The sequence below is a fragment of the Ursus americanus genome, chromosome 6 (assembly GCF_024610735.1).
Source record: "Ursus americanus isolate L20-20 chromosome 6, mUrsAme1.1.p, whole genome shotgun sequence".
NCBI lineage: Eukaryota > Metazoa > Chordata > Mammalia > Carnivora > Ursidae > Ursus > Ursus americanus.
In genome coordinates, this window is record NC_142132.1 from 52,288,157 (window position 1) to 52,500,040 (window position 211,884).

At 37.2% G+C, this 211,884-nt stretch overlaps 1 protein-coding gene and 1 pseudogene across 3 annotated transcripts; both read right to left on the minus strand.

The window, feature by feature from the left end:
- Window positions 1–1,063: 1,063 nt before the first annotated feature.
- On the minus strand, window positions 1,064–190,487 carry MCU (mitochondrial calcium uniporter). 3 transcript variants are annotated; one of them, XM_087863043.1, is made up of 8 exons: window positions 190,311–190,487; window positions 41,647–41,716; window positions 24,421–24,591; window positions 23,171–23,275; window positions 11,711–11,871; window positions 10,051–10,254; window positions 4,389–4,505; window positions 1,064–2,998 (listed from the first exon to the last, which is right to left on the minus strand). In XM_087863043.1, the coding sequence occupies exons 1-8, from the start codon at window positions 190,455–190,457 to the stop codon at window positions 2,978–2,980; spliced, it is 996 nt and encodes a 331-aa protein (XP_087719169.1). In that variant the 5' UTR covers window positions 190,458–190,487; the 3' UTR covers window positions 1,064–2,977. The 3 variants fall into 3 exon arrangements, with proteins under 3 accessions (XP_087719169.1, XP_045639519.2, XP_087719168.1); XM_045783563.2 differs by having other exon boundaries at window positions 1,064–3,002; window positions 190,311–190,486; XM_087863042.1 differs by lacking the exon at window positions 1,064–2,998 and adding an exon at window positions 3,009–4,170.
- A 17,701-nt stretch (window positions 190,488–208,188) lies between these two features.
- Window positions 208,189–208,435, minus strand: LOC123783082 (small ribosomal subunit protein eS27 pseudogene; annotated as a pseudogene).
- Between the last annotated feature and the right edge of the window lie 3,449 nt (window positions 208,436–211,884).

Below are 211,884 nucleotides of genomic sequence, written 5' to 3' on the forward strand. Positions count from 1 at the left end.
CCATGCCTACTTTCTGATTCAGTAGGGATCAGAGAACTTGCATTTTCGACAAGGAGATAACCAGGGTGCCGCTCCAGCAATTGTACCAGGAGAGAACCCTTTGACTTTTGCCAGCTCTAAAGGTCTGTTATCCATTAGCAAACCACATTATCTACACCCGCTAATGGATTTAACTCTCCATTATCTAGTGAAAATTCACTAAAGTCTAACAATGTTGTTGAATATGCAGACATTATTCATTGAGATTGAAGAGTGGCTTACCATTTTCAATCTTACCTTCTTACACTTTACATCTGTCTCAGGGATGTCTGTATTGGGTTGCTATAGCTGCCAGGAGGCTCTTGGTACATAGTACATCTCCCGCTGCACTAAATACAAGCGCTTAACATATGCTTTTTGACATGCCTTCAATGATCTAGGTAGCATGTGATATTTTCCTGTTTGGTGATCATTATTTGATTTGATCACATTTGATACAAACTCTTAAAATAATATTTAATCTTGTTTCTTGGACAGTGTTCTGAAGTCCAGGAGACCATACTGGACAATCTGGTGGTCTGATATAATGGAATATTTTCCTGTTAACGAGGATATAAGGATATTAGTCTCAGTACTGCCAATGGCTTTATTCTGGCTGTAGAAGTCACTTAACATCTGGTGGCTCTGGAAAATTAGGAAAATATTGACCATCTTAGATTCAGGAAGCATTAATGAAATGCCTGTTTTTTAAAGTTTATTTATAAATTTTATTTATTTGAGAGAGAGAGCGAGCACAAGCAGGGGGAGGGGCAGGCAGAGGGAGAGGGAGAAGCAGGCTCCCCTCTGAGCAAGCAGTGATGGGCTGCGCTCCCCCTGCTTGTGCTCTGCCAAATAAATAAATAAAATCTTTAAAAAAAAAAGTCTATTTTTAAAATACAGGCTCTAGGAACCAAATTTAATTTCAAAATGGTATTTTTATAAGAATTAATTTTAGAAGTAAACAGTTTTCCACTAGAATCACTGGAAAATAAGTTTTGTTGCCGCTATTGTTTTTGGTTTTGCTTTAAAGAATTAGATGCTACAGTTCAAAAATTGAATAAGTATTTATTGTTCCAGAAGGTACATTGCTTTTTATACATATTTCATAAATGATACAGGATTTTACACATGTTCAATATTTTGCTATTTGTTTAAAGGACTTTTCTCCACATTTCCCTCCCTTGCCTCCCACACACCCTGAAAGGATTTGCTCATTGCACTGTGCTGTTTCTTTCTAAAAACCCTGCACACAAACAGGATAGATTAAAAAATAATTCATATAACTTAACAAAAATAAATGAGGGAAGGGGCTGGACGACTGGGGGGACTGGGAGACATGCATCCTTTCATCCCATCATGCCAGTGGAAGGGGTGGCGGCAGGAGCAGAGCTGCAGCGGTTCTGGCTTGCCTTCAACCTCTGCAAGGCACCTGGAGTCTGGGTTTGTCATTGCGAGTGCTTCTTTTCATACACAATGATCCCGAAAGAGGAAGAAAATGAGAAATAACCTCCTTGCCACAATGAGGAGGGTGAATCATGTGAAAGAAAAAGCCAATCAGCTGTGTGGCAAGCCTCATCATCCTTTCCATCCTGCCCCCACAGTAGTTAAAAACAGGATATTAGACACAGATCCCTTTGACTCTTCAAGTGCAGATGTCATCTGGAAATATGGTAGAAAATATTTTGATAGAGTATAAGATTAATTCTTCCTTTTCTCAATTTAAGATAAGAAAAAATAGGGTGAGAAGAGGGTAGGTTGAAGGAAGCCATAGAAATGTACTCCTGTATAAAGATAAATTGCACCCTTTGAGATCCACACACTTGATTTACAACTATTGAAGTGGTGGAGGTGGGGGGGCTCACAAACAGTGTGGAAGTGTGTGTCCTTCAAGATAAACAAAGTCTCCAGATAAGGCAGCGCCATCTGGGTGGGCTGGAATGCTGTCACACAAGCAGATTAACAGCAATGAAATTATTCTGGTTTGAAATGGCTAGAGAGCCATGATTTTTAGCCAATTTGTAAACCTTACATCTTCCTGATTTGGTAATACAGCTGAACACCACCCCCCATCTGAGTTATGGAGGGAGAGGGGAATATCAATAGGATAGTTAAATAAAGGAGGGAAATTCTGCCTCCTCTTAAAGATTAATTAGTAAAAAACAAAACAAAACAAAACAACCTCATGCAGTGTTGCCAATGATTCCTAGATACTGATCCAGAGCACTGGAATATACAGACATTTAAGAAGGTATTATGGGATAATCCAAAGTGTCAATTATCAAACAGTCGTAAGTTGGTTCCAACTATCATATGGATAAAATCAGCATAACCAACAGGAGTGGGTGGTCAGAAAAGGGGCACGAATAGGAGAGATTCCTGGTCACTTTGCAGAGACTGGGTCCAATTTAAAATAAACGCTAATGACATGGGCTCAGACTCTGTTTGCCACCCACATATCTTGAGGATTTGCTTTTCTGGTATATTTATTTACTCCTATGTCAAAAATAAGAAAAGTTAAATTAAAAAAAAAAATTAGAGCTGAGTGGGGTGCTGGTGTGTTACTGTTTTGCTGACCCTGCAAGAAGATGCAAGAAAGGAACACCCCCAGCATCCTTTTCTCATTATGAATCTCTCAACTATATAATGCATCATTTTCATCCAGAAACTAAGATGCTTGATTAAGACAATATTCACTAAGCCCTTTGAGCTTATATTCCACAAAGCCTGATCCTTAGATTTTAACATTCCCTTCTTCCCCAAGATTCTTTTTGTTTTTTTTTTTTAATTAAAGGTAAAAACCCTCAACCTCGACATGGCTCCCAGCTTCCACCTGCAATGCTTTAATTAAAAAGGCAAGAGTTATAAACAGGTGTTCTTTCTGCCAGGATTCAGAGGCTCTTTGCAGATCAATCTTTTTCACCAATTTGTCGAAGGGGCAGATGTACTTGTAATGGGTCTCTCAGTCTCTTAAGGTCCATTTCTGCCTAAAATAGAAACAAAAGGTGAGAAAAACTGGCTAGTGAAGCTTTCAATGACATTATTGTCTCCTCAGAAAAGGCATTTGTCTTTTCTGCATCTCTATGAATCACAGAAATCATCTCCATTACTCTCAAAATAGAGTGCCTCAGAAGCAAAGGGCTTTAAAGGCACAGGACAACAAAGGGGGACCAGAATGGAAGTCTGTCCTGGCAGTTTTCAGCTGTCAACAGAGCCTCCAGAGAAGGCTGTGCTGTCAACAGGGCAGGACTCAGAGGCTCAAGAATGCGGGGAGCATCTGATGCACCCTGACGGCGTTTCTCAAACCTCTGCCTTGATCCAGAACTTTAATTTACGTTGCTCAAGACTTCAGTTGTTCCTCCAATGGTTGTTTTTAAGTTTTTCACTTAGTGATTTTTAAAAACAGGGATGTGCTGTCAACTGCAGCACTTTCAAAACTCACACGGGCTGGGACCCCGCCGCTGGTGGACTTGGAGTATTAGGCTTACTCGGGGTGGGGCCGGAGCAGCTGTATTTTTCACAGCTCCCGGAATGACGTGATGTGTTCCCTCCAGTTGAGAACCACCACACAGAGCAACAGAAGACCCAAGTCGACCAAGGCCAAGGCAGGAAGACAGACTAAGCCTATTCAAAGCACAACTCCATCACCAATACGGGACAGAGAAGAGCAGCAAACATTAAAGAGGATAGAAGAACTTCTAGAGATTTTAAAAAAATCTCTAAAGTCATGTAAGACTACAGAGAAGAGGAATGAAGATTTATTCAGCAAAATCAAAGATATCAGAGGGAGGCACACAAAGAAATTTGAAAGAAGTAACTATTATGAGAAATAAAATATATCAATCTTTTTTAAAACAACATCTTCTAGTTCAATAAACTCTGACTTGTGCCTGGCAAACATTTCCAGTAGTCTCTCTTACCTGGATTTTATTTTTGCCCCATTGCTACCACACATTTTTGGTGGGAAATCTTTGGAAATGGTCGTAAAAAGATTTTAAAAAGAGAGAAAAGAAAAAATAGACAACTTAAGAACACAAAAAGAAAAAAAGTAAAAATAGTTCTACAAATTTCAATATGCTACTGTTAATGGGATAGATGGGACCCATTACCTTTTCACTTGCTTGTGTTCTAAAACTTTCCAGAGAGGTGTCCATGCTAAAATAGACATTTTTATTAACTGAAGAATAGTTAATATAGGAAGAAGAGGGTGTGATCATTCTTTCAGAGTTTACCCACAGAAGCACTATAGTTACAGATAACAGTAATAATAATAATAATAATAATAATAATAATAATAATAATGATATTATTATTATAATACCAATGCCATACAAAATGGGGCTGGAATTTATATTTATTTTTGGAAAACTTACCTGAGCAATTGCATCCTTGAGTTGATTATATTTCTCTAGGTCAAAACGTGACTTTTTGGCTCCTTTATGGAAAAATAATAAGTATTGTCTGTCTCTGGCTTCTGGATAAACATATTCCTACAAATTAAAGGAGAAATTAAATTATTAGTCCTTGGAATACTATCTTTACAAAAGGAGCACTTACTAGCTGTTGATTAGGTTCAATACACGTGCACACATATAAAGATATATACTGATACATGCATTGTGTTAAATATTTATTTCTTAAACATTTTTTATTGTGAAGCACACACGTAAGAGTACACAAAACAAAAATGTACATCACAATGAATCATCACATAATGAATAAGTTAATCATCACCAGATAAAGAAAATCTAACACTGTCAACAACCTGGAAGCATCCTCCTGCCTCTTCCGAATTAGTAACCTTCCTTCCTCCCAAAACTTACCACTATCTTGCCTTTTATGGTAATTATTTTATTGCTTTCTTTACAGCTTTCCTACTTAAGCATGAATCCCCTTGAACTCTACAGCTTAATTTTACCTGTTTTTTAATTTTGTAAAAATGGAGTCGGACAGTAGGTATCATGTATGGCTACTTTTGCTCAATATGTTTGTGATATTCATACTTTTGCAGTCCATTCATTACCATTGCTATGTTACATTCTATTGTATGACTACATCACAATTTATCCATTTTACTATTGATAGACTTTTGGGTTGTTTCCAGGCTTTGCTACTATGAATAACGCTGCCAAGAACTTTTTTGGGCTTATCTCTTCTGTTGGGTATATACCTGTGAATGGAGATCCTAGATCATAAGGTATGTCTGTGTTCAAATTAAGAAGTGATATGAAACAGGTTTCCAAAATGGTGGTACCAATTATACTCCCATTAGCAGGATACGAGAGTTGCCATCATTCCATATCCTTACCAATACTTGGTATCGCCAGTTTAAAAAAAAAATGTTAGCCATTCTGGTGTGTGTACAGTACTACCTCATTTTTCAAGAATGGCCTTACTGAGATATAATCACACACCATACAATTCACCCATTTAAACTATAATGTTCAATGGTTTTCACTGTATTCATGAAGTTGTACAACAGTCACTACAATCAATTTTAGACCATTTTCATTATCCCCAAAAGAAATCCTGTACTCTAATAGTTACTTCCCATATCCCTCAATATCTCCAATTCCAGGTAACTATTAATCTACTTCATAACTCTACGGATTTGCCTATTCTGGACATTTCGTATAAATGGAATCATGTAGCATGTAGCCTTTTGTGGCTGCCTTCTTTCAAGGCTCACCCATTTGTAGCAGGAATTGGTACTTCATTTCTTTAGTTGCCAAGTAATATTCCATTGAATGGATATGCTACATTTTATTTATCCATTAATAAACTGATAGATATTTGGGTTGTTTTCACTTTTTTGGCTATTATGAATAATACTGCTATGAATATTCCTGTACAAGTTTTTGTGTGAACATGTTTTCATTTCTCTTGGAGATCTATAGCATTTTCCCGATCACTTTTGAGGCTGAGGACTTTGTTCATATATTATTAGCCATTTTAATTTCCTTTTTTTTTTTTTTAAAGATTTTTTTTTTTATTTTTATTTATGTGACAGAGAGACAGCCAGCGAGAGAGGGAACACAGCAGGGGAGAGGGAGAGGAAGAAGCAGGCTCCCAGCCCAGGAGCCTGATGTGGGACTCGATCCCGGAACGCCAGGATCACGCCCTGAGCCGAAGGCAGACGCTTAACGACTGCGCTACCCAGGCGCCCCCTTAATTTCCTTTTTTTAGATGTGCTTATTCAAATCTCTTGCCATCTTTTTCTGTTGGGTTGTCTGGCTTTTTCTTACTGATTTACAGGCTTTGTTAATATATTCTGATCCTCTGTTGGGTATATGTACTACAAATATCTCCTCCTAGCCTGTTTACCCTTCTAAGGTGAGAGAGAGAGAAAAGCAGACTCTCCGCTAAGCAGGAAGCTCAATCCCAGAGATCATGACCTGAGCCAAAGAAAGACACTTAACCGACTGAGCCACCCAGGCGCCCTCAGAAGTTCTTAATTTTAGGGGCGCCTGGGTGGCTCAGTCATTAAGTGTCTGCCTTTGGCTCACGGCGTGATCCCAGAGTCCTGGGATCGAGCCCCACATCAGGCTCCTCCGCTGGGAGCCTGCTTCTTCCTCTCCCACTCCCCCTGCTTGTGTTCCCTCTCGCTGGCTGTCATTCTCTCTGTCAAATAAATAAAATAAAATCTTAAAAAAAAAAAAAAGAAGTTCTTAATTTTAATAGAGTCAAATTTATCATTCTTATTCTTTGTGGTTAGCACTTTTCATTCTGGGTAAGAAATCATTCCCATTCCACAGTAATTGACATATTTTCCTATATTATCTTCCAGAAGCTTTATTTTATTTTTTAAAATTGTTTTATTCTTAAGTAATCACACCCAACTGGGGCTTGATCTTAAAACCTTGAGATCAAGTGTTGTATGCTGTACCGACTGAGCCAGCCAGGTGCCCCTCTTCCAGAAGCTTTATTGTGCTACCTTTCATATTTAGATCTATAATCCATCTGGAATTAATTTTTATTAATTAAGGATGTGTAAGAATGGGGTCATTTCATTTTTATACGGATATTCAATTGTCCTAGCACCATTCATAGAAAAAGATTCTTCCTTCTTTGCAGTGCTATCTTTTTAAAATCAAAAGTTCATTTATACCAGGTTTGTTTCTATATTCTCTCATCTATTCCATTGGATTATTTGTCTTTGTGCCATTGTCTTAATTACTGTAGTATTATAAATAAAGGAAAAAATAAAGCTATAGTCTTCCATATCCTGTAGAGCAAATTCTCTTACCTAGTTTTTCTTCAAGGGTTTATTGGATTTTCTTAGTCTTTTACATTTTCATCGAAATTCTAGAAGCTGCTTATTCAAATCTCTTCCCCTCCATCCCCAAAATTGTTGGAATTTTGACTGGGATTGCACTGAATCAAACAGATCAATTTGTATACAAAACTGACATTTTTTAATATACACTTTTCTAGTCCATGAACATGCTTAAAATTTTCCTTTGATGTTATGTTTTTCTGCACAGAGGGTCTTGCACATCCTTTGCATGATTTACTTCTAGATATATTTAAAAGTCATTTTAAGTTACAGCTTTTAAAGTCTCATTTTATAATTGTTTGTTGATGGCATATAGATATGCAATTGACTTATGTATATTGACCTTATATCCAGCAACCCTTATGAAACTCACTTATGGATTCTAACCAAATATATGTACATGTTTTTGTATTTTTTTTATGTACAAAAATCTTCAAATAACATCAGTTTTCTTTCTTTCCCATCTTTACACTTTTTAATATTTTTTTCTTGCCTTCTTCCAGGGATAATTTATGTTCGCATCTGCCTGGAATCTATGAGCACTAGCACTTTGGGATTACCACTATTCTAGGAAAACCTTAGTCTAAATTATGGGATTGAGATGAATGAAGTTGGGCTATAGTTCAGAGAGAACCTACAACAGGTTCATCCTTATTCTACAACGGTAGCCATTAGAGGTTCCAAACCAAAGCAATCTCTATGGTTTTGGTCCTTCTAGATTATCAAGTATGGCTCAGCTTCTTGGTTTCTCCATCTTACCCTGCTTAGTCAGCATAAATCCACAGAGGAACAAGCACACCAACACCAGGTTCGCCTTCCTGGAATTCCTCTTCTTCAGGTCCTTCCATGGTAATTTTTGCTATCTTATAATATATATATTATATATCTTATAATACTTATATATCTCTAGTGTCTATAGGCAGATGTATTTTATGTTTTATCTAACTATTCTAACTATTCCTAATGGGAGGATTGGTCTGATGCCTAGTATGCCACACAAGAAGTGAATACTGAATTACTGATAATGACAATAATGGATTAATAGTAGCTAAAGGGAGATAAAAATTGAAAAAAAAAAAAAAAACCTGAATGCCTCACCTCCTAAGATATTACAGTCTAGTAAAGGGGTGAAGACATTATATGTGAATAATTATAACACAAGATAGCACAGGATAAGTGAAATGAAAGGCACAATGTGCTTCAGGAATGCAGAAGGAGAGTTCAAAGTTGGCTGCAGGGAACTGGCCAAAGGTTCATGAAAGATAAGCATTTAAGGAACCTTGAAATATAACAGAGGGAGAACAACAGGGAGAACTTTCCCAGTTGATAGAATGATGGGAAATAAGGAATGAAATGGTGGAAAACTCAGGGCATTTGGGGGGAATAAAGAATATAATTTGATTTGTTTAGAACACATAGTAAGTATACTGTAGGGAACTGACAGACCAAACTTTGGAGAAGACAGAGAGCAAGACAGAGATTATGAATATCAGGCTAAGGAGTTTGGACTTCAATCATTAGATAAAAAGAACCTATTAAAGGGGTGTGTATTTAAGGGACAGGAACAGGGAAGAGAGGAGAAAGAGAAGGCAGGAAACAAAGACAGACAGACAGCAAAGCCATGTCCAGAGCTGTGATTAGACATGATTGATCTGATTGTTTGGTTCTGTTCACTCAGAGTAATGAGTATAAGCCAGACATGGGACTAGGTGTTGGATACTCTGGGCAAACAATGGCAGGACATGAACAGCTTACTGTCTCTCTTCTGTACTAGACAAGTTTGGGAGGCGCAGAAAGGTTAAATACCATTCTTGGGCTTTCATTTTCTCACACATAAATAGACCTGTGACCAGTGGTCTAACAAAAACAGAAACAAAATGCCTATGTTCAATAGCAGCCATATAAAAATATGAGAGAAGCAATTCTCAGCTTTCTTTTGAAACCTAAGAGAATAGAAGAAGGTTCTTATGTCTCACTTACTTATGTTTTTTATCAAGGGAAGTTGGATCTGTGTTGGTATCACACAGTGATAATAAATCCTTCATACTTTTTAAAGTGACACAGGATTTTTCAAGCTACCATAAACATAACTGGCAACAAAAATTAGTTCCAGATACTGATATTTAATAAATGAGTCTTGGCTGCTAGAGAATAGGCCAGGCATATAAAAGTGATTAGATATCTAATTTTCATTTCTCTTCCATGTAAAAACAATAACAAAGAAGCCTACTTATACTCTTAACAAATTAGAAATTGCCCAGATTTGAGTTTAACTATCTGATTAGTTATCACCAACTTTCCATTCCAAGAATTCAATAAAAACAAAAAGTTTGAGACTACCCTATCCAACTGTTATACATAATATATAAAAAGCCAAGCCAACTTGGCTGAACAGGCTATCCTGCAGCAGATCATTCTTCTCCCTTTGCCCTCTTATTCTGTAACTTATTGTAAAATATTTTTTTCTGAATTTAATGGTTTATATGGCTCACTTTATAGTCTGTGAGGTCCATGAGGTCAGGAGCCATGATTTACCTCCCTACCTTTACCTCCTAGAATAGGGCCTAATACACAATTAGCATGCATGTGCATGTGTGTATACGTGTGTGTGTGTGTGTGTGTGTGTGTGTGTGTGTGTAGGATAAATGAGTACTTAAAGGGAACTGGCCTTAGAAAGAATACAAGAGAAAAGAGAACTACTTTAACAACCAAAACTTCAATAGCATCTCATAGAAAGTTTCTAGAAGAGCAATTCTTACCTGGCGTGTCATTACAAAATATGCATACATTGCCATGGCACTTCCGTAAGTGATAAAGTAGGTGACTGGCTCCATGATGTCCCAGGAATATTCCCACCAGGTAAGCCGGGCCAAAATGCCAAACTGTGTGGCCATGTAGGCAAGTCCACCCCATAGCACCAAAGTGGTCCTCTTCTCAGCTTTTCTGCTAATTTCAATTCGTACCTACAGGCAACAAGATCAATCAACAATACAGTATTTTGACATAGAACCCATTTTAAATTTAAGCTGTTTTACGTTCACGGAAGAAATAGGGCTCATAATCAAGACATGTCAGTATCCATTCTAGTAAAGTAGCTTGTCTTCCTAAATAGTGTCTGTAGTTTTCACTGAATATTTTATAAGAGTAACACTTTCTTAGGACACTTGTGTTTTATGTTTCACCCTAGAAGTAGATGAAAATATGGTGAAACTACAGGAGTAAGTTAGTGTCAACAACTCTTCATCCAACTACACAATTTTCTTTTTTGAGGGAGGGATATGAAAACATGCCAGTGTTCTCTTACTGTAATATACAAGATTTAAAATCTATCATCATTGTTTGCTCAAGGGGTCTGCCAGGGGGCAGAAAGCACAGTGAGTCAGAGCATGGACTCTGGATTCAGAACAGCTGTGTTCAGGCCCTGATCTGTATATCGTTGTCAGTGTCATTATAGAGTTGTTCCGAGGACTAAATAATGGAATACAGGTAAAATAACTGCACAATTCCCGGCACATAAAAAACATTCATAAAAGATGATAATTATTTTGTTATAGCTGGTACATTAAAAAAATGCTTTTTTACATCTTGAAAATACCAAATTTAAATCTTATTTTCCTTCACAACAGTTCAAGTTTAATTTATCATATTTCTAATGGTCTTAAATTTAATGAGAACAACCTTGAGATACATGTTCATCATTTTTAAGGAAATGAGAAAAAGCATAATATTAAGAGTATTTGTTCTCTTCCTTAATCTCTGATAGTCTAATTTCTTAAAATGAAAATATTTGCATCATCATTAAAAAATAATGACACGTTTACTATAAAACATCTAGAAAAATGTAAAGAAGAGAATCAATCATCATCCTACCACTACATTAGCATTTTGGAATATATTCCTTCTGACATTTTTCCTGTGGTTTACATATACATATATATAAATATGCATAGCTATATGCACAACACATTTAAAAATTAGATCATAGTATACACTAATATGCACGCTATTTTATAATTGACTTTTCATAAAATCATAATATTCTTCTATTGCATATTAGATCTATATAACCATTTTTAACAGCCACATAATACTCCATATAATATTGATTCTTAACTTGGCCAAAATTATTATTCACTACACTCATAACTTTTCTCAATCAGTAATTATTTTAATTTGGTAAATGGTAAATCAGGTTAAGGGCAGACATTTAGAGCTCAAAGTTCTGTGCCCATTATGAAGACTCGAAACTATTCCTTTTTAAGTTTTTTCTTAGCTTCAATTGGACTAGTTTGATTGACTAAAGGACTAGTTTGATTGACACAACTCAATTACCAAAAAAGATGGAGGGGTAAAAAAAGCAAACATATATGCTCTAGAAAATTACTGTTGAAGAGGGAAGTCTGAGATTTGAATCAGCACCTTTTCCAGGGGAGCCAGTTGCTCTTTGAGATCCTCCAATCTTTCGATAAGCTCCCTCTCCTTGTTTAACTGGTGTTGCTCGATGCACAGCGTGGTGTACAGCTGCTGGACGAGTGTCTTCACATCATTCAGTGTTGCTGCATTTTCGTGGCTTAAGAGGTCTGGAAAAAAGGGGATTACATTTTTTTAAATGTTTGCCTCAGATGGAGCATTACTATTCCCAGGGCTATTAGACAATAATAAAAACAAGATAGATTCATTTGCTATAGGGAACCCCCCATCAGTGTTCAACTGAAGGAAAGTGATAGTTCCTTTTCAAAAAAGAGGTATCTACAAATCCTAGAAAGTCAATTCATATTTAGGCAACTTCAAAATTTTGAAGCCAACATCTACCTTTATAATTCTTGGAAGTCGAAATGCTACAAACAAGGTTACAAATAATAATAATCTTCATTAGATAAAAACAAAAAATTTTAGGCAATATGTTAAAAACTAGTAGAGAGGTTCACAATCAATCTGATTATCACGCTTATCAAAATGCTTATCTATAATTTATCTATGGTCCTGCCATTTTAATTGGTTATTTTCTTCCTGTTTAACACTAGAAAAAATACCTAGTATTTCAAATTTGCAAATACAAAGGTATAAATAAAAATACAATTACCCTAAAACTCTTAGCTCCCATACACCTTCCCCTAGCATACCGACTTTTATTTATCCCTGTTGAGAAAAGACACAGAATATAGCTGTTTGGGCCTCAATATCATGTTTTAGAGGGCATGAGTTATGAGAATGATTGAAAGGGTAGAAGATTAAATTCTTTGATTCAATATCCTCTTCTGTGAGTAGCATGTGTTTCTAGAAATCTCAAAATTATGTTTTGAAAATCTAATAAAAAATCAACTATGGGGCACCTGGGTGGTTCAGTCAGTTAAGCGTCTGCCTTCAGCTCAGGTCATGAACTCTGGGTCCTGGGATCCTGTCCCATGTCGGGTTCCCTGCTCAGCGGGGAGCTTGCTTCTCCTTCTCCTCCCTGCTCATGCTCTTTCTATCTCTCTCTCTCAAATGAATAAAAACAAAAAAACACAAGGAAGAAAACTTTTGTTTTAAAATCTTATTAGCCTTAAATGTGACATTTTGTTACACACAGCATAAATCAAAATAAGCCATAGTCAGAATTAGCCATGTATTTAAACTTTTTTCAAGGATGTCCTTTAGTACAGTTATCACAGAAATTCGATTAATGAAAAATTCAAGTAAGGGAAGCAAATTGGATTACAGAAGAGCTGATATAATAAAATGGGATACAGCACCTAGCATAGTACCTTGCACACTTCAGTAAATGTGTGCTGAGTTAATGGGAACAGACAAAAGCAAGAACACTTTGAGTTCTAGAAGTCATCTATGTCAACAGGGCCTTCTCTCCACTGAAGTTGTAGCTCACATTTGCATATGGCTTTATACTTTCCAAAGTTACCAGAAGAGGAGGCTGCACTCTAGAAGGCAGTAGCTTATACAGAATGTCACGGTGAAGTGGTAGAGTCCGTGTCTCCCGACCCCATGACTGGAACTGAATTATAATGTTTCTATTAGATCAACAACAATATTTCTCATGAAAGCTTGGTCCCCTTTCAAAAAGACAATTCCTTAAGTAGTGATCAATTATCTATGGTTAACAAAATCTCTACACATACATTATTTATATCATGCTATCTTCACAATAACAGCCTGAGTAAACTTGGCAGCCAAAATTTATAAATGAGGAATTTGAATCCTAGAGATAAGATTAACAAATGTTTTTGTATTACGTACTGAGGACTGGACTTTTTTATGGAAATATTTTTTTACTGCTTTTGTGTTTTCTGCCTTTTATACTGTCACTTTTGGTCTCCCCTTTCCACTCGATGAGTCCCCTTTAATGTAGGGCTGTTTTTGTGGTCATGAATTCATTTAACTTGTTTGTCTGGAAACTCTTTACCTCTCTGTCTACTCTGAGTGATAGCCTTGCTGGATAGAGTATTATTGGCTGAAGATTTTCCCCTTTCAGCGCGTTGAATGTATCATGCCAACCCCTCTGGCTGGCAAAGTTTCTGTTGAAAAATCTCCTGCTAGCCTTATGGGTTTTCCCTTTACGTTACTGGCTTCTTTTGCCTTGCCATTTTAAGAATTTTTTTATCATTATACTTTGCAAATTTAATCACAGTATGTCTGTGTGGCTCTGCTTTTGTTGATTTTGATGGGAGTTTTATTGTGCCTCCTGGATCTGGATGTCTGTTTCCTTCCCCAGATTAGGGAAGTTTTCAGCTATTATTTCTTCAAATACATTTTCTGCCCCCTTTTCTCTCTCTTCTTCTTCTGGGACTCCTATAAGATTTATGTGTTATTATGTTTGACGGAGTCATTGAGTTCCCTAAATCTATTTTCATTTTGTGTAATTCTTTATCTCTTTTGTTCAGCTTCATTGCTTTCCATTACTGTCTCCTAGGTGATTAATTGGTTCCTCTGTTTCTTCCAGCCTGCTATTCATCACATCAAGCATGTTTCTAATCTAGTTTAATGCACTCTTCATGTCTGATTCCTTTTAAAAGATGTATTTATTTATTTATTTGAGGTGGTGGGGGGGACAGCATGAGCAGGGGGAGGTGCAAAGGGAGAAGCAGAAGCAGACTCCTCACTAAGCAGGGAGCCTGATGCGGGCTTGATCCCAGAATGCTGGGATCATGACTTAAGCTGAATGCAGATACTTAACCAACTGAGTCACCCAGGTGCCCCGGTCTGACTCCTTTTTAACTTTTTTTTATCTCTGTGGTAAGGTTCTCAATGATGTCTTCCATTCTTTTCTCAAGCCCAGTGACTATCTTTATGATTGCTCCTTTAAATTCTCCATCAAGTATGTTACTTTTATGTTTGCTTAGATCTCTAGCTGCAGCCTTGTCTTGTTCTTTCATTTGGGATAAATTCCTCTGCCTTCTCATTTTGCCTTAGTCTCTGCCTGCTTCTCTGTGTTACAAAAGCCAGTTACGTCTCTTGTTCCCTCTTCAACATAGCCTCTTCTCTCCCGTTTTTTTTTTTTTTAAGATTTTATTTATTTGAGAGAGAGTGAGTGAGAGAGAGCAAGAGAGCGAGCATGAGCAGGGGTAGGGGCAGAGGGAGAGGGAGAAGCAGACTCTCCTGCTGGGCAGGGAGCCCAACATGGGGCTCGATCCCAGGAGCCTGGGATTATGACCTGAGCCAAACGCAGACAGTTAACTGGCTGAGCCACCCTCACTGTTTTCTCCCTTTAGTTGTGGAGTTTGTTCTGTCAGTCTTTAGGTTGATTTCTGGGGTATTTATGATGATTTGATAGTTATCTAGTTGTATTCATGGGAGGAGGGAGCCTAGGGTCCTCCTACTCCACTGTCATCTTCCCCTGAATCCACTCTTACTGTTTCAGCTTCATCCGCAATTGTACAAGGTCTCAGTCCTATAATAAATCTTTTATTCCACAATACTTATGTGGTTCTGATTCCCCAGTTGAACCCTGACTGGTACAAATACTATGTATGTATATATGTATGCTATTATTTGCATAAAAAGGGAAAAAAGTTATGCATTCATATTTTCTTACAAATGCATCAACAATATTTGTCAGGAAACATAAGAAACTAAGAACAGTGCTTGCTGGTACAGAAGGAGCAAACGGTGGATGTGGAACAAGGAAAAGAAAACTTTTTCCCATACGTTCTTTGACTTTGGGAATTAAACCTTGTGACTGTACTGCCTATTCTAAACAAGTACAAGAATTTAATGTGCAATCACATACCTTCTAACAGCAATGAAAAAACCATGAAATGATAATTCAAAGATCAATCTCACAGATGTCCAATTACTAAAGCTCCAGTAAACTCAAGAGAATTTGCTTTATTTTGTTAGATTTTCTTGTCAGGAAGAATATGGTTCCAAGGTATTGTCAGGGTGGAGAAAAACATCAACCTCAAACCACTGACCTGGAAAAATTTGCCCACATATTTGGAGATGAAATTATGAGAAGATAAATCTGCTAATGGCTTAACAACAACACTTTTGGATGATTTGTGCATGCTTCACTAAAAATGCAATTAGATATTTATTAATGTTTTTGCACATGTCATCAGTGCCAGGAAATCAAGGTACACAAAGGCAAGGAAATGTGTTAACATAATGGGGATTAAAAGTCTTTTCAGCTACTACAATGATTTGAGAAGGACTTTGGTTGAGTCTCTGATAAAGTATTTGTTACTGTTTGTATTTGGTTTGTCTGTTCAACTGTTTCTCTCAAGTCATTTACATCATTAAGAGTGAAGCAAGGTTTCCAATATCCTCTGGATGGATAAATGGGGAAAAGGGTTAGTGGTGCCAATCAAAATGATTCTCCTTAGCACAACAACTTTCAACAACCAGTGATTTAGATTATATGCTCTTCCTTCCTATATTAAGTGGAAGATAGTTAATTACGACTTCAACATGGACTGAGATAAAAGATCTTCTGTACTCCCTTTCCATACTCCTCCCTCCATTCTAGATTTAGGTTGGGTTTTAAATAATCTAATTGCTAAAACAGTTACTCTTCTCATCCTGCAGTGGGCAGACAGCAATCCAGCCATACACAGCTATCATAACCAAAAGAATGCAAGGATACTTACAGCTAGCCTTAGTGCTATGACCTGCCCCCTTGGTTTTTTCTGCCTCTTCCTTTCCAATTTTGGGGTTAGGTACAAGAGTTGTCAACACCTGGGGCGCCTGGGTGGCACAGCAGTTGGGCGTCTGCCTTCATCTCAGGGCGTGATCCCGGCATTATGGGATCAAGTCCCACATCAGGCTCTTCCGCTATGAGCCTGCTTCTTCCTCTCCCACTCCCCCTGCTTATGTTCCCTCTCTCACTGGCTGTCTCTATCTCTGTCAAATAAATAAATAAAATCTTTAAAAAAAAAAAAAAGAGTTGTCAACACCTAAGTATCCATAATACTTATGGACTGTCAATCCCACATAAACATGGGCCTTTATTAGATCCTCTATCAATAAGCCCTTTGTCCTCAGTGCATGACAGAAGTGTGCAAAGTTCGGGTTTACTGGTACGCAACATATAGCATTTTTAGTTCTAAAGTGCTATCCACTTGCCTTTGGAGACATGTCTTGAAAGAAGTTACCGTGGCCTAGAGGAGAGCATAGGCAGCAACCTTTTCGACATCGGCCACAGTAACTTCTTTCAAGACACATCTCCAAAGGTAAGTGAAACAAAAGCAAAAAAGAACTTTTGGGACTTCATCAAGATAAAAATCTTCTCCACAGCAAAGGAAACAGTCAACAAAACTAAGAGGCAGCCCACAGAACGGGAGAAGATATTTGCAAATGACATTACAGATAAAGGGCTGATATCCAAGATCTATAAAGAACTTCTCAAACTCAACACTCAAAAAACTAATAACCCAGTCAAAAAATGGGCAGAAGACACAAACAGACAATTCTCCAAAAAGACATACAAATGGCTAACAGGCACATGAAAAAATGCTCAACATCACCAGCCATCAGGGAAACACAAATCAAAACCACAATGAGATACCACCTTACACCAGTTAGAATGGCAAAAATTAACAAAACAGGAAACAACAAATGTTGGTGAGGATGTGGAGAAAGGGGAATCCTCTTACACTGTTGGTGGGAATGCAAGCTGGTGTAGCCCCTCTGGAAAACAGTACGAAGGTTCCTCAAGCTGTTAAGAATAGAGCTACCCTAGGACCCAGCAATTGCACTACTAGGTATTTACCCCAAAGATACAGATGTAGTGAAAAGAAGGGGCACATGCATCCCAATGTTCATAGCAGCAATGTCCACAATAGCCAAACTGTGGAAGGAGCCGAGATGCCCTTCAACAGATGAATGGATAAAGAAGATGTGGTCCATTTACACAATGGAATATTACTCAGCCATAAGAAAGGATGAATACCCACCATTTGCAACAACATGCATGGAATTTGAGGGGATTATACAAAGTGAAATAAGTCAAGCAGAGAAAGACAATTATCCTATGGTTTCACTTACACGTGGAACATAAGGAATAGCACGGAGGACATAAGGAGAAGGAAGGGAAGAAGGAAGGGTGGGAGACAAAACATGAGAGACTATGGACTCCGGGAAACAAACTGAAGGTGTCAGATGGGAGGGGGGTGAGGGGATGGGTTAGCCCGGTGATGGGTATTAAGGAGGGCATGTATTGCATGGAGCACTGGGTGTTATATGCCAACAATGAATCATGGAACACTACATCAAAAACTAATGATGTACTGTATGGTGACTAACATAACATAATTTAAAAAAATAATAAAGTGCTATCCGTCAATAAGGAAATGAAAGGGAGGCCTGAGTGGCTTGGTAGTTAAGCATCTGGCTTTGGCTCACATCATAATCCCAGGGTCCTGGGATCGAGTCCTACATTGGGCTCTTTGCTCAGCAGGAAGCCCGCTTCTCCCTCTGCCTGCTGCTTCCCTGCTTGTGTGCACGCATTCTATCTCTCTCTGACAAATAAATAATGTCTTAAAAGGAAAATAGGAGAGAAGTGAAAGTTAAAGGAGGGGGGTGAGTAGAAAAAATTGTTTCAAAACTTAAAAAAAACTGTCTTGTAAAAGTTCTCCTCCATTAACTTCTTTATTAGATTTGTTCCATCTGCTCCATGTATATACAAAATCCTAGTGTTCTCCTCATCATCTGATACCTGAGCTCTAGTACCTTCAATTTCTTTTCTGTTTAGCCTTTTTACTAAAAAGAGTACCAATGTGGGGAAGAGGAATATGCCTACTCATCTGGATGATTGCCAACCTTCTCAAATACAGAAATTCAAACTGTTCTCTTGATGCAGCTGAAAAAGATGGTGACTTGGATGCCAGCAATATCTTCCCCACACAGGGAGACAAATATAATATGGTGGAAACAAAATTAAAACCTATTTTATATATTATCAAAAGAAAATGATTTTCTTTACTATGTTTTTAAAGATCTTTAAAAAATTTTTTAATGCTAATATAGTTAACATACAGTGTTATATTAGTTTCAGGTGTACAGTATAGTGATTCAACACCTGGTGCTCATCACAATAAGCGCACTCACTCCTTAATCCCCACGACCTGTTTCACCGGTCCCCCCACCCCCCTTACCTCTGGTAACCGTCAGTTTGTTCTCTTTAGTTAAGAGTCTGTTTCTTGATTTGTCTTTTTCCTTTGTTCATTTGTTTTTTTCTTAAATTCATATGAGTGAAATTATACGGTATTTGTCTTATAGGATTATACTCTCTAGCTCCATCCATGTCATTGCAAAAGGCAAGACTTCATTCTCTTTAATGGCTGAATAATATTCCATCATATACATATATACACCATATCTTCTTTACCCATTCATCTATTGGTGGACACTGGGGCTGCTTCCATAATATGGCTATTGTAAATAATGCTGCTATAAACATAGGGGTACATGTATCCCTCTGAATTTGTGTTTTTGTATTTTTGGGGTAAATACCCAGTACTGCAATTACTGGATCATAGAGTACTTCCATTTTTAACTATTTAACTACTGTAATTATTTTTAACTGGCTGTACCAGTCTCCTTTTTCTCTACATCCTCACCAATACTTGTTGTCTCCTGTGGTTTTGATTTTTACTATGTTTTAAAACTTTGGGAAAAAGTGTTTATGGACTTGAAACAGTATTATTCAAGCTTTTGTGAGAAATGGTATCTAATGGCATAATCCCTCATTGTCTAATAACAGAGGTAAGAGAGCTATGATGTACGAAAATATTTTAAATACTGAAAAGATACTTTGGGGTGCCTGGGTGGCTCAGTTGGTTGAGTGACAGACTCTTGGTTTCAGCTCAGGTCATGATCTCATGGGTCTTGAGATCGAGCCCTGTGTAGGGCTCTAAGCTCAGCAGGGAGTGTGCTTGAGACTCTCCCTCTGGCCTTCCCCTGACTTGCGTGCTTGCTTTTTCGCTCTCTCTCTTTCATAAATAAATAAATCTTTTTATTTTTATTTATTTATTTTTAAAGATTTTATTTATTTATTTGACAGAGAGACACAGCCAGCAAGAGAGGGAACACAAGCAGAGGGAGTGGGAGAGGAAGAAGTAGGCTCCCTGATCTGCTCTGGGATCACGCCCTGAGCCGAAGGCAGACGCTTAACGACTGAGCCACCCAGGCGACCCTAAATAAATCTTTTTATTTTTTTTTTAAGATTTTTTTTATTTCTTTATTTGACAGAGACAGCCAGCGAGAGAGGGAACACAAGCAGGGGGAGTGGGAGAGGAAGAAGCAGGCTTCCAGCGGAAGAGCCTGACGTGGGGCTCGATCCCAGAACTCTGGGATCACGCCCTAAGCCGAAGGCAGACACTTAACGACTGCGCCACCCAGGCGCCCCTAAATAAATCTTTTTAAAAAAGATATTTTAAAATTCTACACCAGTGCTATTGAGCTTACCAAATTTCACATTTCAATTTATAATTATTCCACGAATTATAGACTTTTGACCCTTGCAAACTTAATATTCTTTTTTTTAAAAAAAGATTTTATTTTTAGGTAATCTCTACACCCAACATGGGGCTCAAACTCATAACCCCAAGATCAAGAGTTGCATGCTCTACCAAATGAGCCAGCCAGGTGCCCCACAAACTTCATATTCTAACTGACTTCTAGGGAAGCTGAGTAGTATTCCACAGTTCTGAGATGTAGATAAAATAAAGAGTTGTTAGAATGGTGAACTGATTACCAGAAATTCATATATAATATCTCCCCCTTTCAGTTTCTACCTTCACTTTCCCTTATTCAGCTTGGGAATAACCCTATTTAAAAACCTAAAACATTCAATTCTGCTTTAAAAACACAGTATTAGACACAATGGTTAGAATCAGTCATTGATTAAAAGCTTCTAGTTTTTGACAACATAATATATGGAAGCTTACTGTCCTGCTTATTATACTTCACGTAAAGATATATTAGTGAACTTTTTAAATTATACTAATAGAAAATCTAAATAGAATGAACTCTCTAGGTAATTTATATACACACACAAAATACTCCTAAGTAGAATGCCTTCAAGGTCTACCCAGTTTGTCACAAATGGCAGGTTTCTGTCTTTTACACAGCTGAATAATATTCCATTATATATATGTACCACATCTCCTTTATCCATTTATCTGCAAACAGACAATTAGGTTGTTTTCATATCTTCACTACTGTGAATAATGCTTCACTGAATACAGGAGTGCAGGTATCTCTTTGAAATTCTGATTTCATTTCCATTGGTTATATATCCGAAAGTGGGATTACTGGATTATATGGTATTATGGTATGGTCAGTCAAAGGGTGCCAAACTTCCAACTGTAAGATGAGTAAGTTCTGGGGATCTACTGTATAGCATGGTGACTATAGTTAATAATATTGTATACTTGAAATTTGCTAAGAGAGTAGACCTTAAGTGTTGTCACCACACACACACACACACACACACACACACACACACAAAGGTAATTATGTGAGGTGATGGAGGTGTTAATTAATCCTACTGTGGTAATCATTTTGTAATATTAAAGTGTATCAAATCATCACACTGTATACCTTAAACTTACAATGCTATATATCAATTATATGTCAATAAAGCTGGAAAAGAAAGAGCAAATTTAAAGAACAATAACAATAACAAAAAAACGGAATAAACTAAGGCCTGTACTTCTGTTATTTTAAAGAGAGTCCAAAAATCAGGGAATAAAGAAAAACATATTAGCATAACTGGTATGTAACTAACAATCCCTGGTCTAGATGTTCAGTCATTCCAATGTAATAAAGTCTGGTTCAGTAATGTCTTACTATTTAAAGGATACTTGTCCATTCTTGCTGTATTTACTATATTTTTTCTAAGTTTCAACGAGCTTGCACACGGAAGAGAATCTGGCTTGTGAACAATCAAAATGCTACCACCGTAACTCACTTATTTCACTCAACACAGAATGACCACCTGAGTCCATGGAGGACACAAAAATCACAATGCTTTCTGTCTGAGCACTAACAAAGAAGAAGAATAAGAAGAGTTCGGAGAATAGATTAGTCACTTCTGGTTGCCTAGGAGTCAGAGCAAGAAAGAATAGAAAGAATAGGATCATTAAAGCCTTCATGGAAGAGCCGACCTTGACGATTTTGACATGAGGAATAGGAGGTTAGGAAGGAAAAAGCACCTTAGAAAAAGGTGAGCAAACACTGAGATGGCAAAGAATGGCACAGTTCAGAAAAGAGCAAAGGAAGAAAAGGCGGAGGAAGAGTAGACAACATGTAAGAGAGAAAGAGGAAAACTTAAAGTAGATGTGGACCAGATTTTGGAGGCGTTCAATGTTTAGGCTTTCACTGAGAATATTTTCTACCTTAGACACAATTCTCAAAAGCAGAATTGAAAAGAAGGGATGCCCTAGGAGGGTGGTGATAATGGAAGGGGCATTAACAGCAGTTAAGTGACAATAAAGATCAAGGGCAGAGAGAGGAAAGTGACAAAAAAGACCCATATCAAAGCCTATTTTAAAGAGCTATCTAGCATCAGTACTGTGCAGAGCCATACTGGAGTCTGGGATAAAAAGAAAAATTAGTAATACCGACTGCCTTCATTTAAATTTTTGATATTTTGTTCATCATGGGTTTTGGCATTAACTTTAAAATAGTTCATTAAAATATTATTTATCTTGATTACTAAGTGTTTTGGGGGCACCCTCTTAAAATTTACACCTGAAGGGGCATCTGGGTGGCTCAGTCAGTTTAGCATCTGCCTTTGCTGCAGGTCATGATCCCAGGGTTCTGGGATTGAGCCCCACATCAGGCTCTCCGCTCTCCCTCTGCCTACTTGTGCTCTCTCTGTCAAATAAATACATAAAATCTTAAAAAAAAATTTGCACCTGAGGCAAATACCACACTTTTTATATAAAAACATAGACACATCAGAAGTTCCTAAGGACTATTACACTAATTGACTTTCATACTACTGACCTTGAGCCATCAAAAAAAAAAAAAAAAAAAACCATAAAAAGATTAATTTCTGTTACAAATGTTTAAGAGGACAGAGAAGTCCACACTTCATTTTAAAAAGATTCCCCCTGCCATTTTATTAAAATGATGTGACTTTTAGCTTGTATGGAGGGAAGGAGTTTAATTTACATAGAACATTCATTTATGTGAATGAGTGACAATATCCAATAATAAACCATTCTGGTGTCTAGGTAGAATCTAAATGTCAGTCACAGTACTACCCACGTACTCAAGCATGAGGTACTCAATGAGCTGTTCAACTGAAAGAGTTTATCTGGACATAAGACTTCCAGTTTCTTTGAGTATTATCTGCTTTTCAAGGTTATCCAGGGAAAAACAAAGTTCTTTCCAAAAGCCCCTCCATATTTCTCTGACCTTATCAAGATTACTTTTTACCTCTCTTTGGTGGTCGTACATGATACGTTAAGTCATTAATGACCAGCTTAAAGTCATCAAGGAGTAGGAGGTCTATCCCCGTTGAGGCAGCAACTCGAACTCCATCTGTGAAAAATTTAAATGTAAAAATTTAAACTTGTCATATGTCCATAATTATTTGAGAATGATCAGGAAAAAGCAATCCTCAAAATTGATTTTAAAAATTGTACCTTCTCTTTTAAATTCCAGTACACTTTTGCCTCATCCCCAATGCTAAACAAAGCTTTTATTATCTGAGTTTTTTGCTTTCATGACCTCAAGTCCATGAAGATTTAACAATACACTTTTCTCACAGAACTTTAGGAACAAGTAAAATAATTACATAGATCTATAGGTGTTAATTGGAAATCTAGGGTTGTTGGGAGAACTGCATGGATGTCATATATCTATGATGGAAGCTGGTTGAGTAAAAAACACAATGCTTTCTAATGTATGGTACCTCTCAGTATAATTACTGGTTAGTTGCCAGTAATTTGGTAGGGCCAGATTTTAGGGTCAGCAAAGTACACCATACTGGTCTACTAATTATATTACTAGATAAGATGAAAATTAAGTATATTTAAACTACTTGAAGCATAGAAATGTGGCAAATTGTTAACTGGTAAATCCAAGGGTAAATAGGTATTTCCTATGTTTTATGTTTTCTGTAGGTTTAAGATTTTTCAAAGAATGGGAAAAAATATAAGGTACTTACATAAATAAATAGGAAAGATGTCATATCAAACGGGAATTTTTGGTGCCTTATTTTATGTTCTTTTCCAATCACATGTCTTTATTTTGTAAACTTTCATGTGAAAGACAGATCTAAAAAAGAAGTCTTAACATTTCCTATCTCCAGAGATGAGGGCCAACTGTTAGAAAAATTTATTTTATGGCTAAGGTAATAATAAAAGGTTCGATAACATAAAATGTGACCAATCGCTCATCTTTGCCCATGGCATTATATACGAGGTGCTTCTGGATGAGCCTTTTGTGTACATACAGTCCTAAAATTCAACAATTATATTCTGAGAACTGAGAGAGAAGTCACTGGTTCTCATGACATTTACTAAGCAAAAAAAAATGTGTTCTAAAGTTAAGAGTGTGGGATTCTTTTGCAGTGGTGTGTGTGTGCGCGTGCGTGTGTGTGTGTGTGTGTGTGTGTGTGTGTGTGGAAGTGGTCTGGGGTGAAATGAGGGTTGGGTGGGAATTAATAATGAATGTGACTGTACCTGGTGAATAGATTGCAACTCTGTCAATTCCCCGATCCTCTTCTTGCAGTTGTCGTAAAAACACACCAACCGAGTCTGAGACAGGTTTGAGTGTGAACTGGCAGCGTTCACGCCGGGATGGTAGCCTCACAGATATCACAGGTAACCCATTTTGATACACCACTGTCACATCTGAATGAAAAAGACCCATAATCATATGATAATTAGATTTCATTGTAAGTTAAAGCTACGTTATTACTATTCTTACATAGGGCCTATTATTATCAATGTGGTTTAAAATATTTTCAAAGGTTTAAGAATATGCCCTTTAGCTTTAGTTGAAGGTTATTCTGGGAACTGACTTATGGAAGATCAATCATACAGATCACACAATTCACTTTTCAGGAAAAAAAAAAAAACCAACATGCAAAGGATTATCTTCTAAGTAGGTCAGGAAGAGACTTTCCCAGAAATTTGAGGAAAAGATTTTGGTATTGGTGAATATAAACCCTAGTTCTATTGAGGAAGATTTTTAAATAGCCAGAGATTGCTGGGCTAGGCTCCATAACCTGTAGGAGGTGGCTCCTAGGAGCCACAGCTTTCAAGAATCCCTGGGGAATAACATGTAAAAAGACATTAAAAAGAGACCCTTACTCAAGGGCAGTCAATTCATATTTATGGCATAATTATTATTTCCAAGGTGCTTGATAAATAAGTATTCTCTTATACAATATGAATATATTATGATATAATCAAAACACTTCTTTTTACATTCTCTTGAACATCATCCTGAGGTCAGCTAGAAGCCAAAATTCAACTATTTGGGATTTTCTAATAAAAGTTATTAAAGGAAACATTATCATAAGCTATAAAACTGAAAAGATGTTCAACATGACAGCACAGAATTCCTATTTCCTTATCTTCTTCCTCAATAGTCTTGATTTACAAAGCCTTAGTCCCTAAAACAAATGTCAGAATAACTCTTTTGAAATAATTTTCATGTGAATTTTTAAATAAATAAATAAATAAATAAAGTTTGAAGCAGAATTTTTTACATGAGCAACCAAGCATTTAACGATAAGTTAGCACTAGCCTGTAAAGGAAAACAGGTTTTAGAGGCAAATCTGGGATGGAATCCTGGCTTTATAACTTTGGGCATAGTATATAACTTCTCTGAGCCTCACTCTTTTGATATATAAAATCAATTTAATCCTTAACTGACAGAGTTGTCTCAAGGAATAAATAAACCATTTAAAACAGTTAACACACGACGGGGCACCTGGGTGGCTCAGTCATGATCCCAGGGTCCTGGGATTGAGTCTCATGTTAGGCTCCCTGCTCAGCAGGGAGTCTGCTTCTCCCTCTGCCCCTGCCCCCACTCGTGCTCTCTCTCTCTGGATCACTCTCTCTCAAATAAATAAATAAATAAATAAATAAATAAATAAATAAAATCTTAAAAAAAATAAAACACTTAACACACTGCTTGATACATACATGATAATGTTTATTAATTTTTTAAGAATCAAAAGATACGTTCTATAATGTTTCTAAGTATTCATGCCCTTGGAAAATGAAGTGTTGTGAGGAAACATATAGATTAACATTCTCGAGATTCCAAATGCCTCACACTTTGCAGTGTTGTAATTATTTACATCTTATTTCCTTGTTTACTCTAGTAATTTATAAGGCCTACAATGTATATGGTGGCCTCACACTACATTTTTATTTTATTTATTTGTTTGAGACAGAGAGAGCGAGAGAGAGCATGGGAGGGGAGGGGCAGAAGGAGAGGGAGAAGCAGACTCCCCACTGAGTAGGGAGCCCAACTCAGGGCTTAATCCCAGGACCCATGATTCCAGGGATCATGACCTGAGCCGAAGGCAGACACGTAATCGACTGAGCCACCCAGGCGCCCTCACACTACATTCTTTCAGTAAATTTTAAAAGTAACCCTGAGGCATAGTTTGTAAATAACACAAAATACTTTTATTTTAAGTGGACATTTGATGAGTTTTGACACAATAATGAAGATAAAAACATTTCCATTACTCCCCCAAATTCCCCTGTTCCCCATTCCAGTTAATCCCTAGGCAACCACTGATTCGATTTTTGTCACTACGGATCATATTTAGCTTTTCTGGAGTTTTTATATTACTGGAATCATACAGACTCCTTTGTATCTGACTTCTCTCAACATAATGATTTTGAGATTAACCCACGTTGCTGCATGCATTAGTTCATTTTTATTGCTGAGTAATATTTCACTGTATGTATATACATAATTCATTCATTTTCCTGCTGACTGACATTTGGAATGTTTCCAGTCTTTGGCAACTACGAGAAAAGCTTTTTTATGATTACCCACTTTCAAGGCCTTGTGTAGTTTTTGTGCTATACTTTTCCTCATCTTTTTATTTTTAACCTATCCATGTCTATATTTAAAGTGGATTTTCTGAAGACAACATATAGTTGGGTCTTGCTATTTTATCCAATCTGACAATCTCGGTCTTGCTTTTCTTAAAGATTTACTTATTTTAGAGAGAGGTGGAGAGAGAGAGTGCATAAATGGGGAGGAGGCAGAAGGAGAGGAAGAAAATCTTAAAAAGACTCCCTGCTGAGCATAGAACCCGACTCAGGGCTCAATCTCAGGACCCTGGAATCATGACCTGAGCTGAAATCAAGAGTCGTACACTAAACCAATGGAGCCACCCAGGCACCCTCCAATCTCAGCCTAATTAAAGTGTGTATGTTATAACATTTAATAAATTATAAATATGGTTGTGTAATCTACTTGTGTATAAACCTTGCTACTTAACTGAGCCACCTGTTCTTTCTTCTACTTTTCCTCTATTCTTGCCCTCTTTTAGATGAACTATTTTTATGATTACATTGGCTCATTAACTATACCGTTTTATGTTTTTAGGGGTTTCTCTACAGTAGGTGTTGGCAAACTTTTTCTGTAAAGGGCTAGATACTGAATATTTTAGATTTTGTGGGCCATAATCTCTGTTGAACTACAGAGTGCATTCTGGGGCAGAAGCAGCTACTGATAATATGTAAACAAATGGGTATGGCTGTGTTCCAATAAACTGTATTTACAAAAATAAGCAGTGGCCTGGATTTGACCTATTGGGTTTACTGAACCTTGCTCAAGGGTTTATAATTTACAACTTCAACCTGTAATATTACAGTTGATTTTCATATAATTTTCATATAATTTACCACTTTAGGTATAGAGTGGTCTAGAGTATCTTAGACCAACACACTTCCATTCCCCTTGCTTTGTACTATTGTTCTCATACATTTTATTTCTACATGTTACAAACCACACAATATGTTATTTTTACTTTGACAACTAATTACATTTTAAACAAATTTTAAAATGAGGAAAAATATCTTTTATATTTACACAGTTACCCTCTAGTATTCCTCATTCATTTAATATAGACCTAAATTTCTATTTAATATCATATTTTCCCTTTGCTTGAACATTTGCTTAATTTGCTTAAACATTTCTTGTTAGGCAGATGTGTTGATGATAAATTCTCCCCAATTTTGATAAGTCTGAAGTTTATTTCACCTTCATTTTTGAACATTTTGCTGTGTAAAACATTTAGGTGGACATTTTTTTTTTTTCTTTTTAGCACTCTAAAGAACTTTTATCTCCTGGTTTGCATAGCATATGATAAGTTCATGTATATTCTTCTTTATTCCTCTGTACATATGTCTTTTTTCCTATGGCTGCTTTTAATATTTTTTCTTTATCACTGGTTTTCAACAATTTGATTATAATGTTCCTTTCTATGGTTTCCTAAGTATTTTACTTGGGGGATATTAAATTTCTTAGATCTATGAGCTCACAGTTTTCATCATATTTGAAAAATTGTGGCCATTACTCAAATATTTTTTCTAGCTCTTACCCCTCTCCTTCTGGGATTCCAATCATACTCATATTAGACTATGTAGTGCTATCTCACAGGGCACTGAGGCTTTCTTCATATATGTCAGGGTTTTTTCCCTCTCAGATTCATTTTGGATAGTTTTAACTGCTATACACTTCAATGTCACTGATATTTTCTTCTGCATTGTCTAAATCTGTTAATTCCATCTATAACTGCTTTTCATCTCAGATATTATTTGTTTCATCTCTAGAAGTTACATGTTTATTGTATGCTTGTTTTCCTTTTTCCCCCTGAATATAAAGATCACATTTATAATAACTATTTTAAAACCCTTGTCTGTTAATTCCATCATCTCTGTCATTTCTAGATCTGTTTCTGTTGACTAATTTTTCTTCTGGTTTTTCCCCCCTGCTTCTGCATATGCCTAGTAATTTTTGATTTGAGGTTAGACATTGTGACTTTTACATTGTTCAGTGCTGGATCTTGTTGTACAGTTATTTGAATATTATTTTGATCCTTTCAAGTCCTTTAGAAAGTTTCTTAGGACAGATCTAGAGATTCCTTTATTACAGGGCCAAATTTGGCTCCACTTCTAAGATTCAATGAACACTGAATGTTCATATATTCAGTGATGACTCTTCCTTGACAGGAGGGAAGTCGATTCCTGGTCCTGTATGAGCACTAAGAATTATCCATTTTACAATTTCTGGTAATTGTTATTGGAAGTTATTCTAGCATGGTCTTGTGGTTTAGAATTTAGCCAAAGACTTAGGCTATGAGCTGAGGCAAGGTAGGGTCAATCCCATTTGCTTTTCTTCTCTCAGACATCACAGTCTTGTCCCTATTGTCCAATGTCTAAAAATAATTGTTTTACATATTTTGTCTGGTGTTCTAGTTGTTGACAGCAGGGCAGCAATTCCCATAGCAGTTAATCCTCTGTGGATACGTAATTTGAATGTTTATATAAAAATTAAAAAGAAGACAGAAATCTCTATTTCCTTAATTCTTCCAAAAGGGTAGGCTATATTTCCTAAGGAAGAAGAGGCCAAAGATAATAATATGAACTTAATATACAGTAAGTACTATCTAGATAGTTTAAGGATATTTGAAAAATTTGTCATTTTCTTTTTCATTTCTAAAAGAATCCTTAGTGGGATGCTGGGCTGGCTTGTTCAGTTAAGTGTCTGCCTTTGGCTCCGGTTATGATCCCAGGGTCCTGGGACTGAGTCCCTTGCTCAGGAGGGAGCCTGATTCTCCCTCTGCCTGCCACTCCCCCTGCTTGTGCTCTCTCTCTCTCTCTCTCTCTGACAAATAAATATTTTTAAATTTTTTTTTTTTTAATAAAAGAATCCTTACAATCCAGTGTTTCCTTAGTCAGAGACATTAACATGAATATCCCTACTTTTTCTATAGGCAGAAATGATAATGCCATCATAAAATTAGGTGAGTAATCTATTTATTTCTGTGCTCCCATTATATTCTTTCTACATGTGAAAAAACTATTCAGCCACATATTTCAAGAAGCAGAGAGCGGTGAATTTAAATAAAAGATGGGGAGTCTTAAAACACAAAAGCATGAAAGGTTTCACTAAAGCATCAGTTTCACAGGTTAAGTGCTTAGGGGTTACTACTGTAAAATAACTGAGATAAAGTCAACAGAGAAAATTAAGGTCTTTCTCACCCACTTTTTACACTAAAGATCATGAAGCCTTTCAAAGGAGTGAAATATGAAAGCTTTGAGAAACAGTGCATAGAATAACACACTTCAGGACTGACAAACCTTCATTATAATACTGCTTTTGAAATAAATCCCCAAGTCTCCTCCTTTCCCACACACTAGATTGTAATGTAAATGTAAGATTTCTTGGTTTGCAACCAAAACCAATTACCCAAGTTCCTCAAGTTTAACAATATGTAAAATAGCTGCTGGTTGTAGCAAAGTCACAATGGGTATTTACAAGCTACTGACAGTTATCAGCTCCTATTCTCTAGAGACAAATATTCTTTTTAAGTGTAAATTGTAGTTCTTTGGTTGGGTTTATTTTTAATGTTTTGCTTTGATTTCCATTTCAATAAAATAAGAAATAATCTAAGTATGTTCTACAGCAGTGTGCTTCAAAGAAACCCAGAAATTATGGGTCAACCAATATGAATATTGAGAAGGAGAACATGACAGTGGATTTAGGCATAAAAACAAAAAGGTAAGGGATATTCCAGACTAAGAAGAGAAGTGCAAGTACAATAGACATTTGGGGTTGAAGAAGGAATACATTAAAAACAAAATGTCTTTGGGGCACCAGGTACAGAAAAAGTTGTAGAAATGCTTGTTTTTTAGCCAATTGTTAAGTGGGAAAGTTAACTGCATTTAGGAAATTTATTTGGTGCTCAAAATAATGGGTAAAATCTCCTCCAGATTAGATCATCTCATGTATGAACATAACTGCATACATCTTAAGGACTTATGAAAGGGAACTGGTGCAATAAGGAAAAACATATAGGGTGTTTCTTGCAAAGCTACTTAGAGCTGAACCACTGGATGATTCCAGTGGCTTAAGATCTTGTGTTTCTTTTCCTTCCCCTTTCTGTAATACTATGCATCAAAAATGCAAACTATAAGCAGAGACTTTTAGCGTTGGAAGAGATAGAGAAATCATAGAGACTATGTCTTTCTTTTGCAGCTAAGATTAATAAAGTCCGGCATGTTAAATGATATTCCTAAGGTGGCAAGAGTTCAACCCAATGCAAAGTGGCTTTGGATCTCATCAATTGACTAAAAAGTCATTTTTTCCTAGGTCAGATATGATTTAGGTTGCTAAATTCAGTGGGAATTTTAGCCCTTAACTTGCTTGTTTTAGCAACATCTAATGATGTCAACCTACTCCTTCACTTTATAAAAAGTTTTCCTTTGGCTTCTGTGATTCCACACTCTCCTGGTTGTTTTGTACCTTTCTGTCTACACTTTCTCATTTTCTTTATAGGTTCTTCTTCCTATATTCATCCTTTTGAAAGTTTCTAAGTGCTTTGTCCTTGGCCTCTGTGCTTCTCAATCTACACACTCTCTAGGTAATCTCACATCCTTCCATACTGTCAGGCACCATCTAAATGCTGATGATGTCCTAAACCTATATTCAACTATCTGCTGAGTTTCCTATACACATACCTCAAATTCAAAAAATCCTAAAACTGATTAATCTTCCCTGAACCACTCATCTCTGACATTTCTCATTTTGGTCAATAACACCACCATTATTTAACTACTGCCCAATTCCAAAAATTTATCCCTGACTACTCTTAGAACCAGAACATGACATTCCTCACATCTAATCAGTAACCATGTCATTTCATTATATTTTCTAAACATCTCTAATCCTTTCAATTCTCTCTACTACTATCATCTTCTTAGTCCAGGCCACTACCACAGTTCTTCTATCAGCTACATTATAATTGGACTCCTTACTTTATTCCAGCCTTGCTCCTGTTCAAAACATTATCCACACTTAGCGTAATGTTTCTTTTTCCAAAGGAAACCACTATCCTGAATTTGGTATTTGGTGTTCAGCATTCCCATCTATGATATACATATAAGCAGGCAGGCAGACACACACACAGAGACACACACACAGCTCAATATACCATATACAGTATATGGAAGCCAGCCTTTAAGATGACTCTCTATGATCCTTGCCTCTAGGTATTCACATCCTTCTGTGGTCCCATCCCACATCAAATCAGGGCTGGTCTGTAAAAATCAGTAGAATACAGCAGATGTGATGGCTATGCCATAGAGACTGTAGCTTCTCTCTTGCTCTCCTGGAACACTTGCTCTGAGGGAGCCCAGTAGCCACAAGGACAATCCTGCAGCCCTTTGGAGAAGCCAACATTAAGAGGAAGTGGAGTCTCCCATCAAGAGCCAGTACCAACTTCTTAGCCATGCTGTGAGCCACCTTAGAATTAAATCCTCCAGGCCCAGTCAAACCTTTAGATGACTGCAACCCTAGCTGACATGGGATTGCAACCCCATGAGATTCTGAATTGCCCAGCTAAACTGCTTCTAAATTCCAAATCCATAAAAACATGAGATAATAAAGGATTATTATTGTTTTAAGCCACTAAGTATGTCCATAATTTGCTATATGGTATTAAATAACTAAATATGGCATGTTTTTTGCATATACTTAGATGTTACATAAATGGTGGTACTATATTCAATTTTCTACAACTTGCCTTTTATGCTCAATAATGCTTTGAGATTTATTCAAATTGAATCACATTTCTGGATCATTCATTTAAAGTCCTATGTAAAATTTCACTGTATGAATACACCACAATTTATTCATCCCTTGAAAAAGCAGATTTTTTTTGTTCCTTATTACAAATAAAAAGAAGGCTAAAAGAGTTAGCAGCACTCCTTGTTTTTAGTTTCCAATATAAATTTGGCCAAATTTTCTTTTCCTTTTTGAGCTCTTTGTTTCACGTTTCATTCCTTATGCCATCTGGAATTTACTTTCGTGAGGTAAGAAGTCAATTTTAACAGCAGTATTTATTGAATAGTCTGCCCTTTCTCCTGATTTACAATGCTAATTCTATCACACATTAAATTTCCATATATGCAATGTTTCTCTAATCTGACCCTACAATCTTTCCTGAACCAGCATTTCACTGTTTTGATTATTATGGTTTTAAAAATACATCTTAATGTGGTTTGGGCAAACCTTTCCCCCTTTTCTACTCCAAATTTATCTTAGGTATTTGTATAGTTTTATTCTTTCATATGAATTTTTGAATATGTTCAGCAGTTTCTCTTGGGGTTTAGATTAGCATTGCACTGGAGTTTATAAATACATGCAAGGGAAGCTGACAATTTTTACAATGTTGTCTTCACATTCATTAATGTTTATAACTCTGCATTTATTTTTATCTTGTTTTATGTCCTTCAATACAGTTTATTCTTCTTAATATATGTTTTACAGATTTTTTTTTACTAGTATCATGCCTAGATAGCTTCAAACAATTTATTTTTAATACTCACTTCTACGTTCATAAATGTAATTCCAAAGGCCCATATGCTTTCTCATTAAATTATGTTAGACAAAATGTAAGACTACCATTTTAATAGAATAAACTAAATATTATTTTGGTGATAATAAGGCCCTTCCTTACATTATTGCAAAAATACATTATGTCAAAAATATCCTTGAAATCTGTAATTAACATGTATAAACAATGTTCTTGCTTCACAATAACCTCAGAAGAATCTATTTATGAAAAATAGATCATTGAAATTTTCTTTACATTATTCATAATATATTAAATATACTAAATCTGTCACATATTAACATCATTTGAAGAATACTCATGTTGAAAACATGTAAATATTTATGTAGGAAATATTTTTCCACAGCAATATAAGAAAGCCCAATTATATAATTACAACATAAGTAGTTTAATAAATCCAGCTGTTTTTTTCTAACCAGTAGTATAAATTAATTTTTTTTAAGTTTATTTATTTATTTAAGAGAGAGCAGGGGAGGAGCAGAAGAGAGGGACAAGCAGACTCTTTGCTGAGCGCGGAGCCTGATGCTTGATCTCAGGATCCGAGATCATGACCTGAGCTGAAACCAAGAGTTGGGCGCTTAACCAACTGAGCCACCCAGGCGCCCCTATAAATCAGTTTAATCACATCAACTATATATTTCACTTTGTACTTGAGGTGAATCATTATTTGTATAACCGAATCTCTATAAACTACATAAAACTATTTTTGTGAAGTTATTATGAGGCCTAGATGATGAAAGTTGGAAAAACACAGTTATAAATTGTCTTTGAATGTATGGTATTATCAGTCTGATGTTAAATAGCCGTACAACCTATGTACCTTTTGTTAATTCTGGTTCTTGTAAAATGAATTCATGAAAATATTTCTCATAAATGTCAAAACCATTTGTGCTAAAAGGTCATCCCCTCCTTTCTTCTCATTCATATACTCATTCTGAGAATTAACAATTTTTGTTTGCTTTTACAAAAATGAAGTCCTGTCCCAAAATAGTACTGTAATATTTTTTCCTTTTAAAACCAATGCTTTTGATGGTGCTGCTGTGAAAGTAACTTTATTAAACCTTGACCTTTGGCCCACTTTAACTTCTGGGTACTGAGAAGCAGAATCCACTCCTAAACTACAGACAGTTGAGTACGGTAGAAAAAGCAGGGTTTTGGAATCTCAGCTTGATCGTACTCAAGTTCTACCACAGGAGACAGCTTGAATCCATGGGCACACTACTGAATACAACTGTACCTCAGTTTTCTCACTTACAACATAGGGATTCTGATATCTCATAAGGCTGCTGAGAAGATTCAATGAGAATATGTGAAAAAAGGCCTGCTTTATAATAGTTTTTCTTGATTTTCCTAAAAACTATAGTCTTAAAACCCAAAGTCTAAAGTCATAGAATACATGCAATCATGTCTTTAAATCTCAAGATAACAAATCTGACTTGTTCCACTGAGGGCAACAACAAGAAAAACAGTGGGGGCGCCTGGGTGGCACAGCGGTTAAGTGTCTGCCTTCGGCTCAGGGCGTGATCCCAGCATTATGGGATCAAGCCCCACATCAGGCTCCTCCGCTAGGAGCCTGCTTCTTCCTCTCCCACTCCCCCTGCTTGTGTTCCCTCTCTCGCTGGCTGTCTCTATCTCTGTCAAATAAATAAATAAAATCTTTTAAAAAAAACAAAAACAGTGTATACTATATAAACCAATTCCATGTTTCTTAGTACTTTTAGATAATTGACTTCTTTGAGACACTGATAAAGGTATAGATTCCTCCTTCGGCCCTATTTCCTGAAAATTCAAACAATTCATACATAAAAATTTTAGATATAATATTTTATTGCATCAGAAACCGATTTCCTTCATATTGCCTGTTATGGACTGAGCTGTGTGCCCCTGACCAATTCATATGTTGGAGCTCTAATTCCCAGTGTGACTATCTGGAGATGGGTCTTTAGGAGGTAACGAAGGTTAAATGAGATCATAAAGGACAAAGGACAGGCCCCAATCTGTTAGGACTGTGGATTTATAAGAAGAGTAAGAACTCTCTCCACTCCCCACCATGTGGGAACACAGACAGAAAGTAGCTACCAACAAGCTAATAGAGTTCTTATGAGAACCAGACCACGCTGGCACCCTGGCCTCAGACTTCCAGCCTCCAGAACAGTGAAAAAATAAATTTTTGTCAGTTAAGCCACCCAGCCTATGGTATTTTGTTATGGCAGCCCAAGCAGACTACTACATTGACATATTTTTTAAATAAATGTTGACAAAAACTGAAGTATTTCCCCATTTTTAACCACAAATTAAGGGCCATTTCTTTTTTCTAAAGAGATAAAACAAACCTGTACAAATTAAATAAAATAAACTTTAATTCTACATAAAAAACCATTTCAATTATAAGGCTGCTATTGTTTGGTTTGCATAAAGAAGTCACATAATGGCCTGGTTCTGGAACATGGTTAACTTGAATATCATCTTTGATATCTAAAAGGTTATGCCTTTTTGTTTTCATGAAAAGAAGTGAAAACTCTGAGACTCTGAGAAAGATATGTGGTAACAAATATAATCACAGCTCACTCTGCCAGATGATGATGGTAGGCTACATGTGTGCAAGGAACATTCGAATTTCCTAAGACTCTTAGAATCGAATTCATTATCACTGTTTTGATGCAGTATCAAAAGACTACAAATCCAAAATTCGATTTTAAGTTTTCTGAGTGGAAAGATAATCTTCAAGAGCCCTGAGGTTTTTCAATTCTTGTAGAGAAACTGATAAAGCTTTCCAGTCATGACCAGTCCCAGAGAAATTTCCTCCAGCAGTTGGGAATTCACAAGGTTGTCTATTTCTAATTACTGCTTGGTTAAAGGAGCTTATGATTGTTCTATCAAATTCGTAATAATGACTAAAAGGTCTTAAATTGGAAGATTATGCTCATTCATAAAAACCCAAATATCCCCAAATAAATCAAACCATAAGTAAACTCTTCCTTGTACTAAATTTTCTCTTCTCTTAAAAAGCAAAACTCCTATCCCAAGTTTAATCAAGCAAAGGAAAATATTCTATTTTGATAGAGTCTTCTTCTCATGATGGTGATTACTTCTGTGGTAGCAGGCAAGGCTTCTTTTATGGCTGTTGGAAGAGCCTTCAACTCCAGTATGTGCCAATGAAAAAAAAGAAACCCAATGTATTATTACAATGGGTGGGGCTCCTTTCTTCTCTGAGGCAATATAAATATGCATGTTACTAAGCTTGGAAGATGCACCATCTGTGCAGAGTACCAAGATCTTCCTTAGCATCAAAAAAAATTTTTTTTCTGGTAGTTATTTTGGCAAAGAAATTTAACAATCTTTCAAAGACGGTGACAACCATTAATGTTAACAGCTTTTCTAATTTCCGTAAGAGAACCTCACATATTTGAGATTTTTCTTTGACTGTGTCAACATGCTTATTAACAGACAAAAACTAGGAACTAACTCCTTAGAACAAATCAATAGTTTCATCAAGCTGCATTCCAGAGGGAAATGGGATAATTTCCAATTCCTTCAAAACTTCAAATTATTGGAATAAATGACAGGAATCCTACAATGGAGGACATCATCTGAAATCTGACATAAATTTGCTTCTACTCCAAGCTAAATCAGTTCAAAACTGTCAGCACATAAAACTTAAAGGTCTTTCCAATTTCACGTGGCAGCTTTTCTTGGCAATGTGAAAGTCAATTTTATAGAACCTTTTCAAAAAAGGCTTTTGTAATAGAACAAAATTTTTGGTAGTTCCTAACTGAAACTTCTACTTACAACAAAAAAACCCCAAAGTGTAAGATATATTTTAAAAATGGAAAACTGTAAGCTTTTCCAGCTTTCCCAACTTCATACATAGGTTGGTGAGAACTCTGCCACATTAAAAAACTAAGGCTTTGTGTTCTATCATCTTTGGTGATTAGGTGATTTCATTACTTTCTTTTTTGTTGTCAACTTTTTGAAAAGTTGGAATGAAAGATAGTAGTGGGGTAGTTTGTGCCCTCAACACGATGATGACAATAAATACAGAATTTCCAAATGTGTATAGGAGTGGCCATTAATAAAACAAGATGACTCAAACAAATCTTTCTTTTCCCTCAAATGATTTGAAAAGCAACAGGAAAAGCTCTACAATATATAAAGAATACTTACAAATCAATACCAAGATGGTCAATTTTTTTAAATGGACAAAAAGTTTGAATCCTTTTCTAAAGAAAATATTTGAACGGTTAATAAGCAAACTAAAAGACGCTCAACATCAGGACGCCGAGGTGGCTCAGTTGGTTAAGCTTCTGTCTTCAGCTCAGGTCATGATCCCAGAGTCCTGGGATTGAGCCTTGAGTTGGGCTCCCTGCTCAACAAGGAGTCTGCTTCACCCTCTGCCCCTCCCCCTGCTCATGCTCTCTCTCTAATAAATAAAAAAAATCTTAAAAAAAAAGATGCTCAACATCATTAGTCATCAGTGAAATGCAAATTAAAACTACAACGGAGGGCACCTGGGTGGCTCAGTCAGTTAAGCGTCTGCCTTTGGCTCAGGTCATAATCCCAGGACTGGGACTGAGCCCCAAGTCAGGCTCCCTCTCAGTGATGAGTTTGTTTTTTCCTCTCCCCCTGCCTCTCCACATCCCCCTGGCTTATGCTCTCTCTCCCACTCACTCTCTCTCAACTAAAAAAATAAATAAATAAAAAACCCACAATGAAATAATACTACATATCCACTAAAATATCTATAATCAAGAAGATTGATCCAAATAAGTGTTGGGGAAGATACAGGGAAACTGGAACACTTATATGTTGCTGGTTGGAATGCATAGTACAGCCACCTTGGAAAACAGTCTTATAATTTCTTCAAAAGTCAAGTATATACCATATAATCCAGCCATTCCACTAAGAATCTACACCAGAGAAATGAAAACATATGTTCACACAGACTTATAAGCAAATGTTGACACCAGCAGTAGTAACAGTCCAAAATGGAAAACAATCCAAGCATCTTTCACTTGGTGAATAAACAAAACGTAGTATTTTCATACACTAGAATATTTCTCAGCAGTAAAAATAAAGGAAAGAACTGCAACACCCACTACAATAGGGATAAGCCTCAAAAGCATTATAATATGCAAAAGACTACATATTATAGGAGTCCATTTATATGACATTTTTGGGAAAGATTTAATTATTAGAGGCAGAAAGTAGATTAGTGGTTGCCTGAGACAGAAGGTGGGAGAAGTGACTGACTGCAAAACAGGAACAAGGAAACTTGAAGGGATGAAGGAAGTAGTCTAAAGCTGGACTGTTATGATGCTATGACACGAAATGTGAATTTTATGGTATGTAAAATATATCTCAATAAAACTTTTTTAAAAAAAGTAACAGGACAAAAACCAAAGTGAAAGTTGGGGCACATATTTAGTTCTCCAAACCATCCAGAGACCTTAGGTTAAGAATTATATAATCTATACTTGGGTTGATTAAACAGATGATTGCTCTTCTCTTTTTTTAAGATTTTATTTATTTATTTGAGAGAGAGAGTGAGAGAACGAGTGGGAGGAAGGGCAGAGGGAGCAGCAGAATCTCCACAGAGCAGGGAGCCCAACTTGGGATTTGATCCCAGGACCCAGGGATCATGACCTGAGCCAAAGGCAGTTGCTTAACTGACCGAGCCACCCAGATACCCTGCTATTTTCAATAACCCTTCATTAACAGAATTATTTTCCCTCAAATAATTCTTGTAAGAAATCTTGTACCTTTTGTTAACTATAAAATAAACACAACTGTCTACCACAATTCTCAATACAGGGTTAATTCAGTAGCATTACATTCTGCAGAGAGAAATGAAGACGGCTAGAACAGATTGTTTTCCTTGTTCTTATTCTAGATCACATTTGGCACTTTCCCAGTTGCCAAGGTGAAGATATGTCCTGGGCTTACACTATTAGAAATTGTCAGGAAAACTCCGGTTGTCCCCTTTTCATCCTCAAAATATCCTGGGTTGGATGATCAATTATATATTCAACCTGTCTGTAGCAGAATTACTCTCGTCCTTAACTTTCATTAAAATGAAGGGGAACCCCTTGAAGGCTCTGGAGATCTTAAGTACGTATAAACAATCCAATCATAATGATTTGCTGTTAGTCATTTTACAGTAGAGGATCAGGGCAACAGAGAAGTTAAAACGAGAAGTCTCAAGCCACATTGTTTAGATTAGAGGGCTTTAACACTACCACCAGCACCGTTTATAGAGTAAGTATTTCTGGTGGACAAGTACCACTTCTGCAGGGTAAATATGTTTTTCTCTCTGAGGTGATACTTTTACTATTTTCTCCATTTCACAGATGAGAAAAGAGGCTCTGAGAAGTTAATTATTTGCCTAAAGTTATAAGGTGGTTAAATGGTGAAACTGGGATGTAAACCAAGATCTGCTTGACTCCAAACTTGTCTCTTACTTAATGTCTAAGCATAATGCCTCTCCTGAAAGGGAACATGGGCATGGGTACACACATGTGCACCTGTGCGCCATGTATCCGAAGCGCTTCTCCAGTTGAGGGTCTGTGAGCTGGTTTCAGGGAGTCTGTATCACTAAGAAATTATGCGTAAAATTTCCTATGTATATATATAACTTTTCTCTAAAGAAAGAGTCTAGTGCTTTCACCAGATCTCCAAAACTATTTGTGATGAAAGAAAAACTAAGAACCTTTTAGATTGCTTTGGTAAGAAGGTTAAACATTTAAAATACTATGTACCCTTTATATCAGCTATTAAGAGTCATGATTAGAAGATGGATCAAACAACACAATAAGCAATTACTGAAAGGTAGTATAGATTAGGCATATATACAAGGTACATAAATATAATGTGGTATTTTAGATTTTGTACTTTTAAAAAATGGTGGTCCTCATTTAATACGGAATACAATGCAGCAGCCTCAACTAAGAGCAATGAATGGTGGCAGAGACGTTTACTCCTGGTGGCTAACTCTACTGAAGTAGCTGTGTATTAGGCAGTCTTCTCATATGCTCTACAGACCGAAGGTAAAACTAGTTTAGAAGTAAAAATAAGAAGGATGTATAATTTGGGGATAGTAACGACAATGAGCTGCATTAAATCAATTATTTGCTTCTATTTCTTGATAACTAATATGAGTTGGTTTTCTTAAGAAGGGCAATAGTATTGGTAGGAATTTGTGGATCCATGCTTTTTTTCCCCTTTTTTTTGGAAGTATGTATCTTTTCAACCCCTTATGCAACATAGGGCAACCTACTAGCATTTATGTCCTAGAACAATATTCATCCAGATACCCCAGTACAACTGCACCATTGTTACATTATTCAAATACTTCCATATAGGGTAATAGCAACCACATTAAGTTTAAACAGCTCTGGGGCGGGGGTGGGGGGAGGATTCTGATAACACTGCAAATATCTATTCTGAGGAGTAACGGGATCCTACGACTTTCAAAATTCCTCTGAGGCTTCCTCACTTTAGGTGTCTATAAGTTTGCTAGGTGCTCTTCTGAGGGTTGCTTTGCCTATAAATTAATATTTATAAGGTTGAAATTAGAATTCTATCAAACTAAACTTGATACAGAGGAAATACACATAACATTCAGCTCTAAACGAATGATCTAAACTGTAGATGCGCAATACTGGGTAAGAGAAATGATAGTAAGGCTGTAAACATATTCCCCCTCTACTGTAACAACAACCAAAGCCTCCATCCTGTTGCCCGTTTGCAGCATCATGGACATTCACAAAGCGCTGTGTGTGGACCCCAAGCATCTGTTCATTCTTTCTCACATCAAAGAAGGGCATCACAGCCCTGAGTCTAAGGGAGGAAAAAAACAATCAGGGGAGGAGGTCTCGGATTGAATTGCTTCTGCCTAGGCGCTGATGACACGAAGGGGCTGGAGAGTTTGATCATGACCCACAATATGAAGACCCAATGGTTAGGAAATACCAAAGACGGTGCTTCTGTGACCTTCATATTATCTATGTCCCCAGTGTTAAAACATAAATGAAGAGATGAGATAACAACATTCCATGATCTATGAAAACTTGATGGGTCTATTAGTTTTTCTTTCTGATCTCTCATCTAAATTCACTGCATCTTCATTCAAATTTTATTTCTCTTCTTTAGTACTGTCCCCCCAGCTTCTCTGTCTGATTCCAAGTCCATCTTAGGTGAAGGAGTATGATTTATAAATTCATATGTTAGAGAATGAGAAATACTGAGTTAAGGAAAAATTTACACGTAAAAAAATGGATGTGCCAAAACTCACCATCAGAGGGCACAACAGTACTGCAATAAACAACTCTCAAATTCTGCCAAGAAGAGAGCCTCTGGTGCACCTAGAAAATACAAAAGACACACCCACGGTCAGGACAGAGCAACAAACGTGTGTGTGTGTGATAAATAACTTTTTGATTATTTAAATAATATGTACTCTTTGTAGAAAAGTTTAAAAATATAGTTTAAAAGTCTCTCAAACTCATATCATCTTAAGATCATAGTGATGAATATTTTGGTTTGTTTTCAAAAGGTTATACAAACACATTTACATACACACATATCACACAATTGCTTTTTCATCTACTTTTTAAACACTCAATATTGGTTTTAAGGGCTATCAACTCTAAACTAAACTTTTATGCTCCTCTTGCTAGCTTTTAGACCTGCATTTCCTTCATAACTAGATGTTAGGTAGTTGTATTATGAATTTGCTATTACTGGGTAGGGATCTAGTCTTTCTGTTCATTTTCCTTTTCTTTTTTTTTTTTAAACTTGGTCAGGCAGGCTCATTCCCTGAGTCCCGAATAATTTCCTTCTGAATATAAGAAGGAAATCACTTACAATCTTACTACCTTCTCCGAGAGTAGTGTCCTTTTGCAGATTTAGGTCTAGAATTTAGTTTCTCACAATTAAACTAAGCTTCAAAAAGAATATTAAATATGTTTCTGACTTGTCAAATGATTCATTTATCCCTTTGTACCTTTTACTTTCCCAGCCACAGAAAGTATTAAAGGAAGGCATTAACTGACTAAAAACAATGTCTGCCTCTGAGGCAGATATTATATTCCACTCCATCAGCCCTAAAAGAAAATCATTTGGGACTCTATGACAAGATGTACCTTAACACAACCATGATGCATAACAGACTTTATATCCTTCATGTGACCATCAATTCTCGCCTCCTTCCAACTTAAAAAAGCATGCAGAAATATGAGACTGACATTTACTAAAAATGTAAATACAGTAGTCCCCTCTTACTCACAGGGGCCATGTCCCAAGATTCTTCAGCAGATGCCTGAAACTATGTATAGTACTGAACCCTGTATCTTTTTTCTTATACACACATACTTAAGATCATACTTAAGATAAAGTTTAACTTATGAATTAAGCACAGACTAGCAACAGTAGCTAATGATAAAATAAAACTATAATAATATACTGTAATAGTCAAATAAATGTGGTCTCTCTCTCAAAGTATCTTAACTCTACTGCGCTCACCCTTCTTCTTGTGATGACGTAAAATGATAAAAATGCCTACAAGATGAGATGAAATGAAATGAAGGACGTAGGCATTGTGACCTAGTGTTAAACTACTAATGACCTTCTGACCATATGTCAGAAGGAAGATCATCTGCTTCTGAACTGCGGTTGACTGTGGGTAACTGAAAATGAAACCACAGATAAGGGGGGACTACTGTAATCATTTAAAATTACTTGAGAATTAGTTCATAGCTGATCATGGTACACTAATGTGTTTTCATGCTGCTGAGAACCTTTAGTTAATACATACAATGACTTTACCGTGACTTTCAGACTTTTTTTTATGTTTCAAACATTTAGTTAAACTTGATTTTACACATTGATTCAGGGATGCTCTGGTTAAAGATGGATGTGCTGGGAAACCCCACATTCCTGATCCTCTGCTTGAGCCCCATAAGGATCCAAAGAATCCTTGGACTTCATAAAGCAGTTTGAAAACTAATGCTGGAAGGCAGGGGAAGTTGAATCCTACCCCTTATTCTACAATGAAAAAAGTGAGACCCACAGAGGAAAAGTGACTAAGAGTCATACATCAGGCAGAATCAGGATTTAGAATCCAGGTCTCAATTCTGCTAACCATCTTCTATACAAAACACACAGGGCCTTGGTCTTATCCTCTGCAGGTCTTTTTGTTCCTCCATGCTTAGGTAGCTTCTTGCAATATAATTTTACTTTAAATGCTTATTTCTTTTGAATAGATAAAACAGGTACATGATATAAAATTCAAAAAACTAAAACTAAATAAAAAATTAAGTCTTTTACACTTAATGTTGGTCTTCCTCCCATCCCTATGGCCCAACAACACAGTTCTTTCCAGAGGTAACTCGTTAAATCTGAATATCCTATCAAAGACAGTGTTATACATATACAAGCTTGTGTACATATGTATGTATTTGCAGAGATTTTTAAAAACATAAATGGTAGCATGCTAGAGTTCCATTACTCATCTTGCTTTTTTTTTTTTTTTAACTTAACTCACTGTTTTTAGTGACTGAATAAAATTACATTGGTTAAATAAATTTTATGGTATATCTTTACAACTGACTGTTGACAAACAATCTTTTATTATTTTAACACATGATACTAGAATGAATATCCTTACATGTAGGCACCAATATCGGAGGATAAAATACTTCAAGTGCCAAATTAAAGGTATGTACACTTTAAATTTTGAAAGCTATTGCCAAATTGTTTTTCATGGAAATTAACATGAATTCACATACCTACAGATTATATTCCTATTCGCTAAATGAGCATCTGATTCCTAACACCCTCCAAAACAACGTATCATTAAACTTTTTTATTTTGCCAATGTCAAAGCTGAGCAGTATTTCGCTATAGTTGTAATTTGCATTTTTTTGTATTAAAAGTGAAAAATTTTACACATTTTTATCTAAGAGTTAATTGTATTTGCTTTTCTATGAACTAAGTATTTACATCCTTTGCCCTTTTTTCAATTTAGTTCTTGGTCTTGGAATATTATTTTGTAGAAGTTCTTTAAAACTGAGAAAATTAGCCCTTTGTCAACAGAACACGTTGCAATCTTCTCTGTAGCTTAAGGGGCCTGTGTCATAAATCTTAGAGGCCCTCCCTACTTTGAGAATATTATAACATTCTCTGTTTGCTTCTTTTAGGTTAATTTTTCAGGTTTAAATAATTGATTCATTAGGAATTAATCTTGGTTAAAGTTAAGTAGAAATCCAACTAATTTCCCACTAATAACAAAGGTGTCCTGTATTTAAATAATTTATTTCCCCCTTTTATTTGAAATGCTACCTTTGTAATTTTCTAAATACCTAGACGGATTTAGATCTTTTTCTGAATTACTATTCTGTCCACTGATCTGTCTGCTCATGTCCTAGTGACTACATTATTTCAACATTCTAGCTTTGTAATACATTTTAGTGTCTGGGAGGGTAAGCTAGTTTTCCCTGATTAAGAATTTTCTTGGTTACTCTTCAACTCTTGAACTTAGAGCGAGTTTGTCTAGTGACACAACACAAACACACAATCCCATTCATTTCAAAAGCAGTATAACAGCATAGTGGTTAAAATCACAGATTTGTAATCACCCTGCCTGAGTTTAGATTCTGATTCAATAACCTACTCTAACTTCAACTTGGAACTAGTTCATTAGTCTCTTTGAGCCTCAGTTTCTTCACTGAAAAATGGACGAAGAGTAACACTAGCACCTACCACATAAACTCGCTGTGAGGACTAAATGTAATACATATAAAGTATTTAGAACAGTGCCTGGCATAGAGTAAACTGCTCAATAAATGTTAACTAGTTTTTTCTTTGTTTTCTGTTTTGAAATTGAGATCATATTAACTCCATGGATTAACATAAGGGAAACTAACTTCCATATGATTTTGAATCTTTGTATCCAAAAACCTTGTACACCTTTCCATTTAAGTCTGTATTTGTGTCACTGAGAAGCATCTTAAGGTCTTCTTCACACAGATCTTGTATGTCCCTTTCCCTAATGTAATGCTTCTTGTACTAATTGTACTAATCTTGTCCAATATTAAGATGATGACCCCTGCATTTATATTTAGTTTGTACTTGCCTGTTATGCTTTACTTGTCCTCTAATTTTGTTATTCTTTCAGAATTCGTTTTAGAAATTATTCTAAATAATTTTTTGTGATATAATCTGGGAATCATTTAACGGGAAAGTTTAGTCTATTTACATTTATTAATATAACATATATTTAATCTCCTTTCAGTCATCAAATATTATGCTATAAAAATGTTATGTTTTTATTGCTGCTCTTTCTTCTTTTTTTTTTTTTTTAAAGATTTTATTCATTTGACAGAGAGAGAGACAGCCAGTGAGAGAGGGAACACAAGCAGGGGAAGTGGGAGAGGAAGAAGCAGGCTCATAACGGAGGAGCCCGATGTGGGGCTCGATCCCACAATGCCAGGATCACGCCCTAAGCCGAAGGCAGACGCTTAACCGCTGTGCCACCCAGGCGCCCCATATTGCTGCTCTTTCTTCTTAAAAATAGTTTACTAAATGGTTTGGGTTTGCTTTATTTTAGTTATGCATGTATTTCTTCTGATAATATGAAAAGTTTACTTTGGTTTAGTAGTTATTTCAGAGTATAAATCTAAGTTCTTCCAATTGCCTTTAAGGCCCAATGTTATCAGATACCCTATTATCTCTCACACTTCATCCCTTACCCTTCTCCCTCTCAATTATTCTGCTTTAGCCCCTCCAGACTCTGTCCTGTTTCTTGTATGCACCAGCTATGCTCTAGCTTCAAGACTTCTGCAATAGTTATTATTTCTGATTAGAATATTATTTCTTCAGGTAACTATCAGTCTCCCTCACTTCCTTCAAATGTTTGTTCAAATTTCACTTTCTGAGTGAGGCCTACACTGGCTACCCAATTAAAAATGTCAATTCCAGAAGTTAAGATGGCAGAGTAGTTGGGGGACCCTAAGTTTGTCTCTCGAACACAACTACACAGTTATCAAATCATTCTGAACACCCGAGAAATCAATCGGAGATCTGAAAAAACAGATGCTGCAGGTCTACAAGTAGAAAAGCGAGTACAGTTTGGGAGGTAGGAGGTGCGGAGACTTGTATCCGGTGTGATATAGCTGATGATATGGTGGAGGGGTGGGGGCCTGCTTAAGGAGGCTACTGCAAAGCATTATAAGCAGTGGAGTGCAAAATCAGAACTTTTAGAAGTCGGCTACAGTGCGGGGGCGGGGGAGCGTCCCTGGCTCAAAGGTGCTCAGGTGGCAAAGTGGGGCAGAATCCCAGGTGTGACAGTACGGTCTCAGGATCCCGGGGATCACAAGAACAACAGGGGGTACCTGAGTGGGGCAGAGTTCCCAGGCATAGAAATGGGGAAGCTGGCTGAGAACAGCAAGTCTACGTGCCAGCTCTCTGCTCTGTGTTGCCATAAAATGCAAACCACTGCACGGTTGTGCAACCGCTTTCCTGGGCAGGATCCAGCAAAAGGCAGAAGCCTGGTGAGACCCCCTCTCCAAGGAACAGCAAGGGTCCGTGCCATGGGCGGTCCCTAAAATTTGAAGTTTTGAAACTCAGTCACGTGCCTGAGATGAAAATGCTCGGTCACAGGCCGGGTGAACAGAATTCTGACAGAAACCGTGGAGACAAGAGTGACTGAATGCTGTTCTGTGAGGGCTAACTGAAGCGGGGGAGGTGAATTTTCAGCTCTGGTGCTAGCAGGGTGCAGCCATATTCATCCACCCCTTAGTACTAAGGGCCTTCAGGGAGCAAAGCAGTGCCACCTAGTGGAGTCTGGAGCTGCTTACACCGAGTCTTGGTCTCTCTGAGCACAGGAGGCACTTTTCCACGGGCAAGTCCACCTGAGAATCAGCAAAACAGGCCCCTCCCCCAGAAGACCAACACAATTAACTCGCTGACACGAAGTTTTCTGATCATAGAGGGCTGCAAAACTTCAGCTCTTAGGGTAAACAGTATATACCAGTCCTTGTATTTTTATTCTTTAGTCTATTGGTATTATGTTTTCAATTATTTTATTTTTTCAATTCTCTCTCTATATAGTTTCCTTTCATTCTATTTATACACACATATATGTATTTACACACACATTTATATATACATGTTTTTCTTTCTTATTTGGGTATCTAGTTTCTTTTAACAAGCAGACCAAAACACACCCAGGATCTAGGTTTTTGTTTTGTTTTGTTTTCTATTGTTTGGTTGTTACTGTTTTTTTTCTTTCTTTCTTTCTTCTTTTCTTTTCTGGACAAAATGGTGAGATGGAGAAAATCACCCCAAAAGAAAGAACAGGAGGGGATTTAATCAATATGGATATAAGTAAGATGTCTGACCTAGAATTTAAAACAACAGTAATAAAGATGCTAGCTGGGCCTGAAAAAAAAGCATAGAAAACACTAGAGAATCCCTTACTCAAGAGAAAAAAAGAACTAAAATCTAGCCATGTTGAAATTAAAAATGCTATTACTAAGATGGAGTCCCAAGTGGAGACTATAAAAACGAGGATGAACAAAACAGAAGAGCAAATCAGTGATACATAAGATAAAAATAATGGAAAATAAGGAAGCTGGAAAGAAGAGGGAAAGAAAACTATTAGATCATGAAGGTAGACTTAGGGAACTCAGTGATTCCAAAAAGCAAAATAATATGTATATTATAGGAGTTCCAGAAGATGAGGAGTGGGAAAAGGGGCAGAAGGTTTATTTGAACAAATTAAAACTGTTTTTAAGATTTTATTTATTTAGGGGCGCTCGGGTGGCTCAGCTGGTTGAGTGTCTGCCTTCGGCTCAGGTCGTGATCTCAGAGTCCTGGGATCGAGCCCTGCTTTGGGCTCCCTGTTCAGTGGGGAGTCTGCTTCTCCCTCTCCCTCTGCCCCTCTGAGCTCTCTCTCTCTCAAATAAATAAAACCTTTAAAAAAAATAAATGCTTAAAATAAAAAAATATATATTTTTAAAAAGATTTTGTTTATTTGAGAGAGAGAGAGAGAGATATAGCATGAGTGTGAGGGGAAGAGGAGAGGAAGAGAGAGAATCTCAAGCAGACTCCATGCTGAGTGTGGAGTCTGACACAGGGCTCAATCCCAGGATCCTGAGATCATGACCTGAGCTGAAACCAAGAGTCAGGCACTTAACCGACTGCGCCACCCAGGCGCCCCTACTTGAACAAGTTATAGCTGAAAACTTCCCTAATCTGGGGGAGAAAATAGACATTCAAGAACAAGAGGCACAGAGAACTCCCCTCAAAATCAACAAAAATAGGTCAACACCTTGACCTATATTATAGTGAAGCTTGCAAATTACAGAGATAGAGACAAAATCTTGAAAGCAGCTCAAGACAAGAGATACTTACCTACAAGGTTAGACACATAAGGCTGGCAGTAGACCTGTCCAGAGAGACCTAGCAGGCCAGAAAGGACTGGCATGATATATTTAACGTGCTACCTGGTTTCCCAGTATGCAGCCAAGAATACTTTATCCAGCAAAACTGTCATTCAGAATAGAAGGTGAGATAAAAAGCCTCTAGGACAAACAAAAACGAAAGGAATTTATGAACACTAAATCGGCCCTGCAAAAAATATTAAAGGAGATCCTTTGAGCACAGAGAGAACCCCAAAAGTAACAAAGACCAAGAAAGAACAGAGACAATCTACAGGAACAGCAACTTTACAGGTAATACAAAGGCACTAAATTCATATCTTTTAATAATTACTCTGAATGTAAATGGACTAAATGCTCCAATCAAAACATAGGGTACCAGAATGGATAAAAAAACAAGACCCATAGATTTGCTGCTTTACAAAAGACTCATTTTCGACCCAGAGACACCTCCAGATTGAAAATGAGGGGGTGGAGAGCCATTTTTCAAAATGGACATCAAAAGAAACCTGGGGTGGCAATCCTTATATCAGACAAACTAGATTTTAAACCAAAGACTGTAATAAGAGATGAAGAAGGACACTCTATCATAATAAAGGGGTCTCTCCAACAAGAAGATCTAACAATTGTAAATATTTATGCCCCTAACTTTAAAAGCAGCCAAATAAATAATTATTAATTACTAATAATTATATAATTATTAATTATACATATTAATTAATTATATTAATTAATAATAAAATTAAAGAAACTCATTGGTAATAATACAATAATAGTAGGGGACTTTAACACTAGGAACTGGTTCTTTGAAAGAATTACTAAGATTGATAAGCCCCTAGCCACACTTAAAAGAGAAAGGACACAAATAGATAAAATCATGAATGAAAGAGGAGAGATTACAGCCAACACTGAAGAAATACAATTATAAGAGAATATTATAAGCAATTATTACCAACAAATCAGGCAATCTGGAAGAAATGTATGCATTCCCAGAAACATAAACTACCAAAACTGAAACAGGAAGAAATAGAAAAGCTGAACAGACCTATAACCAGCAAGGAAATTGAATCAGTAATCAAAAATCTCCCAACGAACAAGAGTCCAGGGCAGATGGCCTCACAGGGGAATTCTACCAAACATTAAAAGAAGAATTAATACCTATTCTCCTGAAATTGTCCCAAAAATTGAAGTGCAAGGAAAACATCCGGACTTGTTCTATAAGGCCAGCATTACCTTGATCCCAAAACCAGACAAAGACCCCACCAAAAAGGAGAATTACAGACCAATATCCCTGATGAACACAGATGCAAAAATTCTCACCAACATACAAGCTAATAGGATCTAACAGTACATTAAAAGGATTATTCACCACGACCAAGCAGGATTTATTCCTGGGCTGCCGAAGTGGGTCAACATCCACAAATCAATCAACATGATACACTACATTAATAAATGAAAGAACAAGAACCATATGATTCTCTTAGTAAATACAGAAAAAACATTTGACAAAATACAGCATCCTTTCTTGATTAAAAGCCCTCCACCATGTAGGAATAGAGGGAACATACCTCAACATCATAAGAGCCATATATGGAAGACCCGCAGTGAATATCATCCTCAACAAGGAAAAACTGAGAACGTTTCTCCAAAGGTCAGGAACACAACAGGGATGTCCATTCTCACCACTTATTTATTCAACATTACTACTGGAAGTCCTAGCCTCAGCAATCAGACAATCAGTATCTAAACTGGCAAAGAAGTCAAATTTCACTCTTCACAGACAACATAACACACTATGTAGAAAACCCAAGTCCACCAAAAAATTGCTAGAACTGATACAGGAATTCAGCAAAGTCGCAGGATATAAAATCAGCGCACAGAAGTCAGCTGCATTTCTATATACTAACAATGAAGCAGCAGAAAGAGAAATCAAGGAATCAATGGCATGTATTTACACACACATTTAAATTTCGTAAGCAGAGATGAAGATTAAGGTTAAGAAAGCAAATATTCAAGTGTGCAGAAATCTTAAGAGTAAATCTGTAGGCGCTATCAATGTCAAATGAACAACGTGATCTGGTGTCAATATGGTTCCTTGAAAAGAAAAAACAAGTTTATACTTTTGGTACAAAATACTCCACGGGGTGCCTGGGTGGCTCAGTTGGTTGAGCATCAGACTCTTGATTTCAGCTCAGGTCATGATCTCCCCACTCAGCGGGAAGCCTGATTGAGGATTTCTTGTCCTCTCCCTCTGTCTCTCCCCTACTCGTGTTCTCCCTCTCCCCCACCCCCAAAATAAATGAACAAATCTTTTTTTAAAAAATAGCCCACATATTTTTTTTCTTGTTCATTTTTGATGTTGTTTTAAGTAATCTCGAACTCACAACGCCAAGATCAAGAGTTGCATGTTCCCCCAACTGAGCCAGCCAGGTGCCCTGATTGTCCACATCTTTGATAAGTAATTTGAGAACTTCTGGGGAAAACAGGGGCTTGTAGTTAAAATATAAAATCTGCTCTGCTACTACAACCATTTCTTAAATCTTAACCCCAGGAAAAGAAAAATGTTAGCATTATCAAGTTAGAGTCAGACTACTAAACACTGTAACATAATTTTCCCAAGCCATAAAATTTAAGGTAATAAAAAATCAAACTTTAGTATTATAAAAAGACATTTCATGCCCTCAGAGCAAATGATTAAATTCAAGCCAAAACTTAACTTTAAAATTCTTTACTACTATCATAAATTATGCAACTTCCCCTACACTCACCTTTCATTGGTCAGAAGAGCAAGCTCAGCAACTATTCCTGTCAGCAACTTGGGAAGAATGTCAAGTCTACATAAGCTGTCGATACACCCCAAATATTCATAGCCAGTTAGACACTAGACCATAGGAGTTAAAACAGAAGAAAGAGGAAAAAGGAAAAGAGAGGAATATAGAAAAGAAAGAAAAATGCAGTTCCTTATTTGTCCAATTCTATTTATTTAAAAAATCTTAGATTAAGACTGTAAAACTATTTCAGTTGATCTCAATGAAGTGTTAAAAAGAAAACCAGAGGCCCAGGATGGCATCACTCAAGCTGAGTCCCAAACCAGGGCTTTATATATAGACTTAAGTGCAGTTTCAACCTCCCCCAGAAATGTAGTCTTAACTGGTCATCAAGAATTTTCTAACGGGTGCCAGCGAGTCCGCCAGCAAAGGAAGATGAGATACTCTGTTATGATAAGACCCTCTGTTATTCCCTCTAAGGAACAATCCTTTCTTTTTGCTAATAACTTTCCTGCCCCAGCCTCCTTCCTATAAAAACCTTCCATTTTGTACAACTCCTTGGGGCTCCCCTGTACTTGCTAGATGGGATGCTGCCTAATGCATGACTTGTTTAATAAAGCCAATTAAATCTTCAAATCTACTCAGCTGAATTTTGACTTCTAACACAAGACAAACCTTTAACAGCTTCTACAATTTGGCATCATTTTTTTCCACATTCTTGATATGATGCAATTATTGAAGCATCACATCTTGGATAATTTTTCCCACTTCAACTCTATCAATATATTGAAATAAGCACCGTGACTCCAAATCTGATATATGGGAAAACACCAAAAGACCTGGGCCCAGTTTTGACTTACTATCTTTGATTTCTACCCCTAAGTCTTAGTATCCTCATTTGTTAAATTAACAAGAGCAACGACAACAAAATTGACTATTTTCACAAGGCTGATTTCATTAAGGATAAGTGACAATATAAATGTGACAACATCTGAATGACTAACGTCCTACCAAAATGTAAGATATTCAGAAATATAACTCAAAATCATCTTCAATCTCCTTAAAAGGCTCTTACTGAAAAGAATTTAGTAAGTATAATGTATTTTGAAAGCCTCAACCACCTCTAAACAAAGACATACAATATAAACACCTTATTATGTTAAAGACAGAAGCCTAAGGTAAGGTTTTAAAAGAGAATCTCTTCGTAAAAAAAGAGACAGAGAGAGAGAGGGAGAGAAAGAGAGAATCTCTTCAGGTAGCACCACAAAAAATATTTAAAGGGTTAGACTAAATATAGGGCCTATTTTATTCTTTCAATAACTCACCAAGGAAACAATGTTTCTTATGCAGTTTAAGTGAAAGTGGCATTAATATTTTGTGAGTTAATTACAGTTTAATATTAGAAAATTATTTTCTCCTTGAAAATAATAGTTACTATGTTTTATTGTAATATGGGCAACACTTCCCCCACTAGAATATATTGTTACTTTATAATGGAAGTCATGATTCAATTTATATACCTTTGATTTCCAACAGAGTTTCTTATCTATAAAACAAGGCAATATGAAGACATTTTTCTGAAGGACTATTTGTTGCATCTGGTCAACATCAATTTTTGAATTAGGAAATTAAATCTAGCTCCCAAATTATCAATAAGGTTCTTTAAAAATTAATACTTGTTCACTGATGTGGGGAACAAAGGCAAAAGAAATATATATATAAATTAAACTTCCTTACAACCTACAGCCTGTTGACAAGTACTTAAGACAGGCAGGGTTCCAGGGACTCAACTGCCTTAAGGTTAATATTTCGCTAAGGACAAAAGGCAACTTAGCTTAACATTAGCCCTATCTCCAGGATCCTATAAGTCTCCTTTAATATATAAAAATTCCTTTGGAATTTCCCTTATCTCTACCCCCCCCCCCAAATATATGTTACCAGTCATCCTCCAAGGATATGGCCCACTGATATGTATCTGAAGGGTCTCATGACTAAGGTTTTACTACACAGTAGTGAATACTTTTCCTAACAACAGCTAGCCCCTCAAGGTCCTAGAAACCTTGCTTCCAAATTCCTTGGAGACTTACACTATCCCTAAGCCTCTCCCAACTTGAAAGTATGTTATCAGCCACTCCTCATGACCCCGGTGCAGCTCTTTCTGCCCATGCGTCCCGTCCTCATGCTTTAATAAAACCACCTTTTTGCACTTAAGACACCTTAAGCATTCTTGATTGTTCACTCCGAACCCCAACAGTTTCATGTCATTCACCACTCTCATAAGTGCTTTGAGGATCAAGTAAAATAACATATGTAAAATCATACAAGGCAAGACCTCAGCGATAAAATTAGCAATAGATTAAAATAATGAGAGCACTCAAACCTTAACTGAAACTACTTGTACGTCATATCTGTCAACATAATATAAACTGATGAAAGGTCATTTATTTTATCCTAATAAACACAAATATTTATCTGTTTAACTATATCAAGAAATGCTCATTAAAGTCAATTCTCTTACATTAGGTCTTGAAATTATTAACTAGATTTTAAGACTTGAAAGATTAGTGATATTTTTGGTATATCACTACTTAACAAAGTTAAGATAATTTGGTATGAATTAACTTGATTGATAAATAACGTTTCTATTTTAGATTTGGTATTACTGCAAAATTACAACGTATGGTTTATACTGTGCACGAACCAGAGTCCAATCTACTAAAACTTCAGTGTGTAGTCTAGATCCCTAGTATTTGAGGCAATTCTATATTTGGAATGTGTTTATATCCTAATGGTTGCTACATCTTCCTTAACGGATGCATTTTTACTCCCTTGGAGCTCATGACAAATAGGTTAATGAAACCAGAGCAAGGAATTCTACTTTTCTTAAGTGACAAAAACTTCCTTCTCCACAGTGACTTGGTAAGTTCTTTTCTACCTTGTTTCTTTCCTTCTATTTCTTAAGAACCTACATTCACACAAAAAAAGAAAATTTTGGCCTCTTTATATCACCTTTAATGGGTTTTTAAACAACTATTATTTTACCTAACATTTTAGTGCAAAATTGAAAAAATTTTACAGTGAGTTAAATTATATTACAGTTTATTTACAGTTAATAATTTTACACCCTTTATGCCCTTCACCTAGATTCAATATTACCATGCTATCCATCCATTCCTTTAAATTTTACAAAAATTTTTAATTCTTATAGTTTATTGTTTTTAAATTCATTACCTTCCCCAATTCCATTTGCTTTACAATTCTCCTGCATTGCTCTCAGACTGTTGTCCTTACCTGTTTTCACTTGTCATATTGTATTCTAATTGTCTGTTTAGATGTCTGCCTTCCCTTCAGAGTAATGACCACTTTGAAGACTACTTTCATTTCTTTATATATTGGTACCCTCCCCACCTCCCCATACCCTAGGAGGAAATAGAAGCTTGCTAAATATTTATTTGCAGTGTCTTTGTCTTCCTCCTTATACCTCAATATCATTGACAAGTTTTACAACTTTGCTTTGTGTCCCGGTTTTCCTCCCTTGGGAATTATTACTGACTTTTATTTTACTGCTAAACTACCCTGAGAAATAAGGAAGTAATTATGATTTCTGTAAGCATTATGGGAGATATTCAGAGTGCAAATTTCTTCATGTACATATTAAATATCCATTTTATTTTTAGTTACTGTCATTGTGTAAATGTATTCCGTGTTATATTGGGATGGCCATTAAACTGCTAACCATGTTTTTAAACTACAAAAAAAAAAAAAACCCAAATGCAAAATCCTCAAAGAACTAACTGTCGCATAAAACCTAGCTAGCATTTGTGCCTTTCAACAATCATTTGTACAATTCAGAGCAGCGTAAAGATTTAGACATAAGGTAATGAAATCAGAATATAAACCACATTTGAACATGAATTCTCAATAAGTGTTAAAGGAATAAATGTAGGTTTGAAAGATATTTTAATTGAGAGTAAAACTGGAACTTAATTGGTTGCTCTTTTTGATTGACAGTTCAATTTGGCTACGGTTCTTTTCATCACCTGAATTCATATTTCCCTCCATAGTACCACTGAAGTCTGGAAGCTCGCTATTTGTTGATATAACAATATTGGGGAAATAAATAATTGCATCTATAAATTAATGCAATGAGATAAAACTCCCATCTCTGAAGTGGCGTAAAAGTTAGGAAAATAGCAAGTTTTAGAAATACTTTGTTTCTGCTTGATGATGAGCAAACAGGATTAGTTATATTATTCTCTATACTCTATATAACTGAAATATTTTGTAGTTTTCTCTACTTTGCTAGTGCCTGGGGGCTATGAGACTTCTGTGCTTGTTCTAGGTAAGTACTCCTCAAAAATACTGTCCACAGATCTGCAGCATCATCCGTCAGATAAACATGTTAGAAATGCAGATCTCAGGCCTCACCTTAGACTTCTCTAATCACAATCTGCATTTTAACAAGACCACTAGGAAGTTCATATGCACATTCAAGTTTGAGAAGCATGACTATAGTTCACCCAGATGAGCCTCAAGGGGGTTACATTCGATGGTTAGATGCAGTACTCTGAGACCTTTTACCTTTCTTGTTCATCCAGACCCCAGCATAAGTATCTAGGCTTGTGGCGAGGCAACATGACATAATAGGAAAAACATGACATTGAGAGTCTGAAAAGTGAGGCTGTAGTCTCATCTCTAGTTATGTGACCCTGAAACTTAGTTCTCAACTGTAAAATGAATGAGTTATACAACATACATTGTAAGGCCCTTCCAACTCTAAAAGTCTGAATTTATGAATATAAATATCAACAGAAAATTAGGGAAATGGCTCAACTGTGTGTGATATCTTAAGAAAGTGGGCCTACTTTTAATGTTGTAAGGCCTTGTGCATTAATTCCTTTATATTTATTTAGGTTTGAAAATCAACCTCTATCTTTCGTTTTCACACTTGGTTTCTGGAAGATAGATGGTGGTGAATAGGAAGTGGGTGGCTGCTATTAATAACTTCCCTCACTGCTTCCTTTGTTCTTAAATGCTGATAAAACACAGGTAATAGACAGGATTCAGGAAAAAGTAAAATCAGATTCTGTGTTTTGTATAAGAGCAAGAGCATGTTATTGCTCTTGGGAAAAACATGGCTGTAACATTTAGAGGTAAAGGATTATGATGCCTGACATTGTCAAATGGATCAAGAAATAATAAAATTCGTGTGTGTGTGTGCATGCCCACAGGGAGAGAGAGAAAGAGAGAGAGGGGAAATAAAGCAAATGTGGCAAAATATTAATAACTGACGAGTCTAGGTGAAGAGCAGAAGACTATACATTGTACTCTTTCTGTAATTTTTTGTAGGTTTGAATTTTTTCCAAATAAAAGTTGAGAGAAAAAATTAACATAAATATATTATCTACTAACCCCAAAATGCCCTGCTGTATTCTCTCTTTCTTAAAGTAAAATACAGATTTATTTATTTTTCTGTAACCTTTAAAATGCAAGAGGAAAGTTAGGTTAGAAGGGAAAAAAACAATTATCTAGAAGACTATAAAGAAGTGTAAGTGCAACTTACACTACCATGTTGCGTCCCTATTTTGTCTTTTGGTTACAGACTCGCTTAAGTTTCTTCCTAGCTAAGGATAAAATAAAAGGGGCGAAAGAAGTGGAAAGAAGTTGTCTCATATCTTCCTTTTATTAATGAAGTACACAATTTTAAGCCAAAAGTAGGCCTTGTATGATTTTCAGTTTTGCCCTAGCTTTAGCTAATAATGAAAAAGAATGTAGTTACCACTCACAAATATAAATAACTACAGGCCTTTTTTATTCCCCTGCAAGGAGCGGGATACAACAGCTGCTATAAAAATCACTCTCCACCCTCCCATGTACTGTGTAATTGTAATAGACTTACACCACGAGAAGACCAAACATAAAAAGAGAAAGAGCAAAGCCGTTGGTTTTGTTTCAAAATTCCTTTTCCATTTACTGTAAGTTATTTTACCAAATTAAAAACAAAAATAAATATACTGCCTGCATTTCTAACACAACTATCCTGCTTAATTGTAAATCTCAATCCATAATACCAGTAACAGACTCATATACTAGCTGACTGCTAATGTTCCTTCAGTCCCTCAAGACTTTCTCCAACAGGAATACCGTAAGAACAATAAATGCATCTTCAATTAATTAGAGATTTAAAGACATTCATAAAGTTTTGTCTTTAATACTCTGGCCTCATACAAATAACACAGATTTTGATAACCTTTCCTCCTTTTATCTACCTTCACAGAAGGGGATTTATTTTAATTTGCGTAATTTTAAAAAAATATCCATAACAAAGCCGTTCTAGGGTGTAACTTCAGATAATGAACACATTACTTAAAATTAAGACAAAAAACAGTAGTCATTAAAGATCTTAGCGCAGTACAAAGGGTAAGATCAAATAAGATAGTTGAGATGATTTTCATATATAATTCAAAACTGAAAATACTCAACCCAGAATGGTCCTCATCCCACATTCTCTGACTCCAGCTGATCTCTCCATCTGTTTAGGGATCACATGGGAACCAATCTCTTAGCAAACAATCCTAGTCACAACTTCACATAGTCTGAGAGACTGACAGAGCCTTACCTAATAGAGAGAGATCCCTGATACACGTTCACTACCATCCTCTTCATTTTCTAAGCATGCACAGGGTCCAATTTTTCAAATTATTTATCATTGGCTAGTTCTACAAAGAATTTGAGGCAACCACAACACAAACATTTATGATAAAATGGTGGTTAATTTTTAAAAATTTGAAATCAAATTTAAAAAAAACTAGGACCAAGAAAATAAAAATACTAGAAAACAAAGACTGGGGAAAAAGAGTATGTGAACCATTAAAACTTCACAACTGCAAAATTAATTTCCATATTTGGCTCTAAACCTCTATGGTAGCCAGAATAATGTCCCCCCCAAATGTCCATGCCCTAATCTCTGGAATTTGTGGGCATGTACATGGCAAAGGGAAATTAAGGTTGCAGATGGAATTAAGGTTGCCAAAAAATGGAATCTGAGATAGGGAGATTATCTAGATAAAACCAATGTTATCACAAGGCCTTCACAGGGTTAGAGCAATATGTGGCTACATAGAACAGCGTAGGAAGACAGTGTTAGGAAGACAGGAAGATTCTACCCAACGTAGCTAGAGGAAGGAGGCCAGAGCAAGTGTGCAGCTTCTGGAAGCTGGAAAAGCAGCTCCTCCCTTGGAGCCTTCAGAAAGGAACACTGCCTTGCTGACACCTTGGTTTTAGCTCAGTGAGACCTGTATTTGGCTTTTAACCTATTAAAAATGTATGTTGTTTTAAGCCACAAATTTTGTGGTAGTCTGTTAGAGAAATAATAGAAAACTATTACAGTCTCCTAGCTCCCAAGACAAAAAGACTAATTCCCATTAATAGAAGGGGATGTACTGTATGGTGACTAACATAATATTAAAAAAATTATTATTAAAAAAAATAGAAGGGAAGAAACATAAAAATTTGTCAGGAAAGGCAACATATTTTCTAACACAAAGTTCTAAAGGAAATTTCTGATGCGGTGCTTTACATAGGAGGCTCTGAGTAAGAGTAGTGGATACAGGGTTCTCAATAACATTCTGGATATTGTATAAGAAATTTCACATGGTTTTTTCTTACATTATTCTTTGATAAAAGATGAGAATATCTTTATCACCTTAAAATACAATTGAGTAAAGTCAATCTTTGAGGGAGTAAAATAATATAAACCAAGTTTGTATTTTTTGGGTACAGTTGGCCTGATTTGAAAAGATAATAACTTGAAATAGCATAAATATTATGGGTAATTAAGTGTAATAATTCATATAATAAAGTTCTTTCAGAATTAAAAACTATTAATAGATCAATACTGGATAAATCTCAAGATTTAAAAATTATAGAAGGTTAAGCAAATTACAGTACTGCATAAGAAAAGTTAAAAGAAACATAACACATGGTTTACTTTTCATATATATTAATATAAACAGGTATAACAATATATTCAACATACTTAAATATTAAAATATATGGGAAAGATATCCTTTTTCTAGCAATTATCTCTGGAGGGAGAGGATTTTGGGATTGGGGATGGGGACAAAGGCAGCTTTATTATACTGTATGTTGCTTATTTTCTTTCCAATTTTTTTTTTAAGTATATGTTCTGCCGAAGCGAGCACAATATATTGTTTATTTTCTTAGTAAAAGAGATCTGACACAAATATGACAAAATGTGAATATTTAAGGGTATAATTCTGTAATTTTGTTTACAAACCAAATTAAAAAGAAAGAAATAAAAGACTATCCTTTTAACAGTCTTTGACAAATACCATTTCTCCAGTTAGGTTTCTAATGGGGGCTGGAAAGAACACTGAAGATTTTATGTTCTGATAAAGGCCTGGACTTTAAATGAATGGAACCACACAGCATTTATTAATTTGAGTTTGGCTTTTGTTGCTCAACACTGTATGTATTAGATTCATCCATACTATTGAGTTGCCCTTGCTGTGTATCTATGTATCCATCATACAAACCCACTGTATGAATATTCTAAAATGGACATTTTGGCTATTTCCAAATTTGGCTAAAAATGCTGTGAACATTCTTCTTCTTTTTTTTTCAAGATAGGGAGAGAGAAAAGGGGGTGGGGGAGAGAGGGAGAGAAAGAATCTTAAGCAGACTTGGCACTAAGCACAGAGCCCCACGCGGGGCTTGATCTCACAACCCTGAGATTGCGACATGAGCCCGTGACCTGACCAAAATTAAGAGTCAGACGCTTAACCAACTGAGCCACCCAGGTGCCCCATATGTCTTTTGGTGGAGTTAGGTATGCACGTCCTTCGGGTATAACTAGGAGTAGAATTGCTGGGTCATAGGATATGCATATGTTTAGCTTTAACAGATATTACCAGTTTTTAAAGCGGGTGGGTGCCAACTTACACATCTATTAATGTTTAAGAGTTCCAGATACTCCACGTTCTTGCTATTGTCAGTTTTGTTAAATTTTGGCCATTCTGGTATATGTGCAGGTTATCTCCTTGTAGTTTTATCCCTTGATGATTAATGACGTTGAGATCCTCTTCATATATTTACTGACCATTTAGATATCCTCTTACGAGTATCAAAGTCTCTTGCTCACCTTTTTGTCAGACTGTCTGTTTTTCTCATTGATTATTAAATTTCTTAATATAGATGGGATGTGAGCCCTTTGTCAGACAGATGTATGCTAGTATCTTTTTTCATCCTGTAGCTTGCTGCTTCTCTCTCTTAATGGTATCTTGATGAAAAAAAATTTTAATGTAGTCTAATTAGCAATCTTTTCCTTTATGGCTAGCACTGTTTGTATCCTGTTTAAGAAATCTTCTTCTATTCCAAGGTCATGAAGATATTCTCCTGTGTTTTCCCTAGTAAGCTTTAATGTTTTACCTTTCCCATTTATGTCTACATTTTACCTAGAAGTCTGCTTTGGGACAGGGTCCTGATATGAGTTGAGGCCAAGATAAAATTTATTTTTATTTTTTTCATATGGTACCAAATTGATCCACCATCATGTATTGGAAAGACCATCCTTTCTCCACTGAATTGAGACGAGCATTTGTTCTAAGTCAAGTGTATAGGTCTGTTTCTGTACTTTCTACTTTGTTCCATTTGTCTATTTATCTACCCTTGTACCAGTTCTGCATTATCTTAATTACTGTAGCTTTATATAGTATGCAAAGATTTATATAGTTTTATATTGTATATAAAACTTTATATATCTTTATACAGTCTTAATACCAAATAGTGTTAATTTTTCAGTTTTGTTTTTCTTCAAGATCGTCTTTTTATTTTTTATTTTTAAGATTTTTATTTATTTACTTGACAGAGAGAGAGAGAGACAGCCAGCGAGAGAGGGAACACAAGCAGGAGGGAGTGGGAGAGGAAGAAGCAGGTTTCCAGCAGAGAAGCCTGATGCGGGGCTCGATCCCACAATGCCAGGATCACACCCTGAGCCAAAGGCAGACGCTTCACGACTGAGCCACCCAGGCACCTCAAGATCGTCTTGACTATGCTTAGCCCTCTGCATTTCCTTATACATTTTAGATTGAATTTATTAATGCTCCCAAAAAATTTCTCCTGGTGTTACACTGAATATATAGATCAATTTGGGGAGAACTGATAATTAAACAACGCTGAGTCTTTCAGTACTTGAACACGTATATTCCTCCATTCATTTGGGTTGTCTTTGTGATTTTCTCTGTAGAGGTTTGGCACATCTTTCATTTCTTACTAGATATTTTTATGTTATTTGATGCTATGGTACGAGTATCATTTTTCAAATTTCATTTTCTAATTGGTGGCATATAGAGATACAACTAGATTTTTTAGAGACTGTACTGAAGTATAATATGCATCAGAAAAGAATATCCTAAGTGTTACACTTCAGTGAATTTTTACAAACTGATCACAACAAGCATACAACCAATTTTTGTATACTGACCTCATTTCTAGCAACCTTGCAATGTTCACATATTTTAATATTTTATCTGTAGACTGTTTTGGATTTTGATGTAAACAATCACATCACCTGTAAATAAAATGGGTTTGGATCTTCCTTCCAGAACTGAGACTTATTAAGGGAATTCCCATCTATTCCCAGTTTGCTAAGAGAGTTGTTTTTAGTTTTTCATTTCTGTTTTTGGTTTTTTGGTTGTCGTTTCTTGTCTGTTTTTTGGAGGATGTTTGTACCTATCTTTAAGAAGAAGATGGCTTATCGTTTCCCTTTCTTATAATCACCTTGTTGGCTACAAAACAAGTTATAAAGTATGCCCACTTTTTATATCCTCTGGAAGAGTTTAAGATAGCTATTATTTCTTCCTTAAATGTTTTAAAGAATTGATCACTGGCACAATATTTGGGCCTGGAGTTTTCCATGCGGGAAGGCTTTAATTTTAAATTAGATTTCTTTCTCTCTGTTTTTTTGAAGATTTATTTATTTGAGAGAGAGAGCGAGAGAGAGCATGAGCGGGGGGAGGAGGGGTGGAGAGGGAGAAGCAGGCTCCCTGCTTTTAAAAAAAAAAAAAATAACAGCAGTATTGACATATAATTCATATACCATACAATTTGTCTATTTAAAATATACAATTCAATGGTTTTTAATATATACATAGAGTTGGGCAACAACCATCGCCACAATCAGTTTTATTTTTTTTAAAAGATTTTATTTATTTGACAGAGAGAGAGACAGCCAGCAAGAGAGGGAACACAAGCGGGGGAGTGGGAGAGGAAGAAGCAGGCTCCCAGTGAAGGAGCCTGACGTGGGGCTGGATCCCAGAACGCTGGGGTCACACCCTGAGTCGAAGGCAGACGCTTAACGACTGAGCCAGCCAGGAGCCCCCACAATCAGTTTTAGAACATTTTCATTACCCCCACAACTTTATACTTAGCAGTCATTTCCTGTTCCTCCTAACCTCCAACCCCTGACAATTACAAATCTACCTTCTCTCTCTATGAATTTGCCTATTGTAGACATTTCATATAACTGAAATCATAGAATATATGGTATTTTGTTACCAGCTTCTTTCACTTAACATAATCTTTTCAAGGTTCATCTATGTTTTAGCATGTATCAGTACTCCATTCCTTCTTGTTGCCAAATGATACTCCAGTGTATGGATGTATGATATTTTATTTATCCATTCATCTGTCCGATCTGTTAGATTAGACATCTGAGTTGTTTCTACTTTTTGGTTATTATGAATAATGTTAATATGAATATTTCTGTATGTTTTTGCAAAGACATGTTTTCATTTCCTTTAGGTGTTACCTAGAAGTTAAAATTGTGAGATCATATGGGAACTGGAACTCTATATTTCACATTTTGAGGAACTGCGAAACTGTTTTATAAGCGGTGGTATCATTTTACATACCCACCAGCAATGTATAAGGGTTCCAATTTCTCCATATCCTCACCCATACTTACTACCTTCTTTATTACAGCCACCTGAGTGATGTTAAGTGGTTTATTATTGTGGCTTTGATTTCCATTTCTCTGATAACCAGTAATGTTGAGCATCTTTTTACGCGCTTATGGGCTATCATATCTTTGTTAGAGAAATGTCTACTCAGCTTCTTTGACCATTTTTTAATTAGATTGTCTTTTTATTATTGAATTTAGTGTTGGTTTTGTTAAATTATGTTATTCTAGGAATTTGTCCATTTCATGTGAAGTTTAAAGGTTGTTGGCATAAAGTTGTTCAGAATACCCTCCTATCTTTTCTATTTTTTTAAATGGTTGTAGGATCTGTAACGATATTCCCTTTCTCTGTTCCCGATGTTGGTAAATTGGTTCTACTTTTGTTCTTATTATTATTTCTTCTTTGATGTATTTCTCAAATATTGGAAGATTTTCCCATGAAATATTATCATTTCCAGCTTAATTCCACTATGGTTAATGAACATACTTTGTATGATTTCAATCTTTTGAAATTTATTAATTTATGGCCTAGCTTATGATCAATTTTGGAAAATGTTCTATGTGCATTTGAAAATAGCCAAGTATCTGTAGTTGTGGTGTTGCCAGAGGCTTTTAATACCAGATGAGTTAAAGCTGACATTTTTTGGTGACAATTAAGGGCTTAACTGTTTCTTGCTTGACTGGACAGCTATGTACCTCTGCAAAATCAAAACCTTCAAGAAACTGTTGTGAGGAACTTTCCAAATAGAATATGCTACTACCCTAAACACTGAGGAGTTAAAGTCAAGCAGAAAAGCATGTTTGTTTGGGTTTCCTTCTGGTGAGAAGGATCAATTTCACATTAAGAACTCAACCATGCATATTAATTAAGACTAGAAACAAAGGTTGGACTGGGTTGTTTTTACTCTCTAGAGTTATTTAACTATTTGGCTTTTAAACCAGTTTCCTAGAAAGAACATATATTCTTCAAAAAGCTTAATAACTCATAATACATAAACACCAGATGAAATTTAAACTTAGCTGACTATTTCACTTAATTTTACATGATGGGAGCATTTCATTAGGAAAATATCAATCTTGTACTTCATGCAGGCTTTGGGGACCAAATGTTCTGGTTTAAAAGAATTTTTTTAAACCCTTATAAACTTTTTCTCTTTGATCTTCATCATAGATCTTTGTTCCCTATCTACTCTGTTTCCTGCAATATAGGAGCCCATCACTTCTAGACAGGAGTAATGATCACAAGGAAGTCAAAAAATTTAAAATGGGACCATGCTTTAGCGATTAAAAAAACAAAAATCAATTTCAGTTGGCAGAATGGACAATGAATCTAGAAATAGAATTTAATGTACAATTTGGTCTCAATACTGAGTTGCTCTAAGGTAGATGACTGTGTGAAATCTAGTATCATGTCAGCATTTGAAAAAACAAAAAGGAAAGGGAATGTGTAGAGGATGTGGTAGGGAATCACTACTGACCAAAACACTGTGAAACTTCATTTATTATCTCATTAAAAATCCTAGCCAAATGGATGAATAAGAAATTGAAAAGGAGATATCTACTTGATCATTTGCCACCAAAATGTTAAGTAATTCTTTATTATGCCTCTCTTTCAAAGCAAAGTTTGAGTAATTGTGACAAAGAATCACCTAACGACTGCCCTCCAGCTAACACAAGCATGAAGTTAAAAGTAAAACTGAGATACCAAAATATTCCCTTCCAACAATTAAGCTGGGCAGTTCATGAGTATAGCTTGTCTAATAGGAGTATAATAAAAATTATTAAGAATTAAATTATTAACAGCTCTCATGATACAAGGCACATAGTATCTTATTTCTTACTGACAAAATTTTGTACAAACATTAGCAAGCAACAGCATCAAAAACACAAGGTATGGAAACCTCTATTACATATATGCACAACACAGATGAAATATTCTTTGAAGCATAAATGTAAGGTAAATACGTACCTTTTGAAAGATTCTCTTTGATAAAAGATGCCCACTGTAAGCACGATTTTTACTTCCTGTCTTGTAACAGATATGTACTATTCAAATTCAGAGAATAAATGGCAAACACTTTTCCCTCATACTTATCTTTGAGAGGGAAAATGTATTTATCTTTCAGGCGGACAGAAAAAATATTTTTCCTTAAGTCAAGAGCACCATCTAATTGTGATATGTTTGTGTCAATGTTAAATTCCTCGAGTGTAGTAATTACATTATAATTATGCAAAAGAATGTTTTTATTAAAAAAAGAATGTTTTTATTCTTAGGAGACACATACTGAATTTTTCATGGATGAAGAGTCAATGATGTCTCAAAAGGCTCAGTGGGAAAACAAAAGTATATATTGGCAAAATATTAACAATTAGTGAATCTAGATAAAGATGTCCACTGTACTATTCTTTCAAATTTTCTGTAGATTTGAAATTTCTTAACATAAAAGGTTAAAAAGGAAAGCATTTATTAAAAATCCCAAAATGCTGGGGCACCTGGGTGGCTCAATCGTTAAGCGTCTGCCAGCGGCTCAGGGTGTGATCCCAGCTTTCTGGGATCGAGCCCCACATCAGGCTCCTCTGCTGAGAGCCTGCTTCTTCCTCTCCCACTCTCCCTGCTTGTGTTCCCTCTCTCGCTGGCTATCTCTCTCTCTGTCAAATAAATAAATAAAATCTTAAAAAAAAAAAAATCCCAAAATGCTAAGGCTGATGGGCTATTATAGACCAGGCAACTGCAAGTGCTAAATACTTAGAATATTCTAAGTTCCTTGATTGAAAACAACTTTTCTCTTTAACTTCTTATATTTATTCTTGGCATTTTTTAAAAAAGATTTTTATTTATTAAAGAGAGAGAGAGAGAGAGGAGGGTCAGAGGAAGCAGCAGACTCCCCACTAAGCCGGGAGCCCGATGCAGGACTTGATCCAGGGACTCCAGGCTCATGACCTGAGCCGAAGGCAGACGCCCAACTGACTGAGCCACCCAGGCGCCTATCTTGGCATTTTTATAGTTTATGCTGGTGTCTAAACTTACTCATGAGTATTTACTATGTTCAGGTGAAGAAATAGTGGGAAATAGGAGTAGCCACAATTAATGAAAGAACTAACAACATGTGTCTTAATATTGTGTGTATGTGTGTATGTTTCTTAGTCTTCCCTAAAACCCTTGCCTAAAAAAACCAGATGCTTAATTTTGGGACAATCTGAGATTTTTCAATATTCCAAAGCTAACCTAGGCAGAAGAGAGAGGGAAACTAAGAAATTTCTTGATTATAAAAGTCAAATAGGTGCTGTAAGATTCACTGGGTTCTTTTGCTGGTCAAAATACTGTAATACCGAAGTGGAGGCCTAGTGATGACGGATTGGCAGTGATTCAGGAGGTTTACTCCTATCCCCACAACCTCCAACAAGAGGGTCTCAGTATTTCCTTCCATGCTTCTATATGAAACACAATGTTAATCCCTAATCCCCATTTTTTGTTAAACAAATATGCAAACAGGTATCACACGCAGGTTTTAAATATATAAAAGAGACAGATTTGTGTGCACGCCTAATAAAGATGGTTTTCTTTCCTCCTTCCTTTCTCTATTGCCACTCTTTCTTCTCACCAAAATGTCAGACTTACTGTGAAAGCTATCTCCTTAGAGCTTTTTAGTTGAACTACATATGACTTGCGAGTTATAAGGCCTATCCTGGTTTACCCCAATTTGTCAAAATAATGAAAATTGATTTAAATCCCTCTCTGCTGTTGATTTTGAGAGATGCTGGTTAGTTAGGATCCAGACACTACTCTCCATGGGGTTCTCCCACCAAATTTTCAAATGGCATCTGACAAAATACCTTAAATCATTTATTTATTTATTTATTTATTTATTTATTTATTTATTTATTTATTTATTTGATAGAGCAAGAGACAGCGTGGGGGGTGGGGGCAAAGGGAGAGAGGGAGAGAGAATCTCAAGCAGGCTCCCCACTGAGTGCACAGCCCAAAGCGGGACTCCATCTCACAACACTGAGATCATGACCTGAGCTGAATTCAAGAGTCAGATGCTTAACCGACTGAGCCACCCAGGAGCCCCAAAACACCTTATATTTTTTTCTACCTTTTCCAGCAGAAGAAAAGTATTATAAAGACATGACAGAGTCAAAATTGGCATCTGTTTATACATTGAATTAATGTTCCTATAAAAGGAGGATTAAGAGTTTTAAGAGTTAGAAGTTACTTTTATTTCTAGTGTATAACTCTCAGTGCCAATATGTTTAAGTGTCATTGAACTGCATCATTAAGACAATGCTCTGAGTCAATGCTGTCTTTCTATGGCTTGACAACACAAGTTCTTCGAGGATGGACAGAATATCACATTCTCCCTCTTTGGATTTAACACTACTAAATAATTTACAAATAGATCTTCAGTTACAATTGCAATAAATAAAAGCTGGTCAATTCTACAATCAGGGTGTGTTAAAGAGTTCAAGTTTCTAAGATGGAAATAATCATAGAAATCAAGAAGGCCAAAGGAAAACTTTAGTGGCTTCTAGGAACAGTAGCTTTGGTATTATTTTCATAAAGTAAGTTAGCAAAACACTGTGAATATCATTATTACCACAACAGAGCAATCATGGTTTGCTCACTCTTAGCCTATCTCCTCCTACTAATCATTCTACATTTGAAGCACATAAAATTCTGAAAAATCACAGAAGAGGACAATGACCTAGATTACCAAGAGGAACTTTTCATTCTAAATCACAATCCTATAATACAGCCAGAACAGCTGTTCAATTATAAGCTGTTTTAAGTCTTTCAATTTTTCTACTCCATTATTGTCCTATCATCTAATTCTTTTCCAAGAAGGAAGTTGAACACTGTCCATTTTGCCTGTTTTCAAACAGCTATTTTCCATGTTACAAAATTCTAAAAGAATAAAGCAAGTCAAAATATTATCCACATTTAGAGATTAGAGTTACGACTTGATTGCATCTTATTAAAGTACTTAGTACATGCCAGGCACTCAATAAACATTAATTCCCTTTGGGAAAAAATTTCAGAGTCCTCTGTATCAACCAAGTCCATTAAATCTCTACTACTCTCCCTCTATCATTTTGTTAATACAAAGCAATATACTTCTAACTTTTTCAATACTACTCCAACTAGACTGCAAACCCTTTGAAAAATGCAGAAACAGTGTCATGTGCTTCTTTCAATTTTCATATATAGTAACTACTTTATAATTGTAATGTTATAGACTAATAATTCTAATATCCAAGGCCAGTGGCTACTGCAAGTGACACCTAAAGAAGAGATTCAATGCTTATGCAAATTAGTAGTAGGTTTCCTTACATACTATTAGCAAGCCAGCGTATCTCAGGCTATTGTTAAGGTAAAGTCAATAAAACCAAACAATATTGGCACTCTGCAGGGAAAGGCTATGTGATGAGATGGAACGAGTTAGGACTAAAGAGTTCTATTACTGTATTGTGTAAATGGTGGCAGTTAGAAGGGTAAGAAACAAACATACATTAGGCAGTATACCGCCAAAATAACTTAGTCACCATAATTAATTTACATGTAATGTATACATGTAGGGTATTTGCTGTGCAATAGAGAGACAACAGAGTAACCAAAGTTGAAGGGAGAGAACCAATGAAAGACTATTTTTCTGGATGCTTCTGGGTCAAACTGATTTTAGAGTGTATGCTGGGGGAGGAGGGTGAAGGAGACCAGCTCCAATAAGTAATTGTAAATTCACAGCAATGAAAAGAAATAGAAAAAAATACTGGCAATAAATTTGCTGCATAACACTTTTAATTAATCAAATTGTTAAATGCAGCTATTTAAATTGTAGCATTGTGCTGCCACTCCTCATCCCACTTTATGGGTTTGCCTGGTTGCCCAGAAGGTTTTTTTAAAAGGAAGCTCAGTAACTTCACCAGGTTATGTTTTAGTTTTAATCATTCTGAATTAGCTACTTAAAAGCACATATCAACTGGCTAGAAGGGAATACCTTTCAGTTACTGGAGTGTAGGAAGCCAAAGGATTTCCTTTTACATAAATGACTACTAAAAGTTCTGTGCAACCAAATAAATCTCCTCTTATTTTTTGCTCATTCTAACACATCCCTACACGTTCTTTCTAGAGTATATTAAAAATTCCATTAAATAATCTGAAGAAAAAAATCTAAAATGTAAGACTTGCTAACAACTGCTGCATATATGACATACTGGTCCCTTAAAGACCCCTCTAGAGTTAAGAAAAAAATTATGAAAAATACTATGAGACTGGCGTAATTTTTTAGCCATGTTCAACTTTAAGGAGCATTTATGATTCCTTACTATGAATGATAATAAAGGAGCACATTTATACTTCTGTCCATCCCCTCCCCCACCTGATTTGTTAGTTATTTTTTATAATATTTAAGTGTATAAATTTACAATTTATTTTGAAAGTATAATTTCCACTGAAGTATACAAATTTTGTCAAGAAATGAACTTAAGTTTCTTATTGTCATACTGTTTTTGCCATGGGTTATTTCTGAATTCTTTGATTCGTCTCTTGATTATGTCTATTTTATCATGATGTAATTTCCTTTAAAAGTTCTTATGGGCTGGGGCGCCTGAGTGGTGCAGTCGTTAAGCGTCTGCCTTTGGCTCAGGGTGTGATCCCAGCATTCTGGGATCGAGCCCCGCATCAGGGTCCTCTGCTAGGAGCCTGCTTCTTCCTCTCCCACTCCCCTTGCTTGTGTTCCCTCTCTCGCCGGCTGTCTCTGTCAAATAAATAAATAAAATCTTTAAAAAAATAAAATAAAACCCAAAGTTAGAACCATGTTTATTAATTTCGAAAAATGAGTGTACCTACAATTTAAAAAAAAAAGTTCTTATGGGCATATATTTGTTCAGCTTTTCCATGCTACTGTACATTCATGCATGTGTTGTATTTATGCTTCAACTATTTGGCTGGTTAAAAAATCTCAGGTGAAACCTCAGGACGAGGTAGGATTCCTGCACTGTTTTCTAACGTTGGACTTACTTAAGCTTCTTTCTCAACAGGAGACAGAGTCTATCCCTATCCCACTACTTAGATGTCTACAGAATTCTTTTTTCAAGTTAATAATTTGACCAGGATATGACTTGATACCAGTTCTTGTACATCAATTGTTCCTAGGCCAGAGGGTAGTCATTTTGATTCAAGGTTTTAATTACTTCAGGAAAAATTTTCTTCTATTATAACTCTAAATGTATTTTCAGTTCCATTTGTTTTCATCAAGAACAGAGATCGGCAAATTATGAGCAGGTAAAATCCAGCTCCAAACCTGTTTTTGTACATAAAGTTTCACTGGAGCACAGCCACTACGAGGGGCAGAGCTGACCGGCTGCAACAGAAACTGCATTGACCGCAAAGCCTAAAACATTTACTATCCGGCCCTTTACAGAAAAAGTCTGCTGACCCCATGCATATGTTATATCTCCTTTGGTTTCCCTTATCTTCTTCTCTAATTTTTGTATTTTCTTATTTAATGTTATGTAATTTCCTCAAGCCCCTCGGCCACGTCTGATTACATTTACTCTCTCTCTTTGTAAAATTTCTAATGCGGTTTTCATTACTCTAATTGCTTTTTTCTCTTGTATTTCCTTCCTGAGGTTTGCTCACTGATATTTCATCTCCTTCTACGTCCTATTAACTCTTCTCAACATTTATGTTGGAGAGGTTTTAAATTATACTGTATTTTCTGTAACAGATCAGGTCTATAATTTGTTTGCATCTATGAGACCTTCTGGAACTCCAATAAAGCCTCACCGGTTAGACCTTTTCATGCAAAGTAACACTTTTAGAGAAACCAGTATATTGCTTGGGTTTCCCAGGAGAGGTTCAGCACCTCCCATATGTGGAGTAGATTTCACAGTATATAGCATTCTTTCTAATCTGGGCTTAGCCTTGTGCCTAATTTCGCTAATGATGGACTTCTTTTCTATTTTCTTGTCTTTTTGTTTTTAGTAAGTTTCAAAGGAAAGGGGAAGAGTAAAAATGCCTTCACTCTGCTACCTTTAACTGAAATCTCCTCCTGACACATTATATTTTAAGATGAGCTAATCTTCAAAGAAATAAATTATAGGCTTGACAGGTTGGAATGCATCAGGTAATGAAAGAAAAAAAAATCCAACATCAGCAGTGTGAAAGAATCGCTTAAGGAAGCCTGTGCCAGGAACAACATTTGTTTGGAGATCTGTTCCACCAGCCATGCCAAATCAGTTGTGAGACTTGGATTAAAAGTAGCTGCAGAACGCTGTACTATAAGACTTCCATTGCATGTTTACAATTAAGTTTAGGATTAGGATTCGCAGTTTCACCTGAATATCACTTTATAAAGTCCCTTTTGCACTCTTCCATTTGATTTAGCCCTCATTTGTTGACATATATGTGTATAATTGCATTTCTTTTTTCATCATTTGCCACTCTGGTTCAAATATCCCCTCCAATTTTAGGAGGTTAGATTAGGTGATTTTTAAGGCTTAAAATCCTTTGGGTCTAGGTATTAAAATATCATGCTGTTAGTTATAATACACACTATTCAGTATAAAGCTGAATTATATATTTTTAAAGATTTTATTTATTTATTTGAGGGGGGAGGGGCTGAGGGAGAGAACGAATCTCAAGCAAACTCTGAGCAGAGCCTGATGCAGGGCTCAATCCCATTACCCCAAGATCATGACCTAAGCCGACATCAAGAGTCACACACTTAATACACTATGCCACCCAGGGGCCCCTGAATTATATTTTTAATACATCTATGTATAGATAAAGAGACATATGACAAATAGACTTACAGGTGATTATGTCCTTATAGTTTCCAAATTATTTATAGTACTCATGTATTATTTCACAATCAGAACAAAAATCACAAAAATATGCTACATATAGTACAGATATCAAAAGACACGACAAATTAACAAACCCTCTTACATTTCTTTCCCAAGTTTGGCTTGATTTTTTAATCACCTTCTGTAACTAAAGGTTTGGTTTTCTGCAGTCTTCAGAGTTTTTTACAGCTCCATGCCTTACATCTTATTGCTGGTTGATGTCTTTGGGCATAAAAAGATCCTCTGGTCTCTAAGTGTTAATATCAAAGTTGGCTGGTCAGGGGCTCTCACTAGCAGTCCATGGCTGGCTACATCATTTGAATTTGTATTACAATGGGTTCTACTCATCCTGCTAAAAGCTGTCTCATTTCAACTTCCCACTGGGAATCTGTTTGGATTCCTGACATGAGTCATCCTCAGTATATGAAAAATCCAGAATGTGGGGCTGGGACAGTGAGCTAATAACCAGACTGTGTTCCAAGTGCTGGCAGCAGTGAGCCCTCACGCTATTTAATGTTTAGTACAGCTTAGAAATGACACTGATGAAAGTGACCCCGGAATCAGATGTGACAGTTAAAGCACATCTTGAATCTCCAAGTCTCAAAGATGACTAAATTGTCAAGCTGCAGATCTTATGTTCCCTCAAGGGCTGGATGTCCCACTCTGCCAATCTCCTCACAGGAAACTAATAAACAGACAACATAAAATCCAAGTATTTGATAAAACATTATTTAAACCAGTAAACCAGGAAGAAAGCTTACTTCCTCTTTGTATTGCTTTGCAACAATTTGCCCCAAACTGCAATAAGTTTATTTTAGAGCATATTTTCAATAATGAATACTAAAGATTATTCACTAGAGACCAAGCTCCTTTGCCCCTTCAAATCCTGTATTCAACCTTTTACTCTCTTTATAAATTCTGTTCTCTCTGGTCACTGGATCAGAGGTTCCTTTTCTTCCTTTTGTCCAGTCTCTTGCTCTGCCCACTGTCTCTAACCTCACGCCGATAACGAAGAAATCTTGAAATTTCAAACCGAAAGCATTAAACTTTCCACACTAAAGGAAAAAAAGCACTAAACACATCAAAAATGAATAAGTATGTTTTTTTTTTAAGATTTATTTATTTGAGGAGGGGGGGCATCCACGGGGGTGGGTGGCAGAGAGAGAGAGAGAGAGAGAGAATCTCAAGCGGACTCCCTGCTAAGACCAGAGCCCAGAGCTAAGTGTGGGGCTCGATCTCACAACCCTGAGATCATGACCTGAGCTGAAATCAAGACCTGGATGCTTAACCAACTGAGCCACCCAGCACCCCCTAAAATATGTTCTTTATGGGAAATCGCCTTTAAGTACATCCAGTACCTAAATGACAAGGAAAAAAGTCTTGGCTGAGTGACATTTATTTTTCTCCTGAAAAGAAAGGCATATACGGGGGCGAGGGGGGGTGTTAGGTTGTATCTGTGATGAACGACAAGACATCATTTAGAATTTTACAGGTACCAAAATAAGACTGAGAAGCCAATAGGGTCTTTTGGTAAAGTCTGCAAAAAAAATTTACATTATTTTGAGAAATTATCATTTGTCTTCAAGGACAACTTGGTTACTATGAAACTTATTTTTCAAAAATTTAAACATCCTCATTACTCAGCCCTTGAATACAGAGATAGAAAGCAATCATTAAACAATAAGCTTGAAGATAACTTATACATTTTAATTAATATCATGCCTCTGTATCAAACTAAACCGAGTTTGAGATTTCCTTCCCCCTGCTCTGACATTCTAATGCATTGACTGAGAGAACAGCAAACAGAGACTGGGTAGCAGCCTAGTCAAGAAAAGAAAATCCGTATGTAAGAATAATCTGAACAACTTGCACTGATTTTACGGTACAAATCTTACTGAATGGCTTAATAAAAGATCAAGTCTATTGGTTACATTGGATCTCTACTACCCAAAGAACTACAACGGGCACAAAAACATGCTTATCTCATAAAAATGCCAATTCAGTTCAGCAAAAAACATACATGCATACATGAACACATCAAGAAGTCAGCAAATGATATTTTGGCTCAATGCTACAATGCAAGTTTTCTTTAACATAATGACTTTTTCTGAACAAACAAAACTGAAAAGGCAACCTGGACTTAAATCTTATCATCCACTGTTTTGTAGCCTATCTTTCCTTTATTATTAATTATACATTTTTGTTTTAAGAAACCATCAGTAAAAATCTGAGTCTAAACAAGTCTCTTGTTTCAAATGTGACCCCAAGGAGTCAACTAATAAAGTGTACACTGAATAGCTAATACTAAAAGCATGTTAACAGGTTTCTTACTGGGTGTAACCAAAAGAAATTACCACGTCATTTCAATATTGTCCCTCAGCCTATCTAGGTCTAACCTCCTTGCTTTATTCCTACTCAGTATATACACCTTATTTTAGTTATGTTCTCTAGGGTCTCTCTCAGCTTACTTGATGTCCTAGACGCACTTTGCCAACCCTTACTTCTGGTAAGTCCATTCCATCAACTCCTGTCATAGGATGAAGCAAGAACTATAAAAAAGGGCAATATAATTGTGTTAAATGACATCACTACAGATTCATGTTATCCAACCTTAGTTAGATGGCCCTGAGGTCACAATTGGTTTTGAATCGCAGCTCCCCCATTTACTAGCTTTGTGATTTTAAGGAAGTTCTTTACCTCAAGCCTTATTTTCTGCATCTATAAATCCAGATGTTGTGAGGTGTCAAAGGACTAATGTAATGACACTTAAAAACACTAAAAAACAAAACAAAAAAGCTTGCTATTGTTAATTACTCCTGCAATAGCCTCCAATCTTTTGTCCTTCTAATAAATCCATGAGAGTACACCAGTTATCCTTCTAAATGAAAACTGGATGATACAATCCTTTCTTGAAAACACTTTCACTGGGTTTTCTTTGTTTAAAGGATAAAGACAAAACTTCTTGGGGTGCCTGGGTGGCTCAGTCGTTAAGCGTCTGCCTTCGGCTCAGGTCGTGATCCCAGGGTCCTGGGATCAAGCCCCACATCAGGCTCCCTGCTCTCTGCTGGGAGCCTGCTTCTTCCTCTCCCACTCCCCCCGCTTTTATTCCCCCTCTCACTGGCTATCTCTCTCTCTGTCAAATAAATAAATACAATCTTAAATAAAAACAAAAAACAAAAAAAACCTTCTTATAAGTTTCAAGGATTTCCACAAAATTAACCAATCACAGCTCTTTCTCAAGGTCTTGGATGGATACTTCCTTCTAAAACATACCTTAAAAATGTGGGTCATTAGAGTTTTATTTCCTTTATCTATACAGCTATCTATCCCATGAATACGAGGAATTCACCTGAAACTTCAACAAAAACTTTTGGAAACTTCATTCTTGAGTCAAAATTGTAAAATATTTTCTTGGGATTCTGCAAGGCTTCTGAAGTTTGTATTTCTGATGCCCAAGACTGTTCCTGCCTCACAAATTTCTATGGTACACTCATTTAATTTCAGGGCAAACATTTACCTGAATCCTTTCTCATTTGGCTGCATCATGAGCCAAAGACAAGAGAATCTGGCTAAGTTTCAGAAATTGCAGGTGGAAGAAAAGGTAAGCCAACTGCTAAATATAAAGATAAAAGAAACCTAATATCCATTAGTGGTGGTGATATCTGATTGTAAAACATGACTATTTTAAATTCATGTTATTCTTTTCCTAAGTATTTCTTACAGAAATCATCTATTTACCATCAAGTAAAATAAGTGTGTCTAAAGATTACTGAAAAGTTTCCTATTTCATGTTGCTTATTGACTAGATTGCATCTAAGTGATTTGTTTCCATTTGGAAAAGTAATTAGATGTTTAAGTAAGTAAATGGAATCTGGTTAGGGATCAGTAATTTTCTTTCAATTTTTTTTTTTTAAATTTCATCAGTTTTTCCTACTAATAATTTATAAATACACATTAATAGGTTATTTTATGGATTGTACATGTTCCTGGCGGAGAAAAGGAAAAAGGTTCTCAGCACCCTATCTTCTTTTGGCCATCCCTTAAAACAGCCACTCAACACTTTAGTAAAAGTCCAATGTTAGGTCTATTTTCTGAGCAAAGCTTATGTGTGTGGGGAAAGGAGGGAAAGGAGACGAGGGTGTATGTATACATGGAGAGAAGAGTAAAAGGCAGAAAAACCAAAGTATTAGATTCACTATCCCAATAAACAAGTTAGAACTGAGTTAGCTGGTAGCTAAACTTTGGGTTTTGACTATATTATGATGATTAGCCTCCTATTTTAAGAAAAATGACCCAAAAAGTACTCAATAAAGTTGAGCAGATTTTATTTCATTTTCCTGGCTTAGACCACATCAAAGTTATTGGCTCCGAAGAAAAGTACCTTTCATGGTTTTTTGTTGTTGTTTTAAACATTTCAGAAAAAGTTCACCTCATCGGATGAAAAGTCATTAAAATATTAACAATAGGTAATATATTCCTCAAGATTTTCATTTAGGTTTTATTTCAGATGATTGCAGTGTTAAAGAGGAATTATTACAAAGCCCTCCCACCTCTACTCCCTAAAGCTGAATCATCTTATGACGGTATTTATTTATGGCCAAAGTCAGGTTTTAAACTCACCTAGATATCCAAATAATAAATAAAAATTCTGCTCCTGTGTGTGAAAAGCAATACATCATGACTGTTTTTCAACAACTTAAGAAACCACATTAATTACCAGAGGTCACTCTTTAGAGCTGTAAAAAAGCATAACCTAGGTGAACTGGAGTAATGCTATGAAATTCACCTCCACATTTCTGTCTTAAACTGTGCTGGTGCAAAGTTCCGCGCAGCCAGGTAACATCATGATAGATGGGACAAAGCTTTTGTATCATTTCAAAAAGAAACAAACAATGGTAGGAGATTGAGTCATCACACCACATAATAACATATGTATGCTACACTCACAAGAATCTGAGCAGTGGTAATTATAGCCATAATCATATTTCAAGTTGGCCATTTAATGTTAGTAAAATATTACCACATAAAATTAAGGCTGCTTGAATTTTACTAGTTTTATAATATGGTTTTACAGTGATATAGGAGCTATGTGCCTCTCTGACCTCTTCACTCCATGGGTCCCAGCTCAATGCCTTCGTATACTTCCCTGAACTGGCCAAGTCTGTTCTGGCCTTATAGCCTCTCATTAATTATTTTTCTCTGCCCAGAATATCCCTTCCATAGATGTTCAGATGCTTGGCTCTTTCTTGTCAATCAGGTTTATTAAACATCTCTTCTCAGAAGAGTCCTCTCTTTCCATCAATCTGAAGTAGCTCAAAGTGAACCTAAGAATGTGAACACAAGCCTGTGCTTTATTTTATTCTTGCCACTTCTCACTGTGTGATTCTTTCTGATTGATTTGTTTTCGTCCCCTTCCCTTCTGCCTACACCACTACTAGAACACAAGATCCATGACTGGTTCAACTGTATGTTCCTGGCACCAAGACCAGTGTAACTGGCACATCATAGACATATTCAAATAATTACTGCATATTAGAATGAATTAATGAATTAAAGGCTTCCACATACCTGCCTCAGCCCTTTGTGGCCTAGTGCCTACCTACATCTTTGGCTTCATCTCACATCAGCCTTCTTCTCACTCTGTACTTCAGTGCACAGTGTTTTTTTGTAATTAGTTAAATTCTACATTCTCCTCTTTAGGCACAGGGTCTTTCCCCATTCAGTCTGTTTAGAGAAAGACCCCAGTTTATTCCTTCATCGATTAATGCCTATTCATTTTGCAGATCTCATTCAATCACTCCCTCACATAACCAGACGAGGTCAAATCCCCTTACCTAATGTTTGCTTTTTAAAAGTTTATTTATTTATTTTTAAATAATCTCTGCACCCAACATGGGGCTCAAACTCACCACCCTGACATCAAGAGTTGCATGTTCTTTTCCTGACTGAGCCAGCCAAGCGTCCCATTACCTAACGCTCTTCAAGTTTTTCATCTCTCTCTTTAAGCACTTAGGAAATTATAATTTTACATTTATTTTTTAAAGTTTATTCTTTTTGTTTGTTTTAGTTATCTCTACACCCAATATGGGGTGTGAACCTATGACCCCAAGATCAAGAGTTGCATGTTCTTCCAACTGAGCTGGCCCTGTAATTTTACTTTTAATTGTGAGATTATCTGATTAATATCCCTTCCTTTACTAGAATGTAAGCTCCATCCAAGCAAGAACCATGTCGACAACCTTTACACTGTGTGGCACAGGGACGCCTGGGTGGCTCAGTGGGTTAAGAGTCAGCCTTCAGCTCAGGTCATGATCCCAGGGTCCTGGAATTGAGCCCCACATCAGGCTCCCTGCTCAGCAGGGAGTCTGCTTTTTCCTCTCCTGCAGCTCTCCCTACTTGTGTGCTCCTTCTCTTTCTCTCTTTCTCTCTCTCTCTGACAAATAAATACATTAAAAAAAAAAAACACTCATTACAGTGCGTGGCATATAACAGGTACTCAGTATGTACTTATATGTATAAATCTCTGTGGAACGAAGAAGGAAAAGAAAGTTTAAGAGAACTTTTCTTAATCTAAAAGCCTTCTCCTTGTATAGTTCTCATTTAAATGAAGGCTTATTCTGGGATTTAGAGTGGTTCTCGGGGTCTTTTTCTTTTTAAAGAAAACATTACATATCTAACATTACAAAAGAAAAACAGAAATTTGTTTTGGGACGTTAAAGTTCCAAATTGATATTTAAAATAATTCTTTTAATTTATTTTAAGTAATCTCTACACCCAATGTGGCACTCTAACATCAAGAGTTGCATGCTCTTCTGACTGAGCCAGACAGGCACCACTCCAAATTGATATTTTTAAAGCAAAATCTCAACATCAAGTTTTTAGACTGCTTAAAAAAGTTAAACTGAAATTGGAGGAGTAGTGCTAACAGAAGTAGAGATATATAACAACGTGCCCTCTAACTGATACAACAGAAAATACATAGAATCACCTGTGATGTATTCTTGCCAAAAACTGAACCGGAGTCTGACCTCATCTCTATATTTAATTAACAATGTGTAGGAATACAGGAGATATGGAAGTATGTTAAAAGATGCCACAAGGATTAGCAAATTCTTCTATAGCATAAATGGCCTGATTTGTTCAACAAAAAAAGTTAAGGATTTAAAAAAATGTAAGTGGAGATTCAGTTCTCACTGAAACATAGTCAAAATGGAAGTTCTCTTTTGTCAGAAATATATTCAATAATACATGCATACAATTATAATGCACCATACCTTTTTGTTGTTGTTGTGGGAAATAGCACAAAATAGAATTAATCAATCAACACTCCTATTTGAATTAATACTGAAATGAATGCATCTGTGGGTGAATTTACTTGTTTTGTTTGCATCCCAACTACCCACAATAAAAAGCCAATTGCAATCAACCATGCTAGAGAAAAGACTAAATTAGTTTTCACCCTCCACAGAAAATTATCATAGAAAGTTGTCATATGATGAACTGATCTAAGAGTATGAAGACAAAAAACGTAGGAATAAAACGTACCACAGAAATATGTCAGGCAGTTAATTAATAAAAATGTTTTGTTATTATTCGGGAATATGTATTTGTTGGCTTTTAAAATGTGTAAATTGGTGGAGCTCTTTTCTCATTCTAAATAAATATTCACTTACACTGCTTAAGAAAAATGTGCGGAAGAGGAATTTACAGATTAAAACAGAATTTAATGTATGGTCCTAATTTCAATTCTGCTTCAAATGAACCAACTGTGGGGCACCTGGGTGGCTCAGTTGGTTAAGCGTCTGCCTTCAGCTCAGGTCATGATCCTAGGGTCCTGGGATCGAGCCCCACGTAGGGTTCCCTGTTCAGTGGGGAATCTGCTTCTCCCTCTCCCTCTGCTGCTCCTCCTGCTTGTGTGCTCTCTCTCTCAAAAAAATAAAGTCTTAAAAAAAAAAAAAGAACCAACTGCAATAAAACATTTATGGGACAATTAGGAAAATTTGAATAATTACTAGTTATTTGATGATACTAAGAAAATATTGTTGACATTTTTAGATGTGACGGTGATATTGTGACTATCCGTATGTCAGAGAAATATACTTAAGTATTCTTTGAAAAATGATATGATAAATAATTTATATAAAACAATCCTGTATTTGTGTGTTATGTGCAAGTAAAGAGTGAGGGTAAAGATGACATAAGATTGGCCATGTGGTTGATAACTGATTAAGATAGGTAACTGATACATGGGATTCATTCATTACTCTTCTAACTATCATAAAAGTTTTACATTTTCACGATAAAATATTAAGAATATAAAATGGAAGCTTAAGGTTATTTATTACAGCTTAAGTTTATTTACTGGAGGATAGGAATTGAATAGATTTAGGGATTCTCTAAGAAAAGCTTTCTAAAACAAGCTTTCTTTTCAGAGTTTTTAACATGGGTAGATAAGTTAATAGAGGATGCTATGAGGAACAAACTGAACAATACAGATTTTTGAGTTTGGATTTGTGTGTGTGTGTGTGTGTGTGTGTGTGTCAAGTATTTGTTCATTCTTTCTACTACTACATTATTAAATAAAAATCCTGCAGCTTTCATAGACTTGCTGAGTCTTTATTACAAAAGGCAAACAGAAGGTAGGGAAAAATGAGAGCCAACCAGATGAAGAAATACAGGAAAAATTAGAGCTGCTGCTGATTCTGTGAAAAAGTGGTTTCTAAAACAAACACACAAGCAGGAAAAAAAAAAAAGAACAAACGATCTACTGTATAAGCTATATTGTCTACCACAACAACCTAAGTGAAAACAGATTACTCAGATGGAAAGACCCACCTAATTTTGCTCCTGAAAATATTGTTTTAAGCCTATCTTCTCTGACAATAAAACCCACAAAGAAGAAAGAGGGGGAAATAGGATATTATTCTATTATAAGAGAAACGCAGAAACAATGAGTCATGAATAACACAAATGAAATAAGATACAATTCTCTTGGTACACGGCCTGAAGGTTGTATGGGGAATGAGGCCACTGTTAAGGTGCAGTGAAAAGCTGCTCAATGCAATTACTTGGGAGTTATAAATATTTCAAAATAAATTTGAGTGGTGATGCTTTTGTAAAGGATTGAACAGATTTACCATATCACTTTTCATAGGCATTTACAGAATAAAGATAAGTATATAAACATATTATTTTAATGTTCAAATAAAGGCACGCAACACAAAACAGAAAGTGAACCTTTAAGGGTTATGCAAAGGAATCAGTGTTGGGGTTTTGTTTTGTTTTGTTTTGTCTTTTAAAAGCAAAAGCTGAACGATGAAGATATATACATAATAAATATATTTGAGCAGGGTAGGCTCTGAGAGCTGTGGCTATCCAATAGCCTAGAACAGTTAAATATTTACCTTTACCATAAGTTTTCTTTTCATGCTGTTTCTAATGAAGTTAAACATTTGTAGGCCTCATTTAGGTTCTTCCCAGTTTCACTAAAGGACTTTTAAGGTACTTCTCAGAAGTCCTGGCCAGAGAGGTTAGCTTTGTGTCACTCATTAACCTTTATCTTCTTCTTTAAAGAAAACTCAGAGAGGCTTGATTTCTATCTCAATTAAATACAAAATTATGTTTAAGTGGAAATGGGGTTAACAAAATTTCTTTGTCTTATAATTTATTCCTACTCTAGATTCACTGAAAATGCTGAAGGGGTGTGTGGGTGGCTCAGTCAGTTGGGTGTCTGACTCTTGATTTCAGCTCAGGTCATGATGTCAGCGTTGTGAGATTGAGTCCCACGTTGGGCTCCGTGCTGACCACAGATTCTCTTGATTCGCTTGAGGATTCTCTCTCTCCCTCTTACTCTGCCCCTCCCCACCCCATTCACACGGACCCATGCACTCTCTCTCGCTCTCTCTCTAGGAAAGAAGAGGAGGGGAGGGAAGGGAGGGAAAAGGAGGAAGAAAATGCTGAAGTTACTGAAGCAAGGATATATGACTGTCTCAAAGGAGGCAGGAAAAATCCTGAGGATGCTCTAAGAGTCTGTCTCGAGAATTATTTGCATCAGGAAATGCCATTTATGGCCTTCAGGATAGAATGGGCCAACCTCTCAACTGTGGAAGTTTCCATTTTTGAGTTGAACACTTGGTATTAACAATTCCTTAAAGGCCACATACGCATTCTTAAAGGGAATCATATATAAATGTGGGAAAGCATGCTTAATTAAGAGTTACCTTGAATTAATGACCTAGAACCCTCAGGAACCAAGATATGTTTCTTATCTTCTACTTTTAGAATAAAGTGGTAATTTTCAAAAAAAAAAAAAAAAAAAAACACAAAGTGGCAAAGAATTACCCAAAATAATCTTCTAAGTCTTTGGGTCAGAGTCAGTCCAAGCCTCTCAAAAGGAAGTTGGGTACATGGGTGAAACATGTGACCAGTCAGAAGGCCAGAGTTCTAATGTTAGCTCCAAAACTGGCCAAGACTGTGACCTCTCTCAACTCTCTCACTTCTCTCTGAACTTCAGTTTCTCCATCTGTGATACGAGGACTGGATTAGATGATCTTTAAGATCCTGACTATAAAATTCTACTGTATCATTCTTGATCCTACAGCTTCAACAGTATAATCCTAGATGACGAAAAATAAATTTACATTCAAAATAACATCCCTGAAGTACCTGACAATATAATCATTCAAGTAAGAGTCACTTATATTAACTACACTGTACCTCTAAAATCAACAGAACAGAACAGATCTTTTGGAAATACTTTCAGCAAAAAGGACTGAAAGTGTTATCAAACAATACTAATTATCCAGAAAATTATTTAATCAGAACCCCTCGTCACGTCCACTTGAAAAGCACTTTAAATTTCTATCACACAGTAATAGCTTCCTAGCTTAACAGGTGATATTGTATCATAACACTAAAACTACTATAAATTTTCTAGAGGAAAGTGTTCAAAGAACTATGAATATGGTCTCTACCCACCTCTATCTCCCCAAGTTAATGACAATATGCTCAATTTTCTGTTTTCTCCTCTCACTGCAACAGTTTGAAAAATAATCCAACACCTAAGATTTATGTACTTATTTGCATGTGAATTATATTTCAATTTTTTAAAGTTTTTTTTTTAATGCATGCGGACAAGGTTTTAAAAAGTCATCCAAACACAATTCAATTCAAAGATTTTGTTAGGAAAATACAATTTTCTCTTTTATTCAGCATTCTGTTAGAGAATGTTTGCTTTTATTATCAATGATTTTCAGGCTTTCAAATGAAGAGCATAACTACAAGGATGTAATTTTTAGACAGGGTAGATGTATGAACTCATTAAGTCATTCAGTAAATAAATCTTGACTTGCTGATTCACGAACAAGAGGATTTTCCATCTTTTTGCATTGTCAGAATGATTATTAAAAAGATAATTAATAATAGAAACTATGAGGTTCCAACCAATATATTTCAAAAGCAATTTATTACATACATCACAATGAAATGAGTTAGGTTTTTTCCTATATGATTAGAATAAAGAGATGTAGCAGTATCTAATGTGTGCTCTTTGCCACAATGATTCTGCTTTCAGATATTTTCTGTACTGAACTTGTCACAACTATACAGAGATATAAGTGTTCTCTAGAGAACAGTTTCATGAAGGCTTGAACTTAGTTTTGTTTACTACCATGTTTTCAAAACCAAAAATAGTGGTTGGCACACAGAGGGTACTCATTAAAAATATATTGAAAAATGAATGTTTACTGTGACACTGTTTATTACAGTGAATATTTGGAAGCAATGTCAATAAATTATGACTTATCAATACAATGAAATACTACATAGCTGTTAAAAAGAATGAGGTTGATCTACATACACATCTGTGAAAAGAATATATCATGCAGATCTTAGGTGCAAAAATTAAGTTACAAAATTAAATATAGTATGATTTTAAAATTGTGTTAAAATACATAGTATGATTCTATATTTGCACTTAAAATATATTCACATATTTTATATGCATGGAGAAAAATCTGGAAGAATCTACATCAAACTGTTAATGGTTTTATCTCTAAGTGGGAGATGACTTTTGCTTTTTACTCTGTAACACTTCTGTCTTGCCTATTTACTTAAAAATATCACATATTACTCTAATAAGAAAAGATTTCTAAAAATTAAAAAAAATTAAATGCACAAAAAAAGTTCTGGGAAGATGCAATAAAAATACAGTAGTTATCTTTGGGTGCTGGGATGATGGGTATTTTTCCCCTTTAAGCATTTAGTTTAGTAAAAAATAATGCCACACTGAGTTTTCTTTCCAGTTTACACATTTCTGTACTGTTCATATTGTATGCATCACTGAATAAGAATTATTTTTGTAGTTAGGGGAAAATAACAAAAATTTTAAAACCTCAATATACTGAATTACCTTAACACTGTTTTACCATCAAACTGAAGTTCATATAGGTTAGATAACATATACAAGATCACACAGCCAGAAAGAGATATCTAAGGCACTCCCCCCAAGAGTAATGATTCACAACAAAGATATAACAACTATGAATATCTATGCACCAAACAGCATAGCATCTATTTATCATAAAGTAGAAACAATAGGAGATGCAAAATAAAACACACAGAAACATACTAATAACAAGAGACTTTCACTTCTTAGACCACCAGAGATAAAGTAGACAAAATAAGGAGGAAAAGGCTACTTAACCTAGTTAATAAACTAGAACATGTATGCATATAGGTATATAAGTATGTTCTATACCCTGAAAATTAAAAACAAAACCACCTCACCAAATGCCCATGTAACACTTATGAAAACTAACCACATTAAGTCACAAGGAAACCTCAATAAATTCTAAGAAGTAGCAAAAATAAAGAGGACATTCTTTAATCATAGTGTAATAAAACTAGAAATTGTATAACAAAATCAGAAAATAAATCAGAAAATAAACTCCTATCTGGAAATTTTAAAACTCTCTGTTAAACAATTTTTGGTGAAAAAGGAAATAAGGATTATTTCAATTTCCCTGCTAAGGCTTTGGCCTTGCCTTAGATTGGATGGGCTATCTAACAGTTAAATGCTTCTATTTTTTGAGAAATATTAAATTTCTATTATTGAGAAATTAAATATAAATATCTCTATAACAGTTAAGTGTTTTTATTATTTGAGATATATGTATATTAAATATTAAACTGGATATAGTTTAGGGCAGGGGTTCTCAAGTAATAGACCTAAGTTTCCTAGTGTTTCCATGAGAAATCCCTGGTGAATTAATGAGCTCTAACAGTTACTAAGTGGCATTATTTTTAACCAAACTATTCTCTTGCGCCAAGAAACAGATACTACATCATAGGTGTCTCATCAGAAGCCAACATTTCCAGTCATGAGGAGCTGTGATCAAATTGGGCAATGTATAAGTAAGTATGTTCATGTATTACTTCGTGTGAAAGGAAAATCTGGCCCAACTTCCTCGAGTGTATTTTTCTTGGAGTTATGGTAGATAGAACTTTAATATTATAATAGATTTAATACTGAAATAGATTAACTTAGTACATAGTTGAATAAAAAATGTACGCAAACTTCAAAAATAAAACACGGGATTTCAGAGAAACTTCACACTTGTCAAGGACATCCCTAGTATCCTGAGGGGATATATTCTCTATAGTTAGGGGTACTCAAGAATAGCTTGAAAATTACCTAGTATAGTGACTTTTTTTGTTATGATGCCAGGTGAGATCCAGCAAAGCAGACCATGAGGTAGCTTTTGTGGATAAACAAAGTATTCATAAAGTTGAAAAGAAATGGAAACAAAAGCTTCAGTGCACAACTGTAGGTGACCAAAAGTACTATATGATGCCTCATTTGTTTGGCATGGTCAGAAAACTGAGTGATCCACATAAGTGAGTTTTCCATGAAACTAAAGCCTATCCCTTTAAGCATAAAATATTTTCAAGTTTTAAATTTCTTTCCTTGGAAGAATTCCTACAGTATTTTTACTTTAACTTTTTATTGTGGAAAATTTTAAGTATATACAAATATATTCTACAATGAATCCCCATGTACCCATCACCCAGATTCAACAACTATGGTTGTTCTTAATTCATCTCTTCTACACTCCATTTCCCTCACTAATATATTATTTTTTGGAAAGTCCCAGAAATTATATCATGTCATACACTAATATTTTAATATGTCTAAAAGATAAAATTATTTTAAAACATAATCACAATTATCATATACTCACACATTTTCAATTTTTAGTGGCTTTAATGGAAAATATTCTAAGATTTACTCATTTTACTTAAAGTAAACCGATTATGAAACAACTTCTATTTGACAATGCAGAGTCCATATTCCTGGATGTGGGGTGCTGCCATATCAGAAACCTTAAACATGTGGCCCTGATTCTGAGATGTGGTGGCAGGTGGAGGTAGGGTTGGACTTGAGGAGGCTGTTGCTGAGAGCTTAAAGGTAAGTGAGGAAAATTTTATCAGAAGCTGGAAGAAATATATGTAGTGGTGGAAATTTTGGCAATACTGCCACTAACAGTAACATGGAAAATAGGAAACCTATGCTAATGAACTCAATGTTCTAGCTAAGGAAATTTTTGGGCCGAGTTTTAATGGTGCTATTTTCTCCTAGCCCTGTATAGTAAAATACAAGTATAAGAGATAAGCTAAAAACAAAACTAAACTAAAACAACCAACCTGTCGTGTTTTTTTTTTAAGAAAAATTTAAAGGAAATATACACAACCTAGGATTTGCTGAGTCTGAAAATAAAACTTACTCATTCCCTATCTCTACAGAAGGCAAACTATTCTCAAATTAAGAAATAGGTTCTAGGCAAACATCAAACCTAGAATGAGCCTTTAGGATCTTTTAAGACCTTGGGAAATATTTAAGGTGGTGCCTTACAGACCCTTTCAAATGGTGGCGGGGGCGGGGGGAGGCTGTCTAAAGATAAGTCACGACTCACAGATACCTCCATTCAACACTAGGGCTTCTAAGAATTTTAAGGGTGTTGTCCCACCGCAGTCTCACAGGGAGCTCAAGGAAGAGGAGGGCTTACCCTGAAGAGATTTTTGGATGTGAGTTTGTCTAATGGAATGAATTTATAAACTGATTTAATAAGAAGCCCACAAAGGTTTCACAGAAATTGTATCAACTTGGACTGAAAGGAACAGAAACACAACAAAATGAAAGGAGGCTTTGGACTTCCCAAACCTTTAGTAAAGGTTATTCACCTGCAAGAACAGGCTAGTTTTATGCGAAAGCAAGGATGATTCAGCAGAATCAAGAGCAAGAGAGCAGAGCCAAGAATCTAGCAAACAGTCCCATATATAGAAAGACTGAGTCCTCCCTAATCAAGGAACTGGCAATATGTGTTATCAATCAGTAACTCCTATGTATCTCTTGTTTTTCCCCTTTTCCGATGGAAAGATGTATCATGGTTATCCTAGGCCTGTCCCACCATTATATGTTCCATTTATGTAGGGCTGATAACTTATGTCTTCAGTCACAGGTCTTCAAATCAAGAGGAATGCCTCAAGGAACTATATGCAAGGAATTGCACTGTGGGGCCTCATTCACACCTGGACTTGGTATAGATAAGAGCCCGGACTTGGAGCTGATGTTGTCCTGGAATGTGAACTGAGGATCTCAGGTAGAGGAGCTGAATGCATTTTGCATGTGAGAGAGATGTAAATTCTTATAGCCAGAGGGCAGACTGGCAAATTGTGTCTAGTGAGGAAGGCTACCACAATATATCCCATTTCACACATTTTTTTCTCACAATATTATGAGGCCAATACATTCTTCCAATCAACAGGAGGGTCTATGAGTCTTCAAATGTGGGTAGGGCTGTGAATAAAGAAGTTATGATACATGACTTCTGAAACTAAGTCATAAAATACAACATAGCTTCCACTTGGTTCTTTTGGATATGTATTCTTGGAACCCAGCCACCCTGTGGTTAGGAAATCCAGGTCATATAAAGAGGCAACATACAGATATTCCATACTACAGCCCCAGCTGAAATGTAGGTCACATGGAGAGGCAGTATATAGACATTCCATACTAAGAGCCAGTCTCAGCCAGACATGTGTGAGGAAGACCCAGCCATCATCTAACTGCAACCAATAAGATACTCCAAGCAAGAACTATCTTGTTGAGTCCAAGCAACCCACAAAATTATGAGAAATAATAATATGACTGTTAAGTCATAAATTTTACGGTATTTGTTACAAAGCAATAGGTAAAAAGACCTCAGTATATTCCTCTTTAATAAATTAAACTCTCATGTCCACAAAGGTATCTAGGGAACTGTTTGCCTATATATTAAGTGGTTCCAGACTCCTGAGCTTCTACAAAGTTCTCTGATAGTGTAGGCAGATTGGGTTAGGAGTTTCCGGGAAAAAAAAGGTGAGACATAGCTTTTTTGACATAAGAGAAATCATTTTCTGATCTATGCCTGACCTGCACACTACCTATCCAAGCACATTTCTTGTGGAACTTCCTGGGATACATTAACATTGCAGAAAACAGACCTCAGTAGTTAATGATTTTAAAGGAATGAAGGAATGCAAAAACAAACAGCCACTACCAGGCCAGGAGGTAACCTAACCGTATCAGAGACAGTAAATCAGTGGTTAAAACTCCCAAAGCTGTTTCAAAAGTAAAGAGTGACCTAACACACATTGTTGAGTTGTTTTTGCAGGACTTAAACCCCTCTGAGCACTCAAACACTGGACTAACTGGAGCCAGAGAACTGATGAGGCCAACCCTTGCTGGCCCTTGCAACTTCAAACAACTAGGACCTGGACTCTGTCAATTTAGGATGACTTCTGCCACAATTCCATACTGAACTCTCCTTTGTCAAGCCCCGTCATGAGTATGCAAGCACACTAAGCTTAAAACTTCCTCAATTAGATTGCTGGGGGAAAGGGGAGGTGCTGCTTTGGAAATACCCCAGTGTTCTCCCTACTTGTTGCAAGTAAAACCCTTCCTCTTCCCACTCTGGCTTGGTTGTGTCTTTTGGCTCCATATCCACCAAGAGGCAAACCCAGGTTCGGGTTACCATAGTTTTTCCTTTTGCTGGTTGCTCTCTTTTTGAGTGGTTTCAACATCTGGCTTTATTTTCCCCAGTGAAGTTCTGAGGCAGGCTCTGCCTCACCTCATAAGGTGATGAGGCTTATTTCTAAATTCCTAGCTATACAATTGCCCCTTGAACAATGAGGAGGTTAGGGGTGCTAACCTCCCTCACAGTAGGAAGTCCCTGTATAATTTTGACTCCCCCAAAACTTTACTAATAGCCTACTGATGACTGGAAACCTTACTAATAACATAAACGGTCGATTGACAGATTTTGTATGTTCTATGTATTATACACTGTATTCTTAAAATAAGCTAAAGAAAAGATGTTTTGAAGAAAATTATAAGAGAAAGTACATTTACAGTACTGTACTGTGAAAAAAAATCCACATACAAGTGTACCTGAGTACTTCAAACCCATGCTGCTCAAGGATCAACTGTATTACTGCAGTAAACCTTGGAAAGGGGCATAATCATCAGTGTCACCAACATCTACTGGGCATTAGCCTTGTAAGGCACTATAACTCACATGCACTGATGTCATTTAATCTTCCAAAGAAACTCCTGAGGAGATATTATCATTATTCTCACATTCACACAGAGATACTGAGTGACTTTATCCAAGGTCACACAGCTAGAAGTGGCAGAGCCAGGATTCAAACTTGACTTCAAAGTCCCCACTCTTCACTACACATTCTGCTCCCTTTGATAAAGGGAACTGAAGTAGCAATCTCTCCTGGATAGAGTTAATTTAAAAATGTTTATTGCTTTTTGGCATTTAGAAGGAATTTCCTACAAAAAAAGAAACATGTTCAGAAGGAGAAAAATTGAACTTTATGTAATTTCATATTCTTACATAAATGTGCAGCTACAACTAATATACCTGCATTCAAATAGCAATTACTCAGATTAGTTGTGTTTAGTGATTCATGGCATTTTAATAACTATGGGAAAGCACACTGACTGAAAGGCTTCCTGATAAAAATAAAAATAAATTATCCTATATCTAAATATGCAATATAATTAAGCAGAAACCTCCAAGAAAGAGACAGAAAAGTTATAGCATTTTCAGCATTGTTTTTAAAAAGAAAAACAATCTCTAAAAAGAATCCACAAGGACTAGTGTAACTCTGACATCCTTCTCCTAGACTAGGGGTATATCTGGGGATGGTGAAGAGAGTAATAAAACAAAAAGGAGTGAAAATAATAAATACTAATGATTATGGTTTGCAGTCCATACATGACATTAAGTTAAAATTCTCTTTTATCCATTTTGTACAACTCTAAGCTACATTAAGAGATGGCCAGCCAGCAGCTGAACTTTACAGACTTAAATCTGATTTTAAAACAGTCATTTCATAATATAAAAGAACTCAAAAGACATAAGACCCATTACTAATTTGAAATCATTGGGAATAAGGTAGAGCAACAAAAACAAAATGTGCTACACTTCTTACCTCTCAACAACAAGGAGATTATTTCATGTAAAATCTTAATATACACTTGCAACTCTCCCCTGCACCTGCAAAGACTATCAAGACTATAATATCATATGAACATTATCCTTCCGGGGTGAATCAATCACTCTGAAGAATTTCACTAAGTATATACCAATAGAGCAAGGCTTTCAAGATTTTGAAATGCCTCCAAAGTATCTATCTTTGTCAGACCACAATATATTTCTTTGTTTCTTATTTCTCTATAATCAAAATGAAAAGCACTATTATGATTTAAAACATATACTGGATTTGAGATCCTAGGAGACTGCATTTCAGCTGAAGTGCTGTTATTCATAAAAGCGCTTCTGCAATCAGAGCCTTCTGAGCATAGTAGCATATAGCACACCTAGTAGCTTTTATTACGTAGCCACAGCCTTCCCCAGATAGAAAACTATAAATAAATAAACACCAGGGAATCCCAGGAATGCCCAGGGTTATTTCATCAACCAAAAAGATATTCAACTTAATAGGAGATGTATATTTCAACTCTATGCTTATTATACCTTCACCTCCATTCATCTCCAAAATAATAGAACTCAAAAACCAAAACACATCAGAATGATCTTGCAGAATTTTCTACTACCGCAGTTTCTAAGAGGACTACATGATTCACCTCAGCTTTCATTAAGTTAACAATCTTTATGTTTGTTGAGGCTTCTGGGAGGTATATAATACATACAACTTCCTTGTAGCTTCCCCACTCCCTTAACTAGGGGTGGAAGAATGGGGATAGAAAGCACTATACACACAAAAGTCTGGAATTAGCCTAAAAGTTATTTCTCTTTTCTTTCTATAGAAAAAGCCAACATTCACTTAATACAGATTAAGGGAATGTCTCTCCTGCCCCACCTTCTTTGCTGAATTTTGCAACATGAAAGACATATTAGAACTAAACCAAAATGCTAGTATCAGGACTGTAGTGCTGCAGGGTTAAGAAAGACTCAGAGTTCAGAATTCTGAAGTATATGTCTACAGCTTAAGCGGCCTATGGCAATGTATGCACAGAACAAACAGGTTCTCACGTCTCCTGAATCGGGGCGCCTGGGTGGCGCAGTCGTTAACCGTCTGCCTTCGGCTCAGGGTGTGATCCCGGTGTTATGGGATCGAGCCCCACATCAGGCTCCTCCGCTGGGAGCCTGCTTCTTCCTCTCCCACTCCCCCTGCTTGTGTTCCCTCTCTCGCTGGCTGTCTCTAACTCTGTCGAATAAATAAATAAAATCTTAACAAAACAAAACAAAACAAAGTCTCCTGAATCGAGCCACTGACTAAACCAGAACCAAAGCTAGTAAATATATCAGAAATGTGTGACCAGAAACAACTGGTGGGCCATGTATCCAGAAGAGGAAAAGACAGCTTTTTGAGGATCTCTGATCATGCTAGGCATTTTTCCAATTTCTTTTCTAGTGTTCCATATTTTATTGTGTGATTTAGGTGGCTTGATGAAGTCTGAAATGCCTTTAAAAGAGGACAAGTACTTTTGTGCTATGATTAGAAATATGAATCTAATTTCAGAAGCCTAGGAGAGTTACAAAGATTAATGTACTAACAGTCTTTTTCTTGGGTGCAAATTTGATGGAGAATTATGAGGAAACAGAACTCAACAAGGGTTAACGGAAATAGAAAGGGAAAGCTAGAAATCCTGGAGATAAACTTCACCAATCCTACTATTAAGGGAAGGGATAAGAGGAAGAGCTAATCCTGTGTGTCAAATATGGTTTAATCTTACTTTATCTGGATGCAGAATGAAGATGAGCAATTCTCCCATAAAACAAAATCAGAGCGAAAGCTCAAAACAAGATGATTAGACTATAAAATGACATAAAGCTAGCATTACAAATTCTTACAAGCTCCTATACTTACTTGACATGAAGCTAAAGCTAATGTGGTTCTAAACACATCACAGAAGCTACAGACATTTGAAAAATGCTGTATTATAGCTAATATGCAATTCCAGCCATTTGATTCTATTAGATATTAACTAGTACTCATCCAACAAGAAAACTTGAATCACATAATATTATTTAAATCTAAAACATCTTACTACCTATTATGCTACGATTACACTCTTAAGTACCTTAACTATCTCCAAAATTTACAGCCATCCAATCCCATTTTTGGAACTCATCACCTCACCCAACGTATCAATTTTGTTCATTTGATGGTGGTAGGTTCTAAGGTCCCTAGTCTGTACCTGAGCACAGGGGAACTCAGAGATAGTCAATGGGAAAACCCAAAGAAAAGAAGAAATTACAAGACTGCTCTCTAAATTTTACTCATCTCACACCCCAAACTCACCCCTTACAAGCCTCAAGAAGTAGACACACTAATCATTCTAGACAGGTACAAATGAATGAGTTACAGGACTCAAAGATTCTAAGCACAGTCTTATTTTTTCACTTAGGGAAGTTAAAAGACATAGGAGATTCAGGAAAATAGCAAAACTGGCTCTAAGACATGACACTCCATTCTAGACTGTCGTCAGAGGAAGGGATTCAAACATACGCAAGCCCTACTATCTTTAGTCCCTACTTAGCAAATGAGAGGTTTATTCCAACAAACCACCATGTCCACAGCAGTAGCTGTTAAAATAAGGGATGCTGTAGACTAGCAAGCAAGCACTCTATCATGAGTCAACAACTCATGATGTGTTACTAGGTGACAACGCAAAATATAAAATGATTTTTAAAATACATTTTCTTTACCCATCCCTTAGCAATGTGGGTGTGGTGTAAAATTTCCACATAAAATGTACTAGCTGAACCTTACTCATTAATAGTTTGTACGTGCAACTATTTATATAGTCTACTACCTGTGTTTTCCCTACAATCCTATCATTTCAGTACTACATTAGTCATTGAGTTTTTTTTAACTAGCTGGGGTCATATACTCAAAGTCAACAACTACTTGTTTGGGTAATGGCTAGATGCCTATTGAATGAAAGGGACAGAATTCCCTCCATAGACTGGAATACAGAATAGAATCCATCCTTGTTTCCTGACAAGTGTTAACATTTTCCTCAAGTAAAAGGTATTCACTCAGAGCCGATTACGTAGAAAGCAACACTGAGGTGCTGTGAAGAAAATAAAGAGAATAAGACAAGGTCTGTGATGGCTAAGAAGTTACAATCTAACTAACTGAGGCATGATACAACCATAAAAATGAACATACACTGGTTTATAACAATGCTCAAGTGCCAAATGAGAGGTAAACCCAATGAATTTAAATAACCAACAGAAATTGAATTTTCAGTGAGTCAAGATTATTGTAGCCAGGAGTGGCTACAGAAGGCTTCTTGGAGGTGGGACCTCACCTGAGTCTAGCAGGATATGTTATTTTGTAAGGTGCAAGAGGCAGCAGGTTTGTCTTTTAAATTATGTTTTGTTTAGCGTAATATTAAAATCATTTTATATTATATTAAGCTGATAAAAGTTTATCCTTTAAGCTTGAGATTAAATATGGTCCTTGAAAAATCTCCCCCTCTCCCTATATAAATTTTCTTTGCTCTTTTGCTATTTGAAGTTCAAGATGATTTATGAGAGGTAGGAAAGCACAAATTTGGTGGTTTGCACAAGAACAAATACTGTAGGAAATACCTAAAGCTTCGAAAACACATATTCTACCAGTGATGGCATGTTTCCAGGAGGACTGAATTTAGTGTGAAAACTGAGGAAACAAGGTTTATGTGTTTCAAAATCATTTAATCCCAACAAATCTGTGAATTACAACTATTGTCCTGATACTTCCAATGAGGAAATTGAGGTTCAAGGAGGACAGAGAGCCAAGAATCAGCACAGCTAGGATTTGAAAGCAGATGTTTCTCATTCTAAAAACTCATTTCTTTCTACTATACGTGACTCATTTTTACATAGCAAAAAACGGTGGCTGTCCACTCCATCTTGATGTGTTTGAATAGAACACTGAGGACCTACATATTAAAAAAAAAAAGAAAAAAAAGGCCAGAATTTCACAAACAGCTACCCTGAACTACATTAATTAAACTGGGTGACATATCTGAACACCAATCTCATGTCTTATGAAAATACCTCTATGGCAGATCAGTCCATTATGTATCATTTTATTTTTGAACTTTTACTGCATAGCATTAATATCTTATTTAAAACAGTCTTCATTCACTTCACTTACTGTTCAATGGACAACTTTCATCTATTCAAATTGGTAACACATACCTTGTAACACACCTATTATTCTTTTTTAGAATCTATAAAGTGCTCAATACATCCCATAATATAGATACACAATAAACACCTGTGAACTAGGAGGTGCTGAGCAACACTCCTTTAATTTCTATAAAAGTCTCCTTTCCAAAAGGATTCTCTTCAACCACTTCTATTAGTAGAGAACTGACCTAAATTAAAATAAGGGGCTACACACATACGACAATGTTTTTCTTACAAATTAAACCAAGGTGAAAACTGCCGCTCTTGTAAAGTCTTTCTACAGACAGGGGTCAGAGATAAAATGAGCCCTTACTTCCATGAAATGAGTCAACAGGATAACTTTACAGAAATACTGAAAAGTGAATAAAATCACAGTTCTGGACTATACGCCCACACACAAGAGCAGCTCATTTCAATCTGTCAGATAAACGCCTGCTCAGCAAGGATGACCTCCCAGAATATATATTTGGCTATTTTATATGCTGTTTCCTTAATCTGCCACCAACCGTGACAATCACAGAATGTATGGGGATGTAAGTGGCAGGAGGGGAGGTAGAGAGGCAGAGAGAAGAGAAGAAAGTTGTGGCTACAGTTAATACACAACCACTAACCTTGCCGCAGAGACAGCAAGGGGATTAGAAACAGTTGGCATGAGCACTGCCAGGTCTTTCTGGAGCAGCCATCACTACCATTTCCTCGGCTGACTGTGTGATATATGGGGAAACTGGGGAGACTCTCCCGCTGGATTGTGAAACTGCATCTGCATGCTAAATATCTAGAGGAAGGAGAAGCCCCAGGTAAAAGGAGAGCAATTCGAATACTATGTGGAATCCCAACGTCGCTGACAACAGCAAGATTCTACTGAAACAGCTCTACCAAGCAAGTAAAAGACATACACGCTATGATACACTTGATTCAGGTTTTAATATCGTTGCCTGTGTGCTGGTTGCTCTTCACTCTAACAAAGGCATTATCATTTTAGAGCTGAAAATACATCAGCATTAGGAATTTGCCAAATTTGCCGTGTAGGAGGAATTCCCCACACCGTGCCCATGAAAAAGCAAAGCTGCTATGCAATATACTTCAGCCAGAGGCAGAGTGCTCAGAGGCCCTCACAGACACATCCACGCATGCTTAGGGACAGGCTTTCCCCAGCACCGTGCACTGAAATGAGAAGGCTCCGAAGGATCCCTCCTCTCCCTGCACCGTGCCACATCAACATTTACAGAATGTACTGCACAGAGGGTGCACAGAGGACTCTTCCTGACTGACAAGGACACCCAGAGATCTAATCCCTGCCGACAGTTGCTTTGCAGGACTTTCTGTCCTTCTTAGATATGCCACTAAGCAGAAAGCATACTTAAATCTATTCTTTAATTTCTCCTACAACTAAATGTACACACTCTTTGCTTTGGTTTTCAAGAGGGAATAGAAAGAAAATGCCAACCCCTCAACAGATGCAGGTAAATGGGCTCCTCAACCTCACAGCACAATATGAAAGGTTACACAAGGAGCTACAGGATCCAACCGTACCCCCATTTTCCTCTGGCTTCTCTTGGAGCAAGCAGCAGGGTTAATTATGTGGAACAGCCAAAAAGGTACAGTAACCGGATATTGACTTTTGGGTGCCGGTGAATTTCAATAATGCCTGTGGCACTAGAGTTCATAATAAGCTTCTCCTTAACCTGTTTTTGAAACTAAAGAGTCGAAGACAAAGTAAACAAAAATTTTTTTAAAAAAAGAAAGAATGAACAAACAAATGAAAGAAAGAAACAATACTACCTTTAAAAAAAATGTTTGGAACTAATCATGGGGAAGATCCTTCCCATATGCATCTGATTTTAGGGACTTCTCACATTTTCTTCTCTACCTCACTCCACTTTGTTTTTCTTGGCATGATCTCTGCTCTCTCCCTTCCTTTGAGAAAATAAACAGTATTTACTGTATGTAATACTTTGGATACAACAGTTCCCCCCAAAAAGCCTATCTTTCATCCTACAACGTTTAACTTGACATATTTTCCCTCAAAAGAGAATTGGGCTAGAAATCCCAACACTGCCTCTCTAAGCAAGCTCTCCTAGGAAGAAAGGGTTCACACAGTATATGCAACACCTCTCAGATGCCAAAGACAGACGGAAAGGAGTGGCATATGGCAATTTCATATCTGAGTCCAAATTGCATCCCTTCAAGGAACCACTAGTTTATTTTTACCATACCTTTGTCCTAAATGATATTCTAAAATAAACAGCATCACACTTGTTTTGGACATGAGGATGGGGGTGAAGGAATGGGAAGGAATCTAAAATATACTTTGAAATATCTGGAAGCTTTATGTACAGTGCACCCAGATGGTGTATCTATGCCAGGTAATAAAATCCAACTTCAAAACAATGTAAACATTGACATTCTCTAGCCAAGGTGGAGCACGTGCAATGCAATGGTTTCATTTAAGCCATTCAATGAGGTACTTAGGGTAGATATTGATTATGCTTAAAGTGCATTCAACAAAAATTTCAAACCAACTGAGTTATTGTTTCCTTTTTTATGGTTGGGAACTCCTTTCACACTTTCCTGTAGAACTATAGACTTTGCAGTGCTCCGGTTTGCCTTAGTGGAAGGAAGGCCCATTGAGAAACACCACCAGTCACAAATATTTCTAAATTCTCTGGATTCTTGATCATTTATTTTGTTTCCTTGAAAGTTCAAGGGCCAGTCCCTTATATACTACTGCTGGATGTTGGCTCATGGTTACACAGCTACACTAGAGACACTACCCCTGTTGTTCCCGGCCTTGCTAACTACCAGACGAATACAAACAATTCATGAGCCCCAGAAGAAAAGAACTTACAAACTAGTAAGGGAAACTAGACACACATCCTTGTAAATTTAACTAAGAAAACAAAAGTTATAGACGCCTGGGTGGCTCAGTCGGTTGAGCGGCTGCCTTCGGCTCAGGTCATGATCCCAGGGTCCTGGGACTGAGTCCCACATTGGGCTTCTGGCTCGGCAAAAAGTCTGCTTCTCCCTCTGCCTGCCTCTTCCCCTGCTTGTGCTCACTCTCTCTCTCTCTCTGACAAATAAATAAGTAAAAACTTTAAAACACACACACACAACAAAAGTTAAAATGAATTCCTCAGAAGAGGCAGAAATTCAGTTGGACTTTTAAAAAATAGGTCAAATTTAGATAAATGAAAAAGTACAAGAGAGCATTTGGAAGAACATGAGTTTAGGAATACATACGGTGTGAAGGTGAGAATGTAGCAGGCACGCTGCAAGTGGATATGGACCAGTTCAAGTACCATTACACCTCTACAACCACTTCACAAAGAAAATTTCAGGCAGGTTGCGAAGGGACATAGCATTCTTTTACACTGCCAATTTTGCAGTTCTTTCCACCCAGATCTGTGGCTAGAGTATGTTTTGTGGAATCACCAATAGTGAAGGAGGGTTCCAGAATGGAATGGGGAGTATCACGCCTCTAGAGAGGAGTCTACAATCCTGGCAGCACTCACTGGCTTCCCTCATGGAAGTCACCAAAATTTCTGATGTGAGTGAAATGGAGTTCCCCCTTTTTGCAGCCTATGCATGACCACAAATCACAGTGTCCTCATTGTTAGAACCGACCGTCTGGATCAACTACGGATCCTGTCACTAAAATAGTTTCCAGGATCATCAGCCCTTTGGCCAACCACAAAGACCTTAAATATGTAACAGCAACAAATGGAAAAAGGGGAAAAAAAAGAGAGAATTAACTGAAAGTAGGTATCTGTTCTTCTGAAGTATGTCTGAGAACCAAGTAACTTGGCATTCTCATTTTTCACCTAGGAATTAGCTCAGGTTCAGCTCCCACACTTAAGTCTCAGCTGATTCCCAGGAAAACAAAACATCTGCTTATGTATAACCACATGGCCATCGGTTTCTGAAAACAGGCACAAACAACCAAACCCCCAAAGTCTTGTTTTAACCACAAACGGAATGAATGATGTCTCACCCACAGTATACTTTACGTATATTTTGCCTTTGGGAATCCTCATCACCTATAACCTGGCTAGCCTTCAGTTGAATTTAACCCCACGATTCATTTAAAATTAATAAATCAAAGAAACTGAGGAGGCTATATGAGAAAGCAAAGTGTCAAAGACAAAGTAAGCCATGGGGAAAAATTCTAAAAGCTTGCAGTCCAGGCTAAGGATTCGAGAAGTCCCTACTGGCTCCAAGTAACCTCAGCCTCAACAATTTCTCATTTCCAAACTCCTTGCCTGACAAATTCAACTCATCGTCCTGATTACCAATAACAAGATACCAAATTCTACATCAAAAACCTAACATTCCCTCCATGGGTACCATCCTCCTTAATCCCACTCAAGTGTTCCAATCCTTATACCAAAATGGCAAAAATACCCAGAAATAAATGAATAAATTATTCATTGAATTACTGTCTCTATATGTCAGACCAATTAAATGGGCATTACAATGTCACCAAATTAACACAAATATATATTATATTACATTTGTAGAATGTTTTTTATTAAGTAATCTCTACACCCAACATGGGGACAGAATTCATGACCCCAAGGATCAAGAGTTGCATGTTCTACTAACTGAGCCAGCCAGGCACCCCCATAATGTTAATTTTTAAGAGCTTTTTCCTGTCTAAAACTGCACCTGATTTTCACAATAAGCCTGTGAGTGTGAAGAAGGTATTAACAGGAAAAGCAGCTGGCATGGTAAAACTCAGGTATCACTATTTCAGGGGTTTTGTTTGTTTGTTTTTGCTAGACCTTTCCAGGTGATGGGAGAGTTGGAAGGGGAAGGAGTGAAGCTCTTTGTGGCTTTCCATCTAAGTCAAATAGGTATCATGCTCCTGTTATCATAAGAGATTGTGGTAAATTTGTTTTAACAGGTGATGACAAGTGCATCTTTCCTACTCTCCTTCCAATTCATCTAAAATACACACAACACACACACACACGCAGCACACACACACACACAAATATGAGCCGAACAGTATCTTAGAAAACTGCTTTTAAAAAACCCCACCAGACTTTGTTTTCCATTTCCTTCTTCCAGTTATTTTTTTAAATACTTTTGAGATATAATTCACGTACTATAAAATTCACCCTTTTTAAGTGTACAATTCAGTGCCTTTAGTATGTTCACAAAGTTCTATACCCATCATCACTGTCTAATTCTAGAAATTTTTGTCACTCCAAAAAGAAACCTCATGTCCATTAATATTTTCTCCCCATTCCCTTCATCCAGTCCCTGGCATCCACTAACCTACTTTCTGTCCCTCTGGATTGCCTATTCCAGACATTTCATACAAATGGAATCAAACAATATGCAGTCTTTTGTGACTAGCTTTTTTCATTTAACGTATCTGCAAAGTTCACCCACGTGATAGCATTTATCAGTACTTCATTCCTTTTTGTTGCCAAATAATATTCCATCACATGAATATACCATTATGTTTAACCATTCATCAGCTGATAAACACATGGGTTATTTCCACTTTTGGGCTATTATAAATAATGCTGCTATAAACACTGTACAGGTTTTTGGGTGGATATATGCTTTCATTTCTCTTGCGTATACACCTAGAAGTGAAATTGCTGGGTCATATGAGAAATCCATATCAAACACTTTTAGGAACTGCCAAACTGTTTTCCAAAGTGACTGTACCATTTCACATTCCCACCAGAAATATATGAAAGTCCCAATTTCTCCACATCCTCACCAATACTTGTTATTTATTATTATTGTTGTTGTTGCCATAGTAGGGGACATGAGGTGGTATCTCTTTGTGGTTTTTTTTTTTTTTAAGATTTTATTTATTTATTTATTCGACAGAGATAGAGACAGCCAGCGAGAGAGGGAACACAAGCAGGGGGAGTGGGAGAGGAAGAAGCAGGCTCATAGCGGAGGAGCCTGATGTGGGGCTCGATCCCATAACGCTGGGATCACGCCCTGAGCTGAAGGCAGACGCTTAACCGCTGTGCCACCCAGGCGCCCCTCTTTGTGGTTTTAATTTGCTTTTCCCTAAGAACTCGTGAAGCTGAACATCTTTTCAGGAGTTTATTGGCTATTCATATAACTCTTTTGCCAAAACGTCTATCCAAATCCTTTGCCCATTTTTAAATGTGGTTTGTTTTTTTATTAGAGTTGTAAGAGTTTATTTTTAACATATTCTGGAGGCAAGTCCTTTATCAAAGATATGATTTGCAAAAACTTTCATTCTGTGGGTTGTTTTTTCACTTGCCTAATGGTATCATTTTGCAGCAAAAAAATTTTAAATTTTGGTGAAGTCCAATTACATATTTCTTTTGTCTCTTGTGCATCTTGTGTCACTTCTAAATGATAATTCGCCTAATCCAAGACCATGAAGATTTACATCTATGTTTTCTTCTAAGTTTTATTGTTTTAGCTCTTAAAGTCCTCAATTGATTTTGAGTTAATTTTTTTCTATGTTGTGAGGTGAGGATCCAACTTCATTTTTTTTTGCCATGTATATCCAGTTATCCTAGCATCATTTGTGGGCCGACTCTTCTTTCCCCCACTGAACTGTCTTGGCATCCCTATCAAAGAGGATGTTAACTGTAAATATAAGGATTTATTTAAGGCTGCATGGAATAAGGAAAATCTAAAGTCATACTCCCTCAGGACTTGGTCTTTTTTTTTTTTTTTTTGAAAGATTTTTATTTATTTGTCAGAGAGAGAGAGAGAGCAAGTGAGAGCAAAAGCAGGGGGAGTGGCAGGCAGAGGGAGAGGGAGAAGCAGACTCCCCACTGAGCAGGAAGCTAGATCCTAGGACCCTGGTATCATGACCTGAGCCAAAGGCAGACGCTTAACTGACTGAGCCATCCAGGCGCCCCAGGACTTGGTCTTCTATCACCAAAGTAAATCAAACATCTAGTCACCTCTAAGTTCTAAGAGAACCAAGTAGAGAGTAGTTGGGAGATTTAAGGATTCCCTTACAAAATCCAACTCTGTTATTTCTTTCAAGGCATCTCGCCTAATACCTCTGGCAAGTGAGTGTCAGGAAGTAAATCCTGATCTAGATAATGACTACACAAAACTTGCATGCCATGGAGAACTGGGAGCACAAAACGCCCAAAGATTTTCTTTTCACCAACTAGTCTAAAAGTATGAATGAAATCACATTACTACTCAAGTAAAACAATACTTGTTTCACTAGAACACCATGGAGTCAAGAGAAGATTCTTCCCCCACACCACTCACCAAAATAGGAAATCAAAGAAAAGTACATTTCTCCAACAAACTTGCTCTATCCCTTGTATTCCTTCTCTCAGAAAATGGCACTATCATTTAGATGTCAAAATTATAAACTTGGCCATCGTTCTTAACTCCTTCCTCCCACCTTCCTTCCTTCCTTCATTCAGTCACCAAAGACTGTGGATTCTATCTCTGAAATAGTTGTTAAATCCATCTGTTTCTGTATCTCCAAGTCTGGACTGCACCAATTCTATTCTCCCTGCCTACTATCTATTCTCCACAACATAACCAAAATTATCTTTCTAAAATGCTCGTCTTTTCATGTCACTCCCTTGTTTAAAATCCATTTCTTTAGTTTTAAGAGTTTTAAAATTCCAAATACTTAAGGAGAAGAACAAAAGCAGTGACAAACTTTCAAGAGTCAGGTATCATGAATATATACTTGGGAAAGGGCCAAAAGAAAAAAATCTGGATTAGTAAAATGTCAGGAGGAGGGAGAAGAGCAGCAGTGGGGACCAGGCTGTGATTAAAGTCAATGCTAAAATTAAAGATGGCAGAAAAACTATTTTTTAAAGTGAGTAAATTGCCTTGGTGGCACATTAAAATCACAATATTCAAACAATCATTTATATTAGATTTTTCAGTTCAGTAAATGTTTAGTAGAACTCCAAATATATGGAAGGCTTTGGAATTTCCACTTATTTCCAATAAGCCTCCAGCCCAAAGACTTGCTACAATTCCATTCCCCCAATAACCTACTCTCAAGACAACACCTTCTCCACCTTCATTCAAAAACAGAGTTACAAAGTATTTATGGATAGAATAATATGTGTGAGTTTTTTGTTTTTGTTTTTTTAAAGAGAGGGAGAGATGGGAAGAGGGGCAGAGAGGAAGGAGAGAGAGAATCTTAAGCAGGCTCCACACCCAGAGCAGAGCCAAACGGAGGGCTCAATCTCACAACCCTGAGATCATGACCTGGGCCAAAATCAAGAGTCAGACACTAAACCGACTGAACCACCCAGCCGCCCCTGTCTGAGATTTGCTTTAAAATAATTCTGGGAAGGGAGCTAGTTGAGGGAGAGGAAACATAAACCAAGATTGGCAAAATGTTGATATGCAGAAGGTGGCTGATGGGTATGTCAGAGTTCATGGGTTAATTATACTATTGTCTTTATTTTGTGTATTTTTGAAATTTTTCTGTAGTAAGTAAAACAAACCTAAAACAAAAGCCACACAAAAAATTACAAGAAAAATGATCCAATACTAAAAACATAATGCTTTTCTCATTCAATAAGGTTTCATACAGGACAGGTGGGTAGACTTTCACATTTCAGGAATCACTTTGATACGACTTTGAACCACAATCGGAAAGGTTATTCTTTCAAATTCATTTGTGGAACAGAAAGATTTATACCAAAGTTTGAGAAACTGTAAGACAAATCAAAATTTATTTTTTGGTAACAGATTCTGCAACTAAATATAGAAAACCATATTTACTTTAAGAAAACTTTAGTACCACACTTCCATTCTTTGTTCCTAGACCCATTACCAAAAAAAAGGTTTCTTACAGTTACTATCTATTTCACAAATAATTGATTTTAAACAGTCCTGGTCTATATTAGAGGATAGACTATAGGGCATTTTGTACTTCCAATAATAAAGTTTTTATGAATATGATACTACTGTTCCTTTTACGTCTAAAACTAACCTTGGCTTGGCCACACTGCCCTACAGAAGGGTTTCTTAACTTCGGCACCCCTGACATTTTGGACCGGATAATTCTTTGTTGTAGGGTGCTGTCCAGTATGTTTAGAAATATCCCTGGCCTTGGGGGGCCTCGGTGGCTCATTTAGTTAAGCGTCTGGCTCTTGATTTTGGCTCAGGTCATGATCTCAGGGTCATGAGATTGAGCCCCACATCAGGCTCCCCACTCAGCAGGAAGTCTACTTGAGATTCTTTCCCTCTCCCTCTGCACCTCCCCCTTTCCCAGCTCATGCGCATTCTCTTTCTAAAAATAAGTAATAATAATCTATTTTAAAAAAAGAAAGAAATATCTCTGGCCTCTAGCCACTGATGTCAGTAGAACTACCACCGCCCCCCTTAGTTGCTGACAACCAAAATGCTCCAAACATTGCCAAATATCTCGTGGGGGGGCAAAATTACCTCCTATTGAGAACCACTACCCTACAGCAATTAGTACTATTTCTTAGTTGCTTGTTTAAAAAATAATCTTATTTAGCTTCATAAATACATTTCCCTAATCTAAAACAGTGAGACATCCTGGAATGTGTGTATATATTGCTATCATTTCATATGGGAACACATTCCTAGTCACAGAATTATAGAAGCATCTTAAATTATCTACTTTGGTGTTCTCAGTGGGGACCACAGTCCAGATCTGCGGCTATGTATTCAAGAGTTTAGAAGTTCTCTATAAGGAATTTTAAATTTTATGCCTTTATCACTGATAATCTTTGAAAATTTGGATCATCTGAATGAAACTGAGAGTTGCTAGGATATTTGTGTGCCCACATTTGTGTTTACCAACACATGAAGTCATCAGTTTCCCCTTACTATCTTAAGCTAATGAGAAAAGCAGAGGCAGCAATATAGTTGAGCCAGTAGAGGCCAAATGATATCATGATGCACCAAATAAAAGATCTTCAATAGTTTTAGTAAAAATAATGTATTAGGAGAATTAAATTATCATCTCATGCACAGTAGTCCAGGTGGCCAATGCAAAAGAACCTACAGATAGCAAGGAATAACATATTCATATTAGAAGCAGCATTTTAGTTTCAGCAAACCATTATCATTCATTATATTAATGTTGTTGGTTTTGCAGTTTTGTTTATACTTCATCTGTTTTGATTTATAGCTCTACATGGATGCAGCAAAGGGAACTTCTATTTAACTTTATGTTTGTCTGGGGCGCCTGGGTGGCTCAGTCAGTTAAGCGTCTGCCTTCGGCTCAGGTTATGATCCCAGGATCCTGGGACTGAGCCTTGCGTTGGGCTCCCTGCTCAGCAGGGAGTTTGCTTCTCCCTCTCCCTCTGCCTACTTGTTCTCTCTCTCTCCCTCCCAAATAAATAAATAAATAAATCTTTAAAAAATTTAAAAATAACTTTATGCTTGTCCCAACACTAGAGTTATGTATGTAATTAAAAGCAACAATTTAGTTTAAATCAATACTTGGAATATTTGTCCCTCTTAAAGGATCTGCAGATTACTCAAATTTGAAAATTACTGATCTTGTCCAATGCCTTCATTCTACACAGAAGAAACTACAATCCAGTGATATTATAGTAATTTGTCCAAACACCTAATCACTGGCAAAGAGGGCAAAGAGAACATTACAACTATAGGTCTATTCATGCACCAATTGTTATCATATACCTTGATTTCTTGTATAAATAACATAAGTAAACATAATTCAAAATGTTTTCTTTTCACATACCATATTCTAAATTAAACTTATAAATAGGGAACCAAAATAAATCAGCATTAGAGATACACTATAAACAGACTATAGCAGTGTATTACTGCATATGTATTTCCCAGAAAATAAGACTAGGTAATCACTCTATTGAAAAACTTAGAAGAGTATATAGATGTTACCCTCCATCATGGAGGGACCAATTCAATACTGCAATCCCAAACTTCATAAGTCATCTTGGCATTTAAGAAGTTGCTTAAACATTGCATTTTTTGTGTAATCATGAAACATTAGAAAATTTTTCCAACTATAAGGAAATTGTTACATTACCTATGGTATATTCATATAATGGAACACTTGAGTAAAGATAGTGACTATTTATTAAATGATATTGTATATGAGATTTTGTGTTAAATGTGTTATATGACCTCATTTACTCTTCACAACAATCCTATAACTTATCTCCACTTTACAAATGAGGCTTATTTACCAAGTTGTGTAAGTGTTAAGCTGAAAAGTCCAGAATCAAAGTCTGATTCCAGATTCTAAACTGAAGCTAATGAAAAACAGATACATATTAAAATTCTAAGTGAATGAAAAGACATTCAATGTAATGCTATGTAATAAAAAGTCTTGAAAACAACAATTACAGAAAAAGTCAGAAAAGCTCTATACCAAAGTATTAACAGTGAATATATCACTGGGTCTTATTTTCACATATCTGTATTTCCTAATTTATTTGCAGTGAATAAATATAGCTTGTTAAACAACAGAATCTTTTATTGATTCAAGTCAAACAAGCCAACAGACTAGACTGTGCAACGTAGTCACCATGGCAGTTTTAGCAACAAGACCCCCATGCTCTAGTTACAAATTATGACTTAGGCTCCCAAGAATTTAAAAATAAGAAATCTTCCTTTCTCTATTTCTTACACTAGGTAGTCTCATCCAGAGAGGATTTGCCTACAAGTAAGGAAAAAGAAGTACATCATTTTATAAACTGTTGTTTTCACGTATCAATGCTTAACATCTTTTCATGTGATGATTACTTAATACACGGCAGTTTTCATAAAGCTTACCCATGACACAATTTGAGAATTATGCAGGAAATTTAACAACTGCATTAAACATTAATCAGTTTCAAAAAAAATACTGTATTTGTGAAACTAAATGGTTAATCATTTAAAGGGAACATTCCTTTCACTATGCTTTTAAAATCCATTTACTTCTGAAAGAAGCCTGTATTTGTTCAAAACACAAGGCTTAGGTAAGCCTGTAATGACACAAATTATTAGCTCTTAATAATTTTATTTTAGTTCTTTGTTTTGAAGCAACGATGTAAGCAATCACATTGGTAATAGACAATGAAAAGTAAGGCACTGATTAGGTAATGTGAATAGCTATGGAATTATTTGTGTGAAATTTATAAACCTTTCTGCTCGGATCTACTCCTCATTTCACAATCAGAAACAGAAGACAAGTGACATTACATAACCGTAGTGCCAATAGCTAGGACATAAAACTATGAAGTCGCTTAATACTCAAAAATAAAAGCCAAGTTTTTCCTTAAGCAAAAATCAAAGTACTCAGAAATTACAAATATTTTATTATCACTAGAATGCCTTCACCACACAGTTACAGTAAGTCAGGTCTTCCTTGTTTTATTAGTTTCCTATTGTCTTTGTAATAAATTTCATAAACTCAGTGGTTTAAAACAATACATTTATTCTCATGCAATTCTGGAGGCCAGAAATTCTAAATGAGTCTCACTGGGCTAAGTCAAGTCAAGGTTCTAGAGGCTCTGAGAGGAGAATCCCTGTCCTTACCTTTTTCAGCTCCTAGAGGTCACCTGCGTTCCTTGGCTCATGACTCCTTCCTCACATTCCAACCTCATGCTTGGGACATCTTATCTCCTACTACTAACTCTCATCTCCTGTCTCCCTATAATCGTAAGGACCCTTGTGATTATATTAGATTCAAATAGATCATCCAAAATAATCTCCCATCTCAAGATCCTTAAACACAATATCCAAAGAAAGAAAATAATCCATGTGGAAAGCACTACATATTTCCTACGCTTGGTTGGTGCATGTCTTTGGAAAAACAATTTGGCCAAAGAGTTCAAGAGTAGCAAAGATCTGTGACTCAACAGTGAGGTGTGCAACTACATTGCTATCAAGTCTCTGGAAGTAATGAAACTAAGTATTTCACTTCTGCTAGCTCATGCCTATAGGCTTTCTCTATTTGATAAGAAGTAAGGGCAAAAAAGGGCAACCTTATGGGCCAACCTTGTTATGAGCTAATCACAGATACCCTGGATCCAAAAAATACTTTGTTGCATTCCACATCCAATAAGGCCCAAGGACAAATAGCTCTGTATTTTCAGCTATACAGGTATAATGGGAAACAGTGAACAATACATCCTCTCAGTATTTGCTATACATTCTGCACCAGCTTGTGACATACATAACATATAAAAACTCAATTAAAAAATTATTGAGCGTTTTCCCATCTTACACTATCCTTTTGTGTGGGCATTCAATAAAGAACATAATAGAGTGTCATTAAATAGCTTATAAATGGGCTGTGTTATCTAACTTTGTAAATAAATGGTAAGAAACTTTAGATACTATCAATCCATCTTCCTCCAGGCTAGCCACAGCTGTAGTAGTACTAAGACACGGCTTAAACTGAATTTGAATCCTTTCACTTTCACTATGGCAACTATCTGCTATCCAAAGAAGGTGATATTATAATTAAGACTTCTTTAATCCTAGCATTTTAAAAGGCACTTAGCCTAGTTCACATAAGCAAAATACCCTACATTAGATCAGAAAGTACTTTGTTTCTACCAACATGTTAGACCAGATAAACTAAAAACTCTCATACCACGAAAATGGACAAATGCTGGTTAACAATATAAAAATACCTTCTAAAATGCATAATTGAACACAAAGAAAAAAAAAGAAAAAATCCCCACGGGCCTAAAAATGAATTGAGAAATGAAAACCAAAGCCCCAGAGGAAGTTCCCTGGTCTGGGTAATCTACAGGCTTGGGTTTTAGAACTCCCCACCCCAGGGTGGGCTACATCAAAATTAAAAACTGTGCATCAAAGGACACATCCAAAACAGTAAAAAGGCAACCTATGGAACTGAAGAAAATCTTTGCAAATCTATGTCTCGTAAAGAGTTAAAAAAAGAACTCATGTAACTCAATAACAACAACTGAGAATCCAAACAACTCAATTCAATAATGGACAAAGGACTTAAGTAGACATTTCTCCAAAGATATACAAATGGCCAAAAAGCACGTGAAAAGATGCTGCACATCACTAAGGAAATACAAATCAAAGCCACGTGAGATACCACCTCACACTCATTAGGATGACTACTATTAAAAATAATAAGTACTGGGGCACCTGGGTGGCATAGTCAGTTATGTGTCCCACTCTTGATTTCAGCTCAAGTCATGATCTCAGGGTCGTGAGACTGAGACCCACATTAGGCTCTGCACTGAGCTTGGAACCTGCTTAAGATTCTCTCTTCCTCTCCTTCTCCTCCCCTGCTCATGCACGGTCTGTCTCTAAAAAATAATAAGTGTTGACAAGGATGTGGAGAAATTGGAACACTTGCACACTATTGGTGGGAATATAAAAAGTGTACAGCTGCTATAGAAAACAGTATAGTGGTTCCTCAAAAAATTAGAAATAGAACTACCATATGATCCTGCAATCCCACTTCTGGCTATATACCCAAAAGAAATAAAAACTCAAAGAGATATTTGCACATCCATTTTCACAGTAGCATTATTCACAATAGCCAAACTGTGGAAATAACCTAGTTTTCCATCAACCGATGAGTAGATAAATAAAAAGAGGTATATACATATAATGGAATATTATTAATCCTTAAAAAGGAAGGAAATTCTGACATATGCTATAACATGGAACTTGAGGACATTAAGTGAAATAAGCCAGTCACCAAATGACAAATATTGTATTATTCCATTTATACGTGATATGTACTCAAATTCATATATATAGAAAGTAGAATAGTCGTTGAGGGAAGCCAGCAAGAAGGAGGAATGGGGAATTGTTTTGTTGCTTAATGGGTATAAAGTTTCAGTTTTGCAAGATGAAAAAAAGTTACATTTTATCACAATTAAAAATAAAAAACAAAACACCAGCAACGGGCTAGAGACAAAAATTTGAGCTATAAAAGATAAGGTTATAACTAAGATCCTCCCATAAAGCAAGGAAACTTGAAGTGCTATATACTCAATGAAGGAATGAATTATAAGGAATTTATTCATACCACAGGAATATAAGGAATTATATCTTTAATTTAGCCTCTATTCAAATACTACATAAACACTCTCAAGCTGAGAAACATACTAAGTGGTGCTGAGACACAATAACCTTGGACACTCAGAAAAATCAAACTCAATATATCTCTGGAGACAAAACCCTCAACCCACACTACACAGAATTACTACATATAAAAACCCAGGGAAAATAAGTTTATCATTCAAAAAACAAAACACCTGAGAAAATAATCCATCACAGATAACGTTAGACAATTAACCCCAAGCATTTTGGATACTAAAACCATTAGATACAGACTATAAAACATATTTGTTTAAGATGAATAGAGACAGGGGCACCTGACTGGCTCAGTCAGCAGAGCATGCAACTCTTGATCTTGGGGTTGTGAGTTCGAGTCCCACATTGAGTGTAGAAATTACTTAAAAATAAAATCTTTTAGGGGCACCTGGGTGGCTCAGTCGTTAAGTGTCTGCCTTCCACTCAGGTCATGATTGAGCCTCGCATCGGGCTCCCTGCTCAGTGAGAAGCCTGCTTCTCCCTCTCCCACTCCCTCTGCTGGTGTTCCCTCTCTCACTGTGTCTCTGTCAAATAAATAAATAAAACCTTAATATAAATAAATAAATAAACATGAATACAGACAAAAAAATTTGAAAAACTTTTGAAGACTATGAAAATTATAGGCATATTTGAACAAAAGCCTAATAGAGCTTCTAGAAATGAAAACTAGTAACTAAAATGTCAAATTCATGGTTCAAATAGCACATGAGACACAACAAAGACTCAGTAAATCAGAAGTCAGATATAAAGAATTATCCAGGATGCAGAAGAAAAAAATATAGAAAGCTTTCAAAAAAAGAATGAAATGAAAAGTACCATACGTTAATAGATGATCCACAGAAACACAAGAGTGATAATGGGGGAAAAAATAACATTCAAAGGGATATTTGATTAAGAATTTTCCAGAAATGATAAAAGACATGAATCCTCAGATTCAGGTACCATATAAGTCCCAAAATAATAAATAAAAACAAATCTACATGTAGATAAATGACTGTGAAGTAGAAGAAACAAAAAAGAGAACAGAGTAAAATAAACTAGAGCACATGAAAAGATATAACTAGCTCCTAAGGAAATGCAAATTAAAACCACAATGAAATACCACACCACACCCATTAGCATAGCTATTAGTGAAAACAAACCAAAAAAACCCAAAAAACAAAAAACAAAACAACCCAAAAAACAGAAAATAACAAGCATTGGCAAGGATGTGGAGAAATTGGAACACTTCCGCACTGCTGGTGGCAATACAAAATGGTGAGGCCACTGTGGAAAACAATACAGTGTTTCCTTAATAATTTAAAAGCAGAATTACCATATGATCCAGCAACTGCACTTCTAGGTATGTATCTTAAAAAAACTGAAAACGAGGACTCCAACACTAATTCGTACAACAGTGTTCACAGCAGCATTATTCACAATAGCTAAAAGGTGGAAAGAACCCAAATATCCACTGATGGATAAACAGAATGTGGCATATAAATACAATGGAATATTATCAGCCTTAAAAAGGAAGGAAATTCTGATACAGCCACAACATAGATAAAACTTGGAAATATTTTGCTAATGAAATAAGTCAGACACAAAGGGACAATTATATGATTCCACTGATATGAGGTACCTAAAATAGATACAGAGATTCAGAGAGATAGAAAGCAGAAGAGTGGTTACCAGGGGCTGGGGCAAGGCTAATGAGAAATTATTGTTTAATAGACAGAGTTCCTGTTTGCAATGATAAAAAAAGGAGTTCTGGAGATGGCAGTGATGGTTGTACAACCATGTGAAAGTACTTAATGCCACTGAACTACTTAAAAATGGTTAAGATGGTGAATTTTGTTATGTGTATTTTACCACACACACACACACATACACACACACACACAAAACCCAAAAACCTTAGAGAAAAAATATGGTGACTTTCAAAGAAACAACAGACTTACACAAGATGTGTGAGCGAAATGGAATAACATCATCAAAAGGCTAAGATAAAAGTAATCATCAACCTAAAATTCTACACACAACTAAATCATCATTAAAGGATAAACAAAAATGAAAACATTTTCACAAGAACACAGAATGAGAGAGTTTACTACAAACATGCCCTAAGAGAAAGAACTACTAAAAACTGTACTTCAAAAGAAGAAAATTGAACCTAAAAAGAAAAGAGTAGAAAAGAACAAAGATACTGGCAAAGACTGGGCTACATCTAAGCCAGTGTTAGATAAAAAACAGTAATAACAACAACAATTAACTTGGAAGAATAAAATGTGAAATTAAAAACAAGATAAAAAGAATATCTTATGGGGCTCCTGGGTGGCTCAGTCAGTCAAGCGTCCAACCCTTGATTTTGGCTCAGATCATGATCTCCGGGTTGTGAGACTGAGCCTCACGTTGGGCTCTGCACAAAGTGTGGAGCCTGCTTAAGATTCTCTCTCTCCCTGTGTTTTTCCACCTTCTTTGTCCCTCTATATATTTTAAAAAAAAAAAAATTTTTTTTTGTATGACAGAGGAGTAAAATCATTCTAAAGTTTCTGGACTGTATGAAAGAAAGGTAGAGATATTGATTAGCATGTTAAAATTATAATGGAAAATATTAATATATATAAACCACATAACTTCCAAATTCATAGAGGAGAAAATGAGATTAAAGAAACATTTTCAGAAGAATTAGCATAGAAAAAGTAGAGTCAATACAAAGCAAGATGATAAAAATAAACACAAATGGAGACAACTTCTAAAATGCCAACTTGAGGAGTTCTATGGATCATCTACCCAGCAAAACGATACAACTGGTGAAAACTATAAAACGAAAAACTAACCAACAGTTTAAAATTTCTGGAAATTGTCCTAAAAGTATTTAGCAAATTAAAGAATATTTATTCAAGAAAATCTACGAAATCTCTGTGAGACCAGCAAAAATCTGTGGAATTTGAGCCACAACCTGCTCCTCTTCCACCCTTCCCTGAGATCAGCATGATGGTAGCTCTACTCTGGGTGAATGTAACCAAGAAGGTAGGCCTTCCTCTGCCCCCAACTCCCAATTAAAGACTATGGTATCTGCCTAAAAGGAGCAGTCTCCTATGAGAAGCATTTCTCATAACTTCTATCTCCGTTGCAGAAGCTCTAAAGAGGCAAGAGCCTCCAAGAGGTCTAGGGGTTCACTTCTTCCACTCAGCCCCCATTCATAGGAAGAAGTTCTACCACAGCAGGCAGGCCAAGAACACTGGGATCCGAACTGCCCTTACCCCAATTTGCTCATAGAGTGAAGTTTCCACAAGAGAAGAAGCTGAAAAGACCAAGCAGGAGTGTCATTCCAAGAGAAGGGGCTGCTATCTTCACTCTCAGCTCAAGGGCAGTAACAGAAGTTTAGTCCAAAGGTAGAGGCAGGCCAAAAGGAAAGAGAGAAAGAGAGTGCTGAAGCTCTTCCCAAGGGAAATGACTATTTAGAACCTACTGCGGGGGAAGTTCAAGCCTTAAGGAGCTACAGAAAACAGAGATTTTTGTAGTAAGCAATTATGAGACTATGCGAGTAGCAAGCTAAATCACAGAACAGCTAGAATTTTACCAGGGAGAATCAAGGAAAGAGACAACCAAGAACACTCCTCCTGAGTTGAGAACAAACCTCAAAGGTTGGCCTCAAAACTACCCCTGCAACGAGGCCCAAATTTAATTTCATCAGCCTGTGGGAAAAATTCATGCCACAAGCATTACTGATAACAATAAAGCAATCAGCTGGCAATTAGTGGAGGCTAACAGCTGGGTGTGATACCTAAAGAGGCAGACAGCTTTACAGAGAATAAGGAAACCAAAACCATCATCATCTTAGGATGATTCTGCTTACACCAAACTGTGACCTCTGAAAAACAGTATTAGAAGCTACATACTGCAGAAGAAATAAACTTCACCAAAATGGTCCAGCAAAGTCACTAAACAAACAAACTAGCAAGTGACAACATCCAGCTTGGTCCATGTGTGGGAACTGGGGAATCAGCATCCTCAGCTGCTACAATATGTTATTTAAAATGTCCAGTTTTTAGATGGCCAACAGACACATGAAAAGATGCCCAACCTCACTCGTCATCTGGGAAATGCAAAACTACAATGAGATATCACCTGACACCTGTCAGAATGATTAAAATCAACAACACAAGGATGTAGAGAAAGAGGAACCCTCTTACACTGTTGGTGGGGATGCAAACTGATACAGCCAGCGTGGAAAACAGTATGGAGGTTCGTCAAAAAATTAAAAGTAGAATTACCATATGATCCAGTAATTCCACTACTGGGCAATGACCCAAAGGACACAAAAACACTAATTTGAAAAGACAGATGCACCCCTATGTTTACTGCAGTGTTATTTACAATAGCCATATTATGGAAACAACCCAAATGTCCATGGATAGATGAATGGATAAGGAACATGTGGTGTACACACACACACACACACACACACACTGGAATACTACTCAGCCATAAAAAAGAATGAAATCTTGTCATTTGCAACCACATGGATGGATCTAAAGGATATAATGCTAAGTGAAATAAGTCAGAGAAAGATAAATGTCGTATGATTTCACTCATATGTGGCATTTAAGAAACAAAACAAAGAAAAAAGAGACAAGCAAAAAAGCAGACTCTTAAATATAGAGAACAAACCGGTGGTCACTAGAGGGGAAGTAGGTGGGGAGTGGGTGAAATAGATGAAGGGGATTAAGAGTATACTTATGATGACCACTCACTAAGGTACAGAATTACTGAATCACTATATTGTACACCTGAAACTAATATAACACTCTGTTAATTCACTGGAATTAAAGTAAAAACTTTAAAAACTTTTTTTAAAACAGCTCACAATTCTGTACACTAGTACCCCTCATCTACTTTCTCATCAAACAGAAATTATCATTAAGATACAGACATGATTTTAAATAATGAAAATTCTGAAGTTGAGAAGTACAATAATCAAGAGGAAAAATTCATTACAAACACAACCATAAATATGAATTGGCAGAAGAATCAGCAAAGTTGAACATGATGAATAGAGATTATGCATCAGAAGAACAGAGAGAAAAAGAATATACACATATGAACAGCCTCAGAGAAAAGTAGAAAGCTATTAAGCACAGCAACATACACATAATGAGAGTAGAGGAGAAAACTTTTTTCAGTAGAGAAAGGAACAAAAAAACATATTCAAAGAAATAATGGCTAAAAACTTTCCAAATATGATTAAACAATCTACATATCTGAGAAGTTCAACAAAACTCCATGCAGGAAAACAAAAAGTAATATTATACATACACAAGATATATCACAGTTAAAATCTTAACGTCCCAAGAGAAAAAACAGCTCCTCATTCACAAGGAAATCCCCAAAAGATTAACAGCAAATTTCTCATCAGAAATAACAAAGGCTATGAGGCACCTGGGTGGCTCAGCCAGCTGAGCGTCGGACTCTTGACTTCGGCTCAGATTATGGTCTCAGGATCGTGGGACAGAGCCCCACGTCACAGAGTCTGCTTGAGATTCTCTCTCCCTCTCCCTCTGTGCCTTCCCCCTCAAGCTCTCTGAACAAATAAATTTAAAAAGCTTCTTAAAAAAAAAAATAACGAAGGCTAGAAAGCCGTGGGATGACATATTCAAAGTGCTGAAATTTAAAAAAAAATTGTCAACCAAGAATTTTAAATTCAGTAAAACAATCTTTCAAAATGAAGGCAGAGAAAAACATTGCAAGATAACAAAAACTAGAAGAATTCATTGCTAGCAGACCTGCCTTACAAGAAATAGTAAAGGATACTATTTAGCCTGAAAGCACATGACCCTCAAAGTAATTCAAATCTACATGAAAAAAAATCAAAGAGCTTCAGTAAGGATAATTACATGGTTATAAAATATAGTATAAATGCCTATTTCTTTATTTCTATTAGCTATTTTAAAAGCAGTTGAATAAAACAATACATATATAATTATATTATTAAGATTATATATTCACGGATGTAATATATTTGATAATAACAGCATAAAGTGAGTCAACAGCAACAAGTTTGTACGGAGTAAGGGAATGACACCAAAAGGTTACTTAAATTCACAGAAACAAATGAAGACAACAAATGCTAAATAAGAAGGTCTAAAATAAAAAATTTTATAAACTCTGTACTTGCTCTCCAGTCTTCTCTCAGCCTCTTTAAAAGGTATAAAATTATATTTAGTAATAATTATAACACTGTTAGCTTTGAAATATACATAGCTATAAAATGTGCAGCTGACCCTGAAACAAGAGGGTTAGGGGTGCCAACCATCCCCCCCAGTGGAAAATCTGTGTATAACTTTTGGCTCCCCAAAAACCTACTAATAGCCTCCCATTAATTGGAAGCCTTACTAATAAATGAATAGTCAATTAACACATATTTTGTAATGTTGTATGTCTTATACACTCTATTTTTACAATAAAGCAAGGTAGAGAAAAGAAAATGTTATTTTAAAAAATCATAAGGAAGAGAGAATACATTTACAGTACTAGATGTATATTTATTGAAAATAATCTGCTATAAGTGGACTCATGAGTTCAAACTCATGTTGTTTAAGGGTCAACTCCATAATAATAACAGCATAAAAGGAGAAAAGGAAATGGAGGTAAATAGGAGTACACTTTGACACTTTACTGGAGTTAAGGTAGTACAAATCTGAAGTAGATTGTGCTAAGATAAGCCATAGGACACTCAGTAAGAAAATAATTTTTTAAAAAAGTGAAAAAAATCATCAGAGGAATTAAAATGTTACACTAGAAAATATTCAGATAATGTGGAAGAAAGCAGTACAGGATAAACAGGGGAACAGAAAAATAAGACATCACATGCTCGGCCATAAAACTACCAGCAGTAAATTTAAACAAGATAACAAGATTGAAACCAAGGAAGGATGCTCTCTGACCGTAAGAGAATGAAATTAGAAATCAGTAACTGAAGGAAATTTGGGAAATTTAGAACAGAAGATATTCTGGGATGAATGAAAACGAGGACACAACATAACAAAACTTATGGAATATAAAGTGGTGCTCGGATGGAAATTTATAGCTGTAAGCGCCTTACATTAAAAAAGATATCAAAACTCAATAATCAAATCTTTTACCTTAAGACCACAGAGTGTATGATTCTATTATAGATGTGTCCAGAGTAGGTTAATCTACAGACAGGAAGTAGACTTTTGGTTACCTAGGACTGGGAGGATTGGGGAAAATAGGCAGTGACCGATAATGGGCATGAGGTTTCCTTTTGGGGTGATGAAAATGTTCTAAAATTGACTGTGGTCATGGTTGTACAACCCTACGAATACACTAAAAACCAATTACTTGAACACTTTAAATGGGTGAATTGTATATTTTGTAATTACAACTCAATACAGCTGTTAAAATGAACACACTCAAATACATAATAAATACAAACAAACATACAGCACATTTCAACAATACTAAGACTTTTTTTCACATTTTTACATCTTTGAAATCAAAATGCATCTACCTTCAATGGAATCTCTGAGAGCAAAGCAGCAATTGTGACATAGCTGTCATTGCCTGTGCAAGCAGGAACTTGGTTTTCTCTTCAGTTTCTGATCAACTGCAACCTCTTAATTTCCTTCAACAAACCACTGTAATGTTCATCTAAAGAAGACGGGTCCTTTTGTCGTTTGGACATTCCACTGACACTAAGATCAAGAAAGTGCCAGCATCAAAAGGTGCAGAATATGTGTTAGGAACTTGGAAGAGAACTCTAGAGACAATATTGGAGCATTCTCTAAAAACACACGATGGGGGCCTGAGTGGCTCAGTCAGTTAAGTGGCTGACTGTTGATCTCAGCTCAGGTCTTCATCTCAGGGTTGTGAGTTCAAGCCCTATCTTGGGCTCCATGTTGGGTGTGGAGTTTACATGTATACACACATACATACATACAAACACAAGGATAACTTCATATGGAAAAACATAAATATCCACAACTCTAGAGTAAAAGAATGATTCACAAGACGGGCTCTAGAATATGAAGACATTTTAAGGTTACCCAAAGCAATTTATTTCATTTATATATTCCTTTTTATATGTGTCTAAGAGTGATGTGTAATTTTTAAAAATATCTAGGGGCGCCTAGGTGGCTCAGCTGGCTGAGCATCTGACTCTTGATTTCAGCTCAGGTCTTGATCTCATGGTTGTGAGTTCAGGCCCCACGCTGGGCTCCACACTGGTCATGAGCCTACTTAAAAAAGAAAATCTAAATAAAATTTTCAGTAAGTACAACATTAAAATATTGCATGACAAAGTATTATGTCATAGTTTAATCGTATTTTTTTCTAACTGCAACATAAATGGTGTGTCTTATAACTGACGGCACTAATATATAGTATATTAGCAACAACAATCAGTGTGAGTAAACTAAATTCATCATTTAAGAGCTGAAATTATCATATTGCTAACTCAGTTCCTACAATGCATACAGTTCAAGATAGATTTGCCTAATTCTAATTTATTGGAATTCTAACATAAATTGAGAATTCCTAAATTCACTGATTATACATAGGTTTTTAAATCAACAAACACATTACCAGACTCCTTTGTAGAGAAATTCTTCAGAACCTTATTTTATTGACTATAAAGTACATTTTTAAAGAAGACATGTCTATCTTGCAATCTGACAGGAGAGGTAAATTATTAAAATGCCAAACTGACTTCATAGTCAAGTAGCTTCATTTAAGAAGATCTAGGATTTCAGAGACAGAATTTAAGAAAGATTTCACAGCAATTTTATTTTGTGTAGAAACAAACTCAATTTTTTTTAAAGTACAAGTCATTTTTTTTTTCTTCTCTAGTTCAAAAACTGACTACTCTTTATTCCCAACCCCCCTTTTTTTCCCCTTGGAAACTTTTCACTCTAAAAGACAGTATAAGTCATTTTACTACGATATTTTCTACATTCCCTTAGAGGTTGTTTTTAAAGTTGATCTGCTCATCTAACATGTGCCTAAATTAAAACCTAACAGCCTAAACTTTTATATAAATATCAAAACATGCCTGTCCAAGTCTACAAAAATCTTCTTGAGATTTTGCTAAGAATTGCATTAAACAATTCATTTTGGAAGATTAAAAAGTTAGAGCCTAACAAAATGAAAATGAAACAATCAGTAATAATCTCTCCCAAAATTAAATAGATTTCTGTTCATTCATATATTCTCTTTTAAATCCTAAAATAACTCTAAAATTTTATTTTAGGGTAAGAAAACCAAGATGATAAATTTTACAGGTCAGAAAACTAAACTTAGAAACCTTGCGATTTGATCAAAGTCACTAAAAAGGGCGGGGGGGGGGGCCAGATTCAGCACTCAAACATAAATCCTGAATCCTTTATTTTTATCCTTTATAAATTCATCAGAACCTAATATACCAGGGAAAAAAGAACTGAAAAGAACTGATTTGATACTAAACTCACTAATACAGTCAAATCAAAATAGATATTCCTCTCATAAGACTTCCAACTAAAACTTCTTTTTGAACAAGAAAGAATTCATGTGGTGCTTTATAATCTCTGGGTCTTTATCCTGTGTCTCTATTTTCTTCTCTGTAAATTGCAAGTAATATTTTCCTGAGGAAACTCCAGAGCTAAAAGGACCATTACAGATGGCAGAAGAAAACTTTTAATTTAGAAATCCCTAAAGTCCTAAATCAAAGTAATCCATTACAATAATCAATAAAAAGACATAAAATAATTTGAGTTTGAAATAAATACTACTTCTTCCATATAAAAATCTAACTAATCTACAATGATAGAAGCAGGTCAAGTGTAGTGGGTAGCCGCAGGTAGAAGAGATTGCCTGCAAACAGCACAAGGGAACTTTTTGGAGTGATGAAAATATTCTACCTATCTGCTTGATTATGGTGGTGGTTATATGGATATACACACATCAAAACTCAGTAACTGCACATTTTAGTTCATTGTATGATAAATTATACCTCAATAAAGTTTATTTAAAAAGGAACAGAAGACCCAGAATTGAGACCAGGCCCTAAAGAGTTTTACCCCAACAAGAACCATCTTTCCTGAATACCATTTTCATACCCACTGGTCCTTGGAAAAGTGTTCAATGAGCATATTTAAATCAGAAGAAATAGAGTTGTTAAAACACAGAAGTTCATCTGAAGAACCACAGAATGTTCAATAACTTCGTTCTCAATCCTAATTGATCAGGAAGTACCAGAAATATTAGGACCAGAAGGGCATGAAGTAATATCTAACCAGTTTTACAGAGAGACAAACAGAAGTACTGGGAAATGGACTATCATCCTGAAAGTTCAGTTTTATGTTCTAGCTACAAAATTCTGACATCTCCTAAAAGAACATCTGAAAAAAGAGAATTATTTTTGAAACTAGTTGAGGGTAAGACTGAAAAGTACTAGAGGGTCTGAGGAGTCCAAGCAGCCCTAAACTACAGATTGCTAATTTATGAATATCTAAACGTAATGAATAAACACAGGCCTTGGGCTTCTTGCATATTTGATACCTAGCAACATTGAGAGGCCATCCAAAAAGACATATTTGATCGGCAGAGACTGTGGCAAGCCTTGGTTTTACCATATATTAATAATGCTAATTAATGGCTAAGGCTGGGTTTAATCTACCTGACATTCGAGAAAATCTTGTTGTACTCTTCCTATTGAACATAAAAATGAAAGGGAAAAGAATGACATAAAAGGTATTCTGAATTTCCAACCTTCTCTTAATTTTATTCCAATGGAAATAAACTTTAAGAAATGAAAAGTAATAGTTTAGATTATTTTTATTCTAGAAAGTTTTAGACCTTCTGTAAGCTTTCACCAGAGGTGAAGAAAGGGATTCCTTATTTTTGATGAAGTCATTTGCTTTTAATATTTGCAACAGAAAGCCCTACGGGTTACTAAAATAATCTTTTAAACCTAAGACACATCCCGGGAAATAATAACTTTCCAAGAGGAGCTGGCATAAGGCAGAACAAAAGGCTAATAAACTTTTCCTTCCCTCCTACTCATTACCCTCTCCCATCATCTCTCATCTTTTACAGTACCTCTAAGGAAACCATCTGCAGATTTTGCAACCTTATGAACAAAATTCTTTTCACTAATACATTTGTAAGTGGTCAGTCTAATTAACAATAGACTGAGTTTTTGGGCAAAGCACAGTATTTTCATTGAGACCTTTGTTCTCTAGGCCCTAATATCTAAATCTTCCTAAAGGCAACAATCACATCCACGTGTCTCATTTTTATCCCACTCTACAAATTTGTGGTCATTAATGACCCTATGTATTGGCTACTAATCAAAGTACCTACAGTGAACTTGTAGAGAAATTCAGAAAATCCCATTCTCTTCATATAGCCAAAAAATAATTAAATCAACTTAGAACTTCATGGCAATTACATTTCTTAGTTACTTTAAGTAGACTGTGCCCCATTTTTCATTTAGAAATATTAAAAATATAACCCGAAATCTGTTTAGGGGAATCTAACCATTTAGATTCAAATTATGATTATTCCCCACTGCATACTCTTCCTAATGAAAAGGTGTAATTACCACATGAACATTTTGTAGTTTGAGCAGTGTATGCAGGAACTCAGTACAGCTGGTGAACAGAAAATATTTGGGCATTTGTGCTACAATATGTTAGGCTACCTGTCAGCTACCAGAACAAGCACAGGTTCACCTCTCAAAATAACTGAAACTCTTAGCTATGCAATACATTCAATTGCTGCATAGCCACAAGTAAATAATACCATGTCTACATGTAAATTCTACTCCCAATCAGCAACCATCTTCCCCCAGTGTTTCTCATATCTTGAAGTAACAATTCTCTCCGCAGCCAAGATTATACTGTCCATTAAACTGAATTAATGGACTGTTTGGCAAACCAGAAACTGGCTCAATCACCACAGCACAACAAAGGAAGAGAAAGTAAACTGGAATATACTTCTACAATGCCCTGATTCCTTAAATCATTTAGTGGAAGTGAAAGCCACAGGGCAGGGAAAGGCAAAATATGTGGCTAGTCAACATTATGTAAATGTGGGGTGGATGCCAAAGGGGGAAAAGCTTGCTCTTAAGAATAGAAAAATCTAACAGTTGAACCTAATAAACTCTTTGCATACTTACTAATGGTAAATAGCTACTTTTAGAGAAAGAATTTAAGAATTTAGGTTAACTCAGGTGGTTCTCTTTGTGTGTATTAGTGGGGGGGTATTATTATTATTACTTTACATCTCTCAAACCTTTCTGTATTCTTCTATCTCAGATTGTACAACCCAGTCATCTAAGTGAAAAATTTAACCAACTGAGTAATATATGGCAATACCTGAACAAAAGTAACAGCCTTTCCCACTGTCTCTTTGCCTTCAGTCTTATTCTTTCTCATGACAGCTGAGAATGATCTATCTAAAGTGAAATCTGATCACATAATTCCTCAGTTTTAAACCCTTCAATGTCATGCCACTGCCTATAGGATAATCCCAAACTCTAAAGACAGTATGCAAAATCCCACCATAATCAAACCTCTCTCCCCATCCCACCAACTCATACTACACCTTGAACTAATTTGTAGTTCCTTAAAAAAAAAATAAGCCATGCTGTCTCTCACTCCCTTAGACATCATATAGGTCCCCTAACTCAAATGCTTTTCTCTTACTCATCCTGTTACCTACCCAGCAGCCACTTCTCAATATTCCTCCTTCACCCAATTCAAGACCCAGCTGATCTCCTCCTGGAAGTTTTTCCTGGACCCCTAAACTGGATCAGGTGCCCAACTTGTGTTCCTCCGTATTTCCTTGATATGGTAGGCAAAGCAATGGCCCCCAGATATGTCAACACTTTAATCCTCAAAAACCCATGAATATGTTACCTTACATGGCAAAAGGGACCTTATAGATGTGATTAAAGATTTTGAGATTAGGATTTAAAACCATCATCCAGGATTATCCATGTAGGCCAATCTAATCACAGGAGTCCTTAAAATCAGAAAACTTTTCCAAGCTGCAGAGACCCAGAGAGATGAAAATGACAGAAGAACTGAACCCACTGCTGCTGACTTTGAAGATGGAGGAAGTGATCATGAGCCAAGGAATACGGGTAACCTCTAGAAACTAGAAAAGGCAGAAAAACAAATCCTTCTGTAAAGTGTCCTGAAGGCACACAGCCCTGCTGACACACTAATTTTAGCCCAGTGAAATCCATGTCAGATTTCTGACCAACAGAACTGCAAGAAAATAAATTTGTGTTTTTTCAAGCCACTAAGTTTATGGTAATTTGTTACAGCAGCAATAAAATACTAATATTTGGGGGCACCGTTGTTATGATACTATCACTGTCTATGTCTGCTCAAGGGTGGGAGCGCGATCTTACTCAAAATTGTTTTCCCAATACCTACACAGCTGTTGTCTAGAGAGATGCTCAACAGTATTTTAGAACTGATACATGTTCATAATGTAATTCTGAAGGAACTTATTACTATAATTAAAACATTCTTCTTCAATTCAGAATCTTAACTGGCAATATGAATTGCTTTCATTCTACATTAGTCATTCCAGACACAGAGATCTATTAATACTAGTTTACTTCTTCTGACTTGTCTCCTTTTATTAACAGGACAAGTACTCACTGTGACACAGTCTTCCCATGGAGCTTGCATGTATTTAGCTTTTTTTTTTTTAAATCAATTTTCCTGTTTCATATCGCATACCATACTTTTAAAAATCATATATGTATGCTGTCATCAGGAACACGTTTTTAGTTCTATCAATTCCAAGATCCACTAAGAACTATTTTATTTATCCACCGTGATTTTAACTTAAGGATCTGACAAAATAAATTACTACTGGAAGTTCATTCTTAAATCAAGGATTTAGAAATATTCAGAAAGTGCCATTTCACAACCCTCTAAAATTGGCATGATTTTCCCCTTTTCAGAGGCATGCTTAATACTATAATTCACAGTATCAGCTGAGGGTGTAATATGTGCCCATCTCTGTGGTATTTTTAATCTTTACAATGACCCTACAAAGGTGATTCTACCTATCCTTACGGGGACAGACATGGGGGGCTCAGAGGATTTAAGTATCTTGCCTGAGATTAATTACACAGCTCAAAAGTAGTAGAGATGGGAATTCAAGTCCAAAGTCAATTAAAGAGTAACAAGAGTAAATTTCTTAGATCGACCCTTATATAGTTTATTCAACTATTCAAAAATGGAATTTGGGAAAAGTCAGCTTTCACTGTGACACAGAGTTTTCAGACTGGCAGGTACTCATGAAGGTATGGCAGCGGCTATCATAATACACCAAAATGTCCCTATCATGTGACAAGCTGAGAAGATGTATACTGGCCATAAGATAACTTCGTTTTCTTTGTACCTTAAAATACCTATTTTAAGATGAAGTTAAACTGTAAATCATATCAGTCCTGTGCATCTTTCCTATCAACTGACACTTCAATTCTTCAGGAGATAAAAAGTAGAAAGATTCTTAATTTCAGGCTCATTTTGTGGCTTAAGACTGATTCCATATGCAACTCAAACCTCTCGTTCAACATCTTCTGATGCCTCTCATTACTAATGGTTAGCATTTACACAGGCTTAAAAATGGACTGCAAAACATTGGCAGCATCGATCTTCACTTCACTAATTAGCTCTGCAATCTTAAGTCACCTCACTAACTCTCTGGTCCTTGGTTCTCTCCTCTGTAACACAACCTTTTCCTAATTCTAAAATCCTTTGCATTCTGCCTGGCATTCTACTGAGCTCAGTGGCTGGTAGAAACTTAGAAGGAATGAGGATATAATTAAAAAGCTTCAGAGGGACTATGTTTGAATCTCAGTGCTATCACTTACTAACTGACCTTGGGCAAGTCTTAGTTGCCTTGTCTGTAAAATAAGGACAAAAATGCCACCTATGATTCTTTTGAGGATTACATTTTTAAACACTTTTTAAAAATGCATCTAAAATAATGCCTGGCGCTGAGTAACTACTCACTAAATATTCCTTTCTCTTACAGTGCGACTTGTAAGTATTATAACCAGATTTTTCAAAGAAGCCATTTCTTGAAACAAGATTTTAAAATTTTGTAGGATTTAAAGATAATGGAGTATATCAAGAGTGTCTTAGTCTACTTGGGCTGCCATAACAAAATACCTTGGCTATGTGGCTTAAACAAAAGAAATTTATTTTCTCACAGTTCTGGAGGCTACAAGTGTCAGATGATGGTCTGACAGAGTTGGTTTCTTGTGAAAGCTCTCTTTCTGGCTTATAGACAGCCACCTACTCACTGTGAGTTCTAGTGTTCCTTCTTATAAGGGCACCAGCCCTGCTGGATTAGAGGTCCACCTTTACAACCTCACCTAATCTTTTATCACCTCCCCACAGGACCTATCTCCAAATACAGTCACATTGGAGGTTAGCACTTCAACATATGAATTTTGGGAGCACTCAAACATTCAGTCCATAACAAATTGTGCTACTTTATTTTTGTACTGAGAGTTTATTTTAAAGCAAAGTTTATAAATTTCAATCAAATCTCACGCCAAGTCTCTAAGATGAATAGAAGTACTATGATCCTACATGGAGACCTGAGGAACAGACATGGAGAGGTTAAGCAATATAACCTTAATGACACAACTGAAGAGAGGTAGAGTTACAAACAGAATTTGAACCTTTTAACTTGGAAGCTCATTCCACTAAATAATACTGCATTTTTGAAACTTCTATTTCTAAATGTGTTATCATTGTCCTCTCTCACATTACTTCTTAAAGCTGCCTTAAAATTCTGTTTTCAATAGAAAAATTTAAATAATATTAAAGAAAGGGGAAAATTTTTAAAACGACTAAAGTTCTCAAAGCCAGGGAAATAGGTTAAAGAGAGCCATGAAAACCAGGGTTTAATTAGCTCTATGGTTTTGTGATTTCTGCTTTCAGGGAAAGCCAAGAAACTGACACATCAGCAAAGTCATTGGCTTATTTCTTGACCAACACTCATCAATGAGGCTCATCCACCCACAGACAAGCTGGAGTTAGATAATTATTTCCAGTAACTGAAAGATGCCTATTCATGCTTTTAGAAAAGAGTTTACTTTAATATTATATTTCACTTTCTCTGGATGGCAGAGATTTTATACACCATCTCTCTGGATGGCAAATACTACTACACAACTATATCTGTAGACATCATACAGCCATAGAGGGTTGTTTCAGAGAACATTCTCACAGGGTGGGGGTGGGGGGACAGAATTCTTCAGCGGGGGGGGCGGGGGGGGACACTGGCTTATATTTGGTAGGTATTACTCCTCAGCCCACTTTGGCTAGGCATTAAATTCTTTTTCTCTTTTTAGAGATTAAAAAGTAAAACTAGGTGATGTTATTCCAATTTTTATCCTTTAGCACTGACGTGCAGGCTGGCACCTCCTAGAAAAAGTGAGAAACTTCCTATTCAAAAATAGCAATTTTTATGGGGTTTTCTGTGCTTTTTGGAGGGGAGGGAGAAAAAGAGAGATGGATCATATTGTACTTGTCCTTACCTAACCAAATTAAATATTCTATTTTTTTCCCTCCTTTTTTCCCCCCTGAAACAATGTTTGTACTCACTGAGAAAAATGTAGTACCTCTCTGTGTTTCTTCAGTTGGAAGCGCAGGGGAGGGGTGGTGGGGGGGGTGACTTCCTGTTGTTAATTTCTAGATTACCTCCCCTGCCATCTCTTATTTGGCTCTCAGCCCCTTCACTGCTTGTGTTACAATTTTCCTGCATCAAATTCTTTCTGTTGTAAATACCTGAGAGTTTCCATTCTCCTAGTGAGACTCTGACTGAAAAAAAACCACTTACTTGGCAATTTTATTATTTACTGTTTTTTGAAATGTTAGTTGGCTTTTTCATATACTTATGTGCTTTAATATGCCTCCTCAAGTAAAAATCTTAATCCTGAATTCATGGACTGTGAGATCCTAACTCTGACTTCTTAGGGCACACACACTGAAAACAGGATAGGGAGTGCAGAGGGAGAAAAAGTAGACATGGAAGGTCAGGGAACAAAATGGGACTAGCAAAAGCTACTAAGGTAACATGCTAGCCATGACAGAGTAATGTCAACCAGGGAGTCTCTCAGATTGAGATGTTCTTTGAATACAGCAAAAGTATTATTAAAAATAGGTCAGTACATGTAAAGACAATGAATATAGCAAGCAATGATAATGCTATTATATAACCTCCAAGAATCAGGACTCCCATTCATCCAGTTAATTATGCAATTTCTTCAGGGGCTCCCCCAAACTGGCTAACAATCCAAAAGAAAATTTTATGTATGAGTAATTGTTAGTGGCTATAACTTATAGCAATCTACTGAAAATGCAATTCTTAAATGCTAACACTACAAAGATAGATTGATACCACCATATAGTACAAACATTATTTTAGGAAAAAAATGGAGAGTACTATATGGCTCATGCACACCTCTTTCAGGAAATGGTTGCAATGGGGCTAGTATCCCTAAATCAATACTTTGACACAATCTTTAAAAACTTCCGGCCGGCAAGAAAAAGTCCTGGGAGTCCAAATTTAGATAATCATTTATGTTTCAGCAAATCAGATTGCTCTGACTTATAGGCACAAATTCATAATGATGTAATACAAATAACAACATCAGCTAGCAATTAATTAAATAGCAGTTACTCTATTTATGTGCCAGGCACTTTTCTAAGTGCTTTATATACTTAACTCATCTAGTAATTCCCACAACTCGTTGGGGTAAGAACTATTATTTCCCACTCCACCACCATTATTATAATTAGGCTTAAAGACAGTAAGGAAGTTGCCCAAGTTCACATTACTAGTAAGTAACAGCTACAATTTAATCCCAGGTAGTCTGATTCCACAGTCCATGCTCTTAATTATTATATTATATTCTGTCCCTAACTTGGTCAAGGTGATACAGGGAACTGGATGGTGAAACCACGAATTTAATACAAGTCTTGAGCTACATTTAACGAAAAACACATTTAGTTATGAGACATGTGAGGTTATAATTCTTCAGCTCTCCCTTTTTAAGCCCTTAGAAATCTTTACCATCACCAGCAAACAATGCCTGTGGAACTAGGCAATGGGCATAGCACAATATGGGACCCCAGTGCCATTTGTAAGTCAAACAGTACATAACAAAAAGAGCAAAGTGTTTATGGTCAGAAAAACGTGGGTTAGGGGCGCCTGGGTGGCTCAGTCGTTAAGCGTCTGCCTTCGGCTCAGGACGTGATCCCGGCGTTATGGGATCAAGCCCCACATCAGGCTCCTACGCTGGGAGCCTGCTTCTTCCTCTCCCACTCCCCCTGCTTGTGTTCCCTCTCTCCTGGCTGTCTCTCTGTCAAATAAATAAATAAAATCTTTAAGAAAAAGAAAAAGAGAAAGAAAGAAAGAAAGAAAGAAAGAAAGAAAGAAAGAAAGAAAGAAAGAAAGAAAGAAAGAAAGAAAAAGAAAAGGAAAGAAAAGAAAAGAAAAACGTGGGTTAAAGTCTTAATTTTGCCATTAACTGGCAATATGCTATTAAACACAATACAGGGTCTGGAGTCAGACACACCTGGATTGAAATCCCAGCTTTAAGATCATTGTGTAGAGTGGAAAAGTTTATATACAGTACAAGGGCACCTGGCCAAGAAAGCAAAATGGGGCTGGAATTCTGCCTCCATTCAGCTCACCAAGCCATCCATCCTGGAATGGGGGCTACTTGTGGTAGAAGAAGTGACACCTAACACAAGCCCCCAGGCTACTACCTAGGGTAGTGTGGCAGCCCAGAAGTTTCAGTTATCTCATTGGTTCACCACAGGGGGCACCTTTTTCCATTTCAAGCAAAGGCTTCTCACAAGCTAGAGGTTATCTTCCTACTCCAATACTAGCTATGTAATCTTGGGCAAGTTACTTCACTCTAAACCTCACGTTCTTCATTTGGAAAAAAGGTGTGAAAATAGTACTTGCTTCATAGTGTGGTTTTGAGGATTACATAAAACAATGCAAGCGAAGTGTTTAGTACAGTGCCAGGCACTGAATAAATGCTCAGTAAATTGTAACCAATAAATCATAACCACGTGTAGTATCACAACCTGAGCCTCAGATCTCTCATCTGTTACAATGAATACCATCTAATTCTAAGACATTTCCATGAATGTTGAAGCAAGATGAGAAGGCATTTCATAAACTATTACATGTTTATTTATAATTGTTATATAAAGAATTAGCAAATACAAAAAGTTCTTGGTACCCAGTACTTAGTAAGTGCTCAACGAATGTTTATTAAATGGTATTGTTGCCATTAGTATTGACAACTCGTTTAAATTTTTTGCATCATACATTCATGTTTTGGGTATTTCTTATTTTAGGGAGGATAATCATGTTCATGGCTCTTTTTAAATTGTGAGAGGAAAATTATCTCATTAGAGAGATCTGTAAACAATACAATCTAAGGGGCCTAAGACTAAGTAGTATCCAGTCAAAAAACAAAACAGAATCCTACAACTTATTAGGTTTGAACTAACCTTAAAAATAAAAAAAAGAGAAGAGGGGCACCTGCATGGCTCAGTCACTTAAGTGTCTGACTCTTGATTTCTACTCAAGTAATGATCTCACAGTGGTGAGACAGAGCCCCAAATCGGCCTCAGCATTCAGTGGGGAGTCGGCTTGAAATTCTCTCTCCCACTCCCTCTGCCCTCCCCCCTGCCTGCACGCACATGATCTCTCTCTCTCAAAGCAAATAAATAAAATCTTTTAAAAATGGAAAAAAAGAAAAATCACATCAGAGACACTAAACCTTCTTGCTTAAAATTAGAGCCTCTCAACAGAAAAGAAATTTATATTCACATGACACATATAGACCACCAGATTTACACATAGTGGCATAACTATAGATTCTCTGAACTTGGAAACAGCATTCCTCATAAACTGTTGATCCGTTTCAAACTCAAAATAGATATCTGACCTTGCTCTCTTAAGGGCTCCTTCCACCCTTTGGGATATTTAAAGTTTCTATTACCATAAATTCCAAGCTTGTAAGTCAGCTACAGCAGCTATGATTCAGCTACAAAGAATACACACCACAGGTCTGCAAACTAGAGGATTTAACAGGCCTCCAATTCTGCAACAGAATGATGCTTACTGTGAGCCATGCAGCACGCAAAACCTGAAATCTAATGAAGACCTAAGACTGCTTATACTTGCTTCATGTCTGTCCTTCCAATGTGCTTATAAGTTTTGTTGCTGTTCACAGTTATTTCCACCACCAGAGTGGTAGCTACACAACTACTGATACAGTGCTAAGGGAAGAATGTTTTCTCAGCTTTATGAATGCCTGCATCTTCTTAGCACTCAAGCATGAAGCACATTCCATATTTAGTGTAGATTATTCTCTCCATCAAGACATCTTGATGGGGGCGCCTGGGTAGCTCAGTCGGTTAAGCGTCGGCCTTCGGCTCAGGTCATGATCTCAGGGTCCTGGGATCAAGCCCTGAGTTGGGCTCCTACTCAGCGGAGAGCCTGCTTCTCCCTCTCTCTCTCTGCCATTGCCCCAGCTTGTGCTCTCTAATAAATAAATAAAATCTTTAAATAAAAAAAAAAAAAGACATCTTGATGAGATGGACACCAAGTAGCTCTGGATTCAAATCTGTATTGGTCACTAAATAGTGTTATGTCTTCAGCACGTAATTTAACCTCTGCAGGTCTCCTCTGAGGTAATATATGAAAGAGGTTTTTTTTTAATTATAAAATGATATACATATGGAAATGATTATTTCTGCCAACAGTATGTCATACAAATAGGTATAAAAATCCCTGCTTTAGTTTTTTTAATTCACTATAAAGGAAAAAAAATGAAAGTGCTTGAGAAAAGAAACATTCTACAAATGCAAAACTTATGAAATTATACCATCTTTCGATTCTTTATAATCTTATTATAGCACCCGCTAGAGGTATTATACACAAAGGGCTCAATCAAAAGTTAACCATAATTTGGAAACTTCTAGAAACGAAGTATTGACAGTGGGGATAATTAGCTTCCTCAGTAATAGTATCTGTTTGGCAATACTTGCTGCTTTCTTTTGCTTTTTTAGTAGTATTTTATGTAGCCACATGCTGCTTCTACAAGGGCAGTAAAAGAAGAGCCTCAAATTTGCCTATCCTGACATCTCTCATGGGTACACAGGATAAGCAATGTTACCTCCATTTAATAAATGAGAAAAGTATGGTGATCATCTCAACCTATGAAATAAAAAATGAAACCAGAACCAGAGCAATAAATAGGCTAAGTTCGCTGTCCTTTTTCCTAGAATACACTACATTCCTTGGGGCAGGACAAACCTCCACACTGAAAAAAAAAACAATAAAAAGACTTCCCTGTCGTTTCTCTCTCAGGCTTCTTTACTACCCATCTGAGACATCTGAACAACAGCGCACACGAAACAAAAAGTTTGTCCCATAAGGCATAGCAAGGCTTCAGCAAGGCTGAACTTCATGAAATCTTTGTTTTCTACTTGGAAGCTCTACAAACTATATATACACCGACCTCCATTAAGATCAAGGCCAGACTCATGTGACTCACACTGCTGCATTTGGGAAGGAAACCCTGGACATCTGGCAAAATAATCTGTCAAAGACAGGGCTCCCTATTTCTGCCAAATGCCAAGTATGATACAGAATGACTGCTGCTAAGGTGCACTTACCTCATTTACAGAGGACTGATTTTCTTTATTAAATGTGCATTATTACTAAACTACAACGTCTCTAATCCAGAGTACACCTCACATATAAAGCACGGCCACTAAGAAACAAAACCACCACTTCGACTGGCTTTAAAAGCCAACTAAGAAACACAAGGGCAGTTTAAGAATCGTACAATTTGGGGCACCTGGGTGGCTCAGTTAAACGTCCAACTCTTGGTTTTGTTTCAGGTCATAATCCCAGGATTATGAGACTGAGCCCTGTGTCGGGCTCCGTGCTCCGCAGGGAGTCTCCTTGAGATTCTGTCTCTCCCTCTCCCTCTGCCCCTCTTTCCTCTCGTGTTCTCTCTAAAATAAATAAATCTTTAAAAAACAAAAAAAGTACAACTGACCCTTGAACAATGCAAGCATTATGGACTGATCCCTGCACAATCAAATATCCCTGTATAAAATGTGACTCCCCAAAAACTTAACTACTAATAGCCTACTGTCAACCAGAAGCCTTACCAGTAACAAACAGTTGATTAGTACATATTTTATATATGTATTATATACTGTATTCTTTTTTTACAAGAATTTACTTATTTGAGGGGGGGGAGGGGCAGAGGAAGAGAATCTTTCAAGCAACTCGGGGCTTAATTCCACAACCCATGAGATCATGACATGAGCCGAGACCAAGAGTCTGACACTTAATCAACTCAGCCTATATACTGTATTCTTACAATAAAGTAACTAGAGAAAAGAATTAGATAACTCATAAGGAAGAGAGATAACATTTGCACAATGTACTGTAAAAAATTCACATATTAGTGGAACCATGTAGTTCAAACCTGTGTTGTTCAAAGGTCAACTGTATTTCCCAAGTTAGTAGCATACAAACATGTTGTCATTGGGACAATATTTTGCTAACAACGTATGGCAACATTGATATGATATACCACAAGCTAAAAATGGCTCCTTATCTAGACATGAGGTCTGCAGATGAAGTAAATGCTGATTTGGTTTTAAAATACTAAATATGTTTCAGCTGCTGAAATGCATCACCAATCTGAATTTATACAGAGAACATATTGAGTCCATAAAACATAACAAAATAGTGTATAAACTTTCAGAAGGCAGAAAATGAATGGATTTTTTTTGACTAGAAGTGTGTTTTTAAGTTGAGACAGAAGTTTTGACACAGAGGTTGTTATTGAAGACTTTCGCATCTGACAGATCTGTGCTCCTGTGGCCATGATTTGATATGAAATTTATTTTAAAACCATTTAAAGTGAAATTGACACTTGAAACTAATCAAAGTGTAGTTTATTCATGTGAATTTTCTTACATAGTCTCTCTTTTATGAAAACCGTATTTGGGTTTCTAAGGAGCTGGTTGGCCGACTCTCATGGTACATAGATGATCACTGTTCCAAATCTCACCTGGGATCATTCTCCTGTGCCAATTTCCCTTTCCTGATACATAACAACTATTTTGGGTTCCTGGACCCAATTCCAACATGTGTGTGAAGGGGTTTCCTAGTCCACCAATAAGCAATTGTTGGACACCAGCAGGGTATGCAGAAATTCAATTCAATTCTGATACCATCTACTTGGAGACAGTGTCAGAAACTCAGGAACAGCCAGATGGAAGAGATGCATAAGGCAAGGGACACAGAGTTTCCATGCTCTCTCCCAGCATACCATTCTTCCCGCATCTCCACAATTCACCAACCCAGAAGCTCTGAGCAATGATTTTTGAAATAAAATATCTAAAAAGATATGGGCAACTGGGTGACTCAGTTGGTTAAGCAACTGCCTTTGGCTCGGGTCATGGTCCTGCAGTCCTGGGATCCAGTCCTGTGTCGAGATAGAGTCCCTGTCGAGCTCATTGCTCAGCGGGGAGTCTGCTTCTTCCTCTGACCCTCCCCCTTCTCATGCTCTCTCTCTCTCTCTCATTCTCTCTCTCAAATAAATAAATAAAACCTTTTTAAAAATTAAAAAATAAGATAAAATTAAAAAATAAACTAGGGACCCTTGATTTCATATCAGAGTCCATTGAAAGAGCTGTTTCATCAAGGACAAATATTTAAAACAGTGTAATTACACAGAAAACATTTCAACTTGGTCTTAAGAGCTGATTTTTTTTTTAATTTTTTAATTTTTTTAAGATTTTATTTATTCATTCGACAGAGATAGAGACAGCCAGCGAGAGAGGGAACACAAGCAGGGGGAGTGGGAGAGGAAGAAGCAGGCTCAGAGCGGAAGAGCCTGATGTGGGGCTCGATCCCATAACACCGGGATCACGCCTTGAGCCGAAGGCAGACGCTTAACCGCTGTGCCACCCAGGCGCCCCAAGAGCTGATTTTAAATAGAAAAATGGATTAAAGATATAAATGGCCAAGTTATACTAGGAGAAACATGAATAGCTAATTTATTTTTTAAATGCTCAGCCTCACTCATAATAAGAAAAATATTTAAAAGACTACAAAATTCCATTTCATATCCATTACATACATAAAAACTAAAAAGCCTGGGGCACCTGGGTGGCTCAATTGGTTAAGTGTCTGTCTTCAGCTCAGGTCATAATCTTGGGGGTCCTGGGATCAAGCCCTGCATTGGGCTCCCTGCTCAGTGGGGAGTCTGCTTGTCCCTCTCTCTCTCTGCCCCTTCCCCCCATTCATGCTTTCTCTCACTTGTTCTCTCTCAAATGGATAAATAAAATCTTTTTTTTTAAGATTTTTAAAAATTTATTTGATAGCTAGCTAGCGAGAGAGCAAGCTAACACAGGTGGGGGGTAGGGGTAGAGGGAGAGGGACAAGCAAACTCCCCACTGAGCAGGGAGCCTGACATGGGACTGGATCCCAGGATCTGGGATCATGACCTGAGCTGAAGGCAGACGCTTAACCGACTAAGCCATCCAAGCACCTGATGAATAAAATCTTAAAAAAAAAAAAAAAAAAAAGAAAGAAAGAAAAGAAAAGAAAAGAAAAAAAGACCCGACAACACCAAGTGTTGAAAAGGATATAGAGCAATGTAAACTCTTTTTTAAAAAAAATTTTATAGAGCAATGTAAACTCTTATACACTGTCGTTCAAAAAGTAAATTGGTGTGACAACTTGGGGCAGCATCTCTGAAGAAAAATATGCAAATCCTATACCCTAGCAATTCTGCTCAGAGGCAAATACCACAGAGAAAGCCTGGGCCATGTACCCAGAGAGAACTGCCCAAGAATGTTCACAGCTGCATTTTTATTACAGAAAAAAACAAACAAAACAAAACAAAAAAACCCCTGGAAATAACTGCCTATCAACAAGAGAATAGAAAACAAGTGTTCAAAAACTATTTGCTGAATGAATGACTCTAAGGGATGAACAACAGTGTTCTCAAAGGAGGTCGGAGACTCAGGAATCCGTGGGACAATACCAAAAGGTATAACAACCATGTCATCAGAGAAGAAAGAATATGGTGCAGAAAAAAAACATTTGAAGAAATAGTGGCTGAATACAATTTTGGTGAAAGACAAACTGTGGTATATATATCCATACAATGAAAACTATTTAGCAACAAGAAGGAACAAACTACTGATACATGGAGTAACATGAGTGGATCTCAAAGGCATTATAAAGGCATCATGCTGAGTGAAAGAAGCCAATCTCTAAATGTTACAAGTGATTTGATTCCATTTATATGATAACCTGCAAAAGGCAAGAGTTTAAAGAACAGAACAGATCAAAGGTTGGCAGGGGTTGTGGATGAGAAGAGGGTTTCTTTCAGTCCAGTGGACAGCACAAGAGAATTTTAGGGGTGGTGGAACTGTTCTGTAACCTGATTGTTAAGGGGGTTACACAAATCTACACACATGTTAAAATTCACATAGATGCACACACACAAAAAGTAAATATTATTATTTATAAACTTAGAAAAATCTGGGAAAAGTCTATATCCTCCAAAGTCATCTATATTTGAGATATATGGCATCACATATCCCATATCTTTTACATAGAACGTAAAAAGCCACCAGATCAAGAAGTTATATGGTCAATCACATAAACACTATGACATCTCCCTCAAAGATGGCTAACAAAAAATCTAAATAAGAGCATTGAACAATAAATTCAAGTATGTAATCAATGTCTTGCAACATAATTTTATCAGGAAGAAAGTACTCAATTTTGGGGGGGTTTTGTTTTTGTTTTTAAGATTTTACTTACTGATCTGTCAGAGACGAGAGAGACAGAGCAAAAGCAGGGGGAGGGAGAAGCAGGCTCCCCACTGAGCAAGGAGACTGATGCAGGACCGGATCCCAGGACCCTGGGATCATGACCTGAGCCGAAGGCAGACGCCCAACTGACTGAGCCACCCCAGCATCCCTCATTTGTTTTATTTTAAAGATTTTATTTTTAAGTAATCTCTATACCCAACATGGGGCTCAAATTCACAACTCCAAGATCAAGAGTTGCATGCTCTGGGACTCCTGGGTGGCTCAGTTGGTTAAGCGTCTGCCTTTGGCTCAGGTCATGATCCCACGGTCCTGGGATCGAGCCCTGCATCAGGCTCCCTGCTCAGCGGAAAGCCTGCTTCTCCCTCTCTCACTCCCCCTGCTTTGTTCCCTCTCTTGCTGTGTGTCTCTCTCTGTGTCAAATAAATAAATAAAATCTTAAAAGAAAAAAAAAAAAGAGTTGAATACTCCACCAACTGAGCCAGCCAGGTCCCCTAGTGCTCAGGTTTTTTGTACTAGTTTTTATGGAGTCAATCTAGAATTAGAAGACAATAACTTTGCACATTTAAAAGAAAACACTCTTCTATTACATTTCATGCCTGTAAAACCTTCTTGTAGGGGATGGCAGATATTGCCAGTCTGTTAAATTAAATCTTTTTACCTTCTCCTTCTCATTCAACCTCTCAAGTTCAGTGTGCCCTAAAAAAAAAGTTATCTAAGCCCTGAGATGAAGGAGATGTCACCAACAGTACAGGCCTTTCACAGTGATAACTTCCACAAATGCAACTTCCACAGCCTATCAGGATTGCCAAAACAGAAGCTAGCAAAGCTAAAACAGTGCCCTTTAACTTGGGTGACCATGTGTCCTAACATGCCTGGGACAGCTCTGGTTTAATAGCTGCTGTACCGACATAATTTTTTTTTTTTTAAATATGCTCCACACCCAGCGTGGAGCCCAATACAGGGCTTGAACTCATGACCCTGAGACCAAGACCTGAGCTGAGATCAAGAGTGGGACACTTAACCAACTGAGTCACCCAGGCACCCCCTGACATAATTATTAACAGCTCTCTCTCTCTTAATCTAGACGGGCTGAGGTTTAGACAATGAATTATATGGATACCCCACCCTTAACCTATTTCCCTTAAGGCACCAAACCCACAATCCCTACCTATCACACCAAGACCTAAAAAGTGGACCTCACAAAGAGAAGTCTTTGTACTAGGTTTAAAAAGAGAAAAAAGAGAAGAAAAAAAAGACACAGGAAAAATGAATTTGATTAACCTAATGTGTTTGTGTTGTATTTACTTATTTTGTTAATTATAGCTAATAAAATTCTCTTCTCTGGACTGTATAACTGCATAAAAATAACCCAACATTCTAATTAATCCATACCCTAATATCTTACGAGAAACTCTATCAGTCACATTGAAGACAAACAAACCACCCAATTTAAAATCTCTACCCATGCCTCCATTCTCATTTTAAAGCAACTGAATAGCATAGAAAGGCCAATGCTTTTTACTCCAATTTAGGATGCTGTTTGCCAAATTCTAAGCAATTCCAATATGCTATATCTCCAGATGGAAAGTTTATCTCAGCTTCCTTGATGTGATATCATTGTCAAAAAAAGAAAAGGTTTCAAATTATAATTCTTCCTTGAGACTTAACAATGTGGATTGGGATTTCCTTCTTTTATAGTCTACCTAAAGCATTAAACTTACTTCCTCAGGGAATGAACTGCCCAGGCTCCTTATATCTTCTTGTCATCCACCCTTTGGGCAGTTCATGTGAACAGGAAAAGTTAATACTCCTGCTATCATTCCTTGGTAATAAATCTGATGGGAGAAAGAGAAGAAAGTGATAGACCTACACTGTGCATCATAACAGCCACTAGTCAGATGCTCTATTGACCACTTGATATGTGTCTCATCCTAACTGAGATGCGTGCATGGCAAGGATTTTTACAACTTAGTACAACAAGAAAAGAATGTAAAATAACATTAATAATTTTTAAATTGAGTACATGTGGAAATAGTATTTTTGATATTTTGTATTAAAATATATTATACAGGGGCACCAGGGGGCTCAGTGGGTTTTGGCTCAGGTCATGTCAGGTCGTGATCCCAGGGTCCTGGAATTGAGCCCCGCATTGGGCTCCCTGCTCAGCTGGGAGTCTGCATCTCCCTCTCCCTCCCCACCCCCCGCCACCACTTGTGTGCGCTCTCCTTCAAATAAATAAATAAATAAATAAATAAATAAATAAATAAATAAATAAATAAAGCTTTTCCAAAAATTGTAAAATATACAAATTCATCTGTTTCTTTTTACTTTTTTAGTGTGACTACTATAAAGTTTTAAATTACATATACAGCTGCATTATATTTCTATTGAACAGTCCTACAATAAACTACGTTTTGATGTGTTTCCATAATAATTTTCATAAGAACAATAACAGGCATAATACTGACTTACTTATAAAGTCTTTGCAATTGCACCACAGGTGTCAAAGTGACAAAATTATCTGTAATGAGAACAGTCCTTGTTACTCGACAGTAATAAGCACTATATTCTCCTTAACAGATCTTAAAATGAAATGAAAACCAAAGTAAAACTCAGAATATTTTTAAAATGCAATGCCCTGCACTTTTTTTGGTTTAAGGGGTATTTTTAATTCTCTAAGAATTTACTGGGTACCTACTATTTGTCTAGATGCTGTATGATCCCTGAAATATCTCAAAGCAACCAACCATAGACTTTTTTTATTGAAATATATGAAATAAAATATCATATTTTATTGATATGTTATATTAGTTTCAGGTGGAGAACATAGTGACTTGACAATTCTATACATTATGCAGTGTTCACCACAGTAAGTGTGGTTACCATCTGTCACAATACAAAGTTATTACAATATCGTTGACTATATTCCCTATGCTATACTTTTCATCCCTGTGACTTATTTTATAACTGGAAGTCTGTACCTCTTCATCCCCATCACCTTTTTTGCCCATCCCCCTTCTCTCTGGCACAGGTATCTGGGTCTGTTTCTGTTTGTTTATGGAAGCAACCTGGGTGTCTACTGATAGACAAATGGGTAAAGAAGATGTGGCGTGCATACACATACATACACACACACAACGTGTATTATACAACAGGGAATATTACTCAGCCATAAAAAAGATGCAATCTAGCCATTCGTGACATGATATTATGCTAAGTGAAATAAGCTAAACAGAGAAAGATAGATACCATATGATTTCACTTACATCTGGAATCTAAAACACAAGACGAAAAAACCATAGTGCCAGTTTGGGAAACCTACGTCCACAGAAGAGTGTAACGTGGAATAAGGAAGCAAAACCTAGGCCCTGAACATAGACCAGATGCAACAAATAGGCAAGCCGAGTTCAAACAAAAATAAACTCAAACTATTACTCTTACATCTACTCCTCAACTTTCCCTTACATTTTTAGTTTATATTTTTACCTGCTTTTGGTCATATCTGGAGATACTCAGTTAGGTTGAAAAGGCCTAGACAGTTTCATTGTTAGGTTCTAAATTTCCTTTATATTTCCAAATTTCAAATAGGCTAACTTCATGCTTTGCAACCTACCATTAAGAGTTTACCCAACTTCTAAGTAAAAGATAATAAATAAGCTCCTCCCAATCCCCTCCATACTAACTACAGGTCTTGATATCTCAGAGTTGGTATTAAAAGATACAAATAAATTATTTTTCCATACCCTGGTCTATCTTAATTAGTAGCAATTATAACAAATTTTGCATTAAGTTTAGATTTTAGATGGCTGCTGACATTACAATGATAAAATAGAGTAAGATCTCCAAACACACAGCAGCTAGTATGTTTGTTTGGAGGCAACTTCAGGTACTTGAAACACTCAAGTCTTATTAACACCCCAGAATAAGACCTGAAAATAAGAAACTCCAGACTTACTACTTAGGACAGACACAGCTTCAATAAATATAATTCAAATGATATCTCTCTCTATAGCCAGGTTTATCCACATTAAAAGGGACGTTAAATAAATAAATAAATAAATAAATAAATAAATAAATAAAATGTAGTATTTATCTAGATACAGGTGACATTTATGTCTCTTTGACACTTTTTTTTAATGCTTTTTATTATATTATGTTAGTCACCGTACTATGTCTCTTTGACACTTAAATCCAAGAGCATTGTACAACAGCTTTTATTCACAACCACAATAAATCTTTTGGATTCTCCAGATGTGTGATATGACTTGGAGCTTCCACTCAAGTGTCTTTTTCCTTTTAAGTCTGGCCATAATTCAAATATCCCCACGAAGGATACTTTTCCTTTTGATTTTTGAAAAAACTACAGCAACGCTAGTGTGCCTAGTATCAGGTAGTTCTGTATTTGAGCATTATGGGTAACAGTTACATCACTAGGTTCCATACCCTACCACATACACATAAGATGCTCAATAACTATTTCTTGAATAAATAAATGAGAAGAGGGGAAATATGCACACTAATATAATACTGCAAAGAAAAACTTGATGCAAGTAAACAAAATACAGGCAGAACCAGATGGGATGCTCTTCCACTAAAAACAGCAAAAAAATAGCTACTCAGTATGGAATGATGAAAAGGTTCTGGAGATGGATAACAGTAATGGTTCACATCAATGCAAATGTATTTAATGTCACTGAATTGTGCATTTAAAAATGGTTAAAATGGTAAACTTTATATTATGTATATTTTATCACAATAAGGTTTTTTTTTTTTTTTAAGTAGGCTCCACACCCAATGTGGAGCTTAAACTCACGATCCTGAGATCAAGAGTCGCTTTCTCTACTAACTGAGCCAGCCAGATGCCCCTAAAAGAAACTTTTAATAGCTTCTCAGCCAAGTGTGACTATGGACTTTCACAGGAGGACACTGAGACTATGATGGTGAGAAATTCTGGCCATGTAAAATATTATGGTACATGGTACAGTAAAAACCTTAAAAATAAGCAAAAAGGCTCTCACTGAAAAAGATGTACTGTGAGGATATGCTGTTTCACAAAATATCTGTTTGCCAAGTTCCATGGCAAAAGTAACATACTATGGTAGCTATTTATGTATAAAATACTAAGTAGTATTTACTCCATTGGAAGAAAAACTAAGTATAATTTTAGGTAAACACAGACTTTGAGCCTTTAGAAATAAACATGCTTGCTTAAAAAAGAAATAAATTAAGGTGTGCCTGGGGGCCCAGTCCGTTAAGTGTCTGTCTTTGGCTCAGGGCATGATCCCAGGGTCCTGGGATCAAGCCCCGCATCCATCTCCATGCTCAGCAGAGTGCTTCTTCCCCTCCCTCTGCCTCCCCCCACCCTGTTCATGCTCTGTCTCTGTCTCTCACTTTCTGTGTAAAATAAACAAATAAAAACTTAAAAAAAAAAAAAAAACACCAAGAAAAGAAACTAAACTGTTTTGATCTAAGTTGGTCATAAGTCTTTCAATTTTATAGTTTTTTAAAAACTCATATGGATCGACCACATAAACAATTTTATAATATTAATACGAAATACTTACTTGCAGATCTTGTTACACAAATCCAAAAAAAGGGAAGCAGGTCACTTTGAGAGAAAGTTCTATCCTAAATACACAAAGATTAAAATAAAACACAAAATCTCAACTGGTGATACGGGGACTATTTGCTGACCCAGAGGTCTATCTGAACATTCCTGCCATACTCTCCAACAAAACTTCAGGGAAAAGGTCTGACAGAAAGAAGTCTGCACTGCAGCTCAAAGAAATTTGGTATGCTAACAAAGGAAAATGGGCCTACGACTGAATAACCTCCAGTCTTGCTATTTTATGTTCAGTCCCAAAGCTGTGACCAGTCAGTCAAAAATTCAAGGCTTTTCTCCTCCTCACCAAACTCTTCCGGATCTAAGGAGCTACTTGGCAAAACAAAGTCCACTGAACAAATCTGCACTCCATCTGTCACTAAGTAGGAATATCCTATTACCACTCAAGTTAACTATCCAAAAATCCTTTTTTAAAAGAATTTATTTATTTGTATTTATTTGAGAGAAAGACAGTGCGTGTGCACGCATGAGCAGGGGGAGAGGCAGAGTGAGAGGGACAAGCAGACTCCCCCTTGAGCCAGGGCTCATCCCAGGATCCTGAGATCAAGATCCGAAAACAAGTCAGACGCTTAACTGCAAGAGCCACTCAGGCACCCCTTCAAAAATCCTAAAACAAACAAACCAACTCAAAAAACTGCTTTGGATCTAGAATAGAAAAAAATGAAGCCAAAAGATAGTTATTACATAATGGAGAGAAACAATTGTAGCATATATAAAAAATACTTTCTATATTAAAGGTGGGTTAAAAAAGGATTGGGTTAAAATAATTTTCAAATAACAAAAGAAACTATATATATATATATATATATATATATGCATATATATACATATATAAAACTGTCAAGGAGAGAGAAGTGAAAATGAGTTGCGGCATAACCTACAAAAAACAAATGGCTGGATTACTGGAAAGAACTGCATAGTTTCATCATACTGTAGAACAGCACCTTGTTCAGCTTTTCAGAATCAGCTGCCACCAGGCACCAAGAGAACTTCAAGCAGAAGTAAAACTACTATGTAGAAAGGTTATTTTCAAGTCCAATTAATTGGTCTCAAATCCTATCACGAATATACCAAATCTTTCATCATTTCTTTATAGCTACTCTTTAAATAAGAGCATCCAGTAATAGCACCCCTCTAAGTAATACTGCAAAATGAATTTTTATTTGTTAAAGTTTCTTTCATTTGCTTTTAAGTTCATAATATAGTAATCTATATCATAAAGCTTATGCTTACAGGCTTCCAGAAGCAAAAACATGGCTTATAGGACACCTTAAATGTACATTACCAAAGAAAAAAGTGCTTTCAATGATTAGAACAGCCTGATAATGTAATAGGTACTAAGTATAAATATTTGCTGAATGAATAAAGGAATTATAGTTAAGGAATTAAATTAATTATAGTTAGGGTGCCTGGGTGGCTCAGTCCGTTAAGGGTCTGCCTTCAGCACGGGTCAGGATCTTGGGGCCTGGGATCAAGTCCCGCATCAGGCTCCCTGCTCAGCAGAGAGTCTGCTTCTCACTCTCCCTCTACCCCTCCCCACTGCTCATGCTCTCTCTCTCTCTCTCAAATAAATAAAATATTCTTTTAAAAAAAGAATTAATTATAGTTAAATTTACCATCTCCCCCTCATAAAATGCTTATATTACAGTGGCTCTAGAATCCTTTCTCTAGATAGCTCAAAACCAGGCAAAGCCATAAACACAATGTGGTGACCAAATGGTGTACTCTCCCCCTCTCTGCTTCCCTCACCACCCCCAGTACACACACCCATTTGATACCAAAACTGAATTTAAGGTACTTGTTTCCTTCCCTTTCCCTGACTTTCTGCCTTGAACAAAATCCTCAATAGTATTTTTACAGCTTTGCCTTCCCTAAAAATCAGCTCAGGAGTTGCCCAAATAGCAAGTGGAAGTGCATCGAACTACATCTTCAAGAGAAAGGCCTTTCCTAACTCAGGTTCTCTGGAGCGCTCTTCTCCAATGGGTAAAAATCAAAACCATAGTCCAGGTCCTGCCCACGGGCAACAGATTCCTTTAAAATTAGTGGCTCTTAAAAAAAAATAATGGCTCTTCATTATTAGACGTACCTCTCTGTGTGGAAGTTATTGGGCAAAACACGTCACACTTATCTTTCACTGTATCCCACTCAAACCTTACTAGGGTACAGTTCTCACTGAGTACACACTCACCGTAGTCAATGAATAGGCAAGCACTTAAGGAATCCATGAAAACCATGATTATTAATTTATAAATAAAAATATTGACCAGTGGTGACCAACAGGTTGTGACAGGAGGAACAGCATTTATTTCTGGGCATTATTTACTTTATCAAAGATCTAGCACTCTAAAATATGGCTGAAATGTATATAAAAATGCTGAGAACCTCTGAGGAAAAATGGTAATACAATAGAGTATAAATAAAACTGCAAGTCTGAAGAACCCCTACAATGACAAAGATGGACAAAGTATACAGAAAAAACAGGAGCAAGTGGAATCTAGAAGACTTATCAAATAAAAGTTTTAGATACAAATAATCCACAAGCCACAGTCATCTTGGAAGCATGGCACAGGAAATGTCAACAACAGTGACTGCTGACCACAGGAACACTCCTCTCACAGTATAGATTCCTTTTACGTTGCCTTCCACTTTCAAAATACCATCCACTTTCAAAAGAAGACTGTTTCTATAGTTTTATCTTTTACAGTGAATGTCTATAAATCACAGGGGCATATTCTTGACACAATTTCCTTATGTCTACTGAAACCTATATTTAGTCATGGTCAATTAAATGCTGCTTTCTCAAGGGCTCAATTAACTAAACTCATTAACTGTTGTATCTGAAAGGAAAAAAAGATTAATTGTGTTTACAATTAAATATATGAGTAAGTGCATTAATATTTTATTAACAACTATTGAAGTATGTTGGAACAGCCCACATGATACCAAATTTAGCTAGAATATTTTTATACATCCAGTAAGTCTTTGCCTATTAGATCTAGAAATGCCTCTCTAAGAACCATGCTGTCATCTCCCCACTGGCACAACTGGATTAAAGGATCTGTCCTGACAGTTCATTAAGAGAGACAACCACGCCTAACAGAAACACACTGGCTGCCCAGGCAGAGGAGCAAATGACTCATGGTACCTGTTGGTTTGAACTCACCCTTGGGTTACACTAGCTTTCATGACCTCATTGGAAGTGAAGCTGGAGATGAAGAAAACAACACACACACAAAATAAACAAAGAGACAGGAATCAGAAGTCAAAAAGAAATGCAGAAATAAAAGTCACAATTCTGAAGCTTAGCTGTTCAAGAAATTAAAAACAAAAACGCAAAACTGATAAGAATTGGGGCACCTAGGTGGCTAGTCAGTTAATCGTCTGCCTTCCGCTGAGGTAATGATCTCTGGGGTCCTGGGATAGAGCCCCAAGTGGAGCCCCGCCCACCTCAGGCTCTCTGCTCAGCAGGGAGTCTGCTGCTTCTCCCTCTCCCTCTGCCCCTCTCCCACCTTGCTCTCTCACGCATGCTCTCTCTCTCTCTCTCTCAAACAAATGAAATCTTTAAAAAAAAAAAAAAAACTGAAAAGAAGTTTTGTTTTGGGAAAAGCATTCCTAATAGGATATTCTGTCATTTCACTGTTATGATCAGCCATAAACCATGGAGCTTCCTACTTTGAGATAATGAAAGAGAAAGCCTCACACTAGAAGGGGAAAGACCATGATGAAAGCATTCTTTTCCAGGTGGCCAAAGAACAGTGAGAGAGTTATTATTAACCCATATACAGCAAGGTGAAAAAACACTGAGTGACAGGACTGAAGCAGAGTTAACAATAAAAATCTTCACTGGTTAACTTCATATACTAAGACATTAAGGGAAAGGGGCTGAACAACCACATATCCCCAAACCCTACTCCCACAAAAAGACTACAGGACCATAAGAAGTTGGCTTTCTTTAAAATGGAAAATTCTTCTCTGTTTCATAAACAGAGAAGCCTGAAGGATTGCTGCAAGGGAAGCTATAAAAATGCTAAGTTCACCTAGAACTGAAATTAACACTTCTTAGCTAGAATTCAAATTTAAAAAAAAAAGATATATAGGGTGACTTTCATCACTTTTCCAGTTCCCAACATGTAGACTTTTATTAAAATCCTATTTGAAACAATACAATTTAATAAAATTTAAATGATTCTAAGCATAATTCCAAATGTTATTTTAAAAGTATGTAAAAGGGGCCTGAGTGGCTCAGCACCTGACTTCAGCTCAGGTCATGATCCCAGGGACCTGGGATCGGGCCCTCATCAGGCTCCCTGCTCAGCGTGGAGCCTGCTTCTCCCTCTCCCTCTGCCACTCCCCCTACTTGTGCTCGCTCTTTTTCTCCCTCTCTCTGTCAAATAAATAAATAAAATCTTCTAAAAAATAAAAATAAAAGTGTATAAAAGGGAACGGTCTACCTCAAATCTGAATATAAACTTCACTGCAATGTACCAGACATTACAGTCTTCTCTTTTTTGGCTATTAGTCAACAACTCACTAGTAGTCGAAAAAATTTTAAGGTAAATTACAGTTAGATACTCCAATTTATAGTACCTACTTCAGTAATTTAATTACAATGTCTTGTACATCTAATATGTGCAGCACATCACTGTGACATGACTTTTAAGCCTAAGTATTTACAGTCAGTGCACAGAGTGCTTACCTTCTAATACATACCCAAACATACTTTTGGCTCTAGCCGAATAAAAAAATGCAACAAAAGAGCTGGAGCCTTCAAAAATGAATAGCATTTTGGCCAGTAGAAAGGGTCAGGAGGACATCCCACAAAAAGCTGTGAACAAAGACAGAACCATAAGGCATGTCTCAGGAAACTAGCCCAGCAAAAGCGTAGGTTGCAAAAGGGAGAGGAGAAAAAAAGAACCTGGAAGACTAGACTGGGTTCAAACCATAAAGGGCTTTCAACACAAAAGCTCGGGGATTTTAAGCTTTATTCTCCAGGCAACAGGCAGCAAAGGATTTTAAGCAGAAGGGTGACCATTAAAAACCCTGTGCCAAATACAGAATTTCTACAGATAAGAAATTATAAGCTTCACATAACATTTCCTTATGTTCTGCTATTTATAACCCTTCACTATTGAAATATGAGGCTAGGATGTCAACATCAGAGCTATCAGTACTCAACATTTCCTTTTTCAAGACAATTAAGAATCCACATTTCCTTGCTTAGCATAAACTTTCTAAAATGGCTTTGTCTTTCTGCCCCATTTTATCTAAAACAGCACAAACCAGAGGAAAAAGTAGTCTTTCCAATGTTTGCTCAATCTAAAAGCTGAACCTGGCACATAGGGTACACATAAGTATATAAGACTGGCTCTATTCCTCACTCCATGAGGCTATTTTTGATTTGCTGGTCACGTAACTAAGGAGGGATGAGTGGGAGGAATTTCTCAGTGCCCCCAGGGTACTTATTCATATAACTTTAGGCCAATTCCACCTCTATCTTCCTCAAATAAACTTTTTGATTACTATAATTATAAGCTTTATTCCACTACCAGAACGAGAAAGCTTTTCCAGTGGTTTTTATTTGTAATGATTGTAACTCTGTCCCCAGTTCCAGCCTAGGCTTTCTCATTCTTTTACAATTATTACAGGATTTCTCCAGTAGCAATCCCAGAGGACTGCAAGTCCTAATGACTACTAACGTAACAACTGTACCTACAGATAACCACCATCTTTACCACAGCTCACTGCTACTCCTATGCCCACCCAAAAGTCCGAGAATGATAAGGAGTTGTTAGGGATGTAATCAAGAGCTTGCTGCACCTGCAGACAGGGATAGCCCACTCTTGAAACTCAGGTCAAAAATTAAGAAGCAGAGGGGTACCTGGGTGGCTCAGTTGGTTAAATGTCTACCTTCCGCTCAAGTCATGATCCCAGGGTCCTGGGATGAAACGCCGCATCCTGCTTCTCCCTCTCCCACTCCCCCTGCTTGTGCACCCTCTCTCTCTCTCCCTCTCTGTCAAATAAATAAAATCTTTTTTAAAAAATTAAAAAGCAGAAAAGGGGGAAACACTGACAGCTTTCCTCCTAAGGAATTCACATGGGATTGCTTCCCTTATCCTCTCTTCTCAAGTTTTAAAATAGAAATCTCTTACAAATAGGTTATGTGCCATCTGAGGTCTGAGGCCGAGGCCTAGCAATGTGGGACTTTTACACGGAAAGTTAGTTTTTTGTTTTTTGGGTTTTTTTTTTTAATTTTAGTGGAGGTTTCTACCACTTTTGCTTCTATACTGCTCTAACAGAAAGTTCTACCATTACATTAGTAATCACCATTATTTGTTTTCTTACCTCCAAAACAGTTATGCCTTCATATCTCTGAGAATGCAAACTCATAACTGAAGACTATGAATTATACCACTTACATGGTACCAACTGAAGAATTTCTGAAGTTTAGAAAAAGCAAGTTACGAGTTATTTTCAAGAAAAATGTATATGTCCATTTAGAGTATAATCCATAAAACACATGCCATACATGCTTCACTAACAAGACTAAGAAGTTCTGGGTAACATTGTAGCAAATTATAAACAACTTCTTGTAGAAACTTTTTATAAACACTGAAAGCAACCAGTCTGGGAAAGCTCTTTGACCAAATGCCAACAGAACTATTTCTCCTCACACTACTGTCTCAAATACCGAACAGCTTCATGATGACATCAAGCAACAATGTCCAAGATTGTCCACCATTTAGATTGCTAAATGCTTGACCTAAAAATCATCAAAATGGTACTATTAAGCTAAGGCAGAGGAAGTATAGTAATCAAACTCTTCATTGACAAATGTCACAGATTTTGAAAGCAGATGAGAGAACTACAACATTTAAATCATTAGAATCCGAGCTAAAATTTACTGACTGAGATAATAATAGGAAGAGGAGGTGTGGCTCCAGAGTTTTTGTTTACAACCTATTTACTAAGGCAGCTTAGCAACATTTCTCCTGAACATCTCCAGGAGGGAAATGTTGGTCATAATCCTTCTTTCCCAACAAGCATGAAGGGCCGACCTTCATCTCTGCGGGATAAAATAAAACCATCTGAGGGAAAACAAAAGATATCTGGGTTAGAAGGAAATATTTTCTAAGAGAATGCAACAATTTTTTCCACTCTCACTTCCCTTTAGAACTGACAGTCTTTGTGAGTACAGGGGTACTAGGCAGCAACAGTCAATGGGGGGAGAAAATGAATCAGAGAAATTAGTCAGAATCTTACTATTTAGTTATCTAATAATCCAGACCTGGGGCTGGTGGTAAATCTGAGGATGTAGAATAACCTGCCAAAGCCCAACCAAATTTTACTGTCACCATCCAGAGAACTACTAAAAGGAATACAGGCAAACATGAAGCAAAGCACTCTTTCAAACACATAAAATATTCACATATCCAACCTCCATGTGTACACACATCTCTCAATGCATGCAAAGGGTTATAAACAAAAAATGTTTATATTAATTTACTATTATTTTTTAAAATTTTAGAATTAAAGTACTAAATTATATCAATATGCAAAACAATATGTATGACTTCCTTTGCTTTAAAAAAAAAGTAATATATGCTTATTGTAAAAACTAAAATTAAATACAGAAATACATTAACATGGAAAGTGACAGTCCCCTGCAATCCCAACCCCCAGAGACAACTGTTGTTAACAGTTTAAACCCCAGTGTTTTATAATGTTCTGTAATTACAAAACCTCAAGTTTGAAGATCCACAAAGATAATAGGTATAATGGAGCACCTTCTCCATCCCCACACTCCTAGAGATACTAAAATACTCTCTACAATGTCCCTGCCAAGTGTTCAGGCAGCCTCTGCTTAAACAAATCCTTTGACAAGGACCTGACTACCTCTCAAGCAGTCCACTCCATCTTATAGCAGCTTTTATTCTAATACTGAGTGCCTATTACCTTGCTGTCACATCATCCCAGTTTCTGTCTTGAATATGTCTGTGCACCCTTAAAACCAGGTACTGCAATGAACAGTCTGAAACAATCATAGTACCCACTCGGGACACTACTTGTCTATTAATAGAGCCCAAATCACACTGTGCACTCACATGAACATGTACCACCACTCCAACCCCACCCTCAGTATTTTTCACATTACCTGCTGTTAAACTACATCACAATCATCTACAGTAACACTTATTTTTAGAATCATATGTGGAATTTTGCACTTATCAATGTTCAATAAATCTTGATCAGTTTAGTCCATTTCAGTCATCAATATTTCATCCATGTTATTAATAAAAATGTTGAGTGCTGAAAGACTACTCAGCTATAAAAAGAACTGAAATTCTGATACATGCTACAATATGGATGGACCTTGAGAACACTATGCTTAGTGGAATAAGCCAGACACAGAAGAACAAATATTGGATGACTACACTTATACGGCACCTAGAATAGAAAAATTCATGGAGACAGAAGAAAGACTAGAGCTTACTAAGAGCTGGGAGGAGTGAAAGTTATTGTTTAATCGGTACAGAGTATTTTGGGAGGATGATGAAAAAGCTTTAGGTATAGTGACAATGATTTAGTGGTAATGGTTACACACATGGTGAGTATATTTAATGTTACTGAATTGTATACTTACAAATGGTTCAAATAAATATTATGTTTATTTTACCACAATAAAGAAAAAAAGGAATGAATTATTGATATACACTAACCAAAAAGAAGCCAATCTCAAAAGGTTACATACCTACTATAGGACTCCATTCACACAACATTCCTGAAATGACAAACCTACAGAAATGGAGAATAGATGACTTGTTGCCAGGGGTTAGAGAGTAGGGAGAGAAAAGATGGATATAGTTGTAAGAGGACAAGAAGAAGGATCCTTGTGGTGATGGATTTGTTCTGCATCTTGACTGTAGTGGTGGATACAGAAGAAATTGCGTGCACACACACACACGCGTACACACACACGCGTACACACACACGTGTACACACACACACAAATGAACAGAAATAAAACTGAGAAAATCTAATGCAATCTGTAGGAGCGCCTGACTGGCTCAGTTGGTAGAGCATGCAGCTCTTGATCTCTGGGGTCATGAGTTTGAGCTCCACGTTGGGAGTATACTTAAATATACCAGAACTTTAAAAAAAGAGAGAAGAAGATCTGTGAATTCCATCAATGTCAATATCCTGGTTGTGATACTGTACTACAGTTTTGCAAAATGTTCACTGGGTAAAGGGCATACTGGATCTTACTGCATTATTTCCTTCAAATGCATGTGAATCTACAATTATCTCAAAATAAAAAATTTAATTAAAATAAATTTAAATGCTGAACAAAAGATAGCCAAAGCATAGTGTCTGCTATCACTACCATTTTCCCGCTGTCTCCTGTTAATATGGTCACTACAACTAAAATATCCCACCATTAGACATGCATTCTTTCTTCAAATTCTTTGGTTATTTAACTAGTTATAAGTCCATTTAGTTATACAAATGTAAAGTCCTCATTATTTTCCCACCATTTACAAGGAAATTATTTTAAGCTTGGTTAAATATCCGGTACTTTAACTTTTTCAAAAATAAGTTAGTAACTATTTCTACACTCGAGTCACAGTGCTGTTCAATACTTCCAATGGAAATATGTGAGCCACATATATAAAATAGTAGCCACATTAAAAAAATTTTAAGGTAAAAATAATTTTAATAATATATTTTATTTAATACAATATATCCAAAATATTTTTTTAAAGATTTTATTTATTTATTTGACAGAGAGCAAGAGAGAGAGAGAACACAAGCACGGGGAATGGCAGAGGGAGAGGATCTCAAACAGACACTGCACTGAGCACAGAGTCCAGCATGGGGCTTGATCTCACGAACCTGAGATCATGATCTGAGCCGAAATCAAGAGTCTCTGATTAACCAACTGAGGCACCCAGGCGCCCCAAATATTATTTCAACAGGTAAATAATCTGATATGTATTTTATGATGAGGACAAAGGCAAGAGAGTTGTAGCGAAAATTAAATCTCCTTACAACCTGCAGCCCACTGATAAATCCCTGAGGCATGCAGAGCATGACAGTCCTTAAGAAACTCATGGCTGTCTTAATATTGATGTTTCATCAAAGACTAAAAACAACCTTATCTGGACAAATAGTCAGATCTGCAAGGTCTGGTAGACCCTACTTTCAGCACATAGAAATTCCTTAGAAACTTAAATTATGGGGGCGCCTGGGTGGCTCGGTCGTTAAGCGTCTGCCTTCGGCTCAGGGCCTGATCCCAGGGTCCTGGGATGAGCCCCGCATCTGGCTCCCTGCTCTGCTGGGAGCCTGCTTCTTCCTCTCCCACGCCCCCTGCTTGTGTTCCCTCTCTCACTGTCTCTCTCTCTCTGTCAAATAAATAAATAAAATCTTAAAAAAAAAAAAAGAAACTTAAATTATGTCTATCCCCTTCCCTCCACAAACAAAAGTAAATAATCAGTCACTCCACCTCAAGAATTCTTCCTTGACCATGGTGCTCAGCAGCCCTGCATCATTTTACACTTAACAGCACATCTCAATTTGAACTGGGCACATTTCAAGTCACCTGTGGCTAAACGCTACAATATTAGTGTGGATGCAGCATTTCACTCAACTAGTTTTGCATCCTATTTGGAAAAATGTTTACAATTTTTAAAATTCCTTTTTAATTATCTATTCTAGAATCCTGCCTATATCACTGACCTTTCTTTGGACTGCAAATTTACTTTCTTCTCTTTTTCAGAAGACCCATCTTCAATTTCCCAATACTGTACTTCTCTCACTTTCTAAGATTTCTCAAAGACCACAAATGTCATATACACACATAAGTTCTGAGTACCATGTAGTTCTTTTTTTTTTTTTTCTGGGTAACTCTGCTTCCTTCACTATTCCCGGGCTTGGACTACTCTTTATTAGCGCATTTTCCATCCTTCATGTCAAAAGAGGTTCTTCACTGGGAATGTGAACAGGAGGTAAGGAACTGTGCTTTCATCTGTTTCATCATCAGGAAGTAAGAGTAGCAAGCCTATCCTTACCTATTATTCCAGTTTTTAAAAAATGTTTTTGTTGTCTCAGTAACTTTAGAAGCCTCATCTCACTTTAAGCTCATTCTGATAATACTCCAAGGTCGCTCGATTGTGTAACCTTCTCATTGGTCTTTTGTAAATGTCTGTTTTAGATCTGAGTAAAGCAAGGAATCTCTTTCGTAGTACACATTAGTCTTTAAAGGACCCTCCTCTAGTTCTTACTCATAATTCCCAATTAACAGTGTTTTTTTCTCTTTCTTTCTTTCTTTCTTTCTTTCTTTCTTTCTTCTCTCTCTCTCTCTCTCTCTCTCTCTCTCTCTCTTTCTTTCTTTCTTTCTTTCTTTCTTTCTTTCTTTCTTTCTTTCTTTCTTAAGATTTTATCTATTTATTTGACAGAGACAGGCAGCCAGCAAGAGAGGGAACACAAGCAAGGGGAGTGGGAGAGGAAGAAGCAGGCTCCTAGCAGAGGAGCTTGATGTGGGGCTCGATCCCAGAACGCTGGGATCACGCCCTGAGCCGAAGGCAGACGCTTAATGACTGTGCCACCCAGGCACCCCTATTTCTTTCTTTCTTGAACACACTCCCATACTAAGCCTCTGTTCACAGATTTCCATTCATTTTTTTAGCTTTTTAAATGTAATTTCCAAAGTAATTTCCCAACTTGTCTTTAACAAGCATATTTTACCACCATAATCAAAAGGTTAAAAAAAAAATAGGTCTCAGTTTGCTTTATCTACCTTCTGTGAAATTAAATTATCAGAAAGGCTTGTCAAGATCGAGCAGATGCTCCAATTTAAGCTAAATGAGACTATTTCAATTCCCCTCCCCGCAGGGCGCCTGGGTGGCTCAGTGGTTGAGTGACTGCCTTCAGCTCACGTCATGATCCCGGAGTCCCTGGAATCCCGAATCCCATGTGAGACTCCCTGCTCAGTAGGGAGTCTGCTTCTCCCTCTGACCCTCCCGCCTCTCGTGCTCAATAAATAAAATCTTGTGGATAAATAAAATCTTAAAAAATAATAATAAAAAAATTATTTTAAAATAATAAATAAATTCCCCTCCCCCAAAATATATATATTTGAAGCAATAAACACCAGGTAAAATGACTGAGTGCCTATTAAGCACTAGCCTATATGCTTTTCATAATTACATTGTCTCATTTTACTACAACAACCTTTCAAGGTAGATTTTATCCATCCCATTTTATAGATGAGAAGACTGAAGTTTCAAGAGATTAAAGTGGTTTGTCCAAGGTCACCCAAGGAGGAAATGGTAGATTTTGAAACCAAGTCTGGCACCAAAGCCTGTGCTCTTTCCAACCATCTCTACCTCCTTACAGATATTCTATTTTATTTTTCCATTTAATATTAATAAGGCATAAATGCTCCTACTGAAAGATTACATTCATATTAAACCCACTAAATGTAGGGAAAAAAGTCAAAAGGGCAATTCTGGTTTCAGGGGTGCTCTCCTGTAATTCAATCAAGCTAAGAATACATCTAACAGTAACCTTCATTTGCTGCTACAAAAGAGGCACGTGTGATAGCTACGTAAATCATTCTCATGATCCAGTTAAACCAGTTATGAATTCTTTGAATACTCAAATTCCTTTTTCGGGAGGGTAAAACAAATATATAATCTAAATGTTATGTACAAAACCTGGCAATACTGGGTACAAATGTTTCTTAACCTGGTGAGGAAGAATGCTTACGGAGTGTGCCAGAAACCAACAGCATTTGTTTGACACATTTAGTATTTCTGGCTTTCATCAGATTCCCATAGGAATTAAAGGGATTTAATGCCATTTACCAGATCCTATCACATTTGATCTATATTAGTCCTTTACAATTTCTTCCACTGACCTTCGTACATCAACAATCTCCATTTTAATTTTTAAAACAGATGACTTTTACTCCCTTTATGACCAATATTTAAAAAAAACTAAAAGATACTGAAAAGGACACATGACTGCCTTCTTTGGAAAAAGACTCTGAGAGATCAGTTTGAAAAATGAATGAATGATAGGTAAAGAAAAGCTTAAAAAACATACCCCTACTCTTACAACTCAACAACAGAAAGACAAACAACCCAAATTTTTTTTTAAAGATTTTATTTATTTATTTGAGAGAGAGAGAGACAGCCAGCGAGAGAGGGAACACAAGCGGCCGAGTGGGAGAGGAAGAAGCAGGCTCCCAGTGGAGGACCCTGATGCGGGGCTCACGCCCTGAGCTGAAAGCAGACACTTAACAACTGAGCCACCCAGGCGCCCCCAAACAACTCAATTTAAAAATGGGCTAAGGATTTGAATTGGCATTTCTCCAGAGAAGATATACAAATGGCTAAGAAGCACATGAAAGCATGTTCAACATCATTAGGAAATGCAGATCAAAACCACAATGAGTTACCACTTCACACCCACTAGGATGGCTAAACTAAACAAGACAGACAATAACAAGTATTGGTGACTGCGACACAGAGGGAGACTGGAACCCTCCTCAGACATTGCTGCCTGGGTTGTTAAATGGTGTAGTCAGTTTAAAAAATAGTTTGGCAGTTCCACAAAGACTAAACATAGAATTATCCTATCACCTTATAATTCTACTCTAAGTATACACCCAAGAGAAATGAAAACATGACCACAAAAAGCCTGTACAAGAATGTTCACAGCAGGAGCGCCTGGGTGGCTCAGTCGGTTAAGCAACTGCCTTTGGCTCAGGTCAATTCCAGGGTCCTGGGATTGAGCCCCGTGTCAGGCTCCCTGCTCAGTGGGAGCCTGCTTCTGCCACTCCCTCTGCTTATGCTCTTTTCTCTCACTCTCTTTTTATTTATAATAAATAAAATCTTAAAAAAAAAAAAAAAGAATGATCACAGCAGCATTATTCATACTAGTCAAAATGGAAACAACTCAAACATCCATCAACCGTTGAATGGATAAATAAAATATGTATATCCATACAATGAAGTATCACAGATTATATTATGCAATAAAAGGAATGAAGTACTGGGGCACCTGACTGTCTCAGTCAGTAGAGCATGTATTCTTGATCTCGGGTTCATGAGTTCAAGCCCCACATTGGCCATACAGCTTACTTTAAAAAAAAAAAAAAAAGCATGCTACAGCATAGCTGAACCTTAAAAACATTATGTTAAGTGAACCACAAAAGCCATGTATTGTTTGATTCCATCTAACTGAAATGTTCAGATTACAAAAATCCATAGAAATAAGGAAGTAAACTAGTAATTGCCAGGGATGGGTATCGGGGAAATGGTGAGCGATTGCTAATGGGTATGAGGTTTCTTTCTGTAGTGATGAAAATGTTCTGGAATTAGATAGTGCAGATCTAAAATGACTGAATTGCATACTTTAAAAAGGGTGAATGCTACGGTATGTAAATTACATCTCCATAAAGCTGTTATTAAAAAGAGAGAGAGATTTCTATCCTTTGAAGTTAAGGACAACCACACCTTTCCAATATCCTTTTGTGGGTGCTCACTGATAACACCTAGAATAAAAGACTCTAAATCTGAATGAGTTAGTTTTATTTTCTCATAGGTTTGTTCTCTGCACAATCTTTACTATTATTATTATTTTGCCATTTAAGAAGAATGAGACAAATTATTTTTTTCTTTTGAATATTCTGAAGAGAAATAAATACAACCAAAAATATCAATAAAAGAAAATCATAGCTGGATAAACTACGTATATCCATACAATGAAATATCATGGATTATATTATGCAATAAAAGGAATGAAGTACTGGGGCACCTGACTGGGTGGCTCAGTTAGTTGAATGGCCAACTCAATTTCGGCTCAGGTCATGATTTTGGGGTGGCTCAGTCGATTAAGCATCTGCCTTCTACTCAGGTCATGATCCCAGGGTCCTGGGATTGAGCCCCAAGTCGGGCTCTCTGCTCAATGGGGAGTCTGCTTCTCCCTCTCACCCTGCTCATGCTCTCTCCTGCGTGCTCTCTCTCAAATAAATAAATAAAATTTAAAAAGGAAGGCAGGCAGGAAGGAAGGAAGGAAAGTAGCTGTGTTTTTTGGGGCTTAGAAAATTAAAGAATCTCTGCGAATAGGTAAAAAGAAAGTTTTGGAAAGAGAGTAAGACTCAAAATCAATAAATGAAAAGAAAAAAACAAAAATTGGATGGCTAATACAGCCCTTAAAATGAAGTTTTATATGTATAATATTCACAGTCATAAAGTGGCACATTCTACAAATATTAAATACTGCGTTCAAATACAGCAATTTGTTCTATGAGACTCCAAGTAACTTAGTCCCAATTCCATTTCCCAGAGGAGGAAAAGGGGTCAGTATGATTTTCATCCAGATTCTAAGAACAGAAAATAAGCTCCCAGCAATTAACTCCAAAATAGCACTACTATCATGTACACCCATCAGTCAGTACTCTTAGGCACAAACAGAGCAAAACATATTTAAAGTGTTTTCAACAGTATGGAAATGTATTGTTCGTTACAGAGCAGAGGTAGGAGTGGGCTTTAGAGCCAGTTCCGCAATATTTCCAAGGACCCAGGCCGTGTTCATCTTTAACTTCAGGCTGGTTATTCCTGTGATTTTGAGATGGCAGCCAGTAGTAACTGGATTTGCAGCCTTCTCTATACTCATGAAGTAGAAGAATGAAGGTTCCCTTATCTAAAGCCTTTTCCTCCAGGTTGAGTGGGCCACGTAAAATCATGTGCACATCCCAGAATTACTCATGCCACCAGAGGAAGTCCATGTACAGACTGGCTTAAACCCAGGCTCCTGAACCAATCACTTGCAAGGGGAACAGAATTATCATGATCGGCTTAGACCAGTGGCTTTCTAACTTTTCCAACTGCAAGTCACGGTAAGAAAAATATTTTACATCAGGACTCATACACACACATATTCAGACAAGTTAACGAATATTCCGTGAAACAAGACGTATCCTTACTATACACAATGCACTCTGATAGAAGAAAACTTCTATTACCTTTATTATTTCTTCAGTTGGTCGCCACTCTACTAAAGTGACTTTCTGACCCTTTAATAGGTCATGTTTGGCAGTCTCAAAACCACTGGCTTAGGCTAATCAGAGCTCTCACATGAGGTGAGTGTCAAGTTCAGAAACCTAACTACTGCTGCACAGTGGGGGAAAGGTGAAATAGTTAATGAGGCATCAGCCACTGCATCCATTAACATCACCCACAGTGCACTTTCACATACATTTTCTTACGTATCTTACACAGTAGTCTTGGGAAAATCTATAGGATATACACACAAGAAAGAGAGGTTTTGTCTTCTCATTTTGGAACTATGTTAAGACTTTTGCATATTTAGGATAAAGAGGTCATATTCAGAAACTGTTCACATGGATATATTCTCTGCAGAGCACCTACAAGTAGGGTCATCAGATATTATTAGAAAGGACAAATAGGAGTAAGTTTTAAAAGAAAGCTGAAAAGCTATAGTTGGAGCAGAGGTTCTTAACCAGAGATGATACCTGGCAATGTCTAAAGATATTTTTTTGGTTATCACAACCAAGGAAGCAGTGCTACTTTTACCTAGTGGGTAAAGGCCAGGGATGCTGCTAAACGTGTTACAATGCACAGGACAGTCCCCCTTTCACAAAGAATTATCTTACAAGGTATCAGAGTGATGAGGTTGAGAAATCGCATAGAATATTACCACCTTTGGTCCCGTTAGTCCATCTAAAGTCCAAATGTCACTCTGCAGTGTGAGAATATTAGATACATATGGACTATCCGTTCCAGTTTGAATTCAAAATGGAAAATGGAAGAGTGAGCAAGAAGCAGAGTCCACTTTATTCAGAGTGATAACTGCTCTGCATTCCAAGGCAAATTTATCTCACTTGTTGATGGAGTTGATTTCTTTAAAAAAAAAAAAAAATCTAGGAATCATTTTTCTATCACTTCATTATGCAATGCAATTCTTCATTTTTTTAAAAGATTTTATTTATTTATTTATTTATTTATTTATTTGAGAGAGAGCAAGCCCAAGTTGGGAGGAGGGACAAAGGGAGAAGCAGACTACCCGCTGAGCAGAGAGTCTGATGTGGGGCTCCATCCCAGGACCCTGAAATCATGACCCAAACCAAAGGCAGCCACTTAACTGACTGAGCCACCCAGGCGCCCCAATAATGCAATTCTTTAAAAGGAAAGATCAATCAGGGCAGATTAGAGGTTGAAGTCTTTTTGTTATTCTGAAGCAGTCACGTGAGCTATCATTGTAACCACACAAAACATTGTTCCCATACATCAAGGTAAGAAGAGAAATAAAGAAGGGATTTCTTTCAAGGCCCACTAGGTTGAGACACAGGAATGAAAACAGAAGGCTTCGTCCCACTACTCACTGGACATGCAGTCTTTCTAGTATTTCTTATCTTTGCTAGAAACCTCATGCTGTTCTCCCCTAAACAGCATCCAAATGATTTTAGTCACTCCGTGATATCCGACAGCTCACAGGTTTAATAACACAGAAATATCCTTCCAGTCTCCACACCTGTAATGACATGCCTACTCTCAACAGGACATCTCAGCGGAAGAAAAAGTAAGATGCATGTCCTCAAACTTTTGTTAAAACGACACAAAAACATCCTCTCCTTTATAATCTCCCTCTCACTCACCACACTACAGGAACATCAGCCAGCCATCCTGCTCTTCCTCTAAACGAGGAAACTCATTCACCACCCTTTGCCTCAAACCCCCACCCCAATCCCAAACCAGGGTGTTTTGACTTGTTCCCCCTACTAAAATATTCTTCGCCCTTAACATTACATGAATTTCTCCTTCTCATTGAGGTCTGAGCTTAAGTATCTTGACCTCAGAGAGGCTTTCTCTGACTACTCAAATCTAAATTAACCCTGCAATCACTCTCTACCGTATCAACTTTTCCATGGTTTTTAACTACTCAGCACCTTTAAACAGCCTTCCTTGTTTGGGAACTTTTTCATCTCCTAAGTCGTGTCTCCCCAAAAGAGAAGTCAGAAATTCACTTCCTCAGCCTCTTCTGCAAACAGGAAGCAGGTATGTGACCTAGATTCTCCCAACCAAACACATCCACATGATATTTCAATTAGGAATCAAGTGATATAATGGAAACACCACGTTTAATCCATTCTGCAGTACGTTTCAGACAGATAAACCTTCCTTTCAGAAACAGAAATGACAGAGGTCCTACCAGTTGCATCTCCTACTCGGCAGAGACGGTGCAAATTCCAATACCTGTTCCCACTGACAAAAGTGGTAATGCCTCCAATGATGTAGCCCAATGTTATAATTTAGACATTGTTCCTAGCTATGTCGTCTCCAAGACCGATTCTCCACTTTCCCCCAAAGATTCTGTGAGCTATATAACACCCTTAATTTTTTTCCTCTGCTTTAACTAACTAAAATGGGCTTCACCATTTGCAACTAAATTATCCGATTCATTCTTCATAAATGTTTTCATAAGATTCTTACAGTCTGAATCTTCTTGTTAATTGTTTTATTTATTGGCTGTCTCTGCCCACAAGAATATCAACTCCGCGAGCACAGGGACACTGTCTATCTTCATCCTTTATACCCAGGATTTAGAATAGTGATGCATATACAAGAGGTACTCGATAAAAACTCAAAAAAGTTCTTCACTGCTACATAAACATATACTTAGGAACCAGTTGGAAGAAATTCAAAATACCAGTGCTATAGGAATTAAGAACTAAAAAGGGATCAACATAGACTAGAGAACACAGAGAGACTTCATGAGACAGCATTTGAGTAGTGAAAGATAAACTGTAATCCATCTTTCTGCAGGGGTGCAGACAGGGAAATACATGCCTTCTAAAGGATGAGAACAAATGAATGGCACTGGGAATAAGTGTGGTAAACATAGAAATAAAAGATTAAAGAAAAGTGTGTGGAGCTCAGTGGGAAGTATCTTAGATATACAGGATAGGCAAGATTATGAATGGCTCTGAATGCTAGGCCTGGGAATGTTGTATTTGATGATGTTTCAAGAACACTAATCCTCAATGAGCATTTTCATCTATTCTTTATCCTAGATGTTATCTGCTATGTAAAACTACAACAGCTACCCACACATTTTCTACAGCATTCCCTCTCTGAACACTGGTGCTCTATATTTATCTGTTCAAGCTGAGACTACTAGGGAAAGAGATTCTTATAATTAATCCTCTTGTAACCAACTGGATACCCAATTTAAAGATAAAAATCTATTACCAAAATGGCCTTTATTTCCCATCCCCATCCCCAAAGTCATGTTTTAACATTTGTCTCAATTCCATTTATCCTCTGGTCTATGAGATTATTACGTTGGTACCAGGCACACGAACTAGGGCTTTGGGAAAAGAATTTTGGGGTTTTTTGTGTGTTAAAGTAACACAGTCACTAAGAACATAGAAAGACAAATTTATAAAGAGACTTCTTTAGATAAAGTCTTCTAAGAATCCAGCAAATCCTATAGCTAACAACTATAAAAAACTACATAATTACATTTTATGGTCTCACATGAATCAGAAGGGACTTGAGAAAGACTCTTATGTTGTTGGTTTTGGAAAACAATCTGTAGTAATTACTAAATATTACTAAATATACATATAGCATATGTATATATCCTTTGAACCAGCAATCCCAATCCTGATTCTTTATCTCATAGCATAAATGTACCAATATGTGAAGGTATGTACAAGAAGCTTACTACAATGTTCACAGTGACAAAAAAAAAAAATGGGAAACAAAGTAGGTGTCCATCAATAAGGGATTAGCTAAATGAACAAATGTACAGCTGCACCAAAAATAATCTCATTCATAATAGCATATTTTATACAGCCAATAAATGAATGCTTTAGTGCTCTACTAGCTGATGTGGAGAATGTTGTACTAGTTATTATGAGTGAGAAAAACAAGATGCAGAACAGAACAGAATGCATCATATGATCCAGTTTTATTTAAAAAAAAAAAAACCTATACATACACAGGTGTGCCTGGATTAGTGTATGTGTCCTGCTAGGCAGGGAAAAAATAGATAGGATGGTGATTCAAGTATGGGGAAAATTATGAAAGGATATATACTATACAGTTACTTTGGAGCAAAATGAGAAGTAAAGGGGGAAAGGGAATTAGGCAAGAAATGAAAAAATTGATACAAATTCACAATTATATAAAAATCATATACATAAAGAAACTAGTATTTTTAAAATAAAAACAATATGAAAATAAAAAGAAGAGTTATTAGAAACCACCTAATCTAATCTCCAGATGATCCAACCCTCATTAATTCAACACTAAATGCCTATTTTGTGCAATAAACAGCAACAAGGGTTAGTATTTCCTTTCCAGTAACAGATCTACTAACAAAGAATCCATCTAGTCCCAAGGATGCCCATTCCATTTTAAAGCTGATCTAATGAGAGAAATTCTTCCATGTGATTAACCGAAATTTGCTTGTCCATACGGAGAAGGAATAAATCTAATCTAACCTCTAATTACATAATTGTCTTCACAGGACTAATATCTTATTCACTTAGCAACACTTACAGGTAGTTTCCTGCTTTTATACGTAATGTAGCCCTTAAAATGTGTCTGTTAAAGTGTAGATTCAGGCTCAAGAGATTTAAATGTTAAAAAATGACAAACTGAAAAAAAAAATTGCAACTCAGATCACAAAGGCTTTCCTTAATACCCAAACAGCTCCTAAAAATCACAAAGCAAAAGACCATTTTTAAGAGTTAAGGAATAGGAACTTTAGTGCACAGCAAAAGGAAACACAGTTCTTTAAAAAGATGTTCAACTTCACTCACTTAATGCAAATTAAATCCACATTATGATATTTTTTCACCAGTCAGACACAGATCCAAAAGTTTGGTAACACATTGTGTTGGCAAAGATGTAAGCAGATAGTAGTTCCCATACTTTCTGCTTTTAGGAATACATTCCATAAACTCATACAAGAGCAAGAATAAATGCACAAGGTTATTCACTGTGGCTATGCAAATAATAGCAAAAGACTGGGAACAACGTAAGTGTTTAAGAGACGGGAATTGATTTTTCTAAAAGTATAGTACATTACACATCTATGTGAAAGATTCACAAGGTATGAAAACACCATTTAGCAATTCTGAAAGAAGAGTTTAGAAGACAATTATATCTTGATATCTTGGTTACCAAATCTAGAGATGGAAGGATGGGCTTTCCAACACCCTTAGAAGAATCTTACCAGTTTTCATTAAAATAGTAAAAGGGTTCTTGAGAATAGCATGTCAAACAGATGGACTTTAAGAGATGCTTTAAATAACCTTATTGTAATTTGAGGCTGTTACTTGTGAGTGTGTAAGAACATGGTGCAGGCAGTATCCAATTCTGTTCCCACAGGGAGAAGTACCAAAAGATCATCAGGTGAATATAGGTTTTTTGATTTCTTTCAATTTTCTTGAAACTTGTTTCAAGAGAAAAGAATGTTTATTCTTTAAAACTCCTGAATGTGCCACCAAAAAAAAAAAAAAACTATTTTGAAAATAGTATTGTAAACACAAACAGTGGATACAGCCAGTCTTTGAAAAATTAAGCTGCCATTAAATATTCATGACAGGGGCGCCTGGGTGGCACAGTCAGTTAAGCATTGACTCTTGGTTTCAGCTCAGACCATGACCTTGGGGTCATGAGATTGAGTCCCAGGTCAGGCTCCACACTCAGCATGGAGTCTGTTTGGGATTCTTTCTCTCCCTCTCCCTTTTCTCCTCTCTCTCTCAAATTAATACATAAATCTTTAAAAAAATAAATGATGGGGCACCTGGGTGGCACAGCGGTTAAGCGCCTGCCTTCGGCTCAGGGCGTGGTCCCGGCGTTCTGGGATCGAGCCCCGCATCAGGCTCCTCCGCTATGAGCCTGCTTCTTCCTCTCCCACTCCCCCTGCTTGTGTTCCCTCTCTCGCTGGCTGTCTCTATCTCTGTCGAATAAATAAATAAAATCTTTAAAAAATAAATAAATAAATAAATAAATAAATAAATAAATAAATAAATAAATGTTCATGACAAGTTTGTAAACATTTGGTGTAATGCTAAGCAAAGGGAGCAAAATATAGTTTTATGTTGCATATAAAAATGAACTACTGAGACACCTGGGTGGCTCAGTCGGTTAAGTGTCTGCCTTTGGCTCAGGTCATGATCCTGGGGTCCCAGGATGGAGCCCCACATGGAGCTCCTTGCTCAGCGGGGAGCCTGTTTCTCCCTCTGCCTGCCACTTCCCCTGCTTGTGCTCTATCTCTGACAAAAAAAAAAAAAAATGAACTACTATTCTATCAAAAGTGAGATGAATTCCATAAAAAATGTCCGGAAAGAAATGCATAAACATGTTAACAATGGTTGTTTCTGAGTAGCATTTTCTCCTTTCTTCCATTTTTCTGTATATTTTACTTTTCTATGACTTAGTACTTTCATAGCAACATACACATGAACAGAAAATTGTTTATCTTTGTTCTGACAGATTTGTTGGGCAGTTATTAAAAATGTAGTTGTAAAAAAAAATCTAAATCTCTTATCGTCCCCTCATTTTTGCCGTGAATCTTAAACTGCTCTAAAAAGATTAAGTCATTTTAAAAATTCTAGAAGATAAACATTTCCTGATGACAAAAGTGATATAACAAGGGAAATTAAGCTTTTTAAATATATACGTAACAAAGGCTTTGTAATTAGAACATACACATATCACCTATTTAACAAAACATTTGTACCCAGAACTCTTGCATTCAAAATAAGACAAACACGAATAAAAAAATGGGCAAAGGTCTTGAACTGACTCTTCACAAAAGATGTAGAATAGCCATGAACAGAAACCATCCCAGTTACACTGGAGCCAGAGAGGGAAGGACACACCTCCACCTAAAAAGCCTTTGAAGTTAAGACAGTTAAGACAGTCTAACAGGAGGAGAGTGTCAAAACTACTCCTTGCGAAATGGAAAAAAGGCCAAAAGATCTACCGGTTTACTAAGCCTCAACTTAATTTCTCACAGCTTGCTCATGGACAACACGGAAGCATCATAATACCCAACTTCAGCTTTCTTAAGAGAAACGGGCTTTCTCGCCCATGTCCAAAAGTCTTAAGGAAGGAAATATCACAAATTTTAGTTAAAACATGACCCAAGAAAGTAATACAAAGGAAAGAGAAACCAACTTTTTCTCCATTTCTTAACTGTCTGCAGGGAAGAAGTGACAGCTTTCAGTTAAAGCTACTCTCTTCTCTGACCTCTGTGAATCAAACCCTAGAACAAAAATGGATTACTGTGGTTACCCAAAGATTAACTTGGAAAAAGTAATGCTCTTTACCATGTTTTCAACTGTTATTAGAATTTTATTTGTAAAAATACTTAAGTATCAAAAAGAGAGATAGAGGGGCGCCTGGGTGGCATAGCGGTTAAGCGTCTGCCTTTGGCTCAGGGTGTGATCCCGGCGTTATGGGATCGAGCCCCACATCAGGCTCCTCCGCTGGGAGCCTGCTTCTTCCTCTCCCACTCCCCCTGCTTGTGTTCCCTCTCTCGCTGGCTGTCTCTATCTCTATCGAATAAATAAATAAAATCTTTAAAAAACAAAAACAAAAAGAGATAGAAAGGAAATGCTGGCAGTCACTACGACTCAATTTTGCTACCTCACTGTAATTATTGTCTATGCCTAGACTAAGTCAAGTGGAAAGCTGAATGAAATAGAGAAAGGGGGGTGGGAGGCAGTAACCGAGACCTAATTCATAAGAAGTCACACACTTTTTAATTATAATAAACAGTATGCTAAACCGGTCTATAATTTTAGTATTTATACAGAAAAATGTCCTAAGACCATCTCATCTTCAAACAAATGTACAAATTGTTTTCTCATTATCACAAGTCCTCAAATTCACACTACCAAACACACAACCACAAATATTGTTGAGTTCCTTATACGGAGCTTAAGTGAACAATAATTTCAAGTTGTAATTACCAATGACAAGGCTTAAACTAATTTTATATGTTTCACAGATATTTTTATTTCAACTAAAATGAAACACTTCATTTTCAGCCTCAAAAGCAAATACAACCATTCCCCACCTATAGACAACAGTATCTAGAAATAGCAGTAATGCATCACCATAGTAAGGCATCAGTGAGATATAAAAACTCTGTAGCATATTTTAGAAATCATCTCAGGATGACCAATAAAATCCCTTTATACAAAGGATATTCTGAGATGGGGAAACACACTCTGAGATGGGGAAATGTGCACTTTAAAAGGAGTACATATTAATATATAAATACGTAATACTGGAAGTGCTGAGAAAAAAAGCAGAGCAATAGAGAAAGGGAGTGTTGAGCAGCTGGGGAAAGTCTGCGGTTCTATACAGGCGTCCTCCATTTTACTGAGCTTCGCTTCAGTGCATTTCAGACACTGCATTTTTACAAACAACATCTGTGGCAACCGTGCGTCAAGCAAGCCTATTGGTGCCCACATTTTTCCAACCATTTGCTCACTTCACATTGGTGTCCCATTTTGGTAATTCTTGCAATATTTCAGACCTGTTCATTATGATACTTGTTCTGGTGATCCGTGGTCAGTGATATCTGATGTTACTACTGGAATTGTTTCCGGGCACCATGAACTGTGCCCACACAGCACAGTGAACTTGATGGATCAATGTCAGGTATGTCCTGACTGCTCCACGGACAGGCCAGTCCCCTGTCTCTGTCCCTGTCCTCGACTCGGGCCTGCTTATCCCCTGACACACCGCAATATTGAAATCAGGTCAAGAAATAACCCTTCGATGGTCACTAAGTGTTCCAGTGAAGGAAGAGTCATTGTCTCTCACTTTAGTGCAGAAGGCACGTCAAAAGCCGAGACGGCCAAAAGCCAGGCACGTGTCCCGACAGTCAGCCCAGTTGCAAAGGCAAAGTTCTTGAAGGAAACGGAAGGTGCTTCTCCAGTAAACACATGAATGATAAGAAAGCGAAGCAGCCTTATTGCTGATAGGGGGAAAGCGGTCTGAGGGAGAGATCAAACCAGCCACCACATTCCCCTAAGCCAAAGCTGAGAGAGGGGAGGAAGCTGCAGAAGAAAAGTTGGAAGCCAGGAGAGGTTGGTTCTTGAGGTTTAAGAAGCCATCTCCATAACAAAGAAGCACAAGGTAGGGCAGCAGGTGCTGATGCAGAAGCTGCAGCAAATTATCCAGAAGACCCAGCTGAGATCATTCATGAAGGCGGCTATGCTAGACAACAGATTTTTCAATGTAGATGAAAACAGTCTGAGAGAGAGAGAGAGAGAGAGAGAGAGAGAAAGAAAGAAAGAAAGAAAGAAAGAAAGAAAGAAAGAAAGAAAGAAAGAAAAAGAAAACAGACTTATATTGGAAAAAGATGCCATCTGGGACTTCCATAGATAGAGAGTCAGTGCCCGGATTCAAAGCTTCAAAGGACAGGCTGACTTTTTTTTTTAGGGGTTAATGCAGCTGGTGACTGTAAATTGAAGCCTATGCTCATTTACTATTCTGAAATCCTAGGGCCCTCAAAAATTATACTAAATCTACCATGCCTGTGTTCTATAAATGGAACAACAAACCTGGATGACAGCACATCTGTTTACAACACAGTTTACCGAACATTTTAAGCCCACTATTGACACCTACTGCTCAGAAAAAAAGATTCCTTTCAAAATATTACTGCTCACTGGCAACTGGTCACCCAAGAGTTCTGACAGAGATGTACCACAAGATTGTTTTCATGCCTGCTGACATTAGATCCATTCTGCAGCCTATGAATCAAGAAGTCATTCTGACTTTCAAGTCTTATTATTTAAGAAATACATTTCATAAAGCTATAACTGCCACAGGTAGGGATTCCTCCAATTGATTGAGGCAAAGTAAATCGAAAACCTTCTGGAAAGGATTCAACATTCTAGATGCCATTAAGAACAGTTGTGATTCATGGGAAAAGGTCAAAATATCAACACGAATGGGAGTTTGGAAGAAGCTGATTCCAGCTTTCATGGATAATTTTGAGAAGTTCAAGATCTCCATGGAGGAAATAACTACAGGTGTGGTGGAAACAGCAAGAGAACTAGAATAAGGAGGTGGAACCCGAAGATGGGACAGAATTGCTGCAACCTCATGACAAAACTTGAAAGGGTGAGCAACTGCTTTTTATAGATGAGCAAAGAAAGTGGTTTCCTGAGATGGAATCTACTCCTGGTGAAGATACTGTGAAGATTATTGAAATGACAACAAAGAATTTAGAATATTACATAAACCTAGTTGATAAAGAAGCAGTAGGGTTTGAGAGGATTGACTCCAATTTTGAAAGAAGTTCTACTGTGGGTAAGATGCTATCAAACAGCATTGATGCTAAAGAAAAATCATTCACAAAGGGAAGAATCAATCGATGCAGCCAAATTCACACTGTTGTCTTATTTTAAGAAATTGCCAAAGCCACCCCAACCTTCAGCAACCACCACCCTGATCAGTCAGCAGCCATCAGCACAGAGGCAAGACCCTCTACATGAAGAAAGATTACAATTCACTGAAGGCCCAGACAATGGTCAGCATTTTTCAGCAATAGTTTTTTTAAATTAAGGTATGTATATTTTTTTGATATAATGCTATCACACACTTAACAGACTACAGTATAGTGTAAACAAAACTTTTATATGCACTGGGAAACAAAAATACATTCAAATCACTTTACTGCCATATTCACTTTATTGCAGTGGTCTGGAACCGAATGTGCAATATCTCCAAGTTTGCCTGTATAAGGAGATCATGGAAGATATCTAAGCAGACCTAAGAAAGATAAGAAATAAGCAAATACCCATTTATTTCAGGAAAAGAGCATTCTAATCATAAAACTGCAAATGCAAAGATCCTGTGAGATGGGTACATATCTAGCATGTTTGAGGAACACAAAGGAGGTCAGAATCATAAAAATGGAGTGGGTAAGGCGAAAGCAGCAGCAGGTGGGGGTCAGATGGGGAATGTTCAGCAGTGATGAGCTGGAGTTAACTGGTACCAGCTGAAGAACAGATTGTTATACATTCCAGAACTTTGAATCAGCCGTAGTGGGAGTAATTATACCACAGAAATAGCCGAATGGTACAAATCAGTGGATTTCCCCCCCTCTGGAGATTTAGTTATCAGCACATTGCTGCCTGTAGGCCACTTTAAATACTTTACCTTTTGCTCTGTGCGAGATCAGAAGCTACTGGAAGGGTCATCTTCTGTCTGGTATCACTGCTTGAATTCTGATCAGAGAGAAAAAGGGCAAAAGCAGGAAGACTAATTTGGAGGTTGTTGACATAATGTAGGTGACATAATGTAGATGAGATATGCTGGTAGTCTAAATCAAAGTGCCAATGGTGAGAGCATCAGAAGCAGAATTCTGAATATGAAGAGCTGCTCTGATTTGAATCAGCATGTGGCAACAGTTACCAAGCTTCCTACTTATAAATCAATGATAACTACCTCTAATCTAAATATGTCATTTCTAGTTCTGAATTAAGACTGTTAGTTGGATTTATAAAGAGCTTCAAGAAGTACAAAAAACCAATAAGGAGTCTTAGATACACATTACATTTCTTTAGCTATCAACGATTCCATTATCATTCCAAATGATCAACATAGACATTTACTGAGCCCCTGTTACATATAAGGTACTGCAGGGGATACAAAAAGATCTATAATCCAAGCCCTCAACCTAAGGAAGTTACAATCTAAAATTTAAGCTAAATCATCCATATATAAAAAGAAACAGATTCAAGGCAGTGCAAGTACAAAGTGTGTAGTAGCCCTAAGGAGTTTTCTATTAACTGGAGGTAAAGAGAGGAAAAAAAAAAAAAATCACTGGACTTGAGATAGGTCTTTCAGGATGGACAGAATGAGCCTGTGAGAGAGGGAAGAAAGGAATAAGTAACGGTGTTCCAGGCAATGGATCTGCAAAGTTAAAGAGCTAGGTAAAGATGGGAACGTACTTGGTGGTCCAGGACTAGCCTACTTGAGGCATTCAGGAGCACTGGGAGATAGGGATTACAACTGTGGAGTATGGAGCCCATATCTGAACTCTCAATTGCGTCACTTACTGCAGCATGTTATTTAGAACTCTCCAGCCTCTATTTCCTCGGAAGTGGCAATTACAGTACCTACTTTATAGGACTAAATTAAGTAATATCATGTATGTATGGTGCTTCACACAACTTGGAAGTTAGGAAGCAGTCACGGGTTATCAAAAACAACATTCTCATTAAAGATGGAAAGACAGATTGGAATCCAATTATGGAAGGCCTCAAATATCAGACTAAGGAGCTTGCATTAAATTCTGTAGGCAGTGGCAAACAAAAGTTTTGTGTGGGGAAATTACGTGGTGGGATTTTAGAACAATAAATCTGGCAGGAAGATATAGGATGGGTTGATTGCAGAGTAAACAATGGACGTTGAGATGCTATTTAGACAAAAGTCTAGACCTACAATAAGAGTTTCAACAACGGTAAGGATAGTGATAATGGAACACAAAGTGCAAAGGGTGGGATACTGAACTGTACACTTAAGAAATGGTTAAGATGGTAAATTTTATGTATTTTCACCACAATTTTTTTAAAGGGTCAGAAAGGGAAAGTTAACTCAAGTACCTGGAAAAACCAAAGGTACCGATAAGGAAAAACAACAACAACCACAACAATAAAGTCAGGAAAGGGGGCTCCATTTAGGAAAATGACTACATACTGGTTAAGTTTGAAGTGATGCCTTGAAAGCTAAAAGGACATATACAATATACAGAGATATAAGACTGAAGCTCACTTGCTGATCTAACAAAGACAATCAGTGGGAAGAAGAAATTTCACCATGTATAAATATACTAATATGCCCAAGTCACTACTACTTGGCTTATCAGTCTTTAATGTAAGAAAGGATGGAGGGGTGTCTGGGTGGCTCAGTTGGTTAAGCATCTGATTCTTGATTTTGGCTCAGGTCATGGTTTTAGGGTTATGAGATTGAGCCCCACGTCAGGCTCCATGCTTGGCACGGAGTCCGCTTGAGATTCTCTCTCTCCCTCTGCCTCTGCCCATCCCCGGCCCATGTGCGCTTTCTCTCTCTCTCGAAAAAAAAAAAAAAAAAGAAAAGAAAGAAAGAAAAGATGGATATGCAACTTGATAACTGCACTTAATACAGACTGAAAAGATGTCTTTTCTAAGACATCCCCAAAACCTAATTACAATAAAAAGCAGCCATTAACACAACCTACTTTATTCATCTTATATACAAATAGGACTGTAACAAATCCAGTAACACAAAGGCACTTTGATAATCCTATAATTCAGACACCATATATTCTAAGATATAAGGTTAATATGTTCAGTGTGTTCTCTATATATCCTTTAAATGTTAGCAGTGAATTTGTATGTATGTTTCTGTGTTTCTAGAATTGCTAATATTTTCATATATTTTCTTTGAATAATATGAATACAGAAAAAATATATAAGCTTGGTGAACTTTCACAAAGTGAACACATCCATATAACCAATACCCAAAACAAAAGCCAGAACATCACTAGCACCTGGGAAGGCCCCTTCATGCCCCATTCAAATACTCTCCCCAACCCCCAACAAGGGTAATCAATCTCCTGACTTCTGACACCACAGATAGTTTAACCTGTTTTTGAAATTTATGTAAACGCAATCATACAGTATGCACTCTTTAGTGTCTGGCTTCTTCTGCTCAACATTGTATCTGTGAGTTTCACAATTACATACAGCTGTAGTTTGTTCATTCTGATCAATGTTTAATTCATTGCGTGATTATGCCAGAAACTTATTTACCCATTCTACTGTTGATAGGCATTTGGAAAATTCCAGCTTGTGCTATGACAATTAGTCCTGCTATTAACATTTTTGTCCATGTCTTCTGGTGAATATGCACACACAATTCTGTTGTATATAACTCTAGAAGTGAAAATGCTGAGTCACAGAACATGCAAGTGTTCAACTTTAGTAAAACAACTAATGAACTTTAAAGGGAGGAATATTTTTTTTAAGATTTATTTATTTATTTGAGAGAGAGAGGGAAAGAGAACGCATGCTCGCGCGCACGCGAGCATGGGCGGGAGAGGGGCACAGGGAGAGAAAATCCTTGAGCAGACTCCCCACCAATTGCAGAGCCTGACTCGGTGTTCCATCCCAGCACCCCGAGATCATAACCTGAGCTAAAATCAAGAGTTGGCAGCTCAACCGACTAAGCCACCCAGGTGCCCCCAAAGGAAGGAATACTTTAAGGTCTTTATAGGGCAATTTGAATGATTAATGATGTGTCAGAAGGTATGATGAAAACTCCATCAAAACTACTTTCAGGAGGGTAAACACATTGAAGTAGGATTGTTGAACCACATGGCTTCCAAGGACAGCAATTTACTTTAGAATATTTTCACCAGCAATTTGGAATGTGACAATAACACTTAGAAGTAACCAAGTTTGTCTTATCTTTTCTGAACTGCTGATGCTGAAAATTTAGAAACAGTTGAAGAGCCATTATAATCAATAAGGTAAAGGAGTCACATTCTCAACATGTTATGGAATATAAATGTTACATGTCAGAACTCTGCAGCAGTTAGGGGTGCCTGGGTGGCTCAGTCTTTAAGTGTCTGCCCTCAGCTCAGGTCATGATCCCAGGGTCCTAGGATCGAGCCTGGTGGCGGGCTCCCTGCTCAGCGGGGAGCCTACTTCTCCCTCTCCCACTCCCCCTGCTGTGTTCCCTCTCTCGCTGTCTCTCTCTCTGTCAAATAAATAAATAAAATCTTAAAAAAAAAAAAAAAAAGAACTCTGCAGCAGTTAAACCTGTACTCATTTAATCATACTCCTGGAAAACAAAAGGGACTTCAAAACTAGTCTAACCTTCAGGTGGTCGTATCAATACCTTCTAAATCAGTGAACATGCAAACAAAAATTCATTTAATTCTGGAACAGAAGAAGAATATTAGGCAAAAACTAAGGGAATCTGAATAATACACACTTTAGTATGTATCAGTACTGGTTTATTAATTATAACAAATGTACCAATCTCATGTAACATGTTAACAATAGGGGAAATGGAGTTGGGGTATATATGGGAATTCTGTGTAGTATCTTAGCTATTTTCCTATAAATCCAAAGCTGTTTAAAAATAGAATTTATTTTTAAAAATCCATTTAAAACTCTGCAACATAATCTGCAGATTATAATACACCTGCTAAACTCCTCTCAGAATGCAATCCAAATGCATTTTAAGAGCTGTTAGACACCCGCGCGTGCATACATGCGTGTGCACACGCATACGTACACACACACACACACACACACATACTTTCCATCTACGGGCTTAGACGCATAGATATATGAAGGAAGCATTCTGCCTATGCTGATTTTGGTTTTGCTCCTAGCTATAAAATTACGAACAAGGCTCAGACTTCCTTTTTTATTCCAACTAACCTAACCTTTTTGCGTATATACTGTAAACAATGATTAAGAAGCAATCCCCCAGTTAATCTTCAAACAATAAAATAAAAGCATCCAAACTCCAAGTAACATCAATTCTCCAATAAATCACATCTTTGTGGTTTAAGTCATTGAGTCTTTGCTTTTACTTCGGAGGGAATAAAGGAAAAAGGCTGTGCCTTACAGGTAGTAGGGAAAACAAGTAGCCGTAATATGGTATGAGACCTAGTGGGAGGAACTCTGGGCAAGCAGGCAAGAGACCTAGCTTCTAGTTTCAATTCAACCGCCCATCTCCTCCAATGAGGATGTTCCCTGAACATCTCTGATCTTCCATATCCATGATCTCAAGTCCATTTTACTCTAATACTTGTTCCATGAATCAAGAGGTCCTTTAGTTATCACTTCTTCACTATGCCTGATAGCCTAGTTCAATTCTTTTATCCTTATCTGTTCTATAAAATTTTTAAAGCATCTAGAAAGAAAATTAATATCCTGTCACGGAATGAATGTTTATTTCTACCAGGGGATGGAGGGTGGGGGGATATGAGCAAAAGAAAAGAAGCTGAACAGCCATCATAGCTTTCCATTCCATTAACCTTGTATCAGTAACCCCACCACCATATATATATTGCAAATATTTACTTGCTAGTCAGCATTATGACACAGGTCTTGACTTTCTCTGTAGAAGACTATTTGAATTCACCTGTGGTTCCAGCAAGTTTATATCTAAATACAACCTTAAGTTTGGTTCTTCTATAGAAGGAGTTGGCACACTTTTTCTTAGACAGATAGTCTGGGACACTCGGAAGGTTCAGCTGGCTGAGCATCTGACTCTTCGTTTTAGCTCAGGTCATGATCGCAGGGTTGTAAGATGAAGCCCCACAACTGGCTCCACACTCAGCGGGGACTCTGCTTGAGGATTCTCTTTCCCCTTGCCCCTCCCCCAACTTGCACATGCTCTCTCTCTCTCGCTCTCAAATAAATGAATAAATCTTTAAAAAAAATCAGATACTTTGGGCTTTGTGAATCATAGGGTCTCTGTCACAACAACTCAACTCTGTTAATATAGTGCAAAAACAGCCACAGACAATATGTAAAAGAATGGGTGTGTGTTCCAATAAAACTTTATTCAAAAAAACAAGTGATGGTCTTGGCTGTAATTTGCCAATCCTATTCTAATATCAAGGCGAGAAAAATCAACTGGCAAGATAGATTTTGTAAAACCACATCATGAGTTCACACTGATATAAACTCTGTTTTGTTTGCAGGGACAAAATATTTATGAATCATGATCTTCACATACCTGAGAATGTTCAAGTATCCCCTGCGTGAACAGGTCACATCACCAATACCTAAGACAGAGCAGGAAAACACTCTCCCTTACATGGTTGTTATGACATAATAGAGGATGTGTTAATTTATATAGGCAAAATTTACAAGGTGACCTGCAAAAGTAAAATACCAGGTTTTAGCAACTTTAGCAATAACAAAAACTCAAACCTGATTAATGTCAACCATCACTTTACTTCTATATATTAAGCTAAATTAATTCAGGTAAATATCAAGGTCATTGACTTTCCTGGGAGAGCTGTTCTGCTTCCATGCAACCCAGCTGTTTTAGACCAGCAGACCTTTGGTCATCCATAAGCTGTTAAATTTCAGAAGGCCAGACTAACTGCTTGAGCTAACACAGAAGTTCTGATTCACTCTGGGATAGGACAGGGGTTGCTCATCAACACAAATGGGCTGATTAGGCCAAGATCAGATCTATCATCTCTTAGGGTCTATCCTAATAAAAATGTTCCATTCTGTGATAGTCGCCTTGCTAAATTCAGGCCCATGTTAGCTACCAGATGTTCAACAGCAGGCTGGAGCAAAGAGCCAGCCCAAAAGGATCAAGCAAGTGCCTTTTTAAAAACTAATCTTAAGAAGTTCCTCTACATGGCTTTGCAAAGTAAGCAAAAACCATGCCAAATAGTAAAAAAGGCACTTACTTGACTCTCACAGGCCAGCTCCACACTCTAGCAGCTAAGATGTCACTGGCATGGTACATGGTGAGTGAGGTAGAAACGATATCTTGTCAACCACTGTAGGAATGGTAGTGAAAGACCTAAAAGAATAGAAAAAAGTAAAGTCAATGTCAAAGGTAAAGGCTCTCCTGAGCCTGCTGACATGGATACCTCAGCATACGGCAACAAAGAAAAGAAAGTTTGAAAAGATGTTCTTTAGATCTATCTTAGCTGCTAGTCATTACAAGTGAAAGAATTTTAGATATAGGGGCGCCTGGGTAGCGCAGTCGTTAAAGCGTCTGCCTTCGGCTCAGGGCGTGATCCCGGCGTACCGGGATCGAGTCCCACATCGGGCTCCTCCGCTATGAGCCTGCTTCTTCCTCTCCCACTCCCCCTGCTGTGTTCCCTCTCTCGCTGGCTGTCTCTCTGTCACATAAATAAATAAAATCTTTAAAAAAAAAAAAAAAAAAAGGAATTTTAGATATAACCTAGAATAAATCCAGAAGGTTAAGAGAAACTCTCAATACACGTTTTTTCCAGAGAAAGAAAGTATTAAATTTTTGATAACCACATGGTAAGCTCATACAGATGTAAAAAATAGAGAATCTGAAGCAACAATTCATGGACCAATAATATTTTTAGAAATAGTTTTAAAGAAGCAAAATTTTTTTCACTCTTCTCTATGCTTCTAGCATTTAAAAAATTGGAACCCTAGTAAACAATGAGGGAAGAAGAAATATATTTTTTAAGATTTTTAAGTAATCTCTTCACCCAACGTGTGAACTTACAACCCAGAAATCAAGAGTTGCATGCTTTCCAACTGAGCCAGTCAGGCACCCCTCCCCCTTTTCTATAAACAAGAAAATTTTTTTAAAACTGAAGGGGACCCTGGCAATAGAAGTCTTAGCTTATCCATATTCATTCAGAACTTTCAGTAGTTTCAGAAACAAATTTACGAATCTTAGAATGCTTGACGCACTAAAAAAACCCTAATTGATTTACCTAGCCCCACAACCCTCTGATTTAGGAGTTCCGTTTCAAAATGCTTGGCTCTTGGCAAATTTAATCAGAGATCACTCAAAACCCAGACAAATAACATTTTTTCCCCCAGAACAGCAACAATTTTAAAAAGAGCCTGTTCACCTCCTCTCATAATGCCTACACTATTTGTGGGTAAAATAATTAGTGAATAAAAAATTGTGACTTACAAGAAAAGCAGCAATAGTGAAAAAACAAAAATCATTCTTAATAATCAGTTCTCAGGGGCGCCTGGGTGGCTTAGACTGTTAGGGGTCTGCCTTCAGCTTGGGTCATGACCCCGGGGTCCAGGGATCAAATACCACATCGGGCTCCCCAGGGAGCCTGCTTCTCCCTCCATTTGCTGCTGCCCCTGCTTGTGTTCTCTCTGTCAAATAAATAAATAAAATCTTTAAAAGAAAAAAAAAATCAGTTCTCAATTCTGAATTCTCAATACTCTCTCTTTCATCTAATCATGCCAACCCCCCCTCAAAAAAAAATTGTTTTTTCATTATCTCTTCTTTTACTTGCATGTCCCTTCAGCACCCTTTCCCTCAGAACCAGAATGGAAGAAACAAACAGGCAATTGAATTTAATTATTCTTGAGACACTAGAATCTCTCCAATAAGAAAAGGCAAAGATAATTTTTCTTTGTAAATAAGTTTTAGCCGAAAGACTATTGTTGCACTATTCCCTAATTCTAAAATGCTTCAAGTTGGGTCACCTTTTTAACAGTCTGATGATTCAAATTGTCCAGGCCTCAATTAACTTAATTAGAATGGGATATTCACTGTTGAGGGCATATTTGGCCAGACTACATCTTGTGTGCCTAGCTCACATATTCTTAATTTTGGCTTGTGTTTGCCTTGCCTTAACAGTTCCTGGAAAGCATCCCATGTATTAGTGTCTCCCTTGCTGCATCAGCATTTCTGGTTAAAGCACAATAGCAAATCATTTGGAGGGACAACCTGAACGGAGTTCTATACTGTGTATTCTGAAACATTATCCAAACCATTATCAAAAATGTTGCAAATGAAAGACAACTGCATGAAATTGGAAAGAAAAAAAAATCAGAGATTGCCTTTCTAAAATAATGACTAAAAAGTAAAGAATACTCACTCAATGGCAAGTACATATATAAGGTTTATTAATAAAACAAATATTTATTTCACATCATCTACCTCAAAAAAATACGTCCCCCCTCATTCCCAGACCTTGTTTTTCCTTTGCTCCATAAAACCATGACACCATTCAAGAACAGTCTTTTCACCATTTAAGGCACATATCCTTTTTACAAAAGAAAGCAGTCCCAAACCGCGAATTATTCCAAACACACAGAGGAGAAACAATGAATAAAGGCCAACAAGTTTCCTTCCACAGCTTGTTTGCGCTTCAAAAATCTGAGCATTTTTATAGAGCAAACCAAGATTTTGCTGCAGCAGTTCAATCCCACATGAGCTTTGCTGTATTACAGCAGATGCTGTTGGGCATTTTGCACAAGACATGTTCATATGTGCAATGAAACATTCTTCTCCTCCTCCTCCTTCTCTCTGGCAGTACAAAGGATTTTCCCAGGAATATGATAAATGAGGACATTCCACACCAAAAAAGGGGGAAAAATCACAACATTCCTAGTCTAACTTTTAAAATGACATAATAAATTCCTCTTTCCTCTCCCCCCAAAATATTCAGCTAAAAAGACTTTCAGTCAACAAGAGAATGGTTAAACATGAGAAATAGAGAATGAAACACCACAAAACAGTTAAAAACGAATGAACCAGAACTCCATGTATCAACTACATATTTTTTTTAAGAATTTAAGCAAAAAGAACAAATTACATAACTACATACAGCGTAAAATCTTCTAAGTGAGGCTTAAAACATACTTAGAGTACTATGTAACTTTGACAGATAAAAGCATAAACATATGCATGGAAATGGTAAATACCAAATTAGAAAGAATGGTACTTTTGAGAGAAAGGACAAGAAATAAGACTGAGGGAGGATATTTAGGGCACCAATTATAGTTGTCCTGTGTTATTTTTCAAGCTATAAGAAATAAATATTATACCTGTTTTTTAGACATGACATACCTCATACTTTAAAAACAAAAGACTTTTCCCCTTGTATGTTTAACTGAATACAATGCAATTTCCTTATGAAGGCACACACCCTACCTAGCCCACCACCACCACCCCCACCGCACCCCAAATAAAACCCTCTGGTGATGGAATGCCCTTTCCAGGTGAGCTTTGAGAGACTGTACCGACCTGGGTTTTCTTCCACTAATGCTGCTACTTTCTGATGCTGGCTGTGATGTGACTCAGATCCATAACTCAGGGCCTCAGCTCGTCTCTACTTTTAATCTTACAAGAATACTCTTTTTAGGCAAGAAATCTGCTAGAGTTCCCTTTCATTTTCCCCTTTTAACTGCTAAAAGCTCTAGCAATCACTAAAAACAAAGTCATTACATATTTAAAGCTCACCCGACTTTGTGGCATTTGGCCAAGCGAAGAACTTGATTTCATTCTGAATCAAACGTCAATGCAGAAAGAGATATTAAAATTAAAGAAAGTACTGATTGCAGGTCAATTTTCCATCTAATAAGTGAATACTTCAAAATTCTGTAATGTTATACTACGAGTGTTTTACCATATCAACAATGTTTAGACAACATTTTGTTTTGAAGCTTAAGTCAGAGCCGGAAATGAAAAAAAAGAAAAGATTTCATTTTTGGAGGGGGTGGTTAAAGCAAGAACAAAATAAACAAAACTGAATTTCTAACATGCATATGTGTAATGAGACATTCACACAGAGCATACCCTTGGGATTCCCACAAAAGATAAAAACAAAACAACGACAAAAAATCACTATCACCTCTTTGGAATCAGAAAACTCATTTTTCCTGTGTATTCAGCAGCTTCTAGCACCAGCATGCAAAGATCAGAGAAAGAGGGACAAGAAAGAGAGAAACTGACAGACACAGACATAAGCCGGTATTCTTCTGTTTACAAAATAAATGTAATTCCATCAAAAGCAAATCAGAAACTTTCAATCTTCTCATTAGGTTTTTACTATTTCTCTTACTCCATTCAATCTACCCTTAAATACTTCTTTGAAGTATTCCGACATCCATACTCTGTTTTAAAATGAAAAATAGGTTTTATCACACTTGGCCACTTGCCACAGCCCAGCTTCATGGCAGCTAGCAGAATTCTGGCAGTGCAAGATACAGGATACAGTGGGGGCAGAATGGAAATACAGAAGATTAGTTCCAAAATAAACACCTCCAAAAATCTGTCATCTTTGGAAATATATACATGTAGGGAATCTAGAGCTGGCAGCACCTCTTTCAAAGTGTTCCTTTAAAGCTTTCTTCTGCAGTGCCCAGCCCTTCACCCTTCCCTCTTCTCCTCTACCTGCTCCAAATACTTGCCAGGCAGATGCATGTGTCAATTTCTTACATCACCTATAACACGAAAGCACTACAATATTTTTCCATCACTATTTTTACTTAGTATTTTCTATAGTCCTGCTTGTTTCAGCATAATCTGTGAACTCTTTTAAAATGATTTGCTGCTGCTTGAATCAAAGAAAAGTAATTCCTTCTTCAATTTCCATGATTTCCATCACTGTATTATCTAGGCACAGAGAACAAGATGATCTACAGATGCAGTATCCACAGGGCTGAAGGATTTAGATGATGGTCTCTAGGACTTTTTAACTCACTGACTCTCATTTATCCAACACTGGCTGAGTGTTATTGACACTGTATTAGGCTCAGTTCACAGAGTTTGGGAGAATAGACTACTATGGGCAACTTATCAACTGAGGTATTCACACTCAGAATTCCTGTAGTGTAATTAAAAAGGAAAACAGAAACATTTTCTGTTTCAGACTGGCAAGCCACAACTCAGAATTAACAAATTACTAGAACAGTCCATCTTGGGGCTTCTGGGTGGCTCAGTCGGTTAAGTGTCTGCCATCCGCTCCGGTCATGATCCCAGGAACCTGGGCTCCTTGCTCAGCAGGGAGCCTGTTTCTCCCTCTACCTGCCCGTTCCCCTGCTTGTGCTCTTTCTCTTTCTCACAAAAAAATAAAAATCTCTGGGGTGGGGGGAAGAACAGTCCATCTTACCTCAGCACTACAACATTAACTGCTTCTTTCCTTCCCTCCCCCATCTCTCCAACTCTCCGGATTCCCCAACATATCTTCACCTCTTCCCTCATACCCTCAGTAATTTGGATCGGAAAAAGAAGACAAAAGAGAAAGATGGGACTAAGGCATAATGAACTGTTTAAGAGGAATGCAGGGTAAATTGTCTATCAAGATGTCAGAAGTAATTATGCAAACTGTCCTGAAAAGGAAATGGAAGCTATTTTTCTTCACTTCAAGCCCTCGACCCTTTTGAGAATAAGCAAATATATTATACTTGGGTTTGTGATTTTATACAAGCCCACCACCATGAAATAACATAAAAATTACTTATAAAGTACAATATGAATATGATATATGTCCTAGAATTAGGCTCACCTGATTAAGCATCCTTATTTAATTGACCAAAACATTAAGACCAAAGAGGTAAGTCACTTGCCCAAGGTCAAATAGCAAGTTAACAGAAAAGGAAAGAACAGAACCCAGACTCCTGTTATATCATATGGCACCTAACGCTCTTCAATTACTTACTTTTTTTTTGGTGACTGAAACACACACACACACCACTTCCATCTCTTTTTTTATCTAATTACCTCAGAAAACTAATATAAAATTCTGTGATGATACAACAATCCTTTGCTCCCACAGATTTCAAAAGGCTCACTACATGACAAATACTATCTCTTCTGGCAAAGCGGATATTGTAATGACTCTAAAAATTGTCATAGCTGGGGTGCCTGCGTGGCTCAGATGGTTAATTGGCTAACTCTTGATTTCAGTTCAGGTCATGATCTCGGGATTGTGGGATGGAGCTCAGCACACAGTCTGCTTGAGATTCTCTCTCTCCCTCTTCCTCTGCCCCTCTCCTGCTCACTCATGCACCCCTGCATGCACTAATAAAATATTTTTTAAAAACAAATAAAAAATTGTCATAGGTATCAAATAAATACTTACCTTTGTACACCTAGAAGACCAAAGAACATATGCTTTCTAAATAAAGCAATCCAGTAAATCAATTAAAATACTAGAGAATCATTCCATATAACTCGTTCTCGATTATTATGTGGTTTTATTTTTTATACTTCTCTTGAGGAACTGGGGGGGGCAGAAGCAGTAGGAATCTCGTATCTTCATTTCTAATGTGAAAAGGAAGGTTGCTAAAATTTTACTAAGACAAGGTTTCATGCTTAAGAATAGCTAGGTGTTTGTTTTAAATATAAAAGACCACCAAACATACAATGCTCAATATTCCCTAAAGGTAAACAAATATTACAAAAGTGGAAAATTGAAGTCGAGAACAAAGTCAAAGGAAATTGCTCAAAAATATTCCTCTAATTAATGTAATGTGAAGAGTTTCTGCTTTGGAAGAGTATAATACACAGAACACACACTTTCAACAAAGATTTATTGAATGCTCATCATGCTTTTGTAAACTTTTCCCATACTGGTATGCAAATCTTTCAGATTCTGATGGTATGGGTTGGGGAGGGGGGCAGGAAAATGAGGATAAGGTGGGCATCTGATATACAAATTTAAAAATCATTAAACCAAGTCAGCACATTTTTATATACAAAAGTAGAGGTACAACAGTCACAACAATGAAACATATTTAACATGACTGTAAAGAGAAACACACAGAGAAGGTCCAGAAACAAAGTTTCAGCACCTGAGTATTAACAGAATCAGACAGCCCTTGAAATGAATTACCTTTCTACCCAGTACCAGCTGAGTGATAGTCCACATCCAATCATCAAGTTCTATCAATTCTATTTCCTAAATCTGCCTTCTCTCTATTCCTTTTCTCTAGCCCCAATGCTACTGTCCTCATTCAGGCATCTTTTGCCTGGTCCATTAAGATGTCCCTTATTGGCCTCTTGGCTTTTCTGGTCCCATTCTCTCCAATTCAGCCTTCACACAGCTGCTATTGTAACCTAACAAAAAGCACAAACTGATCATGTGATTCACCTCATTGAAATTCTTCAGACACTCACCTATTGACCAGCAGTATTTTTCCAAACCATGGCTTAAATTGTAGCATCAATTTAAATGGGTCCCCACCAGTATTTCTTCAGGAAAACAGCACAGAAACTATGTATGCCTCATACATAGTAAAAATACTGTTTCGTGAAACTTTTCCTACTTTTACGCACACATGCACATTCTGGGTCATGATATAAAATGTATTTCTGCTGTGGGTTGAGTTAAAAAAAAAAAAAAAAAGACGACTGACCTACATAATAAAATTCCAACTCCTTCACAAGTCCCTTCACAGTCTGATTCACTCACCACAGCACAGTAGTTAAGACATAGGCGCTGGAGCCAGACCCCTTGGGTTTATTTGCCAGGTAGACCAGTCGCAGCTGTGTGATCCTGAGCAAGTCATTTACTGACTGTCACTCACCAGCTGTGATCCTGGGCAAATCCAGAGATCTAAGATAACTCAGTTTCACTACCTATAAAAGGAGGATAGTAACAGTACCTAACCACAGGGTGTCACAAGAATTAAATGAGATTACCTATGTAAAGTGCATAACACATGGTGCACTTAATATTAATTATTACTGGTATCACTACTACTGTCCAGCCTAACCTCTGCCTATTCTTGCTCATACTCCAGTTATAACAAACTACTGGCCATTTCTCAAATACATCTTCCTCCCTCAGACTGTCATGTCAGATGGTGATGCTCTCTAGAACGTGAACTACACCTTTCCAGTCCCCCACACATTATATTTCCACCTGTTTCAGCTTAATTGAGGCCTCCCTTGTGAAGCCTTCCCCAATTGTTTTGAGTAGGTCTAAATGCCCCTACTGAACCCCTGTAAGGGGTGAAGAAAAGCATAACCAGTTACAGTCTTGCTTGTCGGTGTCTCCTGGCCAAACTGTGACCTCTTTGGACCACCTCAGAGGCATCTCTCTTTCCCAGCACAGCGTGTTATAAACAGTAGTTCAATAGATATTTTCTGAATGGCTCCAGGTTACTTACTCTTACTAGGTCTTCATTTTCTCATCTGTACAATGGGGGTAGTATTTCGCCTGAAGAGTTGTTGTGGAGTACGCTAGACAACGTTATAAATGTGCTATAGAAGCAATGCTTGATAATGGGTGGGACTTTCTAGAATCCTTAGCTAAATTACAAAGATCCTAAGTTAGCAATACCTTAGACCCTTATTACCTAATACCTGGAGGAGAGGATGGAGAAAGAGATTTCAGAAATGTAGTCAGAAAGGTGGTGAGATCTCTTGGAAGAAAACTGCAGGAGATGCTTGAGAAAGAAACATGGCTGAGGAGAAGACAGAAGGGAAGGAGGCCTCACACTGACACAGCGCCAGACCTAGACTTAAATCTCACCTCCAAAACATGTGTCCACTGCTGTATCCTTAGCATTAAAACAGTTTATGACACTTAAGAAGAAATGAGCCTACCTCATCCTCAATGTCCTCATCTATAAAACTGGGATAATAATGGCTCTCATAGGGTTATGGTGAGAATTAAATGAGGTAAAACAATACCCTCAGATCTTAGATGCTTCCTTCTATATCTACTCCTCTACATACAGGTCAGGCAGTTCAAGCTAACCTATTAACTCTCCTGTTCACAAAAAAATCAGTCACATTAACTTTCTCTAAAGTTTAAAGGGGATATTAATACTCTTAAACATCCTGTAACACCATGTACTATAGATAAGAAGTACAACGTTGCCTCTCTTAGAAGGCAAAAAAAGAAGTCTAAAGAATCTTGTAATCTATAAGGCAGTAAAGTTTAAGACTACACAGGAGAATATCCTCTGGATAGCCTCATACACATGGATTCCTCAGCAATTCTTTGGTGATTATTACAAATGCTCCCCAAAGAATAAATGATAAATAGTAAAAACTGAAAACTTCAGTAACAAGGTATAAGAGGTAAACACCCCACTCTTTTGATTAATAAACACTATCAATGTCCTTAAAGAACCATTGGAAAAGGCTCTTATTTTTAAGAGAGATATCAAAATGCAATGTCATATTTTCTGTTTTTTTCCAGAACCGCATTAGAAAAAGTTCAGTTTTAGCATGTTATTAGGCCCAGCTGGTGATATAATTTACCAAGTTATATTTTTATCAAAATAAAAGATTCGGAGTGCCTAGTGGCTCAGTTGGTAAAACAGCTGCCTTCAGCTCAGGTCATCATCCCACGGACCTGGGATCAAGCCCCACATGAGGCTCCCTGCTCAGTGGGGAGTCTGCCTCTCCTTCTCCCTCTCCCCTTCCCCCTCCCTCCGCTGTGCTATCTAATAAATAAAATCTTTAAAAATAAATATATATATATATATATATATATATATATATATATATATATAAAGATTCAAGCCCATACACAGTTTATGGGTTAATAATTCACTAAACTTACTAAAATTACTTTGCTTGAAGTCAATTTTCATGTTACACAGGCTTTCTTTCTCACTGCAAGCATTTAACAAATTGCAGTTAAATAATTAAATGGACAGTTTCTCTTGCATATTCAACATGCACAGGACTAGTTTTTGTTGTGTTTTTTTTTTTTTTAACATGTGTCATCAAGCTTGACCTAAATCATGGAGTAATTATTCAATACTGGGTTTGAGTTTAGGCACTTACTGAAAGAATATAGCCCCAATTCACTTTTTAAAACCCAGCTCTGCTTAACAGTTTTTAAAACAAAACACACAATTGTGTAATTTCGTAGGAAAAGAATTGAATGTAAAAGCCAGCAGATGGGGGAGCCATTTTCAGCTCTTAGTAACTTGCTGGGCTGCCAAGGTTAAAGCCCTTTCACCACTCTTGCACTAGTTCCTTAACCTACAGTCTTTTTGAGATCTCAAGTCTACAATTCTTTTAAGTACATGTCCTCCACGGTAACATCTTAGTTTTCCTAATAACATGTTATTCCAGTAGTTGTAAAATATCCATGAGCATTAATCAGTCAAATAGAGGATTCCCTTAAGTGATTATCTCAAGATCTTAAAAGGTAGTGTTGTCCTTAATCATAAAAAAAAAAAAAAAAACAGTAATTTTTAAGAAAACCCACAGAGGCACAAAGAATATAAAAAAGCAATAAGGGGTGCCTGCGTGGCTTAGTCGGTTAAGTGTCCAGCTCTTGATTTAGGCTCAGGTCATGATCTCAGGGTCCTGGGATAGAGCCCCAGGTCAGGCTCCGTGCTCAGCAGGGAGTCTTTAAGGATTCCCTCTCCCTCTCCCTCTCCCTCTCCCTCTCCCTCTGCCCCTCCCCTATCTCATACTCTCTTTCTCTCTCAAGTAAGTAAATAAATCTTTAAAAAAAAAAAAAATGAAAGCAACATCTCTGCAGTTATTCAGATAGTGGTATCAATGAAGTGCTATTGCAGAAGACCATGACCACTCTGGATTTCAAACATGAGGTAGCCCCAAAACCAAAAATGATCTTTTTTGTTATCTTTGATATACACCATTCTTGATGCTGCATTCTCTACTTAGATTTCCTCTTGGAGTAGAGCTCCATAAAGCATAAAATAGAACCCCCTGGGACTTAGAGAAGTTCAAATAATCAGAATCTGTTGAATAAATCCAAATTTATAAATCTGAGGGGGGGGAGTCTGCTTTCCCTCTCCCTCTGCCTCCGCCCCCCACTCATGCTCTCTCTCACTCTTTCTCTCTCTCAAATAAATAAATAAAATCGTTAAAAAAAAAAAAAAAAAGGATGGTTGCTTCCTTAAAAACAAGTCTGCTCTTGGAACTAATGTAACATTGTGTGTCAACTATATTTCAACAGAAAATAACAATAATAATAAAAGTAAATTTTAAAGGTCTGTTCTAAATATTTATCCAGAACTATCGAAATCTTAGTATTGTAGTAGACTAAAAAAACTCTAGAACCTGATTCAATCATATATTTCTATTAATCATACTTTTGCTGGGCTTTGGGCAGAAAGCAAGTACCACCACAGAGCTAATCCAAAGGTACCCACTCTATGGGTGTACTACCATAAAGAAGTATAATATACAATCAAAGACCGTACTGGCAATACCAAAGTTAAAGCAACTACCCAAATATGGGTACTCAAGTAACAGACCATTAAACAAGTCAAACTGGGGACAGGGTGCTCGGGGAGTGGATGAGCATACCTTCTCACTGGCAAGCAGACAAAAAGGTACATATTCAATTAATGCATGTTTGAGTGTCACCTATATACCTAGCACTGTGTTGGAGTCTATGAGAGACAAAAAAGCAATACTGTCCTACCTCTCCTGTAAGATGAGGTACCCACAAATGAAATATTTAGATAACAAGACAAGTCAGTATCAATCTGTGTCCTGCTAATAATAAATCCTATCAGAATTTAGACAGGACAGAATAGAACAGAAGGGGATTAAGAGCCAGGAATCACACAAATTAAGATTCTGACTAGAACATCTTGAATCCACCTCCATTTAAAGAATTTTAATCTCAGATGTCATAAACCACACACATCACCTAATAAGTCACTTCCCTCAGTTGCCATTAGGTCTGTTTCCTCATCTGTGAAGTGAGGAGGTTAGCATCAAAGAGGAGTCATAGGTCACAGTCTCTTACCTGAAATGGACCTTCGAGGTTAGAGGAGTGATTAAGACTGAAATTCAGTTGCAAGAACTACATAAACATTTAGTATAGATATACGGAACATTGGCTTAAGTACAGTGGAGTATTTGTGCTGGGATGGATCTGGCTAAGTAAGACGGGCCAGACCATGAGAAACCCAATTAAAGAACTGGGACTTGCCTCTGTGTCAGGTAATATAACCTCAGTTAAAATTCTCAAGTTTAACTGAAATGCTATCACTGCCAAAGAACTATAATGTGTAAAATAGAGAGGGGCGGCCACAAACTATAACAGTCCAATGGCACGCTTAAGCAAGAGATTTAGTAATTCAGCATAGCTGTTGACCACTAGGAAATGTTAACAGTCAGGCTTTCATAATCAGAGGTGAGACAGTTTGATTTAGCAAAGCAATTACCCAGCTCACGATGAAAGGCAGTTTCCCCTCAAAGTATCATCCTTGAAAATAGCAGCCACCTTCACTAACCACACAGAAAGGCATGCAACAAACATTTTACATCAGTCTTTGTTACAGTCACAAGCTGAGGAGCAATAGCAGGCTCTTCACACAAGAAAGGAAAAATTACGCTAGATGGTGCTAAAAATATTGAATAAGCCCCTGCACCTTTATTTCTATTTACTCAGTTGTATGATCTTTTAATGAGGAAGGTGGGGAAGGGACAAGTTATGTCTTATAACTTTGAAACCACATTTACCAATGAGCTGAACTGTATTGCTTTGGACTCATTCTGTGAACTTGGAAAAGATTTCAAAACGCATGCATCTCAAGCAAAAAATTAACCAGCACCATAATTGGTTATGTCCCCCTGGCTCTAATTTACTGTACCTACTACAGCAGAACAAAAGTGGCACAAGCTGGGCTTGTGATCTAGTCCAACGCAGAGTGCCATCTGCTGCACATGCACAGAATGTGTCCTATGCAAGATTCAACCTTAGTGTCACTCAGGGACCTTTATAAGAGCAAGTTGTTTGTTCCCATATTTGCCTCATTCAACAACTCTGCCTCCAACAACATCTACTTACAGGAGAATTCCCATTCATGGGACTTTAAAATACCAATACTTTCCTAACAGTAGTTTTGAAAAGGAGGAGAATATTATGAAGGAGCAATTGTACTTTAGAATGAAAAGAACACGATAAGGGGGTCAGAATATCTAGGGTGGGTGGGAATCCTAAAACTGTTGCATATTAGCTGTGTAATCCTGGCCAAGTCCCTCCCCTTTCTGAGCCTCAATTTCAGGCGTAAAATGTCAAGAGTTAAATCTCGAAGAGATACCTTTCAAACTGAGTCTTGGTGAGGAATCACAGAATAACAGATGGAGACAGCTATATACAGGATGCCTTCAGAGCAATCGTAGAAAAAGAAAAAAAAACCTGTTCATATATTTTCAATAATCAGGTACAACTTTTTTCAAAATCGTACAATTCTAAGTTCATTTACAAGTCAACATTCCCATGATAACACCTCAGCCCTTCAGAAATAACACTTCACTTTAACTGTGCTTTCAGTTATAAATTCAGCACATCACTTTTACCCACCCCAGAATAGCACAGAAGAACACTTTCATGAAGTACCCACACAAGGAAGACACTCACAGCCTGACAGATTCGCATAGTGGAAAATATACAAGGCACAAATTTAAAAATGCTAAATGAATACCACACCCAAATAGCCTTAAAAACAAACTGTGCAAAGTCAAAAGATGTATTAGCAAAATACAGGGATAAAGACAACTTGGTAAGTCTTTAAATAGTTTGAGAGAGAGGGGAATGCCATCAGATTTTTGGATGGCTTTATGTTTTTAGGAAAACAAAACACATAAATGGAGGCTATGAAACATGCAAATCTAAACTGAACTGTGGAAAAGCTCGGCTCTCACCCAAAAGCTTCAGCAAAGCAATATGTCAGTATGCCAAATATGAAGTACAAATTTTCTTCACAAGAATGAGGATAGGATCCATACGTGTGACTAATAATATCATCTTGCATTTACAGAGCATTAGTTCTTTTCATAGCTCTTTCATACAATTTCATGTCGTCAACAGTCTTGGGGTATCCTCTCTGAAAACCTCCAGTTCAGCTTCCTCTCAAGAGCTATGCGATCAGAATAAGACAGGTGGATGTATTTGCTGAGATCTGAAGGTACTACTTTCTTCTATCAGGCCGTCTGCAGTGATTCCCTCATTACCACACTATACAACTTAGCCCTAGGAAACAAAATCTACACTCTTTCGCTCACAGTTGGCCAGAGACCAACACAAATGGGTCTAGAAAGTCCAAGGAAAAAGAACCCGCTGACTTGTTAGGTCAAGAACTCCATGCCAAGTTGATCTCTTGCAAATGAAAAAAGAACTCACGATCACTCACAAATACATCCCAAGGCTGTTCAAACAGAAACTCTCCTTCGTCGCCAGCCAATGAAATCCAGCAATAACTGGTTAATTCAACCACCAAATCCCTGCCTCTGTGAACAACTTGCCTTATTCACTTCCCCTCCGCCTGCTGCCCACCCTTCCTTCTTCAGGCACGCGTGAACAAGCTGATAAACCAGTCCTCCAAAACGACCACCGAGGACCTTTAAGGACCTGAGGGGATGGAGCTTGCCTCCTGAAGCAATGCAGCATCCATCGCGAGGGGGCTCTTCCCCGTGCCCACACACGCAGAAGTCACGGAGGGGGATAAAGTTTGATTATCCCTCTTGCCCGTTCCCACAGGGCCGAGAGAGGACGAGGGAGCGGCCCCGCTGGGGTCCTGGGCTGCTCTCCGGAGACAGTGCCCAGAAGCATGGCACTGCCACTCTCCTGACACATACCCTAGGCAGCCGCGGCAACTCAGGACACCCCAACCCGCCCGGAGGAGGAGGGAAAGGGGACAACTTGCACGGGGCTCAGTTCGCGAGCGATGGGGCAGAGCTGTTAGAGGAAAAAAAAAAAAAAAAGTAGGGAGGGACCGAGATCGGGGGCGAGTCAGTGAGAGGTTCAAGTCCCGTCCCTTCCCCGCCCTGGTGCCCCGGGTCCTGCGGGAACATCCCCGCCATCGCCCCTCCTCCTCCTCCACTCGGCTTCCTCCGCCCTCCCTCCCTTCCTGGTCGCCGCCGCAGGCGCCTGAAGGGCACGGCGGCTACTCGGTGCCCGGCAAGCTCGGGAGCAGCCGCGAGTTGAGGTAACTCGCCCGCTGCCCCGGCGGCCTGCCCGCCGGCGGCTCCCCACACGCCAGCGCCGCCCCGCCCTCCCCGGAGCCGCCGGGCGCGCTAGCTCACCGTCCGGTGGTGCTGCTGCTGCCGGTGGCGGCTGACGCCCAGCCCGGGGAAGCAGCCGGCAGTCAGCGCTCCGCAGCCGCCGGCGCCCCCGCCGCCGCCCCGGGAGGAGAGGAGCAGCAGGAGCGATCTACCTGCGGCGGCCGCCATCTCTCAACTGGAAACGGCGCCGACCCAGGCAGCGCAGCGGACGGCCGGGGCGGAGCTAAGACCCGCCACTCACCGACGCCGGACCAACTGCCGCCCTTGGCTGAGTTGATGAGGCGGAGCTTCCTGCAAGGCCCAATCGACAGGCGGGAGAACCACACTTGAGGCTGCCTGTCACTTCCAGAGTTACCTATTGTGGGACATAGTCAATTACGGGCAAATTCTAAGGAACCGGTAATTGGCACCCGAGCCCCTCAGAATAGCAGCAGTAGAGATGGCATACTCGATTCGTCTAATCTTCACCAAGGATAGAGCTATGATAAGGGTAACTGGAGAAACAGATATTTGTGCTAAGCTTTGTACTTTGTGAGTGTTCTAAGTTGGCAAAATATGTACCAAATTAGTAATCATTAAACTAAGGATGCTAGAACTCTCAATGACACGCCCATAGTTATCATTCATAACTGATGGTATTTGGATATGCTGAAATTAACCCTACATCAAAGGGCGATCTAATGACCGTGACATGTAGCATAATGTAGGAGGGGTAGAATGCTTATGATATCAAAGTCCCAGAATGAGTACACGCCCTCAGGGTGAATTAACAGACCTACATACATTTCAAATACTCAATTCATTTTTACAGCACCTTTTAGACTGATACTCTTACACTCTTCAGAAGGAATAATAATTTTCTTACTATCTTTGACCCCGTGTGCGCTTATTAAACTATGGAAACAGAACGTGTTGGTAATGTAATAAAAGTCGTATAAAGGTTATTTTAATGAATTTTCATAATTTAAATAAACTAGCCACTAGGATACACTTTGGAATAATCCTTGATCACTTCCTCTTGAAAAATACTTCTTTCCCCCAAGAAACAAGATCATAAAGAAAGCTCATTAAAGACTGTGAAAAAAAGTATTTTCTTAGAAGAGGATTTCCTTGCTGTTATTATAAGCTGGTTAGTCCTCACATCTTTTAAAATCTGAAGCAGGAGAACAGTTTGGTAAGCAGCTAAAAGTATTACTCTAAGTGCGCCTGGGTGGCTCAGTCTGTTAAGCATCTGCCTTCCGCTGGGGAAATGATCCCAGGGTCGTGGGGTTGAGCCCGGAAAGCCTGCATCAGGCTCCCTATTAGGTGGTGAGTCTTCTCCCTTTCCCTCTGCGTCTCCCCACCCCTGCTCGTGCTTGCTCTCTCAGATAAATAAATAAATAAATATTTTAAAGCATTACTCTAAATTTTGGAAAACATCTTGGTAGTGTAGCCTTAGGTGATCAAGTTGAAACAAACAAAAATACACTACATACTATTTTATTGTATCACTTGTTCTAATAATATTTTTTAAAGTTTAACTGAAATGGTATATGCTTAGCCAAGAATTGTTAAATAATGAAATGGAGCTTTTGGTTTTTTTAATCCTTCCACCCCACCCCAGAACAGTAAAATGATTGGCTTCTCCAGGTGAGAATATCACACCACTCACCCAAAAGGCATTTATTGCCCAACAAGTGGAACCTGAGAGCTCAAGAATGAGATGAGCACCCCCATTCAACAGCTGCACACACTAATCCCCCCTAGCTGGAAATCTGTGACATTCCTGGAACAATTTCACTTACAATCATTTTCTGCCCATCTATATTTATCCCATCTGCATGTTATGTATTTACCAATGCTGTGCCATTTCCTCCTTCTTACTAGGATTACCATGAATTTTACTTTTGTTTTTATTTTCTGCCTTTGCCATATCTGCCTACAAATCAGGATTGTCCCTCCATCTCCATCTTATACTTTGAGAAGTTCTACTGGAATTGTCTTTCTCCTATTTTTTCCAAATACAGAAATTAGACATGCATCCTGCAGGTATGAGATTTAGTCCTGTGCATTTGCAAAAGAACCACAATAAATAGGGCTTTTTAAAAACTGTATAAACCTGAAACTAGAGGGATTACCAAAAGCTTCCTTCTTATTTACTAAAGGTGTCATCTTTTATCTACCAAGATAAAACCACTGATGCACCCCAGGTAGGTTGTGTAATTTGAGTTCTAAATTGAGTTCTAATAATCGCGGGCTAGAAATTATACAAATGTCAATTACCTCCTCACAGATAAAATCTTTTCCATAGCTGCAAAGGATATATCTCACCTCAGTTGGTTGGCCAGGTCCCATATTAAGAAAGTGTAGATGGCTTAACAGAAAGTATCCTCATTCCTAAAAAATAAATAATAAATTACATATGAAGGGAAAGGGAATTAATATTCATTGAGTACCTACTATGCCAGACACTGCACTGATCACTCTGGAGGTAATACTTTTATAAAAGATGGCAAAGTAAGCACAAAAATAAACTTTTGAAATAAAAAATTGAAGAAAACCTAAATGTTTTGTAATAGGGAATTTGTTAATAAGAGACTAACCCTATAACAGAATATTATACAACCATTAACAAAATGAATTATTCCATCTATACTTTAAAAAAGTAATAATGTGGGACACCTGGGTGGCTCAGGTGTTTAAGCGTCTGCCTTCGGCTCAGGTCATGATCCCAGGGTCCTGGGATGGAGCCCTGCATCTGGCCCCTTGCTCAGCGGGGAGCCTGCTTCTCCCTCTGGCTGCCGCTCCCTTTGTTTGTGCCCTCTCTCTCTGACAAGTCAATAAATACGTAATTTTTAAAAAGTAATCATCTAATACAGATGAGCCTTTTAAAAGTTATTTATATATATAAAAGTTACTGATACATATTTTTATATGTTATATATGTATTTCAGGTACATAGTGACTTCTGGAAAAACAAACAAGAAACATGTTAACTCTGGAGACTTTTGAGGGGTAGCTACTCTATTGAATGGTTTAACATTTTCCCATCTGCATGTTATTTTTATCATTATAAAAACATGGTCACTGAAATCTACATGGCCACAGAGTTGTTTTCTGTGCCAATCCTTAAAACAGGTTGATCTTTTTTTAGCTAAAACTAATCAGAACAGATTTCCTGGAGCATGAAACCCTAACTAGTCTCCCTACTAAAATGTACACTGAAGTCAGCTCCCAATTATGACTCAACTCAATGGAGGATTTATCTAAAAGCATTCCAGAATAGCCTGGATAGGTGATGCACACAGTTCATTGACATGGGCAAGAAACCATGACAGGGATCTGCTTAGAGGTCTGGGGGCTGTGTTTCATGGTTCACAGATGGTGTGAATTACTATGCAAGTGAGATCAGCAATTTTTAAAGAACAGGAAAAAAGTGTATGAAGAAGGAGAGCAAAAAGAAAGGGTTTTACCTTCAAATATTTATCATATCATAAATCACAGCCTAGATCTGTTTTCTGGCTATTTGGGGTTCACTATCTTCCCAGATGTCATTATTCCCATTTCTCTACCCCTTCCCATCTGCAGCCATCATGCCATCACCACCACTCACTTTCCCATGACTTCTTTGTTTCTGTAATCTGTTATGTTGGGCTTTTTTTCAGCTTTCCTGGACCAGATGTATTTCTAGTAAGTGTAGCCAAGAAGGGTTGAACTCCTCATAAACCCCACCACATATCACTTCCTGTCTATATCCACATCTAGTCTCACTTCATTGAACACACATTTTTTCCTTCCTCATCTTTATTTCTCTCCTTTTCTTCCCCCAATATTCCCATCCCCTTTACTCTAAACCTTTTTTTAAAAACAGATTTTATTTATTTATTTGAGAGAGAGAGAGAGACAGCGAGAGAGAGCACAAACAGGGAGGAAAGGGAGAAAACAGCCTCTCTGCTCAGCAGGGAGCCCAATGTGAGGCTTGATCCCAGGACCCTGAGACCATGACTCAAGCCAAAGGCAGCCGCCCAACCAACTGAGCCACTGAGGCACCCCTATCCCCTTTACTCTAATATAGACTGTAGCCTTACACTGGATTATGTACATACTGTACATACATAATTCACATAGAAGTATTTACATATGACCTCTTAAAATTTTTGTGTGGCGGGAGCCTCATGCCCTGGCCTCCAAGGAATGACTGACTCCACATTCATTTTGTAACTCGGCGACCCTATAATCTAACATTCTTTCCAATCTGCAAGTTTTCTTCTATCAAGAGCAGAACACCAGGAAAACATTGAGTTGAGAAGGGCAGGGCTTGTTCAAATAGGACTGTCTTTGTTCATGTTTCTTAAGATCTGAGAGGTTGGCAGCAAACATTAGTGCTGTCCCTTTTGTATTGGATTGGTTGCGGCTTCCTACAGCCTTTGCTAGTTACTAGACCTTTGGAGCCAGGAAGTCTTTTGCCTCTACCCGAAGTGACTCAAAGAGGCAGAACACTAATTTTGCACTCAAATAAACCACACCTCCATAGGAATTCAGCATAGGAATTCAACACACATTCTTTCTTTCTTTTTTTTTTTCTTAAGATTTTACTTATTTATTTGAGAGAGAATGAGTTGGGGAAGAGGGAGAAGCAGACTCTCCACTGAACAGGGAGCCTGAAGTGGGGCTTGATCCCAAGACCCTGAGATCATGACCCAAGCCAAAGGCAGACACTTAACTGAGTGAGCCACCCAGGTGCCCCTCAACACATTCTGATGGAACTGAACACCATTCCAGAGTACCCAAAGGTGCCAAAAAATCATAAGAACATGTTCTGACAAGACTGAATTCTAACAAAATCCAAATTGGTAAGGTCCTCCCCTCTCTCAGCAATCTCCAGGTATCTACTACCTATACCCTGAATATGCCCTGACATTTCAACCTTCCACTCTGCTACTACTGTCTCTATAAGCCACCTGTTCTACTCTTTTGAAGACCAGCTTTGCCTCCTCTGAGATTAAATGTCCAGGTAAAATTAAACTCTCATAATTTATTGTTTGACTTTGTATCATAGTACTTTGGTACTTGATGTGAGCTGATCTGACAATGAGGTCAGCCACACTCCCTTGGTTATCAGACCTATTTGAATAGACTAATCTAGTTGGCTGGGCCACAGTACCCTTCTCTCATCTTCTAAGTATAATTTGTATCAAAATTATTTATGTTTCTATATTTCTCTTACAGGACTCTTCCATGTTAGTGTTGTCAGTCTGGCAAACTAAGCTAACTCTTTAGATGATGATAAGGACTTCTGGGATTGCCTCTTTCACACCACCTTTAAAATAATAGGACCCTCCCAATGATAATAGCCAAAATATTGTCACAAAGTATGCGAGATCTAACAAAATTACTCTGGGGTGAAATAGTCCATTAAAAGTCTTCAAAAATGTGTTAAATAGCTAGCCACATTAGTCTACCTACTTCAAGGTCAGATTCATCTTTATATTATGCTGAGTGTTGCCCAAATTTCAGCTCCTCTGAAACTAAACAAGTTTAGTGTCAAATGCTATATTCATTCTCCATTTTGATATCATACATATAGTCTTCATCAGTATTTATTTATATGTGAACACATAAAGACTCTGGACTGTGGGTTGCACTTGGTAGGAGGCAGAGAGTGGAGGAAGCCGTGGGCGTGAGACTGGTCATTGCCAGTTAACAACAGGTGCGAATACTGCTCTTTAAATTTAGCCATTGCACTTGGCATCTTGTCTCTCAGCCGTCACTTATGGCAACCACTGCTGATTTGGAAAGGATCAAGGAAAGAATGACAGAAAGGGTCACATTTATGAAAAGGCGGAGAGAAAAAGGGCTTCGTTCTCTTTTTTTTTTTTTAAGATTTTATTTTTTATTTATGTGACAGGGACAGCCAGCAGAGAGGGAACACAAGCAGGGGGAGTGGGAGAGGAAGAAGCAGGCTCATAGCGGAGGAGCCCGATGTGGGACTCGATTCCCGAATGCCGGGATCACGCCCTGAGCTGAAGGCAGACGCTTAACGACTGCGCCACCCAAGCGCCCCTATTCTCTTTTATTTAATAAAAGCTAGCTTAAGAAATAAAAAGCAGCATGAGACTTGGAAAGTGTAAAAACAGCTTAAAAGAGTGAAAAGGGGAAGAAAATGACTCAAAGAGATAATAATTATTAACAGATCATTCTTAATTAGGCACTATAAAAGCCATCCGGCTGCCAAAACTTGGGAGCAAAATTATCTAAAATGTGGGTAGAGACTCAGAAAATAATTACTATTAATTGGGAGTTGGGATAAGAGGAGGGGGCAAGACCTGGATGAGGATAATTCATTTATTCATCCATTTGATCAGTCAGCCAAGAAAAATATATTGAATGCCTCTTAAGTGTCATCCAATATATGCAAGAAAAATTTCCCCAAATTCACATTTTTTGCATCATGTACTACTTTTTCTAAAATGCTCATCCTAACCTTGCAATGGGATCAATTCTTCCCGTAACTTTGCAGTCCAACATTTATAGATCACTCAAAAGAAGTACTGAAAGATCCTTTGAGTTATCTTGGAGTCTCAATATAACACAAATTTAAAACATACTGCCAACGTAATAAATCACTTCATCCAACAAAATTAGGAAAAAGACATGAAAAAATTGTAGGTTTTTTGCTATCATAGTGTGGTAGGGTACAATTCTATTTAAGTAGTTTCTAACTAGTTCATTGCCAGAGTATAAAGAAAATTTCAATCTCAGAGAATTATAAGAAGATATTGCAGCCCTTCCTTCATGCCTTGCTCTGCTAAGATGTATAGATTAGGTTGAAACAGGGCTCTTTGGCTTTTCCAGCATCAGAGAGAATAACTCATTTAATAGACTTGTTAAAATTTAAGCAAAATTTATAGCACCTATAGATGCTACTACTTTAAGGCCCTGAAGCAATTGGATCTATTGACTATTCCATCAAATGATGATCATTATTAAGAAGAGGAAATTTTCACATAATACCACTAGATTATAAACCAAGGATAGCAAGTGAAAGGTCCTAATTCAGAATCCTGAGTTAATTTAGGCTATTTCCCATGATACTTTATAATTATTATTAAAATCCCCATAATCTAGAACTCACTTAAGAGGATTTGAAAAAGATTGTAAAGATTTGATGATTCTTTTAAAATAGGCTTTTGCTGTTGTCTTATCAATTTTGTGTTTTGGAAGATGAAAAAATATAAACAATTTCCTGTTTGCAAACATGGGTCCTTCTCCCAAAAACAGGCCTGGGAAACGAATGAATCTTGTTAAATCAAATTTTACATATAGGTTAATAGTAAGCAGGCCAACTCTGAAAAGTAAAATCCTAGTTAGTCATTTCCTGGAATGCATTCTTTAGGACTGTAATTTGCAAACTTTGTTCCATCTTGGCAAATACAATTTTTTTAAAGGATTTTATTTATTTATTTATTTATTTATTTATTTGACAGAGAATGAGACAGTGACAGAGGGAACACAAGCAGACGGGGAACAGGAGAGGAAGAAGCAGGCCTCCAGCCGAGCAGGGAGCCTGACACGGGGCTCAATCTCAGAACCCCAGGATCATGACCTGAGCCAAAGGTAGATGCTTAACTACTGAGCTCCAGGTGCCCCAGCAAATAAATTTGCAACACATGGTCATCACAAACAATAGCTCATGAAAATCATCTCAATAAGTAAGACGGACTTTGGCTTATGCAAAATTCCAAGTGTGTTAGTTGTAACTACTTATACCCAAATATCTCCTTACCTTAAAGGATCTGAAATATTTCTTAAATTTAATAAATGAACTTATTGTAATACAGTATTCTAACTATAATAATGGCTATCCCTGAGTTCCAAGAAATCCATTCATTATTTCAATAAATCAGTTGATTTGTTGGCTCAGTTACCACAGCTAACAAACAAGAAAACAAACAAAAAGATCTGGCCTCACAAGCTTACCGTATTATCATATAATAAGAGATAGGGGAATAGGAGAGTATTGTAGGAGGGCATTTTACCTATTTTTTGAGGATCTGGGAAGGGATCTCAGGGGATCCCTTTGGTGAGATCTGACAGATTAGTGGGAGTAAATGACAGACAGAGAGTAGTGAGATATGATACCAGAGAGGCAGCAGGAATCAGTTACATAGCATCTTATAAACCATATTAGGGAATTTGGACTTTATCCAAAGAATAAAGGTTAAGTCTTAAAGGATTTTAGAAATAGGAGAGATTAGAGAATAGATTGGAGATCAGAGAGACTAAAGGCAAGAAAATAAATTAGGAGATCTAGGCAAGAAATGCCAGCAATATGGCTTATAGTATTGGCCATGGGAAAATATAGACTAATTTGAGAGAGATTGTATGTGAGAAGTTGAATTAAAAGGTATTGGTAATTGATAGTATATTTGGGGGTGGGAGAAATGAAAGAGAGTAAGCTATCAAGGGAGATTTCTAACTGTCTCACGTGGGCAACTTGGGTGGATATTGGTGCTGTACACTGAAAGAGGAAACACAGAAAAGATTTGTTGGGGGAAGATGATGACCTCAGTTTTGAAAATGTATGACAGGGGTGCCTGGGTGGCTCAGTCAGTTGAGCACCTGCCTTTTGGTTTGGCTTGGGTCATAATTTCATGGGTCATGGGATCCAGGCAGACATCAGGCTTAGCACGCAGCAGGGAGTCTGGGGGATTCCCTCCCTCAACTGCTCCCCAACACACGTGTGCACCTGCACATGCTCTCTCCCTCTAAAATAAATAAATAAATAAATAAATAAATAAATAGGAAAAAAGAAAAGAAACGAAAGGAAAAGAAAATATTGTATGACAGGTGCCTTGAGACATCTAAGCAACAATACTCATTGGATAGTTGGTTATTTGAGCCTGATGAATAGACTGTAGAAATAAATATAGGGGTCATCAGCATATAGATAGTTGGTAAATAAAGCCATAGGAGTGGTTGAAACGATCCAGGATGAGTGTGTGGAAGAAAAGCAGATCTAATAAATTAGTTTCCATTTAATGTTTTTCTGTAATACATGCTTAACAAATATTTGATTTGAGTGAATGAATGAATGAATGAATGAATAAAAACGGGAGTCTTAATAAAATCTAGAAGGCATTTTTAACATTTGCACAGGACTTTTTCAGTATTTAGTATTGATATTCACTTTTTCAAAAAGTATTCAGTATTGATGTTCACTGACCTCAGGTAGTTAGTGGCTATGAGTTGTTCAGTTTTCAAAAATGTCCTGGATCCCGGAAGAATTTTTTTTAATTTACTGCAAGATTCTTATGTTATTACAATGACAATATGCGTAATTTCCCAAGCTGAGTTCTAATACTTCAGAAAGAAGCAAATTCACATACTTGGCATAGTTCCTTGCTCATAATTAATGGTCTAAAATCATATGTTCAAAGGGATTTGTGGATCAATGAATAAATACATAAGTGAAATAGATATTCCTTTCTTCTCACAATAGAGAAAGTTATAGTGCCTCCATTCCACTGTTCTTAATGTTTGTTGAGGTAATTCAGTCCCTAGGGCCATTTAATCAAAGGAAGAACATCTGTACTGATAATGCTGCCTAGGCATATTGACAGAGAGCTGCGACGATATTGACATGAATTCATGTCCAAAATACACAAATAGCTCTCACAAATCAGTAGGAAAAAGGCAGCAACCCAATAGAAAAAATGGGCAAAAAACTTGAACAGATAATTCACAAAAAGATGAGATCCAAATAACTAATAAACAAATGGAGACGTGCTTCACTTCATTCCCCATGAAGAAAATGCAAATTAAAAACCACAATGCAATACAGCACTTGAAGCCCAGCAACATAGTCAAAACGAAAAAGATGAAAAACACCAAGTTTTGGCAAAGACATGTAGCAATCCCAACTTTCATATGTTGCTGGTGAGAGTATAAATTGGCACAACCACTGTTCGGTCATAGTACAGTCAGGAGACAGAAACCACACCAATTACTTGAAGAGACAATTTAATATAAAGAATTGTTAATAAAGTCCCCTTCTCTAGTTTTAATAATAATTCTAATCATTGTCTTTTGTTCTCTTAGCTGGAGGGATTGTAACTGCTTCCTGCAGTTGCTACCCCATGAGTCTTTCAAGTTTTCATTTTACCCTTGCAGTTAGTTACTTAACATCTTTACCCTTAGTTAACAATTATTTATATTAAATTATCTCTTCTCAAGTAACTGGTGTGGTTTTTGTCTGCTGACTGATATAGAATTGATCCCAGAAGTGATCCAGGAAGAAGACTGTCAAATGTAGGATTGAAGAATCGTTGTGATCAAGTCTTTGGGCTTGAAAGCAGTGCTGAACTCTTCATCAATAAGAAACACGATGCTAGGGGTGCCTGGGTAGCTCAGTCATTGAGTGTCTGCCTTCGGCTCAGGGCATGATCCTGGAGTCCTGGGATCGAGCCCCACATCGGGCTTCTCCGCTGGAAGCCTGCTTTTTCCTCTCCCACTCCCCCTGCTTGTGTTCCCTTTCTTGCTGGCTGTCTCTCTCTCTGTCAAATAAGTAAATAAAATCTTTTAAAAAAACAAGAAAGAAAGAAACATGATGCTAGAGGGCGCCTGGGTGGCTCAGTTGGTTAAACATCTGCCTTCCACTCGGGTCATGATCTCAGTGTCCTGGGATCAAGCCCCACATCGGGCTCCCTGCTCAGTGGGAAGCCTGCTTCTCCTTCTCCCTCTGCCTGCCGCTCCTCCTGCTTGTGTGTTCTCTCTCTGTCAAATAAATTAATTAAATCTTAAAAAAAAAAAGAAACATGATATTAGAAATCTATGGCATGCAGTATATTCATATTTAACCAAATTATCACCTATGGGTGAATGTGATGTAAGACAAATATCTTGGGGTCCAAGTGGCTGCTGCACTTTATCAATATGGGAATAATGATGACTCCTAGGACTGTCATGTGGCCTGGGACCTAGATATCTACAGATGTAGTTTTTCATGTTATCAGGAGTGGAAGTACAGGAGCAAGGGTTTTCGGATTGAAACTGTACAACTCTTATATCCTAGTCACCGGCCCTGATCGTCCTACGCTATGGGAGTAGTTCGGACTTGGAGATCTTTCTGGGAAACTACTCTGTGCACATGGGAGGGATAACTGAGCTATTAAATTCAAAACTGGCCAAATTACTAAAACACACATTTCTATTACAAATGAAAAGATAGAGATTGAAAGACAGAAATAGAAACACCTTGGAAATAATTTAGTCCTAGTCTCTGATTGGACCAAAAAAATAAAATTACAGAGAGGTAATTACCCAGAGAAGTAAGTACTGAGGACCTACTAGTTCTGAGTGTTTTAATATGTATTAGCTCATTTAATCCTCTCACTAACATTATGACTAAGTATTAGTATTCCTGTTTTACAGATGAGGAAATTGAGCTTAAGTAATTTATACTAACCCAGTACCCAAACACTGGAATGAAGGACTCTTAACTCCACACTCCACACTCCACACTCTTAACTCTTAATGTAATCTCTCTGGAAGCCAGCACTCTTGATATATGCTTTTTTTTTTTTTTTAAGATTTTATTTTTATTTATTTGAGAGAGAGAGTGAGAGAGCACAAGTGGAGGGGACAAGCAGAGGGAGACAGGCAGCCCGATGTGGGGCTCGATCCCAGGACCTAAGTCAAAGGCAGATGTTTAACTGACTGAGCCACACAGTCACCCCTCAATACGCAGTTCAATATCATACTTTTTAAAAAAGATTTTATTTATTTATTTGAGAGAGAGTATGAGAGAGAGAGCATGAGCAGTGGAGAGGGGCAAGGGGAGCAGGAGAAGCAGACTTCCCCCTGAGCGGGAAGACTGATGCAGGGCCTGATCCCAGGAGCCACCCAGGTGCCCCTCAAAGTCATACTGTTGAAGCTATTCAGCTTTGCCTTTCCCTCCAGGCTAAATAGGAATGCAATAGGGGGAAAAGCCACATAGAAGGTTACACCTGAAAAAGATTTCACAGGTTCTCTAATGCAGTCTCAGTCCACGGTGACGTTGAAGCCTAAGCACATACCTGACTTGTCCAAAGCCACAAAGTTATTTTTTCCCCAAGGAAGAGGACATTTTATTTATTTTAAAGGTTTTTTGGTTTTTGTTTTTAAATAATCTCTACACCTAATGTGGGGTTCAAACTCATGACCCTGAGACAGATAGTCCCATGCTCTTCTGACTAAGCCAGCCAGGTGCCCCTCACAAAGCTATTTAGTGGTAGAGGCAGAACTATAATCCAAGTTTCCTGACACTCAAGGCAATTTTTTTTACCACAAAATCTGCCCCTCCCACATTCTCTTCCTTCAGAGGTGGGTATTGGTATAGGGTCCAAAGTTCTTACTGACTCTTTAAATGGACTGGCTGATGTGAGACAGGCAGGCTTGTTCATTAAATGTACACAGCTTCCGCTTCCTGGTTTGTATTCAAGGCCACCTCTAGTTTGATACATTAGCAGACAGGCAGCTACTATGTGCTGTGCTGAAAAGTCCCCTGTTTCGAACTGCACTACGTGACCTTTGCCTTGGTACTTCAAACTCTCACAGTGTTTGCTCCTTTGGGTTGAAACACTGGAAACCTCTGTTAAAATGCCAATGGACAGCATAACTAAAGGAAGGTCTTGTCGATTCCTTAGCTAGAATTAGTTTATGCAATTAGCACTCATCTCGTGGAGAAGTCCTGGAGGAGCAGAACTCTGGAGAGATTAGGATTTTCATGGCAGAACTGAATGGCATTGGATGACCTGAGAGAGGTGAGACAGGTTACAGTGGAAGCTGAAGGGACAGGTCATGGCCATATGAAGTCACTGAGCCCCTTGAGAGGTGAGAAGAAATGAAAAGAAAGTGGTACAGAGATGGAGTGGCTGATGGAGCACCTTCACAACGCCTGGCCACAGCCCTCAGTGAATTTCCTGAGGTCTTACTCTGGGCAGTCAGTCATCACAAAAAACTCAGTGAGTTAGGTATTATTTTCCCAACTTTACAGATGAGAAATACAACGGCCCAAAGAATTTAAGTAATTTCCCTCAGGCACACAATGAAGATACCGTTCAGAGGCTAAGTACGGTGTGAGGAGTTGAGTCAAGCTGGGTCTGTCTGATTCATGCTTAGCTTTGTCTCACTGAACCACACCTCTTCGCAGAAAACTGCTTCCTAGAGTTTACATACTTGTACATTTTCAGTTATGCCAACCCTATCCTTGACTACACTGCATTGACCTCAAGGGTCTAATTTAACACAGGTAAGCACACAGGTTTCTCATTTGTAAGTGGGCCATCTGGCAGGCAGCATATGGAAACAGGCCCTTTGACAAGGTCATAAGAAGGTTAATTAAGTCTAAATTTTAAAGTATTTTTTTAAAATCTGAAAGAAAGAAAAAAAAATACTGTTAACGATAAGATTGAGTACTGGTGGAGCACCTGGGGGGGCTCAGTGGGTTAAGCATCTGCCTTTGGTTCAAGTCGTCATCTCAGGGTCCTGGGATCAAGCCCCACATCGGGCTTCCTGCTCCGTAGGAAGCCTGCTTCTCTCTCGCTCATGCTCTATCTCTCTCTCTCTCTCGAATAAATAAATAAAATCTTTAAGAAAGTATTGAGTACTAGCTAACAGCAAAGTGTTATGCCGGGTGCTGTAATAGACATTACACTATAACATCTTGCTTAATCCTCACCGCATCCCTTTGAGGAAAATACTATACAAGCTCTCATTTTTCAGATGAGAAAAATAACAACATTAGAGGCTACTTGCTAAAGATCTCCTGGCTAAAGTAGTGGAGCCAAGATATGAATCCAGGATATCTTCTACCCCATACTTGTTCCTCTATATTATCTCCTCTGATAAATGGAACAGCTCAGTACATGATAAAGATCTCAGAGACAATCCTGTAGTATCTTATACTATTAGCTCCAAAGTAATCCCGCTGAGGCCTTAGGGGTCAGTGTCATGATAAAAACAGCAATATAAAGGACATTTTGTGTTTTTTAAATAATTCCACTGATACATTAATTTCTTTGGTATGTTTCAGTATACTAGATGATTAGCATGATAGCATTTTGGGTAAATGCCATGTATTTGACTTCTTGTGTTTCCTTCACTCGCTCAATCATTAGTGAATCATCATTGAACAATATTGATCTTTCACTGTGGAGAGGGCACCATAGTGCCTAACACTGAGCTTGGTGTATAATAAACTCAAATTTTCGTTGAATGATTAAAGAAGGAAGAGGTTTCACCTGAAGTTCTCTAGATACAGATAGATCCATAGGAATTAATCATTAATGATTTTGATAATTTCTTCACCAGATTACTAAAACAATATTCCGCAGGTAGGGTTGAGTTAGAATCTACGTTTAGTGTAACAACTTGTAAATTGGTGGTAGTCAGCAAATGCTAGTAATTACACCCTTTCTAGGGAGTAAGTAAATTGAAAATAATACTTGTTTGCTTTTCCTCTAACATTTTATTTATTTATTTAATGTATTTATTTTTAAATTTAAATTCAATTAATTAACATATAATGTATTATTTGTTTCAGGGGTACAGATCTGTGATTCATCAGTCTTATATAATACCCAGGACTCATTACATCACATACCCTCCCCGATGTCCATCACCCAGTTACCCCATTCCTCCACCCCCTCCCCTTCAGCAACCCTCAGTTTGTCTCTAACATTTTAAAGCCTATCTAATACCTAACGTTAGGCTATGCCAATATCAAAATGCAGTTTATTCATTAGCGTCCTCTACCTTGTTTTACAAAGTAGAGGAAATCTTCTATTTACAGTAAGTCATTCATAGCTCTCGCTTAGGACTCTGCCTACAACCAGTAAGTTCACTTGTAGTTCCCTTAGTGAACCCAAAACGAATAGGCGTATGGTGACCAGACTTTTGAGGAAGTGCATTTCTACCTTCTTGCAACAAAAAGAGCCAAATCTGATGTCTAATGTCTATACTTTGCTGAGGAAATATATGAGAAAAATAGGTATGCAAAACAAATATTCCTGCATCCATTTCTCAAAAAGTCATCAAGTAGCCTAAGGTTTATCTAGAAATCCTCAAAGGTAAAAAATAAAAATATTGCCGTAGACTTCTGTGACATATAGAAAAGGTATTGGAAGTGGTTTCGGATAACTAAATTTTATTTTATTTTTTTTTAATATTTCATTTACTTATTTGACACAGAGAGAAAGCACAAGCAGGAGGAGCAGGAGAGGAAGAAGCAGGCTCCCTGCTGAGCGCTGTCCCAGGACCCCAGGATCATTACCTGAACCGAAGGCAGACACTTAACCAACTGAGCCACCCAGGCACTCCAAGAACTACATTTTAAACCCAGGTCTAACTACAATGCAATCTGTGGGTAAGATACTTAACCTCTGCTTTCTCATCTGTAAAATAATATTCTCCTCTCTGGGTTTTTATAAAGGTTAAAAAATAATAATGCACATGAAGCTAAGTGGCACCCTTTAAAAAAGTCAGTTTAATTAAAACCAGAAATATTATGTTAAATATGTTTCTTTTTTTTCTTTCCTTTTAACAGGAAAAAAACCCCCAACAGATATTTAATAACATGTATACCTCCTGTATACATGGGAGACACCAAGAGACACTAAGTAACCCCAAAGATGTCTCTTTACCTGCCAATTTGTTTTAGAAAACTAAGACTTATGAAGAAATAAGATCTTTGTTTCTTTCTTTGCACCTACCTTCCTGGCGTTCTGATTTATATAAAGAGTTTCACCATTGAGGAAGTCTGTGTGAGCTTTACATCCCTTCCAACAGGGCAAAATGCCCACGTCCTCATGTAAATACATGAGAAGAGTATCATGTGTCAGCTTATATAATGAGAATTCATCCCACTGTATTGCATTTTCTTAGAATCTTTTTTATTTAATGAAAAGTTTTTTGACTTCTGAATTATGACTGGTCTCATTCAGTTTTACAAGGTTGAACAGCAGATGTCTTTTTTTTTTTTAAAGATTTTATTTATTTATTTATTTATTTATTTATTTGACAGAGATAGAGACAGCCAGCGAGAGAGGGAACACAAGCAGGGGGAGTGGGAGAGGAAGAAGCAGGCTCATAGCGGAGGAGCCTGATGTGGGGCTCGATCCCAGAACGCCGGGATCACGCCCTGAGCCCAAGGCAGACGCCTAACCGCTGTGCCACCCAGGCGCCCCGAACAGCAGATGTCTTAAATGTAAGACAAAAGATGACACCCCTCGCCCCCATTTCTATTTTTTTCTCTCTTCCCCTGGCCTATTCTCGGAGCTTAGAATGGACCACATTACCCCTTAGACTGACACAGTGGACTAGCCAACTATATGAAAAACTGAGGTTTCCAGCTTGCTGATTCATACCTTCTTTAAGCAGAGATGATTGTTTCTAACTTACGATGTTTTTTTCTGATGCCTAATGAACTTCAGTCAACCAAGAACCTTTTTATATCACACAAGTAAATACTCAAATAACAGAAGAAATGACAATGTCCAGAAAAGAATTCCAATTTGAGATATTTTTTCCCTTAGGCAAGCCAAAATATGAATTATTCTGTTCATCTATAATGAAAAGTTAACCGAACTCATGCTGGTTTGTCTCTAATGGCATTAGGTTGCCACTTTTTGATGAAGTTCAGTAATTCAGTCCTGCAGCATAATGGCAGGATCAATGGACAAAGAGTTAGAAGACTTGGACTCTATTTTCAGTTCTAGCTCTGGCTCATTACCGTTTCTTTGCCCTGACCATCCTCTATTATTACTCGGAATCTCAATTATATTAGCGATGCAGAAAGATTTAGAAAAACCACTCTGTAAGCTAACAACTAAGACAATGCAGCGGTCTTATTTCTGCAATTGGTGTACCGTTGTGGTCTCAGGCAAGAAATTGGCTAACTTGGCGCCTCGGTTTCTTTATCCGTGAAGACATGATAAATTATTTGTTCCTCTTTTCCCACCAGTTCCCTCATAGAAATGCAGTAATGGAAATGGTATTGACGCTGTAAAAGATTTTGTTCTCTCTGGGCTGTTGCTACGTAAGGAGAAAATCTTTTTTATATTTCAACTTGCGTTTTCAGGTACTTAGTGCTCCCTGAGTTTGCACCATATCAATTCTATTTGGAAAAGATTACCATGTATACTGTTATTCTTTGCAGACCTTTGCAGAAATAAAACGGGTCACGAAGATTATGCTTTAAGAAAACAAAATTATTTCACAAAATTTGTGATTGTTGGCTGTTAAAAATTCTTCTGATTCAAATTATCACCCTAATCACCTTTTTTTTTTTAGATTTTATTTATTTATTTGAGAGAGAGAGAAAAGCCAAGTCGGGGGAGCAGCAGCCTCCCCTGTGGGGCTCGATCCCAGGACCCTGAGATCATGAGAAGGCAGATGCTTTAACCAACTGAGCCACCCAGGCACCCCTCACCCTAACCATCTTAACTTGAAAGAGACAGCTTGTTCATTCAGAGCTGTCTATTGCCATGTTGTCTAGGTAGCAAATACCAGCTCAAAAATGAGGCTACCACTCAGCTGATCCTAGTTATTCCAGGGTTTTTGTAAAATATCTGAGAAAAGCATGTAGGTAGTTGACAGATAGCTTCTAATCTTGGTTTTGCATGTGTCAGACCTAAGAATGTTATTGGAATATTCGCCTATCTCGCGTAGATAATAGGAGCATTGATAGATAATAAGTATATCCTGTCTAATTGCTAAAAGAATGATTATCCTTACAATGCCCATTTTAATTTTTGAGGGCTGTGATGGTAATATACTTTGTTTTACCATCTCTCTCTCTCTCTCTCTCTTTTGCTGTTGTATTCAAAATGTGTTAATTGGGATGGTTTCCCACTCATCTTGATTCAGGATGCTTTTAGTGCTACTTCCACCTGAAGGAGCATCCTTCTCTAAGCGTTGCTTTTCCTCTTGTAGCCTGGCAGAGGACAGTGGAGAAGCCAACACACAAACTACTGTTTGTGCGTGGCTAACGATGGTGGTGATTTTATAGCATCCTGGGCATTCCATGACCATGAAGTAGGAATCGGGCTCTGCACCAGGCGTTTCTTCTTGTGTTTCCTCTTCTCCTCTTCTGGAATGGGAGGGAGAAGATCCTTCTCAAGGGGCATGTTCTCATTGGGAGGTCATCTCTGCTGGAAAGGCTGTTACACAATCTCTTTGTCACAGAATACTAACAGATCCAAAGCTCAGACAGTGAGGGAAAAAATTCTTAGACTGAGACATGAAATTGTAATAATTCAAAGACAGGTCTGAAACTGAAAGATCAATTTATAGGGTAAAAGGAATAGAGGAACGTATGTACCAAAATTTGCAGCCAAGGAGGACCCCAGATGTAAAATTGAGCTGCTAACTGACAGAGAATAGGCAAGGAATATAGGAATAGGCAAGTCAGAACTGCATGTGCCTAGCAACAAGTATTGGGGATTAGTCACTAGGAAACCGGAATCCAAAGGCAGGAAATCCAGTTACTTTGGTTACAAAAGATACACACAGAAAACCTATAAAACTCTTTGAGATCATTCGTTCATTCAATAAATATATATTAAGCACCTATATATGCTAGACACTATTTTAGACACTTGGAAATAAGCAGTGAACAGAACAAAGTTCACTGAACTTGTGTAGCTGGTTGGGGTGTGGGGGGAGGGCAGACAATAAACAAATAAGTAAAATACATAGTTTGTCAATAGAAATAAGTTTACGGAGAAAATTTAAGTGGGGAATTTCTGGGCATGGGAAGTAGGGTTACAATTTTAAACAGAGTGATAGAGAAAGCCTCACTGAGAAGATGGCATATAAGCAAAGACTTGAACTTGGCAAGAGGGAAGGAGACAGTCATGCAGATATCAATGGAAGAGTGTTCTAGGTAGTGAATAGAGCAAATGCAAAGAACTTGAGGCAGGATCCTGCCCAGCACATTTGAGGAAAAGCCAGGAAGCCATTTTGGAGCAGAGTGAGGCAAAGGGAAGAGTAGTGGATGATGTCAGAAAAGTAGTAAGAGAGGGGCGCCTGGGTGGCTCAGTCATTAAGTGTCTGCCTTCGGCTCAGGGCGTGATCCCGGCGTTCTGGGATCAAACCCCGCATCAGGCTCCTCCGCTGGGAGCCTGCTTCTTCCTCTCCGACTCCCCTTGCTTGTGTTCCCTCTCTGGCTGGCTGTCCCTCCCTGTCAAATAAATAAATAAAATCTTAAAAAAAAAGAAAAGAAAAGTAGTAAGAGAGACACCAATTATGTTGGGCCCTGAAGATCATTTGCGAGGCATCTGGCTTTACTTTGAGTGAGATGAGAAATTATCAGAGAATAGTGAGCAGAGAAAAAGCACAACATGACTTCTATCTTAAAAGGTTGCATCTGACTATTGTTTTGAAACTGGACCATAAGGGGGCAAATATGGAAGCAAGACCATTTAGGACGCTATTCCAATAATCCAGGGAAGAAAGAATAGGAGCTCAGACAGGCTATTATGCTAAAGTGAGAAGTGATCAGAAGTGATTCTGAAGGTAGAGCCCTCAGGATATGCTAATAGACTTGAAATAAGAAGGGAGAGAAAGAGAGGAGTCAAAGATGACACCCAGATTTTTGTCCTGAAAAACTGGAAAATGGAGATGCTCTTTATTGATATAGGGAAGAATGTGGGAGGAGTCTTAACCTTCTTTGTGTCCTCATGGCCCTAAAACAATGCCAAACACGTGGGAATGTTCAGTGAATACCAATAATCTAATTTGAATCTAGTTTCTGTGTATTTGAGATCAGAGTTGCTCTAGATACAGGAGTGACTCGTTGGAGTTACTCAACTAGGGCTTGGTTCTAGACTCTGGGACGAGGTTAAAATCATTGACATGCTAAAGCTAACTTGTACTAGCTAGCAAGAACCAACTGCTAATTTTTGAGATACTGCAAGTCAGGTGTTAAACACAGTTGTTTTTTAAACTTGTTATATACACTTACAGCTGGTAATTAAAAACAAAGGTAAAAGTACCTAAAATTCATCACTTCCTAATTATTTTACTACATTTTACTATTATCTGCGCCCTTGAGGTTATTTGTGTGTGTTCTATCCATATGATAGAAATACTGTACAATGGCGGGCTATGGTACATCTCTTCCCAACTCTGTGCTCAGTGATGTTATGTCAGTCGCTCTAAATTGGCCATGGTCTGAGTATCTACAAAACAGAAATTGGCAAATACTGCAAATGAGGGATCTCCCCCCACCCTTCCTTTCCTGCCCCAGGGCTGGTTAAATCTGTAAGTGTAAATTTAGTCATGCCAGCTTTGAAGGCAATGATAGGGGATGAGCAAACTGTTATATATTTTGTACATACACACAGGTACGGGGACTGCACACAGAGTATTATAGTATGATTGTGCAAGAGGTTTTCCCTGTTCTAGTGAGGGAGGGTTGGGGGCTGAGGAAATTGTAGTAGGAGAAAGACACACAAGGAAATTCCACATAGGGAAAGAAAGGCCTTAATGATTGACCAAACTAGGAATTGCTGAAAAAGATTAGCATCTACGGTCAATGGATGCCTTAATAGAATACACCTGGAGCAAATTACAAACTGTTAACAGAGGAGATTAACAGCTTTGGACGGCTTATTTGTTTATCTGATATTATAAGGGATCAGGAGAAAATGGGGACTAGTCAATGCCAGCGACTGCATATTTGCAAAACTTTCCTGTATTAAGAATCTTATATTTTGTTAGGCCTTGTAAAAAAGAAACATCAAGGACACTAAAGACACTATCTAATTATTCCTATGAGACAGCTAGAAAAACAACACAGTTTAGTTTTGTCATTTTTATTTTACAGAGAAGGAAGCTGGAATCCAAGGAATGTAATATAAATGGGTTATCGAGGATAACAGAGTGAGTGAGACAATTTGGGGGGAAGTGTATTCATACATATGTGTGTGTATGTATTTTATATATATATGTGTGTGTGTGTATTTTATATATATATATATTCTCACAATGAAAAAGCCCACAGCATTTAGTGATTCATTTTTCAGGAAAGCAGTAATAAAAATATGTATATTAATTACAAATATGGCAATTAAAACAACAAAAACGTGGAAATGACAAAGGAGACTATGAAAAATACATCTTCCATCTCCAATTTTCCTCAAATCTTTCAACTTCACTGATTCTAAATGGTTCCAAAACTGTTCTTTTTTCCTATTCCTTAAATATACTCATTCTTCATCTCCCATTCTCCCCCATTGGCTTTTTTTTTCAAAGCTCAATCTTTTTTATTTATAATGTTTTCACGAAGTTGTTTTGCATAACACAGTAAGACCTCATATTTAGCAGAATCACTTGGTTTGAGCATTAGTCTTATTTCCCCAGACAAATTTACAGATGTGGGGATGTACAATTACTGGGTAAAAGAATAGGAACATTTTGAAGGCTTATGGGTTTATCAAAACTAGTGATATATGAAAGTACTCTGACTTATTTGATCTGATTGTTTAAAATATTTACTAAGTTCCTAAGTGAAAATGGACATTTAATTATTGTTTTAGTTTTCATTTCTTTGATTACTAGTGAAACAATATTT

Bases quoted from the DNA above. Each gene is read 5' to 3' on its own strand.
- MCU (XM_045783563.2), bottom strand. From the start codon at position 190,457: ATGGCGGCCGCCGCAGGTAGATCGCTCCTGCTGCTCCTCTCCTCCCGG. The intron at 23,276-24,420 runs GTACAGTCACAT...AATTTTTCACAG, and splicing joins AGTTGCAATCTATTCACCAG to ATGGAGTTCGAGTTGCTGCC. The intron at 4,506-10,050 runs GTAAGAATTGCT...TTTAATTTGTAG, and splicing joins ATTTTGTAATGACACGCCAG to GAATATGTTTATCCAGAAGC.